Source organism: Chiloscyllium plagiosum, unplaced genomic scaffold, assembly GCF_037043375.1.
Source record: "Chiloscyllium plagiosum isolate Xiang-an unplaced genomic scaffold, Cpla_swu_hap1 HiC_scaffold_2, whole genome shotgun sequence".
NCBI classification, from domain to species: domain Eukaryota; kingdom Metazoa; phylum Chordata; class Chondrichthyes; order Orectolobiformes; family Hemiscylliidae; genus Chiloscyllium; species Chiloscyllium plagiosum.
Window position 1 is genome coordinate 63691805 of NW_028270140.1, and position 257207 is coordinate 63949011.

The following is a 257207-nucleotide window of genomic DNA, read 5'->3' on the forward strand; positions in this document are numbered from 1 at the left end:
CACTGTGAAGACCGAAACAAAATACCTGTTCAATGCCTTGGCCATTTCATCATATCCCATAACCAAATGCCCCTTCTCATCCTCTAAAGAACCAATGTTTACTTTTTTGTTTTATATATTGATAGAAACTTTTGCTATTTGTCTTTATATTCTGTGCTAGTTTTTTCTCATGTTCTAGCTTACTTTTCTTTATAGCTCTTTTTGTGGCTTTCTGTTGACCTTTAAAGTTTTCCCAATCTTCTAGTTTCATGCTGTTTCTGGCCACTTTGTATGCCTTCTCTTTCAATTTGATAGCCTCCCTTATTTCCTTAGACACCCATGGCAGATTACCCCTTTTCTTACAGTCCTTCCTTTTCACTGGGATATACTTTTGCTGAGCACTTTGAAAAATTGCTTTGAAAGTCCTTCACTGATCGTCAACTGTCCCACCATAAAATCTTTGTCTCCAGTCTACTTTCGCCAAGTCCTCACTCATTCTGTTGTAGGCTCACTTGCTTAAGCACAGGAACCTAGCATTGGATTTTAACTTCGCATTCCCCATCTGTATTCTAAATTCAACCATACTGTGATCGCTCCTTCCAAGATGGTCCCTAATGATGAGGTCATTAATTATTTCAGTCTCATTGCACAGGACCAGATCTAGGATAGTTTGCTCCCTTGTCAGTTCCACTATATACTGTTCAAGAAAACTATTACGGATACACTCAATGAACTCCTCCTCAAGGCTACCCTGATTGAGCTGGTTCAACCAACTGACATATAGATTAAAATCTCTGATGATAATTGCCTTACCATTTTTACATGCATTAGTTATTTCTTTGTTTGTTGCCCGCCCCCAATGTGATGTTATTATTTGGTGGCCTATGGCTATGCCTATCTTAGAATTTCAAATTTCCACCCAAATGGAATCAATCCTATTCTCCGTAGAACCTATATTAGAATTAGAATCCTTACAGTGTGGAAACAGGCCCTTCGGCCCAACAAGTCGACACCGACCCTCCGTAGATTAACCCACGCAGAGACCCACTTCCCTACCCTGTATTTACCACTGACTAAGGATCTACACTATGGGCAATTTAGTATGGCCATTTCACCTAACCTGCATACCTTTTGGATTGTGGGAGAAACCCATGCAGACACGGGGAGAATGGGCAAATTCCACACAGTCGTCCAAGGCTGGAATCAAACCTGAGTCCCTGGCGCTGTGAGGCAGCAGTGCTAACCACTGAGCCACCATGTTGCCTCCAAATATATCATCTCTCAGCACCGCCCTGATGTTGTCCTTGAATATCAGACCTACACCACCTCCCTTACCTTCCTGTATCCTTCCGAACATAGTACTGTTGCAGATATCACATCCGAATCTCACAGGTTGCACACTTTACTAGCCATTCAATTATGATAACATTGCCACTTAAACACCTTGTACCACACTTGCTGGCGCAATTACTTCAATTACTTTTCCCTTTGCGGGACAAGGTGGCACACAATTGGAAGCAGCTACTGTTAACCTGTGGGCAACAGGAGCAACTGCATACTTTTGGCTCCATGGTATAGATGGTACCTGTGTGGCTATTGCTGAGGATGTGACCAGCAGTGAAACTAAAATGATGAAAGATGCTGGTATCTGCATACCCGATCCTCCATCCTGAATCCCATTCCCTTTATGGGCTTAAGTGGTGGGGGAAGGAAAACCCATTCAGTAGTTAGCAATGGTCTACAGAATCTCCCATAACACAGGTGGATGTAGCTCAGTCAACAGACATTCATGTGTCACTGTTGACTACACAGAGATTGATCAAGACTGTCCAAATATAAGAAGCATTCGATGGCCCCATAATAAACATTTAGTCTGCCTTGTCCTTTCATTTGGTGCCCATCTGTGATAGCTACTGGAGATAGTAAGGGTGACCAAAGTTGTGACTTCAATGTCCAGGGTTATTCAATTTTCAGGAAAGACAGTCAAAGGAAAGGACTGTGTGGAAGTGCTGGTTGAGGAGGAGATTAACACAATAGTAAGGGAGGACATTAGCCTCTTCGATGTGGAATCAGTATGGGTGGAGCTGCGGAACACCAAAAGGAAAAAGACCAAGTGGAAATTGTGTACAGACTACTAAACAGTGGATGTTATAGTGGGGACTGTATCAAACAGGAATTAGAGATGCTCGCAGTAAGGGTCCAGCAGTTATTTTGGGTGACGTCAATCTTTATATTGATTGGAAAAACCAAACTGGTAGCAATGCGATGGTGGAGGATTTCTTAGAATGCATGACGGATGGTTTCCTCGACCACTATGGCAAGGAACAACTAGAGAGCAAGCCATCCTAGATTAGGTCATGTGTAACAAGTGAGGATTAATTAGCAGCATTGTGGTGCGAGAACCTTTGGGGAAGAGTGACCATAATACAGTAGAATTCTCCATTAAGATGGACAGTGACACAATTAAGTCTGAAACAAGGGTCCTGATCTTAAAGAAAGCTAACTTTGATGGCATGAGGCATGCATTGGCTCGGATAAACTGGCCAAGGATACCTAAGGGGTTGACAGTGGATAAGTGATGGCAGATATTTAAAGAACACATGGATGAATTTCAACAATTGTACATTCCTGTTTGGCGTAAGAGCAAAGAAGGGAAGGTAGCCCAATCATAGCTTACAAGGGAAATCAGGAACAGTATTAAAGCCAAGGAAGAGGCATACACATTGGCCAGAAAAAAACAGGAAACCCGAGAATTGGGAGAAATTTTAAAATTCAGCAGAGGAGAACATAAGGTTTAATTTGGAAAGGGAAAATAGAATATGAAAGTAAGCTTGCAGAAAACATTAAAACTGACTGCAAAAGCTTCTATGTTAAGAGAAAAAGCCTGATGAAGACAAATGCAGGGCCTTTGCAGTTAGAATCAGGTGAATTCATAATAGATAACAAAGAGATGGCAGAGCATTTGAACAAATACTTTGGATCTGTCTTCATTAAGGCAGACGCAAATAATCTTCAGGAAAAGCCAGGGGACAGAGGGTCAAGTATGAAAGAGAAACTGAAGGAAATCCATATTAGTCAGGAAATGGTATTGGGGAAATTGATGGGATTAAAACCTGATAAGTCCCTGGGGCCTGATGCTGTGCATCCCAGAGTAATTAAGGAAATGGCCCTAGAAATAGGGGTTATACTGGTAATCATTTTCCAGCATTTTATAGAGTCTGAAAAAGTTCCAATGGATTGGAAGGTAGTTAATGTAATTCCACTCTTTAAAAGAGGAGGGAGAGAAAAAAATGGGGAATTATAGGCTGGTTCACCTGGCATTAGTGGTGTGGAAAATACTGCAGTCAATCGTTAAGGATGCAATAACTGAGAATTTGGAAAACGATGACAGGATTGGTCCAAGTCAGCATGGATTCACTAAAGGGAAATCGTGCTTGTCAAATCTTCTGGAATCTTTTGAGAATGTGATCAGTAGAGTAGACAATGGTGAATCAGTAGATGTTGTGTATCTGGACTTTCAAAGGCTTTTGACAAGGTTCTACACAGAGATTAGTTAGGAAAATGAAAGCTCATAGTATTGGAGGTAATGTTTTCACATGGATAGAGAACTGGTAGGCAGACATGATGCAGAGAGTTGGAATAAATGGGTTCTTTTCAAAGTGGCAGGCAGTGGCATTGGGGCCATGGGATTCAGTACTGGGACCTCAGCTAATCACAATATATATTAAAGATTTGGACAAAGGTATTGAATGCCATATTTCCACATTTGCAGATAACACTAAGCTGGGTGGCAATGTGTGCTGCGAGGAGGATGCTAAGAGGCTTCTCTATCACGGGTGACTTGGACAGACTGGCTGAGTTGCCAAATACTTGGTAAATGCAACATAACATGGATAAATCTGAGAACAGGAAGGCAGATTATTATCTGAATTGTGACAGTTTAGGAAAAGGAATGGTGCAACAAGACCTGGGTGTTATGATGGAACAGTCGCTGATGGTTGGCATGCAGGTACAGCAGACAGTGAAGAAAGCTAATGGCATGTTGGCCTTTACAGTGAGAGGATTTGAATATTAGAGTAATGATGTCTTGCTGCCGTTATTCAGGGCCTTGGTGAGGCAACATCTTGAGTATCATGTGCAGTTTTCGTCCCCTAGTCTGAGGAAGTCTAGCGAAGGTTTACCAGACTGATTCCTGGGATGGCAGCACTGACATATGAGGAAAGACTGGGTTGACTGGGCTTGTATTCGCTGAAATTTGGAAGAATGAGGGGATGTCATAGAATCATATATAATGGTGATGGGACTGGACAGGCCAGATGAGGGAAGAGTGTTCCCTATGTTGGAGAAGTCCAGAACAAGGAGTCACGGTCTAAGAATAACGGGTAAGCCATTCAAGACTGAGATGAAAGATTTCTTTACTCGGAGAGTTGTGAACTTGTGGAATTCTCTATCACGGGAATTTGATGGGGCTGGTTCATTAAGATATATTCAAGAGAGAGATGAATGTAGCCCTTGTGGCTAAAGAGATCAAAGAGTATGGGGAGAGGGCAGGAGTGGGACACTGAGATTGCATGATCAACTATGATTGCATTGAATGGTGGTGCAAGCTCCAAGGGCTAAATGACCTATTCCTGCACCTATTTTCTATGTTTCTATGTATGCCACCAGTTTCAGCTCAAATATAGTTTCAGAAATCATATTTAATTTCTTCTCATTCTCATGTAAATTTAAATTCTGGATATATTACATATGGCAATGAGGACCCACTTGTTGTTTTCTATCTCTCTGTATGGGCTAGTTAGGAATAACTGACTTGAAAATTAGTTTATTTTGGTAATATAAAGGCTCCAGTAATAAATTTACAAAGTTTATGGTAGAAAGAGTCCTTTTCCAATTTCTCATTTTCTATAAATGGACAGAGTAAGGAAGCTGGCAGACTGTGATGAGATCTGTCGCAATCTTACAAAAGAGACGACATTTTAAATAAATTTGTCAGGAATATCATGAGAAAGCTTGATACACGTGTTGTGTAATGAAATTAGGGATGGACTTGCCTGAAATTTTGCTATAAATTAAAAAGAAAGTAATTATTTGAATTGATAGATTGTAGAATGTTAAAGATATGTACTTTTTAATGTTAATATCAATACTATCATAGATCTTGAACAATGGAATTGCTATCCTACCAGATTCTGGCTTAATTACTTGATCAGCAATTATTACTTGCAAGATATGTACTTCATGTAAAAAAATACCTCCATTAGATAAAGAACGGTTAAGTCCCCCATTTCACAATTCAGACTTACTAAAGAATGTGCAGATGCATGAAAGTATATCAGAAATAAATAATTTACTGTATATGATGCCTACTTGGCCTTTTTTTGGTGTACACTGAAATATTTTTAAAAAGCAAAGGTTGTTATCATGATAGCATTTTGAAAGCAAAACCAGCTAACACCAGCAATGAGGTGATGTTTGCTCATGGAACAGGATGTTGGTCATAGAGCCTTAGAGATGTACAGCACGGAAACAGACCCTTTGGTCCAACTTGTCCATGCCGATCCGATATTTCAATCCAATCTAGTTGAACCTGCCAGCACCTGGCCGTATCCTTCCAAACCCCTCCTATTCATATACCCATCCAGATGGCTTTAAAATGTTACAATTGTACTAGTCTCCACCACTTCCTCTGGCAGCTCATTTCACACACATACCACCCTCTACGTGAAAAAGTTGCCCTTTAGGTGTCTTTTATATCTTTTCCCTCTCACTCTAAACCTATGCCCTTTAGTTCTGGACTCTCCCATCAAAGGAAAAAGGCTTTGTCTATTTATCCTATGCATGCCCTTCATGATTTTATAAACCTTTATAAGGTCACCCCTCAGCCTCCGACGCTCCAGGGAAAACAACTCTAGCCTACTTAACCTCTCCCCATAGCTCAAATCCACCAACCCTGGCAACATCCTGGTAAACCTTTTCTGAACCTTTTCAAGTTTCAAAAAATCTTTCCAATAGGAAGGAGACCAGAATTGCAACAGTGGCCTAACCAATGTCCTGTACAACCACAACATGACCTCCCAACTCCTGTACTCGGTACTCTGACCAATACAGGAAAGCATACCAAACGCCTTCTTCACTATCCTATCAACCTATGACTCCACTTTCAAGGAGCTATGAACCTGCACTCCAAGGTCTCTTTGTTCAGCAACACTCCCGAGGACTTGACTATTACGTGTACAAGTCCTGTTAAGATTTGTTTTCCCAAAATGCACCTCACATGTATCTAAATTAAACTCCATCTGCCACTCCTCAGCCCAATGGCCCATCTAATCAAGATCCCATTGTAACCTGAGATAACCTTCTTCGCTGTCAACTATACCTCCAATTTTGGTATCATCTGCAAACTTACTAAATATACCTTTTATGCTCACATTCAAATCATTTATATAAATGATGAAAAGTAGTGGACCCAGCACCGATTATTGTGGCACTCCACTGGTCACAGGCCTCCAGTCTGAAAAACAACCCTCTACCTGTCTTCTACATTTGAGCCAGTTCGGTATCCAAATGGCTAATTCTCCCTGTATTCCATGAAATCTAACCTTGCTAACCAGTCTCCCATGGGGAACCTTGTCGAATGCCTTACTGAAGTCCATATAGATCACGTCCACTATTCTGCCCTCATCAATCCTCTTCGTTACTTCCTCAAAACCTCAATCAAGTTAGTGAAACATGATTTCACATGCATAAAGCCATGTTGACTATCCCTAATCAGTCCTTGCCTTTCCAAATACATGTACATCCTGTCCCTCAGGATTCCCTCCAACAACTTGCCCACCACTGCCGTCACTGGTCTATAGTTGCCTGGTTTGTCTTTACCACCTTTCTTATAAACAGTGGCGCCATGTTAGCTAACTTCTAGTCTTCTGGCATCTCACCTGTGACTATCAATGATACAAATATCTCAGTAAGAGGCCCAGCAATCACTTCCCTAGTTTCCCATTGGGTTCTAGGGTACACCTGATGAGGTCCTGGGGATTTATCCACTTTTATGTGTTTCAAGACATCCAGCATTTCCTTCTCTGTAATATGGACATTTTTCAAGATGTCACCATCTATTCCCCTACATTCTATATCTTGCATGTCCTTTTCCATAGTAAATACTTATGCAAAATACTCGTTTAGTATCTCCCCCATCTCCTGCGAGTCAGGTCATCAGGTGAGCTTATTGTTGTCATTATGCTGCCACGTCTTGGTTTAATATCTCATCTGAGGTATCTCACTTTTGATTACCCTGTATTAAGTTACAACTAATAACCTCCAATTCCTACAATGGAACTTGAGTCATTTGACTCATTGGGAAAAATACTGTTGGCTGAATCAAGCTAATAATGCAGCTGTAACTTTCAAATGCAAACTTAAATAAAACAATGAACTACCAATGTGAAAGTCTGAAACAGAGATGAAGTGCTGGAGGGGCTCGGTAAGTTTGGTGGTGTTTGTGGAGCAAGGATCAGAATTAATGTTTGAAGTCCAATGATCCTTTGTCAGAACCATTCTAAAGAAGTCATACCAGGCTGGGAGCGCTAACTCTGTACCTGTCTTCGCAGGCCCTGCCGGACCTGCTGAGTTTCTCCAGCACTTTCTGTTTTTGTTTCAGCACACAAATATCACTTGGCCTCATCATTTCCATGGTTGTAGAGTTTAGCCAGACTGCTGTTTGGCTGAATCCTCAATGTGGGGCCCAGCAGGTCCGTGTCCTTCACATGTTACAACACACACCCTCCTAAAGGGAAGTTGCATTCATTAGAAGGAAGCTGATGCTGATTGCCTTTTGTGGAAGTGGTTGAGAATAGAAGTAAAGGAACAGGCTTGAGAGTGAATTTGCAAGTTTTTTTTTGTTTATTCACTGTTGGGACGTAGACCTCGCTGGCTGGGCCTAGTTGCTGTTGAGAAGATGGTGGTGAGCTGGTCCCATGCCTCAGTGCCCAAAGCTAGATTTGAAATGCCTTCAACCTTAGTTGGTTCCACTTTGCAGACAGGCAGAACATGTCTATGTACTCAAGTGGGAAGACTTCCATCACACTTCTGACTTGTGCTTTATTGTTTTTGGATACGGTATAGCAGACCTTAGCCCAGAAAGAAAGAAGCAACGTTCCTGTTAGGAGTGGCAGGACATCCATTAGTAACATTTCAAGAAAAGAAAGGAAGCATGTGGCAGCAAAATCAACTTCCTGAGTTATCCCAAAAACTGGCAGGAGTATTACAATAATTTCCGTGGCCTTGAGCAGGTAGTCAAGATCAGCAAATATGTTTAAATGACATCTCTCAACCAATTACTTCATCATTTCCTGTTGCTCAAACACCTACTCCCCCATCAGTAATATCACTCTGACCAAAAGACCATAATAAAGGAACAGGAATGGGCCTTTCTGCCCCTTGGGCCTATTCTGCCATTCAATGGGATCATATATGATCTAATATTCCACAAGTCCACTTTCCTGTCCTTTCCCTATAACCTTGGATTCAAGAAAATTCAGATGCACCACCCCACTCTTGACTGAACGTCAGTGAATCCTTGTTACTTCAACATGTTTATAGAATCATGAGAGATATAGAAAGGGTTAATAGTAGGTGTATTTCCATAGGATAGGTTATTTCAAAAGAAGAGGGCATATTTTTAAGGTGAGAGAAAAGAGATTTAAGAAAGACATGAGGGGGAATGTTTTTACACAGAGGATGGTTTACGTGTGGAACGAACTTCCTGAAGAAGTGATGGATGCGGGCACAGTTACAATGTGTAAAAGACATTTGGATAAGTACATGAATAGGAAAAGTTTGGAGGGATATGGGCCAGAGTAGGCAGGTAGGATTAGTTTAGTTTGAGATTATGTTCGGCATGGACTGGTTGGAACGAGAGGTCTGTTTCTGTGCTGTATGACTCTTCCGACTCTAAAAGAAAGGGTCGAGGTCAGTGGGGGAATGCCATCGTTCTCTATCTTTCCACTCATGGAAGAAGAGGCTCTGGTATTGGTATCACTCATGGTAGCTGCTCCATTGCAGATTGAGAATCAGGGGAATAAGCACAGGAGCATGAATACTCTCACAGTTTGGTACAAAGGTGCCTTGGATTTGCACGAGGATAATGCTGCTGTTACCTCCACTGCACATGCATCAATCTGAACACTTGAAAGTACATGTTGGAAGGGTGAAACCTTTTGACCTTCCTATTCTGTCATGCAAGTCAAGAACACAATCAAAAGCTCCTGTCTCCATCAGATAATCACCACTGCTGAGAAGGAGGAAGAGATCTCAGTTATATCATTCCCCTCCATACCCTTCACTAGTATGGACTTTCCCTCTCAGTTGAGTAACCACTTGAGCTCAGATTCATGGTTACAACCTTGTGAGAATGTTGCAGTTGCAGCCAGATAGCCAAAAGCAATACCACTGATGGCCCAAGGAGAATGATAGACCATGCCCATGTTGAATCCTAGGCTGACAATGTGCCTCTGGAGTGCAGTAAGGTGGTAGATGTTGGATATACATGTGAGTTGCACAAAAATATGGCAGATTCCAGAGGGTATCCATGCACTACTTTGAATATTGGAGGCATCTGTACAGATCATCAAGATCAGGAGCCTACCCTGTCTTCAGATGCCAACAAAAAGGGAGTTGAAAGAACATTAAAAAGAGCACCAGATTCACTTAAGCTTCTCAGATTAATACATTACTGAGGAGTTACACTTTGTGTTCATTATTATTTCCAACATTTCTATTCATTACTGGCAGATCTCTGAAGTAAATGAGTTTATTGACTCACCACAAGGGCTTTCTGGGAGGCAGCATAGCATTTTTGGTCATTGCATTGCCCATGCCAAAAACTGAGGTGTCAAGTGGGAAAAGTGAAGGGGGACAATTAATTGATTGGAAGAATGAGGCAGGAAAAGCCATATGAAACATGTATGTATGAGCACTTTCTTTGCTTCCACAATGCTGATGTCATTGCAACTTTCCATCAGTTCCTGGTGCTCTTCACAATGCAGCCTCTGGTCATCAGCTTCCTTCACATCCTCCATATCAGTTGTGCTGCGCTGTTGGTCAGGTCCTCTCCACTCTGTTGTGCCAAGTTGTGCAGAGTACAACAGGACTCATTGATCTAGGAGATATTTGCTGTTGTCAATGAAGGACACCGTTGGATTAATCCAGGTGCCTGAATCTTAGCTTCATGAGACTTATTATCTGTGAGTTATTAGTTCAGGTTGCCACATGTAAGGTGTTGTATTTCTTCTCTGTTTTCATCCTTTAGTCCCCAGGTGAAGTCAGTAGACATGTCCTTGGACTTGACTGGATTTATCATTCGATTTGATTTATTATTGTCACCTGTTCCGAGATACAGTGAAAAGTTTTGTTTCATGTGCTATGCAGGCAAATCATACCTTACATAAATACATCAGGTAATAGAACAGAATGCAGAATTTAGTGTTACAGCTACAGAGAAAGTGTAGAGAAAGATCAACTTTAATATATAAGAGGTCCATTCAAAAATCTGATAATAGCAGGTAAGAAGCTGTTATTGGATCTGTTAGTATGTGTTTTCAAACTTTTGTATTTTCTGTATGGCAGCTGAAAGCATAGACAAAGTCAATAGAAGGAAAGCTAGTTTTTGTGATGGACTGGGCTGCATTCACAACTCTCTGCAATGTCTTGCTGTCTTGGGCAGAGCAGTGGCCATAACAAGCTATAATGCATCCACAACATCCACCTTCACTCTCAGTGGCAGCAGTATGTACTATCTACAAGATACACTGCAGAAATTCACAAAGATCCTCAGAAAACACCTTCCAAACCTATGACTACTTCCATCTAGGAAGACAAGGGCAACACCACCACCTGCAAGTTCCTTCCAAACCACTCACCATTCTGACTTGGAAATATATCACAATTCCTTTGCTGTGAATATGTTAAAATCCTCTAATTCCCTTCCTAAGGGACAATTGTGAGTCAACCTACAGCACGTAGACTGCATATTCAGGAAGGCAACTCACACCACCTTTTCAAGGGCAATTGCGAACAGCCAATAAATGCTGGCCAGCCAGCAATGCCTCTGACCTACAGCTGAACGAAACAGAAGGGTACCTGCTTTATATAGGAGGGAGCTTATGGTCCCTATTGCTGTCTTCTTCCATATCGCCAACCCGAACTGCCTGTGAAGGTGATCATAAGACGTGTTTGAGGCAGATGCCTGTGACTATAGCTTCCTTATTCTCCTGTCCTCCTCCTCAATATGGAACCTACCTCCTAACCACACAATGTCAATGCCTGGTGGACACTCTCAGTCTTGACCTCTCTCACAGACACTTCTTTCACCCCTCTAGTTACGACCAGCCCCTTTCAGTTTCTTTTATTATATCAAAGTGACAGTAGCTAAATAACAGTCTGGCAGAGGAAACTCCTCTCAAAACTTGATGGATTCCAAATTCATAGTCTGAACCTGCTGCTTCTTTGCAGCCTCCACTGACATGCTGCATGTCTTTTGTGCTTTGTAAAAATTGAGACCAATACATAAATCACAGATTATTGGCACTTTGTGTGTCAAATGTGTGTGCAGATCTGACAAAAATAATTAAGTCACAATGCTGTCTATACCTAGTCGAATATGGAACTGACCTGAAGAACCCTTATCCAATTTTTCTGCATGGAATATTACATTCTACAGCATCCCTCCCCACCCTCCATCTCCCCCCCCCACAATACCTCCAAGGCCCTCCTCATTGGGCCTCTAGAATCCAGTCCATGTGTCCATAATCAATAGACCAGATTAATGTGATTCAGTTTTGTTAATTAACAAATATAGTGTCACTAAGAAAGACAAAATACTGCATTTGTTCAAAGTAAATTCAGTCACACAGAAATACAAAATTCTACTAATGAATCCAGGAGGTCAAACATAATTCCTTCTGTCATTCACATTGTGATAAATGGATGCTTCAATGTCATTGTGAGAAAGCTGTCAGGCTTCTGTGAATAGCATTCAATTCTGCGAAGACTTCCATAAAAACTGTAGTAAAATGCATTTCAATGTGTGTAAGTCTGAATCGAATTGAATGAGAATTTCATTGAAGGTTATTCATTATTTTGTTGACTGGATTAATCCATCAAAGATTTCTTTTGTTCTTTCTGTTAAAAAAACAAACTTTTATTGCCAAATAAGTTTATAACAACATGTAAGCCTATTCTAGAACTCAGAAACAGCAGATTTTATAGAATCAGCTAATCATCAGGATTTCTTATCAAGATCCAACACAAAGACTTCTTTGAAGCATTTTCTTTCTCCAAAACTCAGTCTGTCCAGCTGAGTTCAGTGTTACTGTAAATTCAGAATGTAAAAATGCTCCGCAACATTTCGCTTCCCAATCTCCCTCTCCCATTCTGCAGTCGGGCCATCTTTACACATGCACACACTGCCCACTTAAAAACATTTTTAAAAAAAGGGAGTGCAGGGGTGGTACTGTGGCTCAGTGGTTAACACTACTGCCTCACAGCACCGGGGATGCTGGTTCAATTCCTAGCTTTGTCTGTGTGGAGTTTGCACATTCTCTCTGTGTCTGCGTGGGTTTCTTTCAGGTGTTCAGGTTTCCTCCCACAGTCCAAAGGTGCCCAGGTTAAGTGAAATATAGAGGAATAAGTCTAGGTGGGTTACTCTTTGGAGGGTCGGTGTGGACGTGTTGGACCAATTGGCCTGTTTCCACATTGTAGGGATTCTATGATAATTTTCTCTCTGAGACCATCATATGTTTGATCTATGTTTAATGCCGTTATACATCTATCAAAATTACTTCATTTGATCCTTTCAAACTCAATTTATGTTAGACCAGAGTCCCTCCTGAAACATCTGTGGGCTTCTGGCACAAGCTAATTTGCACTTAAGATGGCTTTCTTCACCTCCTCATACTTCCCAGATACCTCCTCTGATAGTGATGCTCGACCTACCAGCTTTGTTTGGATCAACAAAACTCACATAGTCACTGGCAACTTCATTTGTTTAGCCACTTTCTCAAATGAAATGAAAAAGGCTCCTACATCTTTCTCATCACATTTAGGCAATGCTTGGATATATTTAAACAAATCCGCACCAGGTCTTTGGCTACAATGAGTTTGCTCATCCTCATTATCTTCCTCACTAAGCCTACCTTCTACCTTCACCTCCATCCTTTTACGTTGATTTTCCTGTCTAGTTGCCAACTTCTGAAGTTCAAACCCTCTCTCCTTCTTCCTTTCTCTCTCTTTTTTCATTCATATCTCTCTTTTTCCTTTTCTTCTGCTAAGGCCTTCCTCTCCTTTCCTTTTTATTGTGCCAAAGCGATTCTTTCCTTTTCTTTTTGTTCTGCTAGGGCAAATCCTTTCTTTTCTCATTCCTCTGCTTTTAACTGATATTCGAACTGTTTCAGTTCCTTTTCATGTTCAAGGTGCTTCATCAGCAATTGAATTCTAGCCATTTCCAAATATTCTAATGGCATTTCCAACAAATATAAATGTCAAGCTATTGCTGTAATTATCTGTCCTTTTCTCACAGGCGAAGGGAACCCCAACTCCAGCATGTCTGCCAATTCCAATAGCTGTGCTTTCCTCATTTTTTGCAAAACCCCCAAAGTCACTTCTTCCACTCCCAGAAAACTCTTAGTGACTGAAAGAGCCTTTACTATCCAAAGCGAATTAAACCTACCAAATTCAATACCCTGATCAAATTTGAGTCCAGCAACGCGAAACCCAAAGTGGAATTATAGAATCAATCCCGACAAAACCTCCCAAACTGTTATGGACCAGGCCAGATCCCCTCAAATTATTTAAGAAGGTAGCCTAGACCCCAACATTTTCTTGTTTTAAAGACAGGTGTGAAGTCGATATTCCAGGTATTACGTAGCCGGTCAAATCAGTCGCCTTTAATCAAAACAGAATTTATTTAATCATTACAGTTTTAGATTAGATTCCCTACAGTATGGAAACAGGCCCTTTGGCCCAACAAGTCCACACCAACCCTCCAAAGAGTAACCCACCCAGACCCATTCCCCAACCCTACAATTATCCCTGACGAATGCACCCAACGCTATGGACAAGTTAGCATGGCCAATTCACCTATCCTGCACACCTTCGTGGACTGTGGGAGTAAAGCCGGAGTGCCCAGAGGAAACCCATGCAGACACAGGGAGAATATGCTAACTCCACACAGACAGTCGCCTGAGGCTGGAATCAAACACGGGTCCCTGGTGCTGTGAGGCAGCAGTGCTAACCACTGAGCTACCGTCCCGGCCTGTTGCAACATGAAAAAAAGAAAACAGAATTTAGAATAACAACTAATGGAAAATGTAACTGATCCAATACAGCAATTATTACTAATTAATTGTTCCAGTATATCAACATCCCATAAACACACTCCTTGACAAAAAGGTTAATTCAAACACATATCCTTAAAGACAGGAAGGAACAACATCCAAAGGGAGATTTCAGAAGAAAGTCAGAGTTCTTTATTGAAGCTTGCAACTCCCCTGGACTCACACATCTTGTGACTGCAACAGCTACCACCAACTAGAAAAAACCTGAACTGGGAGAACTTGACCACTCCCCTTCCATTATTAAACTAGACCCCTCAGCACCTCTGCATTTACGACCTCTCTTCAAAAAAAACAAGGACAAAATAACCTTTTAAAGTGACAGCATTGTAACATGGATTACCCACCAAACACAGATCTTGGTTCGTGGTATTTCTCAGAAGCCAGTTTCAGTGTGAGTTTGTGGTATTAAATAGAAGCTTAATAAAGGTGTAACATATTAAGTGTAACTGTATCCAAATTGTTGTGTTCCAGTGATATCTAAACCAGACCTTTCAACCCAGAGAAGGTTTTTTTTAACACCTCTCGTTTATGGTTCATGTAAAACAAAATTGCACAGAGAAATGGGAGATCTAATGTGCCCAATGTTAAAATGAATTCAGACTTTCTTTGTAATGTCACAGCAAAACATTTATCAAAAAAATGATTGACAAACTACAAGGAAGAATTAGACATTTTTCATATTAGTTTGAATTCTATAAACATCAGAATAATAAAGGATATTTTGCAATAAGCATACAGTTATTTTCACCAAGTTATTCACGTTAAGCAGAGTCAGTATGTTTCTAAGTCATTTTCATACACTCTACAACATTTTCCACAAACAATATTTTATATTCCACTCTGAAAAAGTGCAAAAATAAATTTGAGACTACTTAAAATATAATTATAAAATCAAATTGCTCTATGTAAAATGCAATACAACAGAAGTAATAATTACAAGATATCAAAAGATATTCAAGCATACCCAGTATTTTTCTTCATTTGATGTTTTTTGAAATTCTGTTCTTCCTTCTCCTATTTTCTTGTCTTAGGCTACATCCACTGAAGGCAGTGGGATATCGTTTCAAATTCAACAGCAACTTTTTAATCCTCATTCAAGGGCTATTCTTTCTGTGCGAGCATGGATGATGAGTATCATATCTGAAAATGTGTTGCTGGAACAGCGCAGCAGGTCAGGCAGCATCCAGGGAACAGGAGAACTGACGTTTCGGGCATAAGCCCTTCTTCAGGAATGAGGAAAGTGTGTCCAGCAGGCTAAGATAAAAGGTAGGGAGGAGGGACTTGGGGGAGGGGCGTTGGAAATGCGATAGGTGAAAAGAGGTCAAGGTGAGGGTGATAGGTCAGAGTGGGGTGGGGGCGGAGAGGTCAGGAAGAAGATTGCAGGTTAGGAAGGCGGTGCTGAGTTCAAGCGATTTGACTGAGACAAGGTGGGGGGAGGAGAAATGAGGAAACTGGTGAAATCCGAGTTCATCCCTTGTGGTTGGAGGGTTCCTAGGCGGAAGATGAGGCGCTCTTCCTCCAACCGTCGTATTGTTGTGGTCAGGCGATGGAGGAGTCCAAAGACCTGCATATCCTTGGTGGAGTGGGAGGGGGAGTTGAAGTGTTGAGCCACAGGGTGGTTGGGTTGGTTGGTCCGGGTGTCCCAGAGGTGTTCTCTGAAACGCTCCGCAAGTAGGCGGACTGTCTCCCCAATATAGAGGAGGCCACAGCGGGTGCAGCGGATGCAATAGATGATGTGTGTGGAGGTGCAGGTGAATTTGTGGTGGATATGGAAGTTTCCTTTGGGGCCTTGGAGGGAGGTGAGGGGGGAGGTGTGGGCACAAGTCTTGCACCTCCTGTGGTTGCAGGGGAAGGTACCGGGAGTGGAGGTTGGGTTGGTGGGGGGTGTGGATCTGACGAGGGAGTCACAGAGGGAGTGGTCTTTACGGAACGCTGATAGGGGAGGGGAGGTTGGGTTGGTGGGGGGTGTGGATCTGACGAGGGAGTCACAGAGGGAGTGGTCTTTACGGAACGTTGATAGGGGAGGGGAGGGAAATATATCCTTGGTGGTGGGGTCCGTTTGGAGGTGGCGGAAATGACGGCGGATGATACGCTGTACATGGAGATTGGTGGGGTGGTAGGTGAGGACCAGTGGGGTTCTGTCCTGGTGGTGGTTGGAGGGGCGGGGCTCAAGGGCGGAGGAGCAGGAAGTGGAAGAGATGCGGTGGAGGGCATCGTCGACCACGTCGGGGGGGAAATTGCGGTCCTTGAAGAAGGAGGCCATCTGGGTTGTACGTTTTGGAATTGGTCCTCCTGGGAGCAGATGCGGCGGAGATGAACGAATTGGGAGAATGGGATGGCGTTTTTACAGGGGGCAGGGTGGGAGGAGGTGTAGTCCAGGTAGCTGTGGGAGTCGGTCGGTTTGTAGTAAATGTCCGTGTTGATTCGGTCGCCTGAGATAGAAATAGAAAGGTCGAGGAAGGGGAGGGAGGAATCTGAGACTGTCCAGGTGAATTTGAGGTCGGGGTGGAAGGAGTTGGTGAAGTGGATGAACTGTTCAACCTCCTCGTGGGAGCACGAGGCGGTGCCGATACAGTCATTGATGTAGCGGAGGACAAGGTGGGGCGTGGGGCCAGTGTAGTTGCGGAAGATGGACTGTTCCACATATCCTACGAAGAGGCAGGCATAGCTGGGGCCCATGCGGGTGCCCATGGCTACTCCTTTCATTTGGAGGAAGTGGGAGGATTGGAAAGAGAAGTTGTTCAGGGTGAGGACCAGTTCAGTCAGTCGAAGGAGGGTGTCAGTGGAAGGGTACTGGTTGGTACGGCGGGAAAGGAAGAAGCGGAGGGCTTTGAGTCCTTCGTGATGAGGGATGGAGGTGTACAGGGACTGGATGTCCATGGTGAAGATAAGGTCTTTGGACTCCTCCATCGCCTGACCACAACAACACGACGGTTGGAGGAAGAGCGCCTCATCTTCCGCCTAGGAACCCTCCAACCACAAGGGATGAACTCGGATTTCACCAGTTTCCTCATTTCCCCTCCCCCCACCTTGTCTCAGTCAAATCCCTTGAACTCAGCACCACCTTCCTAACCTGCAATCTTCTTCCTGACCTCTCCGCCCCACCCCACTCTGACCTATCACCCTCACCTTGACCTCTTTCCACCTATCGCATTTCCAACGCCCCTCCCCCAAGTCCCTCCTCCCTACCTTTTATCTTAGCCTGCTGGACATACTTTCCTCATTCCTGAAGAAGGGCTTATGCCCGAAATGTCGATTCTCCTGCTCCTTGGATGCTGCCTGACCTGCTGCACTTTTCCAGCAACACATTTTCAGCTCTGACCTCCAGCACCTGCAGACCTCACTTTCTCCTCCTTGATGAGTATCATATGGCTATCACAGCCAAACCTAAGCCAGGTGTCATCGGACATTCATGCACATGCACTTCCAGCAAGTAATTTCAAAGTAAATATCACAACTGAAAACCTACAGCAATATTTTTGAAAGATGGAAGCCAATTGTAACAACTATTATTATTTTCCTGGCTGAGACTGGCACCCAGAAAGGGCCAAAATTTGAACAAGAAACCTCCTAGTCTGTGTGCTCAAGTGTGACATATTTACATTTAACCACCTTTACAATATCACTTCACAAAGTGCAAAAATTATACCATTAACAAAGAGGAGTTCCATTTATTTTATTGAAATTATCTGTTTAGTCTGGAATAATATATTTTGATGCGAAGTAATTAATCAGAATATGAAAAGTTGATTTGGTTCAGCTCACTTATGTGAAATAATTTTTTAAAATGATCATTTATTTTCAACATTACTGAATTAGAGAGTAAGATGAGAATTTTTAAACATTCTTACAAAACATCATTTAAATCTGTTACATTATTCATTATTCAAACATTATGGACAGATTTTGTGTAATGAAAGCAAACAGAAATTCAGTTAAAATGGTTTTCAGTTATCAGTGATAGTAAAAAGCCCTGCTTTCAAATTTCCACTTTTCCTTCTCTTATAAATAACATTCATGGACAGATTCAAGGAGGATCCAGAAAAGAAGTAGTTAGTATTTACAGTTACCTACCAGCTTAATCTTCTCCTGCATTTATCAATGCTACCAACAGCTGGCACAAGATCAGTCAGCCTCATTTTGCTGTGAGATAGTCAAGTCTTGAAAGTACAATTATTGTTCATTAGAAGGAGAACAAAAAACTGCCACATTCTTTGGAACTGTTGTGAACTATGCCCACTGACTGCATAAAGTTATTTATGTTTGTCTTTGTAGACCATAACAGAGAAAGGAAATAATGGAACAGTATGATAGTGGACCTTCCTTCAACTACGGGAATTAAAGATGATGAAAATTATTTTGAACTGTGAATTATTTTTAGGAACCTTTAAGCATATCCCGAATTGACGCTTTGTACTTTTAATTCATAAATGTCTCATGTATAGAGAAATAAGCAGGTGAATGCTAGACCAAAGTGAATATAAGTGATCTCACTTTACAGTAAATGAAATGAAGAAAATACTATGTATGAATGGCTTCAGATGATTGGTTAAAATAACTTTCTAACTGTAACTAGATTCTACTGCAACATTGTGAATTCGGTCAGCCAAGATAGACAAAGAAAATATGCATGGTTATTCATAATCTTTCTTCTGTAACTAATGTAACTATAGTACATTCATGTTAGAAATATCCAGATTGTAATACTATTGCTCATTTTTTTCATTTGGTCATGTAGTCATCTGAACGTTTACTTCAATCAACAAATCACCTCTGGTCAGCCTCGGAAATGTGCCAGAATTAAAAGTCAACCTACATATAGCAACATGAATATCTAACTGTCCTCTAAACCCTTAAATCAGATCGAAATTTGTTCTAATATCCCACTGCTAACTTCCTTATGTCATTTTCCTAGTAGAGTGGATAGATTCTTCACAATGTGTCACAAAGTTTCGTTCTCTTCAGATCCACAATTTTGGTAGTGTATGTTAGAGCTGTAGGCTTAGAGATACCCTTGTAGTATAAGCAGGAGCTTTTTCTGAAGCAAGGAAAAGAAAGATTGTTTTATTTTATTGATAAATAATCATAGAATTCCTACAGTGTGAAAGCAGGCCATTCGGCCCATCAAGTGCACACCAACCCTCTGAACAGCATCCCACCAAGACCCACCCTAGTACTCTATCCCTGCATTTCCCATAGCTAATCCACCCATCCTGCACATCCGTGGATACTATGAGCAATTTAGCATGGCCAACCCACCTAACATGCATATCTTTGAATTGTGGGAGGAAACTAGGAGCACTAGGAGGAAACCCACGCAGACATGAATAGAATGTCCAAACTCCACACAGAGTCACCCAAGGATAGAATCAAACCCAGCTCCTTGGTGCTGTGAGGCACCAGTGCTAACCACTGAGCTGGTGTAACCTGGTTATAGGTAATTTTAACTTCTGCGCCGAAAAGCTGGTGGATTAGCTCACCTTGACTTTTATAGAACCCACCCAAATTTCATTCTCTGAAGGGTCACAACTTGAAGAATAATTTAGTCAGGTTGGAGCCTAGGCATTTGGTGGTAACACACTTTGGGTCTCGCAAAATGTCTGTCCACCATCTACAAGGCATCAGTCAGGAGTGAGAATGAATATTGGCCTTGATGAATGGAACTCTTAACAACACACAAAAAGCTTAACACCATCCAGGATGAGGCAGCTAACTTGATTGGCACTCTATCTACAATCATCAACATCTGTTCTCTTCACCATCAATGCACAGTGGCTGCAGTATGTAACCATGTATGCACCACAGCAACTCATCAGGGCTCCTTTCTAAACAAAATAAAACAAAGAAATGCGGATGCTAGAAATCAGAAACAAAACCAGAAATTGCTGAAAAAACTCAGTAGGTCTGGCATCTTGTGTGGAAATTCTGCGTTAATGTTTCAGATCCAATGACACTTCTTCAGAATTGACTGGAGCAAGAAAAAGGTTGGTATACAGTATATGCTGAAGATCAGGTGAGGAGTAAACGATAAATGAAGAAGGAGCCCAGAGGTCTGGTGTTTGGGGGTTGGGGTAAGGACATTAGGGAAGATGCCCAGGCCCTAAAATTATTGACCTCAATATTGAGCCCAGAAAGCTGCCCCTGTAAGGGTACTAATCCTTGTCATTATACAGGCTGTTACCACAACGAATCCATTGTCAGCTACTAATGGTCCCTGTTAGCAGCTATTAATTCTCTTAGGCTGACCTTTACCCATTCCTTTGTCTATCCATCTGTTGTTCTTTCTCTCTCTGGGGTCTACTTCTCCACACCCTACTTCATCTTTTATTTCCCACTTTCCCCCCCCCAGCCCACCTTCAGCACATGTACCAACTTTCCCCCACCTACAATCAGTTCTGAAGAAGGCTCACTGTACCCGAAATTTTAACACTGCTTTTTTTCCACAGATGTTGCCAGATCTGCTGAGATTTTTTCCAGCAATTTCTGTTTTGTTTTCCTCGTGCCATCCACCATGTAGAAGAATAGGCAAATGATTGGGAACACCACCATTTGCAAGTTCCTCTACAAACAGCATACTATCCTTTAATATGTGACTGGGTCAAAATCTGGAACTCCTGGTATACCTACACTCCAAGGACTGAAGCAAGTCAAGAGGACAGCTCTTCACCATCTTCTCATGGGCAGTTCTGGAAGTACTATGAATATTGGCTAAGCCAGAAGTTTCAATATGCCATGAACAAATAAAAAGGAGAATTCCCAGGAACATAAAATTATAGGACTTACTTTTCTCTCACCATTAAATTCTTTTACTTAGTTTTTCAATTTAAAAATGTCTCCAATTTGCATACAAATGAACAGAACTGCTCCAGCAAAACTGTGATCTGGATCTTCAGCCTTTGTGAGACAGGCTCTGAGGCAGATTGGCAATAAAATTAGTGCTATTGACTAATGTGCCAATTCTCCAGTACTTCTTCATTTTTTGGCTATTGTTGTATAGCTGTTCTTTCAAAGTTGCCTGTCTGCCTGCAGTAATTAAGTGTCTGATTAAGACCAATTGGTGTAGTTAACTGAGATATTGCAATTCCAGAGTCCTGCAAGCAGCGCCAGCCAGCTCAGGAACCTGTAGATGGGCACCTGATGGCTGGCCAGGAGATGAGCACTCCAGGCAGGTCTGTGAGTAACCATGTGCTACTTATAGAGGATTCCCATCTTCTACTCTACAGTGCCGCACTGGCTTGTGATTTTTAAAAATGGAAAGGGAGGAACTCCATACTAAATTGCCTTCTCCCTCTTATTTACCTTTCACTGCAGTCTGCTGCTTCTTTCAAGATTGGCCCTTCAGATTCAAGTGAACATATCCACTGACTACCACTTGGTTGCCCCCAGGAAATTCAAAGGTGAATGACTGTTTCCGTCCAGGGACAGGTTTGGAACCCAAAAAGAGTTTCAATCTCTGCTTCTGGCCATGGAGGGAAAGCCAGCTGTTCATCTTTATATCATTATGTCCCTTTGCTGTTGTAAGGAGTGAATTTTAAAGGTACTCCAGTAGTTACCTCTCTCTTCCAAATCCTTAAAATACATTTGCATCAAGTCTTTTTCAAATTCTTCTTGATCGTCATCATTTTCAAAGATTTCATTGAGCATCCAGTCTTCAAGCAGATTTTCCCTCAGATCAATATATCTGTTAATAGGAAAAAGAGATTTAATCCATTCCTTTTGTGTTACATTGACCTTTTATTCAGGACACTGAGCACTTCTTTTTGCATACTGCTGAGTTTTAGGAAATATATCTGAGATCACTGTCTGACTGCTTGCCCTCCTTTAACTGGTAACAAGGGATTTTCAACCACTACTTTTATCGATGCAATTGATAGAGGGGGCCTCCATTTAATATCATGGCCATTTCTTTATTCACTAGTGAGACACGGGTGTTGCTGGCTGGCCAGCATTTATTGCCTGACCTGAGTTGCCCTTGAGAAGGTGATAGTGTCCATGTGTTGTAGGTAGACCCACAATACCTTTAGGGAGGAAATTCCAGGGTGTTAACCTAGTGACAGTGAAAGTGAAGGAACCATGATGTATTTCCACATCTAGATGATGAGTTGCTTGGAGGGGAACTTGCAGCTGGTGAAGTTACCATGTATCTGCTGCCCTTATCCTTCCAAATGGAAGTGTTTGTGGATTTGGAAGGTGTTGTCTCAGTTGCTTTGGCAAATTTCTACAGTGCATGTTGTAGATGCGACACATTGCTGCTACTAAGCATGAGTAGTGTAGAGAGTGGATACTTGTGGATGTGGTGCCAATCAAATGAGCTGCTTTGTCCCAGATGGTATCAAGCTCATTGAGAGTAGTTGGAGCTGCACTCATCCAGGCAAATGGGGAATATTCCATAACACTCCTAACTTCTGTGTTCTAGGATGGACAGGCTTTGGGGAGTCAGGAGGTGAGTTACTCACCGCAGTATTCCTAACCTCTGCCCTGCTCTTGTAGCCACTGTATTGATCTGATAAGTCCAGTAGAGTTTCTGCTCAATGGTAAACCCAAGGATATTGTTAGTGGGGGGTTCAGTGATGGTACCATCATTGAATGTTGGTGGGCTGTGGTTAAATTGTTTCATGTTCGAGATGGTGATTGTTTATATGATGTGACCTTCAATAGTACTCTTTTAACACTTGATTAAATATGTTAGCTCCAGGAATTGGATTTGAGTCACAACCCAATGACCAAAAAGCAGAACTGTTGTCAAATGAGCTGTAAACTATATCATTGGTAAATCCTTACATAGAAATATAGAAGATGGAACAGGAATAGCTATTCATCCCCTCAAATCTTCTCAGGCATTCAATATGATCATGGCTGATCATCTAACTCAATATTCTAATCCCACCCCTCCCCCCATATCTCTTGATTCCTTGGCCAGAAAAGCTACATCTAAATCCTTCTTGAACACACAAAGTTTTGGCTTCAACCATTGATTGTGGTAGTGAATTCCACAGGCTCACCACTCACTGGTGAAAACATACTCTTGTCATCTCTTTCCTAAAAGAATTATCCCTTACTTTAAACTATGACTCTTGGTTCTAGAGTTCTCCACCATTGGGAACATCCTTCCTGTATGTAATCTGTTCAGTCCTGTTAGTGTTTTATAGTTTAATGAGTGGTCCCCTTATTCGTCTGAACTCCAGTGAATACAATCATAACTGACTCAATCTCTCCCATACATCAGTCCTGGCATCCCAGAAATCAATTTGATTAACCTCCATGTATTCTCTATTGCAGGATCATCCTTCCTCAGAGTCCAAAACAGCACACAATATTGCAGGTGTGACCTCAACAGATCCTGTATAATTGCAGCAAGACATCCTTGTTGCTGCACTTAAATCCTCCTGTTATGAAGATCAGTATACAGCTTACCTTCTTTACTGCATGCTGTACCTGCCCGTTTACTTTCAGTGACTGGTGGATGAGGACATGCATGTCTTGTGCCCCACCCTTCATTTATAGCCATTCAATTAATAATCTGACTTCATATATTTGCTACCAAAGTGGATAACCTCACAATTACCAACATTATACTACATCTGCCATGCATCTGCCCACTCATTCTGACTGCCCAAATCTCACTGCAACCTCTATGTATCCTCCTTGCAACGCACCCTTCCATGCATCTTTCTATCATCTTGTAAAAGGAGGAGATGGCGTTCAGCTATTATCACTGGACAATTAACCCAGAGACCCTGCCAATGTTCTCAGGACCCAGATTTTAGTCCTGCTATGGCAGATGGTGTAATTTGAAATCAATTCATATCTAGATTTAGGGGTCTAATGATGACCATGAAACCATGTTGATTGTCAGAAGAAAAAATCTGGTTCATTACTGTCCTTTAGGGAAATAAACTGCTATCTTTACCTGGTCTGGCCTATATGTAACTCCAAACCCACAACAATGTGGTTGACACTTAACTGCCCTCTGGGCAATTAGGGATGGGTAATAAATGCTTGCCTGGCCAGTGACTCCCACAACCTATGAATGGACTTCTTTAAAAATCATTTCTGGCACATAGTTTTGGTCTTCCCCACTGGTGGAATCAACATTTCTGCAACTGCCCTATCAAACCATTCCAATTTTTTTTTTAAACATATGTATTACTTCACCTCTCAGCTTTCCTTTTTTAGAGGAGGAAGTCCCATCAGAATATTTTTTTCCCAGTATAACTTTTCAGTTGTGATGCCATCCTAGTTAATCTTTTGTGCACATTCTTTCATGTTTGTATAGTGGAAAACTTAAGAATGCAAACCCAGGAAAAACCCCAACAGTTATACATCTGATCTCATGTGAGAATTGTGCATCCAATTCTGTGTACCACACTTCGGAATGGATATGAAGGTTTTAGAAACGCTATGGAAAAGATTCACAAGAATTGTTCCAGGGATGAGGAACATCATCATGTGAAAAGGTTCTCTTCTTTGATAAAAAGATTGAGTAGATTTGATTGAGGTACTCAAAGTCATCAGGGGTACGGACAGGGTGCATAGAGATAATTTGTTTCCGAAGGTGGTTGCATGATTTAAAGTTATTGGCAAACAGCAATGGTGATATGGGGAAAAAAAAATTAAAGGGTGTTTATGATCAAGAATACACTGCTTGAAAGTGTGCAAGAGACAATTCAATCAAAACATCCAAAATGTAATTGAATAATTATCTGAAAAAAATATATGTACAAGGCTACAGTTAAAAGCCAGGAGAAGGCTTTAGGTGAGTTGCTCTGACACAGAAACTGAAAGACGTGATAGGAGAAATGGCATCCTCTTCTGTCACCATTCTCTAATTTTGTGTCTAAAAAAATGTCATAGCTGTTTTAAAACCTCAGACAAAGAATATTCCTGATTATCTGCCTGATTTACAATGTTTGATCAGATTCAATAATCTTGTTTAGCTTTTCTCCCTCCATCTCAGCATTTTCAGGTCATTTTTGTTGGAGGAATGGACAGAATTAAAGTCTGTCAGAATCTTTGATTCAGGGACCCTGGAAAAAGAAGTAGAGTCCCACATAGAGAAAGACAGGAAGACAGCAGCCATTGTGGACAGCATGGGTAAAGGTTGCTCTCTGATCACCACCTTCTTAAAATTGAAAGAGACAGGACTGGTAAAGATTGAAGGAATGCACGATTTATCTTAACATAGCCAGGAGAAGCAGTCACCAAGGTGGGCATTCTGTTGAAAGTTGGTTCTGGGGTGCTCAGCGGAATGGTAGAAATAACTTTTGATGGATACTCAACATTACAAATCACCAAAATGGAGAGAAGCAAGCCTTTTAGAAGCTAATTATAACTTTGAACTTGTTTCGATAAAGAATACGCATATATGGAGAGTATACCATGAATCTAAAAGGTATATCTTTCTGTAGTTTAGTGAATCATTTACCTACTAATTATTTTTGGTTCATATTGATTCTTGTTTGCTTGTTATAGTAAAATTTTTAAATATGAAATCTTGTTGTGTGATCCTTTGAGCCAGTCACAGGGCCTGATGAAGGGCTTTTGCCCAAAACGTCGATTTTCATGCTCCTTGGATGCTGCCTGACCTGCAGTGTTTTTCCAGCACCACACTCTCGACTTTACAAATTATTGGCATGGCTGGGAAATTGGTTGAGTGGCAGGCAACATAAATTGGCACTGTGCAACCAGTGATCTTCTACATAGATTTACAAGAATGATACCTGGGGGTTAAGTGATGAAGAGAGGTTACACAAATTTGGTCTGATTTCTCTAGAATTTAGAAGTTAAGGAGTAATCTGATTGCAGTCTTCAAGGTATTAACAGGAAAAGACAGGCTAGAAAAATATAAACTATTTTCACTGGTTTGGGATTTTAGACCCAGGGAGCATAGTCTTAGAATTAGAACCATACCGTTTAGGAAAAATGTTCGGAAGTATCTCGACCCAAAACGTGTGGTAGATGTTTGGAACAAAAACTGATGTTGCTGGAAAAGCTCAGCAGGTTGAGCAGCCTCTGTGAAGAAAAATCAGAACTGGGTTCCTCAAAACCGAAACGTTAACTCTGATTTTTCTACACAGATGCTGCCAGACCTGCTGAGCGTTTCCAACTTGTGTTTTGTTTCTGATTTACAGCACCCGTAGTTCTTTGATAGATATTTGGAACTCACTTCCACAACCAACTGTGGATGCTGAATTAGCTGTTAATTTTAAATCTGAGATAGATCATTTTTTGTTAAGCAAACGTGTTAAGAGCTAAGGGCCAAATTTGGTATGTGGAGTTAGGCCACAGAGCAGCCATGGTGTCATTGAATGGTGGAACAGGCTGAAGGGGGTGATTGGCCTACACCTGGTCCGATGCTTGTACATGGCCTGAACTTTCATGAAGATAAAGAGGCTCAATTCTAGCCAATGTACCTAGCACCATTTTCCATGCACATATGTGTTTTGTTTTGGGGGGCGGGGGTAGAATTGATAGTGAAATAGGTGAAGGTGGTAGCTATCATATCCATGGTAAATGAGAACAACTGCCAGGTCTTAATTTTGCTCAAAAGGTGTGCAAAAAAATGGGCTCGGCTATTGGAGTTCTTTGGTAATAGGGTATAGGGTGTAGGTTTGCTCGCTGAGCTGTAGGTTTGATATCCAGACGTTTCGTTACCTGGCTAGGTAACATCATCAGTGGGTGACCTCCAAGTGAAGCGAAGCTGTTGTCTCCTGCTTTCTATTTATATGTTTGTCCTGTATAGGATTCCTGGGGTTTGTGGTGATGTCAAACCTTCACAACCTTGCATAGGGTATGCTTTTGTAAATTCCTTTGGATATATCCACAGACATCTTTGAATGCAGTGGTAAGTTCCATTCTGGGATTGGTAAAAGTGGACATGAATGTGTAGCTATGGATAAATTGTCAAACTTATAAGGCAATTGTTAAGCTGTCAAGGGAATATTTCAAACCTTCGAGTCATTTAAATCCCCTACATTGTAAATTTTGAAAAACTACAGCTTAGAAAAATCAATCCCTACTATTTCACTTCACATAAGTTGCCATAAGTCTGAGGGCTTTCATTAAAAGATTTTGCTTCATGATTGATTTTCCATCATATCATAATTACGGTGGGATCTCTGACAGTTCACAATTTGTTTGATAGCTTCAAGTCTTTGAAGTGGGCTATGAATACAAATACTTGTTTTTGAAAGGGATTAAGTAGTTGAAGGAACTTAAATATTGTTAATGGATTTTTTTTATCAATGTATGTGTTTTTAAAATTTCAAATTTCTCAATAGGCACTTGGAAATCTACCTTATTTCTTCTCACCATGGGTTCTTGGGTTTCTTAGGTATGCCCATGTTAAATATTGGGTGATTTGGCAGTTCACATGAGCTTGCTGTAAATTAGCATAGAGACTATGAGGAACTATTATGGTGGGTGGACAGGCATAAGTTGGCATGGAGGCTGTCAGGGACTATGGGCTTGTGTGGACAGCATCGGTTGGCATGAGTTAGCATGGATCAGCAATTTAACACGCAACTTATGGTGTTAGGAGTATATTACTGAAACTGGTACCACTTTTATCCTTGACATGAGCAAATCCATAAGTCAGTCATGCAGTATCATTATGAACACTAAGAAATACAAGACTATTCATCTCTTACAGTTGAAGATGAAATGGTGACTGAATCAAAATTGAAAACTGGAGACAGTGTTTAAATATAAATTTTAAAAGTGGAAAGAAAAAATTGAATTCAGCACTTACTTTAAATTAGGGTCAGTTGTCAGAGAAGTTGGCAATTTCTTTATGTCATCGCCACTGACAACTAGTATCTTTAGTTTATTCATTCTGCACAAGACTTTGGGCAGATAGGTCAGCTTGTTCTTCTGAAGGTACAGGGACTCTAGCTCAGCAAGTCTGCAAATTATAAAAATAGCACACAGGTGTTTCAAATATTATTTTCAAAATATTTGTATCTAGATTTGTTAATGTCATACAACATATTTTTACCCTTAAGATTTTGATGTCAGTTTTGAAATTACATTGCAGTGGCAATATGCAGTGACTCGATGCTGTGCCTCCAAGAAAGGTTTTAGAAAGAAATGGTTAATTCATAATTGTTAAATCTGCTGTTTGTGTGTTTTGGCCCAGGCAAGGAATGTGATGGGCAGAATTTCTAACGAATTGCATCTTCAAAGAGCAGATTAGCTACGAAGAAACTATTTCTTCTCAAGGTTTAGAACTAGGGCATTCAGGACCAAAGTTAGGAAGCATTTTTCACATTAAAGGTAACATATATCCAGAACATTTTTCTGACTCCAGATGGATCACAAAATAGGAAGCTAGTATTCTAGATGAAACAAGCAGGAATCATAACCAAATAGTTAAATCTTTTGAGACAGTTTCAATTTAATCAGTTTTAAGACCTTGAGACTATACTTTCATTCTTTACTTTGAAGCATATGCCATGGACATTCTGTCTATTGGTATTAAGCAGTAACTTGCCCAACCAATCCTTCTTTAATGGATCTTTGGAGGCTGCTCAGTAAATGGTCAGAAAGGTCTTTTATCATCATTTATGCAGAGTCAGGAGAATTGTGAAGTATGTGTAAGGTGGTAAAAGCAAGATAGAGTGACAGCGCTAGTAGGGTTTTAGTTGAAGAAACAGAAATGGGGCATACAAGATATTTTGTTTAAGAAAGCAGAATAATAAGAAGCAGAGCTTGGAAGCTTATTTTAGCAATGAGCAAGTCGGGAAATAATCTGGAGGCAAATAAAGTTTGCTTGTGACAGTAGTGGTTAGTAGGCAGGATCAAGAGGGCTTTTACTCAGAGTTACAGGATATGATTCAGCAGAAGCTTGAAAAACGAATTGAAATTCTATGTGGGGGAAGCATTGGAATGTGGCGTTGGGATTAAAACACTGGCAGAGAAATGCTGGATGCAGATGGAAGGTCAAACTGGATGTGGCATCATGGAGTTTGCAGTGATGGATTGAGGTAGCACAAACAAATGGATGTTGGCTGTGAATTTTGTGGGAGGGGAGTCTAAGGGTGTGGCAGCACCAGGAAGACAATGGTAAGGCATCTGAGACTGAGTCAGGATTTGATTGATGCCGAAAGATATTGTGATATACTGTTGTTAGTTGCTCAATTAAAGGTTTTTTTGTGGAGTTGGATTGGCAGTGAGTTTAAAATTTTGAGTACTTGGCATAAGGCTAGTATTACCTCTAATTTAGTGAGAAATAGTTCAAAAAAAGGTTATATGTTTTCTGAAAACAGAATATAGAACAAACAGATTCACTTCATACAGAATCTTTAGAGGAAGCTGTTGATTTATCAATCTGGAAAGAATTTGAACTTGAAGTTGAAATGCCATGCCTAACAAAGTGCAACATGATACCAACCTCAATAATGTACCTTCAAGAATCAAACTCAACTGATGGGAAGGTCCCTGCATTGCAGTTTCTATTGTATTTGCATATAAAGCCATGTCGTATTAGATAGGTGCATAAATCACATTGTTTGTGTTCTCTGCTATTTTGCATATGAATTGAGCTCTAATGAGCCTAATGTACAGTCAGTACACTGAGTTCAGCTGATGGAATCATTTTAGATCTTTTAGATAGCACTGTCAGCATTTGACGCCGCATAGGTTTCAGGATCCCATAATGTATCAAACCAGAGCCTTGAGGAGAACTGAATTATGACTCCAAAAATCATTTCTCCTTGAAGTTTTTTGTGAGGGAGGACACCTTGGAGGGCTCATCCAGCAAGGCTATATGGTAGAGCTCAAAAATCAGATGACGCAATAATCTTTTGTGGGATTGTACTACATACCTCCCAATAGCCAGTAGCTATCAGAAGAACAGATATGTGGATAGATTATGAAAAATGTAAAAACAACAGGGTTGTTGTAGTGGGTGATTTTAACATTCCCTGTAATGATTGGGATTTACTTGGTGCTCAGGTCTCAGATAGGGTGGAATTTGTTATTCCTGTGAAAATGAAGGATGAAGATGGCAAGATTCAGAAACCTTGCATGACAAGAGAAATGGAGAGTTTAGTCAAGAAGGTAAAAGGAGGTATATGTAAGGTTTAGGAAACTGAAGACAGACAGAGACTTCAAAGAATACAAAGATAGCAGGAAAGAACTCAAACAAGGAAATAAGCAGGCTAAAAGGCAGCATGAAATTTCTTTGGCAAACAGAATTAAGGAACATCCCAAGGTATTTTATACATATATAATTAAGGAGAAAGAGGGTAGCGAGGGAATGGGTTGGTCTACTGAAGGACAAAGGAGGCAATTTATGAATGTAGAGACAAAAAAACTACAGATGCTGGAATCCAAGATAGACAAGCAAGAGGCTGGAAGAACACAACAAATCAGGCAGCAGCAGGAAGTAGAGAAGCCAATGTTTCGGGTGTAACCCTTCTTAAAGACTGGAAGTGGGTGTAAGGGGATCTACAGATAAAGATGGGGGGCTGGGAGAGGGTTTTGGATGGGGAGAAGAGTGGAGTGGTGAAATAGTGATAGGTGAACACAAATAGAGGGTATGGCCTGGTTGGTCGATGAGTGGAATGAATCCGGTTGGGAGGTGGAAGGAAGGGTCAGTCAGAGGAGTGGAAGGGAAGAGGAGGGGCTGGAAAGGGAGTCAGAGGATGTGAAGGGAGCTTATTTGAAATTGCAGAATTCAATGTTGAGTCCTCCAGGCTGTAGATTTCCCAGATGGAAGATAATGCGGTCTGATTCACTGTGGCAATGGAGGAGGGTGAGGATGGTCATGTCAAAGAGGATGTGGGAAGGGGAATCGAAATGGGTAGTGACAGGGAAGTCAGGTTGGCCCCTGCGGACCTGCCTGAGATGCTCGGTGAAAGGTACCCTTAGTTTACGTCAGGAGCATTGGATACAATTTATGAATGTAGCTAGAGGAAGTGGCTGAGGTCTCTAATGATTATTTTGCTTCAATGTTCACAAAGGAGAAGGACATAGAACCATAGAGATGTACAGCGCGGAAACAGACCCTTAAGTCCAACTCATCCATGCTGACCAGATATCCCAATTTAAACTAGTCCCACTTGCCAGCAGCTTGCCCATATCCCTCCTAACCCTTCCTATTCATATACCCATTCAGATGCCTTTTAAATGTTGCAATTATACTAGCCTCCACTACTTCCTCTGCCAGCCCATCCACACAAGGACCATCCTCCACATGAAAAAGATGCCCCTTAGGTCTCTTTTATATCTTTCCCCTTTCAAACTAAACCTATGCCCTCTGGTTCTGGACTCATAATGGATGATGAGTCTCAGGAAGGGCATGTTGCTAGCTGAGGAAATGTCAACATTAAAAAGGAGACGGTGTTGGGTATTTTGAAAAATATTGAGGGGGACAAGTCCCTGGGACCTGATGGAATGTATCCCAGAATGCTGAAAGAGTCAGGTGAGGAAATTGCTGTGGCCTTATATGAAATCTTTGTATCCCTTTAGTCACAGGGGAGAATAATTGGAGAGAATAACCAACCACAGGAAGAAAAGACTGGAGAATAACCAACATTGCTCTTTTGTTTAATAAAGGCAACAGGGATAATCCGGAAATTACAGGTCTGTGAGCCTTGCGTCAGTTGTAGGGAAATTAGTGGAGCAGATTCTTAGAGATAGGATTTACACACATCTAGAAAAATAAGAACTTATTAGTGATAGCCAGCATGGCTATATGCTGGAAAGGTTGTATATCCAAACTTGTTTGAGTTTTTTGACGAAATGACAAAGAAGATAATGAGGATAGAGCCAGTAGATGCTATCTATATGGACTTTAGCAACTTCTTTGACAAGTTCCCTCATGGCAGGCTGATATAAACGTTGAGTCACATGAGATACATGATGAGCTGGTAAGATGAATACAGAACTGGCTTAGTTATAATACTTAGAGTGTAGCGGAGAAGAAGTTTATTTTCTGACAGGAGATGTTTGAACAGTGGTGTTCTACAGAGATCAGTGCTGGGACCCCTGTTGTTTGTAATAATATATAAATGCTTTAGAGTGGAATGTAGGTGGCCTGAATAGTAAGTTTGCAGATGACACAAAGATTGATGGAGCTTCCAATAATGAGAAGGATTGGCAGACAATACAGCAGATACTAGAAAGGCTGGAGACTTGGTTGAAGAAATGACAGATGGAGTTTAATCTGGACAAATGTGTGGTGATGTATTTTGGAAGATCCAGTGTAGGTGGGTATATACAGTAAATGGCAGAACTCTTAGTAGCATTGACATACAGACAGATCTAGGTGACAGTTCCCAGAAAGTAGCAGCTCAAATGAATAAGATGGTCAAAAAACCATTTGGCATGCTTACCTTCATTGGTGAAAGCATACAGTATAGAAATTGGCAAGTCATGTAGCAGCTGTATGAAACTTTAATTAGGCCACATTTAGAATATTGCATACAATTCTGGTTGCTAGAAAGATGTCCAAGACTTTAGAGAGGGTTTTGTTTTGACTGGGACAATACAGCTATCCTGGGACAGGTTAAGCAAAGACATGCCAGAGAATTCCTAGAGGCCTGGCACTCCAACCACAACGCCATAAACAAACACATAGATCTAGATACCATCTATCAACCCCTCAGAGAACGAACAGGAAATGACATCACCACAAACCCCAGGAACCCCATCCAGGACAAACATATAAATAGAAAGCAGGAGGCAACAGCTTCGCTTCACTTGGAGGTCGCCACTGATGATGTTACCCAGCCAGGTAATGAAACGTCTGGATATCAAACCTACAGCTCAGCGAGCAAACCTACACCCTAAACCTCAACCTGAGCTACAAACCTTCACAAACCTTGCAAAAAGTACAAGGACTGTTGCAATTTAAAAACTGACTGTCTAATCACCACCTGCTCAAAGGAATTTGATGATGAACAATAAATGCTTTGATCTTTCCAGCAAAGGCTAAGTTCTATGAATGATCAAAAAAAGCCCATATTGAGTGCCAATAAACTGTATTTTCATATTTAACATACAGTTACCTGTCTAAATCTTGAGGCAGGTCTTTCAGTTTATTGTTGCTAATGTCTAGATTCTTGAGGTTTGTCATTCGGAGCACACAGATAGGCATGCTTTGAAACTGGTTTGTGGACAAATCCAAGCTACTCAGTTTTTGCAGATCCCGTAGCTGAAACATAAACAAAATCCAAATCATTTTGGTTGGACGGCATTACAAACTTGGCTGAGGCATTCTATCCCTGTACATGGTTGAAATTATTCTAAACAGTTAATAGACCCTTATCCATCTGCTCCATTTCCTAGATTCAACAAGGCAATGTAAATCTTCGATTTCCACCCATACAAAATTTCTGATTTTAGCATTATCGAAACAGGAAGTGATCATAAGGATGTGCTAGTGTGACCAACAACACCCAAAGATTATCAGGTTGTTTAGAATCTTGGATTCTGAAAAGACCTAAATCTGAAATAAGTAGCTAGACTGGCTAGCTTTTTTGCATTGACCAGGTGTTGCCACTTTGACTTCATTTCTTGTTTATGTCTGAAAGTAATTTCCACATTTTGTCATGACCATTTGCACATTGAGAAATTCTGGGGTCTTTTTGTCATTAGTCTGAGAGTTTTATCTGGTAATAAAGAAGTTTCCTATTCAACCATTTCAACAAAATTATAGAAGTGGTCACTACAGCTGTGCTGCTTATTACAATATGACCAGTTGTCTTCATTAATAACAGCGTGGGGTGCAAGCTTGTGCACTGGAGGTGGACAGGATAAAGTTTTTCTCAGTTTGCAAACAATATATCTTGAAAGCTAATAGATTTCTATGAAATTTTGCACATTGATAGGTTATGGCTCAAGGAACAACTGACTAACTTTGGCGAATATGCAGTTTCAGGTTGTGGGATTTTCTTTTTGGAACCCATTAACATTGGCAGGTTGGACAACTTTGTTTTTTGAATGCTGTGAGTTTGGATGTGTAGAATATTATGATTATTTTAACATGTTATGAAATGTCTCAATGGCTGTAGTGAAACTTGCCGTACTATTATAAATGTGAGCAGAGTTTGCAGACCAGGTTGTTGGATATGGATTGGCATGAAGCCTCCTTAGTGAGTTGGAAATTGTTAATAAAAAAATTCCTTTTTCAGCTTTGCGGTTACAGCACATTGTCAATCTGCAACCACTCACTAATTAGTATGATTGTCCCTATAGAAAAATCTGTATCACTGGTCATGGATGCTGTTGGTGATGGGTGGCTGATGAGCTTGTGTGGCTGAAGAGCTTGATCTGACAGCCGCATTTCCAATTACACAGAGGTAGTGTTTTGTCTGTGCTTCCGGGAGGTGGAAGTGGTCCTTGGTCCTGAGATCATTGGCATTCCTTTCTCTAGTTCCTTTTCTGTACTTCCTCTTGTTGAAGATTGTTCTCAAAGAATTATGTTTCTCCAAGTCAGTTTCTTCTGAAGGAGAGTGTCCCATGCATTGACATCTATGTTGCGTTTCTTGAGGGAATCTTCAGTGAGTTTTTGAAACACTTCCTTTGTCTTCTTCTTATTCAAGTGCCTTCCTTAAGCTTTGCAAAGAAAATTTGCTTTTGTAGTCAGAACTCAGCCAACCTCAGCACATGGCCAGACCAGCAGAGTTGGTTTTGGATGATCATGGCCTCAATGCTGGTGCTATTGGCTGCTTCAAGAATGCTTAGATTAGTACATCTGTCTCCCAGTTGATGCAGAGAAGCTACCTTAAACAACGCTGATGATAACTCTCAAAGGTCTTGAGGTGGCATCTGTATGTAGTCTAAGTTTTGGAGCATTGGGAAGAGTGGGAAGAATGATTGTCTTATACAGTATGCAATAATATTGGCATCACCAAGCATATCATGGCCATTGAAAACTCTCATCCTTATGAGTCCAAAGGACTCAGTTAAAAGCCGTGACTATGTAGAGTGTTTTGTGTTGTTCCTGGCATTTCTCTGCGAAAATCAGGTCCATAGTTCCATGATCAGGTCGGAAGCCACACTAACTTTCATGAGGCATCCTCTGAGACTGGGAGAAGGCACCTAGCAAGAATTCTGGTGATGATCTTCTCAGCGATGGAGAGTAGGGAAATTCTTCGATAGTTCCCCACTTTGTCTTCTTTCTTGAAAGTGATGGTGATGGCAGCATCGTTGCAATCCACAGGGATTTCTTCTTTATTCCAAATTTTCAGGAACAGTTGATGAAGATGACAGCTCCTTCAAATTGATGGAAGTGATGGGAAAAACTCTGCACTTCCAGTATAACTACATAAAAAAGAACTATTAAGTAAAGCCATGATTATTAACCCAAACATAGACTGAATGGCAGTACCCAGAATGCAATCAGCTAGTGCATAACAACGGCAAAGTGTCTGTCCTAAAGTGATGCTTGATGACGCCTTGTATTTAGTATATAACTGCCTTCCTTTGGTAACACTTGTGTCTTCCAGATCCTGGGTGGTTTCAGCCTGACAGGAATCAACTCCAGTATTGTATCCTAGTCAAAGTCTTTTGGGGAGGAGATAGTCTTCCACTTCTCTGAGCTAGTTTTTAAATGATTCAGTGTAAGACTTCATAAAATTCTCAGCATTGTGGGATACCATAGCATTGCACACTTTGTCTCACGTCTACAATAATTAGAGTGAGAGACGAATTGATAATGACAATATATTGTTGGTCTATTCCAACTTTGCCCTGTTATTGGGTACAATTTCATAATCCCTGTTGATCCATATGGCAGCAAAGCTGATGGGAACAATGTGAAGCACTCAAAATAGATCTTCAAATGTAATCTTTGAGCATATGGAAATCAGAGGAGAGCCCATGGCACCTATGTATTAGTCTTAGATTTAATAAAAAGCAGTGGCATGTATAAGAACCCTTGTTGTGTGAATATTGTTGCATATGACTTACCAATCCTCCATTGTGGTCTGCAGTTCTACAAATCAATCCATTTACACTGAACTGACGTGGGGATTGTACTCATCCACCTGACCCTCACAGTGACATGTTTCAGGGTATGATGGTGCTGTAAATGTATTGTGCCCAGAATATATTTTACTTTAAAGCCATGTCTTCTAAAACCTGCACTCCAGGATTCAGCAGCTGAGGATAATAATGAGTTGATCCTTCAAAAGCAAGTTAATTTTCTCTTTCAGCATTACCACCTGATCTTGTTCAAATTTGTGCATCACCTCTACCTCTCTTTAAATTTGTCAGGTGGATGAACTTTGACCGGTGTTTACAAGGGTAGGAGTGAATGCAAATGGAATGCTGAAAGGTGCTGGCCAAGTTTACATTTCTTAGCCCTGGCACAAATTCCAGAGACACACCTGGAGAAGGAGAACAATGCTGTCACCATGGTGACCTATAAAATGAAGCTTAGAGTGGATTAAATCAGTATTACAGCACGTCTAGGAAAGAAGTAGAAAGTTGCAGAATTCTATTGTTTTAGAGGCAAACCCAGACTCATATCACGCAAGAGCTTCAAGTTCCTCTGCAGCAAAAACAGAAGTTCGGGTTCCCTGCATCATGAGGTGGCAGGCTGATGTTTCATGTTCTGCAAATATATTTGGAATGTAACCAATTAGACTATACTGATATACATACAGTGTCAAGTGAATTATAGCATACCAGCGTGGATTTTCACCTTCACTGCTTGTGTGGTCATTTGGTGGAGCAGAATGCCTGCTTGCTGTAGAATCCCCTTGAATCTCATTTCTTTGGAACCAACATTAATAAAAATGATCCAGTTTTTATATTTTAATAATTGCTCCCCCAATTCACCACACATCAAGGAAAAGCAATCACACTGCGACTGCTTTTAAGAATGCAATTCGCACTGCATGAACCAGCAAGTATGAATGTCAAACAGTTACTTGCTTGACAGGCCTACCCATATTTAATATTTGAATGTGCCCCAACTTGTTTCAGGTGGGAGCTTCTTATGCACTTTGAGATCCACTGGAAAGGTTCCTTATCATTTCTGTCCTGTTCATTAATTCGTGTATCATATAGTCACAGGTCATAACAGACTTGAACATTGACTCCATGCATTTTTAAACATTAGCATCTAATAATCAACATTCTTTGTGGAAAACAATTTTGAAGCACAAAGTGTGCTGTTAGTCCAAAGTTTGTCTGGAACTAGTAGACAGCTGTCCTCTGCAGGTAATGAATGTATCAATCTGACATTGATACATCCAGATCTTCAATAAAATAAAGAGAAAAGAATGTTTTTAAAATGCACTCCAAAACGTTTCACAGGAGCATTACAAACAACAAGCTACAGCTGCAGCTATAATGACATATGATCAAAAGTCTGGATAAACAGACAGGTTTTAAGGAGCATATTAAACATGTCAGATCCCATAGACAGCTGAAAACATTCGACCATTGTTGGACCAACTAAATTCAGAATGCCCAAGAACACAGAATTGAAGAAACGTAGAAATCTCTGAGGATTGAAGGATGGAGAAGGTTAGTAATAGGGAGGACAAGGGATAAGGAGGGACTTGAAGCCTGATAACTTCGAGATTGATAGACCAAGAGGCAAGTAGGTCAATAAACACAGAGGATGACAGAGGAGGTGCAAGTAGGACAGAGGAACAGAATTTTGAATAAGCTCAAATTTATGAACATAAATGATAGAAGACTAACCCAAAATAGTCAATTCCAGAGGTAACAGTTCCTGAGGCAAGGCAAAGGCAGACAATATGATAGACACTTATGGTTTTGATGATAGTGTTGATATATGGATAGCAGCTCATCTCAGGTCAATTAGAATTCCAAGATCAAGATGTGGTTGTTTCAGCCTCATGAATTTGTGGTGGAGACCAAAGACCTTAGTCATCGCAAGACTTAGTTGAAGAAAATTTCTGCTCATCCTAGACTGAGTGTCAGACAAGCAATATGACAAAGTAGAGGCAATGGAAGTATTGAAATGAGTCATGTTAAGGTAGATGTGTGTGTTGACTGCAAACAAATGCTCTATGATGAGTTTTTGATAATGTTATCAAGAAGTAGAAAGAAGCTAAGAATTAGGAGAGAACTAAATAAGAGACACTCGAGGGAAACTGCAGAAAAGGAAAATGCAGACATTGCAAATGATTATCATGTTATCTTTGTATAGATAGCAACAAAGCCAGAGGAGACAGTCCCAGCTTGATGATAAAAGAAGTCAAATATTGCAGACTTTCTTAGAAAGATGACGATGAATAGATTATCACAGTCCCAATCATGTATGCTATTTGTCACTTTGGTAAAAGCTGCTGCAGTACTTGACAAGGTCAGAAACCTGATAGCAGCAGTTAATACATAGACTAGCAACAAAGATGTGAACGGGCTTGAGAAACTGTGTGCAACATGTTTAAGGATGTTGGATAGGAAACCGAGGATGGAGATGTGATATACATTTGCAAGGGTAAAGATTAGGATTGTAACTAAAATGTCTTTGATAATAATTTAAAATTATTCTTCAAACGTGTGTCTGCTTAGTTAATTAAATGGTCCTTCAAAGGGCTTCCAAATTAATAATTAGAAGGTTACACCAAGATTGAAAATAGTGTGATGATATAGAATTACTAAACTTGTATTTTTTTAAAAAATACGCTGGAAATCAACATTTGATCATCCATGCAGCAATACCCTAATGAAATATTACAACTCAAAGTGCAACCCCTTGAAAATGCATCAAATGAATGACTGGACCAAAGAGCAGTTTTATATATACAAATACAGCTCATGTGATTTTTATGGAACAACTTGATTTAGATCTTATATAACACAGAGATCTTAGCTGTATAAGCCAAAGATATTACCTCAAATGGGAGCTCTATCAATTCCAGGTTATTCGATAAATTCAGTTTCTCTAGATTCTCGCAACATCCAAGCTCCAGTGGGACGGATGTCAGCTTATTGAAACTAACATTCAGTTCTTTCAGGCTGACCATTTTGCCTGTCAAAACACAACCAAAAACTTTAGTTTTATCAGGACTTTAAATCTTTACAGTAAAGAAACACGGCAAACTGTAATTAAGATATAAAGTACACACTACTTGTTTTTTCAAATTCTTTCATCTGAATTAATACCTGCAACTTTCATGGACTGAAATAGATTTAAACAGGGACCAAAAGACATCGACTTAAAATGGTCACAGATATCATCCAGCCATTCAGTGTCCAGGTTGGAGCAGGCTTGAAGGGACCAATAGCTTAATCCTGCTCCTATTTTCTCCTATGATTTCGGAAAACCGATAACCTGTCCTGGGCCTTCCAAATAGATGCAACAGTCAAGAAGGCACAACAGGCAACTTAGGAAATTTGGCATTTCCGTAAGGACCCTCACCAATCTTTACAGATGTACCATAGAAAGCATTCTATCTGGCATGGCAAATGTACTGCCCAGAAACTACAGAGACTTGTGTGCACAGCCCAGCCCATCATGGAAGCCAACCTCCCAGCCAAGGAATCCATCTAAACTTCTTATTGCTGCGGAAAGGTTTCAATTTCATCAGAGATCCCTCCCACCCAGTAATGCTGTCCTCGAACCTCTTCTATCAGGCAGAAAATACTGAAGCTTGAACACACACACCAACAGATTCAAGAACAGCTTCTTGCTTTTATTAGACTCCTGAATGGACCTCTCCAACTTCAAACAATGTTGATTTTGTTTTGTGCAGCTCTATTTCAGATGTAACCTTGTATGCCTCTCTCTTCTTAAGCACCCTATGATCTTTATGTCCTTGTTTCCCATGATTTGTCTGTACTGCTCACAAAATAAAGCTTTTCACTGTACTTAGGGAATGTAACTACATTAAATCAAATCAACATTAAAGTGGACAGCTGAACTGAAATCAATATTTTATCAAAAGGTAATGAGAGCAGCCTGAAGACCCCCTGATTAGGTATGAAAAGGCCTTATCTCTTATTTTGATTTACAACTTCTTCAACTGCTGCAGACATGGAGTAGACAAACAAGTTGATATTTCAAGGAGCTGCTTTTAGCGGAGAGGTAGATAATCTGCTGGGGCTGCAGCACAGGCTAAGAACTCTGCTTCTCTCAAGAAGAAAACTTGCTGGATCACAACTGTAAAGGAAACCATAGCAGCACATTTGGAAAATCATAATTTTTCAAGCAGAGTCAGCATGACTTCATGAAAGGGAAATCGTGTCTAATTTAATTGAGTTTTTCAGGAAGTCTCAACTATCGTGGAAAAGGGGAACCAGTTGATATGTCATATTTGGATTTTCAAGGTGTTCGACAAGTTAATTCACAAAAAGTAAAGTCATAGGCGCCCATGATGTTGGAGTTAGTGTATTGGTGCGGATAGAAAATTGGCTAATGGGCAGGAACAGCAAGTGGGGACAAATGGTTTCTATTTCAAGTTGGCAATCTGTAGCCAGTTGGGTTCCACAGAGATCAGTCCTGGGGCCACACTGTTTAAAATATGTATTAATGACTTGAAGGAAGTAGGCAAGTATACTGAAGCCAAATTTGCAGACGACACAAAAATAGGTGGAAAGGCAAATTATGAGAGGAATGTAAACATTTTACAAAGCGATGTTAATGGGTTGCATTAATAGTCAAGAAGTTCGCAAATGGAGTATAATTTGGAACAATGTGAAGTTGTTCATTTTGGAAGGAAGAACAAAAGAAAGGGGTATTATTTATATGCACAAAAACTGCAGAAAGCTGCAACACAAAGGAACTTTGTGCAAAGAGGTACTCATGCATAAAACTTCATGTTAGCAACAGGTGCAGCAGGTAATCAGGAAGGCAAATGGACTGTTTGCCCCTTTTTGAAGGAGGTTGGAGTATAAGAGGAGGGAAGTGTTACTGCAATTGTACAAGGTTTTGGTGAGACCACATCTGGAGTTCTGTGAGCAGTTCTGGTCCTCTTATTTAAGGAAAGATACTACTTCATTGGAAGTAGTTCAAAGAAGGTTCATTAGGCTGATCCCTTCTATGGAGGGATTGATTGTCTTATGAGCAAAGTTCAAATAGGTTGGAACTCTACTCATTGGAGTTTAGAAGAATGAGAGGTGATCTCTTTGAAACATATAGGATTCTTAAGGGGCTTGACAGGGTAAAAGGTGAGAGGGTATTGCCCCTCATGGGAGAGTCTAGGACCAAAGGGCTTGCTCTCAGAATAAACAGGCACCAATTTCAGACTGAGAAGAAGAGGAATTTCTTCACTCATAGAGTTATGAGACATTGGAACTCCTTGCTATGGAGAGCTGTGGGGACAGAGACCTTGTGAACATTTGAAACTGAGACAGATAGATTGCTGATCATTAGGGGAATCAAAGATTACAGGGAAAATACAGGAAGTTAGACAAGAGTAATGCTGGATCAGCCATGATCCTTTTGAATGGCAGAGCATGCTTGACGGTCTGAATGGCCTGTTCCTGTTTGCTATGGTCCTATGAACAATAGCAACTAAAAAGAAAATTCTGAACACCAAGGATAACTACAATATTCACTCATTCTGATGGTTCAAAACACCATCGAACTGTGGTCTCAGCTTAATTTCTTGAAACTGAACAAAATTCTAATGACTTTAAACTGCATATCCTTTCTTTTTTTATATAGGACACCAATCCTCTTTAAGGAGAAAGTGAGGACTGCAGATGCTGGAGATCAGAGCTGAAAATGTGTTGCTGGAAAAGCACAGCAGGTCAGGCAGCATTCAAGGAACAGGAGAATCGAAGTTTCGGGCATAAGCCCTTCTTCAGGAATGAGGAAAATGTGTGAGGGTGTCAGTGGAAGGGTACTGGTTGGTACAGCGGGAAAGGAAGAAGCGGAGGGCTTTGAGTCCTTCGTGATGGGGATGGAGGTGTACAGGGACTGGATGTCCATGATGAAGATAAGGCGTTGGGGACCGGAGAAGCGAAAATCATGGAGGAGGTGGAGGGCGTGGGTCGTGTCCCAAATATAGGTGGGGAGTTCTTGGACTATGGGGGACAGGACCGTGTCGAGGTATGCAGAGATGAGTTCGGTGGGGCAGGAGCAGGCGGAGACAATGGGTCGGCCGGGGCAGTCAGGTTTGTGGATTTTGGGCAGGAGATAGAAACGGGCAGTGCGGGGTTGTGGGACTATGAGGTTGGAGGCGGTGGATGGGAGATCCCCTGAGGTGATGAGGTTATGAATGGTCTGGGAGATGATGGTTTGGTGGTGGGAGGTGGGGTCATGGTCAAGGGGGCAGTAGGAGGAGGTGTCCACGAGCTGGCGTTTAGCCTCAGCAGTGTCAAGGTCGGTGCGCCAAAATACTACCGCGCCTTCCTTGTCTGCCACTTTGATAGTGAGGTTGGGGTTGGAACGGAGGGAGTGGAGGGCTGCACGTTCTGAGGGTGAGAGGTTGGAGTGGGTGAGTGGGGTGGAGAAGTTGAGGCGGTTAATGTCGCGGCGGAAGTTGGCTATGAAGAGATCAAGGGCGGGTAAGAGGCCAGCACGGGGTGTCCAGGTGGATGGGGTGTGTTGGAGGCGGGAGAAGGGGTCGTCAGAGGGTGGGCGAGAATCTTGGTTGAAGAAGTAGGCACGGAGGCGAAGGCGGCGGAAGAATTGTTCGATGTCACGCCCCGTGTTGAACTCGTTGATCCGAGAGGGTAGGGGAATGAAGGTGAGGCCTTTGCTGTGGACTGATCTTTCATCCTCAGAGAATGGTAGTCCTGGAGGGATGGTGAAAACACGGCAGGGGTGGGAGCTAGGACCTGGTGTGGGGCTGGAGCTGGGAGTGGGGACGGAGTTAGGCGTGGGGGCGGGGACGGAAATCAGCGTGGGAGCGGAGTTGGGCATGGTGACGGAGATCAGCGTGGGGGCGGGGTTAGGCGTGGTGACGGAGATCGGCGCGGGGGCGGAAACACATGCGGCGTTGTGGTTGTGCAGGTTAGTGATGTCACAGGGGGGCGGAAGTGGCTGTGGCGACGGCAACCCAGGGGGCGGAAGTGGCTGTGGCGACAGTGTTATTCCCGGTAGCCGTGGAGGCCACGAATCTGTCGGCGATGGTCTTCCTGGCGATTGTGGAGGCGGTTGTCTGGGCGGCGATCGCGGAGTCGGTTGTCTGGGCGTTGATTGCGGAGGCTGCGAGGTCGGGTGGGGGCGGAAGTGACGTCATGGTCCATCGGCCTCCGAAATCAGTCCGGCGCCATTAACCACGCGTCTGCTACAGCGCCCGCGGCAACAACCGCCGCCGCGGACCATGACGTCACTTCCGCCCCCATGACCTCGCAGCCTCCGCAATCGCCGCCCAGACAACCGCCTCCACGATCGCCGCCCAGACAACCGACTCCGCGATCGCCGGGAAGACCATCGCCGACATATTTGCGGCCTCTGTGGCTATCTGGTCAGACAGCATCCATGGAGAGAAAATAAACTAATGTTTTGAGTCTAGATGACTCTTCATCAGCTCTGAATTCAAGTGTGGAGGGGGTAGCATTCATGCTATAGTTTGTGGTGGGGGTGTATGGAGGTAGTGAGTATAGGTTGCTGGTGGAGACAAAATATTGATAGTTCAGATTAAGTGATCGGAATGTGAGAATGGCAGAACAAAAGTGTGTCTCCTGCCAGACTTGAAAGGACAGCCAGTCACCCTGGGGTGGGGAGAGGGAGAAAGAATATGATAACGGAATGTAACAGACTAAAACATAAGGGAAGAAATGGTTCACAATTTAAATATGAAAGGTTCAACATTGTGATGTGTCTGAAATTCATTAAGATAAGGGTGTTAGGGTATGAAGCTGAGTCCTTTGCTGAATACAGGTAAAAACAATGACTGCAGATGCTGGAAACCAGATTGTGGATTAGTGGTGCTGGAAGAGCGCAGCAGTTCAGGCAGCATTCGAGGAGCAGTAAAATCGATGTTTCTGGCAAAACACCTGGAATCAGGAATACAGCTTTGCTGAATACAGTACATTCAGCCTCAGAGAGGGAAATGTCAGGAGATGTGGTGAAAGCATCGCAAAGGCTGGCTTTGGTGGGAGTGGCTTCAGGGAGACAGAAAGTGATGGCATCTGAGGGCTGGAGGGAAATGAGTGCTAAGGGATGGTCCGCAGGATGGATTGGAGTCCTTAAGTCGCTGGAGCTTGCGTGCCTTGATACGATGGATGAGGCGAAGGATGAAGTGAAACTTGGGACCAGTACAGCTTTGAACAAGGGTGAGTCGGTGTTCCTGCAGAGTGGAGTCAAGTGTGCACATATGGTGTGCACATGGTGTTGATCACGGATCACAGGATCCAGCAGGAATAGCAGTCCGAGAAATGTTGCACATCATGGAGATACTTGTAACCCTGGGTGGATTCGAAACATGAAAGGTGAAACTTGAGTTGAGATCCATGTGGTGTAAGTCTGAGTTGTTGGTAGTTGCTGAGGAAAGGAATTTAGCTGTGAAAACAAGTTATGCCAAACACCTTGTCAAACACCAGCAGTGAAATGGACAACAATGAACATGTACAGTACATGGTGAAAGATGCAACCAGAATTTACCTTCAAATTGTGAACCATTTCTTCCCCTTATCTTTTAGCTTGTTACATTGTGTTATCGTGTCCTCACTCCCCTCCTCCCAATGCTGGGGGACTGGCTGTCCTTTCAAGCCAGGAGACGCACCACTGTTCTGTCTTTCTCACATTCCGAACTTAATCTGAACCAGCAACATCTTTTCTCTACAGGCACCCTACACCCACTACCCCCACATTGCCCAGTCCCAAACTATAACACAAATGCTATCCCCTCCACCCTTCACTAGCTATGATGAGTCATCTAGACTGGAAACATTAGCTTGCTCTCTCTCCATGGATGCTGTCTGACCAATTGTGATTGCCAGCATTGATTGTTTTCAGTACAGATTCTAGCATCTGCAGTAATTTGCTCCTACTCTTTAACTTTATATTGAGTATGTCAGAGACAGTGCCCATGTAATTTCACGAGATATGCTTGATATTTCATCTTTATTATTTTTCTCAGGGTTAGCAAGTAATAAATTTGCTCTGTCCTTCACTCAGAAATTTTGGAATTGGCTCTCATTTTTTTGTGAAAGTAGGTAACTCATTTAATTGGGAAAAGATACAACCACTTACTAAAAAGAACTTAAATCTTTGGTGCAACCAACAGAGAGTTTAAAAAGAGCCAAGCTGATTTGCTTCTTTCCAACTTATCAGAACAAAACTAGGCTCTTAAAGCCTGGTATGGTTACCACATGCTGAAGAAAGAATTGGCGTTCGGAAAATAAATTACTCCTTCAAAGCTAAGGAGTTTTGAGAAGATTTGTAGCTCAGGTTGAGGTTCTGGGTGTAAGTTTGCTTTCAGACATTTCATCACCATACTAGGTAACATCATCAGTGAGCCTGTGGTGAAACACTGGTGGTATAGCCAGTTTTTATTTATGTATTTAAGTTTCCTTGGATTTGTGATGTCATTTCCTGTGATTGTGTCATTTCCTGTTCTTTTTCTCTTTCCTTTCAAAGCTATTTTCAAAAACTAGGAACGGCCTATTTAGGTCTGAAATAATAACTAGCTAAGGTAGCCATATTTGATATCATGTGTTCATAGGTCAGGACAAGAAACTTGAAAAATGCTAGAGGTATTGTCCTTGAAAGATTTAAAAGCTATGCACCTAGAAGTGGAGTTATGCCCAAAATCCAAGAAAATAATAAATCACAGAAAGATGACAAAAATTCTTTCATGATGGTGATTATGAGTAGGCTGTTTATTTAAAAATTCCATTATCTGATTTTAATAACTGCGATCCTTGTGAAGAAAATGTCATGGACTTTTAAAGTAATATGCAAAAGAAAATAATGTGATATGGGAAAATACTTTTTCACTCAATGAGCATTTAAGGTATGGATTGCATTGCCTGGTGATGTGGTGTAGACAATTGTGTCTCCCCACCCTGGAGGCTTCCTGTCTCTATTCCTGATGAAGGGCTTTTGCCCAAAACGTTCATTTTCCTGCTCCTCGGATGCTGCCTGACCTGCTGTGCTTTTCCAGCACCACTCTGATCTAAACCTCAGGTCCATTTGAAGCATTCAAGAGAGCATTTGATAATTATTTGGATAGAACGGTATATAGGATATGGGGAACAGGCAAGGGATTGGCACTAGGTAATAGAACCAGTGCAGGCACAATGGGCTGAATTGCACCATAAAGATTCCTGTGATTCTGTATATTGTTTTAAAACAAGTTAAAAACTGCTGACTGAAAATGGTCACAACAAACCCCTGACCACAGATCAGCTAAGCCATGAAAGCAATGTGAGAACCAAAGACTGACTGTGCTGAAAGAAACAGAAGGGCTCTGAAACTTTGTCAGGTGTGAAAAACCCTTCATCTCCTATTTGGATTTAGATCTGCCTGATAGATTTTGCATATTGGAAGTGAAAGACATTGCTAAGACATTGGAATACACAAGTGAAAGACATTATAAGACATTGGAATACACAAATAAGCTGCTTTGTTACAGCAAGAAAGAAGGATTTGTGACTCAAACCAGCTAGAAAAAGCTTCTGTTAGGTTATCAAGAAGGCAATTACACAGTGACACTAGATTAAAAAGAAATATTGGGTCACTGACGACATAAGGAACAAATGAAATACGTGCTACTATTGGAGCGCATCAATTAAACAACTGGGCGAGGTTAGAGCCATATGCCTCAAGGGCACTTTTCCTCCAGGTGCTCTGGTTTGCCCCACAGTCCAAATATGAGCAGGTTAGGTGAATTGGCCATGCTAAATTTCCTGTAGTGTTAGGTGAAGGAGTAAATGTAGGAGAATGGGTCTGGGTGGGTTGCTCTTTGGAGGGTCAGTGTGGACTTGTAGTGCCGAAGGGCCTGTTTCCACACTGTAAGAAATCTAAATCTAAATCCAAAAATTGTTATATCCCTTTCATGTTCCTTTTGAACAGGGCACTATCCCTTTTCAACTTTGTACCTCTGTACGCTTGGCCTCACATCTTTATTATCTTTCCCACAGTTCATATATAATAGTACCTTTCTTCTCTTCAAGAAAACATTGTTTTATTGTTTCTGTGAACTGGTTAATTACATTTTAATTGGGCTGAGGTACAGTATACCACATGCTAAAAAGAACATTAAAATTTCTGTTACTGCCAACTGACAAGGTTGAAACCAGGAGAGCCAATTCATCTCTGCTCATCTGGTTGCCACAATCTAGAGGTTGAAATTGAGGATGCTGAGACAGATAAATAAAAATTAGAACAGCAGAATTTAGAGAACCAGAAGTCCAACAGTAAAAAGAGGAAAGAAATTTTCAGGCACAGGAAAGAAAGAGAGAGAGAGCAGGAGAAGTAAAGAAGAGTGAGAATTTCAGGAAAGAAAAATACAGAAAGAAAGGCAGAAAAACAAAAGACTAAAAGGAGGTTAGATTGAAACTGTTCAAGATGATGGTGGGGGAATCCCAACGTGTCCATTGAAGAAATTGTCCTAAATCAGATTTAAGGGCTGAGATACTTAGGTTTACCCAGTCAATGAAACTTTTCAAGAAGAAGAGGTGGAAACCTTCCATGTTTCTTTCAAATGGTTAATGGAATCAAAGTAGCCAGTCCCACACTGACACTGCTGTTGTTGTGTGAGGCAACAGGAAATACTTAAAAAATTATCCCTCTTATCTGATGAGAGTGCAAGCAACTATGAAGTGACAGTTAATGCCTCGGCACACCAGCAAATAGTCTTGGAGCATCATTTGACCTTGACATCAGAAGTCTTGAAGCCCACAGGGCAGCATGGTGGCTCAGTGGTTAGCACTGTTGCCTCACAGCGCCAGGGACCCAAGTTTGATTCCAGCCTCGGCTGACTGTCTGCATGGAGTTGCACATTCTCTCTGTGTCTGTGCGGGTTTCCTCTGGGTGCACTGGTTTCCTCCCATAGTCCAAAGATGTGCGGGTTAGGTGAACAGGTTATGCTAAATTGCCCGTGGTGTTCAGGGATGTGTTGGTTTGGTGCATTAGTCAAAGGGAAAGTTGAGTTAGGGAAGGGGAAAGGGTCTGGGTGGGTTGCCCTTCAAAGGGTTGGTGCAGATTTGTTGGGCCAACAGGCCTGTTTCCACACTGTAGGGATTCTGTGAAAAATCATGCCCTCAGTCATTGATGCAATATAAGAATAAAGGACCCAATTTGGGCATTAGAAATATTGTTCAAATATTATTATGATAACAGCTAAATTATTTTTATTTTATTAATGCTGGTTCAGGCATAAATATTGCCTAGGAAATGAAGAAGAACTGCACTTTTTCTTCAAAATAATATTTTACTTTGTAAACAACTGAGTGCCTTGTATGCATCATGTATTTAATGATTATACAAGTTGTTTACATGTTGAAAAGCTGGTTGAGAGATGAGTGAACCAAGTCAAGGAGTGATCGGTGATATTTGGCTCTCTACAGTTGCAGTCACTAACATGTGATGAACAAAGTAGATTAGCCGATGTGTGTGACACACAGCAATGGAAAATATTACACTGGCTTTGCTTAGTTAAAAATTACAACAGAACTCTTCAAGAACTGTAACTAATTAGCAAATGGAACAACTGTTTAAAAAGGTGCCAACATGCTTGAATTGTGTGATACTTTCCACAATTTCAGGAATTCAAAAAGCGTTCTTCAAGAAATAATCCACCATGAGTAATGCATTGATATTCATGTTACAGTCTGATATGGATGAACTAACATTACTGTTAATTCCATGTAACTGGAAATGTTGCTCTGTGATTTCTGAAGTACAAAGTGTATGACTAAGTCTTAACAGGAAATAGATATCATAGTGATTCAGATAGCTTAACTAGATAATTCCAACATGCTTTGATCACAGGCATAAGAAATAGTGGGAAATTCAATAGTAATTAAATTAAGAGATCAGTGAATAATGGAATGAAAGGATTATTGTATCTCTGGGGTTTAGATTTTATTCTTAATGATATGATAAATAAAATAAATGATAAATTTTACATATGAGAGATTACAAATTAACATTGGTTAGTTATTAAGTGGGATATTTCGAGATTAGAAAAGCAGCATGAAGAGTAATAAAGCAAGATGGTACTACAAGGTTAACCTGTCATTGTGACATTTAAATGCTGCTGGCAGATTTAGCTAAAGGGGGACAGATTATTGATTCTGTTCTTAGTGAGCTGTAAAGCACAAATCAAAGGAACACAATAATAAAACTGAATCTATTACCAACTGAATAAACTACTCCTTTTCTATCAATATTCTGTACTCATGCATAATAACCAGTACAAGTATTCAAAATAATATCTGACAACATCAAACTCCACGTTAATGTTTAAAGAAGTATTATTTGCATACTGAATAACTATCTCAGTTGAATATTTTTCAAATAAGAGCTAAAACATTTAGCAGTATTCTGATAGTGATGCAGAATAAGGTTGTGTATGGAGATCCAGTGAAGTAATATAGTTCTATTAACTCTTAAATCGCTGTGACATTAGAATAAAAGTGTTTATAAACACAGTTACATAGCATTCATTTTTATTAACATTTCTAAAATAAATAAGTTAACAACATGGCTGCAAATAGAATAGAGGAAGTTCATATTCATGGATTAAGTGTTTACACATTAATTTAAACAGTAATTTATAAGCTATTATTCTTTAAAAATGGAAAGGATTTGAATAGACCAAAGGTCTGAGATATCACAGTTACTGAATATACCATATGAATCTCAACTGGATTGACTAGCTTTGACCCTTGATCTGTCATACATTAGTTCAGCTAGCACCGTAGTGGCAGAGTTAGCTTCAGCATTCATGATTGACAAGCAGGAGGCTGGGAGAACACAGCAAGCCAGGCAGCATCAGGTGGTGGAGAAGTCGACGTTTTGGGTGTAAACCTTCTTCAGGACTCCATGAGGCAGGGAAGGAAAGCATTTGTAAGGGTTCCTGTTCATATTTCTATTTGATTCACCATGTCAAAAATATGCATTTTAATGATAGGTGAAGGCAGAACATGGCTCAGATTCCTCCATTGGGCATTAGTTCACTGACACTCAGTACTAATTAAAACTTGAAGAAAGAACTACTCCATTCCAATAGCGCGCCCATGTACAGAAAGTAGTACAGTGCTGGTCTGAAGTAACAAATGAGCTCTGATATGACTGCTTGGAGTCGGGGGTGTGATCCATAGTCAGAACTCAGCAGCCAACCTAACTGAGTATGCTAGTACCACCACAGACTTCATCATTAAATGTGCAGAGGACTGCATGCCAAAGAAGATAATCCAAGTGTTCCCCAAATGGAAACCATGGATGAACTGGAAGATTCATTCCCTACCTAAATCCAGGTCTGAGGCATTCAAGTTGGATTACCCTGATCTACACAGAAAATCTACGTACAATCTTTGCAAAGCCATCAGGGATGCCAAGAGACAATACCAGACTAAACTGGAGGACCAGACTAACCACACAAACACATGTCGACTGTGGCAAGACTTACATGATATACATCGAGTAGAGTAGCTGGTAACAATGCATCCCTCCCTGATGAACTCATTCTATGCTTGTTTTGAACAGGTCAGTGCAATGATGTAACCTGCCCAAATAGCCTCAGGTACACCTGTACCCATAGTCATTGCTGCAGATGTCACATGACCTTATTGAGAGTGAACCCCCAGAAAGTGACTGGCCCAGTTGGAGTCTTTGGCTCTGCACTCAGCTACTGCATAGATCAGCTGGTAGGAGTATTCGCATACATCTTTAACCTCTCCATACTTTGATGTGAGGTTCCCACCTGCTTCAACAAGACCACTATCATCCTGGTTCCAAGGAAAAATTAGGCAATGTGCCTTAATGACTATTGTATGGTAGCCCTGACATCCATTATTATGAAGTGCTTCAAGAGGTTAGTAATTGCACACATCAACTCCAGGCTTTGATCCATTCCAATTTGCCTACCATTGCAACAGATCCATGGCAGACACTATCTCCCTGGCCATGTACTCATTCCTGGAACATCTGGATAACAAGGAGACCATTATCAGACTGCTATGTATTGAATTTAGCCCCACCTTTAACACCATAATCCCAATCAAACTCATCTCCAAACTCCGAAACCTAGGGCTGTGCTCCCACATTGCAACTGCATCCTCAATTTCCTGACCGACAGACTGCAATCAGTAAGGATAGGCACAACACCTCCTCCATGATAATCCTCAACACTGGTGAACCACAAAGCTGCGTATTCAGTCCCTTACTATGCTCTTTATATTCATGACTGTGTGGCCACAGAAAGCAACTGACCCAGTAGGTGTCTTCTGCTGTGCACTCAGATACTGCATGAGTTAGAAGACTCCAGTCACTTTCTACAGATCCACTGTCAATAAGACCAATTTGATGTCTACGGCAGTGACTATGGGTACAGGTGCACCTGAAGCTATTTGGATAGGTGACCTCATTTCGGGCGGCACAGTGGCTCAGTGGTTAGCACTGCTGCCTCAGGTTCCCAGGTTCGATTCCAGCCTCGGGCGCTTGTCTGTGTGGAGTTTGCACATTCTCCCCACGTCTGCATGGGTTTCCTCCGGGTGCTCCGGTTTCCTCCCACAGTCCAAAGATGTGCAGGCCAGGTGAATTGGCCATGCTAAATTGCCCATAGTGTTAGGTGCATTAGTCAGAGGGAAATGGGTCTGGGTGGGTTCCTCTTCGGAGGGTCGGTGCGGACATGTTGGGCCGAAGGGCCTGTTTCCACACTGTAGGGAATCTAATCTAATCTAATCTATTCCAATTTCACTGACTTCCTGTTCAAAATGAGCATAGAATGCATTGTGCTCATCAGGGGGAATGCATTGTTGCCAGCAATTCTACTCAACTTCACTTTGTAGCCAAATTATATCATGTAGGTTTTGCCACAGTCTGTGAATGTGTGGCCTAACTCTGTAGGGGTCAGGTGTCAAACAACGACATTGCAGAGTATAGGACAGAGATAGACAGCTTAGTGGTCTGGTGTAAAAACAACAATCTCTCCATCAGTGTCAGCAAAATGGAAGAGTTGCTCATTGACTTCAGGAAGCCAACAATGACTCTTACTAATTTTTATAGATGCACAATAGAAAACATCCTATTCAGATGCACTTATGGTATGTCATTTGCTGTGCCCAAGACCATAACTACAAAGAGATGTGAATGCAGTCCAGTCCATCACAGAAACCAGTCTTCCTTCTATTGACTCCGTCTGTAATTCACGTTGCCTTAGGACAGCAACAAACATAATCAAAGACCCCTCCCACCCTGGTTATACTCTCTTCCATCGGCCAACAGGTACAAAACTGTGAGAACACATACCAACAGATTCAAGAACAGCTTTTTCCCTGCTGTTATCAGACTTGTGAATGGACCTTTCATATATTAGAGTTGATCTTTCTCTGCAGCTACTTTGTAGTTTTAACACTATATTCTGCATTCTGTTCTGTTATTCTGACTTGCCTGAATAGCATACAAAATAACACTATTCACTGTATCTTCACACATGTGACAATAATAAATCAAATCAAATCAAACCAAAAGTCTGATAAATGAGTCAGAAAAATCTGCCTGACATGTGGCTCAAGCAGCAATGTTTGCTACAAAGGGTTTATTCAATTTAAATTACCCATCACGAGGTATGCCATCTTGGAGTCACTGGAATATAAGGAGAACACGTTTATGTTCTGTAGGGTGGTGGTCCGAACCTTCCCTTGGTTTGACAAGCAGCAGAAATTCTCCTAAGTGGCACAGTGCACAATATAGTTCACCGTAAAATGTGTGAGGTGTTCCTAAGCTCCTGACTACTGTATGGACCTTAAACATCCATTCTAAACTTAACTCTGGTTGATTAGATTCACAGGCCTCTGGGAGAACTGCCAGATAAAGGAAGGTTAATTTGATTGAATAAGGACCTAAAAACCCTCCCACCTATCACCTGGATCTATTTCATAAAATCATAGAATCCCTACAGGGCTCAAAAAGGTCATTTGACCCAATCAGGTTCACACCAACCCTCTGAAGAATATCCCACACAGACCAATTCCCCTAGCCTTTCCCAATAATTCTGCATTTCCCATGGCTAATTAACCTAGCCTGCACATCCCAAAACACTATGGACAATTTAGCATGGCCAATCCACCTAATCTGCACATCTTTGGACTGTGGGAGCAAACTGGAACATAGACACAGGGCAAATGTGCAAACTTCACACAGATAACTTATCCTCTCCCCATGAACCTGATACTTCTGATTTTCTTCCAGTTGGTCTGAACTTCACTTGAAACCCTTCCAGTTGTTCCACCGAGGAACTACATTGCATAGCCTTTGTGGTGCAGTGGTAGTGTCTCTACCTCTGGGTGAAGAAGCACTGGTTCAAGTCCCACCTGCTCCAAACGTGTGTTGCAACATCTCTGAACAGATTGATTAAAAAATTTCTAATCTGCATTGTGGAAGGCATAATGTTATGGAGGAAATGTAGATACATGTAGAGCACAGATTTAGGATTGGTTTAAGTGTCATGATTTGAAATCATTCAAATTCCCAACCCTATAAAATTGAACAGCTTTCATGTGGACTTAAAAAAACATTAATTTTCAGCGTGTACTAAATGCCAAGCTATCTGGTTTAATTTAGAAATGAAACAAATCATCAAACATTTGTTAAGATTCCCCCAGGTTGATAATTATAGTAGGGGCCATTCTGACTTCTTGGTTTGATTTCTATTGGTCCAGAATCACTTAGTTCAGCACTCGGCTGCATAGAAAGTTTGGTTGATAGATTTAAAGACATTATTAAATTATTAACTTCTTTGATGTGATTGACGATTTTATTTTTATTACAGATTGACTACTTTAGGTTAATTACGTTTTTGAAGTGGTTTCATGAATATGATTTTTTTTTCAGATTTGAGTGCGTTTGACTATTAGATTGTTAGATTTATTTTTGACTCCTCATGATTTCTGTGACTTGATCATAGTGGATAAAGAGTGAATGGTTATGCAGTGTATGGGGGGGGAGTGATAAGGACATGAGGTTTGAGGGTACATTGGAAATAGAATGGCATGGAAAACTTTTTTTTTCAGGAGGCATGAGAGAGTATGGGAATAAAAAAGAAAATGTGGGGCAGTGCACATGAGGGTGTGAGGTGTGAAGATTAGAGGACTGAGCAATCTTTAATACAATTGGGGTGAAGTCTAGTGAACTGAAGCAGGACTTCTAACCAGCCCTCTCAGCACGTGTCTGCCTCTGAGGCCTTTTCTGAACTGCTTCTGAAGGCAGTGGGCCAGATTCTATTCAAACCCTAGCTGCCTGGAACACAAACATGGCAGCTACTGTGTGTGAAATTTTCTAACTCAATCTTCCAACCTCTTCAATCAAAATTTAGTCCTAGATACATGTTTGAGGGAGAAAGGGATAGAATGTTTTATGGGTAGTATTTGGTGAAAAGTGTTGGGAGAAATCTTGTCTGTAGCATAAAACTAGCATGGGCCTGGAGGACTGAATGGCCTGCTTCTGAGCAGAAAATCTTCTGTAAGATGATTAAACCATGAATATTTAGTTACAATAAGAGTAATAAAGGCCTTGCAAAAAGTGATAATGTCTACATTTTTCTCCCAGGTAACACTTATTTTTAACCTTGAGTAATCATTTCAATGTTACCATGGTTTCCAGACCTCTTGTTCTGCTTCTAATTGCTAAAATGACAGTAACTGGAGTCCTTAATCTGGAGATAATATTCTTTCATGCAACTGGCAATTCTGCTGCTGGACAATCCAGTAAGTGGGCTGCATGTTTATGTTTAAATATTGACAATGTTTCAGGGACTTCCTATTTCAGTGTAACTTCACCAATCAAATTCTAGCTGGCTAGAATTCCATTCCAATCAGTTTCCAATAGTTGGTACGCACTCCATTAGGAGGTTTGGTAAAATAGTTTGCACTAAAAGATTCTGACTTTGATTAGACAATACATAATTGTTATTTAAATTAAGAATTAAAACAGAGCAAGTGGATATGGTAATCCCAAAAATATCAGTTGAAAAATAAATTATAATTGGTCGAAGTCTATTCAATGCAAAGAAGAACTTATCTGTTGCCCAAAGTCTTTGTCAAGAAGAAAACCATTGATAAAGTCAAAGCTGGACTTGCAATATATTGGGAGAGGGAAAGTTTTGGGGCTTAAGAAGTTAGGTCAGAATTAATGGCCAGGGTACATTGAAATGATTACTCAAGGTCAAAGATGTGTTACCTGGGAGAAAAAAGTGGATGATATCACTTCTTTCAAGGCCTTTATTAATAGGTTATAGCTACAACTACTTCCCATCTTACCAACTCTCACACACTCAACACCTCCTCACTGCAGCTATTTTGTTTCTTGATACCAGCCATGGAAATGACTGAATCCTGAAAGAAGGGTAAGCAATCCTCAACAGGTGGACATATGTTTCCTTAGAGGCCCGTAGCAAATGTTCCTGCTCCTCCTAGACCCCAAGTAGTGCTGTAATACTGCTTGCCTCTTCCATACTGCAGTCCTCACTATTCTTTAGTTGCCCAAGGTTTGGAAAAAACATCCAGCCCTAATTGCAGCAAAAAAAGAAATCAAATCTGAGGTACCAATCTGGTCTCTAGGAACAGATTATCTACTCCTTTTAAAACCAGAAGTAAAACAGTTTGAGATGGTTTGAGCCTGATGAGATTTTTTTTAGAAAGCATATCTCACTTATTCCAAAACTATCTGCTTTTGAGTTAAAATTTCCTACCAAAACCACTAAATTCTATATGTCAGGTTGTTGTACTGCACCCAGTTTATATTAGATTCAACCAATCACTTTAAATTTGGAGAGATGATTATTGTCAAAAATCTGCAGATTTACATGTTGGAAGATTGCAGCAGACTAGAATACTGGGGCTGAAATTTTGATCTTGCCAAATTCAAGACTGGAAGTGGTTGAGGCCAGAATTTTAAGCCCAGTTGGTGTGCCTAATTCTCAATCCCATTGTTGACATTAACCATCATACTTAATAAAACTCAGCCAGGAAATGTTTTCTGACTCTTTGAAGAACAGATTATTGAACATCAAAATTCAGTCAAAACATTAAAAGCCCGAAGTCGTAACACACATTGTCCTCAGGCAGGAAACTTGGTAGCCAGCCTTAGAGACCAGGAGAATTCCAGACAGTACCAGTATGATTTCCAAATATGTGTGATCTGTAGGTGATGCTCTTTCCTGTACCAATCCAATTCAGCGCACATGCACTGAAAATGTGTCCTTTAGATGCCTGCACCAGTCCAGTTTAGCCCTTACCTCAATAATCCATTCACCCTCCAACCAGCACAACCCATTCTGTTAAAATTAGGGCTATTCTGTATTTTAAATTTTTTTTAATGAAAAGTTTTTTTATTCTTTAATTCAGCCTTCATAAGTACCTTAATTAGACAATACCTGATTGTGGAGAGAACTTGGGAGTGTTTCAAAGTTTTCAATAATTTCCTCTGTAACCAACAACCAGAATTTATGCAGGAACAGTTCAGAGAAACTGAGAATTCCATTGTCCTCCTAGCCCATGAAAAGCTCTTGGCCTCTGCTCAGCACTACTTTCCAGTAGCATGAAACTCTGGATACAGATAAAAGTTTACAATAAGAAACAGAGTGATATTTATGGCATATAATCAGGCTTTTCAGCCTTCATGACTGATATCATTGGATGAAAGAGGAATGATCCAGCTAATCTCAGTTCTTAGGCTGTAGCCATTAAAATGACACTTTTATATATCCAAGTGCATTCTAAATGTGTTGAGGGTTCTATCTCAAGCATCCCTTCAGCAAGACTTCCAAATCCTCATCACACACAGGATGAAGAAAGTCCTGCCTCAATTACTATCTAATTCTGCTACTAATTACTTTAAATCTAGACCCCTGGAACTGACAACCCTGATAATGGAATTAGGTCCTTCCAATCCATTTTGTCCAGGTGTCTCATAATTTTATTCCTTCAATTAAGTCTGTGATTCAATCTACCCTGCTTCAAAATAAATAGCCCCAGCCTATCCAATCTTTCCTTATAGCAAACATCCTCCATTCCTGCAATGTCCTAATAAATGTCTGTACCCCCTCTCATGTGATCACATCCTTTCTGTAGCTTGGTGATGAGAATGTTATACCGTAAAATCACCATAATCCCAGAGGACCACAGAGTTGCATTCTCATTAGAGAGAGAAAGATGGCTGATGGTGGTTAAACCTCCACAGTCTGTTGTGGAGTGAGGTTGAGAAGGTGGATAACCTTCATGGTAACCTCAGTCAGTATGGGAATTGAACCTGCATTGTTGGCATCATTCTAGATTGCAAACCAGCTGTCCATTTACTGAGCTAATAAACCCCCGCAGTATTATGTTTTATTTTAACTGCAGCCTAAATAGGTTTTGCTTATATAGTTCTAGTGTTGCTCTTATATTCTATGCCGCTGTTAGTAATGAAAACAATCTTATATGTTTTCGTATATTTACTTCATATGATTTGTCTGGTTACCTTCAGGAATTTTCAGACATGATCTCTAAAATCCTGCTGTTTGCTCAGTAACATGCCATTTAATGTATAGTCTCTGACCTTGTTTGCTCTCCCCAAAACTGTTTTCTCTCAGTTCCCCTCATTTGCTACTTTTCTAGTCATCCAGCCATTCTAATAATATTCGTATATCGTCTATAGTTTTCTTCCTCATCACAACTGCAAAAGGTTCTCATAAGAGATAAGCTTGTCATAGGCATAGGAGCTCCTGCTGTGGGAGTTTTATCAGCTGGGAAGGGATAAACCTATTCTCAACAAAGCAATCAACACGCATTGAAACTCCGAGCTTATCTATCAATCATCAACTGGAACATAGTAATGGGAGAACAAACGAAGTTTTGAATTACACCAAAAGGCATCCCAGGTGTAATGAGAACAGCATATTGGATAAAGCAAAGAAATATTTGCAAAAGAGTCAGCAGAAAGATCAAGATTCAAGGCAGGGTATAAATATTGTGGAGGCCAACACAAAAAAAGATAAAGGAAGCTAATTCAGTGTGGGGACAGCAGTATTTTAACTGCAAAAAGCTGAATTGCTTTGACACAAGTATTAAGCTAGAAAGAAGCAAAGTCTTTAAACCTCTGGAGAAATGTCATCCAGTGATTCTAACAATTCACTCTACATGATACAACAGGTTGGCATTGGTTAAAGGTGATAAGTGGCTTACTTTTAGAATGATGTTAAAAATTACACAACACCAGGTTATTGGCCAACAGGTTTATTTGGAAGCACTAGCTTTCGGAGCGCTGCTCCTTCATCACAGCCACCTGATGAAGGAGCAGCATTCCAAATGCTAGTTGTTCCAAATAAACCTGTTGCTGTGCGATTTTTAATTTTGTATACCCCAGTCCAACACCGGCATCTCCAAATCATGTTAGAATGATGACTGCACAAAGAGACAACAAAGTGAACATGAAATGTCAAAAAGAAGCTTTGGGAAACATTATGAATTTCACAGATCTGTGCGAAGTGGCTCAAGATTAAGACCCAATAATGAAACCCTGGAAAATAAAGTCAAAGCTAAATCATACAACAATGCTCATTACATGAGAAGAAATGAAGCTGAGAACTGAATGAATTGGGAATAATGAAGATCAGGAGATCTTGAAGGTAGTTGTTAAACAAAATTCACTTACGTCAGAGGAAGTAAGCCTAATGGTTGCACTAGTAACCATAGATGTGAACAGATCCTAGATGATTACAAGGGTGTTGTTGTAGGGAGAAAATAAAATGTATAGCTAGAAAAAGCACATTCGGTCAAACAGTATCAGAAGAGCAGGAGAATTGATGGTTCAGGTCAGGACCCTTCAACAGCACTGAGGTGGGGAAAGGGGGCTGAGAAATAAGTAGAGGGAGAGGTTGAGGCTGGGGTAAAGATAGGTAGAATGCTAATAAGTGGATGCAGGTAGAAGGTGATTGTGACTGGTCAGTGGAAAGGGTGGAGCGGATAGGTGGGAAAGAAGATGGACAGGTGAGGTTGAGTCAAGGGGGCGAGATGGAGGAGGGATGAACATGGGATGAGTTGGAGAGATTTAGAAGCTGGTGGCTTTTATGTTGAGGTCATATGGTTGTAAGGTCCTGAAGTGGAAGATGAGGTTTTGATTAGACTCCCTACAATGTTGAAACAGGCCCTTCGGCCCAACAAGTCCACACCGATCCTCCGAAGAGAAACTCACCCAGATCCATTCCCCTACATTTACCCCTTCACCTAACACTGTGGGCAATTTAGCATGGCCAATTCACCTGACCTGCACATCTTTGGACTGTGGGAGGAAACCCGAGCACCCGGAGGAAACCCACGCAGACACGGGGAGAATGTGCAAACTCCACACAGACAGTCGCCAGAGGCTGGAATTGAACCTGTGACCCTGGTGCTGTGAGGCATCAGTGTTAACTACTGAGCCACCATGCTGCCCATTGGAGGTGCTCTTCCTCCAATTTGCATGTGGCCTTATTTTGACAGTGGAGGATGCCGAGGATGGACGTGTCATCGGGGGAGTGGGAGGCGGTGTTGAAATGGCTGGCAACTGGAAGGTGGGGTTGATTGGAGCGTATGGACCATAGGTGTTCCCAGAGTTTGCACTCAGTCTCTCCTGGAGGAGAGGAGACTACATTGGGAGTAACGGATGCAATAAATCAGGTTAGAGAACATGCAGGTAAAGGGAGTATCATTTTAAAATAGATGGCAGTGTTTAATCAAATCAATATCTGCCAAAGAGAGTTCGAGCACTCTTAAGTACAGCCTGAAAGTCAAGATAGAGGAACTAACACCAAGATGGAGTCCCCAGAACCAAAGTGATCCTAAAAATTGAAAGAAAAGAAAGCCAAGAAATCATTCTTTGAAGAGCTGGCAACTAGATGTAAGCAAATAGAAGTAGGAAAGGCAGTTATCACAGATCAACAGGAAATAAAGTGTGATAGAAGAAAAGAAAGGATCAAGAAGAAAAAGATGCTAACAAGAATCCTGAATTCAAGCACATTGGTCACTTACTGACAGCAAAAAATACTTTGTGTGTGTCCTGACTAGGTGAAGGTTGTCGCAGAGGTGCAGTGACCGACAAATTTGTTGAATTTGTGAACTGTCTCGCAATGTTCTTGTCTAATTCATCATCTGAGTTTGAACCTCTTTGCCAGCTCATTGCTTAGGATGTGCAGTCTTCTTAGGATCAGAACAACAAACAACTTAGATTAAAATCGAACCCTAGTGATGACAACATCAGTGATGAGGTAAACAATTTGTCAATGCTGAAGTCACCTCGCAGTGTGTTGCCAATAAGGCAAGATTTGGACCAACCCTTATGCATCATGGACAACTAGTTGCATTTGTAAGCTGACCACTGCTATGCTCAGATCGAAAAAGAGTACCAGCTCTTATTTTTACTTGTGAATAGTTCAATCAAAACCTGTTTGACAAGGACAAAGTAAGTAGATCACAAAACAATTCAAAACTTCTTCCTCAAGCTGCTTCTACTTGGTCCGTAGCATCCACAAAGAATATTATTTCATCATAGAGCCATCATCTGGTCATGAAATACAACAAAAGAAACAAAAATACATTTCTGGCATGCAGATGACAGCAGCATTCCCGCTGAAGGAAGTTGAGGGTGCAAAGGCTGTGAACGAAATTTCTAGAGTTGAATAAGGAGCAACAAGTAGACCAGGCCGGAAGTCAACAACCCATCAGAGATAGTGAAGTTGAAAAACAAGTATCTTTCTCAAATAAGGCAAACTGTGCACCCAAGATGCAACTCTTCAAATGCTATAGGAAGTGTGATAAAATGATGGTGTGCAACCATTGAGGACACACCTATTGACATAACTGATTATTAGGTATACAGAAATGAAGTGATATCTGAAGATCATTGAATTGCTACAATGTGAAAATAGGCCATTCAGCCCACTAAGTCCAATTCGATACTCCAAAGAGCCTCCCACCGAAAGCCGTGCCCCTATTTCTGTGATCTTGCATTTCCAGTGGTTAGTCCACCAAGCCTGCAAATCCTGGACACTATGGGCAATTTAGCACGGCGATTCCACCTAACTGGAGCATCTGGAGGAAACTCATACAGTCAAGGAGAGAATGTACAAACTCCACATAGACCGTCACCTGAGGCTGGAATCAAACCTGGTCCCTGGTGCGGTGAGACAGCAGTGAGCTACCTGCTGCCCAAGATAATATCTTTGGCAAAGCACTTTGCCATTATTGCTAAGGACAGAGAAAAGAGATGCTGAAGCATGTCCATGAAAGACTTCAATGAATTCATCTAGTTTGAGGAAGGTAAGAGAAGTGCTCTATTGACCAAACATAAGCAATGTGACTAAGGACTCCATCAGCCTTGGAGTCATTGAGTCATAGAGATGTACAGCACAGAAACTGACTCTTTGGTCCAACTCACCCATGCCAACCTGATATCCTCAAGTAATCTAGTTCTATTTGCCGGATTTTGGCATATCCCTCTAAACATTTCCTATTCATATACCTATCAGATGCCTTTTAAGTGCCTCCCCCACCTCCTCTGGCAGCTCATTCTATACATGCACCGCCCTCTGCATGAAAATGCTACCATTTAGGTCCCTTTTAAATCTTTCCCATTTCACCTTAAATCTATGATCTCTAGGTTTGGACTCCCCTACCCTGGGAAAAAGACTTTGGCTATTCACCCTATCTATGCTCCTCATGATTTTACAAACCTCCATAAGGTCATCCCTCAGCCGTTGATGCTCCAGGGAAAATCACTACAACCTATCCAGCTTCCCCCAGTTGCCCAAACTCTCCAACTTTGGTGATATCTTGTAAGCTTTTCTGAACCTTTCAAGTTTCACAACATCTTTCCTATAACTGGGAGACCAGAATTGAATGCAGTATTGCAAAAGTGGCCTAACCAATGTCCTGTACAACAACATGACCTCCCAACTCCAATACTCAATTCACTAACCAATAAAGGTAAGCATACCAAACACCTTCTTCACTACCCTATCTACCTGCGACTCCACTGTCAAGGAGCTATGAAACCTGCAGGAGCCTGCACCCAAGGGCTCTTTGTTCACCAACACTCCCCAGGACCCCAGTGCAGTCCTTGAAACAAATACCGAGCTATGCAAATTAAAGAGTCATTTATGATACATCACATCTCAGACAGACTATAGAAGCTTAAGGAACTATCTTGTCACTAATTGCTATTCTGACCACTAGGCATTAGACCTGATATCAGCAACTACTAGTGAAATTGTAAAATTCCCTGAAAACAAATCTTACTCAGTCCAGACATTGTGATGAATGACAATAACTTTCAGTGCACAAGTAAAGAATTCAGCCATTTTACAGAGGATTGGAACATTCAATAACTAAAAATTCTTACTTTATCTACATACTATCCCAATCAAATCAAAAGGCTGAGTAGGCAGTGAATCAGAATAAAGAAATCAAGCAAATCCAGTACAGACTTGCACAAAGTAATCCTGAAGTGGAGAAATACTGCTACTGAAGTCAGCGAAAATAGTCTAATATAAACACTAATCTAATCCTGCACACACACTAGTCATAGATCCATATCTAAACTTTTCCTATTCAGGTACCTGTCAAAATATTATTACAATAGTGGTAAAAATACTGAAGAGCCAGATGTGGTAACAGGCATGAGACATAAAAATCAATGTCAAACAACTGGAAGACAAATTTTATCTAGATAAAACTGTCAGCACTGGAAAGTTAGTCAAGAGTGCAAGCTTTCAAAACTCTCAACAATAGTTAGCCCACATGGCAAATTGAAGTCAGTGTTCAGCAGTTGCCTCCTCAATCACACTTGGTGAACATGAATGACCAAATATATTGCTGCAAGCACAGATATATACTTGCAACCAAAGAAGCTGTTCCTTCATTAAAGGCAGTTGATTAGGATCATGATTTCACCATTTGCACACAGCATACAGAATGATCATCAGTTGCAGAATTCCAATGGAAATAGCTCAGCAAACCAGCTCCCCACAGATCGGGAGGGGGTGAGGTTGATGTCAGGTTGGATCCAGTGGGAAAAGGGTTAGTCTCAATTTAATAGAAATCATAAGTACCTATTTCAATTGGAAGTTCCTTGATACAGTTTCTGGACAAATCCATCACAATCAGGTTCTGAAACATGACAATAAAAGATGGGATGTGTTCTATGCTTGTTTTCTTAATATGCCACTCTTTTAGATAAGTCTTGTCCTTTAACGTTTCAGGAAAATCCTGCAGCAAAAAATAATACACAAGCACATCACAAAGCAAATAATTTTCAATTTGGCAACAAATTGGACATTTACAAATCATTTTAAACAATGAATTCACTTCCTTGAAGTGTTTGCTGCCATGTGTGACAAATAAATCAATTTGTTCATATATTTCCCAAGGAAAGAGCTACATTTTCCTAGGTTGTCTATTGTGACATAAATATAGTCTGTGCTTTTTGAAAAGTAACAGCAAATCTTTCCTTATTCCATATTTACAAGGCTCAGTGAAAACTCAAAATACTCACAAAAATCCTTTTAAAAAATAAATTTTCATTAGTTCATATTGTACCTACTTATTGCTTCTTCATTGGTAATATTTTACATTTGTCAATTACTCACTGGTACAATGCAGTTCTCATTGTATACATATTAGTGTCAGTCAGCATTACTTAATTAATACTGAAAGGTCCTTATTTTAGTTTTGAATCAATATGTTGTTCTTTTACTTTAGCTGCTTGCCATATATGACCCTTACACTGGATTTTAACTTGGCAAGGATTACACAGACAACAGGATTAAAATGCCAGGGTATAGGTATGGCTGGGGTCACACGATGTTCACAATGTTAACCATGCCTGCCACCTTGAGCTTATGGAAAAGATGATTTGCAGAACCCAACAAGACAAACCTTCCTTGCACACATAGAGCAGCATATTCACTTTTCCAGCTGTGAAATGGATTTGAGGTCTAAACTGCCTCATCAGTGGAGCACAGAAATCATTTTATGTCTTAACTAGGGTTTAATCTATGCTTGACTTTGGCAATCCACCTTCCCACCACCAAGCTATATGATAGAGAATTTCGAAAAGATTTTTTTAAATCCTCTAAATGTGGAAGTATCCTCTGCTTGCAATGCTGACACTTACTGTTAAGTAACTAGCTCATTATAAATATTACTAGCACCGGATATTCTATTCAAATCCTCCCCAGCTAGTTCTACCTCTGACAAGTTCACCCTCATCAGATCAGTATGTGTTGAAAATGCACTCTAATGTTTTAAGTGACCTATGCAAGAGCACTGATGTTGTGCTTGAATTGGTCTCAAGATCACATAATTGTTCATTTCAGGCAAATATCTAAACATCTCAGTTTTCCAGCACTTTGCCCAAAGTGAGGTTCAACCCACAATGCCACAACCTCCACCACAGATAGGACAATGGGAGAGGTCCTGATTCATCCCAGCCAGAATGAAGCTCATGCTTTTGGCACTAACCTGCCATCCAATTCAGCCAACTGACCTAAACAGCCCCACAAGCAGTCTGAGTTGCTATGGCAACATACACTATGTATGTTATAGACTGCAGATATAGATGAAATAAAATATTTGAACAATGATGGTAATGGCTCCAAATTTTTTCCATCACATGGTAATCAACTATTATTGGTATTTGTTAGAAAGATTTACAAGTTGATACTTAATTGATTATGAATGTGTCTCTAGCCACCGAATCCCAGAGTGAACCCAGAGCTTCTGGCTCAGAGGCAGAGACATTATCCACTGTACCTCACTGAAGGCCTCATACATCATTCAAGCATCATGCTTTTTCTGTGCTTGAATGAGCTTTGTACCTGAAAAAGTGAAGCAAGTCATTGGAACAAAGCACATGCTTTATTTAGACTCCAAGGCATTATCATCCGATGCAGCCGTAATAAGAATGGGGTAAACCATGTACAAAAAAAGACTTTTCTCCAAACTAATAACACCTGTGGCACTGTTTTGATACTGCCTTGTTGATTGTCTGCGCGTGGGTATATTTCATTGTTACACAAGAAGCATTTTATGATGCTAGGGCACTTTCAACACTGGATTTAGCTTATGAGTTTACTTCAATAGAAACAAAGAGGATTAGGTTAGACTTCAGATTTCTGCTTATATCACAGGAATTCCCTCCCTAACAGCAATGTGGGTTCTCCTAAAGCACTTCAACTGCAGAGGTTCAAGAATGCAGCTCACCACCGCCTTCTTGAGGGCAACAGTAGACTGGCAATAAATGTTGTCTTGGTCAGTGAAGCCCATGTCCCACAAGTAAATAAGGAGACTCCAGTCCTGAAAATATAATTAGTGTGTTTTCAAAAAGGAGCAATATATTTTTACACAAACCTTCCACTCTATTCCCTGCAGTTCGAAAATAAATTTTCTTTCCTCAATTGTGACATCCTTTCTCGATTCTGGTAAAATTAGGTTTCTATATCCAGTGAGCTGTGAGTTCTTTTCTGTGCCATTTAATTGATTCTTCTGAACATGCACTTCATCACTTAATTGATCTGTTTTGTTCTGAATATACTTGTTAATGGCTCTTCTTCTACGTTCAAGTCTCAGTGTCCACTCTTCAGTAATCCTTAAATAAAAGATGATGAAATGACGTGAAGATTTTTAACATTTACTACAAACTGTTGCTAATCCAAAATCATGATCACTGAATTTGGATCTGTAGTGCTAGTAAATTGTATGCTTCAGGTGCTATTTTCATATGAAAATGGGGCTCTAGCTATATGCACACTTTTGGTGCAAGCTGTGTTGGTGCCATTTTGGTGAGGACATTGACTCAGGCATAAGAAGTTTACACTGGAAATATGCTAAATTTACACTATGTTTCTGACCCCATCACTCCTATGAACAGCTTCTCTTAAACACGGCAGATGAATTCAGCATCCAATACATTCAGCAGCAGGAAGAACCTTATTTTAAAAAATCAACCACATGCTGTTTATTTGCTGACTAATTTCTGCAGCTAAGTCTGAGTTTGTGGAATTGCTGTGCATTTTCTAATATTAATTAAAGTTGGTGAAATTTACAAAGTGTGCATGGGGCAAGGTGGATTATTCCTTTTGGCCTGTAACATGGCAGGGAGATTGTATAGAGACAACCAGAGTAAAACAGGATTCATGTCGAGGGACAATATTTGCGGTGGTGTTATGGAGGGAGGTGGTTTAGGCAGGTGCCCTTAGTCAGAGGCCTGATCCACCTAGCAGTTTTAGAGATCATTTCTTTTATCTTGAGCAAAGAAAGGGTCAATATATCTGAAAACTCTATTGGATGAGGGAAGTTCTCACAGAAATTTCATATCTTTTCTGATGTAGTTTTAAAGCAAGGCAATGCATTGGTGGTGAAGGTGACTACATCTATGAATTTCCTCATGTTGTGATCTTTCTATACTGGAAAAGGCAACATCTCCAACATCTTCCAACCATTCACTACCGCATGAAAGGATATGACTAATGTTGTTATGGTAGGGGATGATAGTACATGATATTGTCTATGATCAGAGAGAGAAATGTATGATTTTGTCAGGACTGCCAGCTTCCCTGTGTTGAGTTTTGCCATTATAGGTTGCTAGGCATTATAGTGAAATGCACAACTGAAAGGGTTCCACTTCCTCAATATGCAGATTGCACAATTATACTTGACATATTACGTAGGTGTATGTCTGTTATCCTTGCAGCAGTGTTAAAAATAAATACTGTATATGAAGCAGATTATTAACTGGCATTATTTGAACTGTGTCGATCCAGAGGTGTTTGGATGATAAGGGCTATTAACTGATAACGACTCAGTATTCTGCATCTCAACCTTGCATAGGCAACATGCATTTAAGGAGACCCCTGGTCCTGCATGAAACAGTATAGTGCAGACAATTGGGAAGCTCAGACAATGCTTCTGCTGTCGGGTGCTCTCTGATAAAGGTACTACAGTATTTGCCAGGTTATGTGTCATGATTTTTCATGGGTTTCGGCAACCTTCACAACCTCATTACCATGAGGCACAGCCACTGCATCAGAGTTTATTGCAAGAAACTGAGGCAAAGCAGGAGGAAAGTAGGAAGCAACGAACACCTCTTTTTTGACTAGGCTGTTTATAGTTATCTGATTGCAGTTGCAATAAATTATATCTCGATTCTCTGTTCTAAGACAGTCCAACACCTCACTCTACTCTGTCACTATCACAATGCCCTCCTGACTACCACATTGAAACAAATGCTACCACAAAACAAATTTTCCAAACCAACTTTATCCACCAATTACTCAACATCCAGTTCAAAAGTCAATAACTAAAATGTGCATTTCTTTAGTGCCCAATTTCTGGAACTTTGCCGAGTGCTCCCACATAGACACTTCCCTGAGGCTGCAGCATGGCTCGTGGAAAGCTGCTGACTTTCAGTGGAGGGAACATCAGACAGCCTGGGAGGATGCTATTGAGCATGTCTGATTCTAAAAGGTCCAACGTTGAACTGCAACATTTCAGCATGGCAGCAGCAACCTGGGTTGGCTGGTTGAGAAACTAAAGCAAGGAAAATGAGGTGGCAGGGGTAGAAAGACAAATCCTATCATCCTAAGACAGGACAGCAGTTTCAGGTTCCATAGTGACATCATAACTTTCCCAGGCAGTGTCTCAGTAACCTTAGCAATCCTAGAAAGTTGGAGGACAGATTCTTGTAAGACCCTACAAGAGCCTTTAAGAACGTGCATCGGCATCTGTGAAAGCAGCAGATTAAACTCGTAGTAACCATTTGTCCTTGCACAGCAACAAACTATGATCATATGACCTTTCACTGCAACAGTCAGATCATACGAGACATCTGCTTGTACTGCCATGCAAACAAAAGTATCCACCTTCAAATCTGCTTCATGTCTGCAAATGTTGTCATAGGCTTGGCCACCACTTCCACTTCGCAAATGATGGATTCTAATTTCTGAATGAAGCTGAATGCTAATTTGGAGTTGGCTTGCTCCATGCTCCTTCATGTGACATCAAGAGATTTCAGTAGACCAGCCAATGCATTAACATTTCAGTCTGCACTCCCATCAGACTTTTCCTGTGCTCCCCATTATAGAGATCTTCACCCGACTCTTTGCACAAGCCATTTGCATCTCTGCACAATTTTTTTCACCTAACCTGGCTGCAGTCCATTCATGCCCAGGAGCTCACCAGTGGGAATATTCCCAACATTCATACATGAGCTTGGAGGTGTTGGCATTGGGTTAGGGATGGGATGTGTGTTGTAAATAGCAATAGATAATAGACTGATATCCCAATGTCTTTCTTGGGGTTTAGTTGCCACAACAGTGGGTGCAACACATAGCCAATTAGGACAAACTCATGTAGGACAATTAAGAAGCCAATAAAGAATTATTTTACAGGTATAATGGCTCATGCCCAATACTGCTAGGTTTCCTATTGTAATGGCAATATAGCAGAGGAAATAAGATGGGTTTGGAACGGAATGGCTGGAGGGCTCAATCCACTATCCAGGAATTCAAAGTGCAGCCATAATATAAAGTTAGCACAAATGTAAGCAAGAACCTTGGTATCATTTCATTGAAGAGGTTGGCTGTATTGACTTTTAAGACTATGTCCTTTCACGGGATCTTGGATTCCAAGTACACGAGTATTGGCTGGCTTCCTCTTACCATTCTCAATGGTATAAACAATATACCATAAACAATGTGCCTTCATACCCTCCTTCCGTCATGTCTTCAAGTGACATGTCCCTGGATCTTTCAGATACTGTTCTGTTCCTGACATCCATCTTGCTTCTCCTTTTGTTTCTGAAAGATTGCTGTCCACAACAGAGCCCTGCCACATTACATGCTTTCGGTGTCCCTTACAACAATCTACCCTCTCTGAGCTTCTGACCCTCTTTCTGCCAACTGCATCTAATTGGACATCAATACTGGAGGCTTGGACTTTATTTCAGGCTCCTGTAAAATTCAGAGGTAGGCCCATTACTAGCAGTCAAATTATTGACTTTTGATATGGCCTCCATGCTCCATGATAAAGATAAATCAATAATATTCTGCCTATCATTTATCGATCCCATCACTTTGCTACCTCTAAGGTATGTACAGTGCAAATATCTGCTCTGATGGCTGTGGTTGTGCAACCTATGACCTCTCAGACCTCATGCTTTTAACATTGCCTTGCCAGGTGGCAGGCCTGGGATGTGTAAAAGGAGAAAGGAGAAAGAGTTATGATGCATTGAGAGAAGAACAAGAGGTGCATTTGTCTGGAGTTATTGAAGTTCTTATTGTTTTGCTTGGAATTATTCTACTTATGTCTACTTTGCTGTAACTACTCCCACTGTCGTCACAGTGTCTGGTTGAAGGGTCTCCTGGTTCCTGTGTAGAGGGCATTTCTCTTCTTGCCCACCCTCAGTTGCCAAAGAGCTAGTATTGCTATAACCCTCGAGTACACTTAGAGTCATAGAGATGTACAGCAGGGAAACAAACACTTCGATCCAACTCGTCCATGCTGACCAGATATCCCAACCCAAACTAGTCCCACCTGCCAGCACCCGGCCCATATCCCTCCAAACCCTTACTATTCATATACCCATCCAAATGCCTCTTAAATGTTGCAATTGTACCAGCCTCCACCACATCCTGTGGCAGCTCATTCCATACACGTACCACCCTCTGCGTGAAAATGTTGCCCCTTAGGTCTCTTTTATATCTTTCCCCTCTCACCCTAAACCTATGCCCTCAAGTTCTGGAGTCCCTGATCCCAGGGAAAAGACTTTGCCTATTTACCCTATCCATGTTACTCATAATTTTGTAAACCTCTATAAGGTCACTCCTCAGCCTCCGACACTGCAGGGAAAACAGCCCCAGCCTGTTCAGCCTCTCCCTGTAGCTCAAATCCTCCAACCCTGGCAACATCCTTGTAAATCTTCTCGGAACCCTTTCAAGTTTCACAACATCTTTCCAATAGGAAGGACGCCTGGATTGCATGCAATATTTCAACAGTGGCCTAACCAATGTACTGCACAGCTGCAACATGACCTCCCAACGTCTGTACTCAATACTCTGACAAATAAAGGAAAACATACCAAACGCCTTCTTCACTATCCTATTGACCTGCGACTCCACTTTCAAGGAGCTATGAACCTGCACTCCAAGATTTCTTTATTCAGCAACACTCCCGAGGACTTTTGCAAGGTTTGTGAAAGTTTGTAGCTCAGGTTGAAGTTTAGGGTGTAGGTTTACTCGCTGAGCTGTAGGTTTGATATCCAGACGTTTCATTACCTGGCTAGGTAACATCATCAGTGGCGACCTCCAAGTGAAGCGAAGCTGTTGTCTCCTGCTTTCTATTTATATCTTTCTCTTGGATGAGGTTCCTAAGGTTTGTGGTGATGTCATTTCCTGTTCTTTTTCTGAAGGGTTGATTGATGGCATCTAGATCTATGTCTTTGTTTATGGCGTTGTGGTTGGAGTGCCAGCCTCTAGGAATTCTCTGGTATGTCTTTACTTAGCCTGTCCCAGGATAGATGTGTTGTCCCAGTCAAAATGGTGGGTTTTTTTCATCCGTGTGTAGGGCTACGAGGGAGAGAGGGTCGTATCTTTTTGTGGCTAGCTGGTGTTCGTGTATCCTGGTGGCTAACTTTCTTCCTGTTTGTCCTACGTAGTGTTTGTGGCAGTCCTTGCATGGAACTTTGTAGATGACGTTGGTTTTGTCCACGGATTGTACTGGTTCTTTTAAGTTTGTTAGTTTTTGTTTGAGAGTGTTAGTGGGTTTGTGTGCTACTAGGATTCCGAGGGGTCTTAGTAGTTTGGCTTTCAACAACATAGTCTACGAACAAACCAACAGCACACCCATGGGATTTCCGCTATCAGGATTCATAGCAGAAGCAGTAATGCAAAGACTAGAACAAACAGCTCTACCAACCATCAAACCAAAAATCTGGGTCCGCTACGTAGATGACACCTTTGTCATCACAAACCGAAACAAGATAGAAGAAACATTTAACATCATCAACAACACCCTCACAGGCATAAAGTTCACCAAGGAGGAAGAAACTGACAATAAACTCGCATTCCTGGACGTCACGGTCGAAAGAAAGGACAACGGAGAACCTACAAACCTGTATATACAGAAAACCAACAAACACTGACCAAATACTTAACTATACACATAAACAAAGCTGTATCAGAACACTATTCCAACGAACCACCACACACTGCAGCACAGACGAACTTCAGAAAACAGAGGGGAACCACCTAAACAACGTATTCAAGAAGAACGGATACGCAACAAATACAGTGTGCAGATTCCTCAAGAACAAACCATGACAAGCTGACCAAACACAGCCAGAAACCCTAACCACCTTACCATTAATCAAAGAAGTTTCAGAAATGACAGCCAGACTACTAAGACCCCTCGGAATCCTAGTAGCACACAAACCCACCAACACCCTCAAACAAAAACTAACAAACTTAAAAGACCCAGTACAACCCATGGACAAAACAAACGTCATCTACAAAATGCTGAAAATGTGTTGCTGGAAAAGCGCAGCAGGTCAGGCAGCATCCAGGGAACAGGAGAATCGACGTTTCGGGCATAAGCTCTTCTTCAGGAATGAGGAAAGTTTGTCCAGCAGGCTAAGATAAAAGGTAGAGAGGAGGGACTTGGGGGAGGGGTGTCGGAAATGTGATCGGTGGAAAGAGGTCAAGGTGAGCGTGATAGGTCAGACTGGGGTGGGGGCGGAGAGGTCAGGAAGAAGATTGCAGGTTAGGAAGGCGGTGCTGAATTCGATGGATTTGACTGAGACAAGGTGGGGGGGAGGGGAAATGATGAAACTGGTGAAATCCGAGTTCATCCCTTGTGGTTGGAGGGTTCCAAGGTGGAAGATGAGGCGCTCTTCCTCCAACCGTCGTGTTGTTGTGGTCTGGCGATGGAGGAGTCCAAAGACCTGCATATCCTTGGTGGAGTGGGAGCGGGAGTTGAAGTGTTGAGCCACAGGGTGGTTGGGTTGGTTGGTCAGGGTGTCCCAGAGGTGTTCTCTGAAACGCTCCGCAAGTAGCCGGCCTGTCTCCCCAATATAGAGGAGGCCACATCGGGTGCAGAGGATGCAATAAATGATGTGTGTGGAGGTGCAGGTGAATCTGTGGCGGATATGGAAGTTTCCTTTGGTGTCTTGGAGGGAGGTGAGGGGGGAGGTGTGGGCGCAAGTCTTGCACCTCCTGCAGTTGCAGGGGAAGGTGCCGGGAGTGGAGGTTGGGTGGGTGGGGGGTGTGGATCTGACGAGAGAGTCACGGAGGGAGTGGTCTTTACGGAATGCTGATAGGGGAGGGGAGGGAAATATATCCTTGGTGGTGGGGTCCGTTTGGAGGTGGCGGAAATGACGGCGGATGATGCGCTGTACATGGAGATTGGTGGGGTGGTAGGTGAGGACCAGTGGGGTTCTGTCCTGGTGGCGGTTGGAGGGGCGGGGCTCAAGAACGGAGGAGCGGGAAGTGGAAGAGATGCAGTGGAGGGCATCGTCGACCACGTTGGGGGGGAAATTGCGGTCCTTGAAGAAGGAGGTCATCTGGGTTGTATGTTTTTGGAACTGGTCCTCCTGGGAGCAGATGCGGCGGAGTCGAAGGAATTGGGAGAATGGGATGGCGTTTTTACAGGAGGCAGGGTGGGAGGAGGTGTAGTCCAGGTAGCTGTGGGAGTCGGTCGGTTTGTAGTAGATGTCCGTGTTGATTCGGTCGCCTGAGATAGAAATAGAAAGGTCGAGGAAGGGGAGGGAGGAATCTGAGACTGTCCAGGTGAATTTGAGGTCGGGGTGGAAGGTGTTGGTGAAGTGGATGAACTGTTCAACATCCTCGTGGGTGCACGAGGCGGCGCCGATGTAGCGGAGGAAAAGGTGGGGGGTGGGGCAGTGTAGTTGCGGAAGATGGACTGTTCCACATATCCTATGAAGAGGCAGGCATAGCTGGGGCCTATGCGGGTGCCCATGGCTACTCCTTTCGTTTGGAGGAAGTGGGAGGATTGGAAAGAGAAGTTGTTCATGGTGAGGACCAGTTCAGTCAGTCGAAGGAGGGTTTCAGTGCAAGGGTACTGGTTGGTAGGGCGGGAAAGGAAGAAGCGGAGGGCTTTGAGTCCTTCGTGATCGGGGATGGAGGTGTACAGGGACTGGATGTCCATGGTGAAAATAAGGCGTTGGGGACCAGGGAAGCGAAAATCCTGGAGCAGGTGGAGGGCGTGGGAGGTGTCCAGAACGTAGGTGGGACTCCCAGACCATCCATAACCTCATCACCTCGGGGGATCTCCCATCCACCGCCTCCAACCTCATAGTCCCACAACCCCACACCGCCCGCTTCTACCTCCTGCCCAAAATCCACAAACCTGACTGCCCCGGCCGACCCATTGTCTCCGCCTGCTCCTGCCCCACCGAACTCATCTCTGCATACCTCGACACGGTCCTGTCCCCATTAGTCCAAGAACTCCCCACCTACGCGAAATTGAGCGCTTCATCTTCCGCCTAGGAACCCTCCAACCACAAGGGATGAACTCGGATTTCACCAGTTTCATCATTTCCCCTTCCCCCACCTTGTCTCAGTCAAATCCATCGAATTCAGCACCGCCTTCCTAACCTGCAATCTCCTTCCTGACCTCTCCACCCCCACCCCAGTCTGACCTATCACCCTCACCTTGACCTCTTTCCACCTATCACATTTCCAACGCCCCTCCCCCAAGTCCCTCCTCCCTACCTTTTATCTTAGCCTGCTGGACAAACTTTCCTCATTCCTGAAGAAGAGCTTATGCCCGAAATGTCGATTCTCCTGTTCCCTGGATGCTGCCTGACCTGCTGCGCTTTTCCAGCAACACATTTTCAGCTCTGATCTCCAGCATCTGCAGTCCTTACTTTCTCCTTTTTGTCATCTACAAAATTCCATGCAAGCACTGCCACAAACACTACGTAGGACAAACAGGAAGAAAGTTAGCCGCCAGGATACACGAACACCAGCTAGCCACAAAAAGATACGACCCTCTCTCCCTCGTAGCCCTACACACGGATGAAAAAAACCCACCATTTTGACTGGGACAACACATCTATCCTGGTACAGGCTAAGCAAAGACATACCAGAGAATTCCTAGAGGCCTGGCACTCCAACCACAACGCCATAAACAAAGACATAGATCTAGATGCCATCAATCAACCCCTCAGAAAACGATCAGGAAATGACATCACCACAAACCTGAGGAACCCCATCCAACAGAAAGATATAAATAGAAAGCAGGAGACAACAGCTTCGCTTCACTTGGAGGTCGCCACTGATGATGTTACCTAGCCAGGTAATGAAACGTCTGGATATCAGACCTACAGCTCAGCGAGCAAACCTACACCCTAAACTCCCTAGGACCTTACCATGAAGTATATAAGTCCTGCTAGGATTTGCTTTCCCAAACTGTAGCGCCTTGCATTTATCTGAATTAAACTCCATCTGCTACTTCTCAGTCCATTGGCTCATCTAGTCAAGATTCCGGTTGTAATCTGAGGTAATCCTCTTTGCTGTGCACTACACCTCCAATTTTGGTGTCATCTGCAAACTTACTAACTGTACCTGTTATGCTCGCATCCAAATCATTTATGTAAGTGACAAAAAGTAGAGGACCCAGCACCGATCCTTGTGGCACTCCACTGGTCACAGGCCTCCAATCTGAAAAACAACACTCCACCACACCCTCTGTCTTCTACCTTTGAGCCAGTTCTGTATCCAAATGTCTAGTTCTCCCTGTATTCCATGAGATCTGACCTTGCTAATCAGTCTCCCATGGGGAACCTTGTCGAAAGCTTTACTGAAGTCCATATAGATCACATCTACTGCCCTGCCCTCATCAATCCTCTTTGTTACTTCTTCAAAAAACTCAATCAAGTTTGTGAGACATGATTTCCCATGCACAAAGCCATGTTGGCTATCCCGAATCAGTCCTTGCCTTTCCAAATACATGTACATCCTGTCCCTCAGGATTCCCTCCAACAACTTGCCCACCACCGAGATCAGGCTCACCGGTCTGTAGTTCCCTGGCTTGTCCTTACTGCCCTTCTTAAACAGTGGCAGTACATTTGCCAACCTCCAGTGTTCCAGCATCTCACCTGTGACGATCGATGATACAAATATCTCAGCAAGAGACCCAACAATCACTTCTCTAGCTTCCCACAGTTCTAGGCACACCTGATCAGGTCCTGGGGATTTATCCACCTTTACCCGTTTCAAGACATCCAGCACATCCTCCTCTGTAATCTGGACAGTTTGCAAGATGTCACCATCTATTTCCCTACAGTCTATATCGTCCATATCCTTTTCCACAGTAAATACTGATGCAAAATATTCGTTTAGTATCTCCCCCATTTTCTGCTGCTCCACACAAAGGTTACCCTTGCTGATCTTTGAGGGGAGAAAGTGAGGTCTGCAGATGCTGGAGATCAAAGTTGAAACTTTATTGCTGGAACAGCACAGCAGGTCAGGCAGCATCCAGGGAACAGGAGATTCGACGTTTCGGGCACAGGCCCTTCTTCAGGAATGAGCAGAGAGTGTTCAGCAGGAGAAGATAAAAGGTAGGGAGGAGGGACTTGGAGGAGGGGCGTTGGAAATGTGATAGGTGGAAAGAGGTCAAGGTGAGGGTGATAGGTCGGAGTAGGATGGAGGCGGAGAGGTCAAGAAGAAGACTGCAGGTCAGGAAGGCGGTGCCGGGCTGGAGGGATCCGGCTGAGACAAGGTGGGGGGAGGGGGGATGAAGAAACTGGTGAAGTCCAAGTTCATCCCCTGCGGTTGGAGGGTTCCCAGTCGGAAGATAAGACGCTCCTCCTCCGACCGTCGGGTTGTTGTGGTTTGGCGGTGGATGAGTCCAATGACCTGCATATCCTCGGTGGAGTGGGAGGGGGAGTTGAAATGCTGTGCTACAGGTTGGTTGGGTTGGTTCGTCTGGGTGGCCCAGAGGTGCTCTCTGAATCGCTCCGCAAGTAGGCGGCCTGTCTCCCCAATATAGAGGAGGCCACACCGGCTGCAGCGGATGCAGTAGATGATGTGGGTGGAGGTGCAGGTGAATCTGTGGCGGATATGGAAGTTTCCTTTGGGGCCTTGGAGAGAAGTGAGGGGGGAGGTGTGGGCGCAAGTGTTGCACCTCCTGCGGTTGCAAGGGAAGGTGCCGGGAGTGGAGGTTGGGTCGGTGGGGGGTGTGGATCTGACAAGGGAGTCGCGGAGGGAGTGGTCTCTACGGAAAGCTGATAGGGGAGGGGAGGGAAATATATCCTTGGTGCTGGGGTCTGTTTGGAGGTGGCGGAAGTGACGGCGGATGATGCGCTGTACATGGAGATTGGTGGGGTGGTAGGTGGGACCAGTGGGGTTCTGTCCTGGTGGCCATTGGAGGGGCGGGGCTCAAGGGCGGAGGAGCGGGAAGTGGAGGAGATGCGGTGGAGGGCACCGTCGACCACATCGGGGGGGAAATTGCGGTCCTTGAAGAAGAAGGCCATCTGTGTTGTACGTATTTTGAACTGGTCCTCCTGGGAGCAGATGCGGCGGAGACGAAGGAATTGGGAGAATGGGATGGCGTTTTTACAGGGGGCAGGATGGGAGGAGGTGTAGTCCAGGTAGCTGTGGGAGTCGGTTGGTTTGTAGTAGATGTCCGTGTTGATTCGGTCGCCTGAGATAGAAACAGAAAGGTCTAGGAAGGGGAGGGAGGAGTCCGAGACTGTCCAGGTGAATTTGAGGTTGGGGTGGAAGGTGTTAGTGTAGTGGATGAACTGTTCAACCTCCTCGTGGGAGCACGAGGTAGCGCCGATACAGTCATCAATGTAGCGAAGGAAAAGATGGGGGGTGGGGCCAGTGTAGTTGCGGAAGATGGATTGTTCCACATACCCTACGAAGAGGCAGGCATAGCTGGGGCCCATGCGGGTGCCCATGGCTACTCCTTTTGTTTGGAGAAAGTGGGAGGATTGGAAAGAAAAGTTGTTCAGGGTGAGGACCAGTTCGGTCAGTCGAAGGAGGGTGTCGGTGGAAGGGTACTGGGTGGTACGGCGGGAAAGGAAGAAGCGGAGTGCTTTGAGTCCTTCGTGATGGGGGATGGAGGTGTACAGGGACTGGATGTCCATGGTGAAGATGAGGCGTTGGGGACCGGGGAAGCGGAAATCCTGGAGGAGGTGGAGGGCGTGGGTGGTGTCACAAACGTAGGTGGGGAGTTCTTGGACTAATGGGGATAGGACCGTGTCGAGGTATGCCGAGATGAGTTCGGTTGGGCAGGAGCAGGCTGAGACGATGGGTCGTCCGGGGCAGTCAGGTTTGTGGATTTTGGGCAGGAGGTAGAAACGCGCGGTGCGGGGTTGTGGGACTATGAGGTTGGAGGCGGTGGATGGGAGGTCCCCTGAGGTGATGAGGTTATGGATGGTCTGGGAGATGATGGTTTGGTGGTGGGGGGTGGGGTCATGGTCAAGGGGACGGTAGGAGGAGGTATCTGCGAGCTGGCGTTTGGCCTCAGCGGTGTAAAGGTCAGTGCACCAAACTACTACTGCGCCTCCCTTGTCAGCTGGTTTGATAGTGAGGTTGGGGTTGGAACGGAGGGAGTGGAGGGCTGCGCGTTCCGAGGGTGAGAGGTTGGAGTGGGTGGGAGGGGTGGGGGAGTTCAGGTAGCGGTTAATATCGCGGCGGCAGTTTGCTATGAAGAGGTCGAGGGCAGGTAGGAGGCCAGCACGGGGTGTCCAGGTGGACGGGGTGTGTTGGAGGTGGGAGAAGGGGTCGTCAGAGGGTGGGCGAGAGTCTTGATTGAAGAAGAAGGCACGGAGGCGAAGGCGGCGGAAGAATTGTTCGGTGTCACTCCGTGTATTGAATTCATTGACCCGAGAACGTGTGGGAACGAAGGTGAGACCTCTGCTGAGGACTGATCTTTCATCCTCAGAGAGGGGCAAGTCTGGAGGGATGGTGAACACACGGCAGGGCGGGGAGCTAGGACCTGGTGTGGGGCTGGAGCTGGATGTGGGGGCAGGGTTAGGCCTGGGGGCGGGGACAGAGGTCGGCATGGGGGCGGAGTTGGACATGGTGATGGACACCGGCGGGGGGGCGGGGTTAGGCGCGATGACGGAACTCGGCCGGGGGGCGGAGTTAGGCGCGGTGACGGAACGCGGCGTGGGGGCGGGGTTAGGCGCGGTGACGGAGCTCGGCCGGGGGGCGGGGTTAGGCGTGGTGGCGGAACGCGGCGTGGTGGCGGGGTTAGGCGCGGTGATGGAACGTAGCGGGGGGGGCGGGGTTAGGCGTGGTGACGGAACGCGGCGGGGGGGCGGGGTTAGGCGCGGTGACGGATCGTAGTGGGGGGCGGGGTTAGGCGCGGTGACGGATCGTAGTGGGGGGCGGGGTTAGGCGTGGTGACGGAACGCGGCGGGGGGCGGGGTTAGGCGTGGTGACGGAACGCGGCGGGGGGGCGGAGACACATACGGCGATGTGGTCCAAATGTAGTTTGCTGACGTCACTGGGGGCGGAAGTAGCTGCGGCGACCACGGAGACAGAGTTCTTCCCCGTAGCCGCGGAGGTCGCCAATCTGTTGGCGATTGTCTTCATGACGATCGCAGAACAGGTTGTCTGTGCGGCGATCCCGGAGGCGGTTGTTTGGGCCGCGATCATGAAGGTTGCGAGGTCGGTGGGGGCGGATGTGACGTCATCGTCGGCGGCGTCTGCGGCTATAGCCGCGAGCGCTGTAGCGGCCGCGTGTGTAATGGCGCCGGACCTTTGAGGGGCCCTATTCTCTCCCTTAGTTACCCTTTTGTCCTTAACGTATTTATAAAAACTTTTTGGATTCTCCTTAATTTTATTTGCCAAAGCTATCTCATGTCCCCTTTTTGCCCTCCTGATTTCCCTCTTAAGTATACTCCTGCTGCCTTTATACTCTTCTAAGGATTCACTCGATCTATCCTGTCTATACTTGATATATGCTTCCTTCTTTTTCTTAACCAAACCCTCAATTTCTTTAGTCATCCAGCATTCCCTATACCTACCAGCCTTTCCTTTCACCCTGACAGGAATATACTCTTTCTGGATTCTCATTATCTCATTTCTGAAGGTTTAACCTTTTCCAGCCGTCCCTTTACCTGCGAACATCTGCCTCCAATCAGCTTTCGAAAGTTCTTGCCTCCTACCGTCAAAATTGGCCTTTCTCCACTCTGCCGCTGTGATATCATATTCACTCTTTTCTCAAGTCAGATGTTCACCCTGAGCCAAGATCATCATCTCCTCCAGACCAAAGGCATATATCCTTCAGCAGGTGCAGGCTAGCCTTGTACAAATTTGGTTCCTTTGCTGAGATGTGTATCCATTCAGCAGAGTTTAGGTTTTCATTTTAGCAACAGCAGCACAAAGTCTGCCTGCATCATATTGAATGGACTGAGCTTTATTCCACAATAGAATCTTTGCACCAGTTTGGAGCCTTATCCAATTAGTTCCATCATATCTTAATATATATTAATATATAGAAATTATAAACCATTATGAACCAGTGTTATTTTTCACCACCTTATGAACTATTTAAAAACTTTAAACATTAAGCTTTTCAAGCTATTATCAGCAAGACATTATGCAAACTTACTTTGTTAATGCGCTTTTTTCCTGTCTTTCTCTTTCTCTTCGCTGCCGTTCTTTCTGTTTTTTTATTCTTCCTTCCCATAAGTTTCTTACAGATGATAAATCAAAAACAACAACAACAGGAGCCATCTTGGCTGTTGATTAATAGTTTACTGCTGTTTTCTTTAGCTGTTGGTTAATAGTTTACTGTTAGAAAAAGAATAAACCACAAACAACTTGAAATTGTAATTTAGAACTTGAGCTCATCTCAAAACTAATTTTTGGCTGTCAGTTACGTTGGATCCAGAAATATAGATTCAGATTTTACAATAATAACAATGGTGAAACTAATAACTTTTGAATCTTTACTCATTGAAAAAAGGTAGGAACTCCTGAAGTCTACATAGGTGCAATTGGATATGGGAATTCAGAAATTGTTGTCAGTGATTCTAAACTTCTTCAGAAGACATGGTATTGAAAACGATGCATCTGCAAATGCAAATCAAATAGATATTACTGAAGTCTTAATAATTTCCCTTTTTATATTCTTTTTAAAAAAAATTCAAGAACACTGTTAATAAAATGTACCAGGATTTTTATGACAATAACTATTCTTGAAGTATGTCTCTGGTCCTGGAAAACTAATGCATATTTGCGTAATGTCAATCTTTTCTATTATGATTAAAAAACATTCATTTTTATAAAGTGATAAAAATTAGCATTTTAAAATTTGCTTACCAAAGTTCAGCTTCGAATATGTCAGTCTCCCAATCTATCTTTCAGTCTCTGTAAAATAATATAAAATGAAGGATAATCAGTGATTTTATTTTCTGATTGCTGACCTCGAAAATCATTCAGTGCGATTGGCTGTTTGTCCTGCTTGATTGCTTTTGCTGCTGGGAGTCTGGTGGTCTTCTTGTCTTGTGGCCATATTCAAATGAACCTTCAAGAAAGTTTAATCCATGCACAGATATTTGGAATTTTTTGTTGGTAGCTTTCTTTGAAGTCAGTGGTAAGAACCAATACTTCAGCAATCACATCAAAATTGGAACAAAAAGTCTTGATGTTTCTACTTGGGAATTTCTTATTTATACATTGATATTTTCAATATAAAAGTCCACCAATGTTGAATTACTCTCCAATCAGAATTTAACTGAAGTTATGATAGCACAGTGCACAATGAGTCCCAACTGGTTTCATTTAGAGTCATAGAGATATACAACATGCAAACAGACTCTTCAGTTCAACCTGTTAATGCCAACCAGATATCCTAAATTAATCTAGTTCCATTTGTTAGCATTTGACCCATATACCTCTCAACCCTTCCTATTCACAGACCCATCCAGATGCCTTTTAAATGCTGTTATTGTACCAGCTTCCACACCACTTCCTTGGACAGCTTATTCCATATATGCACCACTCTCTGTGTGAAAAAGTTGCCCATAGATCCCTTTTAAATCTTTCTTTAAACTCCTCTTAAACTTTCTTTTCCTCTCACCTTAAACCCTCTAGTTTTGGACTCCCCTATCCTGGGAAAAAGAACCTATCTATGCCCCCCATGATTTTATAAACTTCTGTAGGGTCACACTCCATGGTAAATAGCCCCAGCCAGATTAGATTACTTACAGTGTGGAAACAAGCCCTTTGGCCCAACAAGTCCACACTGACCCTCTGAAGAACAACCCACCCATACCCATTCCCCTACATTTATCCCTTCACCTAACACTACGGGCAATTTAGCATGGCCAATTCACCTAACCTGCACATTCTTTGGACCGAGGGAGGAAACCGGAGCACCCAGAGGAAACTTCACACAGACAGTTGCCTGAGGTGGGAATTGAACCCAGGTCTCTGGTGCTGTGAGGCAGCAGTGCTAACCACTGTGCCACCGTGCCACCCAGTGAGCCCACCGTGAGCCAATTCAGCCTCTTCTGATAGCTCAAATCCTCCAACCTTGGCAAAATGCTTGTAAATCTTTTCTGAACACTTCCAAGTTTCACAATATCCTTCCTATACCATGGAGACTAGAATTGCACACAGTATTGCAGTGGCCTAACTAATGACCGTAATGGCTGTATATGACCTCCCAACTCCTGTACTCAACACACTGACCAATAAAGTCAAGATTAGAGTGGTGCTTGAAAAGCACAGCAGGTCAGGCAGCTGATTCCCATTCCTGATGAAGGGCTTTTGCCCGAAACAACGAGTTTTCCTGCTCCTCGGATGCTGCATGACCTGATGTGCTTTTCGAGCACCACTCTAATTTTGACTCTAATCTCCAGCATGTGCAGTACCCACCTCTGCCAAACTGACCAATAAAGGCAAGCATACTAAACACCTTCTTTACCATGCTGTCTACCTGGGACTCCACTTTCAAGGAACTATGAAACTGCACCCCAAGGTCTCTTTGTTCAGCAACACTCCCCAGGACTTTACCATTAAGTGTATAAGTCTTGCCCTGATTTGCCTTTCTAAAATTTAGCACCTCACATCTATCTAAATTAAACTCCATCTGCCACTCCTTGCCCATTGGCCCATTGGATCAAGGTCCTGTTGTACTGATTAGATTCAGATTAGATTCCCTGCAGTATGTAAACAGGTCCTTCTGCCCAACAAGTCCACACTGACCCTTTACCCCTGACTAACACACCTAACACTATGGGCAATTTAGCATTGCCAATTCACCTACTTTGAGATAACCATCTTCACTGCCCATGACATCACCAATTTTGGTGTATTCTGCAAACTTACTAACCACGCCTCCTAAATGACTTCCAAATCATTTATATAAATGACTAGAAGTAGTGGACCCAGCACCGATCTCTACGGTGCATCTCTAGTCACCAGCCTCCATTCCAAAAAACAACTATCCTTCTATCTCCTACCTTCAAATCAATTTTGTATCCAAATGGCTAGCTCTCCCTAGATTCCATGTAATCTAATCTTGCTAAACTGTCAGCCATGAGGAACTTTGTCACATGTTTTGCTGAAGTCTACATTGATAACACCCATCATTCTGCCTTCATTAATCCTCTTTACAAAAAAATTCAATCAAGTTTACAAAGAACAAAATTACAGCACAGGAACAGGCCCTTTTTGCCCTCCAATTCTGCGCCAATCCAGATCTTCTATCTAAACCTGTCACCTATTTGCTTAGGATTTGTATCCCTCTGCTCCCTACCCATTCATGTATCTGTCTAGATGTCGGTTAAATGACATTATCATGCCCAACTCTACCACCTCCACTGGCAATGCATTCCAGGCATCCACGACCCTCTGCGTAAAGAACTTTCCATGCATATCTCCCCTAAACTTTTCCCCTCTCACCTTGAACTCATGACTCCTAGTAACTGAGTTCTCCACTCTGGGAAAAAGCTTCTTGCTATCCACCCTGTCTATACCTCATGATTTTGTAGACCTCAATCAGGTCCCCTCTCAACCTCTGTATTTCTAATGAAAATAATCCTAATCTACTGAACCTCTCTTCATAGCTAGCACCCTCCATACCAGTAAACATCCTGGTGAACCTCCTCTGAACCCTCTCCAAAATATCCACATCCTTGTGGTAATGTGGTGACCAGAACTGTTCGCAGTATTCCAAATGTGGCCAAATCAAACCCCTACACAACTGTAAACATGACCTGCCAACATTTGTACTCAATATCCTGTCTGATGAAAGAAAGCATGCAGTATGCCTTCTTGACCACTCTATCGAACTGCGTTGCCACCTTCAGGGTACAATGGATCTAAATACCCAGATCTCTCTCTACATCAATTTTCCGCAGGACTTTTCCATTTACCGCAGAGTTCGCTCCTGAATTGAATCTTTCAAAATGCATCACCTCGCATTGGCCCTGATTGAACTCCATCTGCCATTTCTCTGCACAATGCTCCAATCTATCTATATTCTGCTGCATTCTCTGACAGTCCCCTTCACTGTCTGCTACTCCACCAATCTTAGTGTCATCTGCAAACTTACTAATCAGACCACCCATACCTTCCCTCAGATCATTTATGTGTATCACAAACAACAGTGATCCCAACACAGATCCCTGTAGAACACCACTGGCCACAGTTCTCCATTTTTGAGAAACTCTCTTCCATTACTACTCTCTGCTTCCTGCTGCCTAGCCAGTTTTCTATCCATCTAGCTAGTACAGCCTGGACCCCATGCGACTTCACTTTCTCCATCAGCCTACCATGGAGAACTGTATCAAACGCCTTACTAAAGTCTATGTATATGACATCTACAGCTCTTCCCTCATCAATCAACTTTGTTACTTCCTCAAAGAATTCTATTCAGTTGCTAAGACGTGACTTTCCCTGCACAAAACCACACTGCCTATCACTGACAAGCCCATTTTCTTCCAAATGTAAGTAGAGCCTATCCCTCAGTATCTTCTCCAACAGCATTCCAACTACTCATTCCTACCGATGTCAGGCTCATCGGTCTATAATTACCTGGAATATTCCTGCTATCCTTCATAAACAAGGGGATTACATTAGCAATTTTCCAGTTCACCAGCACTTCACCCGTGTTCAAGGATACTGCAAAGATATCTGTTTAGGCCCCAGCTATTTCCTCTCTCGCTTCCTTAAGTAACCTGGGATAGATCCCGTCCGGACCTGGGGACTTGTTCACCTTAATGCCTTTTAGAATACTCAAACCTTTTAAGCGACTCTTGGATAGGCACATCAAAGTTAGTACAATGAAGGGTATGTAGGTTAGTCTGATCTTAGAGTAGGATAAAAGGTCAGCACAATGTCGATGGCCGAAGGGCCTGTACTGTTCCGTACTGTTCCATGTTCTATGTTCTGTTCTGTTAGTGAGACATGATTTTCCATACGCAAAGCCATACTGAGTATCCCTGATCAGTTCTGACCTTTCTAAATACATGTAATTCCTGTCCCTCAGTATCAGCTCCAATAACTTGGCCACCACTGACATCAGGTCTATAGTTCCTTAGCTTTTCCTTACCATCATTCTTAGATAATGGCACCACATTTGCCACCCTCCAGTCTTAGCATCTCACCCATGGCTATTGACAATAAAAATATCTCTGCAAGGGACCCAGGCAATCACTTCCCTAACTTTCCACACTGTTTTAAGATACACCTGATCTTGTCCGGGGATTTATCCACCTCTATGCATTTTAAGACATCCAACACCTCCTCTTCTGTAATGTGGACACTTTTCATGATACCACTACAGAGGAACCTCAATTATCAGAATATCAATTATCCGAATATCGGATTATCGGAAGGAGATCTCGGGGTGCCAATAGAAACAAAGATGTGTTTCCAACACTGATCATGTCTTTTGTTCACAATGATTAAAAGTGAACTCGGGGCATTACTGAAATGCTGCCAAGAACAGTCCTGGACATCAATGGGAGCCCAGGTACCGTCTCCAAATGACTAACCTCCCGCGCTCTCTCTCTCTCTCTCCCCACACTTTCCCTGGAGTTCTACACAGGCATGTACCCTAAACCCCCCTTCCCCAGATAATCTCTCCAACATTGCCCTGTGCAGGGCAAAGGTGGAACCTGTCAAAATGTTGCAGTAAAAAGTTGTGTGTGAGAGTGTGTGTGTGTGTCTGTGTGTGAGAGTGTGTGTGTGTGTGTCTGTCTGTGTGTGTGTGTCTGTGTGTGTGTGTGTCTGTGTGTGTGTGTGTGTGTGTGTGTGTGTGTGTTTGGCTGTGAGTATGTGCACTATTTGGACACTCACCCTCCCCAAAAGGCAGCAGCAGCAGTCCTGTTTTTGGTGTCCAGTTCGGCTGCCCCAGAAAGGGGTCAGGGGCAGACGGGGGTGGGCAAGGAGCGGGGTTGGGGGCAGACGGGGGCAGTGTTGGACGGAGTTGGGGCTGGGGGCGGGAGTGGAAGCCCACTGGATGCGGTGTTGGACGGGGTTGGGATGAGGGGTGGCAGGAGGAGGACGGTGTAGGATGAGGTTGGGGGGTGGGGGGAGGAAGGGGGTAGTGTTGGACGGGTTTGGGGGGTAGGTGGAGGGTGGTGTTGGACGGAGTTGGGTCAGGGGGTGGTTGGGGGACAGTGTGCTGCTGTCTAGTCTCCTGAATAGGAAGTGGACTTAACAGAAAACTCCGAGCCCCAGAGGAAAGGCATTGAACCAATTAACCGAATAATCAATTTTCTGAACGAAAGAGTGCCCACCCATCTCGTTCGGATAATCAAAGTTCCTCTATATTTATTTCTCCAAGTTCTCTTGTTTCCATTTCCTTCTCGACAAAAAATACTGACACAATATACTTATTTAGTATCTCTCCAATCTCGTGTGGTTCCACACATAGACAGTCGTGTTGATCATTAAGGGGGCCTATTCTCTCCCTAGTTACACTTTTGCTTTGTTGGAGCAAATTTTTGCATTTGCTGGAATCTGTACTGAAAACAAAAAGTGCTGGAGATCACAATGGATCAGGCAGCATCCATGGAGAGAGAACAAGCTAACATTATGAGTCCAGATGAGTGTTCATCAGAGCTGATGTGAAGTGTGGAGGGGCAGCATTTATGCAAAAGTGGGTGTGGAAGGTGGGATGCTGAGGGAGAAAGGGTGTTGATAATTCAGATTAAGTGATTGGATTGTGGGAATGGCAGAACGATGGTATGTTTAACTGCCAGACTAGAACGAAAAGACAATCCCCTTAGTGTGGGGGGAATTATTTGTAGAATCTCTTTGAATTCTCCTTAATGCTATTTGCTATGCTTTCTCGAGGAATTCACTGAATTCCAGCTGTCTATATTCATCATATTCCTCCTTTTTCTTGACCAGCGCCTCAATTTCCCGCGTCATCCAGCATTCCCTACACCTACATGCAACAAGTTTGAGAGCTAGCTGAAGCTCAGGCTCTTTACACTGCTGCAGGTTCAAATTAGTATGAAGCAGAAATCATTGGATCAAAGGTAAGTTGTAATATAAAATTTCATAAGATAATCACCAAACACTGAATTTCAATATAGGAATTGGAGTCGCGTGGTGTGGTTTAAGGGTGCATGGGACCAGCAGCATGTCGGGAACCTGTTTATCATGTATGGGGCTTTTCTGTGACACTAATTTATTCAAGATATAAGAATAACAGTTGAGTTTCCCAAGCAATATCAGAGGCAATCATTTTCTTCTGTAAAAGGAAGGATCTTTGGATAAAGGGATATTAGCAGGTGTCAGAATTGTTGAACTGCATATTGATTCCTGAGGTTATAATCAATATAGGGATGGAAAATACAACTAGGATTTAAGGCTGTATACCCCCCAAACCTTCACCAAACACCCATATTTCTACATTTCTCTTGAATCAAATATCATTGTTAGGGCTCTACCAAACCTGTGGAGGTCCTGTTGTGTGATCTGAGGGATTGAGTTGAAGTGATGCATCCCGCGGAGGAACAGTCCAATTTCTCAAACCTAGAAGTGAATGAGGAATAGAAATGTGAGCTCCCTTGAATATGAATAAAGGGACCCAAGGGAGCAGAAAATGAGAATAACAATTATGTTCAGATGGTCAACTCCATACTATAGTAAAACTTGAAATCAGAGCTTTTGACCCATACCAGAAGCATTACCTACTGAGCTACACAACCTCTTTTGGAAGTTCATGTATTGCACATGATTGACATTACCTTCACTAAGGGGAGAAAGTGAGGGCTGCAGATGCTGGAGATCAGAGCTGAAAATGTGTTGCTGGAAAAGCGCAGCAGGTCAGGCAGCATCCAAGGAACAGGAGAATCGATGTTTCGGGCATAAGCCCTTCTTCAGGAATGAGGAAAGTGTGTCCAGCAGGCTAAGATAAAAGGTAGGGAGGAGGGACTTGGGGGAGGGACGTTGGAAATGCGATAGGTGGAGGGAGGGCAAGGTGAGGGTGATAGGCCGGAGTGGGGTGGGGGCAGAGAGGTCAGGAAGAAGATTGCAGGTTAGGAAGGCGGTGCTGAGTTCGAGGGATTTGACTGAGACAAGGTGGGGGAGGGGAAATGAGGAAACTGGAGAAATCTGAGTTCATTCCTTGTGGTTGGAGGGTTCCCAGGCAGAAGATGAGGCACTCTTCCTCCAACCGTCGTGTTGCCATGGTCTGGCGATGGAGGAGTCCAAGGACTCGCATGTCCTTGGTGGAATGGGAGGGGGAGTTAAAGTGTTGGGGTACGGGTTGGTTGGTCCGAGTGTCCCAGAGGTGTTCTCTGAAATGTTCCGCAAGTAGGCGGCCTGTCTCCCCAATATAGAGGAGGCCACATCGGGTGCAGCGGATGCAATAGATGATGTGTGTGGAGGTGCAGGTGAATTTGTGGTGGATATGGAAGTGTCCCTTGGGGCCTTGGAGGGAAGTAAGGGGGGAGGTGTGGGCGCAAGTTTTGCATTTCTTGCGGTTGCAGGGGAAGGTGCCGGGAGTGGAGGTTGGGTTGGTGGGGGGTGTGGACCTGACGAGGGAGTCACGGAGGGAGTGGTCTTTTCGGAACGCTGATAGGGGAGGGGAGGGAAATATATCCCTGGTGGTGGGGTCCGTTTGGAGGTGGCGGAAATGATGGCGGATGATACGTTGTACATGGCGGTTGGTGGGGTGGTAGGTGAGGACCAGTGGGGTTATGTCTTGGTGGCGGTTGGAGGGGCGGGGTTCAAGGGCGGAGGAGCGGGAAGTGGAAGAGATGTGGTGGAGGTCATCGTCAACTATGTCTGGTGGGAAATGGCGGTCCTTGAATAAGGAGGCCATCTGGGTTGTATGGTTTTGGAACTGGTCCTCCTGTAGTCTAGGTAGCTGTGGGAGTCGGTCAGTTTATAGTAAAAACCATAAAATAGTATAGTAAAATATAGTAGTTTATAGACTACACCTCCTCCCACCCTGCCCCCTGTAAAAACGCCATCCCATATTCCCAATTCCTTCGTCTCCGCCGCATCTGCTCCCAGGAGGACCAGTTCCAAAACCGTACAACCCAGATAGCCTCCTTCTTCAATGACCATTTCAGAGAACACCTCTGGGACACCCGGACCAACCAACCCAACGACCCCGTACCCCAACACTTTAACTCCCCCTCCCACTCCACCAAGGACATGCAGGTCCTTGGACTCCTCCATCCCCAGACCATGGCAACACGACAGTTGGAGGAAGAGCACCCCATCTTCTGCCTGGGAACCCTCCAACCACAAGGGATGAACTCAGATTTCTCCAGTTTCCTCATTTCCCCTCCCCCACCTTGTCTCAGTCAAATCCCTCGAACTCAGCACTGCCTTCCTAACCTGCAATCTTCTTCCTGACTTCTCCGCCCCCACCCCACTCCGGCCTATCACCCTCACCTTAACCTCCCCCCACCTATCGCATTTCCAACGCCCCTCCCCCAAGTCCCTCCTCCCTACCTTTTATCTTAGCCTGCTGGACACACTTTCCTCATTCCTGAAGAAGGGCTTATGCCCGAAACGTCGATTCTCCTGTTCCTTGGATGTTGCCTGACCTGCTGCGCATTACCTTCACTAATGCTTTCTATTGCCTCAAAAAAACTCAAACAAGCTAAGTAAATAAAAGTTGCCTTTAAAAAATTCATGCTTGCTTTCCTTACATTTGTCTGAGTAGCTGCCTCTGATTGTTGTTAAATTTTCCCTAACACCCAAGTTAAACTGACAAGCCTGTGCTTTGAACAAGGGTGTAACATGTATCTTCTGTCCTCTGAAACCACACCTGTATCTAAGGAAGATTGACAATGAGGTGACTGCCTCTGTAATTTCCACATTATGAATGCTGATGTCCTTCAGGGAAGGAAATCTGCCATTTTCACGTGGCCTATATGTGACTCCAGATTCACAATATCCTGTTTGACTCTTAATTGCCTTCTGAAATGGTCTAGCAGGCCAGTCAGTTGCATCAATCGCTATAGTCATAAAGAAATTAAACTGGGTGGATCACCTGGAAATGACTGAGGCACCAGAAAAGACAACAGCAGAAACAGATCTGTCAACTCTGCAAACCTCCTTACTAACATTTGGGAGCTAGTGTCATAATTCGGTCTCAGAAACTAGTCAAGCAACAGCCTAGCATAGTCACACTGGCAGAATCATACCTTACAGATAATGTCCCAGTCACCATCATCACCATCCCTGTCATACTGGCTGTGGTGGCAGCACAGTAGTATACAGTGAGGAGGGTGTTGTTCTGGGAGTCCTCAACATTGACTCCGGACCCAAGGCTTCAGGTCAAAAATGGGCAAGGAAACCTCCTGCTGACAACCACGTACCATCCTCCCTCAGCTAATCAATCAGTACTCCTCCACATTGAAAAAAACTTTGAGGAAGCACTGAGGATGGCAAGAGCACAAAATTTAGTCTGGGTGGGGGATTTCAATGACCACTACCAAGAGTATCTCGGCAGTAATATTACTGATTGGTCTGGTAGAGTCCTAAAGGATGTAACTGCTAGACTGGGTCGGCAGCAGGTGGTGAGGGAACCAACAAGAGGGAAAAAACATACTTGACCTCATCCTTACCAATCTGCCAGTTGCAGATGCATCTGTTTATGACAGTATCAGTAAGAGCGACCACCGTACAGTCCTTGTGGAGACGAAGTCTCACTTTCAAATTGAGGATAAACTCTATCGTGTTGTGCGGCACTATTACCACGTTAAATGGGTCAGACTTTGAAAAAAATCAAGCAACCCAAGTCTGGATATCCATGAGGTGCTGTGGGCCATTAACAGCTGCAGAATTGTACACAGCATGATCTTAACCTCATGTTCTGGCATATCCCCCACTCAACCATTACCATCAATCTAGGAGATCAATCCTTGGTCAGTGGAGAGTGCAGGAAGACACGCCAGAAGCAGCACCAGACATAACTAAAGATGAGGTTCCATCCTGGTGAAGCCACCAAACAGGACTACTTGCATGCCAAACATTATAAGCAGCAAGTTATAGATAGAGCTAAGCGATTCCACAACCAATAGATGAGATCTAAACTCTGCAGTCCTGCCATATCCAGTTGTGAATAGTGGTGGACAATTAAACAATTCACTAGAGGAGGAGGGGGCACCATAAATATCCCCATCCTCAATGACAGAAGAGCCCAGCACATCAGTACAAAAGATAAGGCTGAAGCTTTTGCAAGGAGAAAGTGAGGACTGCAGATGCTGGGGATCAGAGCTTAAAAATGTGTTGCTGGAAAAGCGCAGCAGGTCAGGCAGCATCAAAGGAGAAGGAGAATCAATGTTTCGGGCACAAGCCCTTCTTCAGGAAGCTTTTGCAGCAATGTTCAGCCAGAAGTGCCAAGTGGATGATCCACCTCGGCCTCCTGCAGTCATCCCCAGCATTACAGATACCAGTCTTCAGTCAATTCGATTTGCTCCACATAATAGCAAGAAATGGTTGCAGACACTGGATGCTGAAAAGGCTCTGACCCCTGACAACATTCCTGCAATAGTACCGAAGACCTGTGCTCTAGAACATGCTGCTCCCATGGCTAAGCTGTTCCAGTACAGTTACAACACTGGCATCTTCCTGACAATGTAGAAAATTGCCCAGCTATGTCTTGTACATTAAAAGCAGGACAAATCCAACCTGGCCAATTACCACCACATCAGTCTACTCTTGATTATCAGTAAGGTGATGGAAGGTGTCATCAACAGTGCTATTGAGGAGCACCTGCTTAGCAATAACCAAACTAGGCGTAAGCCAAATTTGGGATCAACCAGGGCCACTCAGCTCCTGATCTCATTACAGCCTTGGTTCAAACATGGACAAAGAGCTGAATTCCAGAGATGAGATGAGAGTGACAGCCCTTGACATAAAGGCTGCATTCAGCCAAATGTGGCATCAAGCAGCCCTAGCAAAACTGGAATCAATGGGTATCAAGGGGAAAACTCTCCAGTGGTTGGAGTCATACCTGACACAAAGGAAAATGGTCATGGTTGTTGGAGATCAGTCATCTCAGCTCCAGGATATTTGTACAGGAGTGCCTCAGGGTAGGGCCCAACCATCTTCAGCTGCTTCATCAATGACCTTCCCTCTATCATAAGCTCAGAAGTGGGGATGTTAGCCGATGATTACACAATTTTCAGCATCATTCACAACTTCTCGGATACTGAAGCAGTCCATGTCCAAATATAAGAAGATCTGGACAATATCCAGGCTTGGGCTGACAAGTGGCAAGTAACATTTGCAAAACACAAATGTCAGGCAGTGACCATCACCAATAAGAGACAATCTAACCACTGCCTCTTGATGTTACCATCACTGAATCCCCCACTATCAACATCCTGGAGGTCATCATTGACCAGAAACTCAACTGGACTCACCACATAAACACAGTGGCTACAAGAGCAGGTCAGAGACTAGGAGTACTGTGGCAAGTAACTCACCTCCTAACTCCCCAAAGCCTGTCCACCATCTACAAGGCATAAGTCATGAGTGTGATGGAATACTCCCCATTTGCCTGGATAAGCACAGACCCAGCAACACTCACGACGCTTGACACCATCTAGATAGAACAGCCCGCTTGATTGGCAGTACATCCATAAGCATTCACTCCTTTCTCTACCGATGCTCAGCAGCTGTAGTGTGTACTAACTACAATATGGACTGCAGAAATTCACTGAAGATCCTCAGACAGCATCTTCCAAACTCATGACCACTTCCATCTAAAAGGATAAGGATAGCAGATATATGAGAATACCATCACCTTCAAGTTTCCCTCAAAGCCATTCCCCATCCTGACTTGGAAATATATCATTATTCCTTCACTGTCACTGGGTCAAAATCCTGGAAACCTCTCCCTAACAGCATTGTGGGTCAACCACAGCAGGTGGACAGCAACAGTTCAAGAAGAAAGCTCACTAACACCTTCTCAAGGGCAACTAGGGATTAGCAGCCAGTGATGCCCATATCTCACAAATGAATAAATATTTTTTTTTAAGTTCACTTCCATTAGTTTGATTGGATACATCTTATTGCTCTGGCATCTTATAAACTTTAAGCATGGTCAGCTTATCTCAAATCCCTTCCTAATCAATCTGAAACACACCAGGTGTCTATGCCTACAGAAGTCTCTTAGATTCCCTTTTCTGTTGGCTGTCCATCAAGTTCCCCATTCTGGAAATCTGTCTTTTTCCTGATGAAGGGCTTTTGTCCGAAACGGCGATTTTCCTGCTCCTCGGATGCTGCCTGACCTGCTGTGCTTTTCCAGCACCACTCTAATCTTAACAATAAAAACCCCTCATCTCCTTGACAGATAGTCTACTGCTCCAATACAGTTTTGCCTGATGATGTTTGACCCAATTTAATTGAGCCAAACCCATTCTCACCCCAGTGAAGTCGGCCTTTCCCTAATTAATTATTTTGACTCTGGATTACTCCTTATTAGTTTCTTCAGATCATTGCCCCTAAATGTTCCTGTGTAGCTATATGATCCAATTGACACACCTCACTCCCCAGAAACAAATGCAACAATGTCTCAAAAGTATTTAAAAAGTAAAAAAGCAGCTCAGAGTAAAACATGTTGTACAGAAAGCTTTATCTATTGCATATTCTGTAATTTATGATTTAAAATGTTTTGCCCTCAGGCTGCATGCCAGGTGTGGAGTGCATTTGCTTATTGTGGAAACTGGTACAATTGTTCCTATTAAATTTTCTTGCAAGTTCCAGAATATTAAAAGTTAAATGTTTTTACTGTAATTTTGTTTAAAAATGTTATCAAAGTATAGTTTTGAAAATAAAAGCAGTGCCTCCTTTGTCTTTGGACAAACATACTTCAATACTCATGGAAACTTGTAAATAAAAACAAAAAGATGCTGGAGAAATTCAGCAAGGGCAAGTAGCATCTGTGAAGAGAGATACATAATTGAGTCCAACTTGAGTCCTTGGCCCTCTTAGCTTTTATAATTCTTGCAAATGTTTGTAATTTACTTCCAAATTGGTTCCGCTATACCTGTCCCATTAGTTGGTGGCCTGTTGAATACACCCAGTCATGAAATTGTATCTCTTAGCTCAATCCAACACTGCTATCCCTACAGTTTTCTTTACTTCTTGACTTTTAGTGAACACCAAGTCTCACTCATCACCACAACATCAAAATGGCTGCTCCTGGTATTGTTGATATTAATACTATTCTTGTTCCTCAAAGGACTAGTCTTTCAGAAAACTCTCATAACTTTGGCATAAGGAGAGCTTTGCAGGTTGACAGGGCTGGAGTTTGACTATCGGCCAGAGAGTTAGCCTCAGCCTTTGGATTACCAGCCCAGTGACAATACAAATACACCACTGCCTCCACGGTGTTTTCTTTGCCTTTGTGACAAAAATCATTGCACTTCAGAGCAATTTAATTCAGATGAAGTCTTTTGAATTCTGCTTACAAAACATATAAATGCAAACTCTCTTTTTTCTGAAATGATATATAGGTTTCACTGGGCACATAATTTTTCTACAGTTAACTTTCCTTCAGTAATTGTACTCCAAGGTTAATAACCTTCTGTGAATGTCACACTGTACTATTTCAGCTGTCAGTTCGATTGCCAGCTTACCTCATAAACCTGGAATAGACAAAAACAGCAGTGCCTCAGCCAAATATATTCAGTTCAGGATTTCAGTGTTTGATACCTCATTGCTCAGTAGCCTTAATATATTCAGTTGTTGAGTTCCATGTATGATCCGAGATCTGTCCTGAATTAGGTGACCCCAGTTTGGGGTTAGCAGAAGGTTATTACAAATTGATCTCAGGAACGCTGAGTTAAGGAAGAGAGATGGGCCAATTGGCTGAGGAGAAGCAGATGGAGTTTAATTTAGATAAATGCTTGGTGCTGCATTTTGTAAAAGCAAATCAGAGCAGGATTTATACACTTAATGGTAAGGTCCTGGGGAGTGTTGCTAAACTAAGAGACCTTGGAGTGCAGGCTCATAGTTCCTTGAAAGTAGAGTTGCAGGTAGATAGGAAAGTGAAGAAGGCATTTGGTATGCTTTCCTTTATTGGTCAGAGCTTTGAGTATAGGAGTTCGGAGGTCATGGTGCGGCTGTACAGGACATGGATTAGGCCACTTTTGGAATATTGTGTGCAATTCTGGTCTCCTTCCTCTCGGAAGGATGTCGTGAAACTTGAAAGGGTTCAGAAAAGATTCACACAGATGTTGCCAGGGTTGGAGGATTTGAGTTACAGGGAGCGGTTGAATAGGCTGGGGCTAATTTCCCTGAAGTGTCGGAAGCTGAGGTAACCTTATAGTGGTTTATAAAATCATGAGGGGCATGGTTAGGATAAATACACAAGATCTTTTCCCTGGGGTGGGAGAGTCCAGAACTAAATAGTGTAGGTTTAGCGTGAGCGGGAAAGATATAAAAAGGATCTAAGGGGCAACATTTTTATGCAGAGAGTGGTGTGTGTATGGAATGAGCTGCCAGAGGAAATGGTGAGGCCGGTACAATTACAACATTTAAAAGGCATCTAGATGGGTATATGAATAGAAAGGGTTTAGAGGGATATGGGCCAAGTGCCTGCAATTGGGACTAGATTAGATTAGAATATCTGGTTGGCATGGACGAGTTGGACTGAAGGATCTGTTTCCGTGCTGTACATTTCTAAGACTCAATGACTCTAAATGTTGGCTAGATTTCACTCTCCTAAATCTTAACCAATGAATCCCTGTATTAAATATGCTTGGCTGAATTAGGTTGAGGAGTGGATCAGCTTGTCTGTGATGTCATGCCATAGTTGCTAGCAAATTAAAGGTTTGATAAAAGCACAATAACGGTTTGTGCCACTTACAGGAATGGAGCTAACAACCTGTCAATGCTTTCAAGAGGTAAAATGGACTGGAAAATGTATGCTTTTATAAAAAGAGTGCTTGATCAAGTTTTCTTTAGTGACAGATAGCAATATTCCAAGGTAATAATCTATTCTTGGGGTGTAGAAGGCTCAAGTGTCAAAATGGAAAAAGCGTAAGCACTCCTCACATTCACAGTCATATTGAGATCATTCTTTAATTATACAACTTCATCTGGAAAGCCTCTGGATTTAATGCTTGGGAAAGCAATTGCTTGTATTGTATCATTTTGTGAAGCAGAGGAAAGGGATCAGACAGATTCATCCTCAACATAAGCCATTTTTCTTTTTAGATGCAAATGTAAATTATATATATTGCCAGCATTTTATAATCATTATGTCCCTGATTACGAATGAGGTAACCTGAGGGGTAGTTCTGATCTTATCGCGCAGGCAGCTAGTCATTACCCAGTCTTGGTTTTAGCAGAAAGTAAAATAATTAAAAGTGATTGATGCATTCCCAACCATTTTCCACATGATGGAGTTTGGAATATTGCACAATGCTGAGATGATTTCCATGGCCCAGCAATGTGGTGGAAGAAAAAGAGGTGAAAACCACAGATACAGATGACCTCACCAGTCACACACCAATCGAGAATGTCCAAGCATCATTCTATCTCACACCAATTCTGAAGATCCAACAAACCCGTCCTTTATTATCAGAACTTCTGTACAAAAGAAAATGGCAGTGATGGCTTTGGTCTGACATTGTTAAAATTATTCGTAAGTTTGGCAGTTAAGTATCCAGTTAAAAATTCAACTTATTTTTCTTAAGAATGGGTTCAGCATCATTCAGGAAAAGTGTAGGAAGCCAAGGATAGAGAAGTGGGAATTGAACAGAGAATTCTCTGTGACCAGAGAGTCAATGTCACACCTGTGGAGTGCATGGAGACAATCATTAAAGCATGTAGAGGAGACTGCATTGTAAACCAAAATATACAACATTTTGGGAGAACCACAAGTAAGCCACTGTCTCATCCAGCGGGAAGTGTTTGACACTTTGGGTAGTGGGATGGGTGTACTAAAAGGGCAGATGTTGCAATTGCCGGACAAGATGCTGAGGAAAAAAAGAGCAATTGATGGGGGTGATTGTGTGTGAGTGAGTGAGAGTGAGAGAGAGAGAGAGAGAGAGAGAAGATTCAGAAGGGTGTAGGATATGAACAAAGGAGGCCTTATCATCATTCTATGGGGAGGGGAAGGGTGAGGTCATAACTGTGGTCAATGGGACATTCAAGTTTAGCTGTAGATAGGTTACCTGAATGTAAAAGAGATATGCAAGTTAGAGGATCAATTAACAACCTTTACAGAATTGTGTAGCATAAATGAAAGCATACTGTCGAGTCATTGTGGATAGAGCTGGGAAATGTAGAGTCATTATGGATAGAGCTGAGAAATTCTAAGGATAGAAAGACCCTAATGGCAGTTATCTAAAGGCCCCAAAGCAGTAGTCTGGACGTAGGGTGTAAGTTGAACAAGGAGTTGAAATTGGCCTGACGCAAAGGTAACACTACAGTTGTTAAGGGGGATTTCAACGTGCGGGTAGACTGAGAGAATCAGGATGGCACTGGACCCCAAGAAAGGGAGTTTGTGGAATGCCTCCAAGATGGATTCTTAGAACAGCTTGTACTGGAACCTACCAGGGAGAAGGCAGTTCTGGATCTGGTGCTGTGCAATGAACCAGATTTGATCAGGGACCTCGAAGTAAAGGAGCCATTAGGAGGTAGTGACCATAGTATGATAAGTTTTAATCTGCAATTTGAAAGGGAGAATGGAAAATCAGAAGTGTCAGTGTTGCAGTTGAACAAAGGGAACTATGGAGTTATGAGGGAGGAGCTGGCCAAAGTTCATTGGTTCAATAGCCGAGCAGGGATGGCAGTGGAACAACAATGGCAGATATTTCTGGATATAATGCAGAAGGTGCAGGAACGGTTCATTCCAAAGAGGAAGAAAGATCCTAAGAGGAGGCAGGGATGGCCATGGCTGACGAGGGAAGTTAAGGACTGTATAAGGATAAAAGAGAAGTATAACATAGCAAAGATGAGTGGGAAGGCAGAGGACTGGGAAACTTTTAAACAGCAAAAAAGGATGACTAAAAAGGCAATACGTGGAGAAAAAAATGAGGTACGAAGACAAACTGGCCAAAAAATATAAAGGAGGATAGTAAAAGCTTTTTTAGGTATGTGAAAAGGAAAAAATGGATAAGACTAAAATTGGGCCCTAGAAGACAGAAATGGGCAAATTTATGATGGGGATCAAGGAAATGGCAGAAGAGTTGAATAGATACTTTGGCTCTGTCTTCACTGGGGAAGACACAAGCAATCTCCCAGATGTAATAGTGGCTGAAGGATCTAGGGTAATGGATGAACTGAAGGGAATTTATATTAGGCAGGAAATGGTGTTGGAGAGACTGCTAGGTCTAAAGGCTGATAAGTCACCGGGACCTAATGGGCTGCATCCCAGGGTACTTAAGGAGGTGGCTCTAGAAATCATGGATGCATTGGTAATCATTTTCCAATGTTCTATCAATTCAGGATCAGTTTCTGCGGATTGGAGGGTGGCTAATGTTGTCCCACTTTTCAAGAAGGGAGGGAGAGAGGAAACAGGGAATTATAGACCGGTTAGCCTGACGTCAGTGGTGGGAAAGATGCTAGAGTCAATTATGAAAGATGAAATTATGACTCATTTGCATAGCAGTAACTGGATAGGTCAGAGTGAGCAGATTTATGAAGGGGAAATTGTGCTTGACTAATCTTCTGGAATTTTTTTGAGGATGTAACAATGAAGACAGACAAGGGAGAGCCAGTGGATGCAGTGTACCTGGACTTTCAGAAAGCCTTTGATAAGGTCCCACACAGGAGATTAGTGAGCAAAGTTAGGGCACATGGTATTGGAGGCAAGGTTTTGACTTAGATTGAAAATTGGCTGACTGACAGGAAGCAAAGAATAGTGATAAACAGATGCCTTTCAGGATGGCAGGCAGTGACCAGTGGGGTACCACAACGTTCGATGCTGGGACCGCAGCTGTCTACAATATACATCAATGATATAGATGAAGGCATTAAAAGTAATAATGACAAATTTGCTAATGACACAAAGCTGGGTGGCAGGGTGAAATGTGAGGAGGATGTTATGAGAATACAGGGTGACTTGGACAGGCTAGATGATTGGACGGGTGCATGGCAGATGCAGTTTAATGTGGATAAATGTGGGGTCATCCACATTGGTGGCAAGAACAGGAAGGCAGATTACTATCTAAATGGAGTCAAGTTACGTAAAGGGGAAGTACAACGAGATCCAGGTGTTCTTCCACATCAGTCAATGAAAGCAAGCATGCAGGTACAGCAGGCAGTGAAGAAAGCTAATGGCATGCTGAACTTCATAACAAGGGCAATTGAGTATAGGAGCAAAGAGGTCGTTCTGCAGCTGTACAGGGCTCTGGTGAGACCACACCTGGAGTATTGTGTGCAGTTTTGGTCTCCAAATTTGAGGAAGGACATTCTGGCTATTGAGGGAGTGCAGCGTAGGTTCACAAGGTCAATTCCCGGAATGGCGGGACTAGCATATGTTGAAAGATTGGAGCAACTGGGCTTGTATACACTTGAGTTTAGAAGGATGAGAGGGGATCTGATTGAGATGTATAAAATTATCAATGAATTGGACACTCTGGAGGCAGGAAGCATGTTTCTGCTGATGGGTGAGTCCTGAACCAGAGGATACAGTTTAAAAATAAGGGGTAGGCCATTTAGAACAGAGTTAAGGAGAAATTTCTGCACCCAGAGAGTGGTGGGTGTATGGAATGCTCTGCCCCAGAAGGCAGTGGAGGCCCAGTCTCTGGATAATTTCAAGAAAGAGATGGATAGAGCTCTTAGAGATAGTGGAATCAAGGGTTATGGGGATAAGGCAGGAACAGGATACTGATTGTGGATGATCAGCCATGATCATAATGAATGGTGGTGCTGGCTCTAAGGGTCGAATGGCCTACTCCACCTATTGTCTATTGTCTAATTTTGCAGATTTTGTGATGTTGACTCATTTTGGAAAGCTATTCCATTCCCTATAATCCTATACATTTGACCCTTACTAGAAAATATCCAACACCTTTTGAAAAAGACAGTACTTCCACCACCAATTGCATATTTTCCAGAAAGTCAGGTGGTTAAAGATATAATTAGAGCCATTGTTTACATTCTTCCCTCAGCAGTTACTTATGGAGCAGTATGCGCCTCCTCACCCAAAATCAATTCCATTCTGTTCCTATATATGAAGCACCAGCTAATTTTCATCTTATGTACAGAATTAAATATCATAAATAGACAATGAGAAATACTGATGTAAATGTGCCATATATCAAAAACTAACAAACTGGACACACATGTGCCTCAGGATCACTCGGACGTTTCTCAGAACATTCTGACACAGTTCCAACTTACTTACAATATTACCCAGAATATATTAAATGGAGAGGTCCTGGCCTAACTCCTTGACAAATGCACAACTGCACCCTCTCCATCATCACTCACACTCACCACCACCCACATCACCAGGAAATAAGAACATGATACAGACGTTCTATTTGGGGTACCAGAATAAATGGGTTAATAGATCATTTTATACCTATGTGACACAAATAAAATGTCTTGGAGAAATGACCAATACACAACCACAGAAATAAAACATGACCATTCCAGCAAACTCCTAGCATTACAAAAATGGATGCCGATCCACCTGTTGGAGACTTGAAGTGGCTCAATAGACTGGACCTCGGTTTACCTACATAGAATTATTTTAGTAGGATCTGATGGTGGAGGAGCTCTGCCCTAACCCTTACATGTCTGAACAGACAAGAAGGGCTAATGTCAGGAACTACTAAGCTCTGAGGTTCTACAGTTCAGATCTACTTTGTTATCAATGTTACATATGTTCCGACATTCCTGTCACCCACACTGACTACCACCCATTTCCTGTCACTCACACTGATCACCACCCATCCACACTCTCATCACTCACACTGACTATCAACCACATCATCCTTCACTCCCTCTGACCACACCTACACCCCACGTCTGTTATAGTAAAATGGTAAAACCAATTCAATTCATACCTGCCTCTTCTCCATGACAACAATCTAAAGAACATTTTCCAAACCACGCTGTACTAACCAGCAGCAAGGTTAACAAGTAAAACATCATTAAGAGTGACTACTTAATGTTCCTGTGTTAATTAAGAATGGAAATATAAGAGCACATTTATTACTAAATTTATTGGTAGTCACTACAACCTGATGGCCATAATGATTTTAATTTCTAATTCTGTAATGAGAGTATTCTCTGCACTTTGTTTCATTGCCTAATTTATTTCACTTCATTATCAACTTACAGAAATTGAATATACATGTTAATACAGAAGTCTGTTTCTCTACAAGTATAATGATATTTTACATATAGATACACAAGCACAGATATGGAGCAGGTACTCCACTGTATAGCAGGAAGAATGTTCAGACTAATATATCCTAAGACTTTAGACTTTGATCTTCCTTGGATCACCAGGAAATAAGAACATAACACAGATGTTCTATCTTGTGTACCAGAATAAATGGGTTAATAAATCATTTTTATATCTAATATGACAAAAACAAAATGTCTTGGAGAAATGACCAATACACAACCACAGAAATAAAACATGACCATTCCAGAAAACTCCTAGCATTACAAAAATGGATGTTGATCCACCTGTTGGAGACTTGAAGAGGCTCAATAGACTGGATCTAGGCTTACCTATACAGGATTCTTTTAGTAGATCTGATTGTGGAGGAGCTCTGCCCTAAACCTTACATGTCTGAACAGATAAGAAGGATTAATGTCAGGAACTACTAAGCTTTGAGGTCCTGCAGTTCAGATTTACTTTGTTGTCAATGTTAAATATGTTGTTAGATACCTAACCCAAGGCTGTGGAGCTCACAACCCAGGGCAGGATTATCGCCTCACATCTCCGGATTTTTCTAAATAATTTCTAGGGCTGTCTTGGGAGTAGCTACTAGGAGTGAATTACTTGATATTCCCATGGCATAGTGTGTCCATGTGTGTCTCTGGGTGTATGTGTTTGTGTGTCATGTTTCTAGGTCCATGAATATAGGCAAGAACAGAGACTTTAACAAGCAGCTTTAAAAAGAATGGTGGCCACTGTGGATACTTCAGAAAGTCCAGTAAGAGGAACATTACGAAAGCTGCAGAATGATGGTAAGTGATGGGGGCCTCAATAAAGCCTATGAGAGAGGCCCCAATATCGGGTGGTAGAGGGTGTGGTCAAGTTAGGGCAGGGACCTGCAGCAGTGGGTCCCTCTATTGGACACAGGCTGCCAAAACAGGAACACCCATGAAGACCCACCATGGGTCTGCTAAAGTCAATTCATTCTTTCCTGCATTAGAGGGAGGGGAATGGAGTTCACATTCCAAATACACCGGTCTTCCTCATTAACCCCCATCCTGGTCATAGAGTAATAGAATCATAGAGATGTACTGCATGGAAACAGACTCTTCGGTCCAACCCGTCCATGCCGACCAGATATCCCAACACAATCTAGTCCAACCTGGCAGCACCCAGCCCATATCCCTCCAAACCCTTCCTATTCATATACCCATCCAAATGGCTCTTAAATGTTGCAATTGTACCAGCCTCCACCACTTTCTCTGGCAGCTCATTCCATACACGTACCACCCTCTGTATGAAAATGTTGCCCCTTAGTTCTCTTTTATATCTTTCCCCTCTCACCCTAAACCTATGCCCTCTAGTTCTGGACTCCCCGACCCCAGGGAAAACAGCTCCAGCCTGTTCAGCCTCTCCCTGTAGCTCAGATCCTCCAACGCTGGCAACAGCCTTGTAAATCTTTCTGAACCCTTTCAAGTTTCACAACATCTTTCCGATAGAAAGGAGACCAGAATTGCATGCAATATTCCAACAGTGGCCTAACCAATGTCCTGTACAGCCGCAACATGACCTCCCAACTCCTGTACTCAATACTCTGACCAATAAAGGAAAGCATATCAAACGCCTTCTTCACCATCCTATCTACCTGCGACTCCACTTTCAAGGAGCTATGAACCTGCACTCCAAGGTCTCTTTGTTTAGCAACAGTCCCTAGGACCTTACCATTAAGTGTATAAGTCCTGCTAAGATTTGCTTTCCCAAAATGCAGCACCTCGCATTTATCTGAATTAAACTCCATCTGCCACTTCTCAGCCCATTGGCCCATCTGGTCAAGATCCTGTTGTCATTTGAGGTAACCCTCATTCGCTGTCCACTACACCTCCAATTTTGGTGTCATCTGCAAACTTACTAACTGTGCCTCTTATGCTCCCATCCAAATCATTTATGTAAATGACAAAAAGTAAAGGACCCAGCACTGATCCTTGTGGCACTCCACTGGTCACAGGCCTCCAGTCTGAAAAACAACTGTCCACCACCACCCTCTGTCTTCTACCTTTGAGCCAGTTCTGTATCCAAATGGCTAGCTCTCGCTGTATTCTGTGAGATCTAACCTTGCTAATCAGTCTCCCATGTAAACCTTGTCGAACGCCTTTCTGAAGTCCATATGGATCACGTCTACTGCTCTGCCCTCATCAATCATCTTTGTTACTTCTTCAAAAAACTCAATCAAGTTTGTGAGACATGATTTCCCATGCACAAAGCCATGTTGACTATCCCTAATCAGTCCTTGCCTTTCCAAATACATGTACATCCTGTCCCTCAGGATTCTCTCCAACAACTTACCCACCACAGAGGTCAGGCTGACCGGTCTGTAGTTCCCTGGCTTGTCTTTACCGCCCTTCTTAAACAGTGGCATCACGTTTGCCAAACTCCAGTCTTCCGGCACCTCACTTGTGACTATCGATGATACAAATATCTCAGCAAGAGGCCCAGCAATCACTTCTCTAGCTTCCCACAGAGTTTTCGGGTGCACCTGATCAGGTCCTGGGGATTTATCCACTTTTAATCGTTTCAAGACATCCAGCACTTCCTCCTGTGTAATCTGGACATTTTTCAAGATGTCACCATCTATTTCCCTACAGTCTACATCTTCCATATCCTTTTCCACAGTAAACACTGATGCAAAATATTCATTTAGTATCTCCCCCATTTTCTGTGGCTCCACACAAAGGCCGCCTTGCTGATCTTTGAGGGGCCCTATTCTCTCCCTAGTTACCCTTTTTTCCTTAATATATTTGTAAAAACCTTTTCCATTTTCCTTAATTCTATTTGCCAATGCTATCTTATGTCCCCGTGAGAGTGAGGTAGACATTAAATTCTCCCCATGATCTTTGGTATGCCTAAAATGATGCCAAATTGTCTAAACGATCTGCTAACACTCAGTATTTGGCATCCAATAGGTATCGTACATGGTAAATTGATAGCACTGTGGTCTCTGAGTCAGCACCAAACTCTACTATTGAAAATTAATGACAAAATTGAGACAGAGGCTTCAGTGAAACATGGAGGAAATGCTGCTGTGCTGCAGATGGTGCCATTCAGGTGAGCCATTAAACCAAGGATGGAAAATATCTCATTGCAATTTTCAAAGGAGGGCACCAAAATTCTTCTATATTCTCTGGCCAGCTTTTATCATTGAACCAACGACGTCAAAACCAGATTAGCTGATTATTCATGTCATAGCTGTTCATGGTTCTCACAGTTTCTGAATTAGCTGACATTCCTTACTATATTGACGTTGAAACTTTATTGCTGGAACAGCACAGCAGGTCAGGCAGCATCCAGGGAACAGGAGATTCGACGTTTCGGGCACAGGCCCTTCTTCAGGAATGAGCAGAGAGTGTTCAGCAGGAGAAGATAAAAGGTAGGGAGGAGGGACTTGGAGGAGGGGCGTTGGAAATTTGATAGGTGGAAAGAGGTCAAGGTGAGGGTGATAGGTCGGAGTAGGATGGAGGCGGAGAGGTCAAGAAGAAGACTGCAGGTCAGGAAGGCGGTGCCGGGCTGGAGGGATCCGGCTGAGACAAGGTGGGGGGAGGGGGGATGAAGAAACTGGTGAAGTCCAAGTTCATCCCCTGCGGTTGGAGGGTTCCCAGTCGGAAGATAAGACGCTCCTCCTCCGACCGTCGGGTTGTTGTGGTTTGGCGGTGGATGAGTCCAATGACCTGCATATCCTCGGTGGAGTGGGAGGGGGAGTTGAAATGCTGTGCTACAGGTTGGTTGGGTTGGTTCGTCCGGGTGGCCCAGAGGTGCTCTCTGAATCGCTCCGCAAGTAGGCGGCCTGTCTCCCCAATATAGAGGAGGCCACACCGGCTGCAGCGGATGCAGTAGATGATGTGGGTGGAGGTGCAGGTGAATCTGTGGCGGATATGGAAGTTTCCTTTGGGGCCTTGGAGAGAAGTGAGGGGGGAGGTGTGGGCGCAAGTGTTGCACCTCCTGCGGTTGCAAGGGAAGGTGCCGGGAGTGGAGGTTGGGTCGGTGGGGTTGTGGATCTGACAAGGGAGTCGCGGAGGGAGTGGTCTCTACGGAAAGCTGATAGGGGAGGGGAGGGAAATATATCCTTGGTGCTGGGGTCTGTTTGGAGGTGGCGGAAGTGACGGCGGATGATGCGCTGTACATGGAGATTGGTGGGCTGGTAGGTGAGGACCAGTGGGGTTCTGTCCTGGTGGCGGTTGGAGGGGCGGGGCCCAAGGGCGGAGGAGCGGGAAGTGGAGGAGATGCGGTGGAGGGCACCGTCGACCACGTCGGGGGGGAAATTGCGGTCCTTGAAGAAGGAGGCCATCTGTGTTGTACGTATTTTGAACTGGTCCTCCTGGGAGCAGATGCGGCGGAGACGAAGGAATTGGGAGAATGGGATGGCGTTTTTACAGGGGGCAGGATGGGAGGAGGTGTAGTCCAGGTAGCTGTGGGAGTCGGTTGGTTTGTAGTAGATGTCCGTGTTGATTCGGTCGCCTGAGATAGAAACAGAAAGGTCTAGGAAGGGGAGGGAGGAGTCCGAGACTGTCCAGGTGAATTTGAGATCGGGGTGGAAGGTGTTAGTGTAGTGGATGAACTGTTCAACCTCCTCGTGGGAGCACGAGGTAGCGCCGATACAGTCATCAATGTAGCGAAGGAAAAGATGGGGGGTGGGCCAGTGTAGTTGCGGAAGATGGATTGTTCCACATACCCTACGAAGAGGCAGGCATAGCTGGGGCCCATGCGGGTGCCCATGGCGACTCCTTTTGTTTGGAGAAAGTGGGAGGATTGGAAAGAAAAGTTGTTCAGGGTGAGGACCAGTTCGGTCAGTCGAAGGAGGGTGTCGGTGGAAGGGTACTGGGTGGTACGGCGGGAAAGGAAGAAGCGGAGTGCTTTGAGTCCTTCGTGATGGGGGATGTAGGTGTACAGGGACTGGATGTCCATGGTGAAGATGAGGCGTTGGGGACTCATCCACCGCCAAACCACAACAACCCGACGGTCGGAGGAGGAGCGTCTTATCTTCCGACTGGGAACCCTCCAACCGCAGGGGATGAACTTGGACTTCACCAGTTTCTTCATCCCCCCTCCCCCCACCTTGTCTCAGCCGGATCCCTCCAGCCCGGCACCGCCTTTCTGACCTGCAGTCTTCTTCTTGACCTCTCCGCCTCCATCCTACTCCGACCTATCACCTTGACCTCTTTCCACCTATCAAATTTCCAACGCCCCTCCTCCAAGTCCCTCCTCCCTACCTTTTATCTTCTCCTGCTGAACACTCTCTGCTCATTCCTGAAGAAGGGCCTGTGCCCGAAACGTCGAATCTCCTGTTCCCTGGATGCTGCCTGACCTGCTGTGCTGTTCCAGCAATAAAGTTTCAACTTTGATCTCCAGCATCTGCAGACCTCACTTTCTCCTTACTATATTGACATCAATTGGAAAGTCAGATCTCGACTACTTGACAATATATTTCTTTCCTCTCGGGCATCAGATTTATACACATGTTCCACAATGATGCATGAACTCTTAGCCCAGTAGCCTAATGGAGATTAACACATTAAAAAAGTCAAACAAAGGGATTGGATACAAAATCTAACATTGCTGCCAGAATTGAATTCCTTCCCCTCAAACGTGTTCAGCAAACACATGCGAATCCAGAACAATCAAATTAACACAAGTTGTGGATTTTCCCAAATAGTTCTCTGTCACAGTCTTGCTTGATTCCAATTCAAGCTGATTTCAGTTCCATTGATATAACAGTTTATGTTAAACACAATTTAAACATAAGATTACCATCACTGGAGTTTCTTGGTGTCAAACTTTCAAATGAAGTATAATCCATTATGTTGAATTGTGTGAAGTAAATTGGATCATCTTGAGTTTCAAATCATAATTCAATGTGATCTTTGTCACCATCAGAAAATTAAAACATTATTCTTTTTACTCACCAAATTGAAAATGATGTTTTGCTTGCTGGTTGTTCCAGACTTAATCTGTTTTAGTCTAGATTTGGTTGGTACCTCGATGTTTATAGTTTCTCTGACAAGTGTCCCCTGCATGGTCAGAGTTGCCAAGCTCCAGTGTGACTCTACTCTTGGTTGCTGTAATATACTATTTTTGTATACTGTTGATATGATCTGCAAGCTGTACACCAGATACACGTGCTCTATGAAACATTCAAAACATGTGGATCAAAACAGAGAAGCTGAAAGGTCAAACAGCTAATAACACTCATGATTATAAAGCTAAGGAACAATTGTGCCATGCTGTGTTTTCTTGTCATACTGTATCTGAGGTTACTCAAACTGATGAAACTCTAATCTAGTTCCATTTCAGCTTTTGCTTACTAATTACACAGAATATGTTACTCAAACACTGTACCACCATGCATGACTTAAAGTGCAGGAAGTTATAGTGAAGTTAATGATAGCAATAGAGTCAAAGAAATGTACAGCATGGAAACCGACCCTTCAGTCCAACTTTTCCATGCTGACCAGATGTCCTAACCCAATCTAGTCCCATTTGCCAGTACTTGGCCCATATCACTCTAAACCCTTCCTATTCATATACCCATCCAGATGTCTTTTAAATGCTGTAATTGTACACAGCCTCCATCACTTTCCCTGGCAGCTCATTCCACACATGCACCACCCTCTGTGTGAAAAAGCTGCCCCTTAGGTCCCTTTTAAATTTGTCCCCCTCACCCTAAACCTATGCCCTCTAGTTCTAGACTCGTCTACCCCATGGCAAGACCTTGCCTATTTACCCTATCCACATCCCTCATGATTTTATAAACCTTCATAAGGGCACTCCGCATCCTCCACTGTAAGGAAAACAGCCCCAGCCTATTCAGCCTCTCCCTATTGCTCAAGCCCTCCAATCCTGGCAATATCCTTGTAAATCTTTTCTGAACCCTTTTAAGGTTAGTTTCCAATTATTTAAAAATGGACTATTCTGTCAGATTGATTTTACTGGTCAGTAAGCTGCTGCAGACAGGAGAGAGATATTTATGAGTAAAATGTTCCCCTGTCTTTGCTCCCTTGTAATACATTGCAAAATTACTCCATTAACGTGGCTTGCGTCAGGAGTCCAGGCAAAGATGTCCAACTTACATCAGCACTGCTTTTATTGTACCTGATAAGTAAATCAAAACCATAAACTCAGTCAGGCATTTTCCAGTTTCAGATGTAATCAATTAACTATAGTCATGTAATTTTTAAGTGTCTTAAAATGTGCTGATGTCTCAAAGGTGATTTTAAAAAAATAAACAAATTGATGCTCCTCCACAGAACTTCAATTTAATCACTGTCCACAGTCCTTTAAACATAAGTATGCAGAAAAAGTAATAATAATGAAGCACCTTCATAACAATATTTTTTAAAAATGCAGTCAGGATTGAGTAATATTTTGTGAATACACTAGGTACTCAAAATCAAACAGGAAAGTTCTAAACACTAATTATGCTGTATTACATATTAATCAGTTTGATGTATATCTTGAATATCTGTCCTTATCTCAGAGGAATTGAGGGATTACTCCAGTTCTTTGAATTATCTCAGCAAATAAAAGATTTTCACATTTATGCTCTCCAGATTCTGGAAGCTTCTGCAAAGTATTAGCCAAATAGCTCTCTGGCTCTGCTCACATCAAGCAGAATGTCATAGATCTGTAAAGAGGCTAACCTAATCTACCACAGCAATCTAACCATTGAGCACGACACATTATAATGAGGATGTGGCTTCATTTTGGCAGAATTAGAAACGTAATAAAGAAAAAATGAATCCAAATTCGCACATAGACAGATACATAGGAACATCACCACCTGCAAGTTCCCCTCCAAGCAATCACACACTGACTTAGAAATATATTGCTCCCTCGGTGTCAATGATCTCATGAAAGAATATAATGTCCTAATCGATTGTGCAAAAGGGAAATTGATTTGGTCCAGACAAGACGGTCGGAAGACTGAGATTGGGAAACTTACAAGTCACCTTGAAACTATTAAAGTGGCTCCTGTCACCAGCAGGGACTGGAACCTCGAAAAGGGAGAATATGGAGCCATCTGCGCCTCTTCCCCAGAGCCTGGACAGAAACAAAGTTAGATACAGGTCTAGTGAACATAAACCTGATAAGGATTCCCAGACCGGAGCATAAGCCCCACCGGCAAAACCCAATAAAACCCGAAGCAGAACAAGCAGTTGTGAAGATAGTACAAGGACTAATCAGACATGGAATCCTGAAAGAAACCGCAAGTACAACTAATTCCCCAACATGGCCAGTAATAAAGCCTGACAGGAGCTACAGGCTCACCATTGATTATACAAGACTAAATAAGGTCGCCCCAAATTGCATCCCATTGTAGCAGACCCCTCCATCATTTTAAATGGTTTGGCTCCCAAGCACAAGATTTTTACTGTTTTAGACAAAGCCAATGGGTTCTAGTCTATCCCATTACACCTTGAATCCCAGAACAAATTCACTTTTACAGTAAGGTGCTGGTTGGCAAGTAGAATTAAGGAGAATCCAAAGGGTTTTTACAAATACATTAAGGACAAAAGGGTAACTAGGGAGAGAATAGGGCCCCTCAAATATCAGCAAGGAGGCTTTTGTGTGGAGCCATAGAAAATGGGGGAGATACTAAATGAGTATTTTGCATCAGTATTTACTGTGGAAAAGGATATGGAAGATATAGACTGTAGGGAAATAAATGGTGACATCTTGCAAAATGCCCAGATTACACAGGAGGAAGTGCTGGATGTCTTGAAACGGGTAAAGATGGATAAATCAACAGGACCTGATCAGGTGTACCCGAGAACTCTGCGGGAAACTAGAAAGTGATTGCTGGGCCTCTTGCTGAGATATTTGTATCATGGATAGTCACAGGTGAGGTACCGGATGATTGGAAGTTGGCAAACATGGTGCCACTGTTTAAGAAAGTTGGTAAGAACAAGCCAGGGAACTATAGACCAGTGAGCCTGACATCGGTGGTGGGTGAGTTGTTGGAAGGAATCCTGAGGGACAGGATGTACACGTATTTGGAAAGGCAAGAACTGATTAGGGATAGCCAACATGGCTTTGTGCATGGGAAATCATGTCTCACAAACTTGATTGAGGTTTTTGAAGAAGTAACAAAGAGGATTGATGAGGGCAGAGCGGTAGGTGTGATCTATATGGACTTCAGTAAGGTGTTCGACAAGGTTCCCCATGGGAGACTGATTAGCAAGGTTAGATCTCACGGAATACAGGGAGAACTAGCCATTTGGATACAGAACTGGCTCAAAGGTAGAAGACAGAGGGTGGTGGTGGAGGGTTGTTTTTCAGACTGGAGGCCTGTGACCAGTGGAGTGCCACAAGGATCGGTGCTGGGTCCTCTACTTTTTGTCATTTACATAAATGATTTGGATGTGAGCAAAAGAGGTACAGTTAGTAAGTTTGCAGATGACACCAAAATTGAAAGTGTAGTGCACAGTGAAGAGGGTTACCTCAAATTAAAACAGGATCTGGACTAGATGGGCCAATGGGCTGAGAAGTGGCAGATGGAGTTTAATTCAGATAAATGCGAGGTGCTGCATTTTGGGAAAGCAAATCTTAGCAGGACTTATACACTTAATGGTAAGGTCCTAGGGAGTGTTGCTGAACAAAGAGACCTTGGAGTGCAGGTTCATAGTTCCTTGAAAGTGGAGTTGCAGGTAGATAGGATAGTGAGGAAACCTTTGGTATGTTTTCTTTTATTGGTCAGAGTGTTGAGTACAGGAGTTAGGAGGTCATGTTGCGGCTGAACAGGACATTGGTTAGGCAACTGTTGAAATATTGCGTGCAATTCTGGTCTCCTTCCTATTGGAAAGATGTTGTGAAACTTGAAAGGGTTCAGAAAGATTTACAAAGATGTTGCCAGCGTTGGAGGATTTGAGGTATAGGGAGAGGCTGAACAGGCTGGGGCTGTTTTCCCTGGAGCATCAGAGGCTGAGGGGTGACATTATAGAGGTTTACAAAATTATGAGGGGCATGGATAGGGTAAATAGGCAAAGTCTTTTCCCTGGGATCGGGGAGTCCAGAACAAGAGGTCATAGGTTTAGGGTGAGAGGGGAAAGATCTAAAAGAGACCTAAGGGGCAACTTTTTCATGCAGAGGTGGTACAGGTATGGAATGAGCTGCCAGAGGATGTGGTGGAGGCTGGTACAATTACAACATTTAAGAGGCCTGTCACAAGCGTTCCACAACAGCCCCACTATTTTTCACAGGTTGATGAGCAACATCCTAAAGAGAGTAGATTTACCAGAAGGTCGCACTGCCCTCCAATATGTAGATGATATCCTAATTACCTCAAAGTCCGAGTCAGGACACCAGGAAGCTTTAGGGCTACTTACGCAGGGATTGGTAACCACAGGGTTAAAAGTCAGCCCCACAAAGGCACAGGCAAAAATGAAGACTGCAGATGCTGGAAATCAAAGTCTAGATTAGAGTGGTGCTGGAAAAGCGCAGCAGGTCAGGCAGTATCCGAGGATCAGGAAAATCAACGTTTCGGGCAAAAGCTCTTCATCAGGAATGAAGATGGGGTGGGTGCCCCTCCAGATCAACTCTGACCAAGTTTTACAGGAAAACCATGAAGAACCAATTGCTCGGCATCAGACAAAAATTCCACATCTCCTATCACCCCTAGAGCTCAGGTAGGATAGAGAGAATGAATAAAATGCTCAAAAATACATTAGCTAAGGCTATGCAAGCCTCAGGCAGAACATGGGCTGAAGTGCTGCCAACCATACTAATGAGTTTAAGAGCCACCACAAATCAGACAACCAGGCTAACACCTTATACATTAATGACCGGGCAAGCAATGCAATTGCCAGAGACAATAATCACAGGTAACACCAATGTGGGTCCACTAAAACACAAAATTCGGTGATACGTTATAGAATTAAGCACCCATTTGAAAGGGATGCAGAAATCTGTAATTGACAAACAGGACAAAAAGGACAGGGCAGGGGAACTCGAAATCTTCCCTGAGGTCCCAGCAGCAGGAAACCGTATCCTAGTGTGAGCATTGCCTGACAAAGCAGCCTTTTCCCCAAAATGGAATGGGCCATATGACATGATAGTAAATGGGGACACTCGTGCCTGCTGAGACATTAAAGGAAAAGGCACATAGAAGCATTGGACCCAACTAAAGCCTGTCTGTGGTCAGCAAAGCTTTGGAAAGAATCCTGAGGGATAGGATTTATGACTATTTGGCAAAGCATAGCATGATTAAAGGCAGTCAGCATGGCTTTGTGAGGGGCAGGTCATGTCTCACAAATCTTATTGAGTTATTTGAGGAGATGACAAGACAGGTTGACAAAGGCCGAGCAGTGGATGTGGTGTATATGGACTTCAGCAAGGCATTTGATAAGGTTCCCCATGGAAGGCTCATTTATAGTCAGGAAGTGTGGGATACAGGGAGATTTGGCTATCTGGATTCAGAATTGGTTGGCTGACAGAAGGTAGAGAGTGATTGTAGATGGAAAGTATTCTCCCTGGTGGCCTGTGTTGAGTGGGTTCCCACAGAGGTCTGTTTTTGGGCCTCTGCTCTTTATAGTTTTTATAAATGACTTGGATGAGGAGGTTGAGGGTTGGGTTAAATTTGCAGATGACAAGAAGGTTGGAGGTGCCATCGATAGTATCGAGGGCTTTTGCAGGCTGCAGTGTGACACAGATAGGATGCAGAGCTGGACTGAGAAATGGCAGATGGAGTTCAACCTGGATAAATGCGAAGTGATGCATTTTGGAAGGCCGAACCCGAATGCTGAATATAGAATTAAGGACAGGATTCTTGGCAGTGTGGAGGAACAGAGGGATCTTGGTATGCAAGTACATAAATCCCGCAAAGTTGCCACCCAAGTTAATAGAGTTGTTAAGAAAGCATATGGTGTTTTGGTTTTTATTAACAGGGGGATTGAGTTTAAGAGCCTCGCGGTTTTGCTACAGCTCTACAAGTCCTTGGTGAGATGACACTTGGAATATTGTGTCCAATTCTGGTCACCCCACTATAGGAAAAATACAGAGGGTGCAAAGAAGGTTTACCAGGATGCTGCCTGGACTGAAGGGCTTGCCTTATGAAGAGTGTTTGACTAAGCTCGGACTTTTCTCTCTGGAGAGGAGGAAGCAAGGTGACCTGATCGAGGTATACAACTAATGAGAGAAATGGATAGAGTCAATAGCCAGAGACTTTTCCCCAGGACAGTATTGACTAGCACGAAGGGTCATAGTTTTAAGATATTAGGAGAAAGGTATAGAGGGGATGTCAGAGGAAGGTTCTTTATGCAGAGAGTTGTGAATGCATGATGGTTGCCATGCCAGCGGTGGTGGTGGAAGCAGAGTCATTAGAGACGTTTAAGCGACTGCTGGACATGCACATGGATAGCAGTGAGTTAAGGGGTGCATGGGTTAAGTTATTTTATTTTGCATTAGGATTAACCCTCGGCACAACATCGTGGACCAAAGGGCCTGTTCTGTGCTGTACTTTACTATGTTCTAAGTTCTATGTTCTAAAACTGTTTAAAGACTCCTGTGAATAAAATAATGTCATTGACCATTGCCCACGTGCAAGTAGCAAAGGTGGACAAGACAATCATCCTGGGGAGAATACCGAAAACACAACAGAACAAGGCACGACTGTACCTCCTAACAGGAACAAAGACTTTAACCGTTAACTCTATTTTAACTGCAACATGTATATACCTATTTGTATTTAATTGTATTAAAGTGTCACAACTGTTGAGAGCATGCCAGGTTTTGAGAATAACTTCTTCTATAAAATCCACCTCAGCTTGCATGGGAACTGAACTGTCTGCTATCGGCTGGTGCGATCGGTGGAATCCCTATTTGTGGCCACCCTGGTGTCGACTCCTCATGACCTGTATACAGTAGACAACTTGGGAGCGCCATGTAAAGGGCAGATAGAGAAATACAAGCAGGGACTTCAGGGTATATGTGTGCATGGGGCCGGGTCCCCCAGCCTAGGGAAGGGAAGACCCATTTAAAACCCAATAATTACTCACTCTGTTTCACAGGACAGGGGATGGGGATGCATTTATGCCCTGGTTTCCAAAAATGACTCATGCATCCAGACTCAGTGCACGTATCAGCACTGTACGATCATTAGGCGACAGTTTACCTGCACCTGCAGCAAGCAGGCATGCTTGAATGTCACCGTTGGATGGGATTTGTTTTCCTATTTAAGGGGATTTACGCGACAGATACCCCAGACCTCACAAACCTGTTTGCAGTAGGGTCAATTGCGCCCCTTACTGTACCATGCCCCAGTGGGAGACATATTCAGAAGGATAGTGACCCACTCCATCAGTCAGGAGTTCTGTGCTGACTGGCAGTCCCCCACCATTTTGGGGTCTTCACTGGGATATGGACTTCTGAGATCTCTATCTTTGGAGGGCGCAGCAAGAGTCATCAACGCTAAAAACCAAAATTATCTTGTATGTGGCCAGACTATCCTATGCAACAGTATCTTGAAAGCTCTGGAAGCAATTAATAGAGAGCTGGCTGAACTCAGGCTCTACACACAGCGCTGGAACTGACAAAGACTGTCTAGATTAGAGTGGTGCTGGAAAAGCACAACAGGTTAGGCAGCATCCGAGGAGCAGGAAAATCGACATTTCGGGCAAAAGCCCTTCATCAGGAATGAAGCTGTATTGAAACTATCAACGATTTGCAATGATTGTCATAAACAAACCATGTTACAAAGACAATAATCTGATCACTGAACTATTGTATCACAAGATGTATAAAAATTTCTTGACATGTGCTCCGAGTCGAGAGAAGACTTGCAGCTTACCACTGTGCTTTGGTGTCTTTCTCTTCTCGGAGCTCCGGTATTTCCTTGTACAATAAACTCTATCATTGAACCCTGACTCTGACTCCGAGACTGGTGATTTTCCCCACAACACCACCACCAAGAGAAACTAAGGATGGGCAGTAAATGCTGGCTCATCTAATATTCAAAAACTCTAGACATCCAATTACAGTGAAGCTTTAGAAAGTTATGGACATGGAAGTTATATCTGTTATAAGAAAATAAAGCAGCTGGTTTCACATAAGAGGATCCCAAATAACCATGAAAGGAAGAAATGTACAAACCAGTTAGAGGCAGGGTTGAAGATTGAGAGATTAGGATAATGGGAGGAAATGCTGTCAGATAAGTATCCCAACATCTTCCTTTCTCCTTTGGATTTTCGCAGGGGTGTGTTGGCAGGGACAGAAAAGGAAGTAAAGTATTTAGGGATGCAGTTGAGAGAACTACTGTGCCTGCAATAGCAATTAGCAATTAGTAGGCAGGTTACATGCAGTGTTTAGAATATGGTAAATGCAAAAGGGATATTACTGAGGAAATGCGACATAAAGCAAGAAAGTTGGCAATCTCAGTATCAGCCATAGGCACAGGCTTGCAATCACAGAAGCGGCACATAATTATTATTAATGCTCATGATTTTGTAGGCAAACCCCTGCAGGAGTGCAGTGAAATTTCACCCTGGGTTATGTGCTGAAACGTCTGCAGTGAGATTTGACACCTTATGACTCAGACGAGAGTGCTACCACTACAACTACCACTGCCGCAGCTAACACCTATCTCTAATAGCTTTTGATCAATATTTACACTTAAATATGTTAATACTGGTTGATTTTGGTAGAAAAAGGACAAAGCCTACTTTAATTCACAATATTAGTTCAGTAATATCAATCAATAAAGTCTAGAGAACTGGATTGTTCTATGTTGGATTCAGATATTTCTACATGTGTAATGTACCTCTCCTCCTAATGCTTCCATTGAGTGCTGACATAAGTCATCCACCACAGCAGGTGCACTTGAGGACAGGCTGGTCTTGCAGCCATGTCCATGACAATCTGACTGGTAGTCAGCCAGTGTCATTCAGTCAACTATTGAGATGACACTTTAACTCTGTGCTACCCAAAGAAATAAAAGCCTTTTTGATTTACAAAAAGCATAACGTGCCCAGTGGGAAAGTAGCACAGTCCAATTTACACCCCACTCAATTTCACTAAAGTCAAAATAAATAAAATTCAGTTTATTGAATCACTCCAAAAAAATGTCAAAGTTCTTTTGCCTGAAACAAAATGTTTTGACCATGTGAAATACTGAGAGTCTATCAATTGTAAAAATTAGAAATAGAAGTCATAAAGACCCTTCTACCATTTTGCATCACAACACTGAGTTACTTTGTTCTGTGAAGGCCCGTGCGTATAATGCACCAGTTCTGCTCCTTGTACAACCATGACGTTGATGTACTAAATGGCACACATGGATTGCTGCCCATCTGAGCACTGAGATCTACACACTCAGGTACTATAGTCTGAGCCTGAAGCCAGGGATCTCATGAGCTGTGAGCATCCACTACAGATAGAGATCAGGATGCCCCTGACTATATTGCAGCTGAAGCTGAGACTATGGCTAGCAGACTCTCCATCATGAGTCAATCTGGCAGGAAGTGTAAGGGAAATACTCACCTCTTCCACAACAGAAATGATAGTCTCCCAAGTCCTGTGTAAATAAAAGCCTTTTTGATTTACAAAAAGCATAACGTGCCCAGTGGGAAAGTAGCACAGTCCAATTTACACCCCACTCAATTTCACTAAAGTCAAAATAAATAAAATTCAGTTTATTGAATCACTCCAAAAAAATGTCAAAGTTCTTTTGCCTGAAAGAACTTATTGCTGTGTTGGAGCTTGACTGCTCCTTGCTTCTTGCCAGTGAGTGGAGGTTATCTGGCAGCTGTCAAAGCATCATGAATCCACACAGTTTATGTGCATTAACCCCAAAGACATCGTTAAAAATCACACAACACCAGGTTATAGTCAACAGGTTTATTTGGAAGAACTAGCTTTCGGAGCGCTGCTCCTTGGGCTTCCAATTATAGTCTATAGCCTAGCGTTGTGCGACTTTTAACTTTGTACACCCCAGTCCAACACCAGCACCTCCAAATCATGACTACCTAAAGACATCCTTATCTCAATCCCTGCAGCAAGAGCTAGACTGTGAGTCATCTTCCAGGAAGACCGAACACAGGTCCTCATCAATTATCCTGACTGTAGCTCGTTTGTACCTAATGACTCACTAATTGCTGATCCTGACTTTGTGCCAGCTTCTACGTTTGCACAGTATTGGAGTGATGCAGATACCTTAGATAAGTTCACACTGACTGCACATCTGTGATCACCCCAATAAAATTTGCACAATACCAACTGATCTGGTTTAACCAATCTCCTGAACCAATCCTTCTCATATGGTTCATCAGGGCCATCGCGGTGTATGTGTGCTGTGCAGCATATCTCCAGCAAGAAAATCGGTGTTAATAGGATCAGCATGGTTGCTTGCTTCCAGGGCGAGTGAATCGCTCACTGAAATTATCGCTCTCTGGCTTAATCACCACTCATAGACATACATCAGGGGTCGTGGGTCATATTTTACAGCCTGCACTGGTAAATCTTCCCTTTGAATTGCCTGCAAGCCTGTCGGAGTACTGAACAAGTCCAACCCCAATCTCTCTATGAGATCCTGACCCATCAGATTTAAAGGACAAAATTCTGATAACAAGAAGGAGAATTGGAATGTTTCCCCGTTACTGGTTTTGCACAATAGGGGTGCGGAAAATCTCTCCCACACCACGACTCCTGATGCACCCATTGTGTTCAGGAACCTTTCACTCATCTTTATTTGCGTTGATTGTCTAAACTGGCTTAATTAAAAGACAGAGTATGTTGCCCCTGTATCTACCGAAAAGGTAATTGGTGTACCTTCCACATATAACATTGAGGTAGGCATCGACGTATACACGTCATTGTGATACTGAACATACTGTCCACACTTCACAATCTCAGTGCTCAACATAGAGGTGGGACATGTCTCAGTGCCCATAAGGTTAGTAGAAGAGATTAGCATAAGCGAGTCTTCATTGCCAAGCATAAAGGAAAGAGGCTTACCTATCCCTTGTGGGCTGCCCACCTCCACTTCAGCCTTCCCCTGTCAGTCACCCTGACGCTCAGCCTCCAGGGCCAATTGAGGCTGTCTGTGTGGGCACTGTCTCACCCAGTGGTCCATTGCTCTGCAAACAACGCACCCGCCAGATGTACCTCTGCCCGCACTTCTCCCGTGACCTCTTCCTCTTCCGCGACCTACACCTCTGCCTCTCTCTCTTCCTGCAGCACCTCCCTCCAACGGCTGGGTGACCATTTGCATCATAGTAAGCTGAGCTTTATCTGCTTGCTGTTCCATGTTTAGTTTACACTTATCCTTCTCTTGGATAAGCAAATTTTCAGCATGTATCACATGTTGTTCTATCAAATTTAGCTTTCCCGTGTCTCAGGTAATACATGTGTCTTTTAACTTTTTCGCTATTTCATCCTTCATTCCATTGATGAAGCTGTTCCTCAGGTGTGCTTCATACAGCATGATTTCTGCCATCGTTATGTTGTCGGGTGGTCTCAGTCAACTATGGGCATTATGGACTTCAGTGAGGCGCGTAAGGTACCAGGACACTGTCTCACCTTCTTGTTGTTTACACATTGCAGTTTTGGTCATGTTCATTCGTACTGGGTGTACCTCCCTACAGGCAGTTGCCAGCACTGCCACAAAAGCATTAAAGTCTCCGTTCTGTTCCGCTTGTGGGTTGGCTACTCTGGCATGAATGTTTGTGACTGGCCAGTTATACTTGATTTTGGTGACATCGGCACCCAGTTTTCATCTCATCTCATGTGATGTGTGACGGAACTCAGTACAGAACTTTGTCACTTCTTCGGCGAACTTATTACCTCTAACCTCGTGTGGGTCAGGCAATTGCCCTTAGACACTTTCCAGATCCATCATAGTCCATGGTCGGTGGACCAACACTGGATGCCCTTCTGGACCTGCAACTTCAACCATTGGGGCTTGCAAAACTACCTGGTTAGATGATTGTACGCCAGTTCCCTCATGACCCGACTCATCATCCACGCGAACAGGATCTGGATGCCTTTCCATCTTGGAGTGGTCATCCTACTTTTGGGCTTCTTGCTTCAATTGGCTGCGGGTATGGCGTGCTATCAGTGATTCAGCAGACCCTGAGGCGGTGACCGCTGACGTGGAACTTTTGCCAGGCGGATCTCGTAGGGGGGCTGTAGGTCTCGGAGGGCAGTCATCAAGGTCAGGATCTGAAACAGACTTAAGACACTGTACAGCTTTGTTAGGTTGTTTTCCACGCGCGTCTGCATGTGCGCTGGTGTTTGTATGTGTATTTGATCTATCCTTTACTTGAGATTTCCTTTCTCTGATATCAGCCCCAAACTTCCACATGTTTTAAGCACTCCAATTCACCGGTTCTATTTTTCCCTTCCTTTTCTCCTTCTCTCTCTCCTCCAACCTCAACCTCAATATTTCCAACTGCCTTTTACTAAAACTTCCTTCTTCCGGAAAACCACATTCCTTGATCCACAATTCTAGCTGCTTTACAGACTCTGTGCCATAATTATTTAGCATGTATTGCATTTTTGGTTGGCCATTCCAAGTCCTGTGTGGACTCTCCTTTTGTTTGCTTTGGCTGGAGCCCGTTTTTAGTGTAACTGGAAAAGTGTTCAGCTCTCTCTCTCTCTCGCGGTACCGTTATCTTTTCCCTTTGACCTGCTTTCTTACCTCCGGAGGTCCCCTCTTGCATTGGGCGCATCCACCTCAATGCCTTGGTTTTCATAAATCAAGAAACCACGTACCCGGTATGTCTTTGGCGAGTCCAACTCAGCCAGTGGTGGCTCCAAGTCTTAAACCACCCCTAAACTCGCTATCTCTTAAGCATTCTGGAGACGGTAATCCTTTCCCTTGAGTTTTGCTCAAATACCAGGTAAGAGTCTACTGAACCCTTTTCCTGATTCATTTATTCTCCTAGAATGAGTCTGTATGTAAGAATAATTAAGCTACAACGCTTACCCCGACCCTATTTGATTCGGCACCGGGGCAATCCACAGATTCCCAGGCCTCTCATGCAAAAGGGCCACTTCAGTGCTAGAGATGAAGTGAAAGACCTTTAAGGCGCTGGCGCCTATGCCTGCTGGGAATCTTCAGAATCCCACCCAGTCGCGGGATCCTGGGACGAGCCCCCAGTTTACTGTCATGGAAATTAAATTGACTCGACTCAACTGTTAGCAAGAGCAAAGAAAAGAGCTTTAATTAAATTCTGCAGAATTTGACGCAATACATTCAGCCAGATGCCTCAATGTAAGGGGTACTTAAGCATAATTCAGATACTCGTCTTATACTGTTTCTTATCACGCTCTCAAGGGCAAAGACTGGGAAAACTCAAGTTGTTATTCTGTCATCCCCTGGCCGTGGACATAACAGTTCTTCAGCTTTCGCTGAATTCGACTGTCGCATGGTCAAGTTGAATGTTTACAAAGTTCAAACAGAGACAAGCTGGCTGCAAACCTCATCAAAGTATTGTTTACAAAGCTCAGCACAGCATTAAATTTTAGAAAAGCATTCTCTATCAAATTTCACAGTAAATGTAAAGTTCCTTAAATTTAATTTTAAATTTAATTGTCATGAGTCCTTATTTAAATATGTTCCAATAATAACTGGCCTTCACCAAGCAGAAAGGAAGCCTTTATTGGAGGCAACATTAACCTATTGTGAGTGCAATACTTTTGAACGTGAAAAGTTTTTGTTCTGAGAAGGAATAAAAACAAACCTTCAAATGGACGATGATGTCTTAACCTTATGGTCATTGGCTAAAAGGATTCAGGCAGTTGGTTGACACAATGTAAGCTAACAGGCCCCAAAATGAGTTATATCACCAGGGATAGTTGGAGAGGATCTAAGAGAACAAGCTACCATCCTATTTGGGAGAAGAGCAGGAGGTTGCCTGCATCACCCGAGGGAAAGATGGAAACAAAGATTCTACTTCAAAACCACCACCTCAACTCCAGCATTCTACAGAACAACTTTGGGATTGGTGAATTGCTCTCACCTCTATACGTTCTTTGTCCTAACCTGTTGTTCCTTAAAAAGCTCAATTAAGTATCAGAAAATTGCTACAAATTGTCAACTGCCGAAAACTGATCACAAACTTCCCAAAATCGACAAGGTCAAGCTGCCAAGGTCAGTGTAATAGAGTTATAAGGCATGGAAACAGATCCTTCGGTCCAACCAGTTAATGTCAAACATAATCCCAAATAAACAGGCTCATATCCCTCCAAACCTTTCCTATTCATGTACCTATCCAAATGTCTTTTAAACGTTGTAATTGTACCCTTATCCACCACTTCCTCAGAAAGTTCAATCTACGCATGAACCACCAGCTGTGTAAAAACATTGCCCCTCATGTCTTTTTTAAATCTCTCTTCTCTTACCTTAAAAATGTATCCCCTAATCTTGAAATCCCCCAACTTGGGGAAAAGACATTTACCATTAATCCAATTACTTTATCAATTTCTGTAAGATCACCTCTCAACCTCCTATGCTGTAGTGTATCCAGCCTTTCTTTATAACACAAATCTTCCATACTTGGCAACATCCTGGTAAATCTCTTCTCAACCCTCCCCAGCTGAATGATATCCTTCCTATAACTGAGCATCCAAAAGTGGACACAATACTCCAGAAGAGGCCTCACCAAGGTCCTGTACAACCTCAACATGACATCCCAACTCCTATACTTAAAGAACTGAGCAATGAAGAGAAGCATGCTAAACACCTTTTTAACCATCTTGTCTATATGTGACATATATGTCATAGAGGAGAAAGTGAGGTCTGCAGATGCTGGAGATCAGAGCCGAAAATGTGCCGCTGAGGAGGGGCTTATGCCCGAGGCGTCGATTCTCCTGTTCCCTGGATGCTGCCTGGCCTGCTGCGCTTTTCCAGCGGCACATTTTCGACACATATGTCATAGCCTATTTTGCCAGATCTCCAGGAAAAGGACAGCCCGCCTTCACAGCACTCCACAACCATGATGTCCAACTACCTAATGGAGAATCCTCATGTCACCTTCCCTTTTTCTAACATGTTCACAATCTGTCCTTGAGTGAGCAAGGCAACATTGGAATGCCAGTGATTGCTTGGATACAAAGTGTGCTTTTAAAGATGGTGCAGTCGCAAGGGGCACTGGTCTTTCTGCAGATAGAACATAGAACATAGAACATAGAAAAATACAGCACAGTACAGGCCCTTTGGCCCTCGATGTTGCGTCGATCCAAGCCCACCTAACCTACACTAGCCCATTATCCTCCATATGCCTATCCAATGCCCGTTTAAATGCCCATAAAGAGGGAGAGTCCACCACTGCTACTAGCAGGGCATTCCATGAACTCACGACTCGCTGAGTAAAGAATCTACCCCTAACATCTGTCCTATACCTACCACCCCTTAATTTAAAGCTATGCTCCCTCGTAATAGCTGACTCCATACGTGGAAAAAGGTTCTCACGGTCAACCCTATCTAAACCCCTAATCATCTTGTACACCTCTATCAAGTCACCCCTAAACCTTCTTTTCGCCAATGAAAACAGACCCAAGTGCCTCAGCCTTTCCTCATACGATCTTCCTACCATACCAGACAACATCCTGGTAAACCTCCTCTGCACCCGTTCCAGTGCCTCCACATCCTTCCTATAGTATGGCGACCAAAACTGCATACAATACTCCAGATGCGGCCGCACCAGAGTCTTATACAACTACAACATGACCTCAGGACTCCGGAACTCAATTCCTCTACCAATAAAAGACAGTACACCACCTGCCTTCTTCACCGCACTATTTACCTGGGTGGCAACTTTCAGAGATCTGTGTACATGGACACCAAGATCCCTCTGCTCATCCACACTACCAAGGTATCCGACCATTAGCCCAGTACCCCATCTTCTTGTTACTCTTACCAAAGTGAATCACCTCACACTTGCCTACATTGAACTCCATTTGCCACCTTTCTGCCCAGCTCTGCAACTTATCTATATCCCGCTGGAACCTGACACATCCTTCCTCACTGTCTACAACTCCACCAACTTTCGTATCATCCGCAAACTTGCTCACCCAACCTTCTAGCCCCTCCTCCAGGTCATTTATAAAAATGACAAACAGCAATGGTCCCAAAACAGATCCTTGTGGAAAACCGCTAGTAACTGCACTCCAAGATGAACCTTTACCATCAACTACTACCCTCTGTCTTCTTCCAGCCAGCCAATTCCTAATCCAAACCTCCAACTCACCCTCAATGCCATACCTCCGTATTTTTTGCAGTAGCCTACCATGGGGAACCTTATCAAACGCCTTACTAAAATCCATATACACCACATCTACCGCTTTACCCTCGTCTACCTCCTTAGTCACCTTCTCAAAGAATTCAATAAGGTTTGTGAGGCACGACCTGCCATTCACAAAACCATGCTGACTATCCTTGATCACATTATTCCTATCCAGATGTTCATAAATCCTATCCCTTACAGTTCTTTGCCCACGACAGAAGTGAGACTCACCGGCCTATAGTTACTAGGGTTATCCCTACTCCCCTTCTTGAACAAGGGAACCACATTTGCTATCCTCCAGTCTACTGGCACTACTCCTGTAGACAACGAGGACATAAAAATCAAGGCCAATGGCTCTGCAATCTAAATTGCAATCTAGATGTCTGCTAAATAGGGAGATGTTCTAAGAACAATATGGTAAGGTGGAGATAGCAAGGACTGCAGATGCTGGAAATCAGAGTCGAGAATACATGGAAGCTAGAAAAGCACAGCAGGTCAGACAGCATTGAAGGAGCAGGAAAGTCAATGCTTCAGGTCAGCATCCTTCATCAGGACTGGGGAGGGGAAGGGAGCCCAGAAGTAAATCGGGGGAGGGCAGTGGGGCTGAGGGAAAAGTAGGTGGGATGGTGATAGGTGGATGCAGGAGAGGTAGGAGGTCATTGTGATTGGTCAGTAGGAAGGGTGGACCAGATAACTGAGATGGACAGGTTAGGTCAGGTCAAGGTGGCAGGAAGGCGAGGAAGGGCTGATTGATACATATAGAATACTGAATGCTGAAAATGTGTTGCTGGAAAAGCGCAGCAGGTCAGGCAGCATCCAGGGAACAGGAGAATCGACGTTTCGGGCATAAACCCTTCTTCAGGAAGCCCTTCTTCCTGAAGAAGGGCTTATGCCCGAAACGTTGATTCTCCTGTTCCCTGGATGCTGCCTGACCTGCTGTGCTTTTCCAGCAACACATTTTCAGCTCTGATCTCCAGCATCTGCAGACCTCACTTTCTCCTCATTGAATACTGAATGGCCTGGACAGAGTAGATGTTGGGAAGATATTTCCATTGGAAGGAGAGACTAGGACCCAAGGGCACAGCCTTAGTGTAAATGGAAGACCTTTTAGAATAGAGATAAGGAGAAAGCAGACAGTGGTGAAGCTATGGAACTTATTGCCATAGAAGACTGTGGAGGCTAAGTGATTGAGTATATTTAAGATAGAAATAGATAGGTTCTTGAGTATCAAGGGGATCAAGGGTTACAGAGAAAAAGTGGGAGAATGGGGTTGAGAAACTTATCAACCATGATCGAATGGCAGACCAGACTTGATGGGCTGAATGAGCTGAACAATGTGTTGCTGGAAAAGCGCAGCAAGTCAGGCAGCATCCAAGGAGCAGGGGAATTGATGTTTCGGGCATAAGTCCTTCTTCAGGAATGGGCTGAATGGCTTAATTTCTGCTCCTGTGTCTTATGGTCTTACATAGCAGGAGAATTTGCTTGGCTTTGTCAAGGAAATCCCTTCAAAAACTCGATGCAACTCAGAGCTAAAAAATGTCAGACTGTAATGACAATCTTGTTGTCCTATGGAAAGCTGTGATGTGAGAATTGCTGATCAGACAAAAAAAATTAAAAATTGGGAAATTATTCCATGTTACTGTTGAAGAAATACATTTCAGAAATTTTATAAGATTTAAGTTACTAAGATGAAATCCTAGGAGGGGGTTCTGAAGTTAATTATTTTTCCAGGAAAATAAATTGTGTGCATAGGTTAATAGAGAAGTGATTTGTTTGTCTTAATTAGCAATTATCACATTTTCTGAGTTTGGCAGTGCTTGTTTGAACATGTTGTATCAATTACAAAGTTAAAAATCACACAACACCAGGTTGTAGACCAACAGGTTTATTTGGAAGCACTAGCTTTCCGAGTGGTGCTCCTTCATCAGGTGGTTGTCTGTATCAACTACAATCTTTTAAATTAGAGATAAAAAGGCAATGTGCAAAAAGTAGAAGGCTAACTGTGCCCCAGCCCTCTCTCCCAGGTTTTGACCACACCTCAGGTTCCCAGAAAAGTAACAAACATCTTCAATGATGATAGGGGAAGAGATCATTGTGAGAAATGGAATGTGTAATACATAATACAAAAATATTATTTAAATTATTGAACTTTGTCTGGTTTTTGATTTATTAGTTTCTCTCCAAGACGGGTCCACTTTTGAAAGCGTTATTTCAGTTGAGTTGATTATATTGGAGTAACCTATTGTTGCCTTAAAGCTAGTTAAATAAAGGAAGTGGCGAGCGAACCCACCACCATTTCCACAGAACAATAAACGTGACCTTGTTATTGGTCAAATATTGGAAACAAATCACTTTTTAAAATCTACAATTCCCACCCCTCCCCCACCATTTCAAATTAATTTTGAACAGATGTTCAAATTTACTGAATTATGATTTTTAAAAGATTGCATGTCGAGACATTAACATTTAAAAGATTTTTAAATAACTGAAGAAATTATCCCCGTGAGGAAGGGATTAAGAACATAAAAGTCAAAGTACAGTAAGGAGAGCCAATGAATAACATCTCCCAATAAGATTACATTTGTATTGGAAAGTTACAAGCGTTCAAGTGGAAAATCAACTGCCAATATTGTAGTTATAGTTTGAAACACTTGAGCCAGTAATATGTACCGAACAAATATTTTCACGGATTGCTCTCTAAGCAGAAAACTCTACGAAACGTCGGCATTTGTAAATGAATGAAAACATATCATAAGCCAAATTTAGGTTTCAATTAAAAATTGGAATCTGTGGACATTTGGATAAGAAAGGGGAAATTATCTGTTAAATGAAAACCTGGATTACTTTTTGCAGCTACAAAGGACGGAATCTCATGCTGGGGAAATACATGATTATCAGTGAATTGGTTCTCATCTATTGTCCCTAAAGCAGTCTGCGGAATATGGTGATTGTGCTCTTAATTTGATGCAGAATGTTAGTATTCGAAATTCGCTGTCGGGAAGGTGGAGGTGAGAAGTGCCTGATAATTGTTAAAGGTTTCCTGTTAACGAATGTCTGGAGCTCACATTCTTCAGCCAGATCTCACAATTGAAAATAGGAACATTGTCATTATATGTTATTTTTAATCGGAGTAATGGCATTTTTAACAGCTAACAGGTAAATCTAGGTATTCCTTCAAAACGTTAAAAGTTGTTGAATTTGTACTAGCAATATTTCTTCGTCTTTTATAGGTTTCTTATATTAGTGCTTTTCCCCTTCCAGGCTGTCGCGTTTGGGAATGGTGAGTGTGTACCTTTTATGAAGTGAAGCTCTGTTAATTTAGCCCACTCTAGTGATTGGAAATAGATTCTTATTGAACTTCAGCTGAATATCGTTTATACTGTCTGTTTTCAGATTGTGGAGGTGATTCGAATTGTTATCGACAGACTTCACAGTCCAGTCTGGAGAAACGACTCAGTCAAAGCCCTAAGTCCCTAACTGAATTTAACCAACTCAACAGCAAGCGCCAAGAACCAAACTCTTCGGCCGCAGTGAACATTGTTCATTTTGTTGGGGTGCTGGATAGTAAGTTATATGCCACAGTCGCGAAAGTGAATCTTAAATTAACACTGTCGTCCAACTTTAAAACTTTGAACAGAACGCAATCCATTGTGGAAATGGTGTCTCACTTAGGTTCTTCGAAAACCAAAATTCCTTTTGTATCTCTTTGAAACCAGTTTTCCAACTGTCTTTAATGTCAACCCTACACTGTATTTTAACTTTGTATTCATTCTTGCAAAATTTTAATATGCAAGAAATCTAGATTCTCATAATCATAGAGAGGTAAAGCACAGAAATAGACCCTTCGGTCCGACTCGTCCATGCCATATAGAGCTTAATCTAGACCCCTCAGCCAGCATTTAGCCCCCATCCCTATAAACCCTTCCAATTTATATACCCATCCAGATGCCTTTTTAAATGCAATTGTACCAACCTTCACCACTTACTGCAGTAATTTTTAATTATTATCATATAGAATGTGTTTGGGATAGTCTGCCATAAAACTACGAAAGTACTTAGTAGCCCTAAATTTACATAAGAATTCTGCTTATTTGTGAATGCGCACACTTTCAAGGTTGCAAGGAGCAGTGGGTTGATTCAATGACTAGTTAAGGAACATTTTTAAAAGTACCTCTTTTATTGTTTTCTCTTTTGTTACAATTTTAAACTTATCTGAAGTATTTCTGTGTGGAGTTTATACATTATCCCTGTGCCTGCGTGGGTTTCCTCCCACATTTCAAAGATGTGCAAGTTAGGTGAATCGGCCAAGCTAAATTACCCATAATGATCCAGGGATGTGTAGGCTAGGTTCATTAGTCAGGGGTAATGTCAGGTAGTAGAGTAATGGGTCTGGGTAGAATGCTCCTCGGAGGGTCGGTGTGGACTTGGGCCCAATGGCTTGTTCCATATTGCAGGGATTGTGATTATGCTTGGTTGTGTACTAGAAGACGTTTACAACCGACTTGAGTATCCAGTATATTACAAAACTGGATTATTGGCTTTTATTGTATCTGCTGATTTCAACACCTTTTTTTTTGCTCCGCAGGTAAAAAACTGAACAGGAGCTGTTGCAAAAACGGTGGAACCTGCATCCTCGGCAGCTTCTGCGCTTGTCCAGTCCACTTTGTTGGGAGATACTGTGAGCTGGATGAACGCCTCAAGTAAAAAGAAAATATTTAATGTTTCTCTTTCGAGTTTGTATTGTTAAATTCGATTTTAAACAAAATGTTGATCGTATTTTCGTTCCTCGGCAGGGGATGCGGCAAATTTCGTGATGGCCAGTGGGTTTTAAAGCACTGCACCTGGTGTAGGTGCAGCTATGGTAGTCTACATTGCATTGAAGTATTTGGGAAGGTTGAGAATTGTGGTAAGTATGTAATATTGTGGGATGAATACTGTAATTAATATCTCTCCTTAAGTTGAATACTAAGTACGTCCTTCAGTTTGCACAACCGTTTTTAATATTGTGCGTAAAAGAAATACTCGGAAATACTTCTCCGTCCTTTTTTATTCCTCTCCCATCGTTCTGAAAGTATTAACTCTTTCCCCCTCTCCTTCCAATAGGTATTAGCTGCTTCTAGTTTCTCATTCAAATGTAAATTGTTCTTTTAAACGTTGATAGCAGGTATTTCTACAATCTTCACTAAATACTGTATAAATTCGTTGCACAAAAACTTGCATTTTCAGCAGGGAACATTGAATAGCAATTAAGAATGGGAAATGACCAAATCTCTCCTTCCCATCTGCCCTCAATCTATGATCTGGAAAGTTAGTACAAAAGAAATCACAACACCAGGTTATAGTCCAACAGGTTTATTTGGAAGCACTAGATTTTGGAGCACTGCTCCTTCAAGTGGTTGATGAAGGAACGCAGCACTTGGAAAGCTAGTGCTTCCAAATAAACCTGTTGGACTGTAATGTGGTGTTATGTGATTTTCAAATTCGTACACCCCAGTCCAACACCGGCATCTCCAAATCAAAAACTTTTTCGCTTTGACTCTATTTTGTCATGTGGTTCCTTCACAGGTTAGAGGTACCATGTGTGAAGTTTCTGAAGTCTTGCATTGCGTCAAATGATTTAGTGTTCTACATGATCTTTATAATCTTCAATTGAATTAGCTTTATTGCCACGTACTCGAATGAGAAGTGAAAATTTTGAATCGCCACTTACAGCGCCATCTGGAGTACAATGCTATATTACAGAATAGAGAAAAGAAAATTACACAGTTTAACCAAAAGTCAAAAAGACAATCCGAATCTGTCTCTAAAGCCCTTTTGCAGCCGACCAGTGCAGAGGGCCTCCGTGTGGTCTGACTGGGTGCTGCTATCTCTGGCAACCCCTGACCCTGTTTTTGGAGACTGGGTGTCCAAGGCTGTATGTGGGGGAAGGGGAACCAAAGAATGGGTGGACCAGATCCGTTCTAGCTAATGGACTACTCTACCACCATCTTACCAGAAGGTCTGTTGAAGTGTCCCTGAAAACTTCATTTTAAAACTACATTGATCAGACATTAGTCAACCTCTCAATATACATTTTAATCCCTTGTACACAAACCTTCTCAGCATTTAGAGAAATGCTGTTTCTATTCAAATAGTTTAGCATGTTCAATGAATGATGCCAGTTACAAGCATATTTAAATGTGCCATCAATCATAGCAACATCTTTCTGTTTGGGAAGAAGAATTCCTTAACAGGAGTTCTAGGAAAGTGTTGTAGCCACAGGCCCATAGTAATTGGGCTTAGACATTTATTACCTTAATACCTTTGTCTGATTAGGTTAGATTAGATTACAGTGTGGAAACAGGCCCTTCGGCCCAACACGTGCACACCGACCCGCCGAAGCGCAACCCACCCATACCCCTACATTTACCCCTTACCTAACACTATGGGCAATTTAGCAAGGCCAATTCACCTGACCTGCACATCTTTGGACTGTGGGAGGAAACCGGAGCACCCGGAGAAAACCCACGCAGACACTGGGAGAACGTGCAAACTCCACACAGTCAGTCGCCTGAGGCGGGAATTGAACCCAGGTCTCTGGCGCTGTGAGGCAGCAGTGCTAACCACTGTGCCACCGTGCCGCCCACAGTCTGCTGGAGCTTCTGTATGAAAAATGACCTGTTTGGCAATATTGTCTTCAGAGTTTGTGCGAAGATTTGTAGCTCGGGTGCTCGTTGTTATGGTTCTGTTCGCCGAGCTGGAAGTTTTTGTTGCAAACGTTTCGTCCCCTGGCTAGGCGACATCATCAGTGCTTGGGAGCCTCCTGCGAAGCGCTTCTTTGATGTTTCCTCCGGTGTTTATAGTGGTCTGTCCCTGCCGCTTCCGGTTGTCAGTTTCAGCTGTCCGCTGTAGTGGTTGGTATATTGGGTCCAGGTCGATGTTTGTTGATGTCTTCAGAGCTGAAAAACTTATTTGAAATTTGGATGAACTGGCATCTCTTGTGCCTTTGGAATCATTGCAGCTTGAAAGCTTTGCAGAGCAATCTAAATTATGCTATAAGCTAGTGTAAATCCAAGTCAAATGATTCATGTGATTATGATCTAGTTATTGTACAAACCAGATTCTAGATTGAATATTCATTTTTCAGGTTTTAGAGTCAGAGGTACAGTGTGGAAACAGACCCTTCAATCCAACCCATCCATGCCGACCAGATATCCCAACTTGATCTAGTCCTGCCTGCCAGCACCCAGCCCATATCCCTCCCAACCCTTCCTATTCATATACCCATCCAAATGCCTTTTAAATGTTGCAATTGTACCAGCCTCCCCTGCTTCCTCTAGCAGCTCATTCCATACCCATACCGCCCTGTGTGGAAAAAGTTGCCTTTTAGATAAGAGACCTCTTCCCCTCTCACCCTAAACCTATGCCCTCTAGTTCTGGACTCCCCCATCCCAGGGAAAATACATGTATATTTATCCTATCCATGCCCCTCATAATTTTGTAAACCTCTATAAGGTCACCCCTCAGTCTCCGCTCCAGGGAAAACAGCCCCAGCCCGTTCAGCCTATCCCTATAGCTCAAATCCTCGAACCTTGGCAACATCCTTGTAAATCTTTTCTGAACCCTTGCAAGTTTCACAACATCTTTCCAATAGGAAGGAGACTAGAATTGCATACAATATTCCAACAGTGGCCTAACCAATGTCCTGTACAACCACAACATGACCTCCCAACTCCTGTACTCCATACTCTGGCCAATAAAGGAAAGCATACCAAATGCTGCCTTCACTATCCTGTCTAACTCCAATCCCACTTTCAAGGAGCTATGAACGTGCACTCCAAGGTCTCTTTGTTCAACAACACTCCCTAGGACCTTACCATTAAGTGTATAAGTCCTGCTAAGATTTGCTTTCCCAAAATGCAGCCCCTCGCATTTATCTGAATTAAACTCCATCTTCCACTTCTCAGCCCCATTGGCCCATCTGATCAAGATCCTATTTTAAATGGAGGTAACCTTCTTCGCTGTCCACTTCACCTCCAATTTTGGTGTCATCTGCAAACTTACTAGCTATACCACTTATGCTCGCATCCAAATCATTTGTGTAAATGACAAAAAGTAGAGGACCCAGCACCAATCCTTGTGGCACTCCAATGGTCACAGGCCTCCAGTCTGAAAAACAACTCTCCACCACCACCCTCTGTCTTCTACCTTTTTGAGCCAGTTCTATATCCAAATGGCTAGTTCTCCCTGTATTCTGCACAATCTAACCTTGCTAACCAGTCTCCCATGGGGAACCTCGTCTAACACCTTATTGAAGTCCATATAGATCACATCTACCGCACTGCCATCATCAAACCTCTGTTACTTCAAAATACTGAATCAAGTTTGAGAGACATGATTTCTCGTGCATAAAGCTATGTTGACTATCCCTAATCAGTCCTTGCCTTTCCAAATACATGTATATCCTGTCCCTCAGGATTCCCTCCAACAACTTGCCCACCACCAACGTCAGGCTCACTTGTCTGTAGTTCCCTGGCTTGTCCTTACCACGTTAGCCAACCTCCAGTCTTCCGGCACCTCCCCTGTGACTATCGATACAAATCTCTCAGCAAGAGGTCCAGCAATCACTTCTCTAGCTTCCCACAGAGCTCTAGGGTACACCTGATCAGGTTCTGTTGATTTATCCACCTTTTATGCGTTTCAAGACATCCATCATTTCCTCCTCCGTAATTTGGACACTTTTCAAGGTGTCACCATCTATTTCCCTACAGTCTATATCTTCCATATCCTTTTCCACAGTAAATACTGATGCAAAATACTCCTTTAGTATCTCCCCCATTTTCTGTGGCTCCACAAAGGCTCCCTTGTTGATCTTTGAGGGGCCCTATTCTCTCCTTAGTTACCCTTTTGTCCTTAATGTATTTATAAAAATCCTTTGGATTCTCCTTAATTCTATTTGCCAAAGCTATCTCATGTCCCTTTTTTGCCCTCCTGATTTCCCTCTTAAGTATACTCCTACTTTCTTTATATTCTTCTAAGGATTCACTCGATTTATCCTGTCTACACCTGACATATGCTTCCTTCTGTTTCTTAAACCCTCAATTTCTTTAGTCATCCAGCATTCCCTATACCTACCAGCCTTTCCATTCACCTTTAACAGGAATATACTTTCTCAGGATTCTCGCTATCTCATTTCTGAAGGCTTCCCATTTTCCAGCCATCCCTTTACCTGCGAACATCTGCCTCCATCAGCTTTTGAAAGTTATTGGGGCTCGATTAGTGGTGCTGGAAAAGCACAGCAGGTCAGACAGCAACCGAGGAGCAGGAAAATCGACATTTCGGGCAAAAGCCTTTCATCAGGAAAATGTCCTCTATTCCTGATGAAAGGCTTTTGCCCGAAACGTCAATTTTCCTGCTTCTCGGATGCTGCCTGACCTGCTGTGCTTTTCCAGCACCACTCTAATCTAGACTCTGGTTTCCAGCATCTGCAGTCCTTGTTTTTACCTCCTTTTTGAAAGTTCTTACCTAATACCATCAAAATTACCCTTTTGTCAATTTAGGGACATTACAGTGTGGAAACAGGCCCTTCGGCCCAAAAGTCCACACCGACCCACCAAAGCGCAACCCACCCATACCCCTACATTTGCCCCTTACCTAACACTACGGGCAATTTAGCATGGTCAATTCACCTTACCTGCACATCTTTGGACTATGGGAGGAAACCGGAGCACCCAGAGGAAACCCACGCAGACACGGGGAGAACGTGCAAACTCCACACAGTCAGTCGCCTGAGGCGGGAATTGAACCTGGGTCTCTGGCGCTGTGAGGCAGCAGTGCTAACCACTGTGCTGCCCACTAGAGCATCAACTTTTAGATCTGAACTTTTCCATCACTATTTTAAATCTAATAGAATTATGGTCACTGGCCCTAAAGTGCTCCCTCGCTGACACCCCAGTCACCTGTCCTGCCTTATTTCCCAAGAGTAGGTCAAGTTTTGCACCTTCTCCTAATAGGTATATCCACATGCTGACTCAGAAAATTGTCTTGTACACGCTTAACAAATTCCTCTCCATCTGAGCCCTTAACACTATGGCAGTCCCCGTCTATGTTTGGAAAGTTAAAATCCCCTACCATAACCACCCTATTATTCTCAGATAGCTGAGATCTCCTTACAAGCTTGTTTCTCCATTTCCCTCTATTAGGGGGTCTATAATACAATCCCAATAAGGTGATCATCCCTTTCTTATTTCTCAGTTCCACCCAAATAACCTGCCTGGATATATTTCCAGGAATATCCCCCCTCAGCACAGCTGTAATGCTATCCCTTATCAAAAATGCCACTGCCCCCTCCTCTCTTGCCTCCCTTTCTATCCTTCCTGTAGCATTTGTATCCTGGAACATTCAGCTGCCAGTCCTGCCCATCTCTGAGCCATGTTTCTGTAATTGCTATGATATTTCCTCTCCCATGTTCCTAACCATGTCCTGAGTTCATCTGCCTTCCCTCTTAGGCTCCTTGCATTGAAGTAAATGCAGTCTAATTTATTAGTCCTACCTTGTCCCTGCCTGCCCTGACTCTTTGACTTCTTTTCTCAACTGTACCAGTCTCAGATTTATATCTTTCCTCACTATCTCCCAGGGCCCCACCCCCACCCCCACCCCCACCCCAAATCGTAATGAGGTTTTTCACTAAAAGTTTATAAATACCACTAAATTTCAAATTTGAATGCAGACTTAAAGACATTAAAACAAAATACAATTCCATTAATTCCAAAAGCAAGCTTGTGGTACACTCCAGTGAATTCCCTTTGCTATCTCAGGGCTTTACTTGGCAGGAAATTGAAACCACTGCTCTTCAAAACTTGTCTCTTCCATGAGCTTTTATGTAACTGAGCTTCAGTTTGTTTTTACCTCTGCTTTGAATAACCCTTTTGGGTTTTAACCAAACACTTCTGGTCCTTCTGCGTTTAAAGCTAAAGTTATTTATATTGGAGAAATCACTGTCATGTTCTCCCACTGAATAGATCTATCCTTTTTTCCCTCGAGTAACTGTTTAAGCATTTAACTTCAGTCAAGAATTCTGCAAATCCTAACTGAAACCAAAGGGTTTCTTCAAGCTACGGATGTTTTTCCTAATTTAAACATGTTTTAAGAACATTCTAAACTGCCTAATGCCTTGCATTTTTTACTATATTCCTAATCTCACCCAATGGAGAGAAACTATTTATACACCAAGAGCACCCTATTCTAACAAATCACATTGGCTGCAGGAAATAATTAACTTATTAGAGCCCTTCACACACAAACCAAAACCCACATGCCACTAGCTCAGATTCAAACTAATAGTATATAAATCACACACCTTGTATCACAATGTAGCCTAATGCTGCACCCAGCCTTTATTGCACTAATGCTTCAGTAATAAAGTGAAAGACACTTTGACAATTGTTGGAAACCATACGTTGTGAGCTTTGGAGTTGCCATCCAGCAATTCTAAACCATTTGATTACCTGATTTTGCTTAATAAGGGAAACATCATAGTAACGTTTTGTCATTACACTTTGAACATTCAAATACAAATTATTATTTTTAGCCTTGTAATATTAAATCAGCCTGGAAACTTTAAAGAAGCAAATTATGATGGTCAAATATATTCTTGCTCTGCCATCTACTCTAGGTAAACAAGATGCCTTCAGTTCTAGGAGGACAATATAATTGAAATGTTAAAAAGCCATTCTGACCTATTAGCCCACTTCAACATTTATTAACATCATGATTGACCTACATCCTAAACAAGACCGGTTAGCCCATACTTTGCTAACAAACAACCAACAATCTCCATTATAACTCAACTGAATTGGCATCCGTTCTTATTTGCAAAATATTTCCAAGTTTCAACAGTCTTCTGAATTTCACTTTTTTAAAGACTTTATTGGGGGATAAAAGATGAACATAAGCAGATAATTGTCTTGATGTGTATTTATTCAGCATTTTCTCAAAAAACTTGCATTATCCCTTTCATCCCTCTTTTCCTAATAATTTTTTTTAAAAAATTGATGTGCCTTACACTTGTGGAGCTATTAATCTCTTGTCACTCTTTGCATTTTCCCACTTATCAAGTTCTGTGCTTTTTTTGGGTGTTTAGTTTTAAATTTTGCTCTTTAATTTGTCTCTGACTTTGTCCATGCTGTCCTTTTTAGCAAGTAAAGTCCTTTTTCTTTATCACATTAAATCTTTGTTTATCTCCCAGTAATATGATGTTTAGTCTATTAACAGACATGGACCATCTCTTATTCCACTAAAGTCTTATTGCTTTAAATTTTAAGCTGCTTTGTTTCTCCCTTTCAGACATTATGTTCACTCCTTGTTATCTGCTGATTCACTACCCACAGATCCCCATGTCCAAGACTCCTTTTCTTCACCAGTGAGTCATATGGGTCCTTCACTGTATACTACAAAAAGTTTTATACAGAGCTGTTATCTGTATTTAGGAAGTCTGTGCCCCTGTTGCCTGCAGATAATGAGGGTTTGGTATACATTGAATTAATCATTATTCATTTACAGTTAGGCTGACAAATTATGGCTCACTACTACATTTATTGTAGCAAGCTACCTTGTACCATTAGGACATTGCTGCAGAAAGTTGATCTGTGATATTCCTTGTTGAAATCTCTGCCTTTCCTATATTTCTGATCTGTGCAATATGTAACCTACTGATTTGCAGCTTTTACCAGGATATCTTGTCACAGCTCCCACTACAATCTTAAATTTACTTCTATTTCTTAATTTCTACCTGGAAAGTCTCTACTGTTTACTTTTTTCCCTGTACCATTTTCTTGTACAGTTTATGATCTTGTATGAGTTCCAATTCCATCAATCTTGCAGCCAAGGAGTTGAATATTGTATCTAATGTTCATAAAAACATTCTTTCCACTTATGCACTTGTAGAGTGACAAACAGTGTGGGCCACAACTTAATCCATAAAGCAAGAGGATAGATTATAATGTTGGACAGCAAGCTTATTAATGATGGATGAATAAGGCTTTGAGAGAAATGTGGACAGTAGAGGTTTGCATGATCTCCAGTTTCCATATATTAGAAATGGAAGTCTAGTCAGGAGAGAATTAGAAGTTGTTTAGAACTGGCCAAATATACATAAACAAGAATTTGGCAGTTGATCTGAGGAAGGGTGGAGTTCCTTTAGTTGAAAATTTCTGCTTATTCAGCACTGAATGTCACAAGTAGTACAATGATTCAGCAGAGGTGTTGAGAATGGAGCCATATTTCTTATGTGCAACTGTTAAATAACCACTTGAATAACCAAACAAAAACCAAATCGACCATAAAGCTTGTACACTGGTTGCAGAGGGAAATTGGATTCAGCTATGTCCTGAGTTTGAATAACATACATTGTCAGCATTCTCACTTACAAATGTAACTCAGGCTTGCTGTTAATTATGTTCTTCAACCAAACTAATCTCCTCCATCTCTCCCAAACTCAGACACTGATTGGGAAGTAAGTAGGAAAGCAGCAAACAACCAAGGTGCAGCAGGTTGGAAATCCAGGTTCAGAAGTAGGCTAAGTGGGAGTGGAGAAAGTGAGGTCTGCAGATGCTGGAGATCAAAGTTGAAACTTTATTGCTGGAACAGCACAGCAGGTCAGGCAGCATCCAGGGAACAGGAGATTCGACGTTTCGGGCACAGGCCCTTCTTCAGGAATGGGAGTGGTCAAAGCAGTGATGTTGATCAGGTCATGTAATCAATATCCCATCTGGCACAATGTGCATCTATAAACTCTAAATAGATATCTGTCCACTAAAACAACTTTAAAAACAATGCAATTTTGAAGCAAGGACTGACTGAGTGGGGATGTTAAGTTGCAGTTTGTGTGGCGCCTGACTGGCTCCAGAAATGTTGCCAAGAGACAGCATTTCTTATTTCTTCGAATAAGAAATTGGGATTAAGGACAGATTCTTGTGAACTCTATAATTATCTAAGTGGAAAGAGAAGTTAATGAAAGTGATTCTCTGGCTATAAGTGTTTCCATTCATATTTAGCTAGACAAGTGCAGTCTTGCTCAGCTAGGTGTTAAAAGGCTGGAAATAATTTTACAATATACAGGTTACAACTAACCTTTTCATAGTTTTTAAAGGAGCACTTAGGACAGAAATCTAATCAGAATTAAAACTTGGAACTGTAGATAAGGTGGGAATGGATTGGAAGATGTACTTGAACTTAAAGGAGACTGAAGTTAGGGCAATTATTTGCAAAAAATAGGATGGGGGAATGTTAGTGTCAAGATTAGGTTTGCTTTCAATATGGGGTGGGTCATAACACCTGAAATAACACTGCAATATCTGATTACTTAGGGGATGGGGGTTGAATGTGAGAAGGGTGTGCAGGCAGCAAGGAAAAGGCAGATTTCTGGCATGTGTTTTTGCTTTTAAATTGGGAGATAAACTTGTGGCTTTTTTTTTGCTTCAGTTTAGTATTGATGGATGACATGGAATCATTGAATGGACTTAAACTTTGAACCTTCCCTGCATTGAAAAGTTTGGACATAGTTTCAGAATTACTTCACACTGTTTTAGGGGAAATATCCCTTTTTGAGTCTTCTGAGATGTGCTTGCAGGCTGCAACTTGTTCCATGATGGCTTGACTCTTTTTTTTTTTTTGCAATTGAAGTTCACAGGATTTCTCCCCCCCCCCCCCCCCCCCCCCCATCTAAGAATCTAACGTACTCTGTAGGAACTTACTCTCTTTTTTATCTCTGTTTGTGACAACTTTTTCTTTTCCATTCTAGATCCAGAGCAGGATGATGGATTCTCTGCCAATAGCTCCAGCCTGAAACTAACAAGACCATTGCTGTTGTCTGTGTGCCTTGCTATAGCATTTGCATTGTGATTTCATAAATATTTTATCCTGTATAAATTTTAATGGACATAAAGGATCCTTGGGGAGAGAGATGCTGCTTTTGTATACATTATTTTTCTTAATAGATATTACCTATCTCTATCTGATGCAAGTGATTTTTTTTTATATAGGAAAGCCAAGATGGTGAGTTTTGGCAAGTTATTCAGCTGCCATGAGTCAAGTCACCACAGTCCTGAATTAAATCCTTCCCTCCTTCACCAATCCTTGCATGATTGTACAACCATGCAAGTTATCAGCAAAATGTTATGTCACAGATTCCTAATCTAAAGTAATTCAATTCAAACGATTCCTGACTTCTCCATTTAAAGCTGCTTTCATGTAATCCTGACTGTTATTTAAATGGGTTTGTCAAAATTTAACACCAGGAGCAAATGGTAATAGTATGTAACCATAAGTGGCTTCAAATATTTTGTACATTGAAAAATTACATTTTTATTTTACTGCTGTAAATACTATAACTTGTAAATCTTTGAAAAGCAGTTTTAGTTAGTATGATACTACACTGTCATGAAATGCCTAATACTACAGGGGCAGTAAAACCAGAAATCAGTTGACTTAAATGTCATTCTTTCCATTTATTCAAATGAAAGTGTTTTATTTTCTGGAAAAGTTGAGCTGTCCAATTTGAACCAGAAGATGGGGCAATACTTGAGTCTTTCTAATCTATGTACCACTGCCATCTAATGGAAGTTTAATCTTCCTTTTCAACTCAGTCAAATTGTACCACTTCATATGGCACTAAGTCTTTTTTTTTCCTAAGGCCTGGCTGCTTCTGTGTAGGGCAATGCAATTCATGTTTTCTAGTCCGATCTTTTTTGATCAGAACTCTACTTTCCAGGACATGTGCAGATTTGTATTTGAAGCAAAGGCAGAATTCTTTGCCCCATATGCTCGTGCATTTACTTGCTGCACCTGGTGACAAGCACAACACTAGTATGGATTCAGCATTTAACATATGCATTGAGTGACTTTTTAATGCTTTAAAAGGTTAATTTTACTATCTCTTCTGGGTGTGTGTAAGTCAATTATGGCAAGATTTATATTAGATTGAGCCTCTGCATCCATTGAAACAAACTGCAAATAAAGTAAGTCATTTGGGCTTCATTGAATGATTATGCTCTCATTTGATATGACATTGGCCGAATTTCTCTCCACTCCTGTTGTGTCCCCATGATCCCTTGACACAGTCCAAAAAAACTTTTTTTCTTCTGTAATACATTGTGATTCTTTCTCCACAGCTTTCTGTGGTTAGTAGGATGGGGGCAGATCAAATTGGAAACTTACAGAATATTAAATGACCTGGAACAGAGGAGACTTGTGGAAGATCTCTCCACAGGTAGGAGAGAATAAAACCTGAAGACACACCCTTTAAAGGGAAGACCCTTCAGAACAAAAGTAAGGAGAAAAGTGTTCAGCCAGAGTGGCGATCTATGGAATTCACTGCCACAGACAGCTATGGAGGCCAGGTTCTGAGTTTATTTAAGACAGGTTCTTGATTGCCAAGGGGAGAATGGGATTGAGAAGCATCAGCCATGATTGAATTGTGGAGCGCACCTGAATGAGCAGGAATTGAGCCTTTTGGCCCAGTGTGTCATGGTAAGATTCTATAGATTCATGGCCCCAGATGAAATATCAGCTCCCCTCAGTCTGAAATGATTACATCATGGGATTGTGATCCTTTTGCTTTGCCTCATAGAGGCAAACATTATCTCTGCATTCTGGAATACTGGGCTCTGAGGAGGGGTCACTGGACTCAACACTAACTTTTCATTTCTCTTCAGAGATGCTGCCAGACATGCTGAGCTTTTCCAACAACTTGAGTTTTTATCATCCCTGTGTTGTTGGTCTAGCTGTCAGAATTTTAGTTTTAAGTAAGATCTCCTTTATCATTCTTCTACCCAATTGATCTAATCTCACCTTGTTTGATAAAACTGATACCAGAAATCAGTTTGGTGAGCACTTGCTGCTTTGCCTTGAGCAGATATATCTTTTCTTGCATAATGACCATTTGCATAGTATTCCAGCATAAGTGACAAACACCAGCAGATCTTGTAGCATCTGTGGAAGTGGAAAATTTTCTAATTCAGAATGTGGATGTACCTGCTAGACAAGATGCAATCTTGATCTACTTTTGGGGAAATGAGGCAGGGCAGGTGACTGAGGGGGTCAGTGGGGGAGCACTTTGGGATCAGAGACTGTAATTTTATTAACTTTTAACAGTGATAGAAAAGGATATACCAGATCTAAAAGTTGAAGTTCTAAATTGAAGGGGGGCCAATTTTGATTTTGGGCAAGAACTTTCAAAAGTTGATTGGGGAGTGGATGTTTGCAGGTAAAGGGGTGGCTGGAAAAAAACCTTTTTTTAAAAAAAAAAAAAAGTCCAGAGAGACACTTCCTGTGAGGGTGTAAGGAATACTGGATGACTAGGGAAATTGAACTTTTGGTCAAGAAGAAGGAAGCATATAACAGGTGTAGGCAACAGAAATTGCATGATTTCCTGGAGTAGAAAGGTAGTAGGAGGGGAATCAGGAGGGCAAAACGGTTAAGGAGAATCCAAAGGGATTCTACAAACACATTAAGGTCAAAAGGGTCACTTAAAGATCAAGGCTGCTTGGTGTAGGACCACAGGAGATGGGGGAGATAAACTAGTATTTTGCATCAGTGTTTACTGTTAAGAAGGATCAGGAAGATAGAAAAACATGGGGAAATAAATAGCAACATCGCTAAGGTGGAGATTTTTCAAGGATGAGGTGCTGGATGTCTTAACATATAAAAGTGGATGTAACTGGGAAGAGATTGCTGGGTGCCTTGCTGAGATATTTGCATTGTTGATAGCCATAGGTGATGTGCTAGAAGACTGGAGGTTGGCTAATGTGGTGCCACTGTTTAAGCAAGATAGTAAGTAAAAGCCAGGGAACTATACGCCAGTGAGTCTGTCCTCAATATTAGTGGGAATCCTGAGGGAAAGGATTTATATGGGTTTGAAAAGGTAAGGGATAGTCAACATGGCTTTGTGGTGGGAAATTATCTCACTAGCCTGATTGTTACTACTGAGTCATAGAGATGTACAGCACGGAAGCAGACCCTTCGGTCCAACCCGTCCATGACGACCAGCTATTCCAACCCAACCCAATCTAGTCCCACCTGCCAGCACCCAGCCCATGTTCCTCCAAACCCTTCCTATTCATATACCCATCCAAGTGCCTCTTTTAAATGTTGCAATTGTACCAGTCTCCACCACTTCCTCTGGAAGCTTATTCCATATACGACCACTCTGTGTGAAAAAGCTGCCCCTTAGATCTCTTTTATATCTTTCCCCTCTCACCCTAAACCTATGCCCTCTAGTTCTGGACTCCCCGACCCCAGGGAAAAGACTGTCTATTTATCCTACCCATGCCCCTCATAATTTTGTAAACCTGGTGCTGAGCAAAATTGGAGTGATCAGCTTACAAGTCCCAAGGGCCCAATGGACCGAAGCCATAGGCCTTAGAAGAAATAGCTAGTGGCAGCGTTATGTATTGATTTTAATGGGCAAACAATTTCTGCATTTGGGGAAGATTACAGTCAATTGGGAAAGAGGAAATGTACTTCCATTATTCAAATAAGGTGAGAGACAAAAACCAATTACAGGGAAAATATGAAAAGCCATCACAATGGATGGGGACTTTGATTAATTCAAGACAATTAGAGAAATAATACAGTGGCATCATGGTGGCACAGTGGTGAGCACTGCAGCCTCAGTGCCATGGGCCGATTCCAGCCTCAGGCAACTGTATGTGTGGAGCCCGTACACACTCTCCACGTCTGCATGGGCCTCCTCCAGATGCTCCAGCTTCCTCCCACAATCCAAAGATGTGCCGGTCAGATGGATTGGCCATGCCAAATTGCCCATAGTGTCCAGTGCATTAGTCAGAGGGGAAAGGGTCTAGGTGGGTTACTCTTGGGAGGGTCAGTGTGCACTTGTTGGGCCAAATGGCCTGTTTCCACACAGCAGGGAATCTAAAGTTTTATGGAAGGGAAATGCTACTTAACCTATTTAATCAAGATCTCTGAATAAGTGCTGTAGATAAAGGAAAACTGATGAGATACTTTGATTTGGCATCTTGTCAAATGCTTTCTGGAAATCTCCGGTTACTGCAGAAAATGAAAATTCCAGCAGAAGGGGTAATACACCTGAGGATAAATGGGATATCATTGACAGACAAGGAATGGGCAAAATTGGGTCACTTCTTGACAGCAAGTTATAGGGACTTGCGGATTCCTCTACAGTTGGGAACTTAGACTTATCACCCAAGAGTCAAGAAATTCCTTATCTTGGGTCTAAATGATCCATCCATTAACCTGAGATGTCCCTGGGTTTTGGACTCCATTACACACACATCCATCCTGTCATGTGCTGCAAACATCTTTTCAGGTTCAACAAAATTTAACCTCATTCTTCAGAATTCAGACTAAGCACCTCCTCAAAAGTCTCCCTCACAATGTCCCTTCCATATCTCCTCTTCACACTAGCCCCACGATGTCCCTTTCCCACCCCATGACCTACCTCTCCTCAGCCGTTCCCTTGGCCATCCTATGACCTCTCTTCAGCCCCATGCCATCCTTTCCCCATCAACTCAACCCTCCCGTTCCTCTTCACCCCCCCCCCCCCCCCCCACCCTGACCCTGCCCTCACTTCACCCACTCCCAGACTCTCCCCTTCACCCCGACCCAAGCCGTTCCCTTTCTCTTCACCGTTTCCTTGACCCTCCGGTCCACCCTCCAAATCCTTCCCTCCTCTCCACCTGAGCCCTCCCGACTCATCCGCACTGAACACGTGTCTTCGCTGCCAGCTCGCTTCGCTCACTAGGCCATGGCTTCTCACATTTTCATGGTTCCCTTTGGCCCCAGATTAGTCCTCAGCACATTCAGTAGGCCTTATGATATTATTAGCTGTGCTAATATTATCAGTGAGGGCAGTCTGGGCCCTGGCTATCTCTGCTTTCTGGTTGAGAGCTTTGATTGCAGACATTGCAATGACTGAATCACCCAACGCTCAACTCCGTCTACTTCCAAAACCAAAACCTTAGGATTGAGGGCAGAGCAGTGGCTGTGATCTATATGGACTTCAGTAAGGTGTCTGGCATGGTTCCTTATTGGTTAGCAAGGTTAGATTGCATGGAATATTGGGTACAGCTATTGGGTACAGAACTGGCTTGAAGGTAGACTATGGTGGCTTTTCAGACCAGAGGCCTGTGACCAGCGGTGTGCCACAAGGATCAGTGCTGTGTCCACTGCTTTTTGCCATTTTATATAGATGATTTGGATGCCAACATTATATATGGTTCGTGAGTTTGCAGATGACACCAAAATTGGAGGTGTAGTGAAAAGTGAAGAAGATTACTTCAGTATAATGGGATCTTGATCAGTTGGGCCAATGGGCTGAAGAGTGGCAGATGGAATTTAATTTAGATAAATGTGGGGTGCTGCATTTTGGAAAGGCAGGATTTGCACATCTTTTTTAATGGTAAGGTTCTGGGGTGTGTTGCTGAACAAAGATCTTAGAGTGCAGGTTCATAGTTCCTTGAAAGTGTGTAAGTAGGATAGTGAAGGTGTTTGGTGTGCTTTCCTTTATTGTTCAGAGCATTGAGTATAGGAGTTGGGAACTGAAAATGTGTTGCTGGAAAAGTGCAGCAGGTCAGGCAGCATCCAAGGAACAGGAGAATCGACATTTCGGGCATAAGCCCTTCTTCAGGAAGAAGGGTTTATGCCCGAAACATCGATTCTCCTGTTCCTTGGATGCTGCCTGACCTGCTGCGCTTTTCCAGCAACACATTTTCAGCTCTGATCTCCAGCATCTGCAGTCCTCACTTTCTCCTATAGGAGTTGGGAGGTCATGTTGTGGCTGCACAGGATATTGGTTAGGCCACTACTGGAATATTGTCTGCAATTCTGGTTTTCCTCCTATAGAAAGCACGTTGTGAAACTTCCAAGCTTTCAGAAAAGATTTACAAGGATATTGCTAGGGTTGGAGGTTTTGAGCTATCGGGAGAAGTTGAATAAACTAGGGCTGTTTTCCCTGAAGTGTCGGAGGCTGAGGGGTGATCTTAAAGGCTTATAAAATCATGAGTGGCATGGATATGATAAATAGGCAAGGTCTTTTCCCTGGGGTGGGGAAAGTCTAGAACTAGAGGGTACAGGTTTAGGGTGAGAGGGGAAAGATATGAAAGGGACCCAAGGTGCAACTTTTTCACACAGGATGGTGCGTGTATGGAATGAGCTGCCAGAGGAGTGGAGGCTGTACAATTGAACATTTAAAAGGCATCTGGATTGGTATTTGAATAGGATGGTTTAGAAGGATATGGGACTAGATTTATTTAGAATACCTAGTATAGATGAGTTGGAACAAAGGGTCTGTTTCTATGCTGTGTCAGACTCTGTCTGTTCTTCAGAATGATTCTCCAGGTGTAGTTTTCCAAGTCCCTGGACTGCTGCACTCAGCTATCCTTGCTCCTGTATGCAAATCCCTCCAGCCCTGAAGGCCAACATAACCACTTGCCTTTCAGTGCTTGCTGTACCTGCTTGCTTTGTGACTGGTGTACAAGGACCCCAAGTCCCCTTGAATGTCAGCATTTCCCAATCTATTACTATTTAAATAACCTGCCACGATTTTTACTTTTTAAGTGGACAATTTCACAATTATTGGTTATACTGCATTTGCCTTCTCAATTTTCGTAAAGACCTCTTGGAAGTGCATTATATCCTACTCGCCACTTTGTTTAAGGTAACATTACCATGTGGACTTCAGGGACATTTTTAAAAAAAGACGAAGATGACTGGGAGTGAGATTAACTTGAGGTGTGGGTTTGAGAAGGTGGAATGTTCATAATGATGTCAACTAGTGAGGGAAATGAACCCAGGCTTTTGGCATTGCTTTGCATTACAAACCATCTGTCCAGTCACATGAGGGTAGCAATCTGCAGGAATTCTTCTGGACCCGACAGAATTATGGAAAGTGGCAACCAATGAATCCATTATCTCCACATAGACCAAGAACAGGAATCTCAGGTTCCCCAAGTTGGTTCTTGGGCCTTGCCTCCATAGCCACCTTCTTTCGTTCTTTGAAATGTAAGTTATTGGCCTGGGTACTTTCAGTCCCTTGAAAATTTCCAGCTCTCTTTTCAGTAATGCTAATTTCTTTGAATACCTAATTCCACCTTTCCCAATACCCCATTGCTTCTCTAGCATTTGTGGGCTGTTTTGCCATCTTATCTAAAAATGGAACTAGAGGTTTAATCACTCTGCTGATCGTTATGACAAAGTTGTCCATTATGCTATCATTGACAAATCGGGACAATGTGGAATACCATTCTATATCCAGACAGGTTTACTTCCATCAAGTTTAAGTATTGGCAGGATTTGGCAACTGCAGTATCTGGCAAGAAATGTATTTCGGTGACTGAGATCTCCATGCCCTCAGATCACATGCTCTAATAGCATGAGTATGTCTCTTAAAGGTATACAGCTGTATTGACTATGACATGAATTAGGGGCACAACTGGAACAAACATTTAGTAATGCCTGTTTTATAATATTTTAACCTATGAAATTTTTAGGAGCAAAGCTCCTTAGTTTTGAGTCTATTTCCATGAGCCAACTGCAGATCAAGTCCCACATAAGCCCACAGAATTGAGGGCCAATTACTAACAGGTATAGGAAATTTAGTTGAGTGGCAGGATGTGATGTATGGTATCCTGCAGGGATCTTTTGGGACCTCAATTATTCACAATATTCATCAGTTACATAATGGTATAAAAAGTCAAATATGAATCTGACTACACAATGGGGTAGCATTGTAGACAGGTTTGACAGCAGGATATTGAGATTAGGTGACTGGGCAAAGCTATGGTGGATGGGTCTTAATATAAGCAAATGAGAGGTTGTCTACTTCAGACTGAGATTGATCAGGATTTTGTTTTAGGCACCAAGTTAAATAGAAGATGCCTGATGAGATTTGGGAGTTTGGGTACATAGTTATTTAAAATGCTATAAACAGGTGCAGAGAATAATCAGGAAGGCTAATGGAATACTGGCCTTCCTATCTAAAAGGCTGAAATATAGGAATGCTGCAGTCATACAAAAGCCCTGATTAGATGCTAGTTAGTACTGTGAGCAGATCTGGGCTCCATGTTTTGACCCTGGAGGGAGTTCAACACAAGTTTTTACAAGCATGATATCAGAGGTTAAATTGAGATTAGACAAATTAGGCTTTATTTTTCTCAACTTTAGAAGGTTAAGGGGTGACCTAATTGCATTTTCAGGATATTAACAGGGAAAGACAGGGCAGATCAATTGTTTCCACTGGTTGGAAGTTTCTAGAACCTTGGTCTAAGAACTTGGGCCAGGCCATTCAGAAGATGTTAGAAAGCACTACCTCATGCAAGTTGCGGAGGATTGGAACACTTTTCCTCAAGTGACAGTTGAGGAATTCAATTGATAAGTTTTAAATCTGATTAGATTAATTTTTTTTATTAAATAAGGGACCTAAGCCTAAAGCAAGCTGATGGATTTAGGCCACAGATCAGCAATGATCTTATTGAATGGTGAAGCAGGCTCCAGTATTCTTTTGTTCCTAGATTCTAATCACTAATCAATTTGCTGGAGCTTTTGTAAGTTTGGTCATATGGAAAATGCTGTAGTCTCTCTTGGAAGTTGATACCTGAGAGTAAGTGGGGTTGCCTTCCTGTGCTCCAGCAGACAATTGGGCAAGACTGAACAATGCTGAAATTGTTCATATAATTAAAATGTTGGATATATCCATACAGGCAGTATTTGTGAATAGTTTAAAAGGTTAATATTTCAAGTCAATGACCGATCTTCAGATTAGGTGAAGGACTAGCTAGTTCAAGGCTTGGTAGAAAGGGGTTTGCCTAAGATCCCATCATGGGTGGGGGAGTTGAGTTTGGGTACAGTGAATATTTCCTAGTTGGGGATCATGGTACTTAAAAATAAATGAAGACTGCAGATGCTGGATATCAGCGTCAGAGCGTGTGCTGTAAAAGCACAAGCTGGTCAGGGAGCATCCAAGCAGCAGGAGAGTCAGTGGTTTGGGCATAAGCCCTTCCATCAAGAATAAGGCTTGTGGGCCAAGGAGGCTGAGAGGTTAATGGGAGGGTGGGAGTGGGGCTGGGGGAATGTAGCTGGGAAGGTGATAGGTAGATGAAGGTGAGGGTGAAAGTGATAGGTTAGAGAGGACGGTGGTGCAGATAGGTGGGAGGGAAGATGGACAGTTCAAGAAGGTGGAGCTGAGTTGGGAAGTTGGGACTGGGATAAAGTGAGGGGAGGGAAAACTGGGGAAATCTACATTGATCCTGTGTAGTTCAAAGGTCCTAAGATAGAAGATGAAATGTTCTTCCTGCACTCATTGGGTGGCTAGGATTTGGTGGTGGATGAGGCCCTGGACTTGCATATCCTTGGTGGGATGGAAGGGGGAGTTGAAGTTTTCGGACACAGGGTGGTGGGGTTGTTTGGTGCGTGTGTCCCAGAGATGTTCCCTGAAATGTTTGGCAAGTTGGTGTCCTGTCTCACCAATGTAGAGGAGACCACAGCGAGATACCTATAGGCCAGTCTGCATGAAAATCTAGTAGGGAAATCACTGGAAACAATTCAAGGACAAAACTGAGGGAGTGTCTTTATCAAAGGATATGACAAATCAAGAAACTAACTCACTATTGTTATCTCAAATGAAATTAAGGATGAATCTTATCCTATTAATATCTTAATCTAAATGCTCATTGTCAGACTCTACAAAATGTTACTTCTCTATGAACATTTTTGTTTGAGCATCATTTCTAGTTAAAGTGGATATCCACCATTATTGGTGTAGTCACTATTAGATACTCAGCCTCCGAATAATCACTTGTTGCAATCCGGGCTGAGTGGACTTTTATGTAATTTGGTTGAAGTTCTCAACCCATCTCATCAACTTTCCCTGCTAGATGGCCACTACCCTGCCTGCTACAAACTGCCTGTGGAAACAGTTCAGCCGTATCTCTATCACCATTTTGGGAAAGAAAATCAAGCTTCTAGCTTTCATTTCAAAGCTTTGACTCATTACTTGAACATCATATAAAACACAATTTACATTCCCAAGCCTTTTAATGATGAGAAAACTAAACTGCAGCTGTCAGTTATGTAAAACAAACAGGTGCGCGCATGTTTATTACATAGTAATAAAATAGTTTATTAGCTAAGCTATCTTAGCCAAAGACCGATTAACTTTATCACATTTCAGAAGAAGCATTGGTGAACCTTGTATCTCCTAGAAGAGATCAAAGTTACATGGTCATTAACAATAAAGATAAGAATAACAGCTTACAATAGCCATTTAGAAGTGATGATCTCCTCTGAGAGACCGTCATTATAGCTCTGTTTACTGAAATATATAGAGGTTTCAGAGTTGATTCCAACTGCCTTACACAATGGGCATCTCCAAATAACATAAGTCTTTGCGTTTCATGAAACCAAAGTGGATAAGATGAGCCAGCAAAGCTGAAATTAATATTTTACCCAAAAGCATTGAAACCTTACCTACTCATGGCCCAGAAGTGGGAAATGGTCTTCTGGCATTTAGTCATGTAGACGGGAAGGTCAATCCAAGAACCTTGCAAATTGGTAGACCCATCTCCCTAGTAGAAGTGACTTTTGCATCTCAGTCTTGCATCCCATTTATAACCACCTCTGAACTCAGCAGACTTTGTGAAAAATGGCACTTAATACGGAGGAACCTTGATTATCCGAAGGACACTGGCGGGCAGTATTTTATTCAGTTAATTGAATTCCAGATAATCGAATGCCGGTAACATAGTTTAGCTGAGCATCGGGACCTTGCAATCTTGCCAGATAATCCGATATTTGGATAATTGAACGCCAGATAATCGAGATTCCTCTGATTAATGTAAACTAAAGGTAGAAAAATTAGCACTCTGATTTTATATCTTGTAATCAGGAATCATAATCTGAAAAGAGTAAAAAAAACTAATTCATGCCTGTTTTATTCCACCATACAAAGTTTAAAATGACCTCAGTGAGTAAATGCAAGTTGTATAATGTTCGGAACATAGATCATAGAATATTACAGCACAGTACAGGCCCTTCGGCCCTCGATGTTGCACTGACCTGTGAACCCAATCTGAAGCCCATCTAACCTACTCTATCCCATTATCATCCATATGTCTATCCAATGACAATTTTAATGCCCTTAAAATTGGTGAGTATATTACTGTTGCAGGCAGGGTGTTCTACACCCTTACTCCTTTGAGTAAAGAACTTACCTCTGATATCTGTCCTATATCTATCACCCATCAATTTAAAGCTAAGTCCCCTCGTGTGAGCCATCACCATCTGAGGAAAAAGGCTCTCACTGTCCACCCTATCTAATCTTCTGATCATCTTGTATGTCACCTCCCAACCTTCTCTCTAATGAAAACAGCCTCAAGTCCCTCAGCCTTTCTTCATAAGACCTTCCCTCCGTACCAGGCAACATTCTAGTAAATCTCCTCTGCAACCTTTCGAATGCTTCCACATCCTTCCTATAATGCGGCGACCAAAACTGTACACAATATTCCAAGTGTGGCCGCACCAGAGTTTTGTACAACCATGATCTCATGGCTCTGAAATTCAATCCCTCTATCAATAAAAGCTAACTAACTGTACATCTTTTTTTTAAACAACCCTATAAACCTGGGTGGCAACTTTCAGGAATCTATGTACATGGACATTGAGATCTCTCTTCTCATCTATATTACCAAGAATCTTACCATTAGCCCAGTATTCTCTATTTCTGTTACTACTTCCAAAGTGAATCACCTCACACTTTTCTGCATTAAACTCCATTTGCCACCTCTCAGCCCAGCTCTACAGCTTATCTCTGTCCCTCTGTAACCTACAACATCCTTCAGCACAACTCTACCGACCTTAGTGTCATCCGCAAATTTACTATCCCATCCTTCTAAGCCCTCATCCAGGTCATTTATAAAAATGACAAACAGCAATAGCTGCAAAATAGATCCCTGCAGTACAACTGAACTCCAGGATGAACATTTCCCATCAACCAGCACCCTCTGTCTTCTTTCATAGAACATAGAACATAGAAAAATACAGCGCAGTACAGGCCCTTTGGCCCTCGATGTTGCGCCGAACCAAGCCCACCTAACCTACACTAGCCCACTATCCTCCATATGCCTATCCAATGCCCGTTTAAATGCCCATAAAGAGGGAGAGTCCACCACTGCTACTGGCAGGGCATTCCATGAACTCATGACTCGCTGAGTAAAGAATCTACCCCTAACATCTGTCCTATACCTACCACCCCTTAATTTAAAGCTATGCCCCCTTGTAATAGCTGACTCCATATGTGGAAAAAGGTTCACATGGTCAACCCTATCTAAACCCCTAATCATCTTGTACACCTCTATCAAGTCACCCCTAAACCTTCTTTTCTCCAATGAAAAGAGCCCCAGGTGCCTCAGCCTTTCCTCATACGATCTTCCTACTATACCAGGCAACATCCTGGTAAATCTCCTCTGCACCCGTTCCAGTGCCTCCACATCCTTCCTATAGTATGGCGACCAAAACTGCACACAATACTCCAGATGCGGCCGCACCAGAGTCTTATACAACTGCAACACGACCTCAGGACTCCGGAACTCAATTCCTCTACCAATAAAAGCCAGTACGCCATATACCTTCTTCACCGCACTATTTACCTGGGTGGCAACTTTCAGAGATCTGTGTACATGGACACCAAGATCCCTCTGCTCATCCACACTACCAAATATCCGAGCATTAGCCCAGTACCCCATCTTTTTGTTACTCTTACCAAAGTGAATCACCTCACACTAAGCTACATTGAACTCTACTTGCCACCTTTCTGCCCAGCTCTGCAGCTTATCTATATCCTGCTGTAACTTGACACATCCTTCCTCACTGTCAACAACTCCACCGACTTTCGTATCATCCGCAAACTTGCTCACCCAACCTTCTAGCCCCTCCTCCAGGTCATTTATAAAAATGACAAACAGCAATGGTCCCAAAACAGATCCTTGCGGAACACTGCTAGTAACTGCACTCCAAGATGAACCTATACCATCAACTACTACCCTCTGTCTTCTTCCAGCCAGCCAATTCCTAATCCAAACCTCCAACTCACCCTCAATGCCATACCTCCGTATTTTTTGCAGTAGCCTACCATGGGGAACCTTATCAAATGCCTTAATCCATATACACCACATCTACTGCTTTACTCTCGTCTACCTCCTTAGTCACCTTCTCAAAGAATTCAATAAGGTTTGTGAGGCACGACCTGCCCTTCACAAAACCATACTGACTATCCTTGATCACATTATTCCTATCCAGATGTTCATAAATCCTATCCCTTACAATTCTCTCTAAGACTTTGCCCACAACAGAAGTGAGACTCACCGACCTATAGTTACTAGGGTTATCCCTACTTCCCTTCTTGAACAAGGGAACCACATTTTCTATCCTCCAGTCTTCTGGCACTATTCCTGTAGACAACGAGAACATAAAAATCAAGGCCAATGGCTCTGCAATCTCCTCCCTTGCTTCCCATAGAATCCTAGGATAAATGCCATCAGGCCCAGGGGACTTATCTATTTTCACCCTTTCCAGAATTTCCAACACCTCTTCCTTACATACCTCAAAGCCGTCCATTCTAATTAGTTGTGACTCAGTATTCACATCGGCAACAATGTCCCGTTCCTGAGTGAATACTGACGAAAAGTATTCATTCAGTGTCTCCCCAATCTCTTCAGCCTCCACACGCAATTTCCAACTACTATCCTTGACTGGACCTATTCCTACCCTAGTCATTCTTTTATTCCTGACATACCTATAGAAAGCCTTTGGGTTTTCCCTAAACCTACCAACTAAGGACTTTTCACGTTCCCTCCTTGCTGCTCTTAGCTCTCTCTTCAGATCCTTCCTGGCTACCTTATAACTCTCAATCGCCCCATTTGAACCTTCGCGCCTCATCTTTACATAGGCCGCCCTCTTCCCTTTAACAAGGGATTCCAATTCCTTATTAAACCACGGCTCCCTCACACGACCCTTTCCTCCCTGCCTGACAGGTACATACTTATCAAGGACACTCAATAGTTGCTCCTTGAACAAGCTCCACATATCAATTGCACCCTTCCCTTGAAGCCTACTTTTCCAAACCACGCATCCTAAGTCCATAAGACCATAAGACATAGGAGCGGAAGTAAGGCCATTCGGCCCATCGAGTCCACTCCGCCATTCAATCATGGCTGATGGCCATTTCAACTCCACTTACCCGCATTCTCCCCGTAGCCTCACCGCATCATAATTTCCCTGCCCCCAGCTATAACTCTTGCCCTGCAGTGCACACTTATTCCTCTCCATCACTAGAGTAAAAGTCACCGAATTGTGGTCACTGTCCCCAAAGTGCTCACCTACCTCCAATTCTAACACCTGGCCTGGTTCGTTACCCAGAACCAAATCCAGTATGGCCTCACCTCTTGTTGGCCTGTCTACATATTATGTCAGGAAACCCTCCTGCACACATTGGACAAACACCGACCCATCTAACGAACTTGAGCTATAGCTTTCCCAGTCAATATCTGGAAAGTTAAAGACCCCCATAACAACCACCCTATTACTTTCACTCTTCTCCTGAATCATCCTCGCAATCCTTTCTTCTACATCTCTAGGACTATTAGGAGGCCTGTAGAAAACTCCTAACAGGGTGACCTCACCTTTCCTATTCCTAACCTCAGCCCAAACTACCTCAGATGGCGAGTCTTCATCCATCGTCCTTTCCACCGCTGTAATGCTATCTTTGACAAGCAATGCCACACCTCCCCCTCTTTTACCCCCACCTCTGACCCTACTAACACATTTAAACCCTGGAACCTGCAACAGCCAATCCTGTCCCTATTCTACCCATGTCTCCGTAATAGCCACAACATCGAAATCCCAGGTACCAACCCACGCTGCAAGTTCAGCTAGCCAATTTCTGATCTAAACCATTAAATCACCCTCAATCCCATGCCTCTGTATTTTCTGCAATAACCTACCATGGAGAACCTTATCAAACGCCTCACTGAAATTCATATATACCACATCAACCGCTTTCCCCTCATCCACCTGTTTGGGCACCTTCTCAAAGGACTCAAAGTTTGTGAGGCTTGACCTACCTTTCACAAAACCGTGTTGACTATCCCTAATCAAATTATTCCTTTCTAGATGATTATAAATCCCATCTCTTAATTCTTTCCAACACTTTATCCACAACCAAAGTAAGGTTCACTAGCCTATAATTTTCAGGGTTGTCTCTCCTCCCCTTCTTGAACAAGAGGACAACATTTGCTATCCTCCAGTCTTCTGGCACTCTTCCTGTAGACAATGATGACATAATGATCAAAGCCTCAGGTTCTGAAATCTCTTCCCTGGCTTCTCTGAGAATCCTAGGTTAAATCCCATCTGGCCCAGGGGATTTATCCATTTTCACACTTTCCAGAATTGCTAACACCTCCTCCTTATGAACCTCAATCCCATTTAGTCTGATAGCCTGTATCTCAGTATTCTCCTCGACAATGTTGGCCTTGGGTGGCCTCAGGATTAACCTGGTTTGAGTTGTGTGAGCCTAAGGGGAGGCAGTGCCAACGTGGGTACTGAGACTTCTTTATCATCCAGAATACCACGCTAATGTTCTGGACACTGGGGCTTGAACTTTAATACAGTGGCTGATGAGATTTGAATTTTAAAAAGGCCTGAATTTAAAAGAAAACTAACCTAATGAAAACCATGTAACCCCTTTTGATTGTCATAAAAATTTATCCTTACCCAGTCTGGCCTATGTGTAACTCCAGATCCTCAGCATTATGGTCGACTCTTAACTGTTCTTTGAAATGACCTGGCAAGCCATTAAGTTGTATCAAAGCTGCTACAAAGTCTGAACCAAGGAATGAAATCAAATAGATCATCTGACATCCAAAATGACAGCAACACCAGCCCTCATAACAGTTCAGAGTCATACTTACTAACATATAGGCTTGTGCCTAAATTGGGAGAATTTTACGCCGGCCAGTCAAGCAACTGCCTGCCATTCCACAAGATATGATTATGTGAACATAACTACATCTAGACTCCACTATTGTTGGGTATGTCCTGTTCCGATGGCAGGACAGACGCATGTCAATCAGAGTGGAAAGATCTGTAATGTGAGCCACGCAATTTAACAGTCTCAAAACAATCAGGAGGAAAGCAGAAAAGTAGTCTGGACATCTTAGAATTACATATGAGAAAAACACAGCAAACAAAAGGTTTTAAGCTGTCAGAAGGTTGAACGCATGATAAAGAGAAAGTGAGCTAGCAATTGTGTGTTAGCGATTTGATTAAGGGTCCCATGAAGTTACATGAACAAAGAAGATAGCACTGAGTGCAGACATTTTCAGGAAAGAAACCAAATCAAGCCTTGCCAACTGAACTGAAACTGGATGGACAACCTGGCATGGTCCAGGCACCAGAGATGACAACAGCAAAGGCAGCCCTATCAAGTCTGCAAAATCCTCCTAGTAGCATCTGGGGCCTAGTATCAAAATTGGGAGAGCAGTCTCACAGACTAGTCAAGCAAGAGTTTGACATAGTCATACTCATGGAATCATACATCACAGATAATGCTCCAGATACCACCATCACCATCCCTGAAATAATTCTGTTCGACCACAGGGCAGATCCAATAGAGGTGGTGGCATTCTGGTATACGTTCAGGAGAATATTGCCCTGGGAGTCCTCACTGGTTCTGGATTCCAGGGAGTCTTATGGCATTGGATTATACATGGGTAAGGAAACCTGCTGATTACCACATATCGTCCTCCATTGGCTGATGACTCAGTACTCCTCCATGTTGAATAACACTTGGAGGCAGCATTGAGGCTGGAAGGGTGCAAAACCTACTCTGGGTGGGGGAATTTCAGTGTCCACCACCAAGAATGGCTTGGCAGCAGCATGACTGATTGAGTTAGTCAGGTCCGAAAGGACATTACTGGGAGCCTGGGTCTGCAGCAGATGATGGTGGATCCAACAAGAGAGAAAAACATACTTGACCTCATCATCAATCAAGCAGATGCATCTGTCCATGACAGTACTGGTAAGAATGAACACCGCACAGTGCTTGTGGAGATGGAAGTCCTGCCTTCATATTAAGAATATTCTCCATCGTGTTGTGTGGCATTAACACCATGCTAAATGATAGAGACATCAAACAGATCGAGCATCTCAGGACTGGGCATTGTGAGGCACTATGGGCCAGCACCAGCAGCAGAATTGTACTGTTGGAATATTGCATGCAATTTTGGTCTCCTTCCTATTGGAAAGATGTTGTGAAACTTGAAAGGGTTCAGAGAAGATTTACAAGGATGTTGCCAAGGTTGGAGGATTTGAGCTACAGGGAGAGGCTGAACAGGCTAGGGCTGTTTTTCCTGGAATGTTGGAGGCTGAGGGGTGACCTTATGGAGGTTTACAAAATTATGAGGGGCATGGATAGAGTAAATAAGCAAACTCTTTTCTCTGGGGTCGGCGAAACCAGAACTAGAGGGCACAGGTTTAGGGTGAGAGGGGAAAGATATAAAAGAGACCTGTGGGGCTACGTTTTCACACAGAGAGTGGTACGTGTATGGAATGAGCTGCCAGAGGATGTGGTGGAGGCTGGTACAATTGCAACATTTAAGAGGCACTTGGATGGGTATATGAATAGGAAGGGTTTGGAGGGATATGGGCCGGGTGCTGGCAGGTGGGACTAGATTGGGTTGGAATATCTGCTCGTCATGGACGGGTTGGACCGAAGGGTCTGTTTCCATGCTGTATGTCTCTATGACTCTATGACTCTATGACTGCGTTGCCAAATACCAGACTAATGCCATTTGCAAGTTCGCTGATGACACCACCATAGTTGTCGAATCTCAGATGGTGATGAAACAGATGAAAGTTGGAAGACCTCGAAAAATGGTGCACTGAGAACAACCTAGCTCTCAATGCCGGCAAAACCGAGGAACTCATTATTGACTTTTGGCGGAATGTTACTCATGCCCCCCTACACATTAACAGCACAGAGGTGGAACGAATGGAGTGTCAAGCTCCTAGGAATTGTCATCTATAACAAGCTTTCTTGGACTCTTCATGTGGACGCACTGGTTACAAAGGCCCAACAACGTCTGTTCTTCCTCAGACAGCTGAGGACATTCGGCATGACGGCGAATACCCTTGCCAACTTTTATAGGGTGCGCCATCGAGAGTATTCTGTCTGGATGTATCACTACCTGGTATGGCAACTGTACCATTCAAGATTGGAGACGGTTACAGAGCATGGTGATTTTGTCCCGGACAAAGGTCAACCTCCCATCAATAGAATCCATCTTCCAAGTCCGCTGACAGGGAAAGGCAGCCAGTATTCCCAAAGATCCATTCTACCCTGGCAATGTTTTTCTATAACCTCTACCATCAGGGAGAAGGTACAGAAGCCTGAACACACGCACCAGCCGGTTTCGAAACAGTTTCTACCCTACTGTTTTTAGAATACTGAATGGACTCATAAACTCTTAACATTCGCCTATACCTGTATTTTTGTTTTTGTATAAAAATATTTACTTCTCTATACTACTTAACTCTGTGATCTGCCTGAATTGCTTGTAAGACAAAGCTTTTCACTGTGCCTTGGTACACGTGACAATAAATTCAATTCAATTCAATTCACCTCACCTCTTAACTCTCAATTCCTTTCCACTGTCCACAAGGCAGAAATCAGACTTATGATGCAATATTTTCCACTTGCCTGGATGGGTGTAGCTTCAGCAACATTCAAGAAGTTAGACAGAATCTAGGGCAAAACAGCCCACTATATAGACACACTGTGCACCAAGTTCCACACTCACTTCCCTCACCACCAGAAAAAAAATCAGGCTGCACTTTCCAAACACATGACCTACACTACCTCGAAGGACAAGAGCAGCAGATAAATAGGAACCCAACCACTGTAAGTTCTCCTCTCATCACAAACTGCCCTGACTTAAAATTATATTGCAATTCATTGATTGTAACTGGATGAAAATTCTAGCACAGTCGTGCTACAGTTGGAGTTCTGTATCCACACCTAAGGACTGCAGCAGTTCAAGAAGGTGACTTGTCACCATTTTCTCACAGGTAATTTGATATAGGCAATAAATGTTGCCCTAACCAACAATATCCACTGCCCAGAAATAAATTTTAAAAAGTAATGGTGATGTAATTGGTCAGGTCCTAGTGACCAAAACTAGAAAAGCGAAAACTAACAATTCTTGATGATACATCTTCTATGGAAATTAAATTATTTCCAAGCTGTACACCTCGCTCACTGTCTCGGCTGTTAAAAGAACTTTGCGCTCAGCCATTTAGCACTTGATCCTCCAAACATATATCCAATGTGAGCCACTGTGCTTAAAAGAGGAGAAAACTAAGCATGGAATATAAATTAATGCATAATTATTCATATTTTACATAAATAAAGTTTCAATTTTAAATACTGTAAAATGTAATTTTAGGTATTTTTTGTAAGATGTTGAAATTGAAAACTGGTTTTGAATCAAATTTCCCTGGTGTGCTTCATTTCACTCGCATGATGGTGACAGAAATATAAGATCTAAAATGATAGCTACAAATCAACTGGAGCATTTGAATCTACATTATTTGACACATGCAAAGATGCTATTGCAGTACTTTAATGAGTAACCCTGTGACATTTAACAGTTAAGTTCTGAAGTTTTATTTGAATTTACCACGAGTCAAGAATCAAATTTATTTTCTCTGCCAATTTCCAGCTAATATAATACTGCATCATGAATTGTTGCACTGGCTAATTCACACTTACAGTTCTTGTTAGGGCCAAAGCAAATTGAGCAAGTCCCATGAATGCTGTATGAAAGTGAATGATGTGCTTTTCAAAGAAAAATCCATTTCGTCTGTGCCAAGTTATGATTAGCTTGCAGGAGTCTTATGACACCTGCCAGCAACTATTCCCACACCATGGGCGATGTTTCTGGAACTTACAGCCTATAATGTCATCACACATACTATGCTACAAAATGCATGGAATGATAGAAGCCCTCTGATCCAAGATCTGCATTCAAAATAGACTTGTCATCAGCTCCCATATAAACAAGGCAGATACCCAACATAAAGAAATGTTGCTTGTGTAAGTTCCCCACTACTCACTCTGGTTACATCTCTAAGCAGATCAATATCGCCAGTTTGAGGAATAATCATTTTATTGGAGTGGAAAGGAATTCACTTCTGGTAAGTGAATTGTGTTTTAAAATGTTATTTTTATTTCTCTAATGGTGTTAGAACAAGTCGCAGATAGCTGAGTTGCTTTACAGATCTCATTATATTGCTTTGAAAACGTGTTTTTGTCTTTAAATGTTTGAACATGTTCACAGTAAATTACAATGGTTTCCAATAATTTAAACTGACTAAGTTGGTATGATGTGAGGAAATCTTTGAATAACGTGCTGAAATTAAGTGCGTGTTTTACATATGACTGCCAAATATTCTCAGCTGGAAGTCTATCCTGATTTAAACCAATCTTTCATCATATTAAATCCATCAAAGTTCTAGGAATGATGTACATTAAATCATGTAGCAATCCAAATTGAGAGTTATAAATACATGAAATATTTCAGCAAAATGTGTTCCAAATTATATATTTGTGTCATTCTTACAAAATGTAAAATGTTTTGAAGTACTGTAATTTCTAAAAATTTTAACTGAATTAAGTTTAAGTTATAATGGTTACTTTAACCTTTATGATGATCAGTAGTAGCAATTATAATTACTGGATCTGAGAATGAATATATTTTTTTCAAATACAGTTGTTGTTCATAGTAAAAAATAAAAATCATTGGCACTACGCCTGCAAAGAATGTGATTAATTGAACTTAAGCCTAAATTGCAATTTGCTCATACATCATTTATAATTTAAATATCAGTTAGCTAAGGCAGTGGGCCACATAAACTACTAGGGAGTCAGTTTTAGTCAGTGATCTGTGCTGCTTTAACTGATGTTGGTATGGTAACAGCTGGTATGTTGGAGTTGTCCTCATTGTTTCTACACTATCCACAGGCAAAGAGATCAATGTCCCTATTTCTGATTTTTATGCAGCTACTGAGGATACATATGAAACACCAAGATAAATTAGGATTGGGTTGACTGTGATGTACCTTCTGCTAGTGGTACTACATTTTTTAAAAGGAGGGAACCTGGAGGACAGGAGTAAAATAATGGAAAAAGATAGGGACATTTCAAGTAAATCTTTGCCATCTGGGGTAATTTTATTAATTTTCAAGAATGGATCATGCAGGAACACAAGTAGAAAGAATAGATCTGATGGTTAAGAAGTTGGAAGAAATATTAACTATTCGAAGTCTGGGAACGTTCCCATGGGCAACATGGAGATTCTCACAAATACCAGCAACCCAACTGAAGTTGGAAGGGACAAGGAGGTGACATAAAGATAGTTTATGGAAAGTGGAATTAGATAATGAGTCTACAAAGGAGGAATTAGAAGGTTCATTTGGCAAATCTCTTTAAAGTAAGAAAAAGTATTTTGGGGTCTCCTCTTTCTACATTTTCTGCCATTTTGCTGTGTAAATTGATGGTAAAAACGTTAAGCAATGTAAACAGTGAAATATGCAAAAGGAAGCTACAGTCCTGTCAGCTAGATATCAATAGTGGGAAAACTGATGAATGTTGTAATATGGGATATAGTAAATATGCAAATGGAGAAAAATAAGTTCATTCCAGACAGTCAACGTATTTTTTGTCAAGGGCAGATCATGTCTGACAAACTTAATTGAGTCTTTTGATGAGGTGACACAAGCAGTGAATGAGGGTAGTGCTATGGATGTTGTATATTAGGACTTTTCTGAACGCATTTGATACAGTGCAACATGGCAAATTGGTTAGCAAATTAGAAATATTTTGGATTGATGGGTCCTTGGCAGCATGGATTAGAAGATAGCTAAGAAAACAGAGGGGAGGTACAGATGGGCATTTCTCAGTTTGGCGACAAGTTGAAAGTGATGTTCCCCACTTTGTGTTGGGACCTTTGCTTTTTCTGATTTATAAAAATGATTTGGAGATGGGTGCTAAGGGAAAAATCTCTAAGTTTTCAGGTGATATTGAACTAGGGAGAATAATGAATCGCTAGAATGATGTTAAGTGACTTCAGAGGGTTATTGATAAGTTGGGCAGACACCTGGCAAATAGTTTTCAATGGAGAGAAATGTAAGGTAATGCATTTTGATAGAAGAAACATGGAGAGACAAGTTCAATGGTATAACTTTAAGGGGAGTACAGGAGCAGAGGGACTTCATGGTTTATGTATATGATTCTCCGAAGATGGATTAAGCAAGCTGAAATTGTTGTTAAGATCTATTGGATCATTGGGTGTATAAATAGAGGCATAGAGTATAAAAGCAAAGAAGTGATGCTACACCTCTAAAAATCGTTGGCCAGACCACATTTGAAGTTTTGTGTTCAGTTCTAGGCATCTAATTTAAGGAAGGATGTTGGAGCTCGGAAAAGAGTTTAAAGGATCTTTACTAGAACTATACCAGGTACGAAGGATTGTAAATACAAGGAACGATTAGATATTTGGCTTATTCTTTTTGGAGCAGAGAAGATTAAAAGGTAACTCTACTGAGATGTACAAAATTACGAACACATCTGATAGAGGAAAGAAAGATATTCATTTCAACTAGTTGGTATGTCAGTAACTAGGGGTCACAATTTCAAGATTGTCAGCAAGAGAACCAGGAGTGGGATGAGGTGAAACTTCTTTACTCAGAAAGTTGTTAAGATTGTGAACGCGCTAGTTGGGAGAACGGTGGAGGTGGATTCCGTAAGAGGTTTCACAAGAAGGCTGGATATATATTTGAAATTGATGAAGTTAGAGGGCTGCAGAATTAGGGCCGGAGAGTGGAACTAGTTGGGTAGCTCTTTTGATAGCTAGTACAGATAGATTGAATTAGGTAAAAACAATGACTGCAGATGCTGGAAACCAGATTCTGGATTAGTGGTACTGGAAAAGCATAGCAGTTCAGGCAGCATCCGAGGAGCAGTAAAATCGACGTTTCGGGCAAAAGCCCTTCATCAGGAATACAATGAATTGAATGGTAAAAGTAAAATTCTATGATTCTATGAAAAGTGCCATGTGAATACAGCAAAGGTAAACCAAAAGGCAAAACAAAAATCAGGTTCATTACCGCCTGCAGAACCAGGGATCATACACATTAAAAAGACTGCACAAATCAAAGAAAAGCTTTTATGATAGTGAAAGATACTATTCTAAGTTGCGACTGATTTCACTTGGAGTAATGCTGAGTCACTTGGTGTAAAAAGTGAATAATTTTCAACACATAATTCCTTAAAGTGATAAACATTAGAATCAAAATGTTAGTTGAACTCGAGAAAATCTGCACCTACTGCTGTAAAAACAACGAGCTCCTGTCACTGTGTCCTTATTTCTTCTAGGAAATGGATAGTTTGTCATATTTGTCGAATCGAGAGAGATCAGCTGGCTCCAAGTATGATCTGAAAGCTATCTGGGAGAAGAGAATTGAAAAGCAGACGGAATGGATGGAGCAGGAAAAGATCAGGTTGAATAAGAGTGCCCTTAGTAGGTGTGTTCTATGATTATTTTGCAAATAAATTGATATTCAAGACAGCACAGGTTTGAAGTTCTAGAAGATGTGTCACATCATACCAGTGAAAGGGTTGTTTGTTTCTCTCATTTATACATTATTATTTAGAGTTTATATTGACATGATATAATGAAAACAAACAACACGTGACTGGATTGACTGGAACATTTGAGTATAGTGCAATGGATAGATACTTAATGGATTCATATCCTTCGGGATAAGTTTGTGCATTTGTTCTTCTGTTCAGCTACCTGCAACTTTGACAGAGGAATTGTAGTAACCCTGAAAAATGATGAAAACAGCATTTTTAAAGCTGATTTATTCCTGAGGTACATATTTATTATTTTCCCCTTAAGTAATGATTTTTTAGTTACTAAGTTGAATAATTGTTTATTGGATTGATTCCTTCAACTCTGAACAAGCAAGATGTTGTGAAACTTGAAAGGGTTCAGAGAGGATTTACAAGGATGTTGCCAGGGTTGGAGGATCTGAGCTACAGGGAGAGGCTGAACAGGCTGGGGCTGTTTTCCCTGGAGCGTCGGAGGCTGAGGGGTGATCTTATAGAGATTTACAAAATTATAAGGGGTATGGATAGCATACCCCGTGGGCGGCACGGTGGCACAGTGGTTAGCACTGCTGCCTCGCAGCGCCAGAGACCTGGGTTCAATTCCCGCCTCAGGCGACTGACTGTGTGGAGTTTGCACATTCTCCCCGTGTCTGCGTGGGTTTCCTCCGGGTGCTCTGGTTTCCTCCCACAGTCACAAAGATGTGCAGGGTCAGGTGAATTGGCCATGCTAAATTGTCCGTAGTGTTAGATCAGGGGTAAATGTAGGGGTATGGGTGGGTTGCGCTTCGGCGGGTCGGTGTGGACTTGTTGGGCCGAAGGGCCTGTTTCCACACTGTAAAGTAATTTAATCTAATCTAAATAGGCAAAGTCTTTTCCCTGGGGTCAGGGAGTCCAGAACTAGAGGGCATAGGTTTAGGGTGAGAGGGGAAAGATATAAAAGAGATCTACGGGGCAACATTTTCACGCAGAGAGTGGTACATGTATGGAATGAGCTGCCAGAGGAAGTGGTGGAGGCTGGTACAATTGCAACATTTAAGAGGCATTTTAATGGGTATATGAATAGGAAGGGTTTGGAAGGATATGGGCCGGGTGCTGGCAGGTGGGACTAGATTGGGTTGGGATGTCAGGTCGGCATGGACGGGTTGGACCAAAGGGTCAGTTTCCATGCTGTAGAACTCTATGACTCTATGACTCTATGACAGTGCAGGAGAGGAAAGTGTAGCCATTGCTAGAAATGTAGTGATTGTACTGGGATAGATAGGAGTCAAAATGTATCAAATCGGTTTACATACCTATAAGCAAACCTGAGTGTGCTGCTTTTCCTGATGAGAGGCTTTTGCCTGAAACGTCGATTTTTCTATTCCTCGGATGCTGCCTGAACTGCTGTGCTTTTCCAGCAGCACACTCTTGACTCTAATTTCCAGTATCTGCAATGCTCACTTTCGCCAACAAGCACATCTGCTTAATACTTCGTGCATCAATTTCCATGGACAAAGAACAAGGTGGAGCAAAACAGAAATCCTTAGAGCCTAATGACATATATCCTTAATTATAAATATGAAAGAGTTACAGAGATAGTGGATATGTTGGTTTTAATTTTTCAAAGTTCCGCGGATTCTAAAATGGTTCCATCAGAGTGGAAGTTAGAGAATGTAATACTATAATTCAGGAAAGGATAGGGAGAGAAAACACAGAACTACATGCCATTGAGTCTGAAATCAGTCAGTGGGTAAGTACAGGAATCTACTATTCAGGAAATATTGACAATATATGTTGAAAAACACAAGTCAGCATTGTTTTTGAAAGGGAAATGCTATTTAACAAATTTATTACAGTTTTTAAGAATGTAGTAAGTGCAGTACATAAGGTTAGCACACAAGATTTACAGTCTATGTTAATGAATTAGGGAATAATTTAACTAAATTTGCTGATTTTCAAAGCTAGGTGACAATTCAAGTTGTAAGATGAACACAAAGAGAGTGCAAAAAGATATGCACAAGTAGCAGATGCAATATAATGTGGAGAAGTATGACAATTGATTGTAAAAATAGAAATGCATAAAAGACATGAAACCAGTAACTTTTGATGATCACAGTGATTTGGCTGTATTTGTAAAACAAAATGTCTGCATGCAGGTCCAAAATCAATTAGGAAAGCAAATGGCAGGTTATCCTTTATTTCCAGGTGATTGGCGTACAAGAATAATGAGGACTTGCTATAATTTTATGGGATGTCACTAAGACCAGAACTGGAATGCTGTGTGCAGTTTTGACCTTCATATTTAAGGCAGGATATATGTTCCTGGTAGGCAGTGAATTTTCACTAGGCGGGTCCCTGGGATCAAAGAATTGTCCTAAGATTAGAGGCTGATTAATAGTGTCTATACTCTGTGATGTGTAGATGAATGAAAGGTACTCTTATTGTGACATTTGAGATGATGAAGATTTGAAAGAGTAGATATTGAGAAGCTGTTGTCCCTGGCTGAGGAATCTAGAACAAAGGGTAGAGTCTCAGTAAAAGTCACTGATCATTTAGAACTGAGGTGAGAAGAAATGTCTTCACTCAAAGGGTTGTGAACTTTGGGAATTTTCTGTTCCAGAACATTGTTAACACACTATCATTGAATATATTTAATGTTGAGATAGACCGATTTTTGGTCCTTTCGCAATTAAAGGTGTATGCAGAGTGGATGGAAAACTGAAATTGAAACCCAAGATCAACCATAGTCATTGAATAGCAGAGTAGGCTCAAAGAACCAAATGGTTCTTCTGCCCCAATTTCATATGTTCTAATGCTTTTAGCATAACCACAGGCCATCTTCTAGAGGGACACCCCTTCACCTCAACTTGGGTGGGACAGGGGGCCGGGGTGGGGGCGCGGAGTTGGGGGGGATGATGGTGGTGGTGGTGGTTTGGGGAGGTGGGGGGGAGATGATTGCCTATTATCTAACTTGTTTGAAAAGATTGTAGAGAGGGTGCTCTTTTTACAGCCTGCTACTCTTTCTTGAATGTTCCTGATTGGCCTTCCAGCTTCAAGTGCCCTTTACTTGTTCTTAATTCGAGTCAGAGAGGTCTACAGCATGGAGACAGGTCCCTTGGCCCAAACCAGTCTATGCCAACCAAAATGTCCATTCGCACTAACCACATTTCCCTACACTTAACCCACATCTTTCTAATTCTTTCCTAGCCATGTATTTGTCCAAATGCCTTTTAAATGTTGTTAATGTATCTGCCTCAACCACTTCCACTGGTAGCTCATTCCATATGCGTACCACCCTCTGTGTAAAAAAAGGTGCCCCACAGGTTCCCTTTTATTCTTTACCCTCTAACCTTAAACTAATGCCCTTCAGTACTTGAATCCCCAACACTGGGAAAAGGACAGAGTGCATTCACCCTATCCATGCCTCTCATAATCTTATACACCTCTTTCAGGTCCTCCACCCTCAGTCTCCTAGGCTTTAAAGAATTTTTTCTAGCTTACCCAACCTCTCCCTATAACTCAGCCCATTGAGAGCAGGCAACTCCTTGTAAATTTCTTCTGCACTCTATCCAGTTTAATAACATCCTTCCTATAATAAGGTGGCCAAAACCACACACAATACTCCAAGTGTGGCCTCAACAATTGGATGGTGAGTGGCATTCAAGTTATTACTTGAACATTTTCCCTGTTAATCTGGAATGTGATTGAATCCACCATCACCCCTCTGACACTGGGAATAGAATCTTATAGGGGTCTGAGTGATGTGGGCTCTGGAAAAATTTGTGGCGGAATCAGACAAAAAGTCCAGTCAGACCTATCTCAACATCGGGAACATCTTGCTTCATCTTTTATGCTTTGACAATCTGCATGGCAAGCATCTTGCTGGACAGCAGTGAGCTGCCAATAAAGGAAGTTTATTGATTATTAAAGCCTGTTATCAGCACATTTTACTTCATTAATATTCAACTTCCTAATTTAAACTCAGCAAGCAAGCTAGACATTGAGAATCCTCAGTGTGAAAGTCTGCGCTGGTACTTGGCTGATTCAGTTTGTCACATGCTTCAAAAGACCTCCTGTTGTGCATGATCAAACAGCACCTCAGGGCACAACCAACCGGTTCCTGCTGCACATATCCACAGATCTTGGCACAGTTGTCTGCCACCACCTCAAAACCATCATGGCACCTCTCCAATACGCTGGTGCGTCACTTAGGAGGCATAGACTCACACTGTGGGAGAATAGTTCAATGTCAGTCAGAAGCTACAAGTACAGCAGTCTGTTCAGTTATGTTTAGGAGTTGTTCATTGATGTCAGAAGTCTGGGCCGAGTATAGTTCTGGGGATCTGTCTGATGATCATTAATGTGGGTGGAAGTGCCTGCAGAAATAATGAGGAGATTACTGCCGAATGTGATGAGATTGCGGGGAGCGGTGGGGGAGGGGGGGGGGGGGGGGGGTGGGGGGGAGGGAGGGGGGGGGGGAGGGAGGTGGTGGGAGCGTGTAGAATGCAGTGGCATTTACAGAGCTGGGGTAAAGGATGTTCACAAGGTATATTGGTCTTATGCAGAACAAGGCATAGTAGGCTACAGGGGGGAGTGGGGGTGTTTGGAGGCAGTGATTACCATGGCCTCCATAGGGGGAGGGCATAGAAAGGCAGGGCAGACATCACAAAAATGTAATGCTGGAGTTCAGGGTTGTGGAGGACAGTTGGAGGTAAAATTCAAAGTGGTAGTTCATCATAGGAGTGCGAATAGATGGATATCAGCTTTGAGGTGGTGCAAGGTTAAGGAATTTATGAATGCTTGAGGAGGTTGGTTATGATGGAAGGGAAGCAAACCTACTAACTAGGGCATTCCATGTCATCCCTTTATCTTCTTTAGACTGGAATTGCCACTAGAAAATGGCTGGGACAATGCTAGATGAGTGGAGTCAGTGTCAGTTTAATGGGTGAAAATACAGGATCCATTTTGCTGGATGTGAGAACATTGAAAAAACAAATATATGATGCAGCCATTTACAAAGCGTAACAAGTCGCAACCATTTTGATGCCCAGGTCAAAGGTAATTTGCAAATCGTTGGCACTTGCAAATCAAACAAGGCACCTCAATAATGTCAACGGTTAGCAGCAATGCTGGTACAGAAGGTCAATACTGGCTGAAGGCAATCCATTATTCTTATAACTTCCAAGTGTTCTGTAGGAGCCGCATATCATCTTTTCATGATCTGTCATGTAAATATAATGATGTTCTGCATTGAATACACTGACAAACATTGCAACATGGGCAGCACGGTGGCACAGTGGTTAGCACTGCTGCCTCACAGCGCCGGAGACTCGGGTTCAATTCCTGCCTCAGGCGACTGACTGTGTGGAGTTTGCACATTCTCCCCGTGTCTGCGTGGGTTTCCTCCGGGTGCTCCGGTTTCCTCCCATCATCCAAAGATGTGCAGGTCAGGTGAATTGGCCATGCTAAATTGCCCATAGTGTTAGGTGAAGGGGTAAATGTAGGGGTATGGGTGGGTTGCGCTTCGGCGGGGCGGTGTGGACTTGTTGGGCCGAAGGGCCTGTTTCCACATTGTAATGTAATCTAATCTAATCTAAAAAAGGAGCAAGAGTAGGCCATTCGGTGTTTCAAGCCTGCTCTGGTGTTTGTTATGAACGACCATCTTATCTGATCATCCAACTCAATAGCATGTTTGCTTTACCCATATCCTTTGTTGAGCATCTGTAGATGAAAGAGAAGGCGACAGATGCTTTGAACTTCAGTGTGATTGGCTCCTTCCAGGGAGTGATGGATGACCTGTGTGGGATCTATTAGTTGTGTATCTACAAATGCATCAGAACTGTGACCGATGCCACCTGTGCAAGAACACACTGGTTCATTTTGTTCCCTCAAGGTGGGATTATTGTTCTAGCCCCAGTAGTATAATTCTGTATAGGGTGCCATTGACTGCATACATTTGCCATTTGACAGGGCCATATCAAACCACTATGGAATTCATAGACATGAAGGGGTTCAATTCCACTAATGTGCTGGTGTGCTCACCGTTACCAATTTGTGGAGATGTGTGCCCGCTACCCTAGCAGCTGCTATAACTCTTACTTGTTGGTGGAAGTGGGTACTGCAGATGCTGGAGATTAGAGTCAAGATTAGAGTGGTGCTGGAAAAGCACAGCAGGTCAGGCAAAAGCCCTTCAAACAATTTTCCTGCTCCTCAGATGCTGCCTGACCTGCTGTGCTTTTCCAACACCACTCTAATCTTACTTGTTGGTACCTGGTCTATTTAAGGGTTCAAGTGCTCTACAAGATTGGTCACTGAGGGACAAGACCGACCATGGCTGATGACACTGTTGCACAACTCCCCTGACTATGCAGAACACAGGTACAATGCTGCTCATGCTTCAATCAGAGTAGATGAAAAGCCTGCTGAAGGTGCAGTTCCACTGCTTGCACTAGGTCTCTTCTGTATTGTCCAGAAACAGTGTATTGCTTCATCCTAGTGTGCTGTGCTCTGCATAACTGGAGCAGACAATGAGGCTATGTGACAGATGCCAAGGAACTGAGGGAACAGGAGCTGTCTTCCAAGGAAGGGGGTGAAGTTATTGGAGAGGATGAGGAAGCTCCCCTTTTCCAATAACAGAGCTTAGCTGTACTGGATGCTACAAGCCAGAAAGGACCTGATTGACACCTGTTCCAGAAAATGAGAGCTGGGTGAAGCAGGCAATAGTAGAATGTAAAATTAGTCATGTTGCTGAAATTTGGTTTGCATTGTCAGGGCAACTTCAGCCTCCAATAGTTTTGTTTGCACTCATTTTTCCTTTCCGTAAATAAAAACTCATGTTTGTATTTGTTTGTGTTCCTGAAGCAGTGCCACTGGACCTGAAATGTTAACTCTACCTTCTCTCCACAGATGCTGCTAGACCGGCTGACTTCCTGTTTTTGTTTCAGATTTTCTGCATTTGCTGTTCTTCATTTTCTTTTCGAGCTTGTACTTGTCTGATTGCTTACCTATGTGTGATGTTTCCTTCCTGGACAAAGACAAGTTGTAGATTTTCAGTGGGGACAGGTAGTGTTAACTTAAAGATCTTCAGAAGGGATGTAGTGGTGACACAGTGGGGTGAGATGATGAGGTTGTATGTGTGATGGAGTGTCAGCCATGTGCCAAGGGCAGCGTGGCTTCAGGCTTGCTGTACTACGTCTTTGTTGGTGCGTGACAATTGCGAATACTTATCTGCATGCACAATGGCCTTTCAAACATGGCACATGGCACAGGCAAGTTCCTGGTCTTTCAGCTCCTGGTCTAACCACTGAGGGACAAGTTATTCTGAGAACTGTGCATGGTAAGATGGGGCCAGTTCAGATGTGACAAACACTACACGAGCTGGGTAGGTTGTTAACAAGGAGAGTTTGGTAAGATACAGTGAGAAAACACACTAAGCTTTGTGGCAGAAATCCCTCCAGGAACTGCAACTCACACTTAGTCAAAGAAAAGGAAGATTCAGCGTTAACGTAGAGATAGTTGGTTCCTGTTTCTGGTAAGCTTGCAGGTGAGGGGAAAGTGGGGAAGGGTTTACTGTGAGTATAGAAAATGAACTCCAAATAATGTTTGTGCCCTTCTTCTGATCAGGATTCTTCTGATTTTCAGTAATTAGTTTGAAATACGTCAGATTGTGTCTTGGTTTAATGACAGCCTTTAAAACCATAAACTATATTTATATTTAACATTTGTTTACACTTAGATTAAAAGCATTATTTATGCCTGCTGATGATTAGATCTGTCAAATAGGCATGTGGTTCACAGTGAAACCAAATGCTAATTGCTTTCAATTCAACAGTAATCTGAAGTAGTATGCAATAAAGTTTTATAGGAGTTATTGTGATTTGTATGACTTTCTTGGATGTTTGCTTCTGTATCAGTTTGGTTAGCTAATACAATGAGTATCTAAATTATAAGAACCAGAATGATTCCAGTTTGAAGTAATGCTGACTTAAGTGCTTTGGGCACCGTAGTTAATTTTGGTAGCCCTGGTTAGAAGCTGACGATTGCTCAGGAAGGGATCAGCAGCTGAAGATGAAGGAAGAATAGCAAAGTAAGAAGAGAAAAGCATCTAACTCTACAGGCTTGAAACATTTTGGTAATATCTTTTAAATTATGATAAATACAGGAAAAGTAAACAAAGAATAAATAATTCCAACTTTAGTTGAAGGGGTCAGATCAGTTGTCTGTTATTTGGCTTGGCTGATGCTTCTTTCTATTGAGTATAAATTAAAATCAGACAGACTTGTAATGATGACCTAACTTTTACCATATACTTAACAATCTGAAGAAAAGCTAATTTTTTTAATGGTTAGATTTAACGTTGATCAAGAGAAGCAATAACTTTCCTTAAATAATTGCAAAACAGTCAAGAATATACACATAAAACATACTGAGCAAGGTGTAATGTGTTCCACTTGCAGACTCATCAAAGAATGGAACCAAAGGCTTGAAAGCAAAAAAAAGCTGATGCAAAGCTATCATGAAGATGACAAAAAGAAACCTGTCGTACCAATTGAAAGTCCTGTTCAGCAAGTACCGTCCAGTGCTTAATTATTGAAGATGCATCAAGGCCAATTTTAGACAGTGAAATGCTGACATTACTTAAAGGACTCAAATAATAAAATTAGTTAGACATAACTATCCCCTGTCTACATGTGTAGGATAGGAAACCATGGCTTCTTGAATTCATAATTATGCATGGTATTACTATTTGAAAAAAAAACTTCTCAAACTCACTTGTTCTAATAATATGTTGATTTATGGTGGAATATTAACAAGTATCCTTTTACTTTGTTTCTTCCATGCATTCATATAACAAACACTTAATACTGTCCTTTCATTAATCTTAATGACAGAACTCATGAACCATGTTATATGGCTGGGGCTGCAAATGTGAAAAATCATTTATTGGAACAAAAATATGGTCCTTAGCATGCAACATAATAGTAAGGTCAAATAATATAGTGAAACATATGGATTTTTCCCCCTCCCTGGTGTGGCATGAGCAATTGCATGAAAGGAAGGAAAATATGGTGAATTTGAGAAAAAACCTGAATATCAACTACAAGAACTTTTTTTCTGATTTTTCCCTCAAGCCTTAAATGGCAACTTCAGAATCTTACCGTTGAGAGGCAACTACCTTATTTCCATGAACTCACACTTTGTCAAAGCCCCAACTCACTTTATTCATTAACCACTTCCAATTCCATTCTCCTTCCCTGAGAAGCTAGAGATAGAAATTCCTAACGTATATATATCGGAACTGTTACCTGTTGGATGCAGTTCATCAAATGTTTATCCTGGCCATCATAGGCCCTTTGTTTATGCAAGTCAGAATCAGAAATTCACCAGCCTAACCACATCGTCTGCCTGTTTTCACACTAACTCATACGCAACTTCAACCCTGCAGCAGTTTGAAGCTCAGTAACACTAATGACTTGCACTCTTCTGACAGATTGCTTTGAACACATGAATATATACTCATCTCATGCAACTGCACAGAATGCAACTTATGGGTCTTAGCTTTCTTTCTTAGCATTAACTCACTTACTTGAAGCTTACCAACCTCTGCATACTTCATATTGCTTTCTTAGTACACACTGAGTAACTTCAGTACTGACTTACAGGCTGTGTAAGGGTCTTTAGGGCTCAGTTACAAGCTGTAAAATCTGTTGTTTGCAGTGCAGAAGGAGAAAGGCAACTTGTCACAGCTGGGGGCACTGATTAGTCAAGGGAACAGACATATCACTGTAGAGCACCATGCTACGTCAATGCCACACCTTCAATTTGTGTAACAAGCAGCTTTAAGAAAATGGCTATCTTTGAAAGACAAAAGGGAGCAATCCTTTGTTGAGTGAAGGGAGACTATGGTCAGTCAGGAGATCTGTCACAGTCAGCCAAATATAAGATACAGAAGTGCACTAACATTCTTCCTGCAATGCTAGGCATCTGTTTTCACCTTGGACACAGCACCGAGGCAAATTGTGATTTGTTTGGTGTGGTCTGGTAGTGTGGCCTCCTGTGGTCATCAGCTGCAAAAAGTATTATCCTCCTGTCCATCAAGGTGCCCAATTCTCTGCCAAGGAAATGGGAGTTGAGCTTTCCTTTCCTTTGGGCTAAGTCCTGAATGTAGAGGCTTAAGCACCACATTGTGAAGGGTCATTCCTGATTTTCATCATCTGAATCGTTCATAGCTGAGTTTTAAATATTGCACTAGCAGAGTGAATGATAGAAGATCCCGGCTATGGTGAGCCTCTCTGACTGTATAAATACCTGAGAAAGGTTCCCAAGAATAGGATTGATGATTAATGGGGTGATGAGAGGATGTTTACATGAGCAATGAATCTCACTCAACAAAATACTTTAATTGAAGGTGGGAAAACACCGTGCATAAGATACAATGATTTTAATAGAAATGCCTTTTAATCATAAAACTGAATTTGAGTAATAGATTTATTTATTGGTGTGACATTAAATATAACTTGAAAATGGTACATTTTCTAAATGATCACCTGTAAAGTCACTGTATTGCGGGAAAAGAACATGGATGTAGAAAGATTATGAAAGAGAATATTGTCAGGAGTGGGTGGTAGAAGAGGAACGTTGAAGGTTTGAAAATTTCCTGTACATTACTAAGCCTGACAATTCACATTAGGTAACTAGAAATCAAAGCAGGAGGAAGGAAAAATTGGCAATGTAGATTTAATTTAATGTGTTTTACCTCTTCAAACTGAAATTTCAAACATTATTCAAAGCTTTGTGAGGGACACTAAGCATAACCATTCATAAATAATTTCATGATTTGGTTTCCATTTGCATTTGAATTGACTGAGCTCAACCAAGGAAAATTACATGTTTTAAGTACAAATGGCCCATTGCATCAAAAGTCAGTTTGATTCCTTGAGCGCTGACAGCCATTTGTCAAACATAAGCCTGGTTATTGAGCGTTGCCAAACCTTTTGAATGTGGAGTGCAGCCAAATTTAAATCTGTCCTCGTCCAACATCCCAACATGTGCACTTTCCAAAAGAGGTCACTAAAGTGTAATGAGGAATGGGAATCTTGGCAGAAGTTTCTCCTCCCCAACCCAAGGACACTGAAGGCAGGTGTAGAATTTCACAGAGGAAATTGGGATGTATTTCATTTTGTAGGGGATGTTTGAGGTTGATGAACAATTGTGTTTTGTTCTTAATGAAGGCAGGAAGTGCAACATAAATCTGATTTGAAACAAATACTACTTTCACAGTTTTCAATCTATGTTGTCACAATCATTTGCACATGGCAAAACAAAAACACTTGAGCAGATCATGGTTACTACATAGCACAATAGCAGAGTGGTAGGTTATGAAACTGAAAGAATATCTGAGCTATTGCCTGTTAGGTCAGCTGAAAAATATTGCAAAAGCTAATTTTTTTTTTACTTATGCTCTCATTGCTAATTCACATCCGCTTTTGCTAAAATAAAATCTCTTATAAAACAGTCATCTACAACTGCCTCCAGCTTTTTGGAGTCTATTAAAATTAAAAGAAAGTAAATACTTAGTCTGAAGTATGGAACTACTAAGATTAAGATTTGATTGGAAGTGAATCTTTCAAAGCAACAACTTTATATACCGACAACAATTTAACCTCTCAACCTAGGGGATGCACAGATGTTATAGTAAGTTTGGTACCAAGATGACTCAAATGTAATCCCTGGTCTGTGCTGGGTTTGCCACAATTTGCATCAACTTTCTTGAACTAAGGATATGAAAAATTATCTAAGATTCAAGCGGATGGACATTATGTGATAACACCATTGAGCTTGACCATCCCTCATCCATAAATCAATAACCAATTAAAATTCATTGCTCAAGCACACAAACAAATGACCATGTGGGTAAGGATTTGGAATACAGTACCACTAGAACTATATATGCACATTTAATTAAATGACTTGACAAAAACAAAAAACAATGAAAATAATTGCAGAGGTGTGAATCATGATGTAGGATCTGAATTCTGCCAATTATGGATTACATATCCATGTGGTCATGCAGTCCGTTGCAGGGCTGATGTTTGCCACCTTTCCAAATCTAAAATTACACAACTTCCACAAAAACAATAGTCTCAGACAGTCTTTCTGGCACAGAATCACAGAATTGTTACAGGGCAGAAGGAGGTCATTCAGTCATCGTGTATGTGTCGTTTCTCCAAATGAGCTGATTTCTTTATCTGGCAAAGCGAAAATAACTCGTACTGCATTTCAACAATGTATATTAATATGCATATTTAAAGTATCATGTCTATGAAATCTCCATTTTAAATGTCATGGTGTAAAATAAAAATGTTTCAATTCAATGAAATTTGTTGTTATTGCTGTATTGGTAAACAATGCTTATTATGATGTATAAGTAGAATAAGCTACCCATAAGGGGGTGTTATTAATACATTGAAATACAAAACAAGGCTTCAGTAACATGTTTCCAAAAGTAATACCTTCATTGGAAGGGAAAGGATGGGGTTCTCTCTTTAAGGCACAGTGGTTAGCAGTGCTGTCTCACAGCGCCAGAGACCTCTGTAGAATTCCCGCCTCAGGCAACTGTCTGTGTGGAGTTTGTACATTCTCCCCGTGTCTGCGTGGGTTTCCTCTGGGTGCTCCGATTTCCTCCCACACTCCAAAAATGTGCAGGTTAGGTGAATTGGCCATACTAAATTGCCCGTAGTGTTAGGTGAAGGGGTAAATGTAGGGGGGTGGGTTGCTCTTCGGTGGGTCGGTGTGGACTTATTGGGCCGAAGGGTCTGTTTCCACACTGTAAATAATCTAATCTAAAAAAACCATAAATCATGGCATACAAGTCAGCACCATATAAGATGTATGGAATGGCCCCATTTATTTAAAGCCAAATATCCTGTTTAGGCCTATACTCACCCCATAAGTGGCTGCCTTTAATGGTAAGATAAACGGTATAGGAGTCAGCTTCAAATTTTCACTTCAGATATCTATGTTTTGCTTACCTTTTATATCAACCCATGGAATCAAAGAGGTTGATATAGGGCCTGTCGCCAAGAAGATATGCCTGCTCATAGCAAACCACTCACGAGGATCCATGAACAAAAGTGGATCCTCAGGAAAAATGAATAAAGATCAAAGATGGCTTCAAGCTAAAAAAATCATAACACTTGCTAACTCTTCAAATATTGTATGAGGAAATTTTGTGTTAGTGAAAAATTGATAAAAGAATGGAAGGAAAAATCCTCCCTAAGCAGGTTGTCCAAGACAAAATGAGCCATTAAAACAGAGACCAGCCACTAGTATTGAGAAATATATATCAAATGGGCCCTCAAATATAATCACAATAAATACATTGTCACCAGATATGCAATACACACTTAAATGGACAAAATCAAATCTTGATTTGCCTCTTCATTGGGTGTATGGAACAGTCCATCTTCTGCAGTTACACCGGCACCATTCCCCACCTTTTCTTCCGTTACCTCGATGACTGCATCAGCAGCACCTCATACTCCCACAAAGAGATTTAACAGTTCGTCAACTTCACGAACACCTTGCACCCTGACCTCAAGTTCACCTGGACCATCTAGGACACCTCTATCCCCTTCCTGGACCTCTCCATTTCCATTTCCGGCAACTGACTCAACATAGACATCTACTTCAAACCCGCCACCTCCTACAGCTACCTGGACTACATCTTCTCCCAAACCCCTCCTGTACAAACACTATTGCTTAATCCCAATTCCTCTGTCTCTGCTGCATCTGCCCCTAGGAGAACCAATTCCACTCCAGAACATCTCAGATGGCTTCCTATTTCAAGGACCACAATTTCCACTCCCGCGTGGTCAACAATATCCTCCAGCACATCTCCTCCACTGCCGCACTTGAACCCCACCCCTCCAACCACAACAAGGACATAACACCTCATCCACCCCCACCACCTTCCACCCCTCCAACCTCTGGATACCAGGCATCATCCTCCGCCATTTCAGCCACCTACAGAGAGACCCCACAACCAGAGATATATTTCCATCCCCACTCTTTCAGCATTCCACAGAGACCATTCCATCTGCAACTCTCTCATTAGGTTCACGCCCCCCACCCTCCACTCCCAGCACCTTCCCTTGCCACTGCAGGAAGTGTAAAACCTGCATCCACACTTCCCCCTTTACCTCTGTTCCAGGCCCCAAACAATCCTTCCACATCGGCAGAGCTTTCCCTGCACCTCCAAACACCTCATCTACTGTGCCCATTGCTCTCAATGTGGTCTCCTCTACATTGGGGAGACAGGACGCCAACTTGCTGAACATTTCAGAGAACACCTCTGGGACACACACACCAAACAACCCCACACCCTGTTGCCAAACATTTCAACTCCCCCTCCCATTCCACAAAGGACATGCAAGTCCTGGGCCTCCTCCATTGCCGAATCCTAGCCACACGACGCCTGGGGGAAGAACACCTCATCTTCCACCTTGGGATCCTTCAAACATACAGAATTAATGTTGATTTCACCAGTTTCCTCATCTCCCCTCCCCCAAGATCCAACCATCCAACTTGGCACCATTCTCTTGAACTGTCCCACCTGTCCATCTTCCTTTCCACCTATCTGCTCCACCCTCCCCTCCGACCAATCACTATCACCCTCCCACCTTCATCTACCTATTGCATTCCTAGCTACCTTCCCCCAGCCCCATCCCCCTCCACTAATCTGTCAGCCCCCTTCACCCCTACCCCACATTCCTGATGAAGAGCTTATGCTCGAAACATCAACTCTCCTGCTCCCCGGACGCTGCCTGACCAGCTGTGCTTTTTTGACTCTTATCTCCAGCATCTGCAGTCCTCACTTTCTCCTAAATGAAATCCTGAGTCCAAAAAAACTTTTCTGAGCAAAAGCTAGCTGGTGTAACTGACTGATGAAACAAAAAAATTAGTGCTGCAGCAGAAACCCAAAATTACTCTGAAGATGACAGATTTGCCACAGAAGAGAACAAGTTGTTGTATTTAGGAGAAAGATAGATTCTTGAGTAGTCAGAGATTGAAGTTTATAGGGAGAAGGCAGGAGAGTGGGAGTGGATCATACTAGCCTGTATGAGTGATGATGGAACAAATTTAAATCCTAATGTCATTTATAAATGTAAAACCATGAGGCAAATGAAGTTACCTTCAGGAATTTTGTACATGTCCATGACAGTGGTTGGAAGGATGGGGTCAGAGTGGAATTATGGATGAACAATGTGTGGAACATAGATCCTGTTGATCTAGAGTCATAGAGATGTACAGCATGGAAACAGACCCTTCGGTCCAACCTGTCCATGCCGACCAGATATCCCAACCCAATCTAGTCCCACCTGCCAGCACCCGGCCTATATCCTTCCAAACCCTTCCTATTCATATACCCATCAAAATGCCTCTTAAATGTTGCAATTGTACCAGCCTCCACCACATCCTTTGGCAGCTCATTCCATACACGTACCACCCTCTGTGTGAAAAAGTTGCCCTGTGGGTCTCTTTTATATCTTTCCCCTCTCACCGTAAATCTATGCCCTCTAGTTCTGGATTCCCCAATCCCAGGGAAACGGCTTTGTCTATTTATCTTATCCATGCCCCTCATAATTTTGTAAACCTCTATAAGGTCACCCCTCAGCCTCCGATGCTCCAGGGAAAACAGCCCCAGCCTGTTCAGCCTCTCCCTATACCTCAAATCCTCCAACTCTGGCAACATCCTTGTAAATCTTCTCTGAACCCTTTCAAGTTTCACAACTTCTTTCCGATAGGAAGGAGACCAGAATTGCACGCAATATTCCAACAGTGGCCTAACCAATGTCCTGTACAGCCGCAACATGTCCTCCCAACTCCTGAACTCAATACTCTGACCAATAAAGGAAAGCATACCAAACGCCTTCTTCACTATCCTATCTACCTGCGACTCCACTTTCAAGAAGCTATGAACCTGCACTCCAAGGTCTCTTTGTTCAGCAACAGTCCCTAGGACCTTACCATTAAGTGTATAAGTCCTGCTAAGATTTGCTTTCCCAAAATGCAGCACCTCGCATTTATCTGAATTAAACTCCATCTGCCACTTCTCAGCCCATTGGCCCATCTGGTGTCCACTACACCTCCAATTTTGGTGTCATCTGCAAACTTACTAACTGTACCTCTTATGCTCGCATCCAAATCATTTATGTAAATGACAAAATGTAGAGGACCCAGCACCGATCCTTGTGGCACTCCACTGGTCACAGGCCTCCAGTCTGAAAAACAACCCTCCACCACACCCTCTGTCTTCTACCTTTAAGCCAGTTCTGTATCCAAATGGCTAGTTCTCCCTGTATTCCAAGAGATCTAACCTTGCTAATCAGTCTCCCATGGGGAACCTTGTCGAACGCCTTACTGAAGTCCATATAGATCACATCTACTGCTCTGCCCTAATCAATCTTCTTTGTTACTTCTTCAAAAAATTCAATCAAGTTTGTGAGACATGATTTCCCACGCACAAAGCCATGTTGACTATCCCTAATCAGTCCTTGCCTTTCCAAATACATGTACATCCTGTCCTTCAGGATTCCCTCCAATAACTTGCCCACCACCGAGATCAGGCTCACTGGTCTATAGTTCCCTTGCTTGTCTTTACCACCCTTCTTAAACAGATTTAAAGAATGTAGTGTATTCATGTGGGATATGCTCAGATGCCGTATCAAAGGTGATTCCAAGAGGGAGCTGTGAATAAATAACATGCAAATTGCAGTTAATTCACAATTCATGTTCATTTCAAATGGCGTAATTGTTAACCCACCGTGTTAGTTATCTAGAAGGCTAGGAAGGATCATTGGACCTGAAACATTAACTCTGTTTTCTCGACACAGGTGCTGCCAAATCTGCTGAGCTCTTCCAGCAATTTCTGTTTTCCCGCTAGCTAAATGACACAGGGGTATAATTCCACTTCCACCTTGATATTTGGTAGAGTTTAAATCCATTTGATGAATTTGAAATTGAAAGCTAGTTTCAATAATCATGATCATGAAACTATTGTCAATGGTCATTAAAAAAAACTTCATCTGCTTCGCAAAGTAGTTTTACTATCCTTACCCAGTTGTTCCTATATGTGACTTCAGACCCAAAGAAATATCCCCTGAAATGATCCAGCAAGCCACTCAGATCAAGAGTAATTATCTTGTCAGTGATGCCCACATCCCATGAATAAAAAGGGAAAAACATAGTTGGTAGCCATCTCAAGCTAAGCTGGCTTGCAAGCAAGCTGAAACTGTTGAATGTAGCTGGAACTCTTTTTTTAAATAAAAACTTGCCTTGGATGAAGGTGCCCCACATATCCCTTTTGCCAAAGCCACAAATGAACCTTAGCATCAACAAGCTGTTAGTCTTCCTCCCCCTTTCCGTCTTCCAAGACTGGCCGTACAATCATTCAAATTAGGAGTGGAAACAGGTCCCTCGCAACCACAAGCCTGCTCCAACATTCAATAAGGTCATCGTTGAGATGTTTATGTCTTGAATTCCATATGGTCTGCCCTCAATGGGAAAGATTTTGTGAAACTTGTGAATGTTTTCTGAACTATATCAAGGATGTTACCACATCCTTGAGCTACAGGGAGATGCTGAACAGGCTGGGGCTATTTTCCGTGGAGGTTTGGAGGCTAAGGAGTGGCCTTACAGAAGGGCATGAATAGGATGAATAGTCAAGGTCTTTTTCCTGATGTGATGGAGTCCAAAACTAGAGCGCATAGGTTTAAGGTGAGAGGAAAGGAATGATTTAAAAGGGAGCTGAGGAGCAATTTTTTCATGCAGAGAGTGGAATATGCATGTATGGAAGTAACTGCCAGAAGTGCGGAGGCAGGTACAATTACAATATTTAAAAGGCATCTGGATGGGTATACGAAAAAGTAGGGTATAGCGGGATATATGCCAAATGCTGGCAAATGGGACTAGATTAATTTAGGATATCTGTTCGGCACTGATGAGTTGGACTGAAGGCTCTGTTTCTGTGCTTTATATCTCTATGACTCTATTCCAATCTATCCCCAACAACCTTCAATTCCCTTGTCTAATATAAATCTATCTACCCTGCCTTAAAAATATTTACTGACCATGAGGATCTGGTGTTATTGTTGTAATGTCCCTGTGCCATTGATTCTGAGCTCTGGGTTAATGTGCTGGTCACGTAGGTTCAAATTCCACAATGATGAATGCTGGAATGAAAATTTAATTTAAACAAGAAGCTTATCTATTAATAATGAGACTGCCTGAGAATGAATGAGTGGTGATCATGCCTGGAACCATGCACATATTTACGTGAAGTTAAAGTAGTTCCAAATACACTGTGCATTGAGGAAGACAAAGCCCTTACCATCCACCATTGCATCTGCCTGCTCTGATGATGATTTAATCGGTAAAATCAAGCACCCTTTGCACTTGAGGCAATCTATCATTGAGGTAAATTCCATTGCCTTCTCAGCATGATTGGGCAGGTTTGGGAAAACTTGATGTCCCAACTGCTCACACTGCATTTGTCACAGACATTATACAGGCACAGGCAGTCAACTGAGAGATACTGCAAATGTCCCAGGCAATTTCTGAAATACCTTTCCAAAGCACAGCTTCTCAATCTGTGAAGTTGAAGAAATGCTTATAAATGTTTTGTTGAGAGTTGCACATCCTTCTACATCCTGCACCTTATCCAGCCTGCTTGCTGTGCTCTGCTATCTGAGGTTTTCTGCGCTGGTTTTTTAACTCCTCCTCTTCCATCATCTAGTCAACTTCTGAGCAAGCGATTACTGGTACATGTAACAGCTGTGGTGTACCCAGTTCCCTTGTCTAGACAGATTATGTTGGCCTAAACCAAACTACCTTATCATTTCATCACCACAGGCCCCACTTTGCCCAGCGCAAGTCACAGGAATTTAAGCAAGTCATTCAAGAATAGGAGGCAATGCAGGGAAGATTTATGAAATTGACCCCTCGTATCAATAAGAGTTATAAAGAAATGTTGGATTATCAGCCTTGAAGGAATTATGTTGAATTTGTAACGTTCATCATCATTTCTGTGTAAACCTGACAGCGGCTTCTAGCATTTGTTCCTGCACCTGCTCAGAGAATAAAAACAAAGTATCAGTGATTTGATGTAAACTACTTTTTATGTGGTATTTCATTGTAAATAGATTTTAAAAGTCTAAGCCTTGTTGAATGAATTGTGGCACAGTAATATGTTTTAATTATAGTTGAACAATATCTTTGGCCCTAAATCTGGAATGTCACTTCATCCATTACATGGAAACAAATCCATAGATTTTAAAAATTATAAATATCAATCGGAATTTTCTAAAGTTTATCGTGTTTCAATTTTAACCTTCATCCCATGTGTATATGTAAAATTATTAAAAAGGAAATGATAATTCATCATTTTACTTCCTGGTTTGCTATCAATATGAATTCATTAATCTGATGGTCTGCTTAATTTGATTGTTGACATTGTTCCTGAACATCACAGATTCCTTATGGATGGGGTCAAAATAATATTGACATCATAAGATTTGAAAAAGATAAACATAGAAGATGACTTGAAGCTAAATTATAAAACTAAGACAAAGATATATAGGTTCAAAGCTGTAAGGGGTAAACTTTGAGCTGATATAAGGAAGTACTGTCACTAGCTGCACCTATTCCCAAGGAAATCATCAACAGGTAGGGTGTATTGCAGAATAGATTCATGGAGGCAAACATCTTGAATTATTGTAAGCATCCATCAAATATTACGATGTAAAATTTTGGAAACTTTCTGGGTTGACAAATTAAGGAAGATTAAATAATCTACATCAATAATCCCCATTCTCCTTGGGCACCATTTATGAATTATTGATCTATGCCTTAAAATTGTTGAACATGGAAATATCATGGTCAGGATCACCAAGCGTGGAGATGTGCATTGTGGTTTCTATCTGGATTTATGCAGATGGGTGTTAAGAAATTATTACCCTCCTTTCCCTGAAAAAAACCCCGGAATATATTAAAAATATGATAAAATCTGCTATCAGGAAAACCAGAAATTGTGTGTCCTGCGTGAATATGTTGCATGCTCAGGAAGCTATTATTGGCACTTTGTGCCTGAATAAAGTGGCACCAGGTCACTGTGGCACGACAACAGCAGTGTAAGACCACTGCATTTCCACGCCCCGTAATTTTATCAGTTGCAATTTTTTCTTCTTGTCTCTGATCTATTTATTTTCACACAACAGCTATGCATGCCTCAACCAGGGTAGGGTCTCAACACTTCTAAAGTGATATTACTGAGTAACAATAAGCTCAATGTAAGTGGGACACAATAAATGATTTAAATTTGAGCAAAAGCAGATATCAATAATTTAAGTTAAATTATAACATTAAAAATTGAAATGTTTTAATTGTGGATTTTTGAAGGCTATAACTTGAGCAATGCATTAAAATTACAGATGAAATTTAACAAATCAATAGCAATACTAATAGACCTGATTTGGATGCGAGGTCAATTATTGCTACATTTACATCACAGTCTAGCCCTGGTAAGAGAGACATTACAGCTTGGATTTTTAATCGTGTTTTAGGCTTAACGTCAATTGGTTGATATGTTTTTAGATGGGCCAGATGATAAGCTCAGCAAAGCTGCAATTGGCCCTTGGGCATTTTGGATAACATGTTTAAGAACAGGTGATAACTACAAGGCACAAAGAGAACCAATTTCACTTTCACTTGTGCCCAACTGAATTAATTACAATAATCCAAAACTTTATTTTGCAGAAGATGATTTCATTCAGATTTTCAAAGCTCTCTGCTACAGTATCAATACACAGTATAAGAAAGGTAAATCTAAAACATTACTTGAAACTAAATTGGAATGGAGATTCAAATGAACAGAAGGTCAATTTGAGACCGAATCCTGAAAAATTCTTCTTCACAAAGGAATGATCAATACCAGGTATGCATTCTTAGATAGTCTGTGGAGGACTTTGTCAGAACAAATCTATAGAAGCCATATTTATGAATACTAGAATGATTCCTGATTATAAAAGTTATTCAGAATTGATGGCACTCAGCTAAAGGTAATTGCTATATTTATCTATGAACTGGGTTATAGCTGGTCAGATTCGAATTATTTCTAAATATGGTGCAGACAGTCACAGATTCCTAATTGGTATTGCATGCTTAAATGATGAAATAAGGAATTGAATTTTGTCACTTGCCTAACATATTATAGATAATCTGTTACCTCTGGTTTCCTCCATGAATCTATTATTGGCCCCCTCCTGTTCCTCATTTCAAGCTGTCCCTCATCGACATCAACTTAATACACTGCATCTGTTTTCACAAATGTGTTGATGACATCCAACTTTACCTCACTACAATTTCTCTTGACCCTATCCCTTCTTCAGTCTCTAAATTGTTAGGCTGCTTGTCTGACATCTGGTACTGAATGATCAGAAATTTCATCTAACAAACAACTCCAAACCCTGAAGTCATTGCCTTTGAACCTTTTCATAAACTTTATCCTTTAGTCATTGAGTCCATCCCCCTCCTTGGTGACTATTAGTTGAACTAATCTGTTTGCAACTTTGGTGTATTCGATCCTGAAATAAGCTTCGAAGATGAATCTGTAACAACACAATATCTTTCAACTCTGCTCCTCCAAAACTTGCTTTGTTGCTGAATGAAAATTTCATCTATGCCTTTATTTTGTCAAGACTTACTTATTCCAATGTGCTCCTGGCTGGCCTCTTACTTTTCAGCCTTCGTAAAATTAAGCTCATCCAAAAGTCTTCTACTCAATTGAACATTTGATTTCTCTCTGCATGTGAATTGTTATTTCTGCACAGAATTTCTTGTAAACAAAAAAAATTGTGTATATTTATTCCATAACCACACCTTAAAGAAGATATGCATTGAAAACCTAATGAGCATTCACATTATAGCTATAGTTTATGTCTGGGATTATCCAGAGATTATATTAGTTTCTAGATGTTCAACAGGTTTCATCTATTTTAAAATGTCTGCTTCATGGTTATAGCTTTGTCTTTAAGCAACCTCTACAATTTGCTTATTTTCTCTGAATTTGCAATTAGACATAATCAATCTAGCACATTGAGCATCAATGGAAAATATGCTCACATATTCCAATAAATAGCAATTTAACAGTTCACTTTGCACTATAAACAGCAACTATTTGTGCAGAAGAAGTCTGACAAGATTTGCTCACCATGTTAACATTGACAATTGTATGTGCTTGTTATCCGTAAAAATCATCTAATATTTCATCATGGCTGTACCAAAATATTGCGATGACCAAGATTAAAGTTGTCATTTAATTTCTGCACTCACCCTGTGACATAGTTACATTTCAAAAGGCAAAATTTAAGGTGAGGCAAGACTTTATATTATCTATTTAAACTTGTTATTCCCAGCTGAGGAATGACGATGATTTATTGTCAGTGATTTATTCTACAATGAATGACACTGTAAAATGCAGTGGAAAGCTTCAACTCATGCCACAATCTGGCTTCATTTAAATATTTTATGAATAAAAAGATAAAGCTGAAAGAGTCCATCTTTGTTCTGCTGCCTGCAGAATGAGTCCTGAGCCAGCTGACCAATGACAGCTGTGCAGGATGCGTCAACCTCACAGTCATCACCTTTCAGGTGCCATCTTTTCATCACCAAGCCCACCTCACTAATGGGCCGTCAATGCTAGGTTCAGGAGGATTCATGGCTCCTCTCTTTTCTAAGTCTCAGTCAATTAGAAAGTTTAATATTAAAATTCTTCTTTAGCTTATAGCTATCATACTACCATTAAATGTAGTTAATCAGATCAAAAATGAAGGGAAGCTAGTTCCAAGTTTTTCTTATGTGAAAGAAGGTAAAGTTTAAAACCGACGATTTTAAAATTCAGAAGTGGAGAAAGTTTAGTATAAAGAAATGGTAGAGAAGCAAAATAGCAATCCTCCTAAAAATGATTAAGCCCCCGGGGTCTAAAGAGAGTGTGGAACTTAAAGAAGTGACTATTTGTGGAAAAAAAATTATTACAGCAATTAATGGGACTGAAAGTTGACAAATTTTCAGAACTCAACGACCTCCACCCCATAATGCTGAAAGAGACAATTTCAGAGATAATGGATGCATTAGTGATCAGCTTTCAAACTTCTGTTAATTCTCCAATGGTTATCTGCACAACATAATCTCACTGTTTAAAAAAAGGAGAGGGAAAGAAAACCAGGAATTACAGACCTGTTAGCCTGATGTCAGTTGTAGGGCAAATACTAGAACCTATTGTAAATGATGATGAATACTGGATATTTAGAAAATAGTTTTCTGATTTATGAAAGGGATATAATTTCATCTCTGCCCTTGAACCCTGACCCTTCCAACCGCAACAAGACAGAAGCCAGTGAAAATGAGGACTGCAGATGCTGGAGATCAGAGTCGGGAATGTGGTGCTGCAAAAGCACAGCAGGTCAGGCAGCATCCGAAGAGCAGTACAATCGACAGGGACAGAATCCCCCTGGTCCCCAGCTTCCACCCCACTAACTTCCAGATACAGCATATTATTCTCCGCCATTTCTACCACCTACAATCAGACCCCACCACCAGAGATATATTTCCCTCCCCATGCATAGCAGCAATCCGCAGAGACCATTCCCTCCACAACTCCCTCATTAGGTCCACTCCCCCACCAACCCACCCTCTTCTCATGGCACCTTCTCTTGCTGCCACAAGGGGTGTAAAATGTGCACTCACATGTTTCCCCCTCACCTCCTTCCAAGAACCCAAAGAATCCTTCCACATCCAGCAAAGATATTCCTGCACATACAAACACTTCATCTACTTTGTCTGTTGCTCTTGATGTGATCTCATTCACATTGGGGAGACAGGATGCCAACTCGCAGAATGCTTCAGGGAACATCTCTTGGACACATGCACCAAACAACCCCACTATCCTATGGTTGACCACTTTAACTCCCCCTCCCACTCCGCCAAGGACATGCAAATCCTGGGCTTCCTCCACAGCCAAATCCTAGCCACTCGACGACTGGAGGAAGAACACCTCATCTTTCATCTTGGCACCCTCAAACCACATGGAATCAATGTCAATTTCACCAGTTTCCTTATCTCTCTCACTGCACAATCCACCCCATCCCAGATCCAACCTTCCAACTTGGTACCACACTCCTGACCTGACCAACCTGTCCATCTTCCTTCCCACCTATCCACTCCACCCTATCACCCTATCACTCCCCCATTTCCATCTACCTATCACCTTCCCAGCTACCTTCCCCCAGCCTCAGCCATACCTTCCTATTTATCTCTCAGCCCCCTTCCGCCCCACTCCATAATCCTGATGAAGGACTTATGCCCAAAACATTGATTCTCCTGCTCTTCGGATGCTGCCTGATCTGCTGTGCTTTTCCAGTGCCATACTTTTTGACAAAGTCCCACAGGAGATTAGCAATCAAAAGTTAGGTGCATGGGATTCTGGGTAATATTAGGCATGGATTGAGGATTTGTGAACAGACAGAAAGCAGAAAATAGGAATAAATGGGCCATTTTCAGATTGGCAAGCTGTAACCAATAGGGTTCTGCAAGAATCAATGCTTGGGCTCCAGTTGGTCACACTTACATCAATGATTTGATTATGGAGCCAGCTGCAATTTTCCAAGTTTGGAGATGACAGAGGAATTGATATAATGGTATATTATGAAGAGGATGCAGAGAGGCTTTGAATGGATTTAGACAGACTGAGTCAGAGCTTGAATATAACATAGATAAGTGTGAGGGTTATATGGAACATAGGACATAGATAGAACATAGAACATTACAGCGCAGTACAGGCCCTTCGGCCCTTGATGTTGCACCGACCTGTCATACCAATCTGAAGCCCATCTAACCTACACTATTCCACGTACGTCCATATGCTTGTCCAATGACGACTTAAATGTACTTAAAGTTGGCGAATCTACTACCGTGTAGGCAAAGCATTCCATACCCTTACTACTCTCTGAGTAAAGAAACTACCTCTGACATCTGTCCTATGTCTATTACCCCTCAATTTAAAGCTATACCCCCTCGTGCTCGTCATCACCATACTTGGAAAAAGGCTCTCACTGTCCACCCTATCTAACCCTCTGATTATCTTATATGTCTCTATTAAGTCACCTCTCAACCTTCTTCTCTCTAACGAAAACAGCCTCAAGTCCCTCAGCCTTTCCTCGTAAGACCTTCCATCCATACCAGGCAACATCCTAGTAAATCTCCTCTGCACCCTTTCCAAAGCTTCCACATCCTTCCTATTATGTGGTGACCAGAATTGTACATAACACTCCAAGTGCAGCTGCACCAGAGTTTTGTACAGCTGCAGCATAACCTCATGGTTCCGGAACTCGATCCCTCTGTAATAAAAGCTAAAATACTGTATGCCTTCATAACAACCCTGTCAACCTGGGTGACAACTTTCAAGGATCTGTGTACATGGACACCGAGACCTCTCTGCTCATCTACACTACAAAGAATCTTACCATTAGCCCAGTACTTTGCATTCCGGTTACTCCGACCAAGGTGAATCACCTCACACTTGTCCGCATTAAACACCATTTGCCACCTCTCAGCCCAGCTCTGCAGCTTATTTATGTCTCTCTGTAACCTACAACATCCTTCGTCACTATCCACAACTCCACCGACCTTAGTGTTGTCTACTTTTGAAGGATGAGCAAACGTGCATAGTATTTTTGGAATGGTGAAAGATTGAAAACTGTTGAAGTTCAAGAGGAAGGGCCTGTGCCCGAAACATCGAATCTCCTGTTCCCTGGATGCTGCCTGACCTGCTGTGCTGTTCCAGCAATAAAGTTTCAACGAAGTTCAAGAGGACCCAGGTGTACTTCTTCACAATTGACTGGAAGCTAGCACACAGTTATAGGATGAAATTTTAAACAGTACATTAGGAACACAAAAACAGGAGTAAGCCATTCAGCCTGTTAAGCCTGTTTTGCCATTCAATGTGATTTTGACTAATCTAATACTTCAATGCCATTTACCCATACTAATCTCATAACCCTTTACACCACTGATAATCAAACATTTATCAACTCCTATTTTAAATACATTCAAAAATTGAGTTTACACAGCCCTCTGGGTACAGAAGTCCAAAGATTCACAATTCTTTGAGTAGAACAATTTCTACACATTTTGGTTCTCTATTAGACTCTTGCTTATTTTTAAATTTTGATCTTTGGTTTTAAGCTCCCCAACCAGGGAAAATAACTGTCAATCCCTTTAAGTATTGCGTAGGTTTTGATCAACTCTCCTTCCTCAATACTTCAGATGGGTCCAGTTTGCCCAATCCTTCTTCATAGGATAGTTCTGCCACTCTAGGAACAAGTCTGGGGAACCTCTGGTTTACTTTCTCGATGGCAAAATGAACTTTCCTGAGATAAGAAGATCAAAACAACGTAGTACTTCAGATGCAATCTAACCAAACTCTTAAACAATTGAAACAAGACCTCATTATTCTGTACACAAATCTCTTGTGATAAAGGTTAACATTCCATCAGTCTTCCAGTAGCTTGCTACACCTATATGTTAACATTCAGTGATTTACTGACAAGGACACCTCGGTCCCTTTATGCATCTGCACTTTTCAATCTTTCACCATTTAAGAACTACTCTGTACATTTGTTTCTCCTAACAAAGTAGATAACTGTATTTTTCCACATCATGTTCCATCTGCCATGTTCTTGGCAGTCACTAAGACTGTCGAAATCCTCTTGAAAATATTTTACATCTACATTACAACATGCTTTCCTGCTTAGCTTTGTATTATCTGCAAATTTCAAAATGCCACACTTGATCCCCATGACCAAATGATTGATATAAGTGATGAACAGCTGGGGCCAAGTATTGATCCTTGCAGTATCTCACGAGTCACAGTCTGTCAACATAAGAATGACCCAATTATTCCTACTTCTTATTTTCTGTCTTTTAGTCAATTATTAATGCATGCCAGTACGTTACCTCCTATCCCATGGACTTTTAATTTCTAATTGGCCTTCTGAAAATCTAAGTACATTACAACCATTTGCTCTCTTTTCTCAATTTTGTTGATAACATTTTCCAAAATTCAAACAAGATCATCAGACATGACTTTCCACTCACAAATCTACTTGACTATACCCAAACAGATCACTATCATCCAAGTGTCCATTTATCACATCTTTTATGTTAGATTCTAGTATTTTCTTGAGTGCTGGTGTAAGGCTGACAAATCTGTAGTTCTCCCCTTTCTCTGTCGCTGCCAAATACTGAGTGATACTTACAAGATTTCAGTACGCAGGAATCATTACACAATCTATAGAATTTTGGAAGATGATCACCAAGCATCGATTATGTCTACAGCTGCCTCTTTCAATACTCTAGGATGCAAACCTTCAGGTCCAAGAAACCTATCAAGTCTCAGTCCCATTAATTTCTCCAGTGCAGCCTCCTTGCTCATATTCATTTTCTTCATTCCTCTCATTCTTCATTGTCACTTGATCACTAATTTTGGGAAATTTCTTGTCTCTTTGTCAGTGCAAAATGACATAAAATGATCATAGAGCTTCTGTATTTCTCTATTATGCATTATGAATTCTCACAACTCCGTTTCCCTGTAATGTATTTGTTCAATCATTTATTGCCCACTTTTATGTTTTTTGCGAGATTGTATTTGTATGTTATTCTTCCTTTCCTTACCAATTTGTTGGATCTTCTTTTTTGTTTTCTACAAACTTCCTAATTTTCAGATTTATTACTATTTCTGGTCACTTAATAAGCCTCTATTGCAAGAGGATGTGACATTAAAGGATATAGGGATATCATTGAGATAAATGATCAGCTCTGATCTAGAATGGCAGGCATGAGGAGCTGAATGGCCTTTTCCTATGTGCTACCTCTCAAAATAATAAAACCTAACAACAATCACACAGATAAATAAGGTGGTTATAAGGAATGTGAGGGTGACAGGTATCTAGTACAGAGAAATAATAAACTGCTGGAGAAACTCAGCAGGTCTGGCAGCATCTATGGAGAGAAAGCAGAGTTAATGTTTCAAGTCAAGTCCAATGACCTTTCTTCAGAACTGAGTTCAGTTTTTCTTTTATTTATCTGTCTAGAAATTTTGTTTTTGTTTCAGATTTCCAGGATCCACAGTTATTTGTCTTATGTCATATACACAGGATGGTAAAGGAAATATCAGTTACAGATCTTAAAAGTCTATGTGGTAATGAGAGAGAGAGAACAGCAAACCATGTCACTTTTTCTTTTTAATATACAGCTACCTTTGATATACAAATTCTGTTGTCCATGCCATTGCTTCAATTTAAGCTGTAGAGTTTTAAGTAGAAAGTTAAAAATCACACAACACCAGGTTATAGTCCATAGGTTTATTTGGAAGCACTAGCTTTTGGAGTGCTGCTCCTTCATCAGGTGGTTGTGGAATATAAGATTCTAAGACACAGAATTTATAGCAAAAGTTTACATTGTGACATAACTGAAATTATACATTGAAAAAGAGCTGGATTGTTTAAGTCTCTCATCTTTTAGAATGACCATGTTGGTTTCAGTTCTTTCATATGTAAATCCCAGAACTTTTTAAAGTTACATTCTCAAGTGAACTTAAACAATTGGTGTCACGTCGGCCCAGATAATTCATTTAAGGTGTGAGGTGCCCTGTGTGAGGCTGTCTGTGGCCCAATGTACTTAGTTTTAAGTAATCTTGCATCTGTCAATATGTGCAGTTATTACACAAATGTGAGTAAACCAAGAGACATGAATTTCTTGCAAATGTACCAAGTTTCAGAGCTTCTTGATAAAAACAATAGCTATAAGACAAATGGTTTTATTAATTCCACTTAGATTACTGGAGCTTCTCAGGAAATCAAAAGAGGAATTTTAGGTCTTAGTGTTCTATTATTTTGGTTCTTCCTTTGGAACTAAGAATTATATATCAGGTGGACAAATAGTACCACCATTCGGCTCGCACTGGGCCATTCCAATTAGCACTCTGTACCTGATTTACTGACACCTGTACCTTGTCATCCTTGGAAAGTACATAACTTTCAGATTCCAGTTAGGAACATGTTCATTCCCTGGTAGTGGAAGCCTTGATAGAATATCTGCATTGCTATGCATCTCTGCCTATTGGTATTTGATCTCGTATGAGTAGGCTGACAGAGCCAGTGTGCATCCTTGTAGTTAGGCTGCCATCATTGATGTTATCCCCCATATATGGGCCAAAATGGAGGAAATGGATGAACGCCTTTACACCAAACTCGATGCCCAATCCTTTCCTTCCAACCTGACCCTAATTCTCCTCCATATTCATTAGTGACTTTGATACAAATGTAATGAGCTTTTCCTCTCCATTCGGTAAGATGTTCTAGAACAGAGGGACCTAGAGGTTCAGGTACATAATTCTTTCAAATTTGAGTCATATATAGACAGGATGGTCAAAAAGGCATTTGGGATGCTTGCCTTCATTGCTCAGTCATTTGAGCATAGGAACTAGGAAGTCATGTTGAGGTTGTACAGGACATAGGTTAGGCCTCTTATGGAATGCTATGTTCAGTTCTGGTTGTAGTTATAGTAAGGATATTGTTAAGCTAGAGTGGGTTCAGAAGAGATTTCCCAGAATATTGCTAGATATGGAAGGTTTGAATTATAAAGTAAGGCTGGATAGGCTGGGAGTTTTTTCACTGGAGCATGAGAAGTTGAGAGGCGACTTTACAGAAGTTTATCAAATTTCTGTAGTGTAGGGGTATAGACAGAGTTAATGGTAATTGTCATTTCCCTAGGATGGGGGAGTTCAAGACCAGGTGACACATTTTTAAGGTGAGAGGAGAGAGATTTAGAATAGATATGAGGAGCAAATTTTTTACACAGAGGGTGGTTCTTGTGTATCATAGAGTCATAGAGATGTATAACATGGAAACAGACCCTTTTGTCCAACTTGTCCATGCTGGCCAGAATCCTAAACTAACCTCGTCCCATTTGCCAGCACTTGGTCCATATCCCTCTAAACCTTTCCTGTTCATATACCCATCCAGTTGACTTTTAATTGTTGTAATTAGGGAATGAACTTCCTGAGGAAGTGGTGGATGCGAGTACAATGACAACGTTTAAAGGACTTTTGGATAAGTACATGAATAAGAAAGGTGTGGAGACATCTGAACCAGGAGCAGGCAGATGGGACTAGTTTAGTTTACGATTATGGTCAGCGTGGACTGGTTGGACTGAGAGATCTGTTTCTGTGCTGTATGATTCAATAATTCTATGTGCGACAGAACTGCAGCAATTCTATTAGGTGAAGCATAACACATTAACTGTGGCAACTGTGGGTCAAAATGCATGAACATTTTTGACATCTTTTAAGGCCTCCTCACATTCCTGGGTCCATTTCATGGCTGCCCTTTTCCCAGCAACCAATGCAGGGGTCTGAGCACAATTGCCAGATAAAACAGGAACTTGCCATTGCAATTTAATCCCAAGAATGATCTCAGTTGAGACACATTCTCTGGTCTAAGGTGCTTCCTTGATCATCTCCATCTTCGGTGACCTGAATAGTTCCTCACCATCTTCACCATGGCCCAGGTGTTCTATGGAGTCTTTAAGAAACTCACATTACTCTTTTTTTTATTTGCAGGCCATGCTCCTGCAATCGTTTTAAAGTTCCTTCAAACGTTTTCAAATGCTCATCTTTAGAGGATCCAGTCATCAAAAATATCGTCTAGATGGCACTGACCCCCTGGCAACCCACTTACTATTTGATGCATGGCCCTCTGGAACAGAGCCAGTGCCAACTTAACATCAAAAGGAAATTGCTTGTAACAGCAAAGTCCCCTTTGTGTTACTATTGTCAGCACCATCTGTAAGTAGGCCTGCGGCAGACCCATTTTTGAAAATTTATTTTCCCCTTCCAGTCTGCTGAATGAATAAGTCTTCTATGAGTGGAAGTAGATACTGCTCCATATTCAGGGCTGGGTAATCTGTGACCTAAATCCTCATCATGCCACCTGATTTTAAGACCAGAATGATTGGAGTGGCACATTCACTGGGGGTTACTGGTTCCAGATTCACTACTTTTCCAGTTCCCTCATGACTGCCACTCCCGGCCCATTCCCCGGTGAGTACCTTCTTTCCTGCCATTGACCATGGCTGGAGTTCCTTTGTGACCGCTTCTCTTATTTTAGACCATGGTGCTCTGTAATGTTGATTGGATGAATTCAATGCCATACTGACTGAGATAGTTGTTGAGGTCTGCTTCTTTAACTTCCACAATGGATCTCATGGTATTATTGTGCCATGATTGATGATACTTCGACAATGAACTTGCTTCATGATAATACTTTAATAAAATACTTCAATAAAACCTCCAATATTTATATCCCATCTCAAACATGCTCCATAACGTCCAAATAGATGTAGTTCAGGGCTACTAGATGCTAAACTGGGACATCTAGTGGTGCAGTTGGTAGTGTCCCTGACTCTGAGCCAGAAGATCCACTTCAGGACTTGATAGACATTAAAGGTGCACATGAGCAAATTGGCTAATAAACAAGATGCAAATCTTTTCAGTACTGTAGTCATTATAATGACGTCAGCCAGCTGGACTTCAATGAGTATGAGTTCCCTGGTTGGAACTGTTAATCTTGACCAATCAGAGAGCCCTGGCTGCCATATAAAAAGGGTGAGTGCCTGGCCAAACTGGCCATCAACAGGTCGAGGCAGCGGGCTGTGGAGGGGGTCATTAGGGCCGACTGCCTGCCCCTCTTCCGCGGTTACGTTAGAGCCCGGGTGTCCTTGGCGAAGGAGCACGCGGTGTCCACCAACACCTTGGAGTTGTTCAGGGAGAGGTGGGCGCCGCAGGGAGTGGAGTGCATTATTTCCCCCTCCAACTCTATTTTGATTTAGTCCCTACTTTCCCCATCACTGTTTTTGATCACACAGCACTGCCCTTTGATGTGAAGGGCACTGTTTGTCACTGGCCACCCGAGTGTTTTCCTATCTTCCTGGTGGTGGAAATTGAATAAAGATTCATGCACTTTGTGTCTTTCACTGTGTTTCACACCTGCACACACACACCATGGGTGCTGGGGAAAAAATAAGCACTACCGCGGTTAGGCAGTAGCGTGAGGGTTTAATAAAAAAAAATTAAAAGGGTGAGTGGGGATTTGAGGTTTGTCCTCATTTCTCTGAAAACTGGTTGAACGGTAGGGTTTAGGGCCTGGCTTTGCCATTCCTCTCCCTTGTAAAATTGCTGTTTCTCTGTATACAGCTGTTAATGTTAATTGTTTTGTAAACTGTGTATTGTTTAATAAAATAAAAACAAGGGTGAGTGTCAGAGATACTGATACCCCGAACCTGCTCTGAATGAGGTGGCAATATCGAGGGAAGCAAAGGAGCTTGGGATGTAGTCATCAGCAGGAAAGATGGTACTCACTGGGGAGTAGGTCAAGAGCAGCAGTCATGAGGGGACTGGAATGGGTAGTGAATCCAGGAAAGTTAGAACCAGTAACTGCCAATGAATGGGCCACTCCAATCATTCCGATATTAACAGTGCGATAGTCAAGGGCTGTTCATGTGTAAATAAAGGGTGACTTGGTGACGGGATACTGGCCTCTGTGGAGTTATTTCAAATACATGTCAATGGCAGGTGGTAAGAGCAAGAGATATTTCTGGTCAGCCATCCAACATCATAATTCCAAAGTATAACATGATTGCAGCAACTTGGTCTCCCTGACTGATTTATGACACACTACTATCACCGCCAGATACTACGATAACATTGAAGTAAGATTAAAGGACTTAGTATGAAACTTCATTCCAAATCCTTAATGTAATTTGTAATCACCTTTTATTTTCCCTTTGGTGGCATTTACACTCTCGTGAGCCTTTGTGAGTTTTCTGTTATTGGTCTAGAGCCAATGGACAGTACAGTGGCACAGCAGTTAGCATTAATGCCTCACAGTATCAGGGAGCTGAGTTTGATTCCAGCCTCAAGTGACTTGTCTGTGTGGAGTTTCCCTGTGTTTTATGGGTTTCCTCCCACAGTCCAAAGATGTGCAGGTTAGGTGGATTGGCTATGTGAAATGCAAGTGTAGGGTAATGGGATGGGTCTTGATGGGATACTTTTCGGAGGGTCAGTGTGGACTCAATGGGTTGAACGACTATTATTGTTTTATAATAGAACCCTCTACCTGAAGAGCTTCAAAGAGTAACAGAAAAAAAATTAGATATTGGAATTCAGAAATCAAACAGAAATTGCTAAAGAGACTAACAGATCTGGCAGCATCTGTTGCGAAGGAAAAAGTTTCAAGTCTGATATAGTTTTTCTTTGAAACTAAAGGGCTTGTAAAATGATGCTTATTATGTTTATGACAATGTGGGTGGAGAAACTAAAGGGACAGGTAGTGAGGGTAGGCAGAAAAAAACGCCAAAAAGAGTGCTAATCATAGTAGAATAAAGATATAGATGCATGGTACATGTTAATTGTAGAGGTGAGTAGTAGAAAGTAGGTTGGTCATGCTCAAGAGCCAATCCATACAAGCAAGACATTTGGGTAGGGGTAGGGATAGTGGTGGGGAGGGAATGTCATTGATTGTGTCCATTGTCTAAAGTTGTGGAACTCAATGTTGTGTCCTGAAGGTTGTAAAGTACCTAGATAGAAAATGAGTTGCTGTTCAACAATAAGTCGAACAATTCAGAGCTGTGCATGCCTGTCCAAAAGCTTCCTGTGTTACCTCTCCCATGGACTCCATTCCCTCTCCTAACCCCACCTCCTATGTTGTAAGTACTATCCCTTCTGACTTTCCACTATTCGATGCTGAACATTCTGTACTCAGCAGAAGTTTAACTTTTAGCCCTTTGCAGCTCCACCTTAATAGATTTTGGGCACGATATGATGACAAACTCTTCTACTATTGCCTTCACCTCCATGTCCATTTCTTTGGACCATGCTCCTCTCCTTGTCCCACAGACCCCTTTGCCCACCTCCAACACTCTCCCTCCACCTGGATCCCTCTGACTCTTTATGTGCAGTCACTTGACCTGTTCATTGAGAACTGTCAATGCGATATTGGTTGCCTCAATTCCTCTGCCCCCCTCACCCATTCTAATCTATCTCCTCTGAACAGACTGTACTCTCCTCTCCGGTCTAACCTTAACTTTGTAATTTTACCTGCTGACTAGGATGGTGCTGTTGTTGTCTGGCAGACAGCCTCTACATTGCAGAGGCTGAGCACTAGCTCTTGGATCCTTCCTCCTATCTCCCTCTGGACCATGATCCCACCATGAGAACATCAGGCCATTGTGTTCACAATAGTCACTAACCTTATTTCATTTGGAGAGCTTCTCTCCACTGTCTTCAAGCTTATAGTCTCCCACCTGGCCAAGCCCACTCCTGTCTTCTTCCCAAAATTTACAAACAGGACTGCCTGTCAGACTATTGCTTCTGCCTTCTCCTGCCCCCAAAGAACTTATTTCTTCCTATCTCAACTCAATTTTTTTCTCCCCTTGTCCAGTCCCTTCCCACTTACATCTACAATTCCACTGATGCTTTATGTCAGTTTCAGAATTTCCAGTTTGCAGGCCACAGCTGCCTGCTCTTCACCATGAATATACAATCCCTTTACATGTCCATCCCCCATTAGGAGGGTCTCAGGGCTCTCCGCTTCTTCCTGGAACCAAAACCTGAACCATCCCATCCACCACCACCCTCCTCTGCCTAGCCGAGCACATCCTTTTAACTCCTCTCATTTTTTTTAGGTCTAATAGGTGGCAATGTGTACATGTGTGAAATGACGTATGTCTGTCTTTTTGAGGGATATGTGGAATCTCCCTTGTTCCAGTCCTACTCTGGCCCCCACCCACAACTCTTTCTCCTGTACATTGATGACATCATCGATGTTGCTTCCTGCTCTCATCCAGAACTGGGAAAGTTTATCCAGTTTGTTTCCAATTTCCATCCTATTCTCACCTTCACTCAGTCCATCCTTGACTCCTCCGTTCCCTTCCTCCACATCTCTGTTTGCATTTCTGAGAATAGGCTGGCCACCAATATCCACTACAAATCCACTGACGCCCACAGTTACCTTGACCATACATCCTCATACCCCGCTTCCAGTAAAGACTTTATTCCTTTCTCCCAGTTCCTTTGTCTCCATCGCATCTGTTATGATGATGCCAATTTTAATGAGGGAGCCCCCAAAATGTCCACTTTTTCCACAACCAAGGATTTGCCATTACTGTGGTTGACAGGGCCCTCAGCTGGGTCCACCCCATCTCCCACACTTTGGCCCTTTCGCAAATCACTTCCCTCCCAAAACAACGATATGATCCTCCTTGTCCTCACCTATCATCCCACCAGCATCCACATCAAGAGGATCATTAGACGCCATTTCCATCAACTCCAGAGGGATGTCACCACCAGACACATTCCCCTTGTCCCCTTTGTAGGCCTTCCACATGACTCTTCTCTTTAGGACACCCTGATCAACTCCTTCTCCACTTCCAGAAACACTGCCCCAGCCCCACAGCACCTTCCCCTCCTCGGTATCTCTCAAGAGTAGATTTAGTGACCATTTTGCAGAAAGATCCTGAGCTTCCAATTGACTGCCACTTCAACACACCACCTTGTTTCCTTGCCAAAATTTATGTCTTAGATTTGCTCCAGATAAACTCAGCGCAAGCTGGAAGAAATGCACCTCATTTTCTGCTTCAGAACTCTCCAACTTTCTGGACTCAGCATCGAATTCAACAATTTTAGGCCTTGAAGTACCTTCCCCCATGTCCTTACTCCAACCCCTACATACCAGACCTTGTTATCACATGATGTGCTATTGCACTCAACCTAATGTTAGCCACTAATAGTCCCCATTTATTCTTCTAGTCTGATCATTACCCACTTCTTTGCCTGTCTAACTGTCCTTCTCACTCTCTGGGCTCTATTTTCAATGATCATTTATTCCTTAATCCCTACCCAACCAATCTTTTGCATTAAAAAACTTTTTTCCTGGCTACCAACAATTCTAAAGAAGGGTCACTGGCCCTAAAACATTACTTTGATTTCTCTTCACAGATGCTGCCAGATCTGCTGAGGTCTGTTTTGGTTTGCTATTCATTCAGCTTGCGTTAGTCTGCATTGGAATATTATAAAAAATCAAGACAGAAATGTTAGCATGAAAGCAAGATCATAGATAGAAATGATAAGCAACTGGAAGGTCAAGGTCTTATGGACAGAGTGAAGGTGTTAAGATCATAATATGTAGGAACAAAGGTAGGCCATTCCACTTCACCATTCAATGATCCACCACAGCCAATCAGATAATTCTCAAATCCACTATCCTGCCTTTTCTCCATAACCCTTAATTCACTTACTGATTAAAAATCAGTTCTATCTCAGCCTTGAATATATTTAATGATCCAACCTCAACAGCTCTCTGTGGTAAAGAATTCCATAGATTTACCAACTTTCTAAGAAAAGAAATTTCTCAAAAAGCCGATTGAAATTATGCCTTCTGATCACAGATTCTCCTGCATCTATCCTGTCAAGTCCCCTAATAATCTTGTATGTTTCAATAAGGTGGCCTTTTATTCTTTCATATTCCAATGAGTATATGCCCAATTTACTCAACCTCTCCTCATGACAATCCTTCCATACTTGGTATCAACTGAGGGAATCTTCTTTGGATTGCCTCCAATGCCACAATATCTTTTCTTAGGTAAGTGGCCCCAAATTCTTTCACAATATTTCAGCTGTGGTCCGACTAATCTTTTGTATAGATTTAGGAAACACTTCTTATTTTTACATTCTATTTCCTTTGAAATAAAGGCCAAAATTCCAGTTGCCTCTTACCCGCTGAATTTGAATGCAAACTTTTCATGTTTAATGAATAAGGTCTCCAAAGTCCCTTTGCTCTGCAGCTTTCTACAGTCTTTTTCCATTTAAATAATATTCAGCTCTTCTATTCTGTCTGCCAAAGTGCATAAACTCATATTTCCCAAATTATATTCCATCTGCAAAGTTTTTACCCACTTGTTTTATTAGTCTATATCCCTCTGCAAACATTTGCATCATCCGCAACACTTGCCTTCCCACTTATTTTTGTGCCTTTCGCAAACTTGGTACATTTAATTTCCTCATTCATCCAACTCATTAATATGTGTTATAAATAATTGTGTTCCTAGCATTGATCCTTTTGACAATCACCCAGTTTACATGTGGTTTTGCCAATGTAGAGGAGTCTCACAGTATTGTGATGTTGTATTGCAGTTAACTAGAATGAAAAAGTATAAGTAAATTGTTGCTTCATCTGGAAGTGTATTTGTGGCCTTCCCTTCCTTATTGGCATTCCACAAAGACTGTTCCCTCAGTGACATTTTGTCCACTCCTATGCCATTTCCAACACCTCTTCACCCTTCAATGGCATTTTCTCAAGCAGTCACTGAAGGTGTAACACTTGTCTTTTTTCCTCCTTCCTTCTCACTTTCCAGCACTCCAAACACTCCTCCTAAATTAGATATTAAATCAGAAGCTGAACAAGTAAATACACTTCTTTGCACACTGAGAGCATAGCAAAATATGTTATTGCTTGCCAAGGATAAAATAAGCCACTGAGGGGAATTGGTGGTGTAGTGTAATGTCATTGGGCTAGGAGTGCAGAGATCCTTGGTAATGTTCTGGGGCATGGGTTCAAATTCCATCAAACAGATGGTGAAGTTTGATTTCAATAAAAAAGAGTCTGGAATAAAAAGCGACAAAAATGGTGATCATATAACCACTATTGACTGCTGTAAAAAAAAATCCATCTGGTTTGGTAATATCCTCCAGGGAAAGAAATCTGCCACCCTTACTACATCTGACTCCAGACCAACAGCACTGTGGTTGACTCTTAACCACTCTCTGACCAATTAAGGACTGTCAATAAATGCTGGCCTAGTCAGCAATGCCTGGATCCCATCTCTGATTTTTTAAAAACACAGCTATATTTGAAGAGACACTGAAAACTTTTGACAGTTATTTCAACCTTAGAACTAATAAGATTCTTTAAAGAGCAATATTTAACAGCAAAATACAATGTTCAAGAGATTCCATGGGCAACTTCATTAATAATCCCTACAAACTCTTGGGGAAATGCAACTGTAGTGACTTAAGGTCAGAATGCATCAGACACCAAATCATTATTGGCTTTGTTGATGAGTTTTTGTCAGATTTATTAGGTCCAAAGGAAACCTTAAAGCCATTTAGATGCTGAGTGAAGCAGAGGTATGGAAGCACAGATCAATCCTAAGGGGACAGCTTAACACAGGAGATCTTAGGAATCCAGTCAATACTTAAAATATAGTAGCACCAAACAGACCTTATGATAAGTCAATCCAGTAAATAGTTCAAACACCAGACACTAAAACGTTGTGGAGCAATGGTCCCACACAAGGATGAGCAATGCCCAACTATCAAAATGATATGTTTTTACAGTAAAACAATGATCACTTTCAGAAAATGTGCCAATGCATGATATAGCCACAGAAAACAAAGAAAAACAAAGAATTATCTACACAGAGAGGTGAATAAGAAAGACCAGTTTCCAAGAAAATATAAACTTTTCCTGGGGAAATTGGTAACCCAGAACAAAGGTTTTCTCAAGCTCATACATATTTATGGGCATTTCACAAGTTAGTCAATGGGAGCAAGTTGAAAAATATTATCATATGGTGAGCCTTGGTTGACAAAATACTTATTACAGCTGATTGATGTTCAAGTACATCTTGCAGGGGCATCATATCTAATGCTAGAAGTATGGTCCAAGCAACTCTCCAACTTAGGAGTCACAGAATTCCAAACAAAAATGCATGTTCCTCATAAAACTAGGAATTCTCACTCCTGAGCAGAAAGGCATGAATTGATCTCAAGCACATTTAAAAGCAGGATGGGCTAAAACAACAAAAGGTCATAGAAGTCAGCTAATCACTATTGATCAAGGCACAGCCAGTCAAAGAACAGATCATGGGAGATTTTACTGTGCCCTGTAAGTTCATGCCAGGACCCAAAGAAATGCAGAATTCCTTGAGACTAATTATTTTAGAATGAGAAATTTGCTTCATACTGTAAATGAAATGGAAAGTTGTGACCATGCTGGTTTGACTATTTTGGTGGAAATGTTTTCTACTAGACCTTGGAATGCAAGTTCATAGCTCCTTGAAACTAGAATCGCAGGTAGATTGGATAGTGAAGAAGGGTGTTTGGAATGCTTTCTTTTATTGGTCAGAGCATAGTAGTTGGGAGGTCATGTTGCAGCTGTATGGGACATTGGTAAGGCCACATTTGGAATATTGTGTGCAATTGTAGTGACCCTCCTACAGGAAGAATGTTGTGAAACTTGAAGGGGTTCAGAAAAGATTTACAACGATGTTGTTGGGAGGGTTTCAGTGATAGGGAGAGGCTGAATAGGCTGGGGCTGTTTTCCCTGGAACGTTGGAGGTTGAGAGATGACCTATAGAGGTTTATAAAATCATGAGGGGCACGGTTCGGGTAAATAGACAAAATCTTTTCCCTGGTGTTCAGAACTAGACAGCATTGCATTTAAGGTGATAGGGGAAAGATGTAAAAGAGACCAAAGGGACAGATATTGTATAAACTCAAAGATTGTCCATCCTGTCCCAAAATGAGTACCTAAAATAAAGTACAAATTGTTTGAGGTGAATATTTCTGACAACATGAGCCTTCATGGCAAAAACTGTCCCATGACTCGTGTGAGCTCCAGTGGTTAGAACTTCTGCTTGTTGTCCACTAGTATCCATCTGGTTCACTCTGCTGCCAATGGACAATAGGAAGTATTGGCTTTGTTGTTTAAGTTCATAGCCGACAAATGGCACTGGGTCACAACACAAACGAGCCAATGGTATCAATGAAACTAAGGTAAAAACAATGACTGCAGATGCTGGAAACCAGATTCTGGATTAGTGGTGCTGGAAGAGCACAGCAGTTCAGGCAGCATCCAAGGAGCAGCGAAATCGACATTTCGGGCAAAAGCCCTTCATCAGGAATAAAGACAGAGAGCCTGAAGTGTGGAGAGATAAGCTAGAGGAGGGTGGGGGTGGGGAGAAAGTAGCATAGAGTACAATAGGTGAGTGGGGGAGGGGATGAAGGTGATAGATCAGGGAGGAGAGGGTGGAGTGGATAGGTGGAAAAGGAGATAGGCAGGTAGGACAAGTCCGGACAAGTCATGGGGAGAGTGCTGAGCTGGAAGTTTGGAACTAGGGTGAGGTGGGGGAAGGGGAAATGAGGAAACTGTTGAAGTCCACATTGATGCCCTGGGGTTGAAGTGTTCCGAGGCGGAAGATGAGGCGTTCTTCCTCCAGGCATCTGGTGGTGAGAGAGCGGCGGTGAAGGAGGCCCAGGACCTCCATGTCCTCGGCAGAGTGGGAGGGGGAGTTGAAATGTTGGGCCACGGGGCGGTGTGGTTGATTGGTGCGGGTGTCCCTGAGATGCTCCATAAAGCACTCTGCTAGGAGGCGCCCAGTCTCCCCAAAGTAGAGGAGACTGTATTGGGAGCAACGGATACAATAAATGATATTAGTGGATGTTCAGGTAAAACTTTAATGGATGTGGAAGGTTCCTTTAGGGCCTTGGATAGAGGTGAGGGAGGAGGTGTGGGCGCAGGTTTTACAGTTCCTGCGGTGGCAGGGGATGGTGCCAGGCTGAGAGGGGTTGTAGGGGGGCGTGGACCTGACCAGGTAGTCACGGAGGGAATGGTCTTTGCGGAAGGCGGAAAGGGGTGGTGAGGGAAATATATCCCTGGTGGTGGGGTCTTTTTGGAGGTGGGGTCTTTTTGGAGGTGGCGGAAATGTCGGCGGATGATTTGGTTTATGCGAAGGTTGGTAGGGTGGAAGGTGAGCACCAGGGCGTTCTGTCCTTGTTACGGTTGAAGGGGTGGGGTCTGAGGGCGGAGGTGCGGGATGTGGACGAGGTGCGTTGGAGGGCATCTTTAACCACGTGGGAAGGGCAATTGCGGTCTCTAAAGAAGGAGGCCATCTCGTATGTTCTGTGGTGGAACTGGTCCTCCTGGGAACAGATCCGGCGGAGGCGGAGGAATTGGGAATACGGGATGGCATTTTTGCAAGAGGTAGGGTGGGAAGAGGTATAATCCAGGTAGCTGTGGGAGTTGGTGGGTTTGTAAAAAATGTCAGTGTCAAGTCGGTCATCATTAATGGAGATGGAGAGGTCCAGGAAGGGGAGGGAGGTGTTAGAGATGGTCCAGGTAAATTTAAGGTCAGGGTGGAATGTGTTGGTGAAGTTGATGAATTGCTCAACCTCCTCGCGGGAGCACGAGGTGGCGCCAATGCAGTCATCAATGTAGCGGAGGAAGAGGTGGGGAGTGGTGCCGGTGTAATTACGGAAGATCAACTGTTCTACGTAGCCAACAAAGAGACAGGCATAGCTGGGGCCCACACGTGTGCCCATGGCTACCCCTTTGTCTGGAGGAAGTGAGAGGATTCGAAGGAGAAATTGTTAAGGATGAGGACCAGTTCGGCCAAACGAATGAGAGTGTCGGTGGAAGGGTACTGTTGGGGACGTCTGGAGAGGAAAAAACAGAGGGCTTGGAGGCCCTGGTCATGGCGGATGGAGGTGTAGAGGGATTGGATATCCATGGTGAAGATGAGGCATTGGGGGCCCACCTGCACATCCACTAATATCATTTATTGTATCCATTGCTCCCAATGCGGTCTCCTCTACATTGAGGAGACTGGGCGCCTCCTAGCAGAGCGCTTTAGGGAACATCTCTGGGACACCCGCACCAATCAACCACACCGCCCCGTGGCCCAACATTTCAACTCCCCCTCCCACTCTGCCGAGGACATGGAGGTCCTGGGCCTCCTTCACTGCCGCCCCCTCACCACCAGATGCCTGGAGGAAGAACACCTCATCTTCCGCCTCAGAACACTTCAACCCCAGGGCATCAATGTGGACTTCAACAGGTTCCTTATTTCCCCTTCCCCCACCTCACCCTAGTTCCAAACTTCCAGCTCAGCACTCTCCCCATGACTTGTCCGGACTTGTCCTACCTGCCTATCTCCTTTTCCACCTATCCACTCCACCCTCTCCTCCCTGACCTATCACCTTCATCCCCTCTCCCACTCACCTATTGTACTCTATGCTACTTTCTCCCCACCCCCATCCTCCTCTAGCTTATCTCTCCACGCTTCAGGCTCTCTGCCTTTATTCCTGATGAAGGGCTTTTGCCCGAAACGTCGATTTCGCTGCTCCTTGGATGCTGCCTGAACTGCTGTGCTCTTCCAGCACCACTAATCCAGAATCAATGAAACTAACCCCATCATGGAGCCTGTGTCTTTTTTTTGGATTAGATTAGATTACTTACAGTATGGAAACAGGCCCTTCAGCCCAACCAGTCCACACCAACCCTCCGAAGAGCAACCCACCCAGATCCATTCCCCTACATTTACCCCTTCACCTAACACTACGGGCAATTTAGCATGGCCAATTCACCTAACCTGCACATCTTTAGACTGTGGGAGGAAACCAGAGGAAACCCACGCAGACATGGGGAGAATGTGCAAACTCCACACAGACAGTTGCCTGAGTAGGGATTTGAGCTGAAAATGTGTTGCTGGAAAAGTGCAGCAGGTCAGGCAGCATCCAGGGAACAGGAGATTCGACGTTTCGGGCATAAGCCCTCCTTCAGGAAACGTCAATTCTCCTGTTCCCTGGATGCTGCCTGACCTGCTGCGCTTTTCCAGCAACACATTTTCAGCTCTGATCTCCAGCATCTGCAGACCTCACTTTCTCCTCCGAGTAGGGATTTGAGCCCGGGTCTCTGGCGCTGTGAGGCAGCAGTGCTAACCACTGTGCCACCGTGCCTTTGGAAGTGAAACGAAGGAAAACTACTCAGGCTCAGTAATGTACAGCAAATTGTAGCTGTTTTTGACAAAACATGAACGAACAATATTTTTTCAGTTATGCATTAGTCAAAAGTTTCATACTTGACCTTGTTTTATGATAGCATTTGGGTAAGCCCAATACTGTTAACAAGAACACCATGAAATACTGCACATCACTTGGATGTGATGCATTTGCTGCAAAATTATTACTGATCATAAAATATCCTGTGGAAATTTCCATGATTTATATTGTCAGATTCAAAACTTGAAAAGATTATTGTTTAAAGCTTTAAAAATTACCCTTCCAAATTCTGCCTTTCATTTTTTCCCCTAACCTAGATCAAAAAATATATAAAACTGACTATAAGCAAAGACAAGTCAAACTTGGTGATCAAAAGTTGTTGGAGAGAAATGCGTTCACAGAGCACAGCTCAATGTAGTGTTATGCTGATGTTTAGCATTAAAGCGACTCAGATAATGCCAGAGACCACCAACTCTACAACCCAAATAGCATTCTTCAATGATATAAATTAATTATGTCAGTAATGAATTACAATATGTCATAGAACAGGATAAATTCCTCTTCAGGACTGTCTTGGATTATTTCAGGGACATGTAGTTGGTCCTGCCTGCCACTTTCCAAAGAAGAAAAAGCGGCTGTGAGAGGTCGCATACTCCAAGTTCAGTGAGCTGATCAAGTTTCTGACAACCCAAGGTCATCAAGCAAAGCTCACTGACTCACAAGGCATGATGCCAGAGTGACATAAGGAGAATTTTTAGAGCACCAATTTGTTGGCCAAGAATATTTCTTACTACAGGATAGCAGAGGCCTACTCCTACACCTTAATTGAGGTTAGTGAGTTAGATACTAAGTCTAGAAGATTGGTGAGGGTGTGGCAAGATCATATTGGCCAAGGAGAGTTTTGGGAAATGCCTGAATGAGAAATGAAACCTAATTAGCCCACTGAAAGGTAAACATGCAGAATTTACATGAAATTTATCTACCTGAAGCAGGTGTTTAACAGGCTCTCAAAGTCTGTTTTTTACATAATGGCTTGTAAATCAATTATGATATCAATCGTCATTAACCAAAGGAGAGACGTCAAAATGGGGAGTGTCTATACTGAGTACAATTTGTTCCATGAGCCTAACTGTTATTTAATACTGTAGTTACATTTACTTAACAACAGTATCTTACTGAATAGCAAAGAGAAAGAACAATATAAATCTAATAATCAGAGTCACTTCAATCTAATTGTGAGTCAGAGTAAAATATGAAGTTCCTATATTGCAACTTGTATATAAGTCTGGAAAGGTCTGAGAGTTAATTCTTGACTGAGTGTAGTAAACACCAGTCACCATGACAATGTCAAAGGAACTTTGGGTAAAGAAGGAGTTTGTAGGAAATAGACCTGGGCCTGTGCACTCATAACAGTCTCTGCACAGTTGTAGATTATACAGCATTCATGTAACTAGTAATAAGCTGCTGCTGTAAAACAAAACTCTTCATATTGTTTACTTAATAAAAATCCATTAGTTAGACCAGAAAGGTAATCTAGTGCGCTTTCAGAGGCAAATCGGAAAAGGTCATGAAGTGACACATATTGTAGCTATGGTCTACTTATGGTGGAGAGGGTGTCCATTTAACTAAGTTGATAAGGTGCTAAACAACAGAGTTAAAAATCACACAACACCAGGTTATAGTCCAACAGTTTATTTGGAAGCACTAGCTTTTGGAGCACTGCTCCTTCATCAGGTGGTTGTGGCTTATACTTCAAAACCACCTGATGAAGGAGCAGTGCTCGGAAAGCTAGTGCTTGCAAATAAACCTGTTGGACTATAACCTGGTGTTGTGTGATTTTTAACTTTATAAACCCCAGTCCAACACCGGCACCTCCAAATCATGACTAAACATCAGACTGCTTTTTCTTGGTTAATATCAAGCTTCTTGTATGTTGCTCTACCTGCAAATGCTACATATGGCATTCCTGATCCATGGTTGAGATGACCTGTGGAGTCAAGAGATGAACGACCTGTCACAGAACACACAAACTCTGTCCTGTTCGAGTAACCACAATCTTTATGAATTTTCAGTGACTAATGACCAACCACAGGATGTCATTCCAATCAATGTCTTGGAAAGTTAGGTTAAATTTTATCGTAGCTTAATGATGAGTATTGATCATGAATTCATGAAAATTCTAATTGCAAGGAAACACATAGCTAACAGTGATTACAATATGATTGAATTTGATGCTAGGTTTGAAAAGGAATAGGATGAGTCATGACCTAAGGTTTTAATTTTAGTAAGGCTGACTTTGGAGAGATGAAGGAGGAATGATCGCAATTGACTAGAAAGCACTATTAACCATAAAAGGCCAAGAAGGGAAGAGAGAAATAACATAGAGACAAAATGAACATTTTGTAAAAAGACAAAGAGCAGTAGAGATCTTGCAAACTAGGAGAAATGTGAAGAAAAGCTAAGGAATACAACAAGTGTTAAGAGTTGCTGAAAGGGAATACAATAGAAAGCTTGCAAGTGGTACCAAGATCAAAACGAATGGTTTTTGGAAATATACAAAGACGAGGGTAGGGAAGAATAAACTTGGTCCTTTAATGAGCGATACCAATAGAAATGTAATTGGAAATCCAGAAAAGACAGATTTAATAAATAATTATTTTGTATCAGACTTCACAGCATTTGGACAAATATGAGATGATCACGGTAAGCAACATGAATTTATAAAGGATAAGTCCTGTTTAATAGATCTAGATAAATACTTTGAACAGTTATCAAACGTGGTGGCTAAGGGAGTGTTTTTTTACCAGAAGATAACCAAGATTCCATTCAAGATGCTGTTTATAAAGTGTGAGTGCCTGGAAGAGGGGAATTTAGAACTATGGATCACTGTTTAAAAATAATAGTCTGCCTATTTAAGGCAGAAAGGGGAGAATTTCTTTCTCACAGAAGATTGTGAGCTTTTGGAAGAGATGCTCAAAAGGTGATGAAAGCAGTCCTTGAATATTTTTAAGGCTGAAATAGATAAATTCTTGATCAGCAAGTCCCTGCAAGGTTACTGAGGGCCGGTAGGAAACGTGCAGTTGAGGTTACAATCAGATCATCCAGGATCTTACTAGACGAACAGGCTCAAGGGCCAAGTGGCCTACTCCAGCTTTTAATTTGTATGCTTGTATGTATGCTCATATGAGAATATACAATCAGGAATTTTGAGGCTGTTAAATAATTCTGTATGTATTAGCAAAAAATAACTCTACTTCCATTTTGGTCTGTTATCTTGCAGGTTATTGCAATTCAAACGCATATCCAAGTGCTTTCAAATGCAATGCAATGCCCCTCCCATGTTTCAGGCAATGGATTCCAGACTTCCACCACCATCCCTCTGGCTGCAAAGTAATTCAATTCCCCTTAATCTTCTAATTACTTTAAAACTACATCCCCTGGTTGTTGATCTCACTGTCAGTAGGAGGGTTAATGGATATATACTCAAACTGGAAGTTATGTTACAGCTGCTGGCTTACTGAGCTCTGGTCAGACCCTATATACAGTACTGCGCTTAGTTCTGGACACTGCACCTCAGAAAGAATAAATTGGACTGGGAGAGGTGCAGTTAGACTGGGGCAAGAGATCATATTGCACAAACTAGGCTTATATTCTTTGGATATTAAAATTAAAGAGTGATTTAATTGACATGATTTGGAGATGTCGGTGTTGGACTGGGCTGTACAAAGTTAAAAATCACACAACACCAGGTTATTCTCCAACAGGTTTAATTGGAAACACTAGCTTTCGGAGCGCTGCTCCTTAATCAGGTGGTTATTAATTAAAATTTTGAAGGTGATTAGGAGAAAGTGAGGACTGCAGATGCTGGAGAGTCAAAGTTAAAATGTATGGCCCTGGAAACAACAAAGCAGGTCAGGGCAGCATCCGAGGAGTAGGAGAGTCGACATTTCGGGAATAAGCCCTTCATCGGGAATGAGACGATAAAGGGCTTATGCCTGAAACATTGACTCTCCTGCTCCTTGGATGCTGCCTGACCTACTGTGCTTTTTCCAGCACCACACTTTTCGATACTAAAGGTGATCAAATGAGTTACTAGCATAGATAGAAAAAAAACTTTTATGGAGCAAATTTAAAGGTTTAAAATGTAAACATTAAAATTAGAGTTAGGCTGTCAGGAGTGATGTCAGAAAGCATCATATGAAGGATACTAGAAATCTGGAACTCTGTCTTAAAATAGCTAACTAGGCAAGGTGAAGTGAAATTTTCAAATCTGGAATCATTAGATTTAGTTCGGCATGGATATAAGGCTTTACAGGACAATGACAGGTAGGTTGAATTCAGGTCAAAAATCAAACAACACCAAATCATAGTCCAACAGGTTTATTTGAAATTGCCGATTGAATTAAGTATAGATTAGCTGTGAATTAGTTGAATGACAAAATAGGCTTAAGGGTCTGAATGACCTATTCCTGTTCTTACTTCCTTATGTTTTATCGGTCAATGCCAGTTGTGTGGAATGCCAGATCTTTGTCAGTTTGTACATGGGTTCACTGCTGGTCTAGTGGACTGTTGTCCACACTCAACACTAATATCAGAGGATCTAAAGTCTAAATTTATCTCACTATTCTGTGAGTTGTGCTAATAAATGATTGCATTATTAATAGCTTGGTCTGATGGGATTTTCTGTGTCATTGATGCAGCCTATGCTTCACAGCCATCATTTTGTAAACAGGAACAAAGATCAAAGCAGGACTTGGTAAGCCTGGTATTTACACATTTCTGATCCTGGAGTGATAGCACCTCTGGAGAGAGTAGAAATTTATTAGCATCAAAATTCTTTTATTGCAAATCCAAAATCAAATTAGTAAACAGTCTGATATGTTGATATCAATGATATCATATCAGTTTCCACACATCAGACAGGAATAGTTCACCTTCAGAGACTCTATGGGGTTTCTTGCACCTGCTGCAAATCTCCGTGTTAAGTACAGGCTTTGACTTTCTCATTAATTAAAAAAGAGCAGCACTGCACTGTCACTATTGTAATGTCCTACATAAAGTTCATGACTCAGAGCTGAACTCTGAGAAAGATATCCCTTCTTTGAATCTGTGCCTGTAAGTGCACGTTTCTCAGTGCGTTTTCTTTTCAAGTGTTACTCTATTGCAGAAAAGATCAAAATTACTCCTTTATAATTCCCCATTTTTCAACTCTAACAATTGTTTGCAATTTAATTAAACAGAGGGCAGAAAAGGGATCTGATACTTGGAGGCAAAGTAGGTTCTATTATTGAGCCAGCAACCAAGATGTTTTGAATTCAGATTCTACCAAAGGAAATTGTGAAATCTGTAGGATAGAATTATCGAATTTCTCCAGTGCAGAAAGAGGCCATTTGGTCCATTGAGTCTCCTAGAACACTCCGAAGAGCATTCCACCTAGACCCACCTCATTCTTGTAACCCTACATTTACCATGGCTCATCCACTTAGTCTGCACATCTCTGGACATTATGGGCAATTTAGCATGACCAATTCATCTAAGTTGCACATCTTTGAACTGTGACAGGAAACCAAATCACCTGGCAGAAACTCCACACAGACAATCACACATGGCATCACTGTTAGATTGTTTGGAAACCTTACTGTATCACTGGCCTGCATGTGACTCCAATCCAAAACTTTGCTGTTGACTTTTAAAAGTTAAATTTAATAAATTTAAATAGAAATTTAAGTAGTCAAGGTTACAAGGTTGGAGTTTGGGTTATGCGGATAAACCTGCGATGAATGAAAACATGGTTTCTGATAAATTACTTCCAAGCTTAACTCAGCTGCCTTTGTTCACCTGTGTATATTTGAATCAGAATTTTGAATGAGATTTTCATTGGCACTTAAGTTTCATTGGACATGTACAGGTTTTTTGGGCTTCATTTACTGCAACAGTAGTAGACATGCCAACTTTAAGGGCATTTAAATAGTCATTGGACAAACATGTGGATGAAAATGGGATAGTGGAGGATACATAGGCTTCAGATTGGTTCCACAGGTTAGTGCAACATCAAGGGCCGAACGGCCTGTACTGTGCTGTAACGTTCTATGTTCTATGTACAAGAGATCCAATAAAGGGTCAGTGCTCACATCTGCTTTTATCCCTCACTAGAAAAGAATATAATGATAGTACTATCTTCAGATATCAGCAATGGTTCAGGAAGTTACACATTCCCCTCTAGCTGAGGAGGTTTTGGCTTTGTGCCTTATAGTACAGAGATGATGATAATGACTATACTGACACTCCAATCTAGTTATGTGGGAGTACTACAGTTTTGGAAGATCTTTTGGATGAAAAGTTAAACATCTGCTTTCTCATGTGGATGAAAAAGATACCATGGCACTATTTCGAAAAGAGCGGGAGCATTCTTCTAGCTAATGTTTATTCTTCAACCAACACCACTGGAACCGATAATCTAGTCAATATCCTATTACTGTGAAAATCAGGTGCTGTGTTTAAAACATTGTGATAAGAATGCTCTTCTGAAATATTTTATAGGATGTAAAGGTCCCCAAGTTTCTAATAAGTGCTTCTAAAATGGAACACATCTTCGATCTGAGACAGGAGACACGTTGACATTCAGAGTCTTCATGACCATGATCAAGTCTTACATTGACTCTATTGATTACTGACACTAATGTTGCACAGAGCAGGCAAATTTCTCAATGGAAGAAGACAGGCCTGCAACATCAATTCAGTGAAGCCCAAGCTGGACCCCTCCATTCTCTCAGAAAACATAAATAATACATATCCTTGGTTTGCTGGTGTCAAAACAATGATAGAACATTGGGAAAGTACAGCACAGAAGCTGGCCATTTTTATCTAATAAAGACTGTAACAGCTCTATTGTGTTGCAAGTCAATTATTCCATGGCTCTACTTTTTCCTAATAATTCAGCATTTCCTGGTAGTACAGTGAATTATCAAATCCCTTCTGAATTTCCTTTTCACTTTTGAATCTGTACCATCACCTATCAGCAATTCATTACATAGAGACATTTTTTACTTGTGACACCTTTAATTCTTTTGCTTATGACCTCAAATCTGTTTCAAACCCTTCATTCAATGGAAATAGCTTTTCTTTATTACCTTACCCACACATCAAGATTAAAATACCTCTATTCCCTTATTCATATGTTTGTCCAGTCTAAAGAGAACAAACCACTTGACTTTCCATGAAATCCCTGAAACCATTCTTATAAATGCTGTCTGTGCTCTACTCTGTCTAGTAGAAAGTTTCTACTTTCCCTCAATGATTAACGTTTTGATCAAAGACCTTGGGCTACAGCAGAGGTGTGGACTGAGTGTGGAGAGCTCACCCTACTTCATAGATTCTCCCATAATTTTCCTGTTTGTTCTTGCTCACTTGTGAATTGTAAGTCACCATTTAATTAGCTAACCAGGGCGTGAGAGGACAAAGAGTCCTGTTGGTCCACAATTTGCTTGAGTTCTGGAATGATGCAGCAAGGCAAGATCTGGACAATATCCAGGCTTAGATGGATACATAGCAAGTAACACTCATGTCATCCAAGTATCCCAAGTATCAGGAAAAGACTTTCTTTTGTAATCGACAGTCTAATCATTGCCCACAATGTTCAATGAAATGAGAATTGCTGAATCTCCTCCGATCAACATCCATGGGGTTACTATTGATCAAAAATTGAACTGGACTAGCCATGTAAATTACAAGAACAGGTCAGAGGCTAGAAATTCTGTGCGGAGTAATTCACCTCTATCTCTCAATGTTTACTATATACAAGGCACAAGTTAGGAGTGTGATAGAATATTCTCCAATTGCCTGAATGATTGCAGCTTCAACAACTCTTGAGAATCTTGACACTATCCAGGACAAAACAGCCGATTTAACTGGTACTAGTCACCTTCAACATTCATTTCCTTCACGATGGACACACAGTGACAGCAGTGCATACCATTTACAACATGCATTACAGTGTCTCAGAAAGGATCCTTTAGCAGTATCTTCCAAACCCATGACCTATACCACTAAACGGCTAGAGCAGAAAATGCATGGGAATAATACACCTGCATGTTCCCGTTAAGTCACATTCCATACTGTCTTGGAGCTATATTGCTGTTCTTTACTGTCACTGGGTCAAAATTCTGCAACTGCCATTCTTACACCCCAAGGACTTCAAGAGGCAGTTCATCACCACTTTCTTGAGGCCAATTAGAATGGACAATAAATTCTGGTCTAGCCAATGACATCCAAATTTTAAAAATACCGTTGGGAGGAATTACCTTTGTGGAATCATGGTGTAAGAAGTTCACTGACAACTATTGAACACAGGAAGGCCTTCATGGACATAAAGGACATGAATTAATTCTAAAAATAAAGAATCCTACAATGAATAATTTGATGGTCATCATATTTTATTTGCTGCTGTAATTTAGTCATGATGACTGAAAATCATATGAAATGAGAGACACAAAAATTTAATTCAATCACCCAGATAGCTGGGTGTCTCAATTCTTCATCTCCAATGGTTAGAACAGCCACAATGCAACTGGTATCATTTCCTCCTATGTAGCTTGGAAATCTGTGGAGATCTACCATTGGATTTGTTCCTCTCTCTATTTTTCTATACTGGGCAAGAGACAAGAACTATGGTGAGTCTAACAACTTATGTTCACTTATTTTGGTAATTATCTATAGTCCATAGATAAGTCCCTCCGTTAAATGCAGAATAAGACCATAAGACGTAGGAGCTTGATGAAGGCCATTTACCCTATTGAGTCTGCTCTACCATTCAATGAGGTCATGGCTAGTCTAATCATCCTCAACTTCATATCCTGCCTTTTCCACATAACCCTTAATTGTCTATCTCAGTCTGGGTATACTTAATGACCCTACCTCGTCAGCCCTCCGCCATAAAGAATTCCACAGATTCACCACCCTCTGAGAGAAGCAATTCCTCCTCACCTCCAAGATAAGCCTTCTGGTCCTCAGCTCTCCCACAAGGTGAATCGGCCTACCCACATGTAACCTGTCAAGTTGCCCAAGAGTCTTGTGTGTCTCAATAAGGTTGTTACTTACTCTTCTATATTCCAACAACTACAGGCCCAATTTGCTTAACCTGTCCTCATAAGACCTTCCATAGAATCATTGAATCCCTACAGTGTGGAAACAGGCCCTTTGACCCAACAAGTCTACACCAACCCTCTGAAGAGTAACCCACCCAGACGCAGTCCCCCAAACTTATATTTACCCCTAACTAATACACCTAACTTACACATCTCTGAACACTATGGGCAATTTAGCTTGGTTAATTCACCTAACCTGCACATCTTTGCACTGTGGGAGAGAACCGGAGCACCTGGAGGAAACCAACGCAGACACAAGGAGAATGTACAAGCTCCACACAGACTGGAATCGAACCTGGGTCCCTGGTGCTGTGAGGCAGCAGTGCTAACCACTGAGCCACTGTGCCACCAGAACTTCTTTAGTCATGGAGTTATAGATTCATATAGCACAGAAACAGACCCTTCAGTCCAACTCATCCACACCAACCATACATCCCAATTGGACCTAGGCTCATTTGCCAGCATTTGCCTTTTAAATGTTGTACTTGTACCTGCCTCCACCACTTCTTCTGGCAGCTTGTTCCATACACGACATGAAAAAATTACGCCTCAGGTGCTTTGAAAGTCTTTCCCCCTCACCTTAAACATATGTCCTCTAGTTCTGGACTGCCCCACTTGAGGAAAAACACTTTGGCTTTTCACCCTATCCATCCCTCTCATGATTTTATAAATCTCTATGAGGTCACCCCTCAACCTCCAACGTTCCTGGACAAAAGCTCCAGCCTATTTAACTCAAATCTTTCCATCCTGGCAACACTTTTGTAAATCTTTTCTGCATCCTCTCAAGTTTAGCAACATCCTTCCTAGAATTGTATGCAGTATTCTAACAGTGACCTCACCAATGTCCTGTACAGCCACAACATGGCACCCAAGTCCAATACTCAATATTCTGCCCAATGAAGGCAAGCACCATTGTCAGCACCCTGTCTATCATTCCGTTTGAAATAAAGGACGGCATCCTATTTGCCTTCTCTATTACCCACTCAACTTGGATGCTAACTTTTTATGATTCAAGATGAAGACGCCCAAATCCTCTATTCTATAATTTTCTGCAGACCAGTTAAATAATATTCAACCCACTATTCTTCCTGCTAAAGTGCATGTCCTCACATTATATTCCTTCTGCCCAGCTTTTGCTCACTTAACCTGCCTATCCTTCAGCAGATTCTTTCTTTCCCAACACTTGTCTTTCCATTTATTTTTGTGTCATTCGCAAACTTGGTTTTAGTACATTCACTTTCCTCATCAATATCATGAATATATATTATAAATAATTGTGGACTCAGCACTGATCCTTGTGCTTAAAAGTTGCCAAAGAAATGAGAAGTACAGCAAACGTTGTTTTAACTGGCACATTACAAAAGGGCACTCTTGAGAAACCAACAAAAATTATATACTTTAAATACTAGATGTTTACTGTATTATCACCATCTCCACAATGTCTGAATAGTCAGTTGAGGGTATGAGTGAGAAAGCTGTCTGGTGGTAAATTTTATTTGGTGGCACGGTGGTTCAGTGGTTAGGGACCTGGGTTTGATTCTACTCTTGGACAACTATCTGTGTGGAGTTTGCACATTCTCCCCATGCCCCCGTGTGGGTTTTACCGGATTCCCTCGCACAGTCTAAAGATGTGCAAATTATAGAGCCATAGAGTCATAGAGATGTACAGCATGGAAACAGACCCTTCGGTCCAACTCATCCATGCCGATCAGATATCCCAACCCAATCTAGTTCCAACTGCCAGCACCTGGCCCATATCCCTTTAAACCCTTCCTATTCATATGCCCATCCAGATGACTTTTAAATGTTGCAATTGTACTTGCCTCCATCACTTCCTCTGGCAGCTCACTCCATACATGTACCACCCTCTGAGTGAAAAAGTTGCCCCTTAGATCTCTTTTGTATCTTTCCCCTCTCACCCTAAACCTATGCCCTCTAGTTCTGGACTCCCCAACCCAGGGAAAAGACTTTGTCTATTTATCCTATCCATGCCCCTCATGATTTTATAAACTTCTATAAGGTCACCCCACAGCCCTAACCTATTCAACCTCTCCTTATAGCTCAAATCCTCTAACCCTGACAACATCTTTGGAAACCTTTTCTGAACACTTTCAAGTTTCACAACATCTTTATGGATTGGTCATGCTAAATTGTCCATAGTCATCAGTAATGTGCAGGGTAGTTGTGTTGGCTGTGGGAAATGTAGGGTTACAGGGATAGGATAGGGGGTTGGGTCTGGGGTGGGATTCTCCTCGGAGGATTGGTGCGGACTCCATGGGCTGCATGGCCTGTGTCCACACTGTATGGATTCTACATCAAAGTTGGATTATTATTTGTGATTTCTGCTGTAAGTAAAGTATAACAGTGATATATACAATGTATGTCCTCTGTATTATGTTTCTATTACTTAGTGAGTATTTTTACACTGATTCTGTGGACGTCTTAATTAACCCAAATATTTAACCAACTGGCACATTCCTGGTCCCATAGGTGCCAGTTAGCCGAAGGTTTGCTGTAATAAGGAGCACTTCCAGCTCACAATGCGTGTTGCCATCATCATGAACAAATACCATATTTTTGGCTACAGTAGGGAAATTCAGACCATTGGAATTAACTTTATCCAAGGTAACATTGATAACATTACAAAGCCAGAATTAAGGTGACAAAGGGCAATTTAAAAGCCTTAATTGACAGTGTTTAACAGTAAAAGATAATAAGGAGACTTAGGAGAATGGGTTAAAATATATAATTTAAAGTACAGTTCAGGCAGGAAGAATTGATTATTGCTATAGCTATTAAACTTTATATGGTAAATTCATGGAAAATGAGAGGTATTGTTTATTAAGTCATGAAAGGCAATGAATTGTCCACTCTATTTGCAGAAAAGCAGAAAATCTCAATTTTTGTCTGGAGAATATGACTAACTTTCATTTCAGCTACTTGGAGAGGGCAAAGTCAGGATGTTGTCCTCATCAGGAGTGAGAATCCAAATGTCAGGCAGCCCACTTGACCCATTTTGTCCTGTTGTGGGCTGATTTCTCCTGGAATGAGGCAGAAGCAGGTATTAATGAAAGTGGATAACAGAGCTGTTATTTTTGGTACAGGTGCGGAGATGGCACATGTAGGCAGCACAGAGGATGTGCAGGATTAGTGGTGTTGGGGGTTGGAGTGGGTGACAGCGAGTGAAGGAAGATGTAATACGCAGTAGTAAGATTGGTAGATCACAAGCTTTGGTGGAGGTGAGTAGCAGAGATAGAGTGAGTGTGAAGCATCAGAAAAAAGACGGTGGCACTTATGCTAATGGAGTGGCAAAGATCATTGACCTTCTTCCTACAGGGCCTCGAAGTCTCTGCTCATAAGATGGTGCACCAAATTTCCCTCATCTGCAACATCCAGGGCAAATATCAGAAACCAGGCAGACTAACAGTGCTTGTTCAGATGAAGAACAGCCTTTTAAGATGATGTGGTGTAAGGAGTTCCGGTCAATTCTAAGATATCCTGGCAGTGTGAATCCTTCCAGGAATTGTGGTGGTAAGACGGGGCTAGAAATAGAGCAAGAGTGGCATCATCAAAGCAATGCTGGTTGTTAATGAGGCAAGTTTGTTAAGCTATGACAAGAAATCTCAATAGACCTTGCGGTGAGAAAAGCTCCAGAAATCTTGATGAAACTGATACTTAGCGAAAACAAAAGTCAGACTCAGTCTAATGATTCTGTCACAATGCATTCTGATTGAAGAGTAAGCGCTTATTTTGTCAAAGTTGGTCGTCAGTTCCTGTTTTTCAATATGACGATAGATAATTTACATATATACTGACTTTAAACTGCTATAGAAATTATTATAAACAAAGTGTTCTGCACCAGACACTTCATGTGATGGCTGTTTAATGACAGTTTAACAGCTGTGGATGCATGTTAATGACTATAGTTATTCAGGCATTGGTGCCGAATGTGTTTTTAGGCTGTCTGGTTTCTGTTTAATCAAAGTCATAATGGGTGAAAACATCAATCACATAGCATCACTTCTAACAGTGTCATTCAAATATACTTCCATGATAGTAGCATCGAGACACTGCTGTCTGCTTTTTATGTGTGCCCAAAGAGTCTGAAAGGCCAAGATTATGATGGCTGATGTAATGTATAAATAATAAAATCTGCAAATGAATTTGCAGGCAAAGTCTTTAATGTTCCCCATTCACCACAACAAGCATTAGTAAGCAAAATGCCCCATGCTCTAAGGCTATTTTTAAACACTCTATGGATTATTAATATTAGAAAGCTGTAACAGAGATACTTTTGGCTGAATTACCATCAGGCAAAGTTGGCCAAAGCATTGTGATGAGTTGTTGGATTGTGAAGGTTTCCGTTGATCATAGTTTACTGTCCAGAGCAGTATCACGAAAGTGATGTAGGTGCTATCCTAGAGCTCCAGGCCTGAGAGAGAGTGCACACAACATTCAAACCAGCAGGAGCCATTTCTTTGGGCAACCCAGGCCCAAGTTTTCCTTTTCTATATAACAAGTCGATGCATCATTAGTTAATTATTTGGCTAATAAATACAAAATTATTTCCTGTCATTTCTTCCTATTTCTTTAGCCAGTGATAAGAGAACGTGAGGAATAGAGCACTGTGCAGAGGGTGGGGAGCTGCACTTGATTAATGTTAGGTTTCAGCTCTCCATTACTTTGAAAGCATAGTCCATCATTTAAACAATGTACGAGGGATTGATTGGCACGTTGCAAATATGTAAGAGTTCAATTTAGAAAGAGATCATATTTTATTCATTATGTTCCTATTCAAATTTATCACATATTTAGTGTTATAAAAGGTGAAGTACTGTTATATTCTTATAAGGCCCAGCATTTTGCAAGTAATTCAGAATTATAGAGTCATAGAGTTGTCCAGCACATTAACAGACCCTTTGGTCCAACTCGTACGTGCTAAACTCTTCTAATCCATTTGCCAGCATTTGGCCCACATTCCTTTATACCCTTCCTATTCATGTATCCAACCAGATAAATGTCTTCTAAATATTGTAATTGTACTCACCTCCACCATCTCCTCTGGTAGCTCATTCCATACATAGAGTGATAGAATCACAGAGCACGGAAACAGATCCTTCATTCCAATCGGTCCATGCCGAACATAATCCCAAACTAAACTAGTCCCACTTGCTTGCTCCTGGCTCATAGCCCTGCAAACTTTTCCTATTCATGTACTTATCTAAATGTCTTCTGAATATTGTATCCACGTCCATCACTTTCTCAGGAAGTTCACTCTACACGCAAACCACTCTGTGTAAAAAATTTGTCCTTCATGTCTTTTTAAGATCTCTCTCCTCTCCCCTTAAAAATATGTTCCCCATCTTGAAATCCCCATCCGAGGTAAATGACAATTACTAGTAACTCTATCTATACCGCTCATTATTTTATAAACTTCTATCAGGTTGCCTCTCAACCTCCTACGCTTTAGTGAAAAAAGTCCCAGTTTATCCACCTTTCTTTATAACTCAAACCTTCCATACCCAGTATGCAGCACCCTCTGCGTGAAAAGGTTCCATTCTCACCTTAAACCTATGCTCTCTAGTTTTGGCTGCGCACCCTGGGAAAAATAACTTCACCCTATCCATACCCCTCATGATTTTATAAACCTCAATAAGGTCATCCCTCAGCCTCTGACACTTCCAGGAATAAAAGCCCCAGCCCATTCAGCCTCTCCCTAAAACTTAAACCTTCCAATCCTGGTAGCATCCTTATAATTTTTTTCTGGATCCTTTCAAGTTTCACGACATCTTTCATATAGCATGGAGACATGTTACCCGACCTTAGACTATTCACTCTTAATATACTTGTTGAAGATTAAGAATAAGAAATGTAGATATTTAAAAAAAACTAGAGAATACATTCTTGAATAACTTTAACTTCTGTTCCTATGAACACAGATCATGCCCATTTAATTGTTTTCCAATTAAATTACTCACCATAATGCCATTTGGAAACTAACCTCAAATGTTACCAATATGGTTAAACACATTGAGCCAATGCAAACAGTTATTTTTAACAATATTCAAACTCCCTTCTAGACAAGCATAACACCCCAATTCAGTATCGAAATTCCTATGCAATCTGGGATGAATGATGTAGGATACTACAGAACATTTACCAATCTATTGCATTAATAAGCTTTATTTGCTGCCTTAATTGGGCCATTGTGATGCCACCGTGAGGGAGGGGAAGGGACAAAAAGTGCCCCAATCCCACAGGGAAGGCACATGCTTTGGATTCCCCCTTCTCACTCAATTATATTTTGAGGTGATTGTTTTTGTCAAAGAAATAGCAGGTGGACACATTGTGCAATGCATTTTTGGTGATTATAAATGCCCACTCTTGGAGGTAAATGCTGATTGTGATTGGATGCAAAATCTGCAACATTGAAAGCCCTTACAGGACCATTCCCAATTCTAAATAAAACCAGCTATTGTTTTAAAAGGAAGCAAATAAGTGACCCAGTCCTATACTTTTATACATATGGAGGGTTAATGTTATCGGAGTGTTTGAGAGAACCCAAGCAGTAGAACGCAAGCCATAGAGGCATTGTTGCCAAGATTGTTACCGACCTCATTACCTCCGAGATATTTCTCCACTGCTTCCAGCCTTATAGTCTCACAATCCCAGATAACCCACTTCTACCTCCTTCCCCAATCGGCCCATTGTATCATCTTGCTCCTGCCCCAGCAACCTCATCTCCTCCTACCTTGACTCCATCCTCTCACCACTTTTCCAGATCCTGACCACCTACATCTGCGATTCCTCTGATGCCCTCCCCCATATTGACAATTTCCAGTTCCCTGGCCCTAATTGCTTCTAGTTCATCATGGATGTCCAATAACTTTACCATCATTCCCCAACAGAGTGGTCTGAGAGCTCTTGGCTTCTTCCTTGACCACAGGCCTGAACACTCCCCATCCATCACCATGCTCCTCCGCTTGGCTGAACTTGTTCTCTCACCAAACAATTTGTCCTGTAATTCATCTCACTTTTGCTAAGTCAAAGGAGTGGCTATGGGCACCCGCATGGGTCCCAGTTATGCCTGCCTCTTTCTGGATTATGTGGAACAATCCTTGTTCCTGTCCCACACTGGCCCCCCTCACAACTCTCTTTCTTTGCACATCGACAACTGTTTCAGTGCCACTTCATGCTCCTGCCAGGACCTTGAAAAATTTGTTAATTTTTGCCTCCAATATCTACTCCTCCATAACTTTCAAATCATCCATTTCTGACACTTCCCTTCCTTTCCTGACCTCTCTGTCTCCATTTTGGGGAATAAACTGTCCACTGTCATCCATTAAAGCCACTGACTCCCATAGCTACCTTCACTACAGCTCGTCACACCCCATATCCTGTAAGGATGCCATTCCATTCTCCCTGTTTGTTCACCAATGTCACATCTGTTCGGATAACCCCACCTTCCGAAACAATGCTGTTGATATGGCTCACTTCTTCCATAACCGTGGTTTCCCATCCACTGTGGTTGATAGGGCCCTCGATTACATCTGACCTATCACCTGTGCTTCCGCCCTTGCCCCTTCCCATCACCCACAACAGTGTGATTGGGTGCCCCTTATCCTCACTCTTCATTCCATTAGCCTTTACATTCAAAGGATCATTCTCTGCCATTTCAGACAACTCCAACAGAATGCCACTACCAAACGTATCCTCCCCTCTGCATTTTGTAGGGATCATTCCCTCCGGGACACCCTAGTCCATTCATCGACCACTAACACTACCCCCTTCTCACGGCATCTTCCAATGTAACTTCCCTTCATCTCCTCCCTGCTCACTATCCAAGGACCTAAACAGTCTTTCCAGGTGAAGCAGCATTTCACCTGTACCTCCTCCAATCTTGTGTATTGCATTCTTTGCACCCAATGTGGCTCATTCTACATCGGAGAAGCCAAATGCAGACTAGGTGACCATTTTGCAGAACACCTCTGAGCTGTGTGTAAGCATGAACTGGACATTTCTGTACCCAGTTATTTTAGTGCAGCATCCTGCTCGCATGCCCACTGGTCTATCCTCGGCATGCTGGAGTGCTTCAGTGAATCATAATGCAAACTGGAGGAGCGACGTCTCATCTTCAGACTGGGCACTTTACAACCTCTGGGCTCAATATTGAGTACAACACCTTCAAATTGTGAACCAACTCCAATTCCTCCCCTTTTAGCTTTATTTGTTCCATTCTCCATCGCTGTGTCCTTTCTCCCCTCCCCCAACTCTAATGGGACTGTCTGTTCTTTCCAGTTTGGCAGTTAGACCAGGCATTGTTCTGCCATTCTCACATTCTGATCACTCAATCTGAATAATCAACATCCTTTCTACCCCAGCACTCTATACTTTTCCCTGCTGCCCCCTCCACACTTCTCGTCAGCTCTGATGAAGAGTCACCTCGACTCATGTTAGCTTGCTCTCTCTCTCCATGGATGCTGCCTGACCTGCTGTGATCTCCAGCATTTGTTGTTTTAAGTGCACAGCCTTGGTCTGCAAAGTTGTGGTACAGTTAGTTAGAGGCCTCATAACTTAACCAATGCAGTAATCTACTTTTTGGATTCCACAGTCTGTAGCTGTCTGTGTGAAAGAATGCTTCTTGATTCCAAATTTCAAATGTTAAATTTTACAAACAACAGATGGATTACCATTCTTGTTCCTCTAATCAGAGGATATGAAATGAGTTCCGAGTGTAACAGTGAGACATTAAGTTCTCTAATGTTGCAGTGGAATATGAGACAATGACTAGCAGATCCTAAACTATGGATCAGTTTGACAGTGCTGTACTGAAGATTTCCATAGCTCTGTGTATGGTGGAGTGGAACTTCTTTGTGCTCCTGCTCAGTGACTTGATACAACTTGGCAGGTCTGTTAATACACCAAGCTTCTCAATAATGCTTGCTCATCAGTGTTTTGCTGTAGTCTATCTCAATGAGACTTGCATCTCATTTCTGTGCAACAGAATTAGTGTGTGATCTTACCACCCTGGGGAATTCACATATGGGCTGACCTATCCCTCAGTCCTGGATACAGCCCAGTGAATCAGTGCAGGTCCCAACATTAAATTGCTCTCCAAGATACACAACATGCTGGTATCTGAGCTCTGGCTATGTGCCAGATCAATGAAGTTGCTTTGTCTTCCAGGCTACCTCCCCCTCTTGCCACTCAACTTACTTCTGGAGGAACTGAGCAGCTGGTAGTTTTTGGCTATCTGAATACAGAAAAGGATGAAGAGCAAATGGTTGCATCCTGAAATAGGAACAAGAAAGTGTTGCCAACAAATAGCAGGAGCCTATCTTTTCTCTTGCCAATGTTAGCAAACTTGCTGCACTTCTCCAGTGGCTCCTGTTTTGATTTAAATTTTGCATCCACTATCATGAAAAGCCAGCTATGTATGACACATCCTTGGACAGCAATTCACTGGCAAAATCAGATGTGATTTCAGAAGTTCCACAACAGACATCATCCTTCCAAACAAGGCATCAACAGAGATGTTTCTGCAGCAGTAAAAGGATCAATTTCATGTGCATATGTGGCTGCAGGATGAATTGTATTGGAGTTAGTAGTATGTAGAGGTGGAGAGGTAGCACTGTTAATCAAGGAGTGTTTTTCCAGTAGTGAGAGATGACTTTGGTTCAGGAGATCAAGATCTAGGCTGGAAACTAGGTCCACATCCCATCAAAGATGATCTTGAACTTCCATCTAATCAGAGAGTCATAGAGTCACACAGCATGGAAACAGACCCTTCAGTCCAAACAGTCCATGCCAAACATAACCCCAAGCTAAACCAGTCCCGTGTTTGAAAGTGAGGACTGCAGATGCTGGAGATTAGAGTCGAGAGTATGGTGCTGGAATAGCACAGCAGGTCAGGCAGCATCCGAGGGAGAGGAAAATTGACGTTTTGGGCAAAAGCCCTTCATTAGACTAGTCCTGTCGCAGAGGTTGAAGCTTCCAATAGACACATGAAGAATGGAAAAGCTGCAGGAGTTGATGGGAAACAAAAACAGAGGTTGCTGGAAAAGCTCAACTGGTCTGGCAACATCTGTGAAGAGAAATCAGAGTTAATGGTTCAGGTCCGGTGACCCTTCCTCAGAACCCATCTCTAGATGGGAATCCAGTGGAGATTTTAAAACTTGGAGGAGCAGAGCTTTCTTGTCAACTTCATCAACTGATCCTGAAAATCTGGGACAAAGAAGAAATCTCTGCCAATCTCATGGATACTGCCATTATCATCCCCTTCAAGAAATGAGACAAAATGGATTGTGGGAACTATCCAGCAATCTCCTTACTCTCCATTGTTGGGAAGATCATTGCCTAAACATCACTTGTGTTTTACTAAATAAAAACTGAAAGAACTGCAGATGCTGTAAATCAGAAACAAAAACAGAAGTTGCTGGAAAAGCTCAGCAGGTCTGGTAGCATATGTGAAGAGAAATCAGAGTTGACATTTTGGGTCCGGGGACCCTTACTCAGAGAACCCAAAATGTCAACTCTGATTTCTCTTCTCAGGTGCTGCCAGACCTGCTGAGCTTTTCCAGCAACTTCTGTTTTTATCACGAGTCTTTTCACTCAGAGAAAACGCTTCCAGAAAATCAGTGTGTCAGTTGAGAATTGCTATATTCTTTGACCTCCTCCATCTCTTCCACAATAAAATGTCAGCCATGGTCTTCACCAAAAGTAATATGACAGAATTCTTTGAGGTCAAAACAAGGGCGAGGCATGTCATCGTGCCCCCTCTTTTCCCCATCTTCATCTTCACCATTCTTCATATTTTCAAGTACAAGCTTCATAATGATGTGGAAACTGTCTACGGGATGGAAGGAAACCTTTTCAACCTCAATTGGTTGAAACCTAAGAAGAAAACAACACTGACCTCACTTGTGGAACTTCAGTATTCGGATGACAATGTCACCTCTCCTCTCTCAGAAGAAAATCTTCAAGCTTCACTTCATTCTTTTGTGAAATTGGTCTCAGTATCAACCTCAAAAAGATGCAAATCTTTTACCAACACATCCCAGGTCAAGTTTCAGTCCATCTCTCCAGTAGAAAAATCCTCCCAAATGTGGAACACTTCTCCTAAGTGGAAAGCTGCGTCCGATCTAAGGCTGATATTGATGCAGTGATTCAATATCGCATCCAATCTGCAAGCATCACCTTCAGCCACTTAAAGATGAGAATCTTCGACAACAGTGCTATCCATGCTGATACCAAGATCCTCCAAAACATGGGTTACATCTAGACACCACCTGAAGACCCTTGAGAAGCACCATCAATGTTGTTTGAGATAGATTCTCTGCATCAACCAAGAGGACAGGTGCACCAACATCAGCATTCGTGAAGGAGTTGAAAGCACCAGCATTGACCACATGATCACTCAAAACCAATTCTGCTGGGCTGGTCTCCTGCTTAGGATGTCTGAGTTCCGACTACCAAAGCAAATCTTCTTTGCCCAGCTCAAGGAAGACACTCAAATTAAGAAGAGAACAAAGGAAGTGTTTCAAAGACTCCCTGAAGGCTTCCCTCAAGAAATGCTATATAGATGCCAATGCACAGGAGACCCTTGTTCAGAAGAAACTGACTTAGAGGAAACTGTTGTATGAATGGACAATTCTCCCCACCCACCTCTTCCTCCGCTACATTGATGACTGCATTGGCGCCACCTCGTGCTCCCGTGAGGAGGTTGAGCAATTCATCAACTTCACCAACACATTCCACCCTGACCTTAAATTTACCTGGACCATCTCTGACACCTCCCTCCCCTTCCTGGACCTCTCCATCTCCATTAGTGACGACCGACTTGACACTGACATTTTTTACAAACCCACAGCTACCTGGGTTACACCTCTTCCCACCCTATCTCTTGCAAAAATGCCATCCCGTATTCCCAATTCCTCTGCCTCTGCCGTATCTGCTCCCAGGAGGACCAGTTCCACCATAGAACACACCAGATGGCCTCCTTCTTTAGAGACTGCAATTTCCCCTCCCATGTGGTTAAAGATGCCCTCCAACGCATCTCGTCCACATCCCGTACCTCCGCCCTCAGACCCCACCCCTCCAACCGTAACAAGGACAGAACGCCCCTGGTGCTCACCTTCCACCCTACAAACCTCCGCATAAACCAAATCATCCGCCGACATTTCCGCCACCTCCAAAAAGACCCCACCACCAGGGATATATTTCCCTCCCCACCCCTTTCCGCCTTCCGCAAAGACCGTTCCCTCCGTGACTACCTGGTCAGGTCCACGCCCCCCCTACGACCCACCCTCCCATCCTGGCACTTTCCCCTGCCACCACAGGAACTGTAAAACCTGTGCCCACACCTCCTCCCTCACCTCTATCCAAGGTCCTAAAGGAGCCTTCCACATCCATCAAAGTTTTACCTGCACATCCACTAATATCATTTATTGTATCCATTGCTCCCGATGCGGTCTCCTCTACATTGGGGAGACTGGGCGCCTCCTAGCATAGCGCTTTAGGGAACATCTCCAAGACACCCGCACCAATCAACCAAATCGCCCCGTGGCCCAACATTTCAACTCCCCCTCCCACTCTGCCGAGGCCATGGAGGTCCTGGGCCTCCTTCACCGCCGCTCCCTCACCACCAGACGTCTGGAGGAAGAACGCCTCATCTTCCGCCTCGGAACACTTCAACCCCAGGGCATCAATGTGGACTTCAACAGCTTCCTCATTGCCCCTTCCCCCATCTCTTCCTAGTTTCAAACTTCCAGCGCCGCACTGTCCCCTTGACTTGTCTGGACTTGTCCGACCTGCCTAGCTCCTTTTCCAACTATCCACTCCACCCTCTCCTCCCTGACCTATCACCTTCATCTCCTCCCCCACTCACCCATTGTACTCTATGCTACTTTCTCCCCATCCCCACCCTCCCCTAGCTTATCTCTCCACGCTTCAGGCTCTCTGCCTTTATTCCTGATGAAGGGCTTTTGCCCGAAACTTTGATTTTGCTGCTCATCGGATGCTGCCTGAATTGCTGTGCTCTTCCAGCACCACTGATCCAGAATTCTTCAAGAACACCCATCGGCAAGAGGAAGTATGGAAAAGGAACCAGAGAAAGGAATGCTAATGATCCTAAAGCCAAGGACCAGTTCCATCTCCTACAGCTGCCTGCTAAATGTGTGCTCAGAGCCACAGAACCCATCACCAGTGACACAGAGTTTCCTAGTTGGGCAATCATATTCATTAGTAAGTGATTGCTAGCAACGGTAAAAGGTGGAAGGATCACACCAGCCGCTATCTCTGGACGAGCTGACCAAGGCCCTCAAGTCCTTCGAAAAGAATAAAACTCCCGGAAGCTACGGCTTACCGGTCGAGCTCTATTCCGCTCTGTGGGACTTGATTGGCCGGGACCTGCTGGAGGTGTATGTCAGTATGCTTCGGGCAGGTACCATGAGTGAATCCATGAGGAAAGGCATCATCACCCTCATCTACAAGCGGAAGGGGGAGAGGGAGGAACTCAAAAATTGGAGACCAATCTCACTGTTGAACGCGGATTACAAAATTCTGTCAAAGGTAATCGCCAACCGGGTCAGGTCTGCTCTGGGGTCGGTGATTCACCCTGACCAAACCTGTGCTGTGCCGGGCAGGAAGATCGCTGAGAGTCTCGCACTCCTCAGGGATACGATCGCCTATGTGCAGGACAGAGGGTTGGACACCTGCCTGATCAGCCTGGACCAGGAGAAAGCCTTTGACAGGTAAATGAGAGATGTTCTCTCCAAAATGGGCTTTGGGGAGGGAATCTGCAATTGGATCAGACTGCTCTACACCAACATTGTCAGTGCAGTCTCAATCAATGGGTGGGAATCAGATAGCTTCCCAGTCAGATCTGGAGTCAGGCAGTGCTGCCCTCTCTCTCCTGCCTTGTTTGTGTGCTGCATAGAGCCATTTGCCGAGTCCATCAGGAAGGATGCGAGCCTGAGAGGGGTAGGGGACTATTCCTGGCAGCGGGGGCCTGCAGGTTAAGGCCTCCCTGTACATGGATGACGTCTCCGTTTTCTGCTCGGATCCGCTGTCCGTGCGCAGACTCATGTGCATTTGTGACCAGTTCGAACAGGCCTCGGGGGCCAAGGTAAACCGAGGAAAGAGCGAGGCCATGCTCTTTGGAAACTGGGCCGACCAATCCTCGATCCCCTTCACTGTCAGGACCAACCACCTGAAGGTGCTGGGTATTTGGTTCGGGGGGACTGGGGCGTGCGCCAAGTCTTGGGAGGAGCGTATCAGCAAAGTGAGGCAGAAACTAGGCAGATGGAAGCTACGGTCGCTCTCTATCGCGGGAAAAAACCTGGTCATCAGGTGTGAGGCACTGTCATTGCTATTATACGTGGCACAGGTCTGGCCTATTCCCAGAACCTGTGCCGCTGCAGTCACCCGGGCCATCTTCCAGTTCATATGGAGGTCAAAGATGGACCGGGTCCAAAGGGACTCGCTGTACAAAGATCTGGGCAACGGGGGAAAAAATACACCCAATGCCACCCTCACCCTGATGGCCACCTTTGTGTGTGGCTGCATCAAGCTGTGCGTGGATCCCCGGTACGCAAACACCAAGTGTCACTACGTACTGAGGTTCTACCTGTCCCCGGTGTTGCGAAGGATGGGCCTGGCCTCACTGCCGCGGAATGCTCCGAGTAGTTGGACCGTTCCGTATCACCTGTCCTTCGTGGAGAAGTTTATGAAGAAAAACACCTTTGACCACAAGTCCATCAGGAAGTGGTCAGCACGTAGTGTCCTTGAGACCCTTCGGGAAAAGGAGAGGGCGGATCCTATCGAGCGATTCCCTGAGCAGACTATCAAAGCCATTTGGCAGAATGCCTCATCGCCAGAACTTTCCAACAAGCACCAAGACATGGCTTGGCTGGTGGTGAGAAGGGCTCTGCCTGTGAGATCCTTTATGCACGCCCGGACTCTCAGCCGCACCGCACGCTGCCCTTGAAGCGGCTGCGGGGGGGACGAGACTGTCACACACCTCCTTCTGGAATGTGCCTACGCAGAGGAAGTCTGGAGAGGAATGCAGTGGTGTTTGTCGAGGTTCGTCCCGAGCAGCGCCGTGACGTGGGACTCCGTGCTCTACGTCCTGTTCCCCGGGACGCACACCGAGACGAACATCAACTGTGCCTGGAGGATCATCAACTCGGTGAAGGACGCTCTCTGGGTGGTCTAAAACCTGTTGATCTTCCAGCTGAAGGAGTTGACCCCGACTGAGTGCTGCAGACTGGCACATTCCAAGGTCCAGGACTACGTGTTGAGGGACGCGCTGAAGCTTGGGGCAGCTGCCGCCAAGGCGCGGTGGGGAAAGACCACTGTGTAAAGTCTGCCTGCCTAACGAAGAACAGGGGGCCCATGCAGGCATTTGGGCTCTGCTGATGCCTCAGCTAATTATATGGGCATATGATTGAAAAATGTACAGACCTGTATAAAAATGATAAATTCGGATCTCTGTATGTACATGTTTACATATGTATGGCATGACCAACTGTACAGACCATCAAATTATTTTATGAATAAAGTATATTTTGAAATTTAAAAAAATGGTAAAAGGTGGAAGGGTAGCCTCCAATGGGATTGTACTACAAAAGCCCCAACAGCCAGTGGGCGATAGAGGAACAGATATGTGGCCGGATTATGGAAAAAATGTAAACGCAACAGAGTTGTTGTGAGTCGTGATTTTAACTTTCCCTATATTGACTAGAACTTACTCAGTGTCAGGGTCATAGATTTTGGGAGCAAATTCATTAGCTGTGACCAGGACAATTCTTTGTAACGACATATAAATAGTCTAACTATGGAAGGGGCTATACTAGAACAGGTATTGGGGAATAAACCCGACCAGGTGATGAAAGTCTTAGTGGGGGAACATTTCAGGAACAGTGACCATAATATTACAAGTTTTAAGTTACTTATGGATAAGAACAGAAGTAATCCTTGGATGAAAGTATTAAGATGGAAGAAGGCTAAGTACCGTAATATTTGGCAGGAACTGGGGAACATGGATTGGGGACGGTTTCTTGAGAGTTAATCTGCATCTGGCATGGGGGAGTTTTTTAAAGGCTAGTTGATTAGAATTCAAGACCAGCATGTTCCTGTGAAAATGAAGGATAAAGATGGTAAGATTCAGTAATCTTGGAAGACAAGAGAAATTGAGAACTTAGTCAAAAAGAAAAAGAGGCATACGTAAGGTTTAGGAAACTGAAAATCAACAGAGCCCTCAAAGAATACAAAAATAGCAGGCAAGAACTCAAACAAGGAATGAGGTGTGCTAAAGGAGGCCATGGAATATCTTTGACAAACAGGCTTAAGGAAAGTCCCAAGATGTTTTATACATATATAAGGAGCAAGGGGTTAGCTCGGGAAAGGATGGGTTCTTTATGAATACTTTGCATTGGTGTTCACAAAAGAGAAGGACATGATGGCTGTTCAATCTCGGGAGCTGCATGCGCATATTCCAATAAATCAGATTAAAAAATGAAGAAGTGTCGAATACTTTGAAAAGCATTAAGGTAGACAAGTCCCCAAGATCGGATGGGATCTATCCCAAAATGCTGAAGAAGGAAGGTGAGGAAATTGCTGAGCCTTGTATGAAACCTTTGCATCCTCTTCAGGCAAAGGAGAGGTTCTAGGGTACTGAAGAATAGCTGACATTATTCCTGTGATTAAGAAGGGCAACAGAGATAATTCAGGAAATTACAAGCTACCTTACATCCATAGTATGGAAATTATTGGTGAACGTTCTTAGGGTTAGGGCCTACTCAGATTTGGAAAAATGTGGAATTATTAATGAGGCAGCAAGGCTTTGTGCAGGGAAAGTGATGTCTCACAAATTTGATTGAGTTTTTTGAGGGAGTAACAAAGATAATTGATAAGGGTCGGGTTGTAGACATTGTCGAAATAGACTTTTGCAAGGCCTTTGACAAAATCTCTCATGGCAGGCTTCACCTGATGAAGGAGCAGTGCTCTGAAAGCTTGTGATTTCAAATAAACCTGTTGGACCATAACCTGGTTTCATATGATTTCTGACTTAATCTTAAAAGACACAGTGTAGCATTGGAAGTTGTTTTTCTGATTGAAGATCTGTGGCCAGTGTGTTCCGCAGGGATCAATGCTGAGACCACTGTTGTGTGTAATAGATAGAAATGATTTGGAGAAGAATATAGGTGGCCTGATTAGTAAGCTTGCTGATGACACAAAGATTGGGGGAGCTATGGATACTGGATTGCCAGAGGATACAAAGGATATAGAAAAGCTGGAGGCTTGGGCAGAGAAATAGCAAATAGGGTTTAGTCCGAGCAAATGTGAGGTGATGAATTTTGGAAGATGTAATGCAGGAGGGGAGTATTGAATAAATGGCAAAACCCTTAGTAGCATCAACATACAAATAGATCAAGGTGTACAGGGTCCACAATTCCCTGAAAGTGGGAGTACAAGTGGATATAGTGGTCAAGAAGGCATATGGCATGCTTGCTTTCATTGGTCAAGGCATAGAATGTAAAAAAAATTGGCAAGTCATGTTTTAGCTACATGGAACTTTACTATGGCCACATTTGGAATATTGTGTACAGTTCTGGTCTCCACACTACCTGAAAGATGTGGAGGCTTTGAAGAGGGGACTGAAAAGGTTTACCAGGATAGTGCCTGGTTTGGAGGATATTTGTTATAAGGAGAATTTGGACAAGCTTACTTTGTTTCTACTTAAACTTTGAAGGATGAGAGGGTGACCTGACAGAAGTTTACAAAATTATGAGAGGCATGGTTTTAATGGATAATGGGAATCTTTTTCCCCTGGGTAGAAAAATCAATTAATAGAGGATATACCTTCAAGCTAAAAGGAGGAAAGTTTAAAGGAGATATTGAAGGCAAGTGTTTTAGGTAGAGGGTAGTAATTGCCTGGAATGTGTTGTTAGAAGTGGTGGCAGAGTCAGATACAATAGAAACATTTAAGAAATATCTTGACAGATAGGTAGGGAATAGAGGGATATGGACAGTGTAGAGGCAAAGGCTTGTTAGCTTAGAAAGGTATCATGTGTCAGTACAGTCTTAGGAGCAGCGGTGCGAAGGGTCTATTCCTGTACTGTACTGTTTTTTGATTTTTAGCACGGTTAAGGAAGGATGGAATTTGTTCACTAGTTAGAAATGACCTTGATTCAGGAGATCAAAATGCTGGTCTGAATCTTTCTATGCCCTGGTCAATGTGGAATGCAATTGAAGATCTAGACCCCTCCAAAGAGGCCTCTTGGTTCGCGATCAGTCAAAAGAATCACTAGGAGTACCGTTTGTTTAAAGCAAGGTTACCAGTTTAATAAAATAAGGCAGCCTGGTGCAGATTTGTCCAGCAACACGGAAGTTAAAAGCTTCTGTGTTCTGTGGAGAAATGGCGGAATTACATTCAAAAATTACACATTATTTATATGTTTTTTAAGAGATAGTACAGCCTTAATTACAAGAAAAGACTAATCACATATAATAAGGTGACATGATTTACAGCAGGTTAATCCAATGATATTCTCCGGGAAAGGGTTCTTAATTCACATAGAGCACCATCCCATGCAAGCAGTTCAAGGTTAGTTCGAATACCAAATCACTGTCTTATGATTCATATTATGAAAAATCCATTGTTCTCTCTTATCTCCAAGTACAACCAACTTGAACTGATGCTTTGCTAAGTTCTCGCAGTCAAATCATTACTTGCAGCCATTTTATTGTGTTATTTTAAATTGAAAAGTCATTTTGTAGTTAATAAAAATCTACAGATAATTGTTGCTTCTGACAACAGCCTAAATTCAAATTTTAGATCCTCATTCCCCACTTTGGTCATTCCATGACCACACCATAAAGACATGGATCAAATTAATCCAATTCAATGGCAGTGAAAGATGCCATACTTCCTCTTCCTCCGAAGGGGAACCAGGGGCAGGCAATGGTGCTTCCTCATCACCATCAAAGTGGAAAAGAAGTATGTTCTTGGTGGAACCAATGTTGTCAATAGAAGCTAATATTTTAGCAATAATTCTTAACAACAGCAATACCAACAAAAGGACCAACTAAAACAATAGCACCAGACATAGCCATATTAATTAGCCAGTTGTACCATGAGCCAAAACCCCAAACTCCCCATCCCGCACCTTCGTTCATTTGGCTAACAAAAGTTAATCAACAGAATATTATCAATATGTCTAGTAATTTTTTCGATAAGATCAGTGATCCCCATAATGCATTTTTCTTTAACTATAGCACAAACTCTAACTTCCTTCGCAAGTATGTTATCAAGGACATATTGATTTTGTTGGGCATATAGGCACAATTCTGAAAGCATGTCTCTAATTTCTACTAAGGCAGCATTCGTCTCATTTCCCAAAATTGTGAGTCCGCAAATAAAATGATTACGATTTTGATGACTAATAATTCCTGAAGACCCTCCTAATGCAAGAATGTTAAGAGCTGCATACGCCAATGAGTGAGTTTTGCATCTTGATATGGCCTTTGGATTCTTCCATTCTGCACAGAAGTCAGGAGAAACTGAACGTTTAACAGGGGAATTATGATCTCGTTGCCAGGTAATTGGACAGGGGACAGTAGTTGGAAAGAGTGTTTCTACAGCTATGGCACAAGGAGTACTTGCTTAATTTAGGACAAGGTAGTTAGATGCTTTATTATAACTGAAAAAATAATATACTGGTTTAGTATAGATAATAGAGGGACCTTCACACTAAGAAGCAGGCCTATCTTTGTGACTTCCTGGGGTATGTGGATAATCGAGGAGAAAGTGAGGACTGCAGATGCTGGAGATCAGAGCTGAAAATGTGTTGCTGGAAAAGCGCAGCAGGTCAGGCAGCATCCAAGGAGCAGGAGAATCGACGTTTCGGGCATGAGCCCTTCTTCAGGAAGCCCTTCCTGAAGAAGGGCTCATGCCCGAAACGTCGATTCTCCTGCTCCTTGTATGTCGATAATCCATGATTACATAATTTGGGCCTGGGCGCTGAGGGTGAAAATCATCTAATCGAATAAGGTGAGTTTCCTGATAAGAAACATGGTCAACATCCCAAAATGTTTCTACCCATTCAATAATTGAGAAAATATTAGTGCTGTTAGGGGTATCATAATGAAGGTGGTCGTTGTTACCCTCTCCACATTGAGTTTGAATTCCAGTGGCAATAGGGATACATTTTTCATTAAGGCATGAGATGTGAGGTCCTTCAGAAAAGCAGTGACGACTAATACATTTAATCATAGCACAGGGAATAACTTTTGGCACTCTTATATACGCGCATCCCCATTCCTTACCATTGTAGCAATTTGGATAGGACATTGCGGATTTATTGGAAGAGTCCATAAACAAGTAGCAGGTGGGGATAGGTAATAACTAAAAGAGATATTACATCCTGTAAATACTTTAGTACTGTTCCATATCCCCACATTAGGATTTGGCAGGATAAAAGGGGTGAAGGAATCTCTCGTTGAAGTAGGAGCATAACAAACTACCTCATCTTCTCCAAATATTTTATTATGGGTTTCTAGAAACAAATTGTTAGTGAAGGAGAACATCCCCCCTTTGTCTCTTTTACTACGTGATCTATCTGAAAGGTGACAAGGCCCACCAGGGATGCCCATAGTTCAAATGTAATCAAACTGGCACACAACACCTTTACAGGGTAAAGACCATTTAGACTTGTTCTGTAAATAAACTGTTCAGTCTTTTTGATGCAGTTGACCACTGCAATAGATATTCTTGGCAACATTCAGTCTTTTGGCACACAAGGACATCTTCCTGGCATAGTTGGTACACAAGTCTCTGTTTGCTAAGGATCGCACAGGTAAACTGTCCCTTCTTGTGCACCAATACTGGCAATGGCAAGTCCACACAGCAGGTCAAGTTCAATCTTTATCATCTCCCCTCTTGGAATATCCATTGTAATAAAGTATAAACCATTTCCTCCTTATATATAAGTATATACAATATACACATAATCAATTAAAATGGGCAGCAGCAAAGAAGTAAAAACTAATCTAGTAGGGGTCACCCATATTCTGGTTTGAGTATCACAGGAGTACCCTATTTGAGGCCATAATTTGTGCTTTTCAGCAGGCTAGAAGTTCTAAAGAGCAATTTTGAAATAAATAATTCTCAAATTAATCAAACACCAAATAGCCCACTGGAGTAAATATATTGCCCACACTGGCAAAAAGGCTCGTTCATTTTAAACTCTGCACTAGAGATTCCCTTCCTACTCATTATTTTATTACTTTATATGGAGGAGCCCATATAAAATTCAAATTTTAGATCCTCACGATGAGTAATTTAAGAAAATTAGACAAAATGTCCAGATAGACTTTTCATTTTCAAGTAGACAAGATTTTTGCTTACCAGCATCAAGAGGCCAATTAATAGGAATTATTGCTCATAATCACCATCATTATTGCTTGATCTCATCAACATTCAGTGTCTCATTCTACAACACCTTTCCCCACTCCCAACAGAAACTGGACATTGAGCATTCCTGATGTGAAAGTCTGGAAGTATCTGGTGAACTGAAACAAACACAGAAGTTTCTGGAGAAACTCAATAGATCTGGCAATGCTGTGAAGAGAAAACAAAGTTAGTATTTCAGTATTTGGTGACTCCAGCTCGCACTTACTCCTTTGGAATCTCCATCTTGGGCATCTAGCACCAGCATCCCAAGGTACAATTCATGGGTAACAACCATGAATGTTGGCACCTGACATATATCAGCCTCTCTGCATCATCGTTGCACATCTCTAATCAACATTTCAATGCCGCACTTTGGAGAACACTGGCATCTTTCATTACAATGCTGCGGCACAAACATTTCCCTCACAGGGCCAGGCTGCACCTCAGGAATACTCACTCGCTCTCTTAGTGCTCACTTACTTTGAGCCTATTTGGATGCACACAGCACCTCTTTGCCTTGCTTTCCTTTGTCTTCTTGAAGTATGTCCCCTCAGTCAAGATTAACAGGCTCAAAGTACTTCTGTTTTGCCTTGCCTTTCAAGGCAGAGACAAAGCCAGCCTCGTCCACATCAAAGACATTGCACGACTCAAAGGTAAATTGTCCTCAGCCAAGTCCAGGGGGACCACTTCTGTCTAGAGTTCCCTGCTGAGATTCTCTAGCACTTTCTATTTTTACGCCAATTTCCCCTGATTGGCAGTGTCTAGGGATCTGTCATGAACTACGCAGAGCAGCTTTGACGCTAATACTCGATCAGGTGTACAACAGCCTTTTAAAGGGGACACTGGCAGCAAGGTTCCTGAGATATTCCAGCAGTGGGAATGGGAGAATGGGAATAGCATCTGAAGAGTGGTGTACCATCAAAGTGTGGTAGCTAACTGATGATGATTTGTTTGATAGCATAAGAAAGCTTGCTTGGCCTTATGAAGAGCTGACCACCCCCTTCCTCTACTCTGGACCTGATCAGCGACCACCTGCCAAAGCAATGCTGATCAACATATTCCTATTTTGTTCATTCAGATACCCAGCACTTTATTATTATCCATTCCACACCAGTGTTATACACACTAATGAAGGCCTTGAACTGCTAGTTGGTCAGGCTGTGCTCCCTATGCCATGGCAGTTTAAATAAATGCACATTTGTTATCCACAGAAGTACGTGACCCTCATGAATTTGTCTCGTTTTTCTTTGTTTGCTTGAGTATCCATAATCCATAAGTGCTGCAGACATCATTCCTGACTGCATAATTTGGGAGACTCTTTCTGCACATTAATTGATTGTCCATCCATGACTCTTTAGTGCATGAGCTAAAGCTCTGAGTTACTCATGTCAATTCTTAAGAGAAAGTGAGGACTATGGATGCTGGAGAGCAGAGTTGGGAGTGTGGTGCTGGAAAAGCACAGCACGTCGGGAAGCATCTAAGGAGTAAGAGAATCAATATTACTTCAGGAATGAAGGGCTTATGCCTGAAACGTTGATTCTCCTACTCTTCGGATACTTCCTGACCTGCTGTGCCTTTCCAGCACCACTCTCCTGACTCATATCAAGTCTTAGTCCATACTAGTCTGTCTGTCTGGATCTCTTGCTCCTTTTCCAGAACTTTCCTAAGTTGAGAACTTGAGTTCTGAATGTTTTGACCCACTATTGCCGAAATTACTCTTGATTCTCTATGTTAAAAGTTGTGGTGACCTCATTGACCGAATTGTATTTCAGTCAATATTGTTCTGAACTTGGAGGTGCTCTCCAACTTGAACCAAGCTATCTGTGTTGTCACTTCTTTTGACCAGAGTTTTATGCAGTGCTCAAGTCTGAACCAAACAACATTCAGGCAACCACTTTTTGGAGATGATTAAAACCAAGGAAATCAGTCCATGATGCACATTATCATGTAAAGGTGTATCTGCCCTTACCAAAACTGGTCCATTTTCTAGTTCTGCGTTCAAAGCTTGATGAGTTGTGTCAATTATTTGTGCCTCAATGTCTTTTCCTAAGTGGATACTTTTTGAATGGTGGATGGGGTCATAGATTGATGTACTCTCAGCCAAAACTGCCAATGCCTTAGTTCAGGACACTGAGATATGGCCCTAACACGAATCAATGGTTGGAGTGTGAGGCCTTTTCTTTGTCTGGGAGCTCCTCTTTCACAATGAAACTAGTTGAACCCCTCACTGCTAGCCACCATTCCCAAGGCCATCACCATGGTGAAGAATGTGCTGCAGGCTGTAAGCAAATGATCACCCAGAAATCACTAGTTGATTTTGATTAATTCTATAAAGCAAATCAGTTGATCACATGTTTCAACTGTGACTAATTCTTTCAATGACATTTTCCTTTTATGTCTACACAGATGCACATATCACTAATTATGATTACTTCATAAGATCTTAACCATTTTGACATGAATCCTAGTATCACCAGCACAATCTTTACCGTGACCTTGTGGTACACTAGCAACTCAGCCTGTTCCATACCTGCCTCTATTTCCATGTCTTGTGAGCTCTTCTGATCCCTAACGTTTTGTCAGTTCATGCCGCTGATTGTGCAGTTTCCTTGTAAACCATTTAACTATCTTTCTCAAGGTTCCTATTTCCAGTCACAACAGAAGCCATTCAGAACATTCCCTGGCAATCTCATTGCCCCTCCTGTTATTAACACATCGAAAGTTAATCCAGTTGATCTACTAGGTTTTGCCCTGAGTCCCAGCAAGATAATAGGTAATATATTTGTCCAGTGTCTTCTGGATGGTTTTAGCTAATGCCGTCTTTTATGTCTTGTTCATTCACTTTGTCAGGCCTGAGCTCTGTGGGTGGTACAGGACGTGGAATTCTGTTTGATTCCCAGCTACCTTCAAACTTCCTTCATCACTTATCCAAAAAAATATGTTTCCTAATCTGAATCTACTTGTAATGGTAATCGTTATCTTGGCATGAACTCCTCTACCATTATTCGAGCAACAGTTGTAACTAAACATTCTCAGATTAGATAGGCACCCACATACCCCATAACTTGGTCAAAAATAACCAACAGTAAATGTGGAATCTTATCTGACTCTGAGCAGCAGCATGGGCTGTGGTGAGATGATGGTAAGATTGGGTGAGGTGGTCGTTGCAACATCAAGATCACCTTCCCACAATTTTGCTCAAATGGTATGGCAAGATTCTCTCAATAGACACTCTTTGTTTCTTGTTAAATGGCTTGATAGTAGCTGAACTCACAACAGGTTGCGATCTTACCAAACTGGCCATACAAACTAGCCATCTGGGAAATTCAACATGGAAACCACAGCAGGTCCTTGGTAGGTTCAACTCACCATTTGCTCCAAAAGATCTCCATTTGGACACCAGGCAGCAATGTCTTGGACACAATCCATTGCCACTGCCACAAACACTCAATATCCATGTACAGTGGCATCTGACATGTAACATCACGGTACATCTCTATTCCATTTACAGGACGCTTCTGCTCTTGGATCTGCACCAGAAACTGTCCTTATATTGCTTCAGCAAGGACGCTGTACACTTGGGGAATTGATGGATTGGATCATTCTGCATCTGTAGGCTTTTCATTCTTTGTCTTGGCGCTCACTCACTCACTTTGAGTCTACCTCATATCATCCCTGCCTGCTTTGCCTTGCTCATTTGTAGATTGCCCCCCCCCCCCCCCCCCCCCCTCAGCCGGAGATTCCAGATCCATATTACAATGGCTTTGCTGTGTTATTTAGCTCAGACACAATGCCAGGAAGCTTGCTAGGATCGTCAACAGCCTCAGTCCAATCAAGGGAGATTGCCTTTGTTCAGCGGATCCCAGCACAGTAAGTCAACATCTGATATTAGTCCATGCCCTACTCAGAGCAGTCAGAATCAGGAACTTCTGCTGATATGGTTTGAAGAACCAAATGACTGTCAGCACACCACATAAACTTTACTTCCTCTGACCTTTTGTGGACTGTTTTATTCCTGGAATGAGAGAGAATAATGTATTACAAACATAAGCTGAAAGAAAACAGAGGGTTGTAGTTGATGGAACATGTTCATCTTTGCATCCAGTTACCAGCGGTGTACCGCAAGGGTCAGTGTTGGGTCCATTGCTGTTCGTCATTTTTATAAATGACCTCGATGAGGGCTTAGAAGGCTGGGTTAGTAGATTTGCGGACGACACTAAGGTTAGTGGAGTTGTGGATAGTGACGAAGGATGTAGTAGATTGCAGAGAGACATAGATAGGATGCAGAGCTGGGCTGAGAGGTGGCAAATGGAGTTTAATGTGGACAAGTGTGAGGTGATACACTTTGGACGGATTAATTCGGAATGCAAAGTACTGGGCTAATGGTAAGATTTTTGGGAGTGCAGATGAGCAGAGAGATCTTGGTGTCCATGGACACAGATCCCTGAAATTTGCCAGCCAGATTGACAGGGTTGTTAAGAAGGCATACAGTGTTTTGGCCTTTATTAATAGAGGGATTGAGTTCCGGAACCAGGAGGTTATGCTGCAGCTTTACAAAGCTCTGGTACGGCCACACTTGGAGTATTGTGTACAGTTCTGGTCACCGCATTATAAGAAGGATGTGGAAGCTTTGGAAAGGGTGCAGAGGAGATTTACTAGGATGTTGCCTGGTATGGAAGGAATGTCTTACGAGGAAAGGCTGAGGGCCTTGAGGCTGTTCTTGTTAGAGAAAAGAAGGTTGAGAGTGACTTCATAGAGACATACAAGATAATCAGAGGGTTAGATAGGGTGGACAGAGAAAGCCTTTTTCCAAGTATGGGGACGGCAAACACGAGGGGACACAACTTTAAAGTGAGGGGAGATAGGTATAAGACAGATGTCAGAGGTAGTTTCTTTACTCAGAGAATAGTAAGGATATGGAATGCTTTGCTTGCAATGGTAGTAGATTCACCAAGTTTAAGCGCATTTAAGTCGTCATTGGACAGGCATATGGACGTACATGGAATAGTGTAAGTGGGTTGGGCTTCTGATTAGTATGACACGGCAGTGCAACATCGAGGGCCGAAGGGCCTGTATTGCACTGTAATGTTCTATGTTCTATGTTCTAACATTAACAATTACAAGATCAACCCTGCCAAATTTCACACATCTTCATGTTTTTGTACATGTTAACTGACGTATTGAATACCTTATCTAGTCAGTTCACATCGTACATTGACCAGGAACCCAGATGTATTAGATTCTCTTCCCACTAAATATAGCTGCATAATATTGTACTCAAAAGCTCATTTACCTCTTCTCTTAATTTAACAGTCTCTGCTTTCTGGCCCTGCCCATCTGTACATTTTCGTCATATATCCTGCCTCTGAATATCTGTAGCTCTTATTTACTTTTACTATTACTGACTAAAGGTTTAACTCTTAAAATCATAGGAGCAGGATTGGGCTATTTGGCCCATTGACTCTGCTCTGCCATTCAGTCATAGCTGGTATGTTTCTCAACTCCATTCTCCTGCCTTCTCCCCATAAACCATGATACCTTTACTAATGCTTTTTTAAATACACTTAATGACTTAGTCTCCACAGCCTTCCGCGGTAATGATCTCCATAGATAAACCACTTCCTGGCTGAAAAAGTCCTCCTCTTTCCAGTTCTAAAGGATCGTCCCTTCACTTTGAGACTGTGCCCTTGGGTCAAACTCTAGTCTATAAATAGAAATATCGTCTGCACACTCACTTTTTTTCCAGGCCTCTCAGTATTCTGTAAGTTTCAATGAAATCCCTTGTCATCCTTCTAAACTCCATCGAGTCCTCAATCGCTCCTCATATGACAAGCCCTTGGATCTTCTGGAACTCCTCCAATGCCAGCACATCCTTCCTTCGATACGAGGCCCAGAATCGCTCACAATATTCCAAATGTATTCTGACAGAGCCTTATACACCCTCAGCAGTACATTTCTAGCAGTACATCTTGTATTCTGGCCCTCTTGAAGTTCTTAGTAGCATTGCATTTGCCTTCCAGGCTGCCATCTGAACCTGCATGTTAACCTTAAGAAAGGTCTGAACTAGGACAAAGGTCAAAGGCCTTCTGGAAATCCAAATAGATCATGTCTACTGGCTTTTCTTTGTCCCTTGCTAGTTACCTCCTCAAAGAATTCTAACAGATTTGTCAGGCATGAGCTCCTGTTGACAAAGCTGTGCTGACTCAACCCTATTTTATCATATACTTCCAAGTACACTGCAATCTCATCCTTAATAATGGATTCTAAAATCTTACCAATGACCGATGTCAGGCTAACTGGTCTATTGTTTCCTTTCTCGCTTCATACACAGCTGTATTACTTTAGCCATTTCCCAGTTGTCTGGGACCCTCCCTGACTCCATTGATTCCTGAAAGATCACCACCAATCTCCTGAGCTATCTCCTTTGGTACTCTCAGGTGTAGTCCATCTGGTCAAGGTGATTTATCCATTTTCAGACCTTCCAGCTTCCCGAGCACGTTCTCCTTAGTGATGGTCACTACACTCATCACTGTCTCCTGACTATCTTGAAGTCCTAGTATTCTACTGGTGCCTTCCACTATCTATTCAGTTCCTCTACCATTTCTTTGTTCCCCATTACTACTTCTGCAGCCTCATTTTCCAACAGTCCACTCTTGCCTGTCTCTTACCTTTTATGTATCTTAAAAAAATCTCTTGCAATCTTCACTTACTTACAGTGTGGAAACAGGCCCTTCAGCCCAACAAGTCCACACTGACCCACCGAAGCACAATCCACCCAGACCTATTCCCCTACATTTACCCCTTCACATAACATTACGGGCAATTTAGCATGGCCAATTTACCTAACCTGCACATTTTTGGACTGTGGGAGGAAACCAGAGCACCTGGAGGAAACACACACAGACACGGGAGAATGTGCAAACTCCACACAGTCAGTCGCCTGAGGTGGGAATTGAACCCGGGTCTCTGGCGCTGTGAGGCAGCAGTGCTAACCGCTGTGCTAGCTTACTCTCATATTTCATCTTCTCCCTCATTATTGCTTATCTGCTGGTTTTCAAAGGCTTCCCAAACCTCTGGCTTCCCACTAATATCCACCACGTTGTATGCTTTGTCTTTTGCTTCCATGCTGTCCCTGACTTCTCATCAGTTCTGGTTGCCGTGTCCTCCCCTTTGAATGTTTCTTTTTCTTTAGGATGAATTTCTGCTGTACCTCCCAAATTATCCCCAATAACTTCTGCCATTGCTGCTTCATCGTCTTCCCTGCTAGACTTCCCATCTAATCAACTCTGGCCAGCTCGCTCATGTCCTTTGTAGCCATCTTTACTCAGTTGTAATACCACATCTGATTTCGGCTTCTCTCACTCAAAATAGACAGGCAGGAGGCTGGAAGAACACAGCAAGCCAGGCAGCATCAAGAGGTGAAGTCAACGTTTGGGGTGTAACCCTTCTTCAGGACTGGGGATGAGTGTAAGGGGAGCTGCACATAAAGGGGGTGGTGGGGGCAGGATGGTGAATTGGGATAGGAGAAGACAGGCAGAGGGTACGACTTCGTGTGTCAACGGGAGGAAAGAATCCAGTGGGTGGCTGGAAGGGGTGGAAGGGAGGGGGAGAGTCTGGGAAGAGAGATTATTTGAAATTGGAGAACTAAATGTTGAGTCCTCTGGCTGTAGGCTGCCCCAATGGAAGATGAGGTGCTGTTCCTCCAACTTGTGGTGTATCTCATTGTGGCAATGGCGGAAGCCAAGGATGGTCGTGTCAGCAAGTGAGTGGTTTGGGAAATTGAAATGGGCGGTGACTGGGAGGTCTGGTCAGCCCCTGCGGGCCTGGCTGTGAGGCTCGGTGAAGCATTCCCTAAGTTTACGTTCAGTCTCCACAATGTAGAGAAAAGCACATAGGGAGCACCTGATGCAGTAAACTAGGTTGGAAGAAAGGCAAGTGAACTTTTGTCTCACCTGGAAAGATTGTTTGGGGCCCTGGATGGAGGTGAGTGGGGTGGTGTACTGGCAGATTTTGCATCTTTTCCAGTTGCAGGGGAAGGTACCTGGGGGTTCGGAGAGGGGGGGGGGTTGGTGGGGAGAGTGGTGCAAACCAAGGACTGTAAAAGGATTGGTCATAGTGGAAGGCAGAGAGGGGTGGGAGGGGAAGATGTTCTTGGTAGTGGGGTCTTGTTGGAGTTGGTGGAAGTGTTTAAGCATGATGCATTGGATGTGGAAACTGGTGGGGTGGTAGGTGTGGACAAGGGGGACTCTGTCTTAATTGCATTTACAAGGGGAATTTTGAGCAGTAGAACAAGGAATGGAGATGGTGCGGTGAAGGGCTATCTAGATGACAGAGGGAGGAAAAGCACGTTGTTCGAAATAGGTGGGCATCTGCGATGCTTGGGATTGGAATATCTCCTTGTCCAAGCAAATGCACCTACTCCTACTCAGTATCCTCCAAAAACTCCATCCCGTTCTCCCAATTCCTCCGGCTCTGCTGTATCTGCTTGGATGAGGAGGCATTCCCAAGCATCCACGATACCCACTTATTTCAAACAACTCCCATGTCATTCAGTCTCCCACACAAACTGCAGGGTAAATTTGATCACATTATGGTCAATGCACCCTAGTGGTTCCTTCACCTTAAGCTCTTCGATCAAGTCTGCCTCATTACACATCACCAAATCCAGAATTACCTGTTTGCTACTGGGCTCTACCACAAACTAGTCCAAAAAATATTTAGTGGACTTTCCACAAATTCCTTTTCTTGAGATCTGCTACGAACCTGAATTGGAGAAAGTGAGGACTGCAGATGCTATAAGCCCTCAGCCTCCAACACTCCAAGAAAAAAAAACCCAGCCTATTCAGCTTCTCTCTATTGTTCAAACCTTCAATCCTGGCAATCTTTGTAAATTTTTTCTGAATCTTTTCAAGTTTAACAACATCTTTCCTATAGCAGGCAGTCCAGAATTGAACACAGCATTCTAAGAGTGGCCTCACCAATGTCCTCTACAGTCACAACATGACCTCCCAAGTCCCAAACTCAATGCACTGACTAATGAAGCCAATCATGCCATCTGAACAGTTGATTAAAGTTAGTTATAACTTAAAAAGGTCATTCAGCTGATTTTAACCTGATGACCAAGCAAGATTCACTAGTGTTTAGGATTACATCAGTTCAAGATTACATCTTCTAAAGGGCAATAAACACTGGTGCAGCCAATGAGACCCGCCTCCCATTAACAAATAAAAATAAGTGCAATTTACTAAAGATGAAAAGAATCTATTATCTACACCTTTTAATTCAAAGCTTGTTCGTTCGAATTATTAGACAATTCAATTTTTTTTTGAATAAATAACCTGCGATCTCTGGAGAGTATATTATGCAGGAAGATCTTGTGTGTCATTGCTCACCATAAATCAGATGATGGACAGTTTTCTAAGGACTGGGAGCATTACAGAAGTGTGAATGTTTGCCACATTAAAACTATAAAGTTTAATTTAGGAACATCTCTGTCACTCTTTTGGCAACTGGCACTAGGGTATAAATAGTTATTTTATTTAAATTCAATCAGTCCCATTTAGAAAGGGGCCAATATTAATTATAGGAGAAAGTGAGGACTGCAGATGCTGCCTGACTGGCTGTGTTTTTTCCAGCACCACACTTTTTGACAATATTAATTAGAGTCCTGCAATGTTAGTTGAAGATGTAAACAGGTCAACATCCACAGTTGGAGCAGACTTTTATGATAGGTTCATCCTGGAATATCGATTGCAGTTCTTTGAGGTAAGGATGGCCATGTACTTCTGGAGCTTTTGAGAGGGACCTGGTGAGTATTTAGGTGTTTGTTAAAGTCTTAATGTTCTGCTGCATATAGGACAAGACACCGATACTATTCAGTTTTGGATGAGCTGCTGACTCCAGATTTCTCTTCCCTGTGTTTTCTCTCCCTTTTAGATGTGTTTTGCTTAAAGGAAGTTTCGACATATTTCCATTTGGTTGCGTCAGGTGCATTGATCATGTGTGAGATTCTCTCAGGACTTGAAACCAATATTAAAACTTATCTTTGAATCTTTCAGGATGCCTTTGCAGTGCTTCCTTTGACTGTTATAATAGCATTGGTGTTTGCACAGTAAGTCTAACCTCCACCATTTGACTTTCAATGGAATTACCATCACTGAATTCCTCCACTATCAAAGTCCTTAAGGTTACCATTGACCAGAACTGAACTGGACAAACCATAAAAATATAGTGGCTAAAAGAACAAGTGAGAGGCTAAATAGTGCAGAGAGTAATTGCCAGTGTGATGGAAGGGCTTATGCCTGAAATGTCGACTCTCCTGCTCCTCAGATGCTGCCTGACCTGCTGTGCTTTTCCAGCGCCACACTTTTTAACTCTGATCTCCAGCATCTGCAGTCCTCACTTTCTCCAATTTAGGTTCGTAGCAGATCTCAAGAAAAGGAATTTGTGGAAAGTCCACTAAATATTTTTTGGACTAGATTGTGGTAGAGCCCAGTAGCGAACAGGTAATTCTGGATTTGGTGATGTGTAATGAGGCAGACTTGATCGAAGAGCTTAAGGTGAAGGAACCACTAGGGTGCATTGACCATAATGTGATCAAATTTACCCTGCAGTTTGTGTGGGAGACTGAATGACATGGGAGTTGTTCGAAATAGGTGGGTATCGGGGATGCTTGGGAATGCCTCCTCATCCAAGCAGATACAGCGGAACTGGAGGAATTGGGAGAATGGGATGGAGTTTTTGGAGGATACTGAGTAGGAGTAGGTGCATTTGCTTGGACAAGGAGATATTCCATTCCCAAGCATCGCAGATGTCCACCTATTTCGAACAACGTGCTTTTCCTCCCTCTGTCATCCAGACAGCCCTTCACCGCACCACCTTCATTCCTTGTTCTACTGCTCAAAATTCCCCTTGTAAATGCAATTAAGACAGAGTCCCCCTTGTTCTCACCTACCACCCCACCAGTTTCCACATCCAATGCATCATGCTTAAACACTTCTACCAACTCCGACAAAACCCCACCACCAAGAACATCTTCCCCTTCCACCCCACTCTGCCTTCCACAATCTACAAGACTCCTCCTTTTTGTATTATTTTTATTTGGATTTTTGTAAAATAAATCAAACTTTCAATTTATACAACTTGATTTATAAATGAGTGTGTGCCAAATTAAATAATGTATTATTTTCATGGGAGTATTGCTGACATTTCAGCATTCAGCAACTGTCTAACTTTTAACTTTTCATTTATTCATTAGTACAGATGCAAATGAGTAAATACTGTCAAATTCCTTGCACGTTGCATAGGCATTTCACTCTGAAGAAATAATGCACAGGACTTGTGGCATTTTATTCTCTCCCAACCTGGTAGCCCTCTCAGAAGCTTACCAAACACAGGAATCCTGCTGATTGTAGTTTTATCCAGTGACTAACTAAAAACCACAAAGGTCAGGAAAATCTCAAGTTCAAACCCTAATGCCGAATTCATTAATTTCATCTGCCGTTACACTGACTGACTTCAGCTAGAATGGGTAAAATCAGTCCATGCTCCTTTGCTTAGCATATTACATGAGAACAGAATTCAGAAAAAAAGGAGTGGTACCCTTTAAATACAATAAACAGTGGGAGTCAATCAATTTACTTCAAATAGAAATATGTTTTTTTTTAATCTAACATTTATCAAAAAGCAAATTAATATGACAGAAAATAATATTTGTATTTGAATCTGTACCACCCAATGTCACCCTAGGAAATAGTGTTAGCTTCCAAACTTGCATACCAACACTTAAATCCACAACTGAGTGACAACAATCTCTATTTATGAAATACTATCCAGGACTTCTGTCATAGTGTTGATAGATGCTATAGCTGTCTTGAACTGATGAACTAATCGACATCGTGTATGTTCGCTGACACCTGCGAGCACCAATTCTGTCAGCAACTTGACAGACTGCAGCCATAATTGGGAAGTTCCGCTCATTAAATGGAGCTCCATAGACTAGTTGTTTTCATTCTGGGATTCCTACAAAGCTGGGCAGTCATTTTTCCTTCCCTGAGATCTGTGTAATGCAAATGGGAAGTTGCTTTAATGTACAATTTGTCATCATGATGTAAAGAGTCAGGTTGCAAAGTGTGAAGGTCAGAAATAATCTTACCCAGCATTACATCACTGGCTCATCTGGTTAAGTCAGTGAGTAGCTGAGGTGTACAAACTAAGATGGTATCACGTTAAATTGCTACCCCATGCAGTTTTGAAGACATGCTAGATGGGTGGCTGTCTAATAGCTCTAGTAGTTCAGGGCATTGATAGTTAATGTTGCTTATGCTTCTTGTTCATCTTCTCCTTCACCCATCTCGAATTCTTGCGACCAGGTGGTGGGAAGGCCTGGTCTCTTATTATTGTAACAGTATGTAGTACACAAACGCAAATTTATGGAAATGCGCAGGGCTGCACTGCAAAGCTCCAGCAGCGGAAATGTTGCTTCGGCCTGCTGAAAATATGGTTGATTACACTTCTAATGGCTGTTTAGTTCTTGCTATGGACCAGCTCTGAGTCAATGCCAAATTCCTGACAGCAATCATGTAGGAATTGAGCCAATAGATAGCCTGTGGCCTGATGATTCATTGGAATTATGGTGAGAGAGAAAACTGGCACAGGAAACAAACACAAACCTGCCAGATCATGGCCACCAGAAATCTACATAGTGTCACAGAGTCATGGAGATGTACAGCATAGAAGCAGATCCCTCAGTCCAACTTGCCCATGCCGATCAGTTATCCTAAATTAATCTAGTCCCATTTGCCAACACTTGACCCATAAATCTCTAAACTCTTCCTATTCATGGCTGAAAATGTGTTGCTGGAAAAGCGCAGCAGGTCAGGCAGCATCCAAGGAACAGGAGAATCGACGTTTTGGGCATAAGCCCTTCTTCAGGAATGAGGAAAGTGTGTCCAGCAGGCTAAGATAAAAGGTAGGGAGGAGGGACTTGGGGGAGGGGCGTTGGAAATGCAATAGGTGGAAGGAGGTTAAGGTGAGGGTGATCAGCCAGAGTGGGGTGGGGGCGGAGAGGTCAGGAAGAAGATTGCAGGTTAGGAAGGCAGTGCTGAGTTCGAGGGATTTGACTGAGACAAGGTGGGGGGAGGGGAAATGAGGAAACTGGAGAAATCTGAGTTCATCCCTTGTGGTTGGACGATTCCTAGGCGGCAGATGAGGCGCTCTTCCTCCAACCGTCGTGTTGCTATGGTCTGGCGATGGAGGAGTCCAAGGACCTGCATGTCCTTGGTGGAGTGGGAGGGGGAGTTGAAGTGTTGAGCCACAGGATGGTTGGGTTGGTTTGTCCGGGTGTCCCAGAGGTGTTCTCTTAAACGTTCTGCAAGTAGGCGGCCTGTCTCCCCAATATAGAGGAGGCCACATCGAGTGCAGCGGATGCAATAAATGATGTGTGTGGAGGTGCAGGTGAATTTGTGGTGGATATGGAAGTATCCCTTGGGGCCTTGGAGGGAAGTAAGGAGGGAGGTGTGGGCGCAAGTTTTACATTTCTTGCTGTTGCAGGGGAAGGTGCCAGGATTGGAGGTTGGGTTGGTGGGGGGTGTGGACCTGATGAGGGAGTCACGGAGGGAGTGGTCTTTTCGGAAGGCTGATAGGGGAGGGGAGGGAAATATATCCCTGGTGGTAGGGTCCGTTTGGAGGTGGCGGAAATGACGGCGGATGATGCGCTGTATATGGAGGTTGGTGGGGTGGTAGGTGAGGACCAGTGGGGTTCTGTCCTGGTGGCGGTTGGAGGGGCGGGGCTCAAGGGCGGAGGAGTGGGAAGTGGAGGAGATGCGGTGGAGAGCATCGTCGACCACGTCTGGGTGGAAAATGTGGCCTTTGAAGAAGGAGGCCATCTGGGTTGTACGGTTTTGGATCTGGTCCTCCTGCGAGCAGATGCGGCGGAGACGAAGGAATTGGGAAAATGGGATGGCGTTTTTACAGGGTGGGAGGAGGTGTAGTCTTGGTAGCTGTGGGAGTCCGTCGGTTTATAGTAAATGTCCGTGTTGATTCGGTCGCCCGAGATAGAAATGGAAAGGTCTAGGAAGGGGAGGGAGGAGTCTGAGACGGTCCAGGTGAATTTGAGGTCGGGGTGAAGGTGTTGGTAAAGTGGATGAACTGTTCAACCTCCTCGTGGGAGCATGAGGCAGCGCCAATACAGTCATCGATGTAGCAGAGGAAAAGGTGGGAGGTGGTGCCAGTGTAGCTGCGGAAGATGGACTGTACGAAGAGGCAGGCATAGCTGGGGCCCATGCGGGTGCCCATGGCTACTCCTTTGGTTTGGAGAAAGTGGGAGGATACGAAAGAGAAGTTGTTCAGAGTGAGGACCAGTTCAGTCAGTCGAAGGAGGGTGTCAGTGGAAGGGTACTGGTTGGTACGGCGGGAAAGGAAGAAGCAGAGGGCTTTGAGTCCTTCGTGATGAGGGATGGAGGTGTACAGGGACTGGATGTCCATGGTGAAGATAAGGCATTGGGGACCAGGGAAGCGAAAATCATGGAGGAGGTGGAGGGCGTGGGTGGTGTCCCGAACGTAGGTGGGGAGTTCTCGGACTAAGGGGGACAGGACCGTGTCGAGGTATGCAGAGATGAGTTCGGTGGGGCAGGAGCAGGCTGAGACAATGGGTCGGCTGGGGCAGTCAGGTTTGTGGATTTTGGGCAGGAGGTAGAAACGGGCGGTGCGGGGTTGTGGGACTATGAGGTTGGAGGCGGTGGATGGGAGATCCCCTGAGGTGATGAGGTTATGGATGGTCTGGGAGATGATGGTTTGGTGGTGGGAGGTGGGGTCATGGTCAAGGGGGCAGTAGGAGGAGGTGTCCGCGAGCTGGAGTTTAGCCTCAGCAGTGTAAAGGTCGGTGCGCCAAACTACTACCGTGCCTCCCTTGTCTGCCGGTTTGATAGTGAGGTTGGGGTTGGAGCGGAGGGAGTGGAGGGCTGCACGTTCCGAGGGTGAGAGTTTGGAGTGGGTGAGAGGGGTGGAGAAGTTGAGACGGTTAATGTCGCGGCGGCAGTTGGCTATGAAGAGATCGAGGGCGGGTAAGAGGCCAGCACGGGGTGTCCAGGTGGTTGGGGTGTGTGGGAGGTGGGAGAAGGGGTCGTCAGAGGGTGGGCGAGAATCTTGGTTGAAGAAGTAGGCACGGAGGCAAAGGCGGCGGAAGAACTGTTCGATGTCATGCCGCGTGTTGAACTCGTTGATCCGAGAGCGTAGGGGAATGAAGGTGAGGCCTCTGCTGAGGACTGATCTTTCATCCTCAGAGAGGGGTAGTTCTGGAGGGATGGTGAAAACACGGCAGGGCTGGGAGCTAGGACCTGGTGTGGGGCTGGAGCTGGGTGTGGGGGTGGGGTTGGGCATGGGGGCAGGGACGGAGATCGGCGTGGGAGCGGAGTTGGGCGTGGTGACGGATTCATCCTCAGCGAGGGGTAGTTCTGGAGGTTCATCCTCAGAGAGGGGTATACCCATCCAGATATACTGTAATGATACTGTAATTTTAAATACTGTAATGATACCAGCCTCCACCACTTCCGCAGGCAGCTCCTTCCATACACGCACTACCCTTTGCGTGAAAAAGTTACCTCTTAGGGTCCCTTTTCAATCTTTCCCCTCTCACTCTAAACCTAAGTCCTCTAGTTCTTTTCCACTCTAGTTAAAAGACCTTGTCCATTTATCCATCCATGCCCTTCATGATTTTATCAACCTCTACAAGGTCACCCCTCAGCCTCAGACACTCCAGGGAAAACAGCCCCAGCCTATTCAGCCTCTCCCTATAGCTCAAACCCTCCACCTTGGCAACATCCCGGTAAATCTCTTTTGAACCCTTTCAGGTTTCAAAACATCCTTCCTATAGGAGGGAGACCAGAATTGCACACAATATTCCAAAAGTGGCCTAACCAATATCCTGTACAGCCACAACATGACCTCCCAACTCCAATAAAGAGAAGCATACCAAACGTCTCCTTCACTATCCTTTCTACCTGTGACTCCACTGACAAGGAACTGTCAACATGCATTCTGAGGTCTCTTTGTTCAGCAACACTTCCCAGGACCTTATCAGTAAGTTTATTGAAGGAGTTGAATTTTTTCCTATTGATAGAAATACTAGGCTAATAAAGGGGATCATGCAAAGCAATGTGGGTGCTGTCTACAACCTTCTAGCTGAAAATTCCTAATATACAGGTGAAGTCAGTGCTGTTTCACCCACCTTTGCTCAGCCATTCAGAAAGTAATTCTAACTGTTCCTCATGGTGTACAGAACCTTGACCACCTCCTGAAATATTGAATGGCAAACTCAGAGATGTCACTAAGTTCATTTGCTGTAGACTAGAAAGACATTGTTGCAAGAGAAAATTTGGCTTCTTCAATGGTGTTCTGGATATTTGTCAGAAAAATGTAGTGTCATGATAATACATATGCAAGCATGCAAAAAAAATCTTAATTTAAATTTAACTAGTAACTAAATGATTGGGTAGCTATAGGAATATAATATTGGGCTCCAAATTGAAGAATCAGGGCTAGAAGTCTAGTGTCATGTGCTGTACCAACTCAACTGCTCTTGATGCCTGAACCTCAGTAAGTCTTCGGTTTGGATAACCATCAGATATATTGAGATTTACAGTATCTGAGTTATAGAGCTTTTAAATTTGAAACTTAAGCTTAAGTTTCAAAGAGGTAGTTTGTGAACAGGCAAGGTGCCAGATGATTGTAAAAAAAAGCTTTCAGGCTTAGAGATCAGAAATCAAAGACTAGATGTAGTCGGTGCCGTTGCAAGCTTTAGTAAGAATCAGGATGAATGATAAAATAGCACAGTACACAAATTTAGCCATGGAGAAGGCTGCTAAAGTTGCTGAAAATTCTTTGGCGTCCAGATCCTGGTTCCAAGAGGCTGAATCCTGGGTTTAAATCAAGACCAGATCAACAAAAGTGAAACAATTGTAATCCCTATGAATTTTAATTAGATCTGCTGACCCACTGTGTCATTAACATCTGGGGAGAGTCGCTGAATAATCAATGGGAACTGTCTTGATCACATTGTTATTTGGTATTCACATTGGAGTGTTCAATCATTGCTTATTACTCATGTTTACCACATATTAATTACGAGTGTTAGAAATAGGTTTTATAGATTGCATTATTGTTCTAACTTGTGTAGTAAAGTGTTGCTGTGTGTTCAAAACCATGGAATCTGGGGGTTTTGTTCTCTTATTATGTCTCCTGGATGTCAACTTTTGTTGGCTTTAAAAATAAAAGGTTAATAATTGATAACTAGATCATAACATGAAATTGGAAATCTGATCTGAGATCATGACATAAAGTTGATTATTTGGTCTGGGACCATTACATCTCTACCATTAATTGTAAACCATTATCTGATACCAACATTTCTGACAACCCATACCTTACAAACGAACTTCTCAAAATCTAATTAATTTTAGCATTTGCATGATTGGTGGAGATTTAGCATTTATTTACTTTCTATATCTACCAACCAAAATGAAATTCTCTCTCCATTCCACTTCAAAGAAATCAACATGTAGCTGTTGTATTTTCTCATGGTTGACCAGAAAATGAAAGGAACATTAGTTGAAGCAGTTCTGATTCTGAGATTCACTGCATAACCTTTTAGCATCGCCATCAAATAGATTCTTGCTTTCATTTGGATTATTCCTGAACTCTTGTTGAAGTTCCTCTAGCAACATTTTAAATTGGGGTAAAACAATAACTTTTAAGGCCAACAGAGACAGTCTTCATATATACTTAATTTATTTGTACACATGAAATATTCTTGCAATTTCTCATGATCTCATTCTTTTAAGTCAGCCATTCACAGCATAATTAAGATCTAGATAGTAGATCTAGATCGGAAGCAGGGACGTTAGCAATGTTGAAGGTTTGTCTTGATAGACACATGCATGGGAAGCAATTGGAGGGATAGAAATGGTGCATGGGCAATAAGTAGCAGGTCTTTTAGGACTCTCAAAAGGAGAAAGTCTTCACAAGTTTCTCTGGCAGCACAGACATGTCATTGTTTATGTAAAGTAATTCACGGGTAACCCGAGGGCTAAAATTGAAACAATCTTCACAGGATATCTCAAAAGAACACTTTCATTTGCATAAGTTTCAGTTTTACAACATTTGCTAATGGCTAATATTATCATTTGGTCCTCCTTGCTCAAAAATCAATATTTTCTTTGTACTTCCTCAATGATAGATGTATTCTTACTAATTCCTACAGTAAACAACTTAGCCAGGTTTCAGTGTATTTTCTTAAGACATTTTTTTTCCTTCAGAAAGACTTTGCTCTCTCCTATCACTGCCAATGTCAAGCAATAAGATGCATATTGTATTCCGTTCTAACGCCAATTTCTTCTAATACCAGTATATTGTTATTGGAATAACTGCTCAATTTCACACCAAGTTTACATTAGGGCAAGTAATTTAGGTGTTTTTTGTTCTTTTTTTCTGGGATGAAACACTGCTGCAGTTCTATCAATGATGAAAATTATGAATCTCTGAATTTCATTTCTCTTTTGGACACTGGAATTATATCTTCAGCATTATCCTCCATGTACTGTTTGCTGTCTCTGATTGAGTACAATTATTTTAATACTTCTGCTTAACGTCAGTTTCTATAACTATCATGCATGCATTCAAGGACTTTCAGACTCCTGAACAGTTTTAAAACTACCCGGACTTCAACCTTGTGTATTACTACAACCTGGACCACTACTGTTTCTTCTACTCTAGCATGCTGTTTGAATATGACCTCCTTACCTACAGTCATCATACTTTGATTTCAAATGGGATGTTTATGTGTTAGTGGCTAAGATAGATCTAAATGCTAAATCTAAATTTATGACAATTACTCTGTATAGTTGACTTCTGTGGCTTGAATCTTAGTGAAATCTGGTGGACTATGTGCTGCTAGGCCAGGAAAAAACTCACTGACAATTTGCAACTAATACAGTATTTTGTTTGGTACAAAGCTGCATAACAAAATATATTGTATTTCCTTCCACCATTTCCATGACTACAGTCTCATCACAGGCTTCATTCCATTTTAGCTTATTAGTTTGTCTTAAAAGCTTGGCATGCATTTTTGTTTTCTGATCTCCTAGAAACATATCTCTAAGGTTCATTCCCAGGTTTCTGCCTTGCCCATACAACAATGCAATACAGCACGCGAACAGGCCCTTCGGCTAACCAAGACTGCACAGATTCCTAATAGGAGAAAGTGAGGCCTGCAGATGCTGGAGATCAGAGCTGAAATGTGTTGCTGGAACAGCGCAGCAGGTCAGGCTTATGCCCGAAACGTCGATTCTCCTGTTCCCTGGATGCTGCCTGACCTGCTGCGCTGTTCCAGCAACACATTTCAGCTCTGATCTCCAGCATCTGCAGACCTCACTTTCTCCTCAAAGATTTTAACCTACTGCGAATCCTCTTACAAGGATGCCTTCCTTGAAGAAGCTCTCTTCCTCCCTCTACAAAGGATTCCTGAAGAAGGGCTTATGCCCGAAACATCGATTGTCCTGTTCCCTGGATGCTGCCTGACCTGCTGTGCTGTTCCAGCAACACATTTCAGCTCAGATTCCTAATAGACCTGCTACTTATTGCCCATGCGCCATTTCTATCCCTCCAGTTGCTTCATGTGCATGTGTCTATCAAGATAACCCTTAAACATTACTAACTTCCCTGTTTCCAATACTTCCAATGGCAATGCATTCCTGGCACCCACCACCCTCTATGTGGCCTCTTGTAGTTGATCTTTCCATGCTGGGAAAAAGCCTCTGACTATCAACTCTATCTATGCCTCTCATACTTTTGTAGACCTCTATCAGGTTGCCCTTCAGCCTCTGTCTTTCAGTAAAAACCAAAAGAACTGCAGATGCAATAAATCAGAAACAGAAACAGAAGTTACTGGAAAAGCTTAGGAGGTCTGGCAGCACCTTTGAAGAGACATCAGTTAACATTTCAGGTCTGGTGACCCTTCCTCAGAGTTCCAGACCTGAAATATTAACTCTGATTTCTCTCCACATATGCTGCCAGACCTGCTGAGCTTTCCCAGTAACTTCTGTTATTGGTTCCAAGTTTATCTAACTTCTCTTCATAACTAAAACCCTCCAGACCAGGCAACATCCTGGTAAACCTTCTCTACATCCTCTCCAAAACATCCACATCCTTCTGGGAGTGTGGTGACGAGATGACAGAGTTCTTTTTCTCATTTTGAGAATATGATTTGCAATAGTCTCCATTAGCAACTGTTTACTTTTGTAGAACACAACTGTCACAACTGTAGAACACAATTGTGCCACTAGTCCAGAATCTTATTATTTCTGGTCCATTGTATTGGAAACTCATAGGCAGAATTGGCTCGGCATTATCTCAGAAGTATTTGTTTCCATCATTGTAAGGGAAACATTTATATTATACTCATGTTCTATTTATTCACTTTCTGACAAATGTGCAACTTTTATTCATAAGTACGCTTAGTGTTCTTTGTTATTCCCACATATGAATTCAGAGCTATTTCTTTCACTTATATACCATACTGACTCACTGTGTACCTGAAAAGAATGTCTACATGACCTAATCTTGCAAGTTGCTCAATGCCTACTTTAGTAAGAGGTTGGAAAGTGCAAATGTACAAAGGGACTTAGATTACCTTGTTGATAAATCACTGAAGGCTAATATTCAAGTGCCACAAACTATTAGGATTGGGGAATGAAATGTTTGCCTTTATTGCAAGATAATTTGGGTGCTTAAGTAATGAAGTCTTCCTTCAATTGTGTGGGAGCTTGATTAGACTGCACCTATGTGCAGTTTTGCTTGCCTTATTTCAGGGAAGATATTATTGCCATAGAAGGAGTGCAATGCATGTTCTCCAAATATGTTTCCTAATTGTGGGACTGTGAACAGAGATTAGGCAATCTGTGTTTGTATTTTCAAGGTTCAAAGAATGAAATCTCATTGAAACTTACAAAATATTTCACTGTCGGTAAAAAGTGTTTCCCTAGTTGAGGAATTTAGAACCAGAAAACACAATTTGAAAATAAAGGAAATGCTACTTAAGTCAAAGAACAAGATTTTTTTTTACTCAGAGGGTTGCGAATTTTTGGAATTCTCTCCCACAGGGGCTATATAAGATCAGTCTTTGATTATGTTTAATATTAAGGTTGATATATTTCTGATTGCCAGTCACATGCAGGTTTATGTGGATGGAGTGGGTATTTGGCAATGAAGTATTTGATCACTTGTGATCATATTCAATGGTGTGGCAGGCTCAATAAGGTGAATGAAAATGCAGCACCTCACATTTATCTAAATTAAATTCCATCTGCCATTCCTCAGCCCATTGACCCATCTGATCAAGATCCCATTGTACTCTCATTGAACTT

At 42.4% G+C, this 257207-nt stretch overlaps 2 protein-coding genes and 1 long non-coding RNA gene across 6 annotated transcripts; 2 read left to right on the top strand and 1 right to left on the bottom strand.

Annotated features, from left to right (window-relative positions):
• Window positions 1-18033: 18033 nt before the first annotated feature.
• Window positions 18034-107280, bottom strand: lrrc2 (leucine rich repeat containing 2). Of its 4 annotated transcripts, none has more exons than XM_043713621.2 (11): window positions 107165-107253; window positions 87336-87415; window positions 80738-80785; window positions 80025-80188; window positions 65790-66027; window positions 63491-63647; window positions 39197-39333; window positions 33386-33531; window positions 28123-28275; window positions 21926-22053; window positions 18034-19410 (listed from the first exon to the last, which is right to left on the bottom strand). In XM_043713621.2, exons 4-11 carry the CDS (start codon window positions 80147-80149, stop codon window positions 19361-19363), a joined length of 1134 nt encoding a protein of 377 aa, XP_043569556.2. In that variant the 5' UTR covers window positions 80150-80188; window positions 80738-80785; window positions 87336-87415; window positions 107165-107253; the 3' UTR covers window positions 18034-19360. The 4 variants fall into 4 exon arrangements, with proteins under 4 accessions (XP_043569556.2, XP_043569574.2, XP_043569547.2 ...); XM_043713639.2 differs by having other exon boundaries at window positions 80025-80206; XM_043713612.2 differs by lacking the exon at window positions 87336-87415 and having other exon boundaries at window positions 107165-107280.
• Window positions 101956-138443, top strand: LOC122539312 (cryptic protein). The gene is made up of 7 exons (XM_043674015.2): window positions 101956-102022; window positions 104171-104312; window positions 126706-126755; window positions 126869-127039; window positions 128061-128175; window positions 128269-128381; window positions 138255-138443. Exons 1-7 carry the CDS (start codon window positions 101956-101958, stop codon window positions 138353-138355), a joined length of 759 nt encoding a protein of 252 aa, XP_043529950.2. The 3' UTR covers window positions 138356-138443.
• A 20115-nt stretch (window positions 138444-158558) lies between these two features.
• LOC122561653 (uncharacterized) lies at window positions 158559-170780 on the top strand. Its single transcript, XR_006315076.2, has 3 exons — window positions 158559-158734; window positions 161973-162121; window positions 170645-170780. It is a non-coding gene; the product is annotated as an uncharacterized LOC122561653 (long non-coding RNA).
• Window positions 170781-257207: the final 86427 nt, after the last annotated feature.

What these genes read in the sequence shown, in the direction of transcription:
- lrrc2 (XM_043713612.2), bottom strand. Translation starts at nt 80,149, where the DNA reads ATGGCTCCTGTTGTTGTTGTTTTTGATTTATCATCTGTAAGAAACTTA. An exon ending in TGCAGGGAATAGAGTGGAAG is followed by an intron (nt 63,648 to 65,789) that starts GTTTGTGTAAAA and finishes TTTTTGCTGCAG; the next exon opens with GATTTTCCTGAAACGTTAAA. An exon ending in TGATAGAGCTCCCATTTGAG is followed by an intron (nt 33,532 to 39,196) that starts GTAATATCTTTG and finishes TTTATGTTTCAG; the next exon opens with CTACGGGATCTGCAAAAACT.
- LOC122539312 (XM_043674015.2), top strand. Translation starts at nt 101,956, where the DNA reads ATGGTGGCCACTGTGGATACTTCAGAAAGTCCAGTAAGAGGAACATTA. An exon ending in CTGCAGATGGTGCCATTCAG is followed by an intron (nt 104,313 to 126,705) that starts GTGAGCCATTAA and finishes CGTCTTTTATAG; the next exon opens with GTTTCTTATATTAGTGCTTT. An exon ending in GGCTGTCGCGTTTGGGAATG is followed by an intron (nt 126,756 to 126,868) that starts GTGAGTGTGTAC and finishes GTCTGTTTTCAG; the next exon opens with ATTGTGGAGGTGATTCGAAT.